At 38.2% G+C, this 288,358-nt stretch overlaps 1 protein-coding gene and 3 pseudogenes across 4 annotated transcripts; 3 read left to right on the top strand and 1 right to left on the bottom strand.

The window, feature by feature from the left end:
- The first annotated feature begins 32,496 nt into the window (after positions 1-32,496).
- EFHC2 (EF-hand domain containing 2) lies at positions 32,497-226,936 on the top strand. Its single transcript, XM_081125862.1, has 15 exons — positions 32,497-32,646; positions 63,583-63,735; positions 98,192-98,342; positions 126,385-126,608; positions 129,552-129,803; positions 131,981-132,094; positions 132,477-132,615; positions 138,658-138,829; positions 144,685-144,827; positions 147,511-147,707; positions 150,971-151,101; positions 195,967-196,164; positions 197,808-197,900; positions 211,598-211,703; positions 224,091-226,936. Exons 1-15 carry the CDS (start codon positions 32,605-32,607, stop codon positions 224,190-224,192), a joined length of 2,217 nt encoding a protein of 738 aa, XP_080981988.1. The 5' UTR covers positions 32,497-32,604; the 3' UTR covers positions 224,193-226,936.
- On the top strand, positions 81,092-82,679 carry LOC308551667 (SNW domain-containing protein 1 pseudogene; annotated as a pseudogene). The gene has a single exon. The product of its transcript is annotated as an SNW domain-containing protein 1 pseudogene (transcript).
- LOC308551668 (putative deoxyribonuclease TATDN2 pseudogene) lies at positions 87,480-90,456 on the bottom strand (annotated as a pseudogene). The gene is made up of 3 exons: positions 90,423-90,456; positions 89,555-89,737; positions 87,480-89,257 (listed from the first exon to the last, which is right to left on the bottom strand). The product of its transcript is annotated as a putative deoxyribonuclease TATDN2 pseudogene (transcript).
- Positions 92,797-93,087, top strand: LOC308551365 (pancreatic progenitor cell differentiation and proliferation factor pseudogene; annotated as a pseudogene). Its single transcript has one exon. The product of its transcript is annotated as a pancreatic progenitor cell differentiation and proliferation factor pseudogene (transcript).
- Positions 226,937-288,358: the final 61,422 nt, after the last annotated feature.

Consider the following 288,358-nt stretch of genomic DNA (forward strand, 5'->3'; position numbering starts at 1 on the left):
TTGAAACTTAAACAGCCCAGACTCCCAGACTCTTAACTGCTCCATCACTCTTTCTAAAAGGCCTCTGCAAAGTAAGACCCTTTGGTTCAGGGTCTGAAAATCAATAGTAGTAGAGTGCTGAGTCTGGAAGAACTGAGGATTGCTTGTTTTCTTGTGAATTCATGAAAGGGATCTCAAAATCAATTTAGTTATAACAAAAGCCACCCTTTAGTCTAAAGCTGTGAGACCAGGTAACTGAAAAAATCTTGGCAACACTGACCTCAAACTAGTTTCCCTATGATTATCCTATATCTGGTATTGATGCTACTATAATGGGAGAGGCTTCACTGATTACATAATTGAACTCTGAGACTGTATCAGTCCAAAGCAATGTTTTAACTTTCCATTTACCCTTTGTGTGATGGACATATTACAACCACTGTGTATTGCATAGTGCTGGGCACATTGTTATCTTTTGTGAAAAATATTACAGAATAAATGAACACATTTCTACCAGGTTGTAAGTGTCTGAAAAGCAGGGCCATGGCTCTCCTACATTGCATTCTGTAAGGGTACCCACTAAGTAATCCTTCAATTAGGTGCATCTCTTAAATGCCATTGATTAGAATAAAACTTTTCGGATGGGCACATTTGAATGCAGTGGAAAGCTTATTTCAGGATTTAAGAAATATTTGCATCACTTTTAAGGAGCTTATTAAATTCTAAGAAGGGCCAATTTAAAAGCCTTTTATTGAACCAAGAGCGAATGTAATGAAAGCCAATTTTACAAAGTTAAAAAACAGTGAAACTCTTAATAATAATTGTTTTTGAACTCCCCATTGCTTAACTCAATACATTTTGTTTCTGAGTAAAACTTTTCTTTCCTCTTGGGAATTCCTTAACCAATCCCAAAGTTACATGGTAATTGAAGTTGTTAACTACTCTGCCAAATGCAGATCATCTGCCTGGGAGTCTGAATCACTTTTAAAAGCTCACTAATATTGCTTGTGGTGCAGGAATGTTCATAGATGGTTTAGAATATTCCAGCAGACTCACTTCAGTTTTTTTCTCAAGTTAAAATATTATTAAATTTCATATGTTTTATTATACATACCATGTTTAGTCCCACTGTATTCTTATGAGATTATTTTAGTCTATATGGATTGTTATATTCTCCGTCTCCAGCATTGCATCTGTAGATGCTGGCTCTTTCCATGTGGTGGGACTCTGGGGGATTTGCAGCTTTCTTCTTTGTACTTTAATGTATTCCCTGTCATTTTTTAAAAATAAAGAGCATTTCTAATTTTTTATAAAATCAATATGTCATTACTTGATTTTTAAAAATTTACTTTTTGTGTTTCATGCTCAAATAAGTGTCTATTGAGCTTCTACTATATGCTAAGATACAACACCAAGTAAGAGGAGGTCTTTTTCCTTAAGGAGCTTTCTTCTCAGTTGGAGAGAAAAACACATTACATGGACAAAAATATGTATGCTGGTGTTCTGTGCAGGGGACTATGGGAACAGAGGAGTACTCTTGGAAAAGAGAACCTGGGTATGGCAAAGAGGACAAACAGTAACTGACCAGAAGGACAGGGGCAGGAAAGGCAAAGAGAACAGCATGAGCAAAGGCTTAGAGATTATAAAATGTGGGGTTGGAGGCTTGCTGCAAGCCTTACTGAGATCACCATTGAATAACATCCTGGGATCTAATGAACAAAATAAACTGATGAACAAAATAGACCCAGAGACATTGAAACATGCAACAGACAGATGTATCTCAGAGGGAAGCAGAGAGGGCAGGAAGAGATTAATCAAAGAACTTATATGCATAGCCCACGGACAAACAATAGTGTGGGGAAGGCTTGGGGTGGATGGCGCCAATGGTGGGGAACAAAACTGGACATCTGTAATACTTTAAACAATAAAGCTTAAACCTATTAAAAACACACACACATAGAAGCATGGAACAGACTGACAAATCTCAGAGGGAAGGTGGGGGTGAGTAGGTGGGAGGGAGAGATTAAACAAAGAATTTATATGTATATATGCATAACTCATGGACATAGACAATAGTGTGGTAGAGGTCTGGGGCCGGGAGTGGGAGCTGGGTAGAAGTGGTTAATGGGGAAAAATGAGGACATCTGTAATACTTTGAACAATAGAAAAAAAACAACATCCTGGGCTCAGTCAGTATGGCGTGATACTAGAGAGGTGTCCAAAAACCAGCTCAAGAGGGGTTTTCTTGCTATTCCAAGCCATCTATGCCATCCATGCTATGGACCTTGGCAGAAAATGAGGCACCATGGAAAGTGTTTTTTTTGTGACAATGGGAATATAAATTAGTTTAGCCACTTTCAAAACAACATAGAAGTTCCTCAAAACATTAAATATATAACTACCATATGATCCAGCAATACCATTTCTGAGTATACATCTAAAGGAAGTGAAAATAGGATATTGAAAAGGTATCTGCACTCCCATGTTCATTGCAGCATTATTCACAATAGCCAAGACATGGAAACAATCTAAGTGTCCATCAATGAATGAATGGATAAATAAGATGTGGTGTATATGTACAATGGAATATGACTCAGTCATGAGACAGGAAGAAATCCTGCCATTTGTGACAACATGGATAGACCTTGGGGGCATAATGCTTAGTGAGATAAGCCAGATGGGAAAAGACAAGTATTATATTACTTGTATGTGTAATCTAAAAAAGCCAAACTCATAAAAACAGAATTGAATGGTGGTTACCAGAGGATGAGGGAGGGAGAATCTGGGACATATTGTTTAAGGATACAAACTTGCGAAAAGAAGATGACTAAGCCCTGGAGATCTAATGCACAGCATAGTTATTATAGTCAATGATGCCGTTATAAACTTCAAAGTTGCTAAGAGACTAGGTCTTAAATGTTTTCACTCAAAAAAGAAATAATAATTATGTGACATGATAGAGGTATTTGCTAAAGCAAGAGTGGTAATCATATTGCCATATGTAAATGTATCAAATCAACACATTTTACAGCTTAAACTTACCCAGTGTTATATGTCAATTATATCTAAATAAATAAATAAAATAAATAAATAAATAAATAAATAAATAAATAAATAAATAAATAGAATTTAAAATTTAAATTAAAAAACATAGAAAGGTTAGGTTTGCAATTTAGGTAAATCACTCAGGTGGCACTGGGTAGGGATGCAAGACTGACAAGACTAGAAGCTGAGACCAGTTAGGAGGTTTTTGAAGTGATCTGTAGAAAAGATGACTTGAAAACGCAGTAAAGTCAGGGGTAGAGAAATGGGTGGTAGGTTTGAAGTTTATTTAGTAGGTGGAATTAGCAGGGCATGGTATTTGACTGGCTGTGGAGGGTGAGTTGAAAACTCTAGGGTAAGCATTAAGTTTCTGGCTGTGTGCTTTTTGGTGAGATGAAAGACAGGAGAAAATTTTCAGGGGAAATGATGAGCTCTGTTTTAGATTTTCTGGATTACAAGTGTCTGTAGAATACCAAGGGGGTTCGCACAGCAGGAACTTGGATATAGTATTCTAAAGTTAAGAGGACAGTTCTAGGCTAGGACACAGATTAGGAAGCATCTATGATTAAATTCATGAGGTTAGGTAAATCAATCAGAAAGCACTTTAGACTGAGGATGGCACCTTAGAAAGAATCAGGTATTTGTCTTATAATTCTTTCAAGGAAAAACCTTCAGTCTTATAGTGTTGTCCATGTAACAGTCTATTAGGGGTGAACACGTTGGTTCTGGTTAAACAGCTAATACTGTTGACAGCTGTGCCAGTTAAGATTAGTACCAACTAAAAATTAATGTGGTCTGTAAAATGTAGTGTGTTTCCCTATCTACCAGTTTTTCCTGAGAAGAAAATAATAAATCTTTTATTCAAATGCAAAAACAAAACAAAACAAAACGAATGAATTGGCATGGACACAGAGAAAGACCATTGGTGGTGGGGTGGTAGTGAAAAGAGGACCAGGAGAGGGCAATGCTATTGAAGCTGGGACACTAGAGACTTCTAGAAGAAACTAGTGGACCAGTGTCAAATGCTTCAGTACAATCCAGAAGGTAAAGGGGGGGAAATGTCCATTGGGTTTGGCAATTAGAGGGTCAATTTAACCTTTGTTATAGCAGTTTCAGGGCAGGGGGCAAAGTAGATTTTCTAAACCTGACCTGCGTTAATGCACACCTAAGGTTAAGGGGAGATTTTTTCCGACCCTAAGCCAGTTCAAGTCAGTCAAACTGCTTTGTATCTCCATTGCTGGTAGCAGGATTGTTTTCTAGTCTATTTCATGGAGGGGGTAGCCCTTGGAGGATTCTGGCCTTTTTTAGGCTCTAGGTCTCTCGTCTGGTCCTGCAGGCTATAAACTTTAATAGTCTCCTAGTTACCAAGGATGAGAAACAATTCAACTTGGGTTAGGGCATCCAGCACTCTGTCAGCTCACCACTGGTTCTCAGCATCCTCTACATTTTTTGACTCTGGGAGTTTTCTTACTTCCTTTGAACTCAGTTATTATATAAAAGGAATTGTGCTGGTAAACTATAACTAACTAACTAACTAACTAAATAAATAAATAAATAAAAAGAGTTTCTCATATTTTTATCTGGGCTTTATATATGAACCCTAGTGAAGGGTTTTCAAGGATATCTACTGCCTTATATTGCCAGAAATGGATAGATATTTTTCTGTACATTTAAATACACTGCAGATACATAGCATTTTTTCTTAGCCCCACAGCTAGATTATTTAACAATACATTTTATCTTAAGCCTTTATTTTATTAAGTTCTCCTTGAGCCTAAAACATTTTAGGGACATTTTCTCCTATTCTATGTCATGATGTATCATTCATTCAGTGTGTTACTAGACTCAGTTTTCTAATACTTAATTTAGGATTTTAGTATCTACACTTGACTCTTGAACAATGTGGGATGTAAGAACACCAACCCTCATTCATTGAAAATCCACATATAACTTTTTGATTCCTCCAAAACTTACTTGTCCCTTTGTATCTATGGGGGATTGGTTCCAGGACCCCTTGCATATACCAAAATCCATGGATGCTCAAGTCCACTATATAAAATGGTATGGAACAATACATATAGTCAGCCCTCTGCAGGCATGGACATAAAACCACAGATCAGAAATAGTACAGGTGTTTATTTAAAAAGATCCTTGCATAAGTCGACCTGCACAGTTCAAACCCATGTTGTTCAAGGATCAACTGTATGTCAATAAGTGAGATTGACCCATAGTTTTAGTTTTTCCTTCTTCTCCTTTCCTTGTCCTCTTCTTTCTTTTCTTTTCTTTTCTTTTCTTTTCTTTTCTTTTCTTTTCTTTTCTTTTCTTTTCTTTTCTTTTCTTTTCTTTTCTTTTCTTTTCTTTTCTTTTCTTTTCTTTCTTCTTTCTTTCTTTCTTTCTTTCTTTCTTTCTTTCTTTCTTTCTTTCTTCTTTCTCTTTTCCTTCTTTCTTTCTTTCTTTCTTTCTTTCTTTCTTTCTTTCTTTCTTTCTCTCTCTTTCTTTCTCTCTCTCTCTCTCTTTCCTTTCTTTCTTTCTTTCTTTCTTTCTTTCTTTCTTTCTTTCTTTCTTTCTTTCTTTCTTTCTTTCTTTCTTTCTTTCTTTCTTTCTTTCTTCCTTCCTTCCTTCCTTCCTTCCTTCCTTCCTTCCTTCCTTCCTTCCTTCTTCTTTCTTTCTTTCTTTCTTTCTTTCTTTCTTTCTTTCTTTCTTTCTTTCTTCTTTCTTTCTTTCTTTCTTTCTTTCTTTCTTTCTTTCTTTCTTTCTTTCTTTCTTTCTTTCTTTCTTTCTTTCTTTCTTTCTTTCTTCTCCCCTCCCTCCCTCCCTCCCTCCCTCCCTCCCTCCCTCCCTCCCTCCCTTCCTTCCTTCCTTCCTTCCTTCCTTCCTTCCTTCCTTCCTTCCTTCCTTCCTTCCTTTTCTTCTTTCTCTTTCTTTCCTTCCTCCCTCCCTCCCTTCCTTCCACCCCCCCCTTTCCTTCTTTCTTTTTCTAAATTCAAATTGAAGGAGAAAATTTATTTAGAAAGTCACAGAAGTAGAAAGAAGTAAGCCAGCTGGGCTGTGTGGGCTCAATAAACAAGTTACAGAGGCAAAAGAAGGCCCTTGGACCTTAGAAGGAAGGCAAAGGTAAAAGGCCTGGGGGAAGAAGATGAAAGGGGAAAGGCACTGGGTGTGCTCCAAAGAGAGCATGCTTGATAAGGGGGTGGGGAAAGGCATGGGTGTGATCAAAAGAGATAGAGCATACCCCCTTCTTTGTTTTTTAGGACTCTTTTTGTGTGATACCAATATTAAGGTTATGCTAATTAACATCACAGAAAGAGAGTTGGCAACTTCATACTTTAATAAGTTCTTTAGCAGTATAACAAGGAGAATAGCTGTTCTCTGAAGGGTTAGGAGACATCTCCCATTAAGCCCTCTGAGCTTGGTGATGTTTTAACAGTAGATTTTAGATTATCTTTTATATTTTTTCAATGGTTGTTGGTTTATTCATGTTTTACACTTTTTATTTTTTAAATTATCACATAGTAAAATTGACTATTTTTTTTTTTATGTGTGGTTCTATGGCTTCTAACACATGTAGACTTGTGTTGCCCTTACCATAATCAGCATACAGAACAGTTAAAACACCCCCCAAACTTTCTCATTCACCACTTTATAGTTACATACTGCCCCTACCTCTAGCTCCTGGAAACCACAAATCTGTTCTCCATCACTACAGATTTGTTTTCTCAAGAATATCAGATAAGTGAAATCATACAGTATGGAACCTTATGTTGGATTTCCTTCACTTAGCAAAATGTATTTGAGATTTATCCATGATGTTGCATGTATTGGTAGTTCATTTTTATAGCTGAGTAGTATTTAATTTTATGGATATATTACAATTTGCTGATCCATTCACTCATAGGAGGACCCTTGTGTTGTTTCCAGTTTTTTGCTGTTATGTCTAAAGATGCTATGAACATTTGCTCTCAGGTTTTTGAGCATATGAACTTTCATTACTTTAGGGTTTTTATGCCCAAGAGTGGAATTTCTGGGTCACATGATAAGTGTATGTTTACCTTTATAAGAAACTGCTCAAGCATTTTCTAGAGTAGCTAAACCATTGCATCTATATGATTTTTCATTCCCATCAGCAATGTATCAGAGTTCCAGCATCACTCATTTTTGTTCACTTGTCTGTACTTAACTATGTTTTTCTATAATGTTGCTGCATATATTTGATAAATTTTCCTGATGAGATTTTGTGGCTGAAATTTATTTTTATTAATTTGGACTGCGATCTGTTGTTTTTTTCTATAGCTAAGAATTCATGTATTTCAACCATTGTGTTCATCAGGACCTGTCATTCTCTTTCTTTGTAGTGCCTTTACCTGGTTTTGGAATTAGGCTAATGCTGGCCTCGTAAAAAGAGCTTAGCAGTGTTCCTTCCTCTTGGAGTTTTTGGAATAGTTTGAGGAGTGTAGGTGTTAATTCTTCTTTCATTGTTTGGTAAAACTCCCCTGTGAAGCCATTCAGGCCAAGGCTTTTGTGTGATGGGAGCCCTTTGATTACTGCTTCAACTTCATCAGCAGTTATCAGTCTATTCAAGTTTTCTGACTCTTCCTGAATGAGTTTCGGAAGGTTGCATTTTTCTAGGAATTTGTCCATTTCATCCAGGTTGTCCAGCTTGGTGGTGTATCATTGTTCATAGTATTTTCTTACAATCCTTTGTATTTATGTTGGGTCAGTTGTTATTTCACCTCTTTCATTTCTGATTTTGTTTATTTGGATCCTCTCTTTGTTTCTTGATGAGTCTGGCTAAAGGTTTATCAATCTTGTTTATCTTTTAGAAGAACCATCTCTTGGTTTCATTGATCTTTTGTATGTTTTTTTTTTTAGTCTCTATGTCATTTATTTCTGCTCTAATCTTTATTATTTCTTTCCTTCTACTTACTCTGGGTTTTCTTGTTCTCTTTCCAAGTTTTTAAGTTGTAGGGTTAGAGAGTCTATTAGAAGTTTTTCTTGTTTTTTGAGGCAGGCTTGTAGTGCTATGAACTTTCTTCTCATGACTGCTTCATCCTGTCCCATAGATTTTGGGTTGTTGTGTGTTCATTTTCATTTGTTTCCAGGAAGTTTTTGATTTCTTTCTTGATCTCTTTGGTAACTCATTCATTGTTTAAAAACATGCTATTTAGCTTCCATGTGTTTGAATATTTTTTAGTGTTTTTATTGTGGTTGATTTCTAATTTCATACCATTGTGGTCCAAAAAGATGCTTGATATGATTTCAATCTTCTTGAACTTGTAGAGATTTGTTTTGTGTCCAAACATGTGGTCTGTCTTTGAGAATGTCCCATGTACACTTGAGAAGAATGTATATTCTGTAGCTTTGGGGTGGAATGTTCTGTAAATGTCAATTAAATCCATCTGATCTAGTGTGTCATTTATGTTCACTATTTCCTTGTTGATTTTTTGTCCAGAAGCCCTATCCAGTAAAGTCAATGAGGTGTTAAAGTCCTCTACTATGCCTGTATTGCTGTCGATCTCTCCCTTAAAGTCCTTCAGAAGTTTTTTTAAAATAAATTTAGGTACTCCTATATTGGGTGCATATATGTTCATCAGGGTTATATCCTCTTGTTGGATTGATCCATTTAGTATTATGTAATGACCTTTCTTATCTCTTGTTATGGTCTTCATTTTGAAGTCTATTTTGTCTGATATGAGTATTGCTACCCCAGCTTTTTTTTTCATTTTCATTTGCATGGAAAAAATTTTTAAATCCCTTCACTCTCATCCTATGTGAGTCTTGATCTGAGGTGGGTCTTTTGTGGACAGCATATATTTGGGTCATGTTTTCTTATCCATTCAGCCACCCTATATCTTTTTATTGGGACATTTAATCCATTTACATTTCAGTTTATTATTATTTTTATTATTTATTATTTTAAAAAATATATCTTTATTGATTTCAGAGAGAGGAAGGGAGAGAGGGAAAGAGAGATAGAAACATCAATGATGAGGGAGTCATTGATCGGCTGCCTCCTGCACACACCCAACTGGGGACTGAGCCTCCAACCCGGGCATGTGCCCTGACCAGGAATTGAACCCCAATTGCCTGGATCCTAAGTTAATGCTCAACCGCTGAGCCACACCCAGCAGGGATTCAGTTTATTATTGAAAGATACTTATCTACTGCCATTTTATTTCTTTATGTCTACGTTTCTCATTCTCTCTATTTCTACTTTTAATTACAGCAGTTCTTTAACATTTCCTATAATGCTGGTTTTGTGGTGATAAACTCCGTTACCTTTTTTTTTGTCTTTTTTTTTTTTTTTGTCTGGGAAGATCTTTATTTCACCATCGATCTTGAATGACAGTCTTGCTAGATAGAGTAGTCTTGGTTTCAGATCCTTGTTTTGCATTACCTTGAATAATTCATGCCATTACCTTCTGGCCTGTCAAGTTTCTGATGAGAAGTCAGCTGACAGCCTTATGGGGGCCCCTTTGTAGGTAACAAATCGATGCTCTCTTGCTGCCTTTAAGATTCTCTCTTTGTCTTGAATTTTTGGCATTTTCATTATGATGTGTCTGGGCGTGGGCCTCTTTGGATTCTTCTTGCTTGGGACTCTTTGTGCCTCCTGAACTTGTGTGACTTTCTCCTTCACCAGGTTAGGGAAGTTTTCTGCCATTCTTTCTTCAAACAGATTCTCTAACCCTCACTTACTTTCAACCTCCTCTGGCACTCCTATAATGCGAATATCTTTACGTTTCATGTTGTCCCACAGCTTCCTTAAACTGTCTTCCTGTTTTTTAATTGTTTTTTCTTTTTGGATCTCTGATTGAGTAATTTTTTCTACCCTGTCTTCTAATTCACTGATCCTATCCTCAGCTTCCTCTAATCTGCTGTTTATTCCTTCCAATGTAGTCTTTATTTCTATGTCATTCTTCACTTCCTTCATAGTTTCCATATCTTTTCTCATGTTGTTGAGCATCCTTACAAGCAGTATTGTGAACTCTGTATCTGACAGATTGGTTATTTCCATTTCATTTAGCTCTTTCTCTGGAGATTTCTCTTTTTCTTTCCTTTGGGGCTTTTTTTTTTTTTTTGGTCTTTCCATTTTGACTGCCATTTTGAGTTTGTTTCTATGTATTAGGTAGATCTGCTAGGACTCTCAGTCTTTTTGGAGGTTCTCTGGTGAAGGCCAATGTCAGACACTGTTTGTAACTCGCCTTGAGTACCCTGCTTGGAGCTATCAACAACCCATGGCTTGAGGTCCCCTCTGTTGGGGTTGGGTACATTTGGACAGGACCAAGATGCACACCAAATTCTGCTTTTCCAAGGCCCAGGTTCAGAAGCAGATCAGGCAAAGACTCAAAGCACTCTGAGGTCTGCCTCTGCTTGCAGGCTGATTAGTATGATTCCCTTAATGAGCCTCAGGCTGTAGAAATTTCTCTGGGTAGGGCGAGAGGTTTTCCAGCAGGGTCGGGCAATTGCTTCCACCTCAGGCAAAAGCCAAAATTTGTCTGCCTGAGAAAAATGTCCTCTACAGTATGGGTGAATGACTTGGCACAGGAATCCAGATGGGTGTCCTCTGATCTCACTCTCCAGATCCCATAACCCCAGACTTTCCCCACACAGCTCCAGTCTACTCCACCCCCCTTCCTCCTGCAGAGCCCAGGGTGAGTTGCTGCACACAAAACTTTGTGTGTTGGCCCTTTAAGAGGGTGCCTGAAGTTCCAGCCACCTCTCCTTGGCAGACAGAAACCCAGTAGCTTTTCACAGCCAGATGTTGTGTGGGTGCCTTTCTCAGTTCTAGTGCTCTTCTCTGGGAAGCCCAGCATGGGGTTTAGGCCCCAGGGTCCTCAGTGGGAAACCCCCACAGCTGAGATATCCCTCTGGACCTTCAGCTGCTTCCTGTGGGAGCCCAGCCAGCCCTCTTGCACCACTGCACTTCCTACCAGTCTCTATGTGGTCTCCACTTTTCCTCTTTGGTTATGAGGGTGCTCTCCAGCTCGTCTTCAGTTGGTTATTCAGGATGATTTTTCTATGTTTTAGTTGTAAATCCAGATTGGTCCCAGGAGAGTGTCAATGTAGCTTCCACTTAGTCCACCACCATCTTGGAGTCTATTTCAACCATTGTGGAAAATCCTTAGTTATGACAACTTTGAAGTTTGTTTTTTCTACATTCTCTCTAATTTATTTTTCTGGGCCTCTATCAAATATATGTTGGGCTATTCCACGCTTTTCTGCATGTCTATTTCTCATTCATATTTTTATGCTATTAATCTCTTTTGTGTTGTATTTTCTGAGAAATGTCTTTAATGTCACCAATTCTTTTTCCATTGATATTTTTTCCATTGATTTTCAGGGAGAATGAAAGGGAAGAAGAGAGAGAGAAATGGATGTGAGATAGACATGTAGATTGGTTGCCTCCCCCACGTGCCCCAACCCAGGCTGCAATCGAATCCAGGACCCTTCAGTCTGCAGGCCAACACTCTAATTGCTGAGCCAAAGCAGCTAGTGAAATATCACCAATTTTTTCTTCAAATATATCTAATTTTTAAATTGTCTTTTGAGGTTTTAACTTTAGTGATAGCATTTGTTGTTCCAAGAAGTCATATTTCAATTATTCCTTATCTTTTTTGGCAGTATAGCGTACTTTTCTCAAAGTTTATTTTTAAAAGTAGAGCATTCCTATAAAACCTTTTGTAAGCTGAAATGTTGTAAAGCAAAGAAGTAGAAAACATCTTTCTAATAGTTGAGATAAAGTATAAATGTTCACAGATGCAGTTCAAAGTTATGGGGCTTGATGTTGAGATGTTGAATGTAGTTCCTGGGGAAGGAGCTTGGTGGGAAGACACTCTCACTGCTAAGGGTGAACGTTATTTTTTACTTTTCACCTTTTATTGTAAAAGAAAAAATCCTCTTTAGATATCTTTTTAGTTATTGATTTATTTATTATTTTGGATGTATTTATTGTTCCTGTTTTTTATTGAATTTATTGGAGTGACATTGGTTAATAAAATTATGTAGGTTTCAGGTGTACAATTCTATAATATATCACCTACATATTGTATTGTGTGTTCACCACCCCTATGGAGTTACCTCAAAAAATTAAAAATAAAACTGCCTATGACACAGTGATTCCACTTCTGAGAATATATCTGCAGAAACCTGAAACACTAATTCAAAAGAATATATGCACCCCTGTGCTCATTGCAGAGTTATTTACAATAGCCAAGATCTGGAAACAGCCCAATGCCCGTCAGAAGATGAATGGATAAGAAAGCTGTGGTACATTTACACAATGGAATGCTACTCAGCCATAAAAAGAAGGAAATCTTACCCTTTGAGACAGCATGGGTGGACCTGGAGAGCTAAGTGAATTAGGTCAGTCAGGGAAAGACAAGTACCATATGATTTCACTCACATGTGAAATCTAATGAATAAAATAAACTAACAAACAACATACAAACAGTCTCTTCAGATTTCTTTCAGTTAGTGAAAATAGGTGCTAATGTAAGATCTTTTGTAAAAACCAAGAGGTTTAAAGCGAATTTTCAAAAAGTAGGGGATACCTGTAGATTAAAGTAAAAAGTAAAGTAATCCATAATTTGTTAAGTGTGAGGCAAGGGAGAGATTAGCTTGCTATAGAAAATGTAAAACTTTTATAAAACCACCAGGAAAAGGAACATTTCTTAGTAGTTTTAGCAAATATATTTATGTGCCTAACTACTACTCTCTCAGCTTCTAATCTTCCTGTTTCTAATACAAAATCTAAAAATAAAGCGGCATTTATTGAGCACAAATTATGTGCCTGCTACAATATTAAGTACTCTACATATATTTTTCATGTAATCCTCATGACCATCTATTTTACAGATGAAAAAATTACAGCACAGAGAGGTTAAGTGCTTTTTCCCAAGATCACCCAGCTAGTAAATGGCAGAGCTGAGGTTTGTCTTTTTTTCTCTAAACCTTGTCATTTCTATTGAGTTATTTGACTTTAGTAAGATAATAGCAATAATAAAGGGTGCTGTTTTCCAAGATTTATTCTTCAGTTCTCTTTGCATTTTTTATAATCTCCTATAAGACAACTCTTTTTCAGTAACTTACTCCCAAATAGTCTGTCTTCAGTTCTAACATCTCCTTTAAATTACCTTAAATACTAATATTAAATATACAGAGAATAAACTGATGGTTGCCAGAGGGGAAGAGTGTGGGAGGATGGGCAGAAAAGTAGAAGGGGATTATGAAGTACAAACTTGGTGGAATTATGAAGTACAGACTGATGCAGCCACTGTGGAAAACAGTATGAAGTTTCCTCAAAAAATTAAAAATGGTAGTACTGCCTTATGACCCAGTGATTCCACTTCTGTGAATATATCCAAAGAAACCTTAAACACTAATTAGAAAGAATATATGCACCCCTATGTTCATTGCAGTGTTTTTTACAATAGCCAAGATTTAGAAGCAGCCCAGTGCCCATCAGTAGATAAGTGGGTAAAAAAGTCGTGGTACATTTACACAATGGAATACTCCTCAGTCATAAAGAAGAAAATCTTATGTTTTGTGACAGCACGGATGGACCTGGAGAGTATTATGCTAAGTGAAATAAGCCAGCGAGAAAAAGACAAAAAGCATATGATTTCACTTACATGTGGAATCTAATGTGCAAGATAAACTAACAAAATGGAAACAGACTAGTAGATACAGAGAAGAGACTGATAGCTGTCAGGGAGGAGGAGGGTTGGGGGACTGGGTGAAGGGATTAAGCAAAAAAAAATCCAAACAACTAATAGACACAGACAACAGTATGGTAATTATCAGAGGGAAAGGAAGGGGAGATGATAAAAGAGGGTAAAGGGGGGGATAAATGGTGATGGAAGAACACTTAACTTGGGGTAATGAACACAGAATACAATATACAGATAATGTATTATAGAACTGTAAACTTAAAACTGTATACTTTTATTAACCAATGTAACCCCAATAAATTCAATAAACATTAAAAAGCAGTAAAAACTTACAGTTATAAAATTAGCCACAGGGACATAAGGTACAGCATAGGGAATGCAGTCAATAATATTGTAATAACTATGTGTGGTGCCAGATGGGTACTAGACTTGTTGTGGTGATCATCTCATAAGGTACATAAATGTTGAATCACTATGTTGTACACCTGAAACTAATATTGTATGTAAACTATAATGTAAAAATTTTAAAAATGCTAGAAAAATAAAATAAAATTGAAAAAACACACACACTGGACATTGCCTAACGGATATCAAGAGGCACAGTTATATAGTAGTTAAACACAAAGGCCTTGCATGTGGCCTGCCAGGATTTGAATTCTACTTCTACCACTTGCCAGCTGAGTAACTTGTGCAATTTGCGCAATTTGCTCAAATTCTCTGTGAATATATTGTCATTTATATAAAGCGAATAAAACAAGTTTGCTATTATGTCTCTAACACATCATTTCTAAAACTGATCTCTTCAACTTTCCCCTAAAAGCACATTTTCCCTCTTGCTACCTTGGCCCCTCATTAGATTTAGGCTCTTTCTTGTTTCATCATCTCCTGGAGCCCTTCCATCCCTTTTTTTTTCATTCCTTGGTCACCACACTACTCCATGTCTGAATTACTTTAAGAACTTTTTTTTGTTCTACTTTCAGATTTTTCTCTGTTAATCCATCCATTCTTTTCTCCATATAATATACTTAGAACATACCTGCCTATCTATGATTCTTTATTAAAATTTTTTTGTTTTCTTTTTCTCTGGACAAATTGCAAAAAATTTAACTCTTTTAAAATATAGAACATCAAAGACTGCCGAACTTCCTCTAAGACATAACCACTATTCACAATTTGACACACATTTTATTTAGCATTATACATAATCATTATTAAAATTAGGTGCATATTTTATTTAATATTATACATAACCACTGTTAACATTTGGGTACAAATTTCCACTATTAACAATCTACATATTCTATATAATATTCTACACCACTATTATTAAGAATTTGGTACATATTTTATTTAATATCATCCGTAAATAAGGTTTTCAACTTTATTGAACCATATATGTTGTTGACATTTTCCATGGTAATGATATAGATGTATATCATTATTTATCTATTTATTTAAATTTATTTTTATTGTTGAAAGTATTACAGGTGTCCTATTTTTTCCCCCCAATTGACCCCCTCTAACTTGTTCCCACACCCTCCCTAAGCCTTCACCCCATTATTGTCTGTGCCCATGGGTTATGCATATATGCATATAACTTCTTTGGTTAATCTCTTTCCACCCTCCACCCCCCTTCCCTTTTCCCTCTGAAATATGATCATCTGTTGCATGAGTCAATGTCTCTAGATCTATTTAGTTTGTCAGGTTCTTTTGTTCATTAGCTTCTTCTTAAAGAAGACCCTTCAACATTTCCTGTAGTACTGGTCTGGTGGTGATGAACTCCTTTAGTTTTTCCTTGTCTGAGAAGCTCTTTATCTGACCTTCAGTTCTAAATGATAGCTTTGCTGGGTAGAGTAATCTTGGTTGTAGGTTCTTGCTTTTCATCACTTTGAATATTTCTTGCCACTCCTTTCTGGCTTGCAAGGTTTTTGTGGAGAAATCAGCTGACGGTCATATGGGTGCTCCCTTGTAGGTAACTAACTGCTTTTCTCTTGCTGGTTTTAAGATTCTCTTTGTCTTTAACCTTTGGCATTTTAATTATGATGTGTCTTGCTGTGGGCCTCTTTGGGTTCCTCTTGTTTGGGACCCTCTGTGCTTCCTGGACTTGTAAGTTGATTTCTTTCCCCAGGTAGGGGAACTTTTCTGTAATTATTTTTTAATTTATTGCTCTCTTACTTCTTCATCTGGCACCCAATAATACAAATGTTTGACCGCTTGAAGTTCTCCCAGAGGCTCCTTATACTATCTTCGTATTTCTGGATTCTTTTTCTTGTTGCTCTACTGGTTGGGTGTTTTTTGTTTCCTCATGTTCCAAATTGCTCATTTGATTCTCAGCATCCTCTACTCTACTGTTGATTCCCTGTAAACTATTCTTCATTTTAGTTTGTGTAGACTTCATTTCTGATTGGTACTTTATTATGTCATTGATGATCTCACTTGTTTTTGTAACAGTCTTACTAATATACTTGAGCATCCTTATAACCATAATTCTGAACTCTGTATCTAGTAGCTTGCTTGGTTCTATTTCATTTAGTTTCTTTTCTCAAGATTTTTTCTGTTCTTTCCTTTATGACATGTTTGCCTCCACATTTTGGCAGCTTCCAGGTGTTTGTTTCTATGTATTAGGAAGAGCTGCTATGTCTCCTGAAATTTGTAGAGTGGCTTTGTGTAGTAGGTGTCCTGTAGGATCCAGTGGTTCAGGTTCGCCAGTCACCTGAGCTGGGCCTTCTAGGTGCTCCCCTGTGTGGGCCGTGTGCTCTTACTTGTTGTAGTTGAGCCTTGGTTGCTGTTGGTGTCACTGGGAGAAATTGACCCCCACACCAATTGGCTGTGAGGACTAGCTGCAACTTAAAGCCAAAGAGCTGCTGTGCTGGAGACACCCCTATGGAGCAGGATTTAATTCAGTGGAACTTTGGTGTTTACCAAGTGCGCCCCTTGAGTGTGTCTCTCGTGAATGTGGTAGGGTTGTAATCCAGCATGGTCAGGTCTGAACACCAGGTGCACTTTCTCTGGGGCCTCCTGGGAGGTGCCAAGTCAGCCTGTGCCAGTGCCTTGCCCAGGGTCACCCAGCATAAGCTACACAGCAAACCATAGTTGGCTGCTACTTGTGCTGGGCTTGGTGGTGTCCAGGAGAGGCCAAGCTATGAAGCAATGCAGGTTGCCTGTAATGCCAGGCCTGGGGCCCCTTATCAAGCCATATGGGGTATGCTGCTGCTTGTTTGAGAGATTTTAGGAAAATCCTAAGCATAAGGCTCGAGAGGCCACTTTCTTAGAAAAACCACTGGAAATGGCTTGGATGAGCTTGCAAGTAGTGAGGAGTGGGGTCTCCAGGAATCACCAGGGTGGGGTAAAAGGTGTGAGTCAGGTGCTGGAGATTCAGAGAAGGTGCCTGCCTGTCGGCTCTTTGTGAGGAGGGCTCGCCAAAGAAGCAATGGCCTCTGGCAGCTCTTCTGTCTGGGAGAAAGCTGCCCCTCCACCTCTTGCCCCGATTTCAGGCAAGCTAGTTACTCCCCGAATGTCCCAGATTCCTTTCAAGCTGCTTCCCAGTGCTAGAGCTCAGAGGGAGTGTGTCTGAGTGAGTCCTCGCACCCGCCCTTTAAGAGGAGCTGCCTGGGACTTCTGCAACCTTCACGTCCCTCAGTGACAGTCCCCGCTGGTTTTCACAGCCCAATGTTGTGGGGACTTCTCTTCCTGGCCCTGGATCCCTGGGCTGGGGGGCCTGTTGTGGAGCTAAGACCCCTAACTCCTCCAGGAAACCTCCACCACAGAGATGTCCCTCCAGAGTTTAAACCAAGGCACTGGGTATGGGCCTGTGGCTGCGTCTCAGCAATCCATCCCTGATCCACCTGCATCTTCGCCCCTCCTACCAGTCTCGTTGCTCCTTCAGTTCCCTGGTTGTAGGGCTTTTGTTCAGCTAGATTTCAGGAGGTTCTGAGTGATGGTGGTTCTGTATTTTAGTTGTAATTTTATGTCGTTGTGGGAGGTGGCCGGTACAGCTATTACCTACGCCGCCATCTTGTTTCCCTCTCCTCTATCATTATTTTTTAAAAATTGGTTTTATTAAATATAGGTTGAACACAAAAATATTTATGAACATGTGCAAGGTGTAAAGAATTTCATACAATGAATAGTCATGTTCACACCACTGTTTAAGAAATGGAACATTACCATTTCTTTTGAATTCCTGTTCCCTTCCTCCTCAAATGTAACACTTATATATTTACATTTGTTGTATTATTGCTTTTCATTATAGCTTGCATATATGTTTGAATAACTAAATAATATATTGTTTGCTTTTGTGTGTTTCTGAAATTTATATAAATAGATCATTCTGTATGATGTCTTCTGCAACTTGATTTTTTCTCTCTCTCCACTTTATGTCTCTTTTGGGATTGTGACTGTAATGACATTAAGAATTGTTATCTTCATGATGCTGAATCTTCCAGTCTATGAATATAATATATATCTCCATTTATTTAGGTCTTTTTTAATGCCTTTCAATGTAGTTTATAATTTTCTCTCTAAATGTCTTGCTCATCTTTTGTTAGATTTATTGCTAGATACATATTATTAATGGTCTTTTAAAATGTTAGTTTTCTAGATATTCATTCTTGTTAGATAGAAATGCAATAAAAATTCCACATTTCAAATCTGGAAACAGGAAACAACACACTTATCATTTATGAATACATAGAGCTGTAGTGAAATTTTATAAATTTGGTTGGGAAAGATGGACACAAACTTTGGGATAATGTTATTTGAATAGACAGAGATAATGGGATCAAGGAGAGGCACAAAAAGTACATTAATGGAATCTATAATATTTATTTTTTGAAGTAAATATGGCAAAAATACTAAGGTTTGTTAAGACTGCATAGCTGATATATGAATGATTGTTTTATTATCCTTTGTACCTGTTTGGGATATGTCATAATTTAAAAAATAAAATACACAATGTTAACTCTCTTCTCAAGATAAATCATTTTTATGATGTATGACCTTAGAATCCATTAATTCCATTGATTACTCTAAATTGGATGTTGTAATGTGAGGGCTGTGTGCTGAATCCAAGCTCCACATGTGATTTTTTTGGTGTCTTATGATTATACAAATGGACCAGCAAACACCAAAGATTTTATATTAGAATCTGGATTTCCGAATTCTCTTAAAAAATTAGAGAATCAGACAATACTATATTTTTATGTGGTAACAGTAAATTAGATACAAATAAGTGGTGGCTTCCTGTGTGGTTTATGACTGTTTATTATAAGAAATTTCAAACATTTTCAAAGGTAGAAGAGCATAATGATCTCCCAGATTCCCATTGTTGAAATTCAGCAATTCCTGACTCACGGCCAATTTTGTTAAATCTATTTCCCCTGACCCCTGGATTATTTTGAAGCAAATCCCAGGCACTATATAATTTATCCATAAGTATTTTAGTATTTATTTCTAAAAGATAAGTACTTTTAGAAAACATAATCACAATGTTATTGTCATATCTAAAACAACTTAACAGTAATTCCTTAATATAATCAAGTTCCCAGTCACTATTCAAAATTTCTCCATTTTCTCAACTGTGTTCAAATAAAAATTCAAATAAGGCTTTTACATTTCATGCACTTGATAAATTTCTTAAATCTCTGAGATCTAGTAGTCAGATTTACACTAGCACTCTCTGGTTTTCTGTGATAACCAAAATGTTCTGTATTTTTGATATTCAATGTGGTAACTACTAGCCATATATAGCTCTTGAGCTCTTGAGATGTAACTAGTGCAACTCAGAAAATGACTTTCTAATTTTATTTAATTTTTGTTAATTAAAAATATTTGCAAATAGCTTTTGGAGGATAAAACTCACCACAGGTTCACCTTTTAAAGTGTACAATTTGATGGCTTTTAATATATTCAAAAGTTGTATGTTCATCACCATTTATTCCAGAACATTTACATCACCCCTAGAGGAAACTCATTAGCAGTCACTCCCCATTCTCCCTGCCCCAACTCCCAGCAACCACTAATCTACTGACTTTATGGGTTTTCTTGTTTTGGATATTTCATGTGAGAAAATCATACAGTAAATAGCCTTTTGTGTGTGGCATTTTTCACTTTGTATAGTGTTTTCAAGGTTCTTCAACTGATGCAACATGTATCTGTTAATTCACTCCATTTTATGGCCAGATAATGCTCCATTGTATGCATATACATAGTTTGCTTATCTATTCATCAATTGATAAACATTTGGTTATTTCCACTTTTTACTATTGTGAATAATGCTACTATGAACATCCATGTACAAGTTTTTATGTAGACATATGTTTTTAAGTCTCTTGAGTATATACCTATGGATAAAATTTCTGGGTCATATGGTAACTCTGTGTTTAACTTTCTAAGAAACTGCCAAATGGTTTTCCAAAACAGATGCAACATTTTACATTTCCATCAGCAATGTGTGCATCTTCCAAGTTCTCCACATCCTCACATCTTTGTTATTGTTCATCTTTTTTAATATAAACTATCAAGTGGGTATGAAGTAATATGACATTGTGGTTTTGATGTACATTTCTTTAATGACTAATTTTTGGATATAGCGTGATGACCATGCATTGGTGTGTAGCAGGGGTACAAATTCATTCTTTTGTGTATGGACATCCAGTTGTTTCAGCAGCATTTGTTGAAAATATGATTCTTTCCCCTATTTCTTCATTATACTGGCACCTTTGTAAAAAATCAGTTGACCATAAATTTAAGAGTTTATTTCTGCTTTGATTAGTGTATCTTTGTAGTAAGTTTTGAAATTGAGAAATGTGAGTCCTCCAATTTCCTTTTTCTTTTTTTTTCTTTTAAGTAATTTTTTTTAAAAAATATATCTTTCTTGATTTCAGGGAGAGGAAAGGAGAGGGAGAGAGAGAGATAGAAACATCAATGATGAGGGAGTCATTGATCCGCTGCAGCCCGCAACCTGGGCATGTGCCCTGGCCGGGAATTGAACCCCGATCGCCTGGATCCTAGGTCAACGCTCAACCGCTGAGCCACGCCCGGCCGGGCTCCTTCTTCTTTTTCAAGATGGTTTAGGCTATTCAGAGTCCCTAGCATTTCTATATGAGTTTTCAAATCAGCTTTATCATTTCTGCAAAAAAAATTCATTTAGAATTATGATAGTGATTGCATTGAATTTTAGATCAATTCAAAGAGTATGCAATATTAACTATTTAATCTTTCAATGTTTGAAATTAATGCATTTATATTTGTTTAGGTCTTAATGTTTTGTAGTTTTTAGTGTACAAATCTTCCACTTTGTTTGTTAAACCTATGTCTAAGTATTTTATTCTTTTTGATGTTACTATAAATAAAATTATTGTCTTAATTTTATTTTCAAATTGTTCATTATTAGTTATAGAAGTAAAATTGATTTCTGTTTATTGATCATATGTCTTGTAACCTTACTAAACTTGTTTGTTATTTCTAATAGATGTGTGTGTAATAGATATGTGTGTGTGTGTATTCTTTAGAACTTTCTATACACAAGGTCACATCTTCTGTGAATAGAGATAATTTTACATTTTATTTTCAGTCTGGATGCTATTTATTTATTCATTTATTATTTATTGTCTTATTGTCTAATTGTCTTATTGTCTTACTGTCTTATTGCCTTGGCTAAAACCTCCAGAACAATGTTGAACAGAAGTGGATTTTCCTGATCTTAGGGTGAAAGCATTCAGTATTTCACTATCAAATGTGATGATAGCTATGGTTTTTCATGTATGGCTTTCATTAGGTTAAAGCAGTTCCTTCTATTCCTAGTTTATTGGTTGTTGTTTTTTAAATCCAAACAAGGTGCTGGATTTTGTCAAATGCTTTTTCTCGGTCTATTGAGATAATCATATGATTTTTGTCTTTTATTCTATTAATATGGTATATTACATTGATCAATTTTTAGATGTGATGCCAAGTTTGTATTCTTGAAATAAATTCCACTTGATTATGGTGTTTAATCCTTTTTATATATTGCTAGGTTTGGTTTGCTAGTATTTTGTTGAGGATTTACATGTTTCTATTCATAAGGGATATTCATAACGTTTCTTTTTGTGTGCGATGCCTTTGTCTGGTTTTGGTGTCGGAGTAATACTGGCCTAATAGAATGAGTTTGGAAGTGTTTCCTTCTCTTCTATTTTTTTGAAAGTGTTTGTGAAGGATTGGTGCTAATTCTTCTTTTAAATGCTTAGAGTGAGGACTTGAAATGTGGATGCAACCCAAGTAAGCTCAAAATAATAAAGAGTGTCAGCTTTCAGGAGTTTAAAGGAATGGGGCAGTGATATTTATGAGGACATCAGGACAAGGGAGACTTGAGAGGCAAGGTTTCAATGGAGGAAAAATGGAAGTTCTCACAGAATTGCTGTCAAGGGCACTCTCTCCTGCTGCCAAGGGCTCTTGCATCTTGTAGAAAGGCTCTAGATTGCTAGATGACCTCATTGCTCGAAAGAAAATTTCCAACTGGGCAAATATTTCCTTGCTCCTAGGCCAGTTTGAGCTTGTTCAGAAGTGTTAGGTCTGCCGACCTCCCCTGCTCTTTCTTCATCCATGGGTGTGTGTAACACAAATTCTTTGAACATAAATAACAGTGCTTCTTAGTGCTGGTCCTGACATGCCCCAAAGTGTCTTCAGTTACTTCAAGAGGTGTTAGTTTACTTTCAATTTATCTTAAAAAGAGATACATACCATTTCAGATGTTCCTTTGTGGTAGATGTGTCAGGGTTGGTGAAATGGGAAGATAGGTGTCATGGAAAGTAAACAAAGCAAGAAAATAAGTTGCAAATGACAAAAGACTGAGAATCTCAGATTTGGGTTGTTTAGAAATGTTCACTCTCTCCTAATCACCGATTTATCCCTGTTTGGAAGAGATCTTGCTACATCAGAGTAGATGCTCAGTAGATATTTGTTAAATGAAAAACTATTGAATCAGCCCTGGCTGGTGTGGCTTAGTTGGTTTGAGCATCATCTAATGCACTAAAGGGTGGCGGGTTCAATTCCCAGTCAGGGCATATGCCCAGGTTGTGGTTTTGATCCCTGGGATTAAAAAAATCTATTGAATCAATAATATAGAACTCTGTGTGTGTATGGGAGAATAGAGAGTACATGGGGAGTACCTACAGGAATACAAAGGTGGAGCCATCAGTGTGCCCAAAGAAGGTGGCATGTGTAAACAAGCAGGGCAAATAGATGGATGTGTTGTGGCAACCTTGGCTCCTAGATTTTTCAGACAGCTCTAATTTAAAATATTCTGTTCTGTTATTTTTTAAGAAAGTCATTCTTATTAGAATTGTTTTTCTGTTTGGAAATTATCTTCACTGTGGAAGGCAGAGCCCTTGTGTGTATGGAGTGTTGCTGTGACTGGGCAGTAGTCAGTGTGTGAGTTATAGAATCTTAGAGAGGACACTTGACTAGAAATCTTACAGAGGACACTGGAATAGAAATAAGAGAGTGGGAGGCCCAAACTCTACTTGTCACATAGGTGGGATCACCAGAAACATTTATAAACATACGAGGGAACAACCTGCCATGAAGGGAGTCAGCCAACACAGGAAAGAGAAATGGCACCCAGTGAACATAAAAGAGTAGAACTGTTGGTTAAGGACTCTAATTTAAGTATATTTAAAATGATTAAAGAGTTAAAATAAGAAAGAGAAATTAAGAGTAAAGAGCAGGATCTTATTTAAAAGAAAGAACATACAGATTTAAAAAGAACAAATAAAACTTCTAGAAATGAAGAGTTTACTTTTTGAAATTAAAATTTCAATGTATGGCTATAATAACTTTTTAAAATATAATATTACTTGGTAAAATTGAAAATGTTCAGTTCTTTTTAAGATGTTATAATTACAAAAATAAACACTAGAACAAAAACACAAGCCTTCCTAAATATAAAATTTTTAAAAATAAATTTATAAATTATAATAGCAAAGAAAACATATCATGAAAAAAATATCTGTATTATCAATAAATGTGAATGGGCTTAACTCATCTACTAAAAGAAAAATATTTCAATATGGATCACAAAGCAAGACCCAGCTATATGTGTACAGGAGATACATCTAAATCAAAATGATTCAGATAGGCCAAAAAATAGAGGCATATGCAAATGGAAATGATAAGTAAGTGGGGACTGTGAGTCTTCATATCAGACACAGTAGAATTGAGGCCAAAACTAATTAAATGTGACAAAAAAAGTTACTTTATAACGCTAAAGGCCAATTTCACAGTGTAGGTATAACAGTTGTGAAAAGTCCAAGTATCAAATAACTGTCTTTAAAAAGCGGAAACTACAGCCTGGCTGGCGTGACTCAGTGGTTGAGCATCCACCTATGAACCAAGAAGTTATGGTTCTATTCCCAGTCAGGGCACATGCCTGGGTTTCAGGCTCAATCCCCAGCAGGGGTCGTGCAAGAGGCAGCTAGTCAATGACTCTCATCACTGATGTTTCTCTCTCTCCTTCTCGCTTCCTCTCTTTGAAATCAGTAAAAACATAAAAAATAAAATTTAAAAATGTAGAAACTACAGATGCAAGGAGATACAGATAGAAACACACTGCTAATAGATTTTAACACTCCATTTACAGTGCAGAACAGATCAAGGATATGGAAGAAGTAAACAACATAATCAGTAAAGTAGATCTCATTGATCTGTACTAAGCTTAAAACCTAATAATACAGAATACACTTTCTTTCTCAATTGCACATGGTCTCAACTGCACAACTGCACATGGAATAGAAACAAAAATTTATCAAGTAATAGGTGACAAAGAAAGCATTAAGTTCTATTGGAACGATGGGAATATTACAAATAATACTTCCTAATTACAGTGCAGTAAAACTAGAATTTAACAAATAACCCAAAAGCTCTTCCAACTAGAAATTTAAAAATCTTCTGTTAAACAACTCTTGGGTGAAAGGGAAAAATATGAGTCAAAAGTACAGAATTCTAAAAAAAAAAAACAAGTAATGAAAACACTACCTGTCAGAGACTATTGGATATATTTAAAGTAGAGATCAGAGGAAAATCCATAGCCTTAAACACTTACATCATGACTGGCTTATTTCATTTAGCCTAATATTCTCACGGTCCATCCATGTTGTCCCAAAAGGCAGTATTTCATCTTTTCTTATGGCTGACTAGTATTCCATTGTGTACATACACCACATCTTCTTTATCCAGTCCTCTATCGCTTGACACTTTGGTTGTCTCCATGTCTTGGCCACCGTGAATAATCATGCAATGAACATAGGGTTGCATATATCTTTGCGAATATATTTTCGAGGTTTTTGGGTATATATCCAGGAAAGATCGCTGGGTCATGTGGTAACTCAATTCTTAATTTTTTGAGGAATTGCCAGACTGTTTTCCATAGTGTCTATACTGGTCTTGTGGTGGTTGCCACAGGGAAGGGGGTGGGGGATAGAGGGAGTGAAGAGGGCCTAATATATGGTGACAGAAGATTTGACTGGGTGGTGGGCACACAGTACAATACGTAGATCTTGTATCACAGCAATCTACACCTGAAACCTATATGATTCTATTAACCATTGTCACCCCAATAAACATAATAAAATATCAATAAAAAGAAATGTTGAAAATGAATGACTTATATTAACTTAAAAAGTGAGAGGAAGAACAACAAATAAGCCAAAAGAAAGCACAAGAAAGTAAACAATAAAGGTAAAGCAGAAAAATAATAGAGATTAAGAATAGAAAACACTAGACCCAAGTAACAAATAAAATTTTGGTTCAAAGGTAACAAAACATATAAATCACTAGCAAAATTAATCAAACAAAAAAGGGAGATCCCTGCCCAGTGTGACTCCGTTGGTTGAACATTGTCTCATACACCAAAAGATTAAAAGTTCCATTTTGGTCTGGGCACTTGCCTGGGTTGCAGGCTCCATCCCTAGTAGTGGGCCTGCAGGAGGCAGCCTATTGATGTTTCTCTATCACATTGATGTCTCTCTCGCCCTCTCCCTTCCTCTCTCTCTAAAATCAATAAAAAATATTTTTAAAAAGGAAGAAACACAACTACAAAATAAGAAAGACAAATAGACAAGAATGGAGCAAAAAAATTAATGTGACATACAAATAGGAACAGAATGACCCCATTTGTTTTCAAATGAGTGACATAAGCAGCATAACCATTTAAACAGGGAGAGAGGAGAGGAGGAGGGGAAACAGACCTCAGTCATTTGGGAACACAGTATTTTGATTAAGTACATTAAGGCCAAAGAAAAGAACCCCTGAAAACAAATACTGAACTCTAGTCAGTAGGTTTGTCACAATGGCGTGAGTTAGATGTTCTAAAACTGCTTCTGGGGTCTTTTAGTGTGAGCAAATAAGTAAATATTTTGATGGTAATTGGAATCAAGTTTCTCACTGAGAAGAGTGATATAAAGATGTGGAAAGAGAAACTGGAGCATGTGTCTATTTTGATTGGAATTTGAGGTATAAGTATAAACTCATGGGTTTTAATATACCTATTTCTACATATACCTATATCTAGACAAGAATAAAAAACTATCTATATCTATATATGCATATCTGTATCTACCTATATCTATAGATATCTCAAATATCTTGTAGTGACAGAGCACATAGAAATGCTTGAAAAATGACAAAAGCAGAGTGGAATCAGCTTAGAGAGACTCCGACTGACAAAATGTGGGATAATTTTAGCACCAAAATAATTAATAATAGTAATAGATGATAATTCACTGAATAAAACAAGAATCTGTAGACCATTCCGAATGAATAAATGAATGAATAAATAAAGAGAAAGAAATAGTCCTTCCTTGTAGTAGAATGCCAACTAATATATGTAGATGGAATGGAGTTAAGAAATCACCATTTGGTAACCATCATGGTGATAAGTTATTTGGGCAAAATCCTCAATTGATGCTAGTAGTTTAATGAGAAATTTGGTATTTACATAGTCTCAAAATATCCCCTCACAAAACTGTTATTAATTGGAAAGAAAAAATAATAACTTTATAGTGGACAAACTTGGCATACATCACCACCTTAACTGAGTGATTAAAGTTAACCTCACCACGGATGGTTAAAATACACATGTAGCTGCTTCTTTGATGAATGAGGACACAGCATTCCTGTTTGATGAATGAGAAGGACACAGCATTCCTATTGTGGTGTTCCTGCTGAAAGGCCATAAACAAAGAGCTGTTTGGATAAAATTCAGGTTTAAATTTTATTTTTTTTTGCTAAAAAGGACATTTTTGGGATAATGAACAAAATTGGAGTATTGTAAATTAGAAAACAGTTATGTAAGAGAATATCCTAGTTGCTATTAAATATACACTAAAATATTTAGGGGGTAATGAGGCATGAAGTCTATTTATTCTAAAATAGAAAAATGTATATATACAGGGGAAATGATGAAGCAAATGTAAAATAAAAAACAATGGGGGGAATCTGGGTGAAGGGTAAACAGAAGTTCTTTGTATTATTCTTGCAACTTTTCTATTGATTTAAAATTATTTCAATTTAAAAATTAAGAATATTTAAAAATATTTGATATGTTGGAGAGTAATTTTGTTCTCCAAGATTTTTGAATTTACATACAAAGTACAAATCATAATGGGGAAGAACGATCTATTAGAGTAGAATAAAATGGCACATTCATGTACAATAAAGAACTCTATATATGGAATTAAAAGACAAACCACAAATGATGAGAAGATAATTGCTATGCCTAGAATTTTTATTCAGAGTATACTACAAAAATTACAAATGGCCAAATAGAAAAATCAGCAAAGCATATGAATAATGAGTCACAGAAGAAGGTAACAAGCATATGAAAAGATCATCAACTGCACCAGGAATTAGAAACAAATTAAAATAACAATGGTACTACAGTACATATTTATGTAGATGATTGTTCAAAATTATACAATTTGATATTACCCATTGAAAGGATGAAGGGGAAAGAGAACTTTCTTAATTGGTTCAACCATTCTGGAGATTGTTTAGTAAGATCTAGTGAAGTCGAAGGGGTGAACAATTCCACCTTTAAGTATGTAGCCTAGATAATCTTCAAAGGAACAGGAGAGGGTTGTTTATTGCGGCATTGTTGGTAACTATTGAAAAATTGGAAATAACCTAATTGTTTTCAACAGATGACATCAACAGATGACAACAGATGGACTGGTAATTTGTGGTATAGTCATGCAATGCATTTAAAATGAATGAAATAGGGGAGATCAAAGATGGTGGTGGACTGAGTGGAAGCTACACTGGCACTCTCCTGGGATGAAACTGGAATTACAAATAAAATATAGAAAAACCATCCTGAATAATCAACTGCAACTGAAGACGAGCTGGAGAGCACCCTCATAAACGAGGAAAAGTGGAGACTGCATAGAGACCAGTAGGAAGTGTGAAGGCTTGATAGGGCTGGCTGGGCTCCCACAGGAAGCAGCTGAAGGTTCAGAGGGAGATCTCAGCTTTCAGGGTTCCCACTGAGGACTCTGGGGTCTAAAACCCAAGTTGGGATGCCCAGCCAAGAGAACCAGAACTGAGAAAGGTGCTCACGTAACATCTGGCTGTGAAAAGCAGCAGGGATTCTGTCTGCCAGGGAGAGATGGCTAGAAATGCAGGCACCCTCTTAAAGAGCCAACACACAACTTTAGTGTGCAGCCACTCACCTTGGGCTCCAGCAGAAGGAGGTCAAAGTGGACTGGAGCTGTGTGAGGAGATTCTAGGGTTGTGGGCTCTAGAGATTCCTGTGCTGGGTCATTGCCCCATATGACAGAGGACTTCTTTCACGGACAGATATTTACGTTCCAAGCAGCTTTTGCCTGAGGGGGAAGCAATTGCCCGACCCTGCTGCAAAACCTCTCACCCTATTGTGTGGAGTTTCTACAGCCTGAGGCTCATTAAGAGAATCAGATTAATCTTTGAGTCTTTGAGTCTTTGCCTGATCTGCTTCTGGACCCAGGCCTTGGAAAAGCAGACTTTGGTGTGCATCTTGGTCCTGTCCAAATGCACCAAGCCCCAACAGAGGGAACCTTAAGCCATGGATTGTTGACAGCTCCAAACAGCGTACTCAAGGCCAGTCACAAACAGTGTCTGACATTGGCCTGCACCAGAGACCATCCTAAAAGACTGAGAGTCCTAGGAAGCCTACCTAATCTATAGAAACAAACCCCAAAAGGCAGCAAAAATGGGGAGACAAAAAAACAAGCCCCAAATGAAAGAACAAGAGAAGTCTCCAGAAAAAGGACTAAATGAAATGGAGATAAGCAATCTATCAGATATAGAGTTCAGAATACTGATTGTAAGGATGCTCAACCATATGAAAAAAGACATGGAAACTATGAAGGAAATGAAAAATGACATAGCAGAAATAAAGAATACTTTGGAACAGCAGGTTAGAGGAAGCTGAGGATAGGATCAGTGAATTAGAAGAAAGGATAGGAAAAAAATCACTCAATCAGAGATCCAAAAAACAACAATTAAAAAACAGGAGGACAGTTTAAGGGAGCTGTGGGACAACATGACATGGAACAATATCGGTATCATGGGAGTGCCAGAATAGGTCGAAAATAAGCAAAGGTTAGAGAATCTGTTTGAAGAAATAGTGGCAGAATACTTCCCTAACCTGGTGAAGGAAAAAGTCACACAAGTTCAGGAGGCACAGAGAGTCTCAAGCCAGAAGAATCCAAAGAGGCCCATGCCCTGGCACATCATAATTAAAATACCAAGAATTCAAGACAAAAAGAGAATCTTAAAGGCAGCAAGAGAAAAGTAATCTATTACCTACAAAGGAGCTCCCATAAGGCTTTCAGTTGACTTCTCATCAGAAACTTTATAGGCCGGAAGGGAATGACATGAAGTATTCAAGGTAATGCAAAACAAGGATCTGAAATCAAGACTACTCTATCCAGCAAGGTTATCATTCAAAATGGTGAAATAAAGAGCTTCCCAGACCAAAAAAAAAAAAAAAGGCTAAAGGAGTTTATCACCACCAAACCAGCATTGCAGAAAATATTAAAGGGACTGCTTTAATTAGATGTAGGAATAGAAGCATTGCAAGAAATGTTAAAGGGACTGCTGTAATAATAAGAAATATAGAAAGAAATATAAGCATAAAAAATTAAAATGGCAATAAGTAAGGGCCTGTCAATAAAAACCTTAAGTACTTTAAGGGAGAGATCAACAATAATACAGTCATAGTTGTGGACTTGAACACCCCACTGACTTCACTAAATAGATCTTCCAGACAAAAGTCAACACAGAAGTAGTGACTAAATGGTACACTAGATCAGATGGATTTAATTGATATTTACAGAACATTTCACCCCAAAGCTGCAGAATATACATTCCTCTCAAGTACACATGGGTCATGCTCAAAGATAGACCACATGTTAGGACATAAAATCAGCCTCTACAAGTTCAAGAAGATTGAAATCATATCAAGCATCTCAGATCACAAGGGCATGGAATTAGAAATCAACTACAGTAAAAACACTCAAAAACATTCAAACAGATGGAGGTTAAATAGTATGTTATTAAACAATGAATGGGTTCCCAATAAGATCATGATAGAAATAAAAAACTTCCTGGAAATAAATGAAAATGAACACACAACAACCCCAAATCTATGGGACACAGTGAAAGTCCTAAGAGGGAAGTTCATAGCACTACAGGCCTACCTCAAAAAGCAAGAAAAGTTTTTAGTAAACTAACCCTATAACTTAAAGAATTAGAAAGCTCACCTGTGAAGCTGTTGGGACTAGGGCTTTTGTTTGCTGGGAGTTTATTTTATTACTGCTTCCATTTCATCAGTTGTTATTAGCCTATTCAGGTTTTCTGACTCTTCCTGATTCAGTTTTACATGATCTCACTCATATGTGGAATCTAATAAACAAAATAGACTGAGAATAAAATAGATCCAGAGACATAGAAGCATGGAACAGACTGATGAATTTCAGTGGGAAGGCAGGGGTGGGGGAGTGGGTGGGGAGAGATTAATCAAAGAACATATTCATATTTGCATAACCCATGGACACAGACAATAGTGTGGTGAAGGCCTGTGGGAGGGGCGGATGCCGAGTGGAGGGGATTAATGGGGAAAAAAAGGGGGATATCTGTTATACTTTCAACAATAAAGATAAATAAAATAAAAAGTAAATTGAATGAAATATATTAACGTGTGTTAACATATAGAAATCTCAAAAACAAAATCTTAGGTGAAAAAACATGTAGCAGAAATTTATAGTGTAAAAATTTTAAACACAGAAAACAATAAAGTATGTTGGTTATGAATTAAAAAGGAGATAGAGTCCCTGTCCTGGGGAAATTTGGGGGCATATGAAGAGAGGCAAGTAAACACATGGTTACAATGTAGTACCATGGAAGCCACAATGCCTAATACAGATGGGGGAGTGGAGAAGGTGAAGGAACACTTCTCAGAAATGGCAAAGCCTTCCATGCCTTTCTCCCACAGTGAAGGAAGTCCTGAAAGACAAGAAGGGGTTACCTGGTGAAAGATAGGAAGGTAAGGTGTTTATAGCAGATAGTGACATTTGCAAAATCCTAAAGGGGAGAAACGCTAGAGCTTGGTTTGGAAACTGCAAGTGGTTTCTGAGAACTGGAGTAGAGGAGGAGGGGGTCAAAAAATGGGATGGAGGGCATTGGAAGGCACCTTCTGCCGCAGGCTGTGACTGGGCTAAGGAGTTTGCCTGCCTCCTGAGGGTGGTGAGTAGGCTAGAAGACTATTGAAGCAGAAGAGTAACAGGTGCATCATGAATTATAAAAGAGGGCTCTGGAGGCAAGATCAGCTAAAAAAAAATATTTTTTAAAGAAAAGCAGGAAAGAAACTATGGAGCCTCAACTGAGACAGAGTAGGTAGTGACAGAGAGATACTGGCCTGTCCAACCAGTAGAACTCAGGGAAGGATTAGCTGTAGGTGGGGAGAGAGGAACTGAGGAAGCGCCTGGCCTGTGCATCTTGGATGTACAATGGAAGGACGGGGGCAGCGTTTTATGCCACCCGCCCCCGCTCTTGGCCAACCTACAAATGTTTATTTGAAATATCAATTGGAGAGAGGAAGGATGGAGGGTGGTGGTTACGGCTGAATGGGTTTTCATGGGGGTGGGGGTGGCGGGGGGTGGGGGGGTGGGGCGTGGGGGGTGAGGGGGGATGGGGAGTGGGGGGTGGGGGGTGAGGGGGGTGGGGGGTGAGGGGGGTGGGGGTTGGGGAGTGGAGGTGGGGGTGGTGGGGGTGGGAGGTAAGGGGTGGGGAGGGAAAGGACGGATGAGGTGTGCGTGGTTTTGAATTCATCTGGAAAGTTTTAATTACAAAATAAAAGCTGATGGAAATGTAACATTTACTGGTGTTACATTTCTGTGACCGCACAAGTATCATGTTATTTTCTGCACTTTCCTGTGTATTTCAACTAATTTAATAACCAAATGGCAAAAAATGTCGCGGCAACATTCCGAGGAGCTGAAGTCCATGAAAAGCTTTGCGCTCTATAAAGGGGTTAAACCAGAAAGGGGCGGGTCGGGAACGATGTGATTGTACGTCTTCCCCCGAGCATAAAGCAAAAGGACGTAAAAGCCTCGGGAGACCGGCACCGGGAGAGCGGGCGGGGGGCCCGCGGAGGAGGAAGCGAGTATAGCGGGGGTGGTGCGGCTGCGGAGTTTTCCGCCTCGCCCCGCCCAGGTCCCGCCCCTCCCGCGGTCCCGCCCAGAACCCCCGGCCCGCTGCAGCCCCACCCTCTTCCGTGACGCCACCTCCCGTCTCTAGGTAACGTGGTGGTGGGGCGGGGGTTGTGAAACAAAGCGGCCGCGAGGCGGCCGCTACCTGCTGACCCCATTCCTCTCGGACCCTTGACCCTCAGACACTCAGAGCCATGGCCCTACCGCTGCTGCCAGGCTACGGCTTCCACCGCAAAGTGAGTAGTAAAGGCGCCCTAGGTCAGACGTCGCGGTTGGGGTCTGGGGTCCTAGACTTGGCCACCTCCCCAAAACCCGTAGAAGACCTCCTGCCGCCACCTAGCTTTCTGCGAATTGTGCTCAACTTGGACCAAACTTTATAGGCTGGTCCTTACTCTCTGCTTCCCGTTCCCCATTCCTCCAACTACAAATGGGTGCTTTTGTTAAATTAGATGCCTAAGTAGAGCTTAGAGGTGGGAGGACCCTTAAGGGTGGTAGATGGTAATGATAACAATCATCTATGAACGTTTAAGACAAGAGAGGCGTTGTGCTTTAATCGCCTTACACGGCATTTGATGTTCCCAACATTTCTTTGTATTAAGTACTATTTTTGTTCCCATTTTACAGTTGAGGAAAACTGAGGCACTGGCCAGAGTTACACAGTCTCAGTGATGAAGCTGGGTGTCTTCCACCCAGCCTGTTCCCACAGCTCTGTGTGAAAGAGATAAATACAGTTTCTGTTAGTAAATTGAAGAAACCTGGCACTCTCAAGGCTGGTAGGGGGCAGATAGGTTAAGGGTTCCTTTATAGAGACACACACCCAAACTTGGAGGGGTTTTTTTCTTTCTTTAGAATTGGGAGGGGTCTCTTCAAAACAAGATGAAGGTATAAAGCAAAACAACACAATATAAAAATCCCTGAATATGAAAGGACTTTCGCCAATAAATAGCATCTTATATCAGCAGAAAAATGATTCAGGCTTTTGTTCTCATTGGTTAACTACTATTTTTTTTTTTTACTCTTGGGTTTTCCAGTTGTGTTTCTAGGAAGAAGGTAAGTAACATACCAATGGGAGGGAACTAGGTGGAGCCATTCAAGGTATTTGTGTAAAGCTCTGGTAAGTTTAGAAAGCAGGTGGCGGACTAAAGCATTGGATTTTATGGGTTCTGAACAATGTCTGTATCTAAGTTGTGGGCCCTCATGTACAAGGTTTCTTTGTAGCTTCCGCCCACTGCATTCTGACTCCTACAGGAGGGCTGACCTGTCCAGCTTGCTTCTTGAACACTGGTTTGTATATTTCTTGGCTGACCGGTAAGAGGCTGGTCTTCCAGCCTAGCATTGCCCTTTGGTAAGATTAAGCTGGCAGCACAAATAAGAAAGACCCCCAAGAGGCAGCACATAGAAAAAGATTCCAGAAGTAAAGAAGCATGCTGTGTAAAAGTAATTGTAATAAAAATTGAAAGTAGAGCCCACAGCTTTGGGCCCAGCAACACTTCAGATTACCGATGCCTACCTCCTGTGCAAGTACCGTAGCTCTCACATGCAGTGATTAAGAGTGGGAAGGAAAAACAGTGGTTGGATGAGATATTTAAAAATATGCAAGGCTGTACTGAGTGTACTTTTTCTTTTTTTAAAAACTTTTTTTTTATTGTGAAGTATAACATAGAAAAATGCACAATGGATGATCACCAAATGAATATCAAGAAATAAAAATATTACCAGCACTCCAAAAGCATCCCCTTTACTGAAGTTGCCAAATTCAGCAAATAAAAACACATATCCCAAATATTGCATGGGACTTATACTAAAACACTATTTGTTGCTTATCTGAAAATCAAATCTAATTGAGCATCTTGTATTTTATGTGGCAACCCTAGCATTTCCAGACCTTCCCTGCTTTCCATAGGTAACCACTATCCTGGCTGCTATCACTATAGTTAGGTTTTGCTTGCTTTTGAATTTTGTGTCAGTGGAAATGTCCAGTGTTTATTCTTTTATGACTGATTTTTTTAGCTCAACATTATGTTTGTGAGATTTGTTCATGTGGTTGTCTGTATTTGTAGTTTGTACATTTTATTGCTCTATAGTATTCCATTGCATTAGTATGACATCATTTGTATACACATTTAATCTTGAGAGAGATTTGGTTTGTTTGGGGTTATTAACAATAGTTTTCTGTGACTATTCTTGTTTATGTCTCATGATATAATTGCTAGATCATGTGGTATTCATATGTTTGGCTTTAGTACATGCTGTCAAAATAATTACACCAATTTAAATACACACCACCATTTTATTTCCCTGTTGCTCCATATTCTTTCTAACACTTGATAATGTTAGTCTTGTAAATTTTAGGTATTTTGATCAGTGGATGTAGTGCAACTCTGTAGTTTTAATCTGGATTTACACATTTATCAGTCATTTGTATATTCTCTTTTGTGTAGTATCTGTTTGTCTTGTCTCTAACTTTCTGCTATGTTGCCTACCTTTTTCTTAGTGATTTGTAGAAGTTGTATATAGGTTTTGGATATGACTAATTTGTCAGCTATATTGTGTTGCAAGTATCTTCTAGTCTGTGCTTGGCCTTTTCATTCTCTTGATGGTGTTTTTTGTTGTTTATAAGAGTGCTTGTTTATTTTTTGAATTTGAATTTTATGTTTCAATTACAGTTTACATTCAATATTATTTTGTATTAGTTTCAGGTGTACAGCACAGTGGTTATACAATCATGTACTTTACAAAGTGTTTTGCCTGATATTTCCAGTACCTACCTGGCACCGCACGTAGTTATTATAATATTATTAACTATATTCCCTATGCTGTACTTTATGTCCCCATGACTGTTTTGTAACTACCAATCTGTACTTCTCAGTCCCTTCACCTTTTTTTACACAGTCCTCCAAACTCCCTCTCCTCTGGCAACCATCAGTCTGTTCTCTGTGTCTATGAGTCTGTTTCTCTTTTGTTTGTTCATTTACTTTTTTTTTTTTAATTCCACATATAAGTAAAATCATATGGTATTTGTCTTTCTCTGATTGACTTATTTCACTTAGCATAATACTTTCTAGGTCCATCTTGATGGTGTTTTTAATGAATAATTTTTCCTTTAGTTTAGTGCTTTTTGTTTTCTATTTAAGAAACAGTCCTTTACGCCAAGGTCATGATGATATTTTCCTGTGTTATTTCTGGAAATCTTGTTGTTTTTACCATTCATGTTTAGATCTATAATCTAGCCAGAATAAATGTGTGTGTGTGTGTGTGTGTGTGTGTGTGTGTGTGTGTGTGTATGAAAAGAGGTAGGGGTCAGGTTGTATTTTTTCTCATGGATATTCAGTTGACACAGAACCATTTGTTAAAGAACAAAATTCAACTGAGTATATTTTAAAGATCTTGTTGGTTTTATTCAGTGATTCAAGAATGGGGCAGCATCCAATATCCAGCAGATAGAAAGGAGCTCTGAAGAGCTATACAAGGCAAGATATTTATGTAGGCAGAAGGGAGCAGGAACCAGGAAGTTGTACTAGGAAAAAAACGGATTGGTTATTGCAAGGTTAATTTCCTAATAGGGGATGTCATGGGTTTATCAGGCAGATTATTTTAATGCTGATCAGGAAATTCATGATTGGCTGGTTCAAGATTCTATTTTTGTGAGAGCCAAAACTGTAATTAAATTTCAGTTTGGTGACCTGGGGCTTAGCATGAGTGACTTCATTTTGGGCCTGTTGTCCTGTCTTCAACACATTTTTGAAAGGCCACTCTCTACTTCTCTGCAGAGCTTCGTTTGTCATAAATCAGATATCTAAATATGTTTGGGTCTGTTTCTGGACTCCTGAGTGTATTTAAAAAATTATTTACTTTATGCCTTAGATCAGCAGTTGAACACACAGGAGACAGAGAGAGAGAGGGAGAGGGGGAGGGGGAGAGATGAGGGAGAGGGGAAAGGGGAGGGCGGAGGAGGATGAACTAGGGAATGACAGTGTACTTATTAGATACCTTGGGTGGTCATTCAACAAATCAGTATTTATATATTGAATATCCTAGTATGTGCCCATCACATGGCTGCATTAAAAAAATGTTGCACTTGTCTTGGGACTAAATGTGATGTTTGTTGCTACAAAATTAATATTTTAAAAACTTGTACCTGGTTAAAAGATTGAATGTTCTCTGGCATAGGCTTTTCAGAAAGTCAGTAAAGCCAAATCTGGCCTTTTTATCACTCCTCTCTCTCTCCCGCCTCAATTACAGAGCCTTGCTTACTGAATTAAATTATCAAATGAAAAACCTTGGCCTCCTGCAGATAGTATAATTACTGACTGTTGGGTTTAAAATTATAGCACAAGCTAACTTTTATTGCTTTTTCTCAGAAATTAAAAAGGAGCTTGTTTCCCCCCTTCATTAGCTGCTGGTTTCTGTCCACGGTTAGCTTATGGGCAACCTATACTTCTATCTCTGAAATACAAGAAGTATTGTCCTTTCTAAAATATAAGCATTTGTACCACTGATGACATTAAATTTGATATGAATTAATTGAAAACCTTTGGGAAAGATCCCAACTAAATTCCAGACACACAGTATCTTTTTCCAACAATTTCCATGCTGGATTTGTATTGACCTGAGAGAATCTCAGGCATATTGTCAAAAATCATAGGATATTAAAGTTAAAAGGGACATTTCTAGTCAAAGCTGACAATCTTTTCTCCGGTATTTTGGACAGATGGTTGTACAGCTGATCTTTGAAAGCCTCTGATGAATAATGAGGAGAACACTTTCTGCTTTTTATGAAGCTACCTTTCCACCATCTTTAGAGGGTTTATTGTAAACCCTAATTTATAGTGACGCAACTGTTTCCTTAAGAAGAAAAAAAATTGTTTGAATTTACAACAGTAAAATAAAACAAATTCAGAATCTCTGTCTCTCTTACAAAAAGGTACAGGCAATACCTTGAAATTTATTTTTATCTACACTGTTACAAGCCTACATATTAATATATAGGGGAAAATGCTCTCTGGAAAATTTACCAGCAATTTAAATGATAAACAACTGAAAGAGAAAAGCACTATGAGTAATATATAGTACACATATTGACTTCATTATATGATGTTAGATAAGCCAATTTAAATTTAGCTCAGTGATGAATATCATAAAAAAACACGTTATTTACAAGGTGGAAGGTTTTTCCAATCTATAATTCTGCCTACAGATTGCTGGTTATGTTCTTAGTGGTCAATTCCATTGCCTTAAAATAACTGCATTAGGTCCAAGCACCTTAACCTGACAGCCGAGGCCATTAGAGTTTGCCACTTAATTTGCCAGAGCAATTTAAAGAATCATGACAAACTTTGAGAGTAGAATAGGATAAAAAAATCAGACTGTGTTATGCTTGGAAGGCTAAGTACTGTTTCACAAACTTTGTTTCTTTCATATGTGTGTATGTGAACTGGGTTGCACTAAAATCTATTTCTTATTGTGGTTGTAGTCAGTTTGAAAACCATTCTCATTAGAGCCATCTCACCAATTCTCTCTTCTGTTTTAAATTCCGATCTTCAACTTCCTTAAAGACCAGATGTGGCTCTCACCCTTTAGGAAGCCTCAACAGATCCAATTAACCATTAACCATTTAAAAGTGTACAATTCAGTGGCATTTAGTACATTCACAGTATTTTGCAACTATCAGCTCTATTTCCAAGACATTTTTATCGCTACACATCTCAATCTTTTTACCCCAAAGGAAACTTTGAAATGATTTTCAGGTCTCGGAGAACTTGTGTGTAAAAATGATTTCTATGGCCCATGGTACATTAGTACCGTTCAGGAGTTGTAGGTGTAATGATCCAATAAGAATATCTCTTTTGAGTAAAGAGTAATAGTTTTCTGTGGATTTGTTGATTTTGGCTGACTTATTCACCTACTCTGTGTGGTTTCCCTTTGCCACAATGGATATCAACTCTAATGCAAGTGGGAGTGTAGTAGAGGAAACTTCAGGGTGTTTTTTTCTAATGGTAAAATTTCCTACTTGATTTTTCCCCCCTTTTTCCCTTACTGGAGTAGGCCTAAGAATCCTCTCATAGTTTCTGCTATAGAGGGTGCTGTTAGGTATGAGATGTGGTGTATTATATGAGTAAGAGTCGTTTTTACCCCTATTTAAAACTAAAAGTGATTTTTAGCCAGGTTTTTCTTTTTTTAAAAAAATATTTGTATTGATTTTTAGAAAGAAAGGAAAGGAGAGAGAGAGAGATAATCATTAATCTGTGGCCTTTGATACATGCCCCAACCAGGGATTGAACCTGCAACACAGGCCTGTGTATTGACAGGGAATGAAACTGACAACCTTTTGGTGCATGGTTCAGTGCTCCAACCAACAGCCACTCAGGCCAGACTAGCTGGCTTTTCTTGAGAAACAAGTAGTTAAGCTTAGCTTACCTGCTTTTCTTTTTATACATTTATAAAATTCTTAAGGCAGCACAATACATTTCTGTTAAATAACTGTTTTAACCCAAGATGGGATTTAGTTTTACAAAAATTACGCTCAGTTGATTTAATTTAAATAAAGGTTGTAAATTCATTTTAATTAATGCTGCTTACAACATGAAAATATATTGGCAATGTTAAATAAATAGGGCTATTAAAACCAAATGACAAAGTAACATGAATAAAAATAGAGCGTAAGACACAATTTTATATGAGACTTAAAAATTAAGTTTTTTTACTGACTGACATGAAATATAGGCAGTTACAAAATAATTGTAATCTTGATCTCTTTAAAGCCTCTCTATATACAAGAATATTATTTTAAAACATTTATTGTTGAAAGTATTATAGATATGCAGCATCCACCCCAATCCCCCCAACCCCCAAGGCCTTCTCCACACTATGGTCTGTGTCCATGTGTTATGAGTATATAAATATAAGTTCTTTGATTAATCTCTCCCCCCACTACTCCCCCACCCCTCACCTTCCCTCCGAAATTTGAGTCTGTTCCATGCTTCTATGTCTCTGGATCTATTTTGTTCATCAGTTTATTTTGTTCGTTAGATGCCACATATGAGTGAGATCATGTGATACTTGTCTTTCTCTGACTGGCTTATTTCGCTTAGCATAATACTCTCCAGTTCCATCTATGCTGTCCCAAAGGATAAAAGCTCCTTTTTTTTTTTTTTTTTCACAGCTGCATAGCATTCCATGGTGTAAATGTCCCACAGCTTTCTGATCCACTCATCTACTGATGGACACTTGCAGCTATTGTAAATTGACCTGCTATGAACATAGGGGTGCATATATTTTTTCTGATTGGTGTTTCAGGTTTCTTAGGATATATTCCTAGAAGTGGGATCACTGGGTCAAATGGCAGTTCCATTTTTAATTTTTTGAGGAACCTCTATACTTTTTTCCATAGTGGTTGCACCAGTCTGCATTCCCCCCAGCAGTATACTAGGGTTCCCTTTTCTCCACATCATCGCCATCACTTGTCATTTGATGATTTGTTGATGGCAGCCATTCAGACAGGTGTGAGGTGATGTCTTATAGTTTTAATTTGCATCTCTCTGATTATTAGTGACATTGAGAATTTTTTCATATGTCTGTTGGCCATCTGTATTGCTATTTTAGAGAAGTGTCTATTTAGGTCCTTTGCCCAATTTTAATTGAATTATTTTTCTTTTTGTTAAGTTGTATGAGTTCCTTATGCATTTTCAATATTAACCCTTTATCACATGTATCATTGGCAAATATGTTCTCCCATACAGTGGGCGCCCTTTTCATTTTGTTGATGTTTTCATTTGCTGTGCAGAAGCTTTTTAGTTTGATGTAGTCCCACTTGTTTATTTTCTCCTTTGTTTAACTTGCCCTAGGAGATGTATCGGCAAACATATTGCTATGAGAGATGTCTGAGATTTTGTTGCCTATGTTTTCTTCTAGGATATTTATGGTGTCACGACTTACATTTAAGTCTTTTATCTATTTTGAGTTTATTCTTGTGTATGATGTGACTTTGTGGTCTAGCTTCATTTTTTTGCATGTACCTGTCCAATTTTCTAAACACCATTTATTGAAGAGACTCTCTTTACTCCATTGTATGTTCTTGGCTCTTTTGTCAAATATTAATTGACCATAAAGGGTAGGTCGATTTCTGGGGTCTCTGTTCTGTTCCATTGATCTATATGTCTGTTCTTGTGCTAGTACCAGTCTGTTTTGATAACAGTGGCTTTGTAATATAACTTGATATCTGGTATTGTGATTCCTCCAACTTTGTTCTTTTTTTCTCAAGATTGCCATGGCTATTTGGGGTCTTTTTTTGGTTCCATATAAATTTTTGGAGTGCTTATTCTAGGTCTGTTAAATATGCCATTTTTTTCTTAGTAGGGATTGCATTGAATTTATAGATTGCTTTGGGTACTATGGACATTTTAATGATGTTAATTCTTCCAATCCATGAACATGGCATATTCTTCCACTTGTTTATATCTTCCTCTATCTCTTTTTACAACATCCTGTAGTTTTTCGGTTACAGGTTTTTTACCTCTTTGGTTAGGTTTATTCCTAAATATCTTAATTTTTTTGTTGCAGTGGTAAATGGGATTGATTTTTGAGTTTTCTTTCTGTGAGTTCACTATTGGTGTATAAAAGTTCCATCAATTTCTAGGTGTTTTGTATCCTGCTACATTGCCAAATCGATTTATTTAATCTAGTAGTTTTTTGGTGGCGTCTTTAGGATTTTCTATGTATAATATCATGTCATCTGCAAATAATGACAGTTTTACTTCCTCTTTTCCAATTTGAATGCCTTTTATCTTTTCTTCTTGTCTGATTGCTGTGTCTAGGACTTCCAGTACTATGCTGAATAAGTGGTGAAAGTGGACACTCCTGTCTTGTTCCTGTTCTTAAGGGAAATGCTTATAGTTTTGCTATTGAGTATGATGTTGGCTGTAGGTTTGTCATATATGGCGTTTATTATGTTGAGGTATGATCCCTCTGTTTCCACTTTCCTGAGCTTTTTTATAAAAAATGGGTGTTGAATTTTGTCAAATCCTTTTTCTGTGTCTATTGATATGATCATGTGGTTTTTGTCTTTCAATTGGTTTATGTGATGCATCACATTTATTGAGTTGTAAATATTGTACCAGCCTTGGATCACTGGAATAAATCTCACTTGGTCATGGTATATGATCTTTTTAATATATTGCTGGATTTGATTTGCTAATATTCTGTTGAGGATTTTAGCATCTATGTTCATCAGGGATACTGGACTATAATTTTCTTTCTTTGTAGTATCTTTATCTGGTTTTAGATTTAGGCTAATGCTGGCCTCATAAAAAGAGCTTGGAAGTATTCCTTCCTCTTGGATTTTTTGGAATTGTTTGAGGAGGATAGGTGTTCTTCTTTGAATGTTTGGCAGAACTCCGCTGTGAAGCCATTTGAACCAGGGCTTTTGTGCCCTGGCAATTTTTTGATTACTGCTTCGACTTCATCAGTACATATCAGCCTATTCAGGTTTTCTGACTCTTCCTGATTGAGTTTTGCATGGTTGTATTTTCTAGGAATTTGTCCATTTCATTGAGGTTTTTCATTTGGTGGCGTATAGTTGTTCATAGCATTTTCTTCAATCCTTTTATTTCTGTCATGTCAGATGTTACTTCACCTCTTTCCTTTCTGATTTTTTTTTTTTTAAATATATCTTTATTGATTTCAGAGAGAGGAAAGCAGAGGGAGAGAGAGAGACAGAAACATCAATGATGAGAGAGTCATTGATCGAGCCCGCAACTCGGGCGTGTGCCCCGACCGGGAATCGAACCCGGATTGCTTGGATCCCAGGTCGATGCTCAACCGCTGAACCGCGCCCGGCCGGGCTGATTTTGTTTATTTAAGTCTTCTCTCTTTGTTTCTTGATGAGTCTGGCTACAGGTTCATCAATCTTGTTTATCTTTTCAAAGAACCAACTCTTGGTTTCATTGATCTTTTGTATTTTTTTTTTTTTTTGTCTCTATGTCATTTATTTCTTCTCTGATCTTTATTATTTCCTTCCTTCTACTTATCTGGGCTTTTCTTGTTGTTCTCTTTCTAAGTCTTTAAGTTGTGGGTTAGATAGTTTATTAGAAATTTTTCTTATTTTTTGAGATAGGCCTATAGTGCTTTGAACTTCCCTCTCAGGACTGCTTTCATTGTGTCCCATAGATTTTGGGTTGTTGTGTGTTCATTTTCATTTGTTTCCAGGAATTTTTTTATTTCTTTCTTGATCTTATTGGTAACCCATTTATTGTTTAATAACATGCTAGTTAGCCTCCATGTGTTTGAATGTTTTTGAGTGTTTTAATGTTGATTTTTAATTTCATGCCATTGTGATCCAAAAAGTTGCTTGATATGATTTCAGTCTTCTTGAACTTGTAGAGACTTGTTTTGTGTCCTAACATGTGGTCTATCTTTGAGAATGTCCTATGTACACTTGAGAAGAATGTATATTCTGTAGCTTTGGGATGAAATGTTCTATAAATGTCAATTAATTCCATGTGATCTAGTGTGTCATTTAGGATTGCTGTGTTCTTGTTGATTTTTTTGTGTAGAATATCTGTCCAATGTAATCAGTGGGGTATTAAAGTCCCCTACTATGACTGTATTGCTGTGAATTTCTCCCTTTAAGTCCTCCAAAAGTTTTTATATATTTGTGTGCTCCTATATTGGGTGCATATATGTTTGCCAGGGTTATATCTTCTTGTTGGATTGATTTCTTTAGTATTATGTAGTGACCTTCATTGTCTCTAGGTATTGCTTTCATTTTGAAGTCTATTTTGTCAGATATGAGTATTGCTACTCCGACTTTTTTTTTTTTTTCATTTCCATTTGCATGGAGACTTTTTTTCCATCCCTTTACTTTCATCCTGTGTGAGTCCTTGGGTCTCTTGTAGACAGCATAAATATGGGTCATGTTTTCTTATCCATTCAGCTACCCTATGTCTTTTGATTGGAGCATTTAAGCCATTTACATTTAAGGTTATTATTGATAGGTACTTATTTATTGCCATTCTTTCTTTATGTCTGTGTTCTTCTCTTTCTCTATATTTCTTCTTCTTTTTCTTACACCAGCACTTTTAGCATTTCTTGTCATGCTGGTTTGGTTGTAATGTACTCCTTCAGCCTTCTTTTTGTCTGTGAAGCTTTTTATTTTACCTTCAATTTTGAATGATAGCCTTATTGGGTAGAGTAGTTTTGGTTTCAGTCCCTTACTTTTCATTACTTTGAATACTTCATGCCACTTCCTTCTAGCCTGAAGTGTTTCTATTGAGAAATAAGCTGACAGTTTAATGGGAGCTCCTTTGTAGGTAACTTTCTGTCTCTCTCTTGCTGCTTTTAAGATTCTTTATCTTTAATGTTTGCCATTTAAATTATGATGTGTCTAGGTGTGAGTCATTTTGGGTTCATCTTGATTAGGACTCTGTGTTTCCTGAGCTTGAGTGACTTTCCTTCACCAAGTTAGGGAATTTTTTGTCATTATTTCTTCAAACATGTTCTCTAATCCTTGCATAGATTCTTCTCCTTCTGTACCCCTATGATGTGAATGTTGTTACATTTTATATTGTCCCAAAGCTCCCTTAAACTGTCCTGCTTTTTAATTTTTTTTCTAATTGCTGCTCTGATTGAGTTTCTTTTTCTACCTTATGTTCTAATTTGCTGATTTGGTCCTCTGCTTCTTCTAATCTACTGTTGATTCCTTCCAGTGTATACTTTCTTTCAGCTATGTCATTCTTCGTTTCCAATTGATTCTTATTCATGGTTTCTACATCTTTTTTCAAGCTTATGAATGTCTCATTAAGTTGGTTGTTATTCTCACTAAGTTGTTTGAGCGTCCTTATAACCATTACTTTGAACTCTTTATCTGATAAATTGCTTGCCTTCATTTCATTTAGTTCTTTTTCTGGCGATATCTCCTTTTCTTTCATTTGGGTGTTGTTTCTTTGTCTCCCCATTTTAGTGGGCCTGGGGCACCAAGTCAGGCAGCCAGGTCATGATGGCAGCCTTTGTGTATGGGGGGCATTGGGTCACAATAGCAGGGTTGGGCGCACTAAGTCAAGGCTTTAAGCCAGGTAGGCAGGCAGGGCTATTGGGCCCCATCAAAGAGCCAGTAAGACAGGCAATCATGCCTGGCAGGTGATGTCAGGGAGGCATGGCAGGCAGGCAAGCCTTTTGTTCTGTGTCAAAGAGGCAAGCCAGGCAGGCAGGGAGTCTCATAGGCCATTTGCACCAGGTCAAGGAGGCACAGCAGACAGGCAGGTAGACAGGCCAGGCGCACTCCGTCAAGGAGACACAGCAGGCAGGCCTGGCACACCCCATAACATTAGCAGGCAGGCAGGCAGGCAGCCTATGTGCGCTGGGTCAGTGAAGCAGTGCAGTCGTTGAGGCGCTATTTCAGCTGGGCCAGGTCATGGGCATTAGGCTGGTGGGGGTAGCGCTGGGTTTTCACCAGCGGGGGCTGCATGCTAGTCCATGGCTTCAGGGCATTGGGTCAAGGCTGCTCCCTGCAGCCTCCACCTGTGGAGGACCCTGAGGGTCCTTTAAAATGGCACCCTCTTCACTCTCAATTAGAGAGAAGTGCTTGGCTGAGGAGTGCAGCAGTAGCTGGCAGCTCTTCCACCATGAGCTCCCAAACCTCTGGGGAGCTCCCAAACCTCTGGGGAGCTCCCACACTGACTGATAGATGCCCCCATACTCACACCCACTCACACTCTCATCCTCATTCAGGTCCTCTCCACCACCATCTTCCGATTCCTAAGAATATTATTATTTTTATTTTTAATTTTTTAATTGTTATTATTTTTTATTTTTGTTTAAAATATTACAAATGTCCCTTTTTTCTCCCCAATGACCCATTCCACCCCTTCCCATCCCCCTCCCTAGTCCCTCTCCCACCATTGTCCGTGTCCTTGGGTTATGCATATATGTGTATAAATTCTTTGGTTAACCTCTCCCCCTCCACCCACCCGCCTTCCTCCATCCCTCTGACATTCGTCAGCCTGATCTATGCTTCCATGCCATTGAATCTATTCTGTTCATCAGTTTATTAAGTTCTTTAGATTCTACATAAGAATATTATTTTTTAAACTAAAAATAAAGAATAAATATTTCCTGTTCAACATGAAACCTATGCTTCTATTTTGTCACATATATACACAATTCTGGGTCATATCTGAGATAAGAACACTGAAATGAGATTTCTGGCCTTCCTCTGGAAGCCTTTTAAATAAGGAAAGCTTTGCTTATACATGTAAGAAGTTGAAAACTGCAGCAAAATGGCCACTGCTTTCCTATGAATGGCAGGATACTTGACTTTCATATAAATTTGGACCTGGCCATAGGTGTATGTTAACTTTAGAAGAAATCACAAAACGGTCTTCCCAAAGTGGCTGTATCGTTTTGCATTCCCACCAGCATTGAACGAGAGTCCCTGTTACTCCAAATTCTTGTGAGCAATTGGCATTTTAGCCATTCTAATAGGTGTGTAGTAGTATCTTATCCTGATTTAAATTTTTATTTCTCTAGCAGCTAATGATGTTGAATATCTTTTCATGCGCGCATTTACCTCTTTGGTGAAATGTCTCTTTATGTCTTTCGCCTGTCTTTAGTTGTTTGTTTGTTTCTTTACTGTTGAGTTTTGAGAGTTCTTTGTATAACCTGGATACAAGTCCATTGTTGCATATGTGGTTTCCTAATATTTTCTCCCAGTCTGTAGCTTGCATTTTCATTCTCTTAAAACAAGGCTAGAAAATATGTATACATTTTAAATACAACATGAATCTAAACTGATATTTGCAATGGAAAATTTTAAGGGTTATACGGGTCTTTGATTCTATGCTTACCTTTTATGTATTTACATTGAAAATCTTGATTCATAAGGATGTTACTATAATTACTTACTTCTATATCCTATCTTTCAAGAAGGGGAAAATTTCTTCCAACCCCTCTTAGTTCTTTTTGACTGGTCCAATAACTAAATTGACACAAGACAGATTAATGGGAGGAAATCAACAAATTTAATTTTGTACGTATGGAGGTCTTATAGATATGAGACCTAAAGAAATTATCCAAGCAGGCAGCTTTTATGCTTTTTGGACAAAGAATACATTTGTGAAGAATTAAAAATTCTTCAAGATTCTTTCAAGATTAAATAAAACCTTAGATTTGGGTACTATTTAGAGAAAAAACTTAACAGAGTTTGTTTAGACAGCTTTTTTGGACTCTGAATTTACTATCTCTGGTATTAAGGATGTCTCTCCACCTCTAGTGCAGAGAGAGTTCCTTTAACATGGGAGATTTTTTTCTGCTTTCACAGGAACCAGAGAGGAGGGTCAGAGTGTCCTTCTTGTGCTGGCTGTTTCTCAAGTAACTTTAATTCAAAATAATTAATATGCCACGTTTGGGGGCATATTTGGGGGCACCAAGCTTATTTGGGGGCAGCCTGCCATAAATCCCATCATACCATAAATAAAAATATTTATCCACATAATAGTATTTGATTAATAATATTATTATAACAATTTGAGTTTTGAAAATAGTTCTCTGTAGTTCTTTTTTTCTGTGAGTATTTCTATTTTATTATTTTATTTTTTCCATCATCATCATTTGTCCCCTCTTTGTCTCCCCACCTTCCCCCACCAATTGCTATACTGTTGTCCATGACCATGAGTTCTCTATCTTTTTTCTTTTGTGCTCAGTCCCCTCCCCCCGAAAACACACACCAGAGCTGTCTGCCTGCACTCTATCTATGAGTCTGTCTCTATCTTGGTAGTTTAGTTTTTCATTGTGTAGTTTTTTTTTAATTTTTATATATCCCACTAGAAATGTATAGCCAAATTATTAGGTTTTCATTTAATTTAAATGATTACTGATAGTATGGTTAAGTTACCAACTCAATACCCAGCTAAGTTAATTTGTTTTATTTTGCTTTTGATTTATAACTTCAAAAATTTTGTTTTACTGTAATGTAAAAATAAAACATTTGTGTGGTTTTCAAAGTTAAATTTACAAAGTGAGGTGCACTTAGATAAGTCTAACTTTTATCCCTGTCCTTTTAATCATGTTCTTTCTATATGTAAGTAACTTAAAAAAGCATATTTATTTAATTTTGGGCTATTTATCTTTTTTTTTTTAAATAGCAAATTCTTAAATGTAGGCACATTGTCTCTTATTAAATAAATGGTAGCATACTCACTCTGTACATTTTCTTGCACCTTCCATTTTTCCTTTTAGCAGTATATCTTAGAGATCTCTTCATAGTAGTATATAGAGCTATCCTCATTCCACTGGAATGTGTATTCCATTTACAGCTACATACTACTCCATTGGGTCGACATATCGTAGTTTATATGACCCATCCCCTTTTGATGAATAGTTATGTTATTTCCAGTTTTTTTGCTATTAGAAATAATGCTGCAATAAATAACCAAAGTTGTGTTTAAAAAAAAAACATCAAAAAAGTGAAAAGGGACCATCAACAAATCAACAAATGACACATACTGGTGAGGGTGTGGAGAAAGGGGAACCCTAGTACACTGCTGTTGGGAATGCAGACTGGTGCAGCCACTATGGAAAACAGTATGGAGGTTCCTCAAAAAATTAAAAATGGAACTGCCTTTTGATGCAGAGATCTCACTTCTAGGAATATATCCTAAGAATCCTGAAACACTAATCAGAAAGAATATATGCACCCCTATGTTCATAGCAACACAATTTACAATAGCTAAGATCTGGAAACAGCTCAAGTGCCCATCAATAGATGAGTGAATTAAAAAAAGCTGTGGGACATTTACACCATGGAATACTATGCAGCTATAAAGAAGAAGGATCTTGTACCCTTTGGGACAGTATGGATGGACCTAGATAATATTATGCTAAGCGAAATAAGCCAGTCAGAGAAAGACAAATATCACATGATCTCACTTGTATCTGGAATCTAAAGAACATAATAAACTGATGAACAAAATAGATTCAGTGACGTAGAAGCATAGAACAGACTGACCAATCTCAGAGGGAAGGTGGGGGTGGTAGGGTGGGTGGGGAGAGATTAACCAAATAATCTATATGCATATATGCATAACCCATGGACACAGACAATAGTGTGATGAAGGCCTGGGGCGGGGAGTGCGTGCGGGATCGAAGGATTCAATGGAGAAAAAAGGAGACATCTGTAATATTTTCAACAATAAAGATAAATTTTTTTTAAAAAGTGAAGAGGCAACCTATAGTATGGGAGAAAATATTTACAAAGTATATATCTGATGAGAGACTTATAGCCAGTATATATGAAGAACTCTCAAAACTCAACAATAAAAATATAAATAATACAATTAAAAATGGACAATTGATCTGAATAGACATTCCTTCAAAGAAACTGTACAAATAGCCAATAAGCACATGAAAAAGATACTCAACATCATTAAAGAAATGCAAGTTAAAACTACAACGAGATATTGCTTCACACTCACTAAAATGGCTATAACAAAAAAGATAATAACAAGTGTTGGCCTAACCTCTCCCTTCTTCTCTCTGAAATCAATAAAAAAAGAAACCATAAAAAAAGATATGTAGAAATTGGAACACTCATATGTTGCTGATAAGAATGTAAAATGGTGCTGCTGCTGTGGCACAATCTGTAGTTCCACAATAGGTTTAACATAGAGTTACTGAATGACACAGTACTCCTAAGTATATACCCAAGAGAAAAATAAACAAATGTCCACAAAAAAGTCTACATGAATGTTCATAACAGCATTATTCATAATAGCCAAAAGATGGAAGCAACCTAAGTGCCCATCAATAAAATGTGTTATATCCATACAATGGAATATTATTTGGCCATGAAAAGTAATGAAATACTGATACATGCTACAACATGGATGAACCTCAAAAACATACTACAAACAATATGCAAAAGACTACAGATTGCATGATCTCATTTATGTAAAATGTGCAGAATAAGCAAATCTATAGACACAAAAAGTATATTAATGGTTTCTTAGACCTGTGTGGGATAAGGGAAAAAATGGGAAGTGATTGCTAATGGGTATGGGGTACCTTTTTGGAATGATGGAAGTGTTCTAAAATTAGGTTATGGTGATGAGTACATGATGTGGTAATTACAGTAAACTGTTGAACTGTTTATTTTAAAAGGGTGAACTTTATGATATATAAGTTATACCTCAATAAAACTGTTTAAATAAATAAATAAATAAATAAATAAATAGTAGTTAAAGATAGGAGTTGGTGGTGGGGAATTGGGCAGACAAAAAATAGGTATCTATGGTACCAGTTTCCAAAATGGTTTTGATTCTGTTACTTGTTCCCATTATTATTGAAATGTCCTTAAAATCACATTATTTCAGACCAGGCCATTTCTTGAAGCTGCCATTATACTTTGGAAATGACATATATTCCATTGCTATTCCTAAATGTTAATTTGGGGTTCAGAGTCTTTTTGCCTATGCAGGGAATCAAACACCTAACTTGCTCACTTTTGTATTCTGTCCTGAACTTCATAGCTGTGCCACTTAAGATACTTTTGGCTGTAAGTAACAAAATACCTGACTAGCAGTGGCTTAAGCCAAATTAATGTTCTTATATTATAAGAACTCTAGAGGTGTGGCAGTGTCAGGTTTAGGCAGTGACTGATGAATGTTGTAAAGGACTCAGACTCTTTTTATCTCTCTATTCTGCCATCTTCAGAACAGGCTTTTTTCTTTCTTAGACTTGTGTACTCATAGTTGCAAGATGGTTGCCTCAGTTCCAGATATCACAGCTTCTCATAACCATGTTCAAGATATGCAGGAAGGGAAGGGAGGGAAAAGGGCTCTCATATCAGAAAACAAAGTGTTTCCCAGCATCCCAGTAAGTTTCCCCCTTCCGCCTTAAAGTCTAAAATTGAGTCACATGGCTATCCTTTGCTACAAGGGGCGTTGGGAACTTGATTTTTTGCTGTCTATTTTTGGATCTGGGAAAGAGAAAATGTAGTAAATAATGGCTGTTGGGAGCCAGCAAAGTTTGCCACACAAGCCACAAACTCAATATGTGAGTCTAGATGCTTTTCTTAGCCTTAGCATCCCTTTCTTTAAAAACTTTTTGTTTGTGTTTTGTAATTATATAAGTGACACATGAGTATATCATAATGGAAAACAAGCCTAATACTCCAGTTAAACCAGCATGCTCACTGTCTGTTCTTTGAATATATTTTGGACTTTTCCACTCAATTATTGGTTTACTTACCCCCTTCCCTGACAGCATTCTCTTCCTCTTTCCATACAGATCTTAGCCTTCCCTGGAAACTTGGCTCTAATCCCCTCTCCTCATTAAAGCTTTCCCTGATCATATCAGCCTTCTCTTTGTCTACATAACCCTGAACACTCATATTGTGCAGACCAGTCATTTACTGCCTTATTGCCTGTGTTGTTTTACATTCTTTTTTTGTGTGTGATTGTGACATTCTTCAGCTGAGTGAGAAACTGATTGATTGCTCTTCGGGTTGCCCTTCCTTACTCAGGGCAGGTCCTTAATAGGTGCCTGTCCACCTGTAGCAGCCATGCCTGAAAACTAGAAGGGATAACCACAGCTTGGGAGAATCATTTCTAGAATTAGTTTCCCTTTTGCGTTTTCCACTGCTGCTGTGGAACAAAATTCATATTTCTTATTTTAGCAAGAGTGAGTATAAAAGAGGAAGAAAGTCATTTGCTTTTGTGGCTTAAATAGGTTATAAACCTCTCAGGATACGTGGCTTATATGAAGTGGCCAGGACAGCACAAAGATGTACCATGCAAGTTGCGGCTCAAACCCTCTCTAGGGCCTGTTGTGCCATGCACAGAGACATCACTCTTTTCCTTGGCATACAGTTTTCCTGTTTTCTGGAGGCATCATATTCTTCTCTGAGCTTTCATCAAACAGGACCCCTTAGGACACCAGTCTCCCAACAACAGGATTCATGTTCCTACAGTTGTAGAAAGGGCAGAACCAACTCTGTGTGTGTGTGTGTGTGTGTGTGTGTGTGTGTGTGTGTGTGTGTGTGTGTGTGTGTGTTCTCTCTCTCTCTCTCTCTCTCTCTCTCCCCAAAGCAAAGGGAGGGGAGAGGTAGGCATGTTTACTTCCTCACCTGGTAACTCCACTGTGACAAAGTAACCAGTTTGATCAGTTAAAGGCTAAACAAATCGTTTGCTTTCCTAAGTATGTGTTTGGCATCCCAAAGGAGGGAATGGTCACAACTGCTAGAGTTTTGGGGACGATAAGGTCAATTCATATGGCTTAGCAGTTGATTTAGACTGCATTTTCTTCTTCACATGAGCTTGGTAATTGAAACAGATGTTTGTTTTTATCGTTTATAGGACTATTTCCATCTCATTTTTGTTGCGACTAGTCATTTATTGCTCATCTGTTCATGCTCATACTTTAGTACTTTATGAAAGGCACCTGAGTGGAACCTCTTCCCTAGTTACCAAGGAAAGTGGATCCTCTCTTTCCTTTTATTGGTAATTGAATTTTTTATTGAGATCATTGTAAATTCACATTCAGTAAGAGATAATACAGAGAGATCCTGTGTACCCTTTACCCAGTTTCCCATTGGTAACATTTTGCAAAACTATAGTATAATAGCACAACCAGGATATTAACATTAATATAGTCCACGAATCTTATTCAGATTTCCCCAGTTTCACTTCTACTCGTGTGTGTGTACTTAGTCTATACCTTCCACCACATGTGTAGGTTACTGCAACCATCACGACAGTGAAAATACAGAATGGTTCCATTATCACAAGGATCCTTCCTGTTGCCCTTTTATAACCACATCCACCTTCTTCGCATCAATGCCTCTTACCCTGCCACAACAGCCCTCACTTCTGGCAACCACTAATCTATTTTCCATGTCTAAAATTTTATTACTTTGAAATGTTACATAAATAGAGTCATAAAGTATGTACCTCTTGGGATTATTATTTTTCCATTTGGCATAATTCCCTGGAGATTTATTCAGGTAGTTGCATGTATCAATTTTTCATTCATTTTTATTGCTGAGTAGTAGTCCATGTATGTACACAGCTTCTTCATTGCAAGTAATGGCATAGCTGACTAATATAAGCTTAAACAAGCAAGGATTTTTTATTTATTTATTTATTTATTTACCAAGCAGGAAGTCTGGAGGTAGGTGGCTGCTGGCATACATTTAAAGTCTCAACATTGTCTGAGCCAGCATCATGCCCATGATCCCAAGGTAGCTACTGTAGCTCCAGGCATCATGTGTGCATCTCAAGGCAAGAAGAGGAGAGCTAGGGGCAGCATCACCTGCATTTGTCCCTTGGCTCAAGAGGACAAAAGCCTTTTCCAGAATCTCAGAACAGGCTTCTGAAAAGGAGGCTGAGGAAACAAGTGAAGTATTTAGCGTTTTCTGACTTATAAATGGCGAGTGGCAATGGAGAAGGAATTTGGGAATGGATTTACTAATCAGCTACAATGAGCCAGTGATTTTAATTGACTCGAGGAAGTCTTTAGCATTATTTTGATTGATTGGTGCTTTGTGTTGAATTATTTAGAGGAAAAAAAAATCAGAGTCCTCTGAGGAAGGGGCTACATATCTCTCTAGATCTTGTTGATTTAAATTTTATTTTCCACTCTACTGATTTAAATACATTATTAAATATATAGAATGAATCTTATTCTTATATTGAGATGATGGGTAAGAATCATGAGCACAACACTTTTCCAAATAGGTTTGGAAAGAAGAAAATTAACTTAAAAATGTTTAAAGTTTTCTTTGACGTAGCTTTTTATTTTTACATTTGGGGTTTATTTTTGACTGATTTAGCTTTATTAATAAGTAATGATAGCTTTCATGCTCTTATGGTCCTAAACTCTAAGATTTCACTATACCCGAAGCAATTTTGTTGTTATTTTCTCTGGGAGGTTCATAGTATTTGCTGAGTGACTTCTTTTTCTCTGTAAAAGTACAGAAAAGAAGAAAAGGAAAAATGAATTTCTAAAATAAATACAATATAAAAGGAGAAAAAATAAACTATTCATGGAACAGAAGCAAACTAGTCCCAAACCTCATCAGGTAGAAGTATCTAAGAATGATAGTTTTAGGTAATTCTACATCATATTTTCCATTACCCTCAAAAAGTAGTTAGAAATATATTGTTAACAAACATTGAAATATAAATTATTAATTAGCTCTATTCAGTCCCCAAATTTCAAATAACTGCTGGTGGCTGTAAAAGACTTTCTTCAGCACTCTCTAATATATGTCCTGCTTTTAAGGGACTGAGTCTAGGTACAATGATCTGATCTAATCCCTCCCAGGTCATGGTGGTGGTCATTTTTATTATTATATTTGTCAAAATCAAAAGTATTAATTAAACTCTGATGATTTGAACTGAGACTGAGCACCATTTCACAGTCACTAGGGCAAAGGGTAGGTTGACATGTGATCCTAGGAAATTATAATGGCAGATCTCAAGCTTGTGTGTGTCAGGAGGGGCAAACATTTAAAACAGATGCCTTATGGAATTTTACATTATACTAAACAAATCTTCAAGCAGTACGTTTTTAAAGTATAGAATTTTGAATTGAAATTTCAAGTTAATGCTCAGATAGAGCAGAAATGGAATTTTGCTTGGTATATTGATTAGAATGACAATAGAAATTGGTATTACTAAACTTTATTTATTTTTATTTTTATTTTTTTAAAATATATCTTTATTGATTTCAGAGAGAGGAAAGGAGAGGGGGAGAGAGAGACAGAAACATCAATGATGAGAGAGTGATTGATCGAGCCCATAACCTGGGCATGTGCCCTGACTGGGAATCGAACCCCGATTGCCTGGATCCTAGGTTGACGCTCAACCGCTGAGCCATGCCCGGCCGGGCGGTATTACTAAACTTTAAAGAAGTGTGTGTGTTTTGTTGTTTTTGGTTTGAATGTATGAATTCATAATTCACAAGTCAAGAGTTTTGGAAAGGTTTTAATAATAGTTCTTTTCATAATAAAAATATTCTTTTAAATAATAGGTCTGGCTAATTTTTTATTTACCAAAACAATTGGAAATATTTAGCAAGTATCTAGCTTAATACTCTTTGGGTAGATACATTGCTCATCAGTTTAAGCAGGAACTCAATTGAACTACCTTCTGAATTTTATATGCTATCATTTTTCCTCAGTTTCACAACAGTGGTGAATCTTATACTTAAAATAAAAAGGCCCTGTTGTATGGTATTTTTAGTCATTGTCAATTGCTAAACAAAAATGACAAGAGTTCATAGCAGTTGTGTATGTGTATATTTATGGGTGGGTCAGGTACACCTCATTTGCCCTTTGCTCCTTCCAGTCCCTTTTCTTTCCCTTGCTGCTGCGGTGGTGACCAGGAAAAGAAGGGCTAGCTTTGCTGAGGGTGCTTCAGGGTCAGTCCACTGTTTTAGTCTCCTTCAGAAGCTTTAGAAATGAGAAACTCTGTGCTGCTAAGCAATATGTATGCTAAGGAGTCATGTGATGGAAGTAATTCATCCTCCTTATTGTCTCTCCCCACCCACTTTCAAAGTGGAAGTGAGGTTGAAATGAAACTTTCAAGTCACCTTCCATCACTCTTTCTTAACACACCCAACACAGATGTTGGTTTCTTTGCCTGATGTCCACTATAGCAGTGCTACTCAAAGTATGGTGTGTGTTTGTGACATTGGGAGTCTTTAGAAACTTATAAAGCAATTTGACATTGCCATGATATCCAAGAGTATGATTAGTGGGCTTGTAAGTTTTTATGACTGTTTTTATTTCAGTTTCTTGTAATTAATTTTATTGCATATTACAAAAGTGTCAGTCTGAAATGACTTGGGGAAACAATCAAACTTGCCCGTCCTCAAAGATATTTGAGGGTCCCGTTTGATAGGATGTTCCTTCCTTTCCATTCCCATTGCCTTTACCCTGGTGCAAGCATTTCCCACCTTGTGCTTGCTCAGCTGCACTAGCAGCTTACCTAGTCTGCCTACCTTTCACCCCTCATTCTAATCTGTCATTTTTATTTATTTTATTGAATTTATTGGGTGATACTGGTTTACAAAACCATACAGGTTTCAAGTGTACAACTCAATAAAACATCATCTGCACACTGCATTGTGCACCCAAGCAAAGTCTCTTTCCATCCCCATTTTTCCCTCCCCACTTTGCCCACCCCCTTTCCCTCTGGCTATCACCACACTGTTGTCTTTGTCTATATGTTTTATATAGACATATAAATATATATGTTTTTTGCTTAACCCCTTCACCTTGTTTCATCCAGCCTCCCAACCTCCCTCCCCTCTGGCAGCTGTTAGTCTTAAACAAATGTCAGGTGCAAAGAAGTGAATTAATTCTATTCCTCCATTTCTGGAACAATATCATCATTAATCTGTGCAAGGTCTCTCTCTTGTTTTATGTGGTTTTATTCCTCATCAACCCTGATCCTTAATCTCATTCCCTCTCCACTCTATGTAGGCTTCCATAGAATTGTCTTTGATGTATATTATTGAATCTGTATGTGTCCTTGTAAAATATGTAGTACTTAAAAAATATAAATGATACTGTGTGCGATAGATACATTTTTTTTTCACCCAACACAATGTTATAAGGATCTGTATGTATTGCTATATGCACATCTGATGCTATAGAATGAATTTTGCCTCCCCCCAATTTATGTTGAAGCTCCAACCCCCAATGTAATGATATTTGAACATGGGGCCTTGGGAGGTAATTAGGCTTTAGATGAGATCAGGAGGGTGGGGCCCCCGTGATGAGATTAGTGCTCTTATTAAGAAGAGACAGCAGAGAGCTGTCTCTTTCTCTCTCTCTCTCTCTCCCCCTCCCTCCCTCCCTCCCTCCCTCCCTCCCTCTCTCTCTCTCTCTCTCTCTCTCTCTCTCATTCCCATGCTGGGACACAGTGAGAAGTTGCAGTTTGCAAGCCAAGAAGAGAGCCCTCACTGAGCAACCAAATTGGTCAGCGCCTTGATCTTGGACATTCAAGTCTCCAGAACTGTGAGAAATAAAATCCTGTTGTTAAAGCCACCCAGTCTATAGAATTTTTTTAGGGCAGCCCGAGTTAATACATCTGGTTTATTGCTTCTAAGCAGTGAGGTGAAGTTAACACCCACCATAGTGTACTTATCCACTAAACCATATTTTCTTATCCATTCTATCAACACCTATGTCTAGGTTGCCTCCAACTTCCCCCAAATACTGTGACACATTCTCATACAGATCCATTTATTGGCTACCATGAGAATTTCTCTGAGGTCTATATCCAGGAGTGAGATTCTTGAATCGTAGGGAATACCATCTCTAATTTTGCCAAGTAGCACCACACTGCTACCCAGAATGACAGTTAACTCACCCAACAAAGTACTAGGGTCCCTGTTCCCCATATTCTCTCCAACCTTTGATATTATCCAGCTTTTTAATTCTTGACAGCCTGATGACTATAAAATGGGTTTCAGCCATCTACAACATTGCCACTTCAGACACTCTTTCATTATATTTCATTCTTGCTCAAGGAGAGTTTTAGATGTATATGCGATTTAAATGTGAGGCTTTCCATGATATAGACCTCCTTACATATTCTGCTCTATCTCATCCTCTTTCAAAACTTGAACTTGTCCTTTTTATTAGCCTTGCCCCTCTCTTGCCCCTCATACTAGGTGCTCTCAGCTCAGCTGCAGTACATCACTCATAACCCTTTCCATAAAACCCTTGCCTCTCCTGTCTAATTCACCCCATTCCTCCAGGCCCAAGACAGTATCTAATTACCCACAGCACCTCAACACTACTACTCCAGCCTGGCAGTATATAGCTCTGGGTGAATAAACTTACCAGAGTTTAGGGTCACATGAACTTAGGCTCAGATGCAGGCTCTACCAGTTAACGTGAAATTGGGGGTATTCTAGTTTACCTCTCTCTGCCTTGTATTCTTCATTGGTAACATGTCAGTAATAATACCTATCAACTAGTTTTGTGATGGTGAAGTTAGATAATGTGTATAAAGCCCTTAGTAAAGAGTATAGCTCATAGAAAGTGGTAAAAAATGGTAGTTATACTTTTTTTTTTTTTTAAAGTTTTCTAATTGTTTTATATATCTAAGTATTGCCTCATAAGCAAGATTGTAGGTTTCTTCTTTAGGACAGGGGTTGAGTCTTATGCTTATTTTAACTGGTATATCTGGAACAAATCTAGGAATATAGTAAATGCTTAAGAAACATTTACTGGTTTAACCCGAGGTGAGTTTGTGATTACCCCAAACTACTTGCTTTAACAGAGGGAATGCATATTGTTATAAAATTCTGTTATTCCAACATTCATTTTAACCAAACCAACTTTTGCTCTGCTGTGGTGATTTGGTACTGACTTGTGGTAACCTGAATGTGTGTGTGTGTGTGTGTGTGTGTGTGGTTGTGAGTGTGACAGGGTGTGGAAGACTGCTTGAGGTGGTGGCAATGGATTCTCTAAGGGACAGAGCTAGGTTGCAGCTCATCATCCTAACCACTGCCTCTAGCTTTCCTCTGGAAGCCTTTGACCTGGGCTGTTTATCTGCTCAGAGCAGCCGTTGTGGTCGGGCTCCCCTGGGCAGGGCTGCTCAGGCCCTTCCCCATTCTTCTAGGCTGCCTTTACTACAAGGGGAAATGAGGTCTTTTCTTTTTAATATTGAATAGTTTTTTATTGAGGTGTAATTGATATATAACATTATGTTAGTTGCAGGTGTACAATGTAATGATTCAATATTTGTATATATTGCAAAATGATCACCACAGTAAGTCTAGTTAACATCTGTCACCATCCCTAGTTACAATTTTTTTTCTTTTGATGAGAACATTTAAGATTTATTCTCTTAGCAACTTTCAGATATACAATACAGTATTGTCACTATGCTGTACATTACACCCCACGACTTATTTATTTTATAATATGAAGTTTGTACCTTTGACCCCCCCTTTACTCATTTCACCCACCACCTCCAACCCTTCACTTGTAACCACCAATCTTTTCTGTGTATCTGTGAACTTTTTTTTTCAGACTCTACATATAAATGAGATCATACGATATTTGTCTTTGTCTGTCTGACATATTTCACTTAGCATAATGCCCTCAAGCTCCCCCCATGTTCTGTTATATATGTTCTATTATATACCATGTTTTCTTTATCTGTTCATCTTTTGGTGAACACTTAGGTTGTTTCCATGCCTTGGGTAATATAAATAATGCTGTGATTTGAACATGGGGGGTGTGTGCATGTATTTTTCAAATTAGTACTTTCATTTTCAGATAATACCCAGAAGTGGAATTGCTGGATCATGTGGTAGTTCTATTATTAGTTTTTTGAGGACCCTCCATACTGTTTTCCATAGCGGCTGCACCAATTTACATTCCCACCAGCGGTGCATGAGGGTTCCTTTTCCCCACATCCTTGCAAACGCTTGTTATTTTTTATAATAGCCATTATAACTGGTGTGAGGTGATATCTCATTGTGGTTTTAATTTTCATTTCCCTGATAATTTGTTATGTTGAGTATCTTTTCATATGTCTGTTGGCCATTTGTATGTTTTCTTTGATTTCTTCTTGCTATTAAGTTGTATGAGTTCTTTATATATTTTAGATTAGCCCCTTATCAGATATATGATTTGCAAATATTTTCGCTCATTCAGTAGGTTGCCTTGAAACAAGAAGACACAAAGAAACAAAGTCGTTTTGAATTTCCTCTCAGACTTCCCTGCCAGTGCATCATGCTTTGCAAGAGGCAATTGCCCTGGCTGTATACAATCCTAGCAAAGTGTTCAAGTTCAAGTAGCAAATTCAGGGTAGTGGTTACCTCTGGAGACGGAGACAAGGGCATGAACTCTGAGAGAGGGCTTTAATTGTACCTAAAATATTACAATTTTATACTGGGCTGTGGGGTACATGGGTGTTCATTTTGATATGATATGTGATATTTATTGTAACGCACGTTTTTATGTGTATATTATCCATAAATAATACTGTATTTTTTACTATTTTCATGCTTTATATATGTAGATTTATCCGATTTTGTGTTCCCTTCTACTACCTATTTTTTTTGCTTGAAGTTTTTTGAGGTTTGTCCATATTGATATATGTAATTTAGACCTCTGTATTAGTATTCCATTTTTAAAATTTATCATTATTGCTGAAAGTATTACAAATATCCCTCTTTTTCCCCCCATTGATCTCCTCTACCCCGAATCTGCCCCCCTGGCCTTCACCACACTATTGTCTATGTCCATGGGTTATGCATATATGAATATAAGTTTTTTGATTAATCTCTCCCCACCTACTCCCCCACCCCCGCATTCCCACTGAGATTCATCAGTCTGTTCCATGCTTCTGTGTCTCTGGATCTATTTAGTTCCGCAGTCTATTTTGTTTATTAGATTCCATGTATGAGTGAGATCATGTAAAACTGAATCAAGAAGAATCAGAAAACCTGAATAGGCTAGTAACAGCTGAAGAAATTGAAGCAGTAATAAAAAAAAAAACTCCAGCAAACAAAAGCCCTGGTCCTGCTGGCTTCACAGGGGAGTTTTCTAATTCTTTAAGTTGTAGGGTTAGATAGTTTACTAAAAATTTTTCTTGATTTTTGAAGTAGGCCTGCAGTGCTATGAACTTCCCTCTTAGGACTGCTTTTGTTGTGTTTCATAGATTTTGGGTTGTTGTGCGTTCATTTTCCTTTGTTTCCAGGAAGTTTTTGATTTCTTTCTTGATCATTTTGGTAACTCTTTCATTGTTCAATAACATGCTATTTAGTCTCCATGTGTTTGAATATTTTTGAGTGTTTTTATTGCAGTTGATTTCTAATTTCATGCCCTTTTGATCTGAGAAGATGCTTGATATAATTTCAGTCTTCTTGAACTTCTAGAGACTTGTTTTGTGTCCTAACATGTGATCTATCTTTGAGCATGACCCATGTGCGCTTGAGAGGAATGTATATTCTGCCGCTTTGGGGTGAAATGTTCTGTAAATATCAATGAAATCCATCTGATCTAGTGTGCCATTTAGTCACTGTTTCTGTGTTGACTTTTTGACTGGAAGATCTATCCAATGAAGTCAGTGGGGTGTTAAAGTGCACAACTATGATTGTATTGCTGTTGATCTCTCCCTTAAAGTTCTTAAGGTTATTACTGATAGGTCCTAATTTATTGCCATTTTAATTCTTTATGCCTATGTTTCTCTATTTCTACTTCTAATTACAGCAGCCCCTTTAACATTTCCTGCAATGCTGGTTTGGTGGTGATAAAATCCTTTAGCCTTTTTGTCTGAGAAGCTCTTTATTTCACCACCTATCTTGAATGATAGCTTTGCTGGATAGAGTAGTCTTGATTTCAGATCCTTGTTTTGCATTACCCAAAATACTTCATGCCATTCCCTTCTCTCCTGTAGAGTTTCTGATAAGTCAGCTGACAGCTTTATGGGAGCTCCTTTGTAGGTAACAGATTACTTTTCTTTTGCTGTCTTTAATATTCTCTCTTTGTCTTGAATTTTTGGCATTTTCATTATGATGTGTCTGGGCATGAACCTCATTGGATTCTTCTTGCTTGGGGCTCTCTGTGCCTCCTGAACTTGTGTGACTTTTTCCTTCACCAGGTTAGGGAAGTTTTCTGGCACTATTTCTTCAAACAGATTCTCTAACCCTTGCTTGCTTTCAACCTCCTCTGGCATTCCCATGATGCGAATATTGTTACTTTTCATGTTGTCCCACAACTCTCTTAGACTGTCCTCCTGTTTTTTAATTGTTTTTTTCTTTTTGGATCTCTGATTGAGTGATTTTTTTATACCCTTTCTTCTAATTCGCTGATCTGATCCTCAGCTTCCTCTAATCTGTTGTTTCTTCCTTCCAATGTATTCTTTACTTCTATGTCAGAAGTAAAGATTTCTGCTAAATCAGAAATGAAGATTTCTGACTGGTTATTTTTCAGTTTCCTTATCTTTTTTTCATGCTGTTGAACATCCTTACAATCAGTATTCTGAACTCTATATCTGATAGATGGCTAATTTCCATTTCATTTAGCTCTTATTTCTGGAGACTTCTCTTGTTTTTTCATTTGGGACTTTTTTTTTGTCTCCCCATTTAGGCGGCCTATTTGGTTTGTTTGTATGTATTAGGTAGATCTGCTAGGACTCAGTCTTTTTGAAAGGTCTCTGCTGCAGGCCAGTGTCAGACACCGTTTGTGACTGGCCTTGAGTACCCTGTTTGGAGCTATCAACAACCCATGGCTCGAGGTCCCCTCTGTTGGGGCTGGGTGCATTTGGACAGGACCAAGATGCACACCAAAGTCTGCTTTTCCAAGGCCTGGGTCCAAAAGCAGGTCAGGCAAAGACTCAAAGCACTCTGAAGTCTGCCTCTGCCTGCAGGCTGATTAATCTGATTCTCTCAGTGAGCCTCAGGCTGTAGAAACTCCATGGGGTAAGGCAGGTTTTGCAGCAGGGTGAGGCAATTGCTTCTCCCTCAGGCACAAACTGCTTGGAAGATAAATGTCTGTCTGTCAATGATGTCTTCTGCAGTATAGGGGAATGTCTCGGCACAGGAATTCAGAGGGGTGTCTTCTAAGCTCTGCCTCCAGAGCCCTAGATTCTCCTCACACTGCTCTAGTCCACTCTGCCCTCCCTCTTCTGGGGCCCAAGGTGAGTGGCTGCACACAAAATTTGTGTGTTGGCCCTTTAAGAGGGTGCCTGTAGCCCGGCCGGGCGTGGCTCAGCGGTTGAGCATCAACCTAGGATCCAGGTGATCGGGGTTCGATTCCCGGTCAGGCACATGCCCGGGTTGCGGGCTCAATCAATGACTATCTCATCATTGATGTTTCTGTCTCTCTCCCTCTTCTTTCCTCTCTCTGAAATCAATAAAGATATATTTAAAAAAAAAAAATTAAAAAGAAAAAAAAAGAGGGTGCCTGTATTTCCATCCATCTCTCCCTTGCAAAGGGAAACCCTGCTGCTTTTCACAGCCAGGTGTTATGTGGACACCTTTCTCAGTTCTGGTGCTCTGGGCTGCGGAGCTCAGGTTGGGGTTTAGACCCCAGAGTCCTCATTGGGAACCCCCACAGCTGAGATATCCCTCTGGACCTTCATCTGCTGCCTGTGGGAGCCCAGCCAGCCCTCTTGTGCCTTTGCATTTCCTACCAGTCTCTATGTGGTCTCCACTTTTCCTCCTTGGTTATGAGGGTGGTCTCCAGCTCATCTTCAGTTGCAGTTGATTATTCAGGATGGCTTTTCTATATTTTAGTTGTAATTCCAGTTTCATTCCAGGAGAGTGTCAGTGTAGCTTCCACTCAGTCTGTGGCCATCTTTAATCTCTACAGTATTCCATTTTATAAAGAGAACACAATTTATGTATCTTTTTAGCTCTTGGTGGATATTTAGATTGTTTCCTATTTTCTACTCATAAAAACACTGCTGTAACAAATAATCTGAGATATAGCTCCTTGTGCACAGTGCAAAAGATATTTAGAGGTGGAATTGCTAGCCTTTAGGGCATATATACCTTTCACTTTGCTAGATATTGTCATAACTCAGAGGGATTCTTCTGCTTTACTTTCTTACTAGCAGTGCATGTGAGTTGATGTTGCTCTACATCTTTGCCAGTCCTTGGAAGCATATTCTGGGATTTTACCTCTCTGCCCAGATCCCCAGAAAAGATGAGAGAGAAATGAGGAAGAGGGGGGGCAAGGTTCTACAATTAGGTGGAGAATGTCAGCTTTGAGGAACTTCCTGTTACATTTATTTTAATGAGCTAAAGTTTTTATTCTCTTTTTTGTTAGATTTCTGTGGCAAAACTTACATTTTTACTCTGAAGTTGAGATTTTTCCCTCCTGTTTGTGTTCTTTGTAAATAAGTAAGATATGCCAATTAGCAAGCTAATGTTCTAAATGTTCACTTGTGGTAACAGTTATTTTTAAATGTTAAATAGCATGGAGCATTGGGCTTATTCTTTTCAAAGTTTTGAATTTGTTAAAATGAATTGAATTTAAAATGTGATACAACTTTATGGAGAAAGATTGATCATAATTATTTGCCACTCGAATATGCATTTTGTAATGGGGAAAATAAATGATAGGAAATGTGTTTACTTTCGAGAACAAATAAGAAAAGTTTTAATGGGTAAGTTTGGTCATTTTATGTTGTTTCTTGTGTTCACAGGTGGGAAAGGATAAGTGCCATAGAATGCTGGTGACTGAAGGTAAACCTGGAATAGATGGACAGCTTCCAGGGCAAAAGATGAAGCCTAAATACAGTGCATTTCCTAAAGCAATGGGAAATGCAGTACCATCCTGGGTAGCTTTTGATAAACAGGTAAGTCACATAACATTGGGAGAAATGCAGTCTTAAAATGTTACATGTATTAAATATTAAGTAGATTTGAGAAAATAAGAATCCTTAATGTAAATGTTAAGGCTAGTTTTTCTCAAAAGACGCATTCAAGAACAAAACTACCTAAACAAAGAAAAGTTATCCCTGCTCTTGTTTCTGACCGGACACATTGGTTGCAGGATATCAAATGTTTACCTTTCTTGGCTAATGCTTATCAATCTTTCTTTCTTTTTTTAATTAATTAATTTATTGTTTTCAAATTACAGTCTACATTCAATATTATTTTGTATTAGTTTCAAGTGTACAGCATAGTGGTTAAACAATCATATACATTACAAAGTGTTCCCTCGATATTTTCAGCACCCACCTGGCACCATACATAGTTGTTATAATATTATTCACTATATTGCCTATGCTGTACTTTACATCCCTGTGACTATTTTGTAACTACCAATCTCAGTCCCTTAACTTTTTTCACCCAGTCCCCCAACCCCCTACCCTCTGGCAACCATCAGTCTGTTCTGTGTATCTATGAGTCTGTTTCTATTTTGTTTGCTCATTTATATTGTTCTTTAGATTCCACATGTAAGTGAAATCATATGGTATTTTATCAACCTTTCTCTCATCTCCTCCTTAAGCTGTTCTTTTGCTTAGTGAGTTACCATTAACTAAATAATTTTGTTTGACTCTGAGTGTGCCTTTAGATAGCAACAGAAAGATGACTTCTCTTCTTTTCTCCATATTAATTATGGTTCCCCATCCCTGAGAACCAAAGGGTGCCATGGCAAGAATTGTAGAAGTGAAGGAAAGAGGTGCCATTATTAGAGAACAGTCTGAACTTCTTAATGTATATGTTTATACACATAACACACACATATATACTGGCATATTGACAGTTGACAAAAGCAATCTATCTGAATATCTTAAAAAGAGACTAAGATCAAAAGGAAAAAAACCTAAGGTGACCGGTTATATCTCATTGCTGTGTTTATTGACAACTGTATACCACTGCCCCATGTTCTGTTCTCCAGAACAGAGCCTGTTATTAGATTATTTAGGTCCTGTAATTAAAACGTAATTCAGGACTAGATAAAGAATTCAAACCTTAGTATGCTGTTTACCAGGTGGTTCTCAGCAGATTTAACATGGATTGGTCCTCAATACTTTGATTCCATTTAAAATGTCTTCAAATTTGGTAGAAGTGACATATCCCATGTCATCAGCATTAGGGTACAGCACTTAGAGCACATATCATTTTGAAGCCCAGTTCTGATACTTATGGAGATCTAACAGACTGCAGGGAAGCTTCTTTCCTGGGAAACCATCTCTACTTTGAACGTGGATCAATATTTCTCTCTCTCTTTTTAAAAAATTATTTTCAGTACCTGCCTCAGGTACCCAGCATTCAGAAACAATTTCCGGACTGACATACTTAGGTGGATCATTCGTGGTTTCCTGTAGTATCAACCTTATAGATGTTTACACATAATCATTCTAGAATATTTAATATGTAAGGGCCAAAGAAAAGATTCTACTTTTACTTCTTGTGTCAAAAAGAGGATTATTTACAATAGTTGAAAGTAATTCACTACTGAATAAGTAATGTTGTAGGCCACAGAATATTTAACTATTCTCTTGAATTTAAAGTTGAAAATTCCTTTTATTTTATGTTTTTCTCAATATGTAATATGTTTTTCAAGTCTATTTTGCAGCCCTTTAATTACTTATAAAATTATGTAGAGTATTTCATGAAGTTGGAATAATTTTAGCTTCCAAGTACTTGAGAAAATGAAAAGCTTGCTAATTTCAGGCCTAATTAAATGCAACATAATTCTTTCAGTTATTTTGTTGGTCAACTTCAATTGAATATTCATTGAGCTTTAAATGAGACCTAAGACTATGAAATATTTACGTGCTCTGATGAGACTGTGAGCTACAGACTGGTTTCTGGTTAATACCCAAAGCAAATTATAAAGCATTTTCTAGATTCGTGGTTCAACAAAACAAGTCAACACCTGTTAATCATTTTTCTTAAAAAATTAGGCATTTTCAACTTGTTGCCAGTTTTTCCAGTAGTTTTTAATCATAGCAATACATTTAAGGTTACATTCTCAAATAATACAAAATAGAAATAAAGGGAGTTCCTTGGAAAGTGTATCAAAATTAGTATTTATAGTGGATGCTCTTGGTGCCCCTCCAGATCCACATTAAAAGTAGGCATCCACTCTCCCCAGCTGAAGCAAGTGCTTTGGCAAACAGTTTACATTTGTAACCCACTATGGAGTGTTGCTCTTGGCCAATGGGCATTGCATCACCCAGAGAAGCCTAGGAGGTTACACTGGTCCCTTTACCATAAGAGGGGGCAGCAAATGGTTGACTGATTTGTCAAGAAGCTCTTTAGCTGAGCTTCTTCAAAGTGGGCACCTTTTAATTTAGATATAGGCTCATAGTCCCTGTGCATCTGGCCAAAGCAAAACTTCACATGAGAATGCATCTTTGCTTGGCTCATTCCCTTCCCTTGGCTGCTCTTCTCACTCCCTTCCAGGTTGTTCCTATAAGTATGTCTGTAACAAATCACATGCACCTAAATCCCTGTTTCTCACTCTGCTACTGTGGAGCCCAGCCTCAGACAACATTCCAGTTTTTATCCATAATTCTAAAAGTGACCATCAAAATACTCTGCTCAGGCTGACCATCAAATTACAAGCAGAGAAGATGCTATTTGCAGTCATCAAAAAGAGCCAACCTTTATTATCCTATATGGCCCCCATGGCAGGCATTTCTAGCTGTTTATCTTTTATTCTCCCCACCTCCTTCATTCTGAAGGAGAGAACACCAGTTTTATTCAGGCTGGAGATGTGACCACTTAAAAGTGTTCACCGCCCCAGGCTACTTGCAGCTAGGGCTGGCCACATGACTCACTTCTGGCCATGGTATACGAGTTAAGGTTTATTGGGCGTGACTCCTGGGAAAATTATTTTTTTAATTAAGAGTGAGGCTTGCCCTGGCTGGTTTGGCTCAGTGGTTAGAGTGTTGGCCCTCGGACTGAGGGGTCCCAGGTTCGATTACGGCCAAAGGCATGTACCTCTGTTGCAGGCTCAATCTAACAGCCGATGGATGGGTCCCTCTCACATCGATGCTATCCTCTTTCTCTCTCCCTCCTTTCCACTCTCTCTGAAAAGCAATGGAAAAAATATCCTTGGGTGAGGATTAAAAATAAATAAATAAATAAATAAATGAGTCAGGCTCAGCTGATAATTTTTCCTGCCCTTTGCCCTACCTTTGTTTTCCTGTCTGGAACTAGGACATAATTCCTTAGGCTACAGCAGACACCTTGTGAGTGGTGCAGATATAAAGGGGACCTAGGGCCGTGCTACCATCATGGAGCCACCGTTTTCAGGCCAAGCTGTCTCTATCTGGACTTCTTGTTATATGAGAAAAATTAGTCCCTATTTCAGAGATTCTCAACCCAAGGAAGCCTTTGGAAGTGTGGGGAGATGACTGGGAGCAGCACTGGACTAGGTAAAGTGAGTGAGGCACTTGCCTTGGGTACAGAATTTAAGGGGAACCCCAAAACTCAGTAATCAAGCCAGATATATTTTAATAAAATATTTTAAAAAAATCAAAATTAATGCAGAAAAATTCATGATGAACAAAAAATTCATAATGAACAAAAAATTCATGATGCCGACATTTTAAATAAAGGCTGGATCAGTAACTGCCATGCTTGGCTATATTAGAGCCTGAGGTAAAAGGAAGACTCAGTAATACTGATTCCATCTTTGTTTAACTTTTGGCATCATAGATTTTTTTTGCATTAATTTTGATGTTTTAAATCACCTTGCTCTAGGGACAGCCCTGATTGGGAGGTGCTGTTGCTATTGAGTAGCTGGGGCCCAACCATGATTTTACATCCTGAAATGTGGGAAGGGCAACTGCACACTGGGGAGAATGTTCTACCTAAGATACCAATACTGCACCCATTGAAAAACACAGTTCTACTTGCTTAAAACTCCTGGCATTGGAAGGATTTATACAAATAGCTAAACATATTTTTGCCTGATAATACACCCACCTTCCAAAGACTAGTTATTTTATTGAATTCATTTAAACACAAACAAGCACTTGTTCACTGATACCAATTAGTTGCAGTCATCATCCCAGTACCTCCATAAGGAAGAAACAACATGGATTTGTTCTCGTTCTATAAGTGAGGAATCATTTACAGGAAGTGGGTCAGGGGCCAGGCTTCTGATGCTGCATGTTGAAGGCACTGGAACTGTCATATAATGTTAACCTTAAATATACAATAGCCATTTATTTTTCCAGTAAAAATGAGAAATGGCAGAGCACTTGCAATTTGGGACATGAAAACTATGGCAAACCATAGGCAAGTCCAGAGAACAAAGGAGGGGAGTGTTCCTTTATAGAGAAAAAGAAGGAAGTTGGGAGGGGAGGTTATGAGCAAAAGTACACTGGAGGAGAGTAAGAGTTCAGGGTGGAGATTGCTTTTTATTAGCTGAGTTGTGGCATTTCTCATTGGCTGGGTTGTTGCTGGGCAAGGAGAAAATCTTCCTTTTCCCTGCAGGAGTAGTAAAGTAAGCCTCTCCCTGTTGGGGAGTACAAAGTATGCTTTTTCGGGCTGGAGTCTGCAGAGGGCAGTGGGTGGCAGTGTGTGAGAGCTCACCCTTCAGGGCTTCCCACTCAGATCATTTTAAATGAGGTTTTCTTTTTTTTTTAAAATATATCTTTATTGATGTCAGAGAGAGGAAAGGAGAGGGAGAGAGAGAGATAGAAACATCAATGATGAGAGAGTAATTGATCGAGCCCACAACCCGGGCATGTGCCTTGACCGGGAATCGAACCCTGATCGCCTGGATCCTAGGTCAACGCTCAACCGCTGAGCCACGCCAGGCTGGGCTAAATGAGGTTTTCTCTACCTTCACATAACTAACTGTGATTGTGGCTTAGTCACTTTACCTCTCTGAGCCTCATTTTTCTTGACTGTAATGTGAAGTTTGGCTAGCTGATCACTAATGACATTTTTACTACTAGCAGTCTATGCCTAAGACTTCAGTCTTATTCTTGGCATTTAGTCTATGACTAAAAGCAAATTAAGCTTGTTCATCCTAGAACTGAGTGTAGACCCTGGATCTCCTCGTCTGCGGCTCTTTCTAATCACACCAGGCATCTATTGCTTCATTATTAATTTAAATTTGGTATTTAGTAGTTTATGATATGCTGTTGGTATCGTATATGATCTATCATTAGCTGCTATTATAAAAAGTCAGACTAGAAATTTTCAAATGACAATGTTTTTATGTGACTTTTATCTGGATGTTAAGTACTGTTTACATCAACTCTACAATTATGCTGTCATTTCTTTTCATTTGTCGATGGCTCCTATTTAGCTTAATTTGTTTGCTGTTTTGCAAATGAGTCTATTATGGTAAGTGGCAGGATAAAGGTTGATCCTATAAGGTATGAATGCATTTAAAAATGTTATTTTGTTTTTTCGATCTATTGTGAACATAATAATTATAATCAAACCTACTGACCACAGAATTAGAATTTTAATAACTTTGCATTCATTAGCATTGGATTTGTGGTAAGCTGATTAATTATGTAGTACTGTGTGAATCTCTATGCTTCGAACAATATAAAAATAAAATTTTTAAATATAATTTGATCTCTTAGGTCACCCTGATTTTTTTAATTAAACAAGTTGGTTTAATACTCATTGCAGTGAGGGAAAATACACACCCTTAGTAACCAGGAGATGTCTAAATGAGCAGGTGTTAGAAAAGACTTACTATAGGATTTGGGCTTATGTTAGATAATTTTGGGGAGGGCTTAAGGAAGCAGGGCCTTGCTCTGGATTGGTTGCTATTAAAAAGCAGGGGTGCTTCTCTGATTGTGTATCAATAAATCTCACTTATAATGAGAGTAGACTAGAGTGAGGCTACAGCTATAATTGGGAGAGAAGCAGCTGTCACTTCTGTGAGCTAGGAGAGGGGGATGTTTGACATTTTGTGGCTTAGACAATGTTCATGTTCAGTCTGTGTTCAGACGTGGTTATGGAGTGGTCTTGTTTTTGTCTTGATTCATTGTGATCACAGACTGGCCTTGTCTGACATTGGTGTTCTCTGAAAGTGTTCATATTCAACAGGAGAACACCAAGGCTTTGCTGTGGCTGCCAGCTCAGCTTTTGCAACACCAAAGCCAGCTGATAGTGCCAAGCTTGCTCCTTAATGTCAGGGGCTACTTTTCTCTTTCTCACCCAATAAGTCAAAATTTTTAATTTTCCTACATGGAGATCAAAGAGCAATCAGATACATTAGAATTACATATTATTAGCAAAGAAAAATACATGAATACAGATTCCTGAAATTTTGCCTAAAGCCAATTAGGAATGTTATAAAATATAATCAGAGTATATAAAAATAAAATTAAAAATTTAACAACTTGAAGACGTGTCAGATATTATACCTTTAAACCATACCCACAATTTCAAATGAAAAATTTTCCATCAGTTTATATAATTTTCAGATTATCTGAATCCTATTAGAATCACTTCATAAAAGACACCAAGATGTATAATTATTACACAATGTAATTGCAATATGTTACAGTTTAAATCCCATGGTTTACATCACAACTACATAAATCTTCAGCTTTTTAGTTCTGAAGAAATCAAAAGACTTGCCTGAAATCAAACATGTCATGCCCCAAATTTCAAACTGCATTCTGCATTTATCACTAGGAGTAAAAAACAAAATTATATTATTTAATTTTATGTTAAGGGGTTAAAGTTTCCAATTTCATCATACAATATGGTTTTTAAAAATCTTTTGAAATTTAAAAGGCATTTAATAAAAAAATCCCCAAATTTGGAATACATGTTTTTTGGAATAAAAAGAATGAGATTCACAAATGAGTCTCTTATTAAAGAAGATAGAGTTCTTCCTCCCCCCTTTTCTAAAACCTAGACTTTAGCTATTAGACAAAATTTTAAGACCCTGCCCTCAGGTCTAACATTAGCCCAAAGTTAAAATTGAGCTTAAACTTGAGCAGATACCACTACATACCCATTAGGATGGATATAATTTTAAAAGACTGACAAATACTAAGTGTTGGCTAGGATGTGGAGAAACCGGAACTTTCATACATTCCTGGTAGGAATGTAAAATGACACTATTTTGTAAGACAGTTTGGCAGTTTCTTAAATAGTTAACCATAATATTTACCACATGACTCAGTAATTCCACTCCTACATATCTTTCTAAGAGAAATTAAAATATATGTTCACAGAAAACCTCATAGCATCATTATTCATAATAGCCCAAATCATGGAATAAACCACATGTCCATCAACTGATGAATGGGTAAATAAAATGTGGTATAGCCATGTAATGGAAACTATTCAGGAATGAAAAGAAACTATGATATATATTACTACATGGACAAACTTCAGAAACATGCTAAGTGAAAGAAAGCAGAATAAGAAGACTTCATATTGTATCATTCCATTTTTCTGAAATCCTAGAAAAGGCAAATACATCAGAGAAAGCTGATCAGTAGTTGTCTGGGGCTCGCAGTGGGAGAGGGAACTTTTAGGGGGTGATGGAAATGTCCTAAACTGGATTGTGGTAGTGGCTGCACAACTCTATAAATTTATGAAAAGTTGTTGAACTGTATACTTACAAGAGGTAAATCTTATGCTATATAAACTATAGTTTAATATATTAGTTTGCTAGGACTGCTACCATAGACTGGATGCCTTAAACCACAGAAATTTATTTGGTTACAGTTCTGGAGGTTGGAAGTCCAAGAGCAAAGTGCTGGCAGGGTTGGTTTCTCTTAAGGCCTCTCTCCTTGGCTTGCAAATGCCTGCCCTCTTGCCTCCTCTTCACATGGTTGTCCTCTGTGCACCCTGATTAGTTTTTGGACATAAAATATTTCTTATGTGTAACATTTTAGTTCACAAATTAAGAAGTAATAGTTGATATTTGATTTGTTGATTTATAGTTTATACTGATTTATATTTTGTTCTGAACTTTTAATCTATAGAGTAATGTTTGTTGATGCACTTTCCCCTTCTAAATTCAGACCAGCTGCACGTTTATTGGAAACATTTATTAAAAAATTGCCTTCCTCAATTTTGTATTTGCAGGATTCTGCCCTGTAGTAAGCTCACTCCTTTGATGGTGGGCGATAGTACAAATACTGACTATATGTGTTCTTTAAAAAATCTGTATTTGAAATAATTTGGACTTATAAGAAATCACAAAAATGGTCTAAGACAGTTCCTATGTACTCTTTTCCTAGCTTTCCCCAATGATAATGTAATATATAACCATAATACATTATCAAAGCCAGAAAATCTACATTGGTATAATACTAAACTTGCAGATATTATTTGAATTTCACCAGTTTTTAGTTCTATGACTTTTTTCCCCCATTTTTCCTTAGTTTATAGTTCTATGAAATTTTTTTTATCCTCACCTGAGGATATGTTCATTGATTTTAGAAAGAGAGGAAGGGAGAGAGGGAGGGGGGAGAGAGAGAAAGAGAGAAAGAGGGAGGGAGAGAGAGAAACATCGATGTAAGAGAGATACATTGATTGGTTGCCTCTCACATGCACCCTGACTGGGAATTGAACCCACAACCTAGGTATGTGCTCTGACCAGGAATTGAACCCACAGCCTTTTAGTGTACAAGATGATGCTCCAATCAACTGAACCACCTGGCCAGGGCTATAGCTCTATGAAATTTTATTACATGTATAGATTTGTGTGACAACCACCGCAATCAGGGTACAGAATAACTATTCTTGTAGGATTTTATTGAGTCTTTATTTTAATCAACTTTATTGAAGTAAACCTAATTTTAATTTTTCAAATCAACTTTATTGAGGTGTAATTTATACACAACGGAATGTGCCCATTTTAAACATACAGTTCCATGAGTTCTGACAAATGTGTGCACCACCACCCCAGACACCATGTAGAATACTTTTACCACCCCAGAAAGTTCCCTCATGCCCCCTTCCATTCAGCCCTCTGCATTGCTCTTACTTTGATCACCATAGATTAATTTGTCTGTTTTGAACTTCATATAAATGAAATCTTACAGTCTATCTTCTCTTGCGTCTAACTCACTGTTTGGGATTTAAGATTTGAGGCACAGCTTTCATAGCATGTATGTATATAAGCAAAGTGTAGCCAATTCAGGTAATAATACACCATGGTGGATTTCTGGGTTATTTGTATAACCTTTTTTCATCCTCTGGATTCATATCCCTTTATTTTAAACATGCTGGTTTTATTTTTCAAATAAATTACTCTCCTAAACTCCTTCAGAGGTTTTAAACTTTTAAAGATATTGGAATTGTCCATATTCTTCTACTTATTTTAATTATGCTCTTTCATTTAAATACCTGTTTTGACTATGAAATTGATTGTGCTGTTTAGTGTGTTAATAGTTCTTTTAATAAAGGGGATTCTCCAGGGACACATGTCATTATCATAAACCTTTATGGTATAAGTAATTGAGGGAGCATGGTTGTTTATTCTAAGACATCAGAAATAGGAGGTGGCAGGGAGGGCATTAATGCCACATTATTCAAAGGGAGGCAGAAATGCTTATCTCCATTCTTTTTTCAAAGTTGTCCACCCCCTTCTCCCTGGTCTCTCACCCTCCTTATTCCCCTCCCCTCCCATTCTCTTGTCCTTTTCTCTATTTCTTTTTCTCTTTTATTGGACTTTGTCTCTTCATCCTCATTCTCTTTACTTTTCCTACTTTGTCTTCCTCTGCTTCAGGCCTGGCAATTGCTGACTTCAACTCTTAGAATAAGAGTATAACCATCATCACCATCATCATCATCATTGTTATTATTATCAGGGTCTTTTCCCTTCATCTTTGGCCATAGTGTTGGACCAAGGGTGCATGTCTCCCCAAATGGAGTGTTGAAATGAACTATGTGTACAGGGGTAGGGGTATACCTTGGAAACATTGTCCTCCTACAACCCCCCCCCCCCCCCCCAATGTAAGGCTCTTTGGTATAGTAGAGAGAGCAAGGCTTTTCAGTCAGATGGGCCCAGAACCTGGATTTACTGTTGATTACCTATTTCATCTTGGCTATGTTTTCAACCTCTTTTGTCTCAATTCCCTCATCTATCGAGTAAGAATAACAAACACAACTTAGAGTTATTATGAGCATCAGATGTACAATGCATGTCAAGCACCCAGCTCATAGTCAGTAGCCATGAAGAATTAACTCTTCCTTTTCCTAAGTCTTGGCTTATTTTTTTACACAGGTTAGGGAGAGTGGTCTTCCTAGGGGAATTGAGGCATAAACTGGGACTATTCCAGTCATCACCTGTGCTGCATGATTCTTGCATTTTTCTTTGGCACCAATTCTGGCTTATTCCAGAAAAATAAGCTTGGAGATGGAGCCACTGAAACCAGTGAGTTCTAAAAAGTAGCCATTAAGCTATTGATACATTGCTTTTCCCAATTGTTCCTGTTTTGTTTATGCTGTGGGTATTAGGGTAGTTTAAAAAATCTTCTATTTAAATAAGATTTTGTCATGTTTCTTTGGTTTTAGCAAATTCACTTAATGATCTTTTAGGAGGAAAGGTGATAACTATCTTTATTCTTATTTTATTTTTTCATTATTGGGAACTAATAGCCATCAGCAATAGACTACTACAGTTGTGTTTACATTCCGATTATTCTCAACTTTTTCTCAAAGATTCTACATCATTATCGTCTAGGTTCTAGAAACTCCATGTAGGTACTTTGTTTGTTTTGTTTTGGATTTTTTTTTTTTTTATTAAATGTATTGGGGTGACATTGGTTAATAAGATTATATAGGTTTCAATTGTACATTTCTGTGATACATGATCTGTATATTGCTTTGTGTGCCCACCACCCAAAGTCAAATCACCGTCCATTAACATTGGATTTTTTGCCTTAATTTCTTTTCTTTTTCCTTCAATTTTATTTTGTATTGGTTTCAGGTGTACAGCTTAGTGGCCCTTTTTTGTTTAATCAAAATTTTATTTCCTTTGCAGTCTACTTTATTTCCCTCCTTTTTAGCTTAAAATATGAAGTCTGTTTTGAGTATTTCTTTATTCTATCTCTCCCTGGTTCTACTTGTTGACTTTTTTTTTTTTTTTTAAATCTAGCACTTAAGGCCATTTATTTTTGCATTTGTGTTTGGGTATCAAAAATAAAACTATTTTAAATTCTGGTCCAGTTGGCTTTTACAGTCAGCTTTATTAATTGAAGCTTTGGTTCTCTCTGATATATAATGGGAATAATATTATTAATGTGTGTTCCCAGCTTTCTCCTTTTCCCCACATCCTACTTGCTGAACAAAAAATTTTCTTAGCTCACTCTTCTTTTCCCCCTCCTCCATCCTCTAAGGATTCTTTTGATTTTTTCAGTCAGATTCTTAGGCTTTTGAGGGTGTAGGAAAGGGAGAAGGGCTGGAGAGAGATGGAGGGAGGAGGGAGAGAAGGAGAAAGAGGGAGAGAGATACCGTAGACTGAGCTGATGGTGAAGAAATGTGGGACTTGAGAGAATAAAATAAGAGGAGAATGTCATTTTGGGGGAAAGTGTAGATATAGAGCATAAATTGGATCACCTTTAGAGTTTATTCAGCCGTCTAAAACAAGATGGATGTTTCCATTAGTATTGAATTGCCCAGCCTTTTCTTTGAATATACTGCCATGCTGAGACTGCTCCACATTGGCTTATTATTTGAGTTACATCTAAATATCAGCTCACTAAATTATGTATTTTTTTTATGTTTAAACAAATAAGAGAACCACCATTACTCTCTCTGTCAATGATCATTAGACCTAAGTCCTCTCTCATCTCCCACTGAAATCTCCCTTTCATCAGTATCTTTTCCAAGGCTTCTGCTGCTATCCTAGTTCATATATTCTCACCTACAGAGTAGCCTCTTCAATGGCATCCTTGCCTTCAATCCGATTCTCTTTTTCGACTACCCACTCTAGTACAGAGTTAACATTTTATTTATTTATTTATATTTATTTATATATTTTTTACTTTTGTTCAAAATATTACAGATGTCCCTTTTTCTCTCCAAGGACCCATTCCACCTCGACCCACCCTCCTCCCCATCCCTCTCCATACCATTGTCCATGTCCTCCAGTTCTGCATATATGCATATAAGTTCTTTGGTTAATCTCTTCCCCTGCCACCCACCCACCCACCTGCCCTCCTCCATCCCTCTGAGATTCGTCAGTCTGATCCATGCTTCCATGTCATTGAATCTGTTCTGTTCATCAGTTTATTAAGTTCTTTAGATTCCACGTATAAGTGACATCATGTGATTTTGTCTTTCTCTGCCTGGCTTATTTCACTTAGCATAAAATTCTCCAGGTCCTTCCATACTGTCCCAAATGGTATGGGATCCTTCTTCTTTACAGCTGCATAGTATTCCACTGTGTAAATGTCCCACAGCTTTTATATCCACTCATCTACTGATGGGCACTTGGGCTGTTTCCATATTTTAGCTATTGTAAACTGCGCTGCTATGAACATATGGGTGCATATATTTTTTTCTTATTAGAGTTTCAGAATTCTTAGAATATATTCCTAGAAGTGGGATCACTGGTCAAAAGGAAGCTCATTTTTAATTTTTTGAGGAACCTCTATACTATTTTCCATAGTGGCTGCACCAGTCTGCATTCCCACCAGCAGTGTACTAGGGTTCGCCTTTCTCCACACCCTCGTCAGCACATGTCCTTTGTTGATTTGTAGATGGTAGCCATTCTGACAGGTGTGAAGTGATAGCTCATTGTGGTTTTAATTTGCATCTCTCTGATGATTAGTGACGTTGAGCATTTTCTCATGTCTCTTGGCCATCTGTATGTCCTCTTTGGAGAAGTGTCTATTCAGGTCCTTTGCCCATTTTTTTAATTAAATTGTTTGTCTTCCTCTTGCTGAGTAGTATGAGTTCTTTGTAGACTTTGGTAATTAGCCCCTTATCATATATATCCTTGGCAAATATGTTTTTCCAGACCATGGAGTTCTTTTGTATTTTGAAGCTGTTTCCTTTTGCTGTGCAGAAGCTTTTTAGTTTGATGTAGTCCCATGTGTTTATTTTTTCTTTTGTTTCTCTTGCCCTAGGAGATGTATCAGTGAAAATTCCACTACGTGAGATGTCTTTGACTTTACTGCCTATGTTTTCTTCTAGGATGTTTATGATTTTGCAACTTACACTTAAGTCTTTTATCCATTTTGAGTTTATTTTTGTGTATGGTTAAACTTGGTAGTCTAGTTTCATCTTTTTTGCATGTACCTAATTTTCCCAGCACCATTTATTGAAGAGGCTGTCTTTTCTCCATTGTATGCTCTTGCCTCCTTTGTCAAATATTAACTGACCATAATGGCATGGGTCTATTTCTGGGGTCTCTGTTCTGTTCCATTGGTCTCTATGTCTGGTGTTGTACCAGTACCAGGCTGTTTTGATTAGAATGGCTTTGTAGTACAGTTTGATATCCAGTAGTGATCCCTCCCACTCTGTTCTTTTTTCTCAAGATGGCTGCAGCTATTCGGGGTCTTTTTTGGTTCCATATAAATTTTCAAAGTGTTTGTTCTAGATCTGTGAAATATGCTGTTGGTATTTTAATAGGAATTGCATTGAATCTATAAATTGCTTTGGGTAGTATGGACATTTTAATGATACGAATTCTTCCAATCCACGAGCATGGTATACTCTTGTACTTGTTTATATCTTCCTCTATATCTTTTTTCAATGTCTTATAGTTTTCTGAGTATAGGTGATTTACATCCTCGGTTAAGTTTATTCCTAGGTATCTTATTTTTTTAGTCACAATGGTAAATGGTATTTTTTATTAGTTTTTCTTTCTGAAACTTCATTGTTGGTGTATAAGAATGCCACTGATTTCCAGATGTCGATTTTGTATCCAGATACTTTGCTGAGTTCATTTATCAAATCTAGTAGTACTTTGATGGAGTCTTTAGGGTTTTCTATGTACAATATCATGTCATCTGCAAATAATGACAGTTTTCCTTCCTCCTTTCCAATTTGGATACTTTTGATGTTTTCTTCCTGTCTGATGGTAGAGTTAACTTTCTAAAGTGTTTAGAATCCTTTGACCTAATTTTTCATGGTTCAGGGACCACCTATCCTTTTGCTCTTGAACCTTCCTAATCTTGTCTCTTCTGCTCTCCCTTTCCCACTCAGCCCTCAGCCACACAGAATGACTTGCAGGTCCTCATGTACTATACACTCCCATGCTGCTGTAACTTTGCACATGCTATTCCCTCTCCAGAGAATGCCTTTCCCCACTGCATGCAGTTCTCCCTCCATTTCTCAGTTGTGAAGACCCATTTCAGAACTCACCTCCCCTGTGATGCTCCAGGTAATTCAACACTTCCCCCTCCTACTGAGCATTTTCAACCCCGTTAGAATAGTCTTATTACTCTTCTGTGTGTCCTCTACTGAGTTGGAATGTGGTGGGGATTTTGTGGCAGCTCATGAAATAATGGTTAACTTGTGGCCTCTGAAGCTAGGCAGCTTGAGTTCTAATCCTAGCCGTCCCATTCTCTTACCTTGAGACCTTGGGTAAGTTACCTAACCTCCTAAATCTTGACTTCTGTAAAGCAAGGATCATAATATTACTATTTTATAGATGTGTTGTGAGGAGTTAATGATATAGAGTGTGAAAGCACTTAATACATTGCCTGACCCACTATAGCTACTTATTAGTGTTAGCCATTTTTATTTATCTTTGAATTCTCAGAGCCTAGCATAGAGCCTGACATATAGCAGGTACTCAGCAATGTATCCTGAGTGGATTTTTAAAAATATTATTGAGTCTTTCCAAATGGCTTTTAGCTTTATCTCCAATGCATTTTAATTATTTGGAGGTACCATACCCTATTTTGCAGTTATTTGCATGTAGACTAATCTCCCTTACTTGATTGTACAATCCTGGTAGTTGGAGAGATTGACTTATTGTTTTACCCTCCACATAGAGCTTTGAACTTAGCGGGTGCTCTGTAACTGGGTTGGTCTGTATTGCTTTGGTTTTGATAAAGGAACCTTTCCATATCAAGTATCCATTTTGTGATCTCAGCTGTTGATGCACTTTTGGGAAGCAAATAACATACTGTGAAACCAGTAGGATAATCTGACATACTGGGGAGACTAGTTTATTAGTAATTACTAGAATTATAGAATAGATTCTTTCTATTGGAAAACATAAAAGACATCTAAGAATCTTTTTTTCTGACACTTTTGGATGGAATCCAACCTTCTAACATACATATCTCAAAATCATGGCACAAAGGAGTGTTTTTGCCTTAGTTCTTGTATTATTCCCTCTGAATATATATGTAACATTTTGTAAATTTCATATAAGTATCAGATATTTTTCCTTTATATTTTATATTGTAGGTGTTTTTCTTTGGTATCTTTAATGTTGAATGTTTGAATATTCAGTTTTCTCTATTCAGTTTATGAAGCTCTAAGATTAGCAGTGTGATTTCTGTTGGATAGGGTAACCTCCTTCTTCTAGTCCTAATTAATTTTCCAGGAAGTCTGATTTTAAGCAGTGGGTCTGAACCTCTTCTCTCAGTAATATCAAGTGTTTTTTAATCGCATTTCTCAATAGATTCCATAAGGATGTAAAAAGACTATTTTAGATGTGGTTTTAACAATATTTTAAAGCTTCCAGCTTTGCATCCTACACTGATTTATATATTATTCAGTATTTTTATACATTCATTTTCTCTCCAAAGCTCTGTTATATATACATCATTTCCTTAATCCTTTAAATGGTACTGCACTGTCCTGTGGTTTGCAAGTGCTGATTTTCTAATTTTGGCTGAAAGGTTAACTATCGGACAAAGAGTTTAAGTGGTTTGCACCAGTTATATGGTTAATTAGTGATAAAACTAAAAGACGACTATTCTAGCATTCTAGCTACATCTTTACCCCTTTTATGCATTATAAAATCAGGTCTTAAGAAGCAGACAAGTTTTAATGAAAAGCTTTATTTTTTTTAAATTAAACAAATACATAGATAAGTGGAAAAAAAAGCAGCAAAGTAAAAATAAATTCACTGAATGCTTATGCTGTCCATAGAGGTACATTTCATCTTAAACCTTAGATTTAGTCATGAAAATTTGAGCATAAATTATAAATAGATTTATGATGATATTTTTGTAAGACAAAAATTATTTGGAAGTTATCTTTCTATAATTTGTATTTTTGTCATTCATTTATTCAACTTACCTTATTGACCATCTCTTATGTTCAACAAGCTAAATGAGATTCAGATTTGTATAAATTTATTTTCTTAAAATAAGATATGCCTATTTAAAGACAGTATCCATAGGAACATAAATTTATCAAAAAAGAAGTGAGAGAAAAAATGAGAATTTGGAATGAGATTATAACTTGAGCACTGATATTTAGATGAACCTCTCCACCTTCACAATCCCAATTAAAATGACTGCAGAATTTGAAAATATGGATAAACCATATTAGTTAGTGTTGGAGGCTAGGAGTTCTATTTTCATGCTGCAAACTTTGAAGAATTTCCACCAGATACAGTGCAGATGGAATTGTACTGAAGAAATATACCAAAACCAATTTTCAATTTCGTTTTCTAAGAAAGTGACAAGAATTGAGTTGGGGGTTAGGATAACCTGTAGGGGTTTCCACTTGGGTTACTTTCATAGCTATTGATGGATTAAAAGTGTCACTATGGAGCCCATGAAAGGCATACTGAGGGAAAAGCAGGCCCTGTGCTAAGGCATTTCTCTGATGTGACAGGCATGCACACGGATTGGCTACATGCATTCTGTTCCTAGAGTGGTGGTCAGGTCAATTTTGAAAAAGTTTATATGGAAAAATTTGAAGTTTTTCCTACAGAGGTCTATCCATAGCCCCAGCTTCCTCCCTAATTCTCTTAACATGCCATATGTGAATTTCTATCAACCAGAATAGATGGTGAAGGAAGGGAAGAGAACTTACCCACCCTATTTTGGGGAAAACACCAGCTTGGATAGACTGCTCTTTGTTCAAGAACCCAACATAGTACTTAAGAGGCAGAGGAAGAAAAATATTTATTTCAAAAGTATGTTTTCTACAGGAAAATGAATATTTTTGATGTTTGCTTTGTGCTTTCTATTGAGTGTAATGAAGTAACAAAACAAAGTAAGCAGTTGAAGCAGACTCTGTGAAGTGAAGGCTGGAAGGAGAAAATAGAACAAGAGAATACATTCAAAATATTGCTGAGGTCCCTTGTGTTGGAAGCAAGTGAAGATGGTGCTCACTAGCTTTTTCCTACACCTACTCAATTATTTCAGGACAAGCTTGAGACTGAAGCAAACACAAGATCCCAGAGATCATTACAGACCTCACGGGTCTCCTCCTGAAGAGAACCTCTCCCATACAGGTATAGGAAAGGCTGGATACCTCAGTTATTAGAGGATTTTGGAGATGGAGGTGCTTTTCCAGAGATCCTGTGGTCCAGTACCCACTGGATATGGGCTGAAAGAAAAAAAAAAGTCAAATGCACTGACTATTCAGATGGATGCTGAAGGAAAAATTAAATGATGCAATTGCATGACGAAGACAGTCAAAAGACAAGATCAGTTATAGCAAGTACACTGACCTGGTTCCCAAGGAAATCATGAATGCAGATGATCCAGACCTGCAAAGACCTGATGAAGAAGCTACTAAAGAGATAACAGAAAAGACAAGGGTGGGCTTAGAAAACTCTGTATCACAGAAGGTTGCTGCAGCCATGCTTGGTTAGAGCAGTTGATAAACTGACTCCTGCTCAGTTTATCTGATACATACCATCTCAACAAGGAGTGGCTTTCAACTCTGGAGCAAAAGAGACGGTAATTTGGATGATGGAAATGCAAAACAATCCAATGGGGCCTCCAAGGTTCAAGATTAGTAAGACAATTCCCCTGGGACCACCTCCTCCTGCACCTGTCATGCATTCTCCTGCCTGAAGGATGGCTGTGAAGGAACAAGAGTGGAAGATTCCTCGTTATATTTCAAATTGGAAAAATGCAAAGGGTTATACAGTTCCACTAGACAAACATCTGGCTGCTGATGGAAGAGACTGCAGACAGTACATATAAATGAAAATTTTCCAAAAGTAGCTGAAGTCCTGTTTGGAAGACTTGTGGAAATGCATGCTCAAGTAGAGAGATAGATGGCTCAAAAAGAAAAGACACATGAAGAAAAACTTAAGACAAATGGCCCAGAAAGACAGGGAGAGAACTGAGATCAAAACCCATGTGGAAAAAGAGGATGGGGAGGCATGTGAGAAGGATGATAGGCAAAAAGAGAGACAGCATGACTAGGATATTTCCAGGGCAGCTCCTGATAAGAGGTAAAAACTGCAGAGAAATGAAAATAGAGATATCAGTGAGGTCATTGCTCTTGGTGTGCCCAATCCTCAGATTTCCAATGAAATTCAGTATGACCAAAGGCTGTTCAACCAATCCAAGGGTTCGGACAGTGGTTTTGCAGATGGTGAAGGTGAAATTTATAATGTTTATGATCAAGTCTGGAGAGGTGGTAAAGATATGGCCCAGAGTATTTGCAGGTCCAGTAAAAATCTGAACAAGGATATGTATGGTGATGACCTAGAAACCAGAATAAAGACCAACCAACTTGTTCCCAATAAGGAGTTTTCTGGTTCATATCATAGGCAAAGAGGTCGGAAAGGAACAGTTCAGTTTGAGGAAGATCTTTTTGGTTTGGACAAATTTTGGAAGAAGCCAAATAGCACAGTGGCTCTAAAAGACCCTCAGATAGCAGCCACTCCAAGAAATATGAGCATGAAAGCAAGAGAAGGAGGAAGGAGAAGATACACCTCTCTTCAAAGTGAATGGACTATTATCCATAACCCTAATGATGCAAGTCATATGGGGGAACACTTTAAAAATGGGCCATGTAAAAATCAAATCTGGATGTCAGACCCCAGCACTACTCCCCCCCCCCCCCCGCGAACTACTTTTTATTACAGGAGAAAGCGGGGATAGAAAATTCTACTTTGAACTATTTAGTTTTTTTATAAAAGTGGGTTGTTTGTGCTTCTCCTACCTTTTGGCATTTGTAGAACATACTGCCCCATGCATGAAATTAAGACCACTTCCTTTCGTTTGATGTTAGTACTTTGAGATTAATATTTTGTATAAGAATGATTGCTTATGCATAAATTTACCCCAACCACAGTGAGTAGAAGGATGTTCACATACTGGAACTGTCCTGCTAAATGATGTTTGCCCCTATTGTGCTCTGTTTTATTTTGGAGTGGAGAAAATAAGCACTTGCTTGGTGCACCTATTTGTTTCAAATAAAAACATTTAGGCAAATAAAACAAAAATAAAATAATATAAAATATTGCTGAATGAGACTTTAGTCAAAAGGCAAAGGGAGCTTGCTGAAGAAGGAAGAAATGCTAGGAAACAAAAAAAATGCATTATATGTAGTAAAGAAAAAAATTGAAACTGAAGAAAATGGGATGAGTGATGGAAAAGGCAAACTTGAGATAGCCTCCCAAAATGCAGTGGAAAAGGTCAGATATAAGAGCAATGAGATACTGAAAGGTTGGACAGAGGATGGAGTTCTAATATATAGACAATTGTTCCTAAAGAATTAGAAACTATATTAAAAGCAATGGAGCCAACTAACCATATCATAAGAAAATAATAAAAAAAACTTTCTTGATTATAAAAAGACATAGATATGCAGATGGAATGCTTACTATGTACCAGAGAAAATAACAAAAGAAAAGACCAATAGTTAGACACATCCTGGCAATTTTATATTAATTTCAAGGATAAAGCAAAGAAACTATCAAGCATCCTGGCACAAAAAGTAGTTTAACCCCAAATAATGAAAAGTTGACATCAGATTCTTTGCAGTATTAAATGCCAGAAGACAATGAAGCAGTCTATTACTTTTAGGGGAAAATGTTTGTGATCCAGAAATTCTAGACTCAGCCAAGGTGTTATTCATTAGTGAAAGCAACAGAAAGATGTTCTCAGATATATAATTTCTTACAAATATGCCAGCCACATATTTTTCCTGAGAAAGTTGCTTGAAGATATACTCCAGTCAATTATAAAGCAAATTAAACAGTTCAACCATGGGGAAGTCATGAAATAAAAGGATTAGTGGTGAACAATAACAGAAGCAAACTTTTAAGTAATTATAAAATAAACTTTATTTAAAGTTCAAAACAATGTAAACACTATAAATGTTTATCAGAAGATAAAAGAGTAATAATAATACAATGAATCCCAAATGCAAGATACGAATATAAAAAAAATATATTTTCTCTATTTAGGTAAGTTTCGATATATATTACCTTTTAGAATTAATACTTGAACTGACAACTCTTTAAAAATTAAATAACAAGAGAAAAAATTTTATCTTTATATCATCTTTTTCTAGGACCTGTAAATGTTCTTTCTTTAACTTTGCTTAGTAAACATCTATACTTTGTATTTTTAACTATATTTGAAAAAAATGATTGTAAGTAAAACTACACCAGAACATGAACATTGTATATAGATTGGTAGTGGGATTTCGTGGTATGTTAATCTTCAGTATGTATGGACGTGAAAGCATATGCATTTTTAAAAAGTATATATAATTTGCGCCTTAGCGGGTTTGGTTCAGTGGTTAGAGTGTCGGCCCACAAACAGAAGGGTCTCGGGCTCTATTCCAGCCAAGGGCCTGTACCTCAGTTGCAGGCTCAATCCCCAGCCCTGGGCAGGGCCTGTACGGGAGGCAACCAATTGATGTGTTTCTCTCACATCGATGTTTCTCTCTCTCACTCTATCTCTGAAAAGCAATGGAAAAAACATCCTCAGGTGAGGATAAAGTACATATAATTTGGTGTAGCTATATAATCACAATTGCATTAGGAAAGATATTAACAAAACAGTGGGTTCTAAGTTGTAGAAACACCCTGCACTTCTTTCTGTTCCTATTTTCATGTCTTTGTAATGCATATGCATTATTTTTACAGTGGGAAAGTAAACTTCATTAAAATAAAAATTCCTATAGATACAGCAGTTACAATTACATGCAAATTTATGGCATTAAATGCTTTGTTCTCTCCCCCACCCAATGAAAAGTAAACTAACCATTTGATTTATGCCATTAGAAAAAGCACCAAAAAACCAGACATCTGAGAACTGAAGGGAAAAAAATCACAAACTTAAAGGCAAAATTTTACAAACCAGTAAACAGAATAGATTTGAACAAGAAATCTAAGAGTTGATGCTTTAGAACAAACAATTAGACTTCTAACTTGTTTGCTCAGGAAAGCAAACAAAAATACACAAAATGATATATTTAAATCACAAATTTAGAGACAGTAAAATGTACAGCTTATGCTAATTATGAAGTGAAGTGACTATTATAGTAAATATTAATTAGCAAAATTGGCTTAAAAACAATGCTGGAATTAGCAATAATATTAGAGAAACTGCCAAAAAGCTCACTCCTATTATAAAAGTGATTGTTTCTAAGTAGTAGGATTATGGACTATTTTTTCTCCCACTCTATGTTCTTTAGTAGTCTCAAAAAATCTACAATAAGCAGGTACTAATTTTGAAGTCAGATATGAATAAGGACCAACTGCAAAAAACAGAATCCCCTATCTCCCAAGACAAAGTGGGCAGTTTGTTCCTTTTTAGCTTCAAAGGTAGAAATAACTGTCTTTCTAAAATTTCAGTGAAAAATATTGACCTGTAATGAAAGGACTGACAAGGTTCATAGAGCCTGTTAATGGGCCTGAGAGGCCCTGTGACTCCAGGCTGACTGATGGCTCAGAAACCACTAATGGCAAATTGAATTTCTAGATCACCATCTGCCTTCATTGCTCTTTGATACCTCCAGAACGGGAGAGTAGACATACCAAGTACCATACAAAGTACTTTCTCCATATAAAAAAATCTTATTTTTGGAAATGAAAATTACTTTAATTATATGTATATCCTCTTTATCTTGTTGAATGCATTCTTATAAATGCATCTGTTTATTCATACCCATTTTAAAAATGCCCACTTGGTAATGTCACTTTGCTAGGACCAGATAAATGACATTTTGTTCTCCATGGATCTTATGTAGTGAGAATATAGGTGACCTTTAATCATTGCCTTGCCTTTTGAATTAAAGAAGAGTGCTAGAAATATGATGGTTTATTTCTGTATTCTCTTCCTAGTATCTTCCCCCTCATCCAAATATTGTCATTAACTCCCAGGTGTTAATAAAGTCTGTTATTCATTCATATGTTAATTCAAGAAATCTTTGCTGACTGCCTGCTCTGTTCCAGGCACTATTCTTATATCAGGTATATATACAGTGTGAACGAGACTGACAAGCTTATAAACTTACAATCTAGTGAGGGAAATAACAAATGAACACATAAATAAACTAACAACACAATCTCAAACTGTTAAGTGCTATAATTAAAACAATAAGTCAAGGATTTTTTTTCCTCCCACGTGAGGAATACTATAGATTGGTGGCCAGGGAGGGCTTCTCTGTGGAGGAGACTTTTGAACTGAGAACCAGATAGTGAGGAGCCAGCTGATTTTTCTGGATCCAGGTAAATGGGCACCAAGGAAACTAGAGAACTCTGGAGTATTCTGGGCCTATTTTCATTGATTTAGCTTTTGAGAGTAAAATATTATTTTAAAAATGGCATTTCTCATCCATTATGGGACTTCTGTAATTGTGTGCTTTGGCTGGCAAAGTTAAACTTCATAGCTCAAATATTTTCCTTACAATGTAGGTTCATTTTAATTTCTCAGAAAGGACAGCTGTTTGACAAATGGACAGCTAAAGCCCTTCTCTGTTTTCGTCCTGTCAATGCTTCTGAAGCCCTTCTGGAGAACAGTATTTCTAAATGATATATGTTTGGGCCTTGCTAAGAATCAGAGCAATTTGAATGAACAGCTGCTATTATATACTGGCTACCAGCAGAGATTTGGAATTATACAGCTTTTGGGAGTTTGGTTCAGATTCAAAACTGGTTTGGCCCCCATCATTCTAAGCTCCTCCACAGCTCCCCTTGGCACATTAGGACTATTAACTGACCAATTTTTATCTAAATCAATTTCCTTTTAGATGAAATGCTAGTGCTGGTTTATCTTTAGAAATAATAAATTGAAAGTTGAACACTGAATTTATGAATTTAACAACAAACCATATGGATTATAGAATTCTTATAAAAATAAATTTACGGAATAAACAGAACTTTGAAAATTCAACATTACTTGCTTTCTTTCTTTTAAAAGACAAGTAGGAGGGTGATTTTATTCACCAACTGCTCAAAAACCCTGGCTGTAGAGAACAGGATTTTGGATTAGCAAACTTGTACCCAATGGAACTCTTTCTTCTTTACTGATTATGCTGGCACAATCTGGCTGGGAGGAAACCCCCCAATAAAATCAAGGGAAGATCCTCTTACCCCTCCTCCCATCCCCTGTACCACACCCTACCAGCCAGAAGCAGAAGTCTTCTGAAGAGTTTTTGAGGAAAACATCCTGTCCTGGATTTTTCTGTGCCAGTGGGCTTACTGGGACACAGGCAGAGTTCGAACCAAGTCTATGTTGTCAATTTGTTGGTCTCCTTTTTTTGGGCAGACTCCTGACTGTGCCCTCTCTGCTTAAAGACTATAGAGGCGAACAGTATTCTCACGCAAGGTGGCTAAGGTATAGGACAGTGGCTGATCTTTGATTTTGGCAATCTCTTGAATTGTATGCAGGGCCAGGCCTGGGTGGGCATACTGGCAAAGGCTTTTGGGAACCCCACGAGGAAGGAAGTAGGGTGCATCAGTTTCCACAACAATTCTCTCCAGTGGGATCTTTTTCAGAGCATCCCGGGCCTGCCAGGCAGAAGTGTAAGTCAGGACTGCTGTGAAGCCCACAGACATGTTGGGAAAGTACTCCAAAAGAGGCTCGATGACTGGGTAACTACTAGTGAAGCAATGCCTATGGATCTTGTAGTCAGAGGGCACATATTTTTTCATGATGGCCAGCAGATCTTTGTCAGCATCTCGGCAGTGGATCACCAAGGGCTTCTTTAGAGAGACAGCCAGCTGCAGCTGTCTCTCGAATATCTTGTGCTGCTGTGGGATAGGTGTAGAGCACTTATAAGAGTAATCCAAACCTATTTCTCCAAAAGCGACTGCCTTGGGGTGCCGTAAGCCTTGCAAAATATTTCTTTCTTGATATTCATTGTAGTAACATGCAAAATGGGGGTGACAGCCAAAGGCTCCCCAAACCAGATCCTCATTCAACAGCTTCTCCCATAGTCCATCCCTCATTGTGCGAGGATCACAGAAATTAGAGATGCAGCCCTGAAATTCTTCAGGGAAGGAATGGCTATATATTTTTCTGAACTTGGTAAAGGTCCCTTTGAAAGACAACTTGGAATAGAGTATGTCCAAGTGACAATGGGTATCAATGAAACCCTCCTTTAGGCTTTGCTTCCAGTGGCTCCTTGGCAGGGAACTAGATGCATATCCTCCACAAGGACGTGATGGTGTCTCCTCTTGGAATGTTCTTTTCTCCATCACTGTGGCTTCTGAACTTCTGGGGAAATTAAATGAACAAGAATTCTGGGAATAACTTTCCCCTGCTGCCTTCAGGTCTCTGGACCAGTTTTGGGAGTGCACTGTAGAGTTGGAGGAATCATTACTTAAGAAGCTCCAGCTGCTCTTCCCAGCCTGGGATGTATTATTGCTACTGCTGCCCACGGAGGGGTAGTGAGAAGGCTTGCGACTGCTGGTCCAGTAGCTGGCATAGTCATGTGAAGGACCACTGTACAAAGGAGGCTGGTACATGGCATGGTCAGTGGAAAAGGATGAAGGCTTTGAAATTTCTGAGAGATTTAGTAAGTCTGGCTCCTCCTGAGAGAGTTTGACTATAGAAATCTCATTCACATTAGAGCCATCCCTTCCTGAAGAGAGGTCCTTAATCACCACACCCCTTTCTTTATGATTTTGGATTTCTGAATGAGAGTCACATTTGTCTAGAAATTCTAGGGCTGTAGAGCCTTTTTCAGAAATGACTGCCCTTGAATTACCAAGTGGCTTCTCACTGGGTTTCTCCTGAGGATACATAAACCTTTTTTTGTCACAAAAGTTGCTGCCATTTATCACCATCTTTTCCTTCTCCACCCCAACCTCTGGGGCTGACACTTTCTTTTTCTGAGGAACAGAGGTGACATCACTAGCTGGTCGTTCTCTAGGATTGGGATGCTCTCTAGGGCTCGGTTTTGTACTAGTGGCCGCCTCTCCCTTCCCTTTTGGTATTGATTTTACCAGGGTATTCTGGACAGTTAACCCATAGGTTATTAAAGAGACTCGATTTTGCTGTCTCCTCTTCTTTCTCTGGGCCTTGTTTTGTTTCTCACTGTTACCATTTTGAAGCTCAACTTTGGCTGCAAATTCAGAGTTGGTAGAATTACAGGAACTGTATTTGGAATTAAATTGAAAGCTGCCGGCATCCTCTGAAGAGGCCATTTTTCCTAGAAAGGGGCTGGCAGATCGCGCAGGAGATAGTGCGTAAGGGAAGGTACAGAGGGAATTCCAGACAAAAGGAACCCAGAGTGCTCCGAATCAGGAGTCTTTGGGGGCCGCTCCACCCAAACCTGGGAGGAGGAGGAATTTCCCTTATGGACGCTCCGCTGGAAAACCTCAGCTTTAAGGCCACAAGGTTCTCCCCTGGGCTTTCAGACACTCAGGACTGCTGGCCTCTCCCGACTGTGAGGCACAGCTATGAGGTGGCTGGCTGGAGCGGGCCACCTCACTGGGCTCCCAGAGTAATTTGTGTTTGCTTGGGGACCCTACCTCTGTGCCCCGTCTGTGGTACTTGACTTTGCGCTGCTCCGATGGCTTACGGACGGGTCCCCTTTCTTTCACTGCCCATCATAGTTCTCAGAGTCCCAGAGATGTCAAAGGCCTTGCACCGAGTTTGTGATTCAGTGCTTAGGAAATGTCTCAAGGATGCAAGATTTACTGAAGGCACCCAAGCTTACGATGTGCCTTCCAGATGACTAAGCGCTTTCGCACAAAGCTACTTCCGGTAGGTCAAAGCACTTCCGGGACATTAAAGCACTTCCGGGTGGGGATGGGGTGGGGATGGGGCTCTAAAGCTCTTCCGTGTGTTTCATAATGGAAAGCCTTTCTGAGATGTCAGAGCCCTTGAAAAGACTGCAGGGTGCCTGATAGGCCACACACAGGATGCCCTCGAAATGGTTTCGGCACAGAGGTTCAGGCCGCCAATGTTGTATAGGAAGGCAGGTCCAATCCAGTTCCAGAGCAGAGGGGTGAGGGCACAGGGCACAGCTCACCCCGCCCACCAGTCCTCTCCACCGGAAGCACTCCCCTCAACCAAGGGGGGGGCGGCAAGATAGGCGAAGGGCGGGGCAAGTATGGTGGGAACCCGACACAAGGAACCCGACACAAGGAACCCTTCTGACTTCCCCTCAGGTCAGTATAACCCTGGAGCTGCCACCATTGCTTGCATTTTGCTCCGTTTTCCCCACCACGTTCTTTTCCAAAAACATAGTTACAGTTTTTAAAACATAGTTTAAATATACATACTTTCAAAACCAATTTTTTTGTAGTATGTTACCATTTTCAATTCTGTGCTTTTTTTTCACTCAACATTTCTATATAACCTAAATATTTTTCTTATTGTTGTATAGTTTTCAAAAAACATCATTCTAATGTTTTCATCATAATTCAGTAGTATATAGATGTGCCATAATTCACAAAACACTTCCCTTTTGGTTAACTCTTTAAGTTCCATCATTCCAGTTTTTTTCTCTAACAAAAGCAAATGCTGCAAAGAGCATCTTTGCACATGTTTCTCCATATTTTGGGTTTTTTTCTTTGGGCTATATGCCCAGAAATGGTGTTCCTGAGAAGAAGTATAGGAATTTTAAAATGTCTCCGCATAGCACCACATTGCCCCAGAAGAATTGTAATAATTTATCATCCCATCCGTGATGAATAATCTTACGAGGTCCATTTAATAGGAGAAACAAACAAAACCAGTGACTCACTGTTATGTAAATTTGCACTTACCTGATATTTCTTAGATTGAATACTTTCCTTTTATTTATTGACACACTCCTATATTTTATATTCCTTTTCATTTCTTTTTTTAGGTGTTTTAAAAGTTAACTTAAGAAATTATAAAATAAACATTTTCTAAAATTTTATTAGTATTTTTAATGGACAAGAATTCAACTGAGTAAACTTAAAGATCTAATTGGCTTTATTGAATGAGTCATGAATTGGACAGCTTCCCACATACTAAATAGAGAGGTGCTCCAAGAAGTACAAACTAGAAGGTTTTTTTATAAGCAGAAACTGAGCAGGCAAGAAAGTTATTATCAAAAGAAAAGAAAGGATTGTTTCAGGCAAGGTGACCTTCTTTTGAGGAAGGGTAGCAGGAGTATAATTAAGCATGTTACCTCAGTAGTGTTAGTCAGAAAATCCCAGACTGATTGGTTTAAGGTCACATTCCTGAGAGGAGCTGAAACTGCTATTAAATCTTGGTTTGTTGTCTCCGAGGCAAGTGACTCCAGGTTGGGCCTGTTATTGTTCTCCCCCTCCTCGCCCCTCCTCCTTTTCCTCCTCCTCTTCTTCCTCCTCTTCCTCCTCCATAGTATGTTGTTTGTTTTTAATTTATATTTTGGTCTATTGAAGTTACAACTTGTTTTTGTAGTCAAATCTTAATTTTTTCTTTCATAATTTTTTTTCTCCCAAGCCTAGAATAGTCATCTTTCCTTTCAAGGCTTTGACACATTTATACTTGTTTTTTGGAGGGTAAAAGGGGTTGATTTGTTATATTTAATAATCCATCTGGTGTTTATCTTGGGTTATAATTTATTTTAGGTGAGGATATACATTGATTCTTTTCCAAGTTAGTACTTTTTTCAGTTATTGATATGTGACTTTTCTTTCATCAGGTATTAAATTCCTATATGTACTAGAGTCTATTTCCACACCTTCTATTCTTTTCCACATACTAGTATGTCTCTTGCTACTCTGGTATAGCACTATTCAATTATTCAATATATTCTTCACTTATCCTATCAGTCAAATTCTTCTCTGTCTTCTAGTAAATATTTTTAGAGTTTTATCAGGGTCACAGTGTTTTCATTAAAACTAATTTTAAGTGTTTTGTAATTTTTTATACTATTGTGAACTTGCCTTTTCCTCCCACTGTATTTTCAATGGTTATTGCTAGTACATACAAATATTTTTTGTTCAATTGTGGTTATGCTGAAATTTTTATTTTTCCTTAGTTTTTGACCTTTGCTTATGCCATTTTATCTGCTTATAATGATACTTTTGTCTCTATTTCTAATATTTTTCCTTCATACCCTCTTAATTGTCCATAACTCTTAAAAACAATATTAAATAATGATATTGGTTGGGACATTTTTGTTCTGTTCCTGATTATAATAGATACATAGTTTAATTAAGTATAATGCTGGATATTTAGGCTATTGTTTTAAAGCAGATACTTTTTAATTTTGTAAAGGAATTACTCTTATTTTAAAATGTATGTGGTAAGAAATGGTATGAGATTATTAGGCCCTTATTTTATTAATTTGTAAATATTTTTACATCTGTGAGGAAAATGCTGCTTTGTGTGTGTGGCTTATAACAGTTATGGACTACTATTCTGTTTTATTTTAGTTAGAATCTTTGCTCTATAAATCAAAGTAGTGAAATTGCTCTCGAGCAGTTCTTAACCTTGGCTTGCACATTGTAATACCTGAGGAACTTGAAAAATCACTGATGCCTCACCCCGGCGCATCTTGGTCATGGAGCGGCCTTCCACGGTCTCCTCAGCAAATGGGCTTTGTGGCCTAGTGACCCGGTTCCTGACACCGGTGATCAGGTGTTTAGACCTGTGATGGGTTGCTGCCGAGGTTTCCACCAGTCCACAAGCAAGAGCATGGCAGCCATCCCCTCCAGCGGCTCACTCGTGGCTACCCACAACTACTGCCAGCGCCGCCTGGGTTCCATTCCAGTAACAGCTCCTGTGGAAGTGCTGAGTACCCTGGGGAAGTCATACCCTGGTCTCCCCAAGTCCCACCCGGCCACTGGTGGGCAAGCTTCTTTTTTGGGAAGTCCACTCTCCCATTCATGGCCACAGTGTTGGAGTCCCCAGAGCACTCGGAATCTCCCCAGGCCTCCAGCAGCATGATCACCTGTGACCTGACTCGGGAATCCACAAGGAAGCAGCCTGGCGGCCAGCCTGGCAAACCCAACGCCAGGCCCCATCCTGAGTGGCCATCACCAGCCACCAGACTTCCAGAGGCTCTAGGCTCTTTTGAACCCCTCCCCCTCTGCTCCCTTCTCCCCTCCTTACCCCACCCCATAGACTAGGCTGGCTGCAGCATGCAGAAGCAGTTGGGTTCTTTTGTATCAAAACAGCAAAACACTAAAAAGGGAGTTGAGAGAACCCTGCTTTTTACTACCTAAGCCACACGCAAGCCTTCCTGATACCCTGTAACCCTGTGCCTTGCACCAAGTGGAAAATAAATAAACGACAAGCAGCCGGCAAAACCAAACCAAACCAAACCAAACCAAACCAAACCAAACCAAACCAACAAAACCAAAAAAATCATTGATGCCTGGGCCCACTCTTGAGAGATTCTGATTTCATTGTGTGTGTGTGTGTGTGTATTTGTATGTCTGTTCCAAGCATCAGTTTAAAAAGCTCTACAGGTGTTCTAATGTGCAGCCAAGATGAGAGCTATTGCTCCACAGTTTACTTTTTTTTTTTTTTTTACTGATAAGTCTATCAAGCATTGCAGTTCACCTTCATAACTTTTTATTATTTTTGATATCTTGGGGAAGTTATATATTGTTGAAATTCTCTTTTTCTTGAAAGTTTTAGAGAATCTATTAGTGAATCATCTTGGTTAGAGCCCTTTTTGGGGCAATATTTTGGTAATTTTTTTACTTTTTATTTGGTTATTAGTTTATTCATGTGTTTTGATAGCTCACAATTCTTACAGAAATATCACCTCTTTAACTGTGACTTTAAATTTATTTTTCATAAAAGCTTATATAATTTATCATCATAAAATAATTTAGATCTTATAATTTATTACATCTCTGTGTCATGTATGGTTTCGTTATTTATATTCTTTCTTGATTATCTTTGCTAGAATCTTATCTATTTTATTTATTTTAAAAACTTGGATTTATTTGTTGCAGTTGTTTTTCTCCTTTCAAATTCATCTATTTGTGCTTTTATCCTTTTTACTTTCTACTTGTTTTTCTTATGACAGATTTTTGCACTTTCAAAAATTTGTGTTCAGTTGTTCAGAACTGACTGCATTTCAGAATTACTTGGGGAGCTTTTAAAAATACTAATGCCACTCTTACCCACCCCAAGATTCTGATATAATTTATTTAGGCTTGGCTATGTTTTTGTTTTGTTTTTTTAAGTTCTTAATGCTAAGTTAAGGCTGAGAATTGCTGAGTTAGCACATTTAACTAAATTAGTTCTCTTTAACTCTTAAGTTCTCTTAGGTAATAATCTAAATCCAGTAATTTATCCAAGATTTACAGATTTGCCTGTATCTTATAGGTTTGTACATTTTAAAATTTAATTAGATTCAATACTTTTGTATTTTTCAATTTATTCACAGCACAATAGTTATGTAAACCAAAATTGATTTTAGACTGTAATAAATAAAAGAAATCGTTTATTTGAACCAAAAGAGCTGTAGCCTGGGAGAGACAGACTCAGGTAGCAACCTAATTTATGTTCTATCAAGACAAAGGGGAGGCCACCTTTTATAGAGAAAGTTGTTGCCTTTTATAGAGAAAGTTTCCATCCAAGTTCCCAATTTGGTCTGTTTTATGCAGGTTGGGGCAGGTCTCAGTTCATTGGTCAAAAGACGAAACCAGGAAGTTCCTTGCAGTGGTTGACTAAGAGGGTGTAAGCATGCAGGGGCATAGTACAGGAGGTTGAAATCTCAGTCTGTGTCTTTACCTTAAATGCAGAGTGCATCAGAAGCCTCTGTCAGCAATGGCTGCCACCTCTATACATGGGACAGACACCAGGAAAACTGAGTAACTCCCAGAAATGGTACAAGCCAACACTTTAAATATCATTTCTAGCGAAAGATGTACGATATGGTGGGCAGGGGAAGGCCAGTTTGGGAGGTTATCAGGAAAGGTACGGTAAATAAGGGTATGGTTGTTATGCAGGTTTAAGTCCTTGCCTCTCCATTGGTGAGAGTTTCTAAAGATTTAGAGTCATCTTTCTCTTCTTGGTACAGAGAGGAAGACACCCTTACAAATGGAGATTTCCCTTATACATGTAAGTATCTCTTACAAAAGGGTAGCTTTTACTCAGTTTTCAGAGCTTCCCCGGTGTCTGTAGTTTCTTAAAAAATACATATTTGGGGTTGGACTTCAGTATTTCTAAAATTAGTTTTTAAAATATGTTTTTATTGATTTCAGAGACAGAAAGGGAGAGGGAGAGAGAGATAGAAATATCAATGATGAGAGAGTCATTGATTGGCTGACTCCTGCATGCTCCCTACTGGAGATCAAGCCTGAAACCCAACTAGAAGGGGATATACTGATAGTTCATGTTCTGGTCCTTTGAGAATACCGGGCTTTTTATTAACCTGGGTAAGTAGACCTTAGAGCAGTTAATTTGAATATGAGACTTGACGGGGAGTAGAATCTGTCACCTCAAAATATGCCTATTTGGCATAAGGATCATTTTAGGCTAGTTATTTTTTCTCTCTATTTCCATTTAGCATCCTTTACTCTCTTTTAACTCATCATTGGATTGATAAATATTTAATGATTACCTATATGACAGTGATATGACACTGTTGTCAACTGATCTATGCTAGTTTGGTCATTCACAAATATATGTCAGTAGCATTCAGTACATAGAAGTAGCTAAGAGCTATGGATATTTTCTCTATACTTTCCTACCCAATTACAAAGAAAAGTTTCAGACTGAATACTACTGTAGGGGTGGAAATCTTTTCCCTTCTTCCATTCTAGGCTCTTTGGCTAGTCTAGTAAATTGACTTAAGACAGATTAACAGGAGGAAAACAAATTTTGTATATATGGGAGCCCCATAAAAATATGAGACTTCCTAGCAGTCAGGTAATTAAGGCTTGCATTCATCTTGAGCTAAGGAGAAGGAGCTAGGGCTCTGGGGCCTCAAAGGAGAGTAGGACAATTCACAGGAATTTGGAAAGAGCAAATGTTTGGTAAACAAATGTTTGCCATGCCATGCAGATAAGTCTTTCTGATATTAAAAGCTTTCTCTGATAATAGCACTCTTCCTGGTACAGAGCCCCTATCTAAATTCTTTTAGGAAGTTAAGCGGGAGGTAAAAAGTTCTTTGAGTCTGTTTGGCCCCTGTTGTCTGCAGGTTGAAATAACCCACATGCCAAAGTGGCACATTCTGAGGGCGGCATATTCTGTTTTCCCTCAGTACCTTTATTGAAAGCTCAATAAAACTCCAGCTCTGTTGTCCTTTTAGGTGTTCCAGCAACATCTTTTTACCCCCTACTTTTTCTTACTGAGATATAATTCATTTAACATAAAATTCACCATTTTAATGTGTCCAACACAGTTTGGTATTCAATATCTTCTTTTTTATTGATGTAAAATTTATATAACATAAATGAATCATTAGTCATTTTAAATTGTACAATTCATTGGCATCTAGTATATCTACAGTGTTATACACCATTATCTCTTTCTAGTTCCAAGACATTTTAATTACTCAAGAATGAAATCCTGTATCTATCCAATAACATCTTACAAGAAATGTTCACTCAACATAAATATAACATTCTAGTCATGAGTTTAGCTAACTTCTAAATGGAATCAGGCCAGATGAATTCCCCAGGAAAGCAGCTGTACATGGGATCATTTTGGAATGAAGCCAAAGGTGCCATTTTGAAGGGTATAGATCTCTGGGCTTACTAGATTTTTAGAACCTGATCCGGTAAAGACAGTGCCTTTACAAATACTGCCTTTGATCAATATTTGTAACTGATTCTTTCATTTCGAATGCAATTATTTCACTAACTAAAACTTACTTATATAATCCTTTATGGTAATTAACAAAGCTTCCTGTGTTGATCAGAGATAAACTACTGACATAGTTTGTCAGCCCCTTCTGAAGTCTGGGCTTCTGATAGAAATTTGCTAAACACTCCCAGAGTATATATTCCTAATTAGGATAACTGACCACCCAAATAGACTCACTCATATCTATCATATTGTCTATGTTGAATTACCCTAGTGTTACATCATATGCACAATTAAATTTTGTAGCTCTAATTATAAAAATTTATAAAAAATGGGAGCAAAGGGAATATTAAAATGGAGCTTTCAAGGAGCCTGTGCCCCAGGTAAAGCTTGAAATGGTAGCCTAAATCTACTGTTCCCTCAGTTGTCCTCAATTACCATGTCTTTCTCAGTATGTGAGCATCTCACCATGTTGATAGTTATTCCAATGGTTAAAGATATTTTTTTTTCATACAACATGGCACCTAAGCCTAAGGAAGCTGTTTTAACTCATCTTCAACAAAGAGACAGTCAGTCCTTTGCTTCATAATGAAAGAAAACTGAGCTGTGTTGTATTACTGAATTAGATACAGTTTTCCAGTGGTTAAGGAATTTTCAAGGGTATTTTTGACTATCCCTGATTTTAACTAACTACTTTAAAATCTACCTCTCCTACCTGAGTGCCCCATCCATCCACCCAAACAGACACGCAGTGTGAGATGAGACTGGATCTGGCATAGAGCTGTGCTCTTTGAGGTTCCTGAAGAAGTGTAAGGTGGGGTCTCTGGTACACTGGAAGAATTTCAGATCTGCCTGTTTGAATTTCTCTCAAGGCAAGCAATCAACAGGACCAGAAGTCAAGATAATTTTATCTTAGAACTAAGGTAAATTTGTGTTATTTTTAATGGGAAAATGACAAAACTTTTATTTATCTTGTGAGAAAGAATATTATTTTGTCTATAACACATACATGTAGAATCCCACTGTGAAATTCCAAACACAGATGCTAGTTGAATTTATGGTAGAGCTGAATGATGATTTATTGCTTGAATATCATTTTTTCATTCTAACCAGATGGTGATGAAAATATAAAATAATCTTTATATACTGAAACCTGGATTGTATATTCATTCTCATAGCTGATGTGTAGAATGTCTTTTTGCAAAATCACCTCAACTTTTTTTCTTTACAGTATCAAAAAGTATACAGACAGTAAGTAGCTTTAGTGATTTTAAGTTTGCTAAATTTTTCATTTCTTAGTTTCTAATTGTGATTCCAACAGGTATTATCTTTTGATGCCTATGAAGAAGATGAAATACATGATAAAAGGCAAGAAAACTATAGAATAAGACGCTATAAAATCTTCTTCTACCTTGAAGATGACACAATTCAAGTAAATGAACCAGAGGTGAAAAATAGCGGACTGCCTCAAGGTATAGTACTTTCATTTCTAACTTCTGCCTTAATATACTGTCTTTCTCTAGCTTTTTAAAAAGACCCCATGCTTAGGTGTCTAACTTGTTGGCAATGGTGAATATACACATACTGTTAGCTTGTAGTTATTGATAGTGACTTACCAGATTTGTACCCCTCTACCTCAACATTGGCCATTTCTCTCACTCTTCTGTGACATACTTGTATTCTTTCAGGTGCTGCTCTAGTGTGAACAAACTCTCCCATGTCTTTGACTTTTTTCTTAAAATGTTTTGGTCTTTTTGCTTTGATCACATTACTTCCTTCACAACACTCTCAAGGGAAGAGAGAAGACTGTTCTCTACTGCCACTTCCAGACTGGTATTCAATCTTTTCTTGAATTTACTGCCATTTGCTTCACCCACCCTGTCCTCATCCTCATACCTACTAACTACAGACTTTGATAGTACTTCAACAGAGGGTTATTATTCCTTCACTCCATGTGTGCCAGTCATCTTTATCCATACTTCACCTCAGCCAAACAAGAGTTAACTCTGTGATGTGGCCATCAGAGAAGCTAATCCTGGGTGGCATTATTAGAAACATGGCAGAGATTAAGGGAGGTAACTGATTTCTTCTGTTTGTGCTATTAGTCCATCATGTGGGATGATGCAGAGTTCTTTATGCCTTCAGGGGATAGCAACCGTGATGGTGAAAGGACTGAAAATTGTCATGTGTAAGGCAAAATATTGAAATGGGAAATCTGTAAAGGAAAGACTCAGGTGTGCCTGATAAATGTCTTCAGAAATCTAAAGGGATATCATGTGGAAGAGGGGTGACCTAATTTTCTGTATCCTCAAGGACAGGACCTAATAGATCAGAATTCAGGTCAATAAGAGGAATAATTTTCTGGAAGAGAGCCACCAGAAGTTGTGGTGGTTGGCTCTGGATGAGTATGGTCAAGGTTGGGTGGAGGAGAAGGGAGTCACATATTTGTTTGGTCATTGGTATAGAAATATAGGTGGATGGCCCTGAAAGCAAGTCAGGGGTTATTTTTCACTGACAGTTTAGTAGAGGTGTAGGAAGGGAGTCACATGTTTGTTTGGTGTTTGCTATAGATGACCTTCCAAGGCCCCTTTGATCTCTGACAAGCCATGATTCTTGGTACATTATTATCTCTTTGTCTTTCGGAGTGTTGCCATTTCCAATATCTTAGGCTCTGAAATTGCCTTCTCTGACTGTAGTCTCTACTTCATTTACTTTCCCTATTGTTTACTCCCACTATCTTTGTTCTTCATTCTCCTAGCAAAACATATCTTGAACCTGTTTATGTTTCTCTATCCCCTTTGCTACCATTCTGACCCTGGCTACCCTTATTTCTTGACTAGAGTAAAGGAATAGCTGCCTAATAAGTCTCTCTGATTCCATTTCTGCTTCTCCTAAATTCTGTTCTCTATGCAGCAGCCAAAGTGTAGTGTGGGATATTACCTTGGTTCAGTGGTGGCCTTTAAGACCCATGCATGCAGGCTTTTCCAGAGACCACAGAACAGAAGCCTCATGGGCCAAATTAAAATGCATAAATCACATGATGCATGAAAATGATTTCAAATACATAGTGAGAAACAAGGGGAAAGAGATGATGTAGGTTCACACACTTAGAACAGGGTAAAAGTGAGTGGAATGACCACTCTGCTTGAATTTTGGGGTAAGCAATGGTCCTGTCTGTCTCTCTCTGCTGCATCTGCCCTTCCTGCTAATAGTGTGGTTTGGACATCAGAGTGGAAGTTCAAGAAGAACCACAGACAGAAGGGACCTTGGAGTAATGATGCACACTCTATCAGAGAGATGCAGGGACAGTGGGCCTGGTCACAGGTGCAGCTCACCAATAAGCCTGATGAATAGTAGAGGCTTTGTTTGTGTTTCTTGGGCAAGGGACACATGGGACCAGAATGGGTTCACCAATGGATGAGTGGCTGAATTAAGGCCTCATGGATATTGAGTACTCATGTGCCTCGTGTATATTTAATATACACTGAAAATTAGTTATCTCTTGGTTCTTCCACTCCTTTCTTTCTATATTTAACATATACATGCTCTACTTACTGTCTACTTATTATTTAATACATTTTATGATTTTCTGCCTATGTCTAATAAACATTTTGCTTACTACTAATCTGAGCCTAGTGCCTCCATATTGATATACTACATTGGGCCCTAGGGGAGAAAACAGGAATTTGGGAACCATGGGGCTCTGAGAATAAGATTGTGGTTCCTCAGTGTGCGAAGAATTTCCTTTAATGCTCAAGGGATTGAGGTTTTTCTTAGAGCATGGCTTCATTGTGTCTGGATGATGAATTGGGAGCCAGTCGGCATTGCTAACCTATTCTCTGTCAGGCACTGTGCTGGTTGTTTTGGAAAATGGACAAAAGGAATAAGATCCATTATACTCCTGTCTTGCCTACAGGCAAGCAGGTTAAAGAGAAAAGGGAACAAGGTGACTAGTCCAAGAGTTTTGCAATTGTTTAGGTTAGAAATGCTGTGTCCAAACGAGGACATTGATGGTAAGAATAGAAAATAGGGGAAAGATTTTAGAGACATTTGGTTGGCAGAGTTGATAGGCCTTGAGCAGTGATTAAATGCTCAGAGTGAGGAAGGGGACTATCTCATGATAAAGTTTATCATTTATCTTATTTAATCCCCCAACAACCATTTAAGTAGGTCATTGTCAGCTTTTAAAGAAAGAAACAGGCTTAGAGAGGTAATTTGCTCCATTGGAGTCTAAAATGATTGCCTCAGAGCTCACTATGTGGTTGATGCATTAATAAAGCCCAGGAGCATGGAGCCAGGGGCAGCATTGGATTTGGAGGTGAGGTGTATTTGTTTGGGTCCTAAGGACTTTGAAGGTGTGTATGGTGATGGCCACCAGGCAGGTGGAAACTTGGCATGTGTTTTCAGGAAAAAAGTCAAGATTAGATATGTGGACTGGGATTTAGGGGTGTCCAAATCATAAACAGGATCAGAGTTATTCCACCATGTTGGAATAGAACTGCTGTTGAGGTGGTGGAAAGAGGAAGAAAATTTGATTTAGTGTCTGTGCTTGATTTTACTAGTGAAGGGAGAAGGTAAGAATTGGTTTGAGGAGGCAATATGAGCTGTCCTCATTATTCTTTTTTAAAAATTTATTTTTATTGATGAAAGTATTAGAGATACCCCTTTCCCCCCCATTGATCCCCTCAATCCCGCATCCGCCCCACCCCAGGCCTTCCCAACACTATTGTCTGTGTCCATGGGTTATGCATATATGCATATAAGTTCTTTGATTAATCTCTTGCCACCCACTCCCCCACCCCTGCCTTCCCACTGAGACTCATCAGTCTGTTCCATGCTTCTATGTCTCTGTATCTATTTTGTTCCTCACTCTATTTTGTTTATTAGATTCCACATATGAGTGAGACCATGTAAAACTGAATCAAGAAGAATCAGAAAACCTGAATAGGCTAATAACAACTGATGAAATAAAAGAGCAATAAAAAATCTCCCAGCAAATAAAAACCCTGGTCCAGACAGCTTCACAGGGGAGCTTTCAAATTCTTTAAGTTTTAGGGTTAAATAGTTTATGAAATTTTTTTTTTTGCTTTTTGAGGTAGGCCTGCAGTGCTATGAACTTCCCTCTCAGGACTGCTTTCACTGTGTCCCATAGATTTGGGGTTGTTGTATGTTCATTTTCATTTGTTTCCAGGAAATTTTTGATTTCTTTCTTGATCTTATTGGTAACCCATTCATTGTTTAATAACATGTTATTTAGCCTCCATGTGTTTGAATGTTTTTGAGTGTTTTTACTGTAGTTGATTTCTAATTTCATGCCCATGTGATCTGATAAGATGCTTGATATGATTTCAGTCTTCTTAAACTTTCAGAGACTGGTTTTGTGTCCTAGCATTTGTGGTCTATCTTTGAGCATGACCCATGTGCCCTTGAGAGGAATGTAAATTCTGCAGCTTTGGGGTGAAATGTTTTGTAAATATCAATGAAATCCATCTGATCTAGTGTGTCATTTAGATTCACTGTTTCTTTGTTGATTTTTTGTCTGAAGGATCTATCCAGTAAAGTCAGTGGGGTGTTATAGTCCCTTACTATGACTGTATTGCTGCCGATCTCTCCCTTAAGTTCCTCCAGAAGTCCCCCCACCCCCCAGCATGTGTGAGTCTTTTATTCTGAGGTGGGTCTTTCATAGACAGCATATATTTGGGTCTTGTTTTCTTATCCATTCAGCTACCCTATGTCTTTTGATTGGAGCATTTAATCCATTTATATTTAAGGTAATTATCCAAAGGTACTTATCTATTGCCATTTTATTTCTTTATGCCTATGTTTCTCTCTCTATTTCTACTTCTTATTACAGCAGTCTTTTTAACATTTCTTGCAATGCTGGTTTGGTGGTGATAATCTCCTTTAGCCTTTTTTGTCTGGGAAGCTCTTTATTTCACCACCTATTTTGGATGATAGACTTGCTGCTTAGAGTAGTCTTGGTTTCAGATCCTTGTTTTGCATTACCTTGAATACTTCATGCCATTCCCTTCTCTCCTGTAGAGTTTCTGATAAGTCAGCTGACAGCCTTATGGGAGCTCCTTTGTAGGTAACAGATTACTTTTCTTTTGCTGTCTTTAATATTCTCTCTTTGTCTTGAATTTTTGGCATTTTAATTATGATGTGCCTGGGCATGGGCCTCTTTGGGTTCTTCTTGCTTGAGACTCTCTGTGCCTCCTGAACTTGTGTGGCTTTTTTCCTTGACCAGATTAGGGAAGTATTCTGCCATTATTTCTTTAAACAAATTCTCTATCCCTTGCTTATTCTCTTCCCCGTCTGGCATTCCTATGATGTGAATATTGTTATGTTCATGTTGTCCTGCAGCTCCCTTAGACTGTCCTCCTGTTTTTAAATTGTTTTTTCTTATCAGATCTCTGATTGAGTGATTTTTTTTCTATCCTGTCTTTTAATTCACTTATCCTCAGCTTCATCTAATCTGCTAATTATTCCTTCCAATGTATTCTTTATTTCTGCTATATCATTCTTCATTCCTGACTGGTCATTTTTCATAGTTTCTATATCTTTTTTCATCCTGTTGAGCATCCTTACAATCAGTATTCTGAACTCTATATCTAATAGATTTCTTCTTTTTTTTTTTTTTAAATATCTTTATTGATTTCAGAGAGAGAGAGAGAGAGAGAAACATCAATGGGAGAGTCATTGATCGGCTGCAGCCCGCAACCCGGGCATGTGCCCTGACCGGGAATTGAACCCTGATTGCCTGGATCCTAGGTCGACGCTCTACCGCTGAGCCATGCCTGGCCGGGCTCTAATAGATTTCTTATCTCCATTTCATTTAGCTTTTTCTGGAGACTTCTCTTATTCTTTCACTTGGGACTTGTTTTTTTGTCTCCCCATTTTGGCTGTCTGTTTGGGTTATTTCAATGTATTAGGTGAATCTGCTAGGACTCTCAGTCTTTTAGGATGGTCTCTGGTGTAGGCCAGTGTCAGATGCTGTTTGTGACTGGCCTTGAGTACCCTGTTTGGAGCTATCAACAACCCATGGCTTGTGGTTCCCTCTGCTGGGCTGGCTTGTTGTTCCCTGTTCTGGGGCTGGTTGCATTTGGACAGGACCAGAATGCACACCAAAGTCTGTTTTTCCAAGACCAGGGTCCCACAGCAGATCAGGCAAAGACTCAAAGGTCCCAGAGGTCCACCTCTGCCTGCAGGCTGACTGATCTTAGTCTCTTAACAAGCCTTAGGCTGTAGACCACAGCAAGGCCTAAACTGTACACGGTGGGGCAAGATGTTTTCCAGTGGGTAGGGTAATTGCTTCCCGCCCAGGCAAAAGCTGCCTGGCTGGCAAAAGTCTTCCTGAGAAAGATGTCCTCTGTGGTATGTGGGAATGACTCAGCATAGGGATCCAGATGGTCACCCTCTGAGCTCCATCTCCAGAGCCTGAAACCCCTGATTCTTCTCACGTCACTATAGTCCAGTATGCACTTCCTCTGCTGTAGCCCAAGGTGAGTGGCTGCCCATGAAACTTTGTGTGTTGGCTCTTTAAGAGGGTGACTGCTTTCCAGCCATCTCTCCCTGGCAGATGGAAATCCTGCTGCTTTTCACAGCCAGATGTTATGTGGGCACCTTTCTCAGTTATGGTGCTCTTGCCTGGGAAGCCCAGACTGGGGTTAGGCCCCAAAGTTCTCAGTGGGAAACCCCCACAGCTGAGATATCCCTCCAGAACTTCAGCTGCTGCCTGTGGGATCCTAGCCAGCCTTCTTGTGCCTCTGCACTTTCTACCAGTCTTTATGCTGTCTCTGTTTTGCCTCCTTGGTTATGAGGGTGCTCTCCATCTAGTCTTCAGTTGGTTATTTAGGATGGTTTTTCTCTATTTTAGTTGTAATTCCAGTTTAGTCCTGGGAGACTGTCAGTGTAGCTTCTCCTCAATCTGCCACCATCTTGGAATCTCTGCGCCCTATTGTTTTAATTGAGTCTCGAGTGCTGTTGCCCATTCATGGGTAGAGTTAACCCTCAGGCTGGTTGACTATAAGGATAGATGTAGTTCACTTTGCACGAGTAGCTGTTCAAAGATACCGCCTGAAGCAGAGTTGTTCCCAGCATGTTCAGGTGCCCACTAGAGTCCCCCTTTGCTTGCGCCATTTGTGTGGCTAGTTGGCTCAAGCTCTGATGAGGTTTGAAGCCTACCAGTATTTGTGTTGGTGCTGGGCCCACTTGGAATGAGGTTCCAGTGTAGGTCAGTGTTAGACGTTGTGTGTAACTGGTCTTGGGCTTCCTCTCTGGAGCTCCCACACTATTTGCTGATTGTGGCTTTGTCTGCTGACCTTGGTGTGCATGGGAGGTGCAAAGATTTGTACAAGGTTGGGCTTCTTGCAGCTCTGAGCTTGGAGCAAATCAGTAAAAGGTATAAGGCTCTCACAAGTTGGAGTTCATCTGTTGGCTTCTCTGCCACCCTCTGAGGTTGCCTATACTTCCTTCAGGGCCTTTTGAAGAAAGATTGTAGAGTGGGCCTAAGCTGGACATGCCCCACTGTCCCTTCTACCTGGTGCAAGCTTGGTAGTGCAGGGCTACCAGGTCAGGAGGACAGGACTAGTGGGTCCCTTACTTGGAGGCACTGTGGTCAGGCACTCAATGGGGAGAATGTAGATCATTCCAGAGACATACCATTAAGCCTCTGCTAAAGTCTCTAACTGTAGCTTCCCCAGGAGGAGTGTACCATTGGTTCAGGTCAGGTGCAGCCAACTGTCCTCACTGTAGGAGTAAGCTCAGCAGGGTGGGGGTCACCAGGACTTGGGAAAACAGATTAAGACAGTCCTCCATTGGTGGTGGTGCTGGTGGAGACTGTGGGAGGGGAGCAAGCTCTGTACCTCTTCTGAGTTGCGTAGCTGTGCCTGCTCCAGTCCCAGATCAGTCTCTAAGGGAGATGTGCTCCCAAGGTCCCAGTTCTGAGCAGTGTTCGAAGGGTCTTTTTAGGATCCAAACTTAGGAAACATAATGAAAAGTGGCAATTCCCAATGTACATTCATTCACTAAGAAATACCTGCCTCTAGACTTGGATGTACCCTAGGTCTACAATGTTACTAAAATGAACTCAAAATACTTAATTCTGGGAAGTGAATTCCTAAAAACTAAATTAGTGGTATGAGCAAAGATCTAAAGCAAATCCCAACTGAGTGAAATTAAAACACGTTAAGCGTAAAGGGATCTATCATCATTTTGATCTAAATCACAGGGAAATGTTAGAAAGTTAAGGCTTACAGAGTGTAATCAGATAGCAGGGCCTTTAAAAATTGGAAGAAGGATGTAAAATATCAAGATAAGGAAGAACTTAAAAGCAGGCATCTGATAACTGGACATCTGCCCAATTTGAGGAAGTTTAGAAGGTAAAAATCTAAAGATTTAAAGGGCAAATATAGTGTTTTTGTTATTTTTCCATTTTGTGGCATTATTTTTATTTTATACCCTGATGATCTTAAGTGTTCTTCAATATGTGCCAAAGACATGGCATCCTGTCCATTTCTTTGATATTCCAGGGCAAATTCCTGCTGGTGGAGTTTCTGTCATTTATCATGGAAGACTATAAACACAGAAATTATCAATGAATAGAAATTTCAACTCCCAAAAGACACTGTTGTGAGATCCCACAAATATATTATTGAAAGCTCTCATGTGCATCTATACATTTCAAATGGCCCATATTAGTTTTCTGATTAACATGGAATTGTGACTTTGGATTTCTTGTTATTAAAATTTTTTAATTTAGTGTTAGTCCTGCCTCGTCTTTCCAACCCATGGATGGCCAGGACTGTTTTTGTTACCACAAAAAAATTTCTGAAAACCATCTAGTGAGTGAAGTGTGGAAGCTAAGATAAGACAGAGTGTGGGGGTCTAGGATATGCAGGCTCCTAAGGAAAGAGCCACTTCATCATCTCCCGTTCCTTTTCATAGTTGCTGACAGTTCTCCCTATTTCTATCCTGTTTTGCCTATGAAACTCCCTACTTCCTTCACTTACTAAATTTGTGGCTTTAGTACAGTGAGATGCAGTTCATTTCAACTCTGGAAAGTAATGGTATTTTCTTGGAGCTTTAAAACCCAGGTTCAAGATCTTTTTCTGCCATCTGTTGAAGCGTGACCTTAGGCAGGTCACTTAACTACTCTCTGCTTTGGTTTTCTTATCCATAAACTGAATATTTATATTTTATGCATTGTCTGCCTCATGGGATTATTGAAGATTAAATGAGAAAATGTATATGAAAACATATCTTAGGGCCATGATGATTATGATGATGATTATTATTTGAAAGCTCTGTAGGTGGGCTAGTTCTTCCCACCTAGAAAAATATAGCATTCCTATTCAAAATCTTACTGAACAGAGATCAGCACTAACTTGCTTATTTGAATTTTTATAATGAAGTGCAAATGCAAGATAGATGGAATTTCTGAAGAAGTGCCTGGCTACTGAATAAATCTTACATACTTTTAAAAACTGTCACAATATAAGTATTTCTAAATTTTTTTAATTCTCACCTGAGGATTTTTTTCCCATTGCTTTTCAGAGAGAGTGGAAGGGAGAGAAACATCAATGTGAGAGAGACACATTGACTGGTTGCCTCCTGCATGTGCTCTGAGCCTGCGACCAAGGTATGTGCCCTTGGCCAGAATCACACACTCGACCCTTAAGTCTGCGAACCGACACTCTAACTACTGAGCCAAGCTGGACAGGGCACAGTATAAGTATTTTTAAAGAGGTGTATAATGGTTCCTGAAAATACTTGAAATACCCATGCTTTTATAGATGTGTAAGTATGTAATTTGTTTTAAATGTCTAATCTTGAATGATTAATTTGCATACTGTTTTCAGTGGCATGAATTAAAGGCTAGTTGAAATGTAATTTTTTTTGCAGGAAAATTATATCATCTTTTATGTAGTACATTTAAAAATATTTTAGGCCAGTTCTAATTTTATAGTTTTATTATGTTAATTTAATGTACCAAGTAATTAAAAATGCTACAAAGAAAAGAAGATGAAAATGATTTTAGTAAATTATCTTTCAACAGAGTGAAAAGATGATTAGTAGAATAATGGAACAGAGCTCAACACAGTTCCTGGCACATAAATATATTCATTAAATGCTCCCTAATAAATTGTAATGAATAATTAATGAGTATTTCTAGACTTGGGAAAAGGCGCCATTCTCAGTGCTATATAAAATATGAAGAAGATCACTTGACATCTTTATACTGAAGCATGCTCATACAGAGATCATTCAAGCCAATTTTTCTTGATCCATTAGAGCCTCAGTTTGCTCTTGTCTTTTCTCTTTACTTTTGAAGTAGATTCTCAGGCCTAAGTTAGTTAAAGATGTTGAGATACATTTCTCCATGGGTATCTTGCATTTCTGTAGGTCTTGCAAGCAGAGGCACAGACTGCGCTCTGTTCTGGGATATCTCTCCAAGGATGTTTACATAGCAAACAGCTTTGGAAGAAGAAGATAGTTTCTCCATCTGGAACAAGTTACAGATTTGCTCATATCCTTGGAAAACAGAGGTGGTGTCTCCTTCCATAACAAAGCGCAGGCATGCTTACTGTCCAGTCTAATAAAAGTAATGTCTCCCTCTGAGACAAAAGGCAGGAATGATTGTTTCCCATTATAAAATATTTGAGTTTCCTAAGCTCAGGGTTCCGCTCCTGTAATGTAACCCACCATGTGTATAGGACCTTGTTGTATCACCTGTGGGAATTGAGGCTCAGGAAACTGGTGCAAAAAGTGCTGATGTTGTCGCTGCTGGCATTGCTGTTTGGTTTATTTATAACCAAAGCATCTCAAGATTGCTGCAGTTATTGGGGGTCTTTTGTGGTTCCATATAAATTTTAGAATTATTTGTTTTAGTTCTGTGAAAAACTCCATTGGTATTTTGAGAGGAATTGTATTGAATTTGTAGATTTCTTTGGGTAGTTTGGACATTTTAATGATGTTAATTCTTCTTATCCATTAACACGGTATATGCTTTCATTTATTTGTACCTTTAATTTCTTTCTTCAGTGTCTTATAATTTTCTGAGTATAGGTCATTTACATCCCTGGTTAAATTTATTTTTAGGTATTTTTTATGCAACTGTAAATGGGATCATTTTCTTAGTTTATCTTACTGACAGTTCATTATTGCTGTATAAAAATGCAACTGATTTTGGAATCTTTATTTTGTATCCTTCTACTTTACTGAATCATTTATTATGTCTTCTAACTTTTTAGTGGGTTCTTTTGGGCGCTCTATATATAGTAGATGTCATCTGCAGACCATGACAGTTTTACTTCTTTATTTCCAATTTGGATGCATTTTATTTCTTCTTTTTGTCTGATTACTGTGGCTAAGACATGCAGTACTATGTTGAATAAGGGTGGTAAGTTTATTCCCATTGAGTATGATGTTAGCTGTGGGTTTGTCATATATGGCATTTATTATATGATAGGTTTCCTCTATTCTCATTTTGCTGACAGTTTTTATCAGAAATCAGTGCTAGATTTTGTCAAATGCTTTTTCTGCATCTAATGATATGATCTCGTGCTTATTATCCTTGATTTTGTTTATGTGGTGAATCATGTCAGTTGATTTGCTGATATTGAACCATCTTTGCATCCCATGAGTGAATCCCACTTGATCACAGTGTATGATCTTTTATTCTATTTTTATTTTTTTAATTTAATTTTTTAAAAATTTTATTTTTGTTTAAATATTACAGATGTCCCTTTTTCTCCCCCAAGGACCCGTTCCAAGCCGACCCATCGCCCTCCCCAGTCCCTCTCCACACCATTGACCATGTCCTTGGGTTGTGCATATATGCATATAAATTCTTCGGTTACTCTCTCTCCCTCCACCCACCCGCCCTCCTCCATCCCTCTGACATTTGTCAGATTGATCTATGCTTCCATGTCATTGAATCTATTTTGTTCATCTGTTTATTAAGTTCTTTAGATTCCACATATAAGCGAGACCATGTGATGTTTTTTTTTCTCTGCCTGGCTTATTTCACTTAGCATAATTTTCTCCAGGTCCATCAATACTGTCCCAAAGGGTACGAGATTCTTCTCCTTTATAGCTGCGTAATATTCCATGGTGTATATGTCCCACAGGTTTTTTTATCCACTCATCTACTGATGGGCACTTGGGCTGTTTCCAGAACTTAGTTATTGTGAACTGTGCTGCTATGAACATAGGGTTACATATATTCTTTCTGATTAATGTTTCAGGATTCTTAGGATACATTCCAAGGAGTGGAATCACTGGGTAAAAAGGAAGCTCCATTTAAAATTTTTTCGGGAAGCTCCACACTGTTTTACATAGTGTTTGCACCAGTCTGCATTCCCACCAGCAGTGTACTAGAGTTCCCTTTCTCCACATCCTTGCCAGCAGGAGTCGTTTGTTGATTTGTTGATGGGAGCCATTCTGACAGGTGTGAAGTGATACCTCATTGTGGTTTTAATTTGCATCTCTCTGATGATTAGTAACATTGAGCATTTTCTCATGTGTCTCTTGGCCATCTGTATGTCCTCTTTGGAGAAGTATCTGTTCAGGTACTTTGCCCATTTCTTAATTGGGTTGTCTTCCTCTTGCTGAGTGCTATGAGTTCTTTATACACTTTGGAAATTACCCCCTTATCAGATACATCCTTGGCAAATATGTTTTCCCAGACCACGGGGTTTCTTTGTATTTTAAAGCTGTTTCATTTTGCTGTGCAGAAGCTTTTGAGTTTGATGTAGTCCCATATGTTTATTGTTTCTTGTTTCTCTTGCCCTAGGAGATGTATCAGTGAAAATTCCACTAAGTGGGATGTCTGTGACTTTACTGTCTATGTTTTCTTCCAGGATTTTTATAGCTCCGTGACTTACATTTAAGTCTTTTACCCATTTTGAGTTTATTGTTGTGTATGGTGAAAGTTGGTGGTCTAGTTTCATTTTTTTGCATGTATCTGTCCAATTTTCCCAGCACCACTTACTGAAGAGACTGTCTTTACTCCATTGTATGCTCTTGCCTCCTTTGTCAAATATTAACTGACCATAATGGCGTAGGTCTATTTCTGGGGTCTCTGTTCTGTTCCATTGATCTATATGCCTGTTGTTGTACCAATAGCAGGCCGTTTTGATTACAATGGCTTTGTAATACAGTTTGAAATCAGGTAATATGATCCCTCCCACTCTGTTCTTTATCGATGGCTACAGCTATTTGGGGTCCTTTTTGGTTCCATATAAATTTTCAAAATGTTTGTTCTAGGTCTGTGAAGTATGCTGTTGGTATTTTAATAGGAATTGCATTGAATTTATAAATTGCTTTGGGTAGTATGGACATTTTAATGATATTAATTCTTCCAATCCATGAGCATGATATATTCTTCCACTTGTTTAAATCTTCCTCTATTTCTTTTTTCAGTGTCACGTAGTTTTCCAAGTACAGGTATTTTACATCCTCGGTTAAGTTTATTCCTAGGTATCTTATTTTATTAGTTGCAATGGTAAATGGTATTGCTTTTTTAGTTTCTCTCTCTGAAAGTTCATTGTTGATGTATAAGAATGCCACTGATTTCGGTATGTTGATTTTGTATCCAGCTACCTTGCCAAATTCATTTATCAAATCTAGTAGTACTTTGATGGAGTCTTTAGGGTTTTCTATGTACAATATCATGTCATCTGCAAATAATGACAGTTTTCCTTCCTCCTTTCCAATTGGGATACGTTTTATGTTTTCTTCCTGTCTGATGGCTGTGGCTAGGACTTCCAGTACTATGTTGAATAAGAGTGGTGAAAGTGGACATCCTTGTCTTTTTCTTGTTTTTAATGGAAATGGTTTTAGTTTTTGCCCATTGAGTATGATGTTGGCTGTAGGTCTTTCATACATGGCCTTTATTATGTTGAGGTATGATCCCTCTATTCCCACTTTGCTGAGAGTTTTTATCAGAAATGGGTGCTGAATTTTGTTGAATGCTTTTTCTGAGCCTATTGATATGATCATATGATTTTTGTCCTTCATTCTGTTTATGTGATGTATCACATTGATTGATTTGTGGATGTTGTACCAGCCTGGCATCCCCGGAATAAATCTCACTTGGTCATGTTGTATGATCTTTTTAATGTATTGCTGGATCTGGTTTGCTAGTATTTTAGTGAGAATTTTAGCATCTATGTTCATCAGAGATATTGGCCTGTAATTTTGTTTCTTTGTAGTGTCTATCTGGTTTGGGGATTAGGATGATGCTGGCCTCATAAATAGAGCTTGGGAGTTTTCCCTCCTCTTGAATTTTCTGGAATAGTTTGAATCGAATAGGTTAATTCTTCTTTGAATGTTTCTTAAAACTCGCCTGTAAATCCATTTGGTCCAGGACTTTTGTTTGCTGGGAGTTTTTTGATTACTGCTTCAATTTCATTAGTTGTTATTGGCGTATTCAGGTTTTCTGCCTCTTCTTGATTCAGCTTTGGAAGCTTGTATGCTTCTAGGAATTTGTCCATTTCCCCCATGTTGTCCAATTTGTTGGCATATACTTGCTCATAGTATTTTCTTACAATCCTTTGTATTTCCGTTGGGTCAGTTGTTATATCCCCTCTTTCATTTCTGATTTTATTTATTTGGGTCCTCTCTCTTTGTTTCTTAGTGAGTCTGGCTAAAGGTTCATCAATCTTATTTATCTTTTCAAAGAACCAGCTCTTGGTTTCACTGATTTTTTGTATTGTTTTTTTAGACTCTATGTCATTAATCTCTGCTCTGATTTTTATTATTTCCTTCCTTCTACCTCCTTGGGGCTTTTCTTGCTGTTCTCATTGTAGTTCTTTTAGTTGTTGTGTTAGATGGTTCATTAGATCTTTTTCTTATTTCTTGAGATACGCCTGTAATGCTATGAATTTTCCTCTCAGGACTGCTTTCGCCGTGTCCCATAGATTTTCGGTTCTTGACTTTTAATTTTCGTTACTTTCCATGAAGTGTTTGATTTCTTCCTTGATCTCATTGGTAACCCATTCATTGTCTAATAACATGCTGTTTAGCCTCCATGTGTTTGAATATTTTTGAGTTTTTTTTATAGTGGTTGATTTCTAGTTTTATGGCACTGTGCTCTGAGAATATGCTTGATATGATTTCAGTCTTCTTATATTTGTAGATACTTGCTTTGTGCCTTAAACTGTGGTCTGTTTTTAAGAATGTTCTATGTGCACTTGAGAAGAATGTGTATTCTGTTGCTTTGGGATGAAATGTTCTGTAAATGTCAATTAAATCCATTAGGTCTAGTGAGTCATTTAAGGTATGTGTTTCCCTTTTGATTTTTTGTCTTGATCATCTGTCCATTGCTGACAGTGGGGTGTTAAAGTCCCCCACTATGATTGTGTTGCTGTCAATCTCCCCCTTAAAGTCCCACAAGAAATTTTTTATATATTTAGGTGCTCCTATATTGTGTGTATAAATGTTTATAAGGGTTATTTCCTCCTGTTTGATCCCTTCAGTATTATGTAGTGACCATCTTTGTCTCTTGTTATGGTCTTTATTTTGAAGTCTATTTTGTCAGAAATAAGTATTGCTATTCCAGCTTTCTTTTCCTTTCCATTTGCATGGAATATTTTACTCCATCCCTTCATTTTTAGCCTTTGTGAGTCTTTTGCTCTCAGTGGGTCTCTTGTATACAGCATATATTTGGGTCCTGTTTTCTTATCCATTCAGCTACCCTATGTCTTTTGATTTGACCATTTATTCCATTTACATTTAAGGTTACTATTGATATAAAGTTATTTATTGCCATTTTTCCACTTTATGATGATGTACATTTCTTTCACTCTTTCTTCTTCTTCTTTAAGCAGTCCTTTTAACATTTCTTGCAGTGCTGGTTTGGTGTATTGAACTCCTTTAGCTTTTCGTGTCTGGGAAGCTCTTTATTTCACCTTCAATTTTAAATGATAGCCTTGCTGAATAAAGCAGTCTTGGTTGCATGTTCTTGCTTTTCATTACTTTGAGAACTTCATGCCACTCTCTTCTGGCCTGAAGAGCTTCTCTTGAGAAATCAGCTGTCAGCCTTTTGGGGTTTCCCTTGTAGGTCACTGCTTGTCTCTCTCTTGCAGCCCTTAATATTTTCTCTTTGTCCTTGACATTTGCCATTTTGATTATGATGTGTCTTGGAGTGGGTCTCTTTGGGTCCCTCTTGTTTGGAACCCTCTGTGCTTCCTGAACTTGTGTGGCTTTCTCTCTCGCCAGCCTAGGGAAGTTTTCTATCATTATTTCCTCCACCTAGTTCTCTATCCCTCGCTCTCTTTCCTCCCCCTCTGGTACTCCTATAATGCAAATGTTGTTTCACTTCATGTTGTCCCAAAGCTCCCTTAGACTATCCTCATGCTTTTTGAGTGTTTTTTTTCCCTGCTCTGATTGATTTTTTTCTACCTTGTCTTCTAAGTCACTTATTCTATCTTCTGCTTCATTGAGCCTGCTTTTAATTCCTTCCAGTGCATTATTGATATCATATACAGCATTCTTTATTTCTGTCTGATTTTTGTTTATGTTATGTATCTCTTTTTTCATGTTTTCCTTAATGTCCTCGATCTTATCTTCTGTAGCCTTGTTTTTCTCTTTAAGTTCCTGAAACATCTTCATCATCAATACTCTGAACTCTGTTTCTGATAACTTGCTTAACTCCATCTCATCAAAGACTTCTTCTGGCAGTGTTTCCTTTTCTTTAATTTGGTGGTTGTTTCTCTGTCTCTCCATTTTGGTAGGTCTTAGTGTTTGTATCTATATATTAGATATATTTGCTGTCTCCCAGTCTTGTGGGATGGGATTTGTCTTCTGGGTCCAGGGTAGCCCAGAGCTTTGTTTACCTTATACTTCTGAGCTCTTTGTTCTATGCGTGTCCCTCTTGTGGATGTCCCTTTTGTGGTTTCTTTATGTTCTTCTGTTGTCACTGGGTCTAGATTGTCATTGTTCAGTCTTTGGGAGGACCCTCCTCTCACGTTGGCTAACTGTGTCTCAACCCCAACCTCATCGTGTAAGCTGTTGTATGGTTTCTGGCAAGGCAGGACAATATACAACTAAACTTCCAGGAAACAAGAGGTATCTTACAAAATATCTTCACAGTCACAATGAAAACAACCCACGTGAAAGTAGAGCTGGGAGAGGGGAGAGTGAAGAGAGAACACACACACACACACAAAATGCTTAAAAAAAAGAACGAGAGAAAGAAAAGTAACGCTTAGAGAGAGAGATGTATGTTGTTAATAAACTAAAATGTAAAAAATAGAGAAGCTACTGGGAGATAATAGAAGCAGAGAAAAGATCTGAAAGAAGGGCCAGCAAAAAATTAAGGGAGAGAATCGGAATAGGATAATAGTTGAAAAGGAGAAAATAAAAGTACAATAAAGAGAATAAGAGAAACTATCAGTTGAACAAAAAGGCAGGAAAATAGAAGGGAGGATTACAAAAGAACGAAAGAAAAGAAGAAAAAGACAAAAGAAAAAGAAAAAAAAGTTATGCCAATGGATCGAGAGGAGGGAGAGATATAGCCCAGGCAGGAAGGGATTCTGGTAAGAGATTTGGTGGAAACTATAGAGGAAAGCAGTAAACTTCGTTATAATGATGAAGTCCCAGTCATTAAGCAGGGATATCAATAAAGTCTTGATAGTAGAAGCAAGAATAAAACAAAACAAAGCAAATAAACAAAACTAAAAACAAGCTAAGGAAGACAAAATTGTTTTATAAAAAAAAAATTTAGTTAAACATGTTTTTTTTTAAAAATTAAAAAAAAATTATGATAAAATTTAAAAAAGAAGAAAAAACAAATTTTCCCCCTTTCTCTTCTTCCTAAGGAAAAAAGAGAAAAAACAAATAAACAAACAAACAAGCAAACAAAAAAACCCCCCAAAAACAAAACAAAAAAGAACAAGAGAAAAAGACAGTCAATCATGTGAGTTTCTTTTGGGCATCTTGTGTTGTCTGAGGCTCAATGTTTTGTGTGCTGATTTCAGTTCTCCTGTGAGGTACTTGTTTATCACTCAATGTAGGGAGCTGTCTAGGTTTGGCTCTGGTGTCCTTAGGTAGATGGTTGATCTGAGGCTCTCTGTGGACCACCTCCTCTTGTCAGGTATTTTGTAACCTTGTAGTAGCCTGGTCTAGCTCCAGAGTCTTCTGTAGAGTCTTTAGGGTGCAGGATGGCTAGTGTAGCTCAGGGTATCATCAAAACCCTTATAGGTTTTGCTGTTAGGCACTCACTGTGAGGGAGTTAGCCTCTGCTCCACAGCCAGCTCCTCAGTCCCTACCCTGTCCTCTGATTCTAGTTTCCCATGCACTGGCCTGCTGCAGTTTCAGATTGATTTCAGCCTGTTGCGTTTTCTCTATGGGCCATTTCAGCAGCCTGGGCTCAGTGGGTTCGATTAAAAAAACATTCTGGTGAGCCCTTTGCCTGTCCAGGCCCCAGCAGGGGTTTTCAGCGTTTCCTCCAGTTCCCAAACAACAGTCCCTGAGAGTCTTATTCTTTCGATGACCTCCTGTGAGCTGCCCTCCCTTCCCCCTCAGGCCTGTGCCCTGTGGGGGTGTCTGGTGCCTCAGTGAGCTGGACCAGCCCCTGTCCTGTTGGGGGGCAGTGCTCCTGGCTGCAGGAGAGGCAGGCAGGCTCCGCCCCTCCCTGCTCAGCTCTGGTTGACTGGTCGCACTGCCTACCCCTCAGACAGTCAACTGAGCAGACCCCAATCCCAGCCTCTGCTGGTCTGTCAGTGCAGTGCATGCTGGGAAGGTGGGAGCCAGTTCCGGAGTCAGAGGCACAAAGGCAGAAAGCAACACACAGGTAGAGAGTCTGCCGGGCAAGGTCCCCCCGCCCGTGCTCCAAGGCCCTCAGCGGGAGGGGACCCAAAGTCAGCTCCACGTAGCTCCCTGCACTGCTGATCTCAGCAAACCTGGGTCAGCTCCACACTCCACCACGGCGCCCCTCAGGGCTGGTCACCCATCGCAGCCTCTCCGCACCAGGAGCTCATGGCGGGAGGGCTTCTCCCCTCCCCCGTGCCACGCAGATTCAGTGCTTTCTGGGGCTCAACACAATGCCCCACAGGGAGGCAGAGGGTCCCTGTGTGCGGCTGCTCAGTGCAATCTTCTGGTCCCTTACCAGTCTGGTGCCACACACTTTGGGACAGCCCTTCCTATGATTGGCACACTGAGCATTAGAAGCTGGTTGTGGCCGCCACTAGAAGCTTTGTCTCGCTAGGAAGGCACCGTCCTCTCCTCATGGACTCACTGCTCCCCTGGGTCCCTCTGCCCTGTACGCGGGGCGCTCCTTCCCCTCTTGTCGCTCCGGGTATGGGGTCCCCGCTTTTGGATGCCATTCGCACTCCCGCGTGGCAGGAGTTTTGCAGCCTCCAAGCCTCAGGCTCGGAGCCCAGCACAGGCTTCAGGAGGGATCCCCCTTCCTGCACCCCCCTCTCTTACTGGACTCCGTGATGTGTCTTCAGTGCTCCCCACTCGCACTCCGTCCACTCAGGTATGTTTCTCTGTTTTTTCCAAGCTGCCTACATAGGATTTTAGGAGGAAATCGAGTCTGTGGCTGGGAGCAGGGGCGCTGTGCTGCTGCTCATAGGGCCGCCATCTTCCCCCTGTATGATCTTTTGAATGTATTCCTAAATTGAGTTCACTAATATTTCGTTGAAGACTTTTATATGTGTTCATCAGGAATATTGGCCTATAATTTCTTTTCTTTGTGGTGTCTTTTTCTGGTTTTGGAATTAGGATAATGCTGGCTTTGTAAAAAGAATTTGGGAGTCTTCCCTCTTCTTGAATTATTTTGTAATAGTTTGAGAAGGATAGGTGTTAGTTCTTCCTTGAATGTTTAGTAAAATTCACCTGTGAAGCCATCGGGCCCAGGACTTTTGTTTGTCGGGAGTTTTCAAATTACTGCTTCAATTTCTTTGGTTGTACTCTGTTCAGATTTTTTGTTTTTCTTGATTCAGTCTTAGAAAGTTATAAGTTTCTAGGAATTTATTTTGTCCAAATTGTCCCATTTGTTGGCATATGATGGTTCATAGTATATTCTTATGATCCTTTATATTTCTGTGATGCCAGTTATTTCTCTTTCATTTTTGATTTCATTTATTTGGATTCTCTCATTCTTTTTATGGATAAGTCTGGCTAAAGGTTTATCAATCTTGTTTATTTTTTGAAAGAACATGCTCTTGGTTTCATTAATCTTTATATTTTTTTAGATTGTATTTCATTTATTTCTGCTCTGATTTTTCTAATTTCATTTCTTCTACTCACTTTGAGCTTTATCTGTTGTTCTTTTTCTAGTTCCTGTAGGTGTAAGGTTAGATTGTTTATTTGAGATTTGTCTTCTTTCTTTTGTAGGCCTGTATTGCTATGAATTTCCCTGTTAAGACTGCTTTCCATCTGTGCCATAGATTTTGGGTTGCTGTGTTTTCATTTTCATTTGTCTCAAGGTGTCTTTATTTTTTTAATATTTTATTTTCTTTTTTTCCTGAAAACCCTATGTTACTATAAGTGTGGTTTTTTTTTCATTTCTTCTACTTTTAGATTGAATTAAAAAAATTCTGTTTCTTTAAATTCTTTTTTTAAAGCGCTATATGTATTTTAATTTAAAAAAAATTTCTTTATTGCTGAAAGTATTACAGATATCCCCCATTTTTTCTCCTTTTATCCCCTCCACACTGCATCACCCCCAACCTCTCAGGCCTTCACCACACTATTGCCTGTGTCCATAAGTTATGTATATATGCATATAAATTTTTGGATTAATCTCTCCCCACCCACTCCCCCTCCCCTGCCTTCCCACTGAGATTCATCAGTCCGTTCCATGCTTCTTTGTCTCTGGATCTTTCTTGTTCCTCAGTCTGTCTTGTTTATTATATTCCACATATGAGTCAGATCATGTGAAACTGAATCAGGAAGAATCAGAAAACGTGAATAATCTAATAACTGATGAAATCAAAGAGTGATAAAAAAAATCTCCCAGCAAATAAAAACCCTGGTCTAGACTGCTTCACAGGGGAGCTATCTAATTCTTTAAGTTATAGGACTAAATAGTTAACTAAAAATTTTTCTTGCTTTTTGAGGTAGGCCTGCAGTGCTATGAACTTCCCTCTTAGGACTGCTTTTGTTGTGTCCCATAGATTTTGGGTTGTTGTGTGTGCATTTTCATTTGTTTCCAGGAAGGTTTTGATTTCTTCCTTGATCTTATTGGTAACCCTTTCATTGTTTAATAATATGTTATTTAGCCTCCTTGTGTTTGAATGTTTTTGAGTGTTTTTACTGTAGTTGATCTCTAATTTCATGCCCTTGTGATCTGAGATTCTTGATATGATTTCAGTCTTCTTGACCTTGCAGTGACTGGTTTTGTGTCCTAACATGTGGTCTATCTTTGAGAATGACCAGTGTACCCTTGAGAGGAATGTATATTCTGCAACTTTGGGGTGAAATGTTTTGTAATTACCAATTAAATCCATCTGATCTAGTGTGCCATTTAGTCACTGTTTCTGTGTGAACTTTTTGTCTGGAAGATCTATCCAGTGAAGACAGTGGATATTAAAGTCCATGACTATGACTGTATTGCTGTTGATCTCTCCCTTGAAGTCCTTAAGGTTATTATTGATAGGTCCTTATTTATTGCCATTTTAATTTTTTTATGCCTATGTTCCTCTCTATATTTTGTCTTATTATTCCAGCAGTCCCTTTAACATTTCTTGCAGTGCTTCTCTTTCTACTTTTAATTACAGCAGTCCCTTTAACATTTCCTGCAATGCTAGTTTGGTGTTGATAAACTCCTTTAGTCTTTTTTTGTCTGGGAAGCTCTTTATTTCACCATTTATTTTGAATGATAGCCTTGCTGGACAGAGTAGCCTTGGTTTCAGATCCTTGTTTTGTATTACCTTGAATACTTCATGCCATTCCCTTATGGCCTGTAAAGTTTCTGATGAGAAGTCAGCTGATAGCCTCTTGGGAGCTCCTTTGTAGGTAAGAGATTGCTTTTCTCTAGCTACCTTTAAGACTCTCTTTTTGTCTTGAATTTTTGGCATTTTAATTATGATGAGTCTAGGCGCGTCCCTCTTTGGATTCTTCTTGCTTGGGACTCTCTGTGCCTCCTGAACTTGTGTGACTTTTCCCTTCACCAGGTTAGGGAAATTTTCTGCCACTGTTTCTCCAAACAGGTTCTCTAATCCTTGCTTATTTTTGACCTCCTCTGGCACTCCCATGATATGAATATTGTTACGTTTCATGTTGTCCCACAGCTCCCTTAGACTGTCCTCCTGTTTTTCAATTGTTTTTTCTTTTTGGATCTCTGATTGAGTGATTTTTTTCTACCCTTACTTCTAATTCATTGATCCTATCCTCAGCTTCCTCTAATCTGCTGTTTATTCCTTCCATTGTAGTCTTTCTTTCTGCTATGTCATTCTTCATTTCCTTCATAGTTTCCATATCTTTTTTCATCCTGTTGAGCATCCTTACAATGAGCATTCTGAACTTTTTATCTGATGGATTTCTTATCTCCATTTGAATTAACTTTTTTTCTAGAGACTTTTCTTGTTCTTTCATTTGGGGCTTATTTTTTTGTTTCCCCATTTTGGCTGCCTATTTGAGTTTGTTTCTATGTATTAGTTAGTCCTGCTAGGACTCTCAGTCATTTAGGATGGTCTCTTGTTCAGTCCAATGTCAGGTACTGTTTGAGCATTGGCTCTTTAAGAGGGTGCCTGCATTTCCATCCATCTCTCTCTGGCAGACAGAAATCCAGCTGACTTTTACAGCCAGATGTTATTTGGGCACCTTTCTCAGTACTGGTGCTCTGGGCTGGGAAGCCCAGCCTAAGGTTTATTCCCCAGAGTCCTCAGTGTGAACCCCCTGCAGCTGAGATTTTCCTCTGGATCTTCAGCTGCTGCCTGTGAGAATCCGGCCAGCCCTCTTACACCTCTGCACTTCCTACCAGTCTATGTGGTCTCCACTTTTCCTCCTTGGTTATGAGGTTACTCTCCAGGTCATCTTCAGTTGCAGTTGATTATTGAGGATGGTCTTTCTATATTTTAGTTGTAATTCCAGTTTGGTCCTGGATGAATGTCAGTGTAGCTTTCACTTAGTTGGCCACCATCTTTAATCCTCCTCAAGGTATCTTTTGATTTCTTCCTTGATCTCATTGTTACCTTATTCATTGTTTAGTAACATGTTATTTAGCCTCCATTTATTTGTGTGTTTTTCAGTTTTTCCCCCCTGTAATTGGTTTCTAGTTTTGTACCACTGTGGTCAGAGAAGATGCTTGATATGATTCAATATTTTTAAATTTGTTGAGTTTTCTTTTGTGGCCTATCATGTGGTCTATCCTAGAAAATCTTCCATGTCCACTTAAAAAGTGCTGCTTTGCATGTTTGTAAACAATGAATAGGTTACCAAAGAGATCAAGAAAGAAATCAAAACTTCCTGGAAACATGAAAATGAACATTCAACAACCCCAAATCTATGGGACACAATGAAAGCAGTCCTGAGAGGGAAGTTCATAGCTCTATAGTCCTACCTCTAAAAACAAGAAAAACTTCTAATAGACTTTCTAACCCTAGAACTCAACGACTTAGAAAGAGAACAACAAGAAAAGCCCAGAGTAAGTACAAGGAAGGAAGTAAAGATCAGACCAGAAATAAATAACATAGAGACTAAGAAAACAATATAAAAGATCAATGAAACCAAGAGCTGGTTCTTTGAAAAGATAAACAAGATTGATAAACCTTTAGTCAGACTCATCAGGAAACAAAGAGAGGACCCAAATAAACAAAATCAGGAATGAAAGAGGTGAAATAACAATGGACCCAACAGAAATACAAAGGATTGTAATAAAATACTATGAAAAACTATATGCCACCAAGCTGGACAACTTGGGATGAATTAGACAAATTCCTAGAAAACTATAACCTTCGAAAACTCAATCAGGAAGCGTCAGAAAACCTGAAGAGACCGATAACTACTGATGAATTTGAAGCAGTAATCAAAGGGCTCCCAGCACACAAAATCCCTGGCCTGGATGGCTTCACAAGGGAGTTTTACCAAACATTGAAAGAAGAATTAACACCTATCCTCCTCAAACTATTTCAGAAAATCCAAGAGGAAAGAACACTTCCAAACTCTTTTTATGAGGCCAGCATTAGCCTAATTCCAAAACCAGGTAAAGACACTACAAAGAAAGAGAATTACAGGCTAATATCCCTGATGAATGTAGATGCTAAAATCCTCAACAAAATATTAACAAATCAGATCCAGCAATATATTAAAAAGATCATACACCATGACCAAGTGGGATTTATGTCAGGGATGGAAGGCTCGTATAATATTCACAGATCAATAAAAGTCATACATCACATAAACAGATTGAAAGACAAAAATCACATGATCATATCAATAGATGCAGAAAAAGCATTAGAGAAAATCGAATACTCATTTTTGATAAAAAATCTCAGCAAGGTGGGAATAGAGGGATCACACCTCAACATAATAAAGCCATATATGACAAACCTACAGCCAACATCATAATCGATGGGCAAAAACTAAAACCATTTCCTCGAAGAACAGGAACAAAACAGGTGTGTCCACTTTCAGCACTCTTATTCAACATAGTACTGGAAGTCCTAGCCATAGCAAATCATCATAAAAAGCATCCAAATTGGAAAGGAAGATGCAAAACTGTCATTATTTGCAGATGACATGATATTGTACATAGAAAATCCTGAATAGTCTCCACCAAAAAGCTACTAGATTTAATAAATAAATTTAACAGTGTAATAGGATACAAAATTGACACCCAGAAATCAATAGTATTTTTATACACCAATAATGAACTCTCAGAAAGAGAAACTAAAAAAAGAATCCCATTTACCATTGCAACTAAAACAGTAAGATACCTAGAAATAAACTTAACCAAAGATATAAAAGACCTGCACTTGGAAAACTACAAGACACTGAAAAAAGAAATAGAGGAAGATATAAACAAATGGAAAAATACACCATGTTCATGGATTAGAAGAATTAACATCTTTAAAATTTCCATACTACTTAAAGCAATCTCTAGAATCAGTGCAGTTCCTATTAAAATACCAACAGCATATTTCACAGATCTAGAACCAATACTCCAAAAACTTATATGGAACCATAAAAGACCTCAAATAACCATGGCAATCTTGAGAAAGAAGAACAAAGTTAGAGGGATGACATTACCAGATATCAAGTTATACTACAAAGCCACTATAATCAAAACAGCCTGGTACTGGCACAAGAACAGACATATAGATCAGTGGAACAGAACAGAGAACCCAGAAGTTAACCCAAGCCATTATGGTCAATTAATATTTGACAAAGGAGGCAAGAACATACAATGGAGTAAAGACAGTCTTTTCAATAAATGATGTTGGGAAAATTGGACAGGTACATGCAAATAATGAAACTATTCCACCAACCTACACCATATACAAAAGTAAATTCAAAATGCGTTAATGACTTAAATGTAAGACATGAAACCATAAAAATCCTAGAGGAAAACATTGGAAGCAAAATCTTAGACATCTCTTGTAGCAATACGTTTCCTGATACATCTCCTAGGGCAAAGGAAACAGAGAAAATAAAGAAATGGGAGTACATCAAAATAAAAAGCTTCTGCACAGCAAAGAAACCATCAATGAAATGAAAAGGGAACCCACTGTATTGGAGAACATATTTTCCAATGACATAAAGGGTTAATATCCAAAATATAGAAGGAACTCATACAACTTAACAAAAGGAAGACAAACAATCCAATTTAAAAATGGGCAAAGGACCCAAATAGACACTTCTCCAAAGAAGACATACAGATGGCTAAGAGACCTATGAAAAAATGCTCAACGTCGCTAATCATCAGAGAGATGCAAATTAAAACCACAATGAGGTATCACTTCACGCCGGTCAAAATGGGTACCATCAGCAAGTCAACAAACTACAAGTGCTGGCGAGGGTGTGGAGAAGAGGGCACCCTAGTACATTGCTGGTGGGAATGCAGACCGGTGCAGCCACTATGCAAAGCAGTTTGGAGTTTCGTCAAAAGATTAAAAATTGACCCAGTGATCCCTCTTCTAGGAATATGTTCTAAGAAACCCGAAACTCTGATCACAAAGAACTTATGCACCCCTTTGTTCATAGCAGCGCAATTTACAATACCTAAGATCTGGAAACAGCCCAAGTGCCCATTCATAGATGAGTGGATAAAAAAGTTGTGGCACATTTACGCTGTGGAATGCTATGCCGCTGTAAAAAAAAAAAAAAAAAAGGATCTTTTATCCTTTGGGACAGCATGGAGGGAACTAGAAAGTATTATGCTAAATGAAATAAGCCAGTCAGAGAAAGACTAGTACCATGTGATCTCACTTATATGTGGAATATAATACACAAAATAAACTGATTAACAAAATGGTTCCAGAGACATAGAAGCATGGAACAGACTGAAGGATCTCAGAAGGAAGGTGGGGAGGAGAAAGTGGGCTGGGAGATATTAATCAAAGAGCTTATAAGCATAACCCATGGACACAGTTGCTGGTGTGGTAAAGGCCTGGTAGTAGAGTGGATGTAGGGTGTAGGGGATCAATGGACGTAAAAAGGGGACATCTGTAATATTTTCAACAATAAAGATAAACTTAAAAAACAAAAAAACAAAAATAAAACAAAAAAAATAATTGCTTATGTGTTTTACACAATTGTTTTGATAGTAAGCTATAAAAATGCAACAAAAATTTATCAATTATATTCTATACCTCCTTTTTCAAGTCATAAAATTATGAATAAACCCTATTTGTGTTACTATGAAGTAAAAAAGTGCTGCTTTGGGGTAAAATGCTCTGAAAATATCAATTAAATCCTTCTGGTCTTGTATATCATTTAAGTCAACTGTTTCCTTGTTAATTTTCTGTCTGGAAGATCTATCTATTGATGTCCTTGGGATGTTAAAGTACCCTATTGTGACTGCTAGTGTTGATCTCTCAGTTATGTCCATCAAGACTTGCTTTATGTATTTAGATGCTCCTATGCTGGGTGCATAAATGTTTACAAGGGTTATAATACTCTTGTTGGATTGATTTTTTTATCATTATGTGAAGTCCTTCTTTGTTTTTTATTATAACCTATGTTTTAAAGTCTATTTTGTCTGATACAAATATTGCTATAAGAATTGGGACATTTTGAATTTATGCAGGATTCCCCTAAAGTACTTTCTCTTATACCCTACTGTGTCAGGGAATATAGAATCTGTTCTCAGTATGCTTGTAGTAAGTACCAGACCAAGAACTAAACACGCAATTAAAATAGTGTGGCTGGAGCTACTATAGAGGGAATCACAGGAAGCTATAGGGACACATAGGTGTGTCTAATTCTCTTGAAGGCAGTGGGTTGGGTTGGGAGCATCTTAAAAAAATACTGAAAATGTTTCTAAGATTCAATATAAAGCACTAATATTGAGTATTTTAAAAAGTATATGGAAGTGACAGTTTTACAAAATGTCACCATTTCTTAAGGTATTTTAGAGGGATGAAAGAGAAGTATCATTAAATGAGACCTTTGCAATTTGAAACCGAAAACCTGAATTGGTTGTACATCAAAACCAAACACATATTAACATTACAGTATATGCACACATACTCCGCTTGATTTGATCTTAAAGGCACAACTTCCTATCTCAAATCCTGCCTATTTATAATACCAAATGCTTAATCAAAGAAGCAAAGGAATCTTTTCTATAAAAGTTTTTAGATGTCGCCAGATCTGTCTGGTCATTAATCACACTGCTGGTGTCACATTGACCTTAGCGGCTTCAGTCTTGAATGGCAGGGCACACACAGGTGCAGCCCTTCAAATGGTGAGGATGTGAAAACTACATCTGGCATGGGAAGCTCACACATAGCCCTCCTACTCAGTTCAAGTGGATTTCTTACAGAAAATGCCATTTAAGGTGGTTGGTGCTCACACCATTAAAGTTGTCCTCTCTGCCTTCCTCCACAGTGTCCTTTCAGAGACCTCCCACACCCTCCTCCTCTCACAGCTTAGAACATAAGACCTGAAGGGGCACCCAGAAGCTGGGAAGGAAAAGGCATCATCATAAGCTGTTGCCATGGCGAACTTAATGCCTTTTTTAGTGCATTCACATTGAGTGCTAGTGGGTGAATGTGACCATTCTTCTGGGAAAAGGCGTGATGGCAGGGTCTGGTGCATTAGGTCACTCTGTTTATATCCCCCTTCCACTCTAGTCTTTATGGTTTATTAAAGTTCTTCCCTAGTACCACTTAGGCAATTCTAATAACACATAAGACTGGTCTAATAACTCTGGACCTCAGAAGTCTCAGCTTCCTCTGGCTTCCTCAGAGATTGAACATATTAATGCTGCCTCCAAGAACCAGCCCTTTGCCCAGATCACTGTTATGGGGAAGCATTTGGGGCTATGACTGAGATGTGCTGTGACCTCTCCCTTGTTAGCTGCGTGATGAAACAATTGTATTTTATTTCACGCCATAGGGACTTTTATCCGGCGTCATCGGATTCCTCTCCCACCTCCTGATGATGGTCAGTTTTATACTGTGTATTGTTTCAATATCGACATAGACATTGTCTTTTATGGCCGGACTTTCAAGATTTATGACTGTGATGCATTCACAAAAAACTTTTTGAAGAAAATAGGAATCAAATTAAATCCCCCAGGACAGTGTCCAGAAGATCCTTACACGAAGATGCGGAGAGAGGTAAGAAGTTGATACAACCGTGAGTCCTTTTCTTCAGAATGAGAATCCCTTCAGGGAGTCAATAGAGGGTATTGGTACTTCTGAGGCAGATGTGAAAGAACTTTTGGGCTGTAGTTGCTGGAGTTGTCCTCTTTCACCTTTGGGCTGGAGGGAATGCTCAATGCTAGGAAGTCTCACTCACTGCCCCTGGCCACACTTTTCTCCATGGAGAGTCTCCTTTCTTGGCAGTAGGAGTCTTCAGTGAGTTGCCAACATGGGATAATTTCTAAGAGCCCACAGTTGGTTTTGTGGTCACTGAAAGCAGACCCACACTTACCTGGCTTGTCTTTTCCCATTTTACTTCCCTAACTCTGGGAAAAATCTTTGCTTCTTTTTTATGGATTTACGGAACCAAGCTTTGGGTACACCTTTTCCCTTTTCTCTTCTTCCTTGGGACTCCCAGCTTCCCTTATGGCGTCATCAGACACAGATGTCTGGGGGAGTGAGAAGGGCCACGATTTTTATGTATCCCCATTATGAAAGGAAAGTCTGACCCCAATTAGTGTAGAGAGGAAAGAATAAGTGTTAGTTGTATCATTGTTTTCTTTCTGAAGTTTTTAAAAAAATGATCCCATAGCCCAAATTATATGTCTTATAAAAGAATCTGAACACCCAAAAGGGCAAGTGTCATGTGGAAGGTCAGATACCTAGCCAGTCTTCTTTCTGGGATTTGAACTGAAATTATTTGCTTCTTACCATGATTTTCATTATTCTCATTTGTTTTCCTTTTTTCTTTTTATACAAAGTAAAATTCACAGAAATTAAGTATACAGTTGGATGAGTCTTAAAAAATACATACACACATATAATCTACACCCAAATAAATATATAGAACATTTCCATCACCCTGCCCTTCCAAGAAAGTACCCCCATGCCTTTTTCTAATCAATTCTCCCCTACCCCCTGCAAGGCTTGACTACTGTTCTCATTTCTATCCCTATAGATTTGTTTAATCTCATTTTTATTGTTTCTAAAACTTGTAATTCATTTCCTTGCAGAAAGATAATATAAAATTTAGAATGAAATTCTCCTTTGATTCTGCTTTGATCTCTTGTTAAAAGCTGCATGTAAGGTTATTCATTTGTTCCTTCCTGATAACCGAAGCAGAAATTATTCTTTAATGTTATAGATATGCAACCCTCATGAAACATATATATCGTTGATCCTGGGGTATCCAAGGTGAAATCCTTGTGGCATTATACCTGTGTGTATTGGCATGCAAGGGGCTTTATGGTTTGGGTTCATTTTTATTTTTTCTAAATGCTCTAGATGAGAGTCTAGATAAGTACAAAATCTTTAGAATCAGCAGAAAGAACCTAAAGGAAATGAATCCATATAATTTATCACCCTTTACATATGGCTGCATTCATTCACTAACAGTTGGTATTATATGATAGTGAATGTGAATGATGATGCATTATATGAGATGCATAGAGCACTGTGCAGTTTCATGGGTTTATAAAGAAAAAATCTTTTGTGCCAGGAATCGAGAATAAATACCAAGAACATCCAAGAAATGTTTTAAGTCATTTCCTTTCAGATAGGGAGAACCATTTTAGCATTTATTCCCTAAGGGAGAAAGCTCTTCAATAAATACAGAAATCTGTAGAAAATTAGGAGTTTAATAAGAGGCTTTTATGTTGATTTTAATGCTTTTACTTCTCCAGTGCTTGCTGCATTGAAATGTAAAGTTAAAATTAAACAGTTTAACTTAAACTGAAAAGAGCCCCAATAGTATATAATCAATAATACATGTCTTTGAGGCCTTATAATGCTGAAGAAACATTTTTCAATCAATGAAAGTAGAGATCCCATAATTTCATTTAAATATCAAGGATAAGACTGGAGAGCCTCTGAAAGGCCATCGTGTCTCCCTGCTTTCTTAGGGTAAGTCTGCACATAGACTGCCCTGGTCAGGTACAAAATTTTGAAAATTTACACACCAGGATACATAAGTTGATGTGGAACTACATCTCCCTTGCCAATGAGCACTTTCTTATATAACAATTCTGTATGGTTACGTCAGATAGAACGGGGCATTTTTGCTCCAAGACTGGGCTGGGAACATGCAAATGGCGAAGAGTTGCACCAAGAAGACTGCAGAGCTAGTGGTTCCTGGGTTGGGGGACAGAGCCCAGGCAGTGGTTCTGTGCCGACTGGGAAACTTTCCATTTGTTCTGCTTTTGTTTCCATGGCCTTTCAGATCCTCATATCTAAAGCTTTGGAGCAAAATAAAACCATGAATATATTTCTTCCCTTTTATCTTCACAAAAACCTTTGGATGATTAAGGAGGATATACAGATATGAATTTTCATTGAAAAGACAAACAATTTTTAATTGAGATAAAACTAACATAGATGTATAGATCTTAAGCATGCAGATCAACAAGTTTTGGAAAATGTATACCATTTAGCAACATGAAAATCAAGATATAGTATATTTTCATCACCCCAGAAAGTTCCCTTGTTCCCCTTTCCAGTCAACCCCCTACCAAGGGGCAATTGCTGTTCTAATTTCTGTCACTATACACTAGTTTTGTCTTTTCTTAAACAAGAATTGGAAGTCTTTGAGAAAAATCAGTTTTTAAAAACATTACAGAAATACATTTTAGTGTATTAAAGTAATGTTTAATATGGAAGAAAGCTTCCTAATACTTGATTGTATTTTTAAGGTTAAAACTGGTTATATGTACTGGTTAATATTATATAGACACATATAATATATACATATATAATATATATTATATATATAAAACTGGTTATATATTGATGTTGTTAGTTAAAATTTAAAAAATATCATTGAATAGTCTATGGAAAAGATATCCTTATGTTCTTTGATTACTTGTATCCCAGAAGTGCTTACACCCAAACCACAATGATTATGAACCTTTTCTTCATTTTCAGACACTAGACTGCGTGCAACCTTTACATCCCTATGAGTCCTTTGACACCCTGAAACAGTTCCTCGAGTATGACAGAAAGGTTTTGCGTTTCTTCTGCCTATGGGATGACTCAGTCTCATTGTTTGGGGACCGTAGACAACTCATCTTGCATTACTTCTTGTCCGATGATACTATTGAAATCAAAGAATTGCTGCCCCACAACTCAGGCCGGGATCCTATGTCATTTTTCCTCCAGAGGGCAAAGCTACCCAAGGTGAGCAATGGACATTAAACCACTTTCCAAATTTGCTTGTGGGCTGAAAGACTAGTCATTCACTGGAATGTCATGTGTTATGACTATGTGATGACAGTTACCATATATTAGTGCAAGTGTTTAGAAAACTTTCATTTTGTGCCCTATATTAACATAAATCTTGGAAGGTAATGCAGAAGATATGACAAATTGGAGTTGGAATATTCTGAGCATAAGGCAAATAAAGGGAAAATGTCAAATGTACAAGAAATTACCTATTCAATATTGAGTTCACAATCAGTCTTATGAAGGTAAATGACTCTAGTAAAAAAATTGCTTATGGACTTGGATGGGACACTGGTCTCTGGCCTCTGTAGCCTACTGAGGAGATCCCATGGTGTTGGTCTGTGTTGCAAATGTACACACACACACACACACACACACACACACTGGAGTGATTCTTCTGAGAGTAACCACCAGTCATCAAATAGCTAATGGCTAGCAGCAGTGACAGCTTTTGCATTTTATTTGCTATTAAAAAGAATTGTCAGACTGATTTCTACACATATTTATGGCTATTTGAGAGCTAACATAACTTGGGTACAGCCAGAAATGACATAAAGATAGGAGACCTGGGTTAGAATTGTGGTTCTGCACTCAATAGCTATGTGACTTTGGGCAAATCACTTAACCTCTCTGAGTGTATTTCCTTATCTCTAAAATTCAGATAACGAAGTCTCCATCCTGAGGTAACTGTAAAGATAGAATGACGTAACATAGTAAAAAACACTATCGAAGGACCTATAAAAAACACCTATAAGGACAGGAAAACATAAAGGCTTTTTCACAGCTCTAAGTTACATTTTATTTCTTATTTGGACAAAGTAAAGTATTTTTAAATTTAATTCTTAGTGATACTGAAGAGTTTACTGTAACATTCATTTCTGATGCAAACAACTTCTGGTTATGTGGTCTACACAGGAGGCCCTCCCAGATTCTTTGAGCCCATAGCCAGAAGCCCTGCAGTATTGCTGGGAGGGGTGGTGGTGGTGGTAGGCAGGATTTGTTTCAGAGGGAGCTCTGGAGTATGGATAGCAGGTGGCTGGGAGATACCTGGGAAGCCCATTTTTAGAATGGTTTTGAAAAATAGCCTGAATATAAAATAATAAAGACACATCTGACATTTGCAGTGTGCCTGGACATCAATTGCTTCATTTATTCATTCATTTAACACATATTAATTGTTAACTATATGTCAGCTCTAGGATTATAGTGAGAGAGAAAATGGATTAAGCCCTACTTCATGGAGCTCACATTCTCATGGGAGAAAGATATAGTAGTGGTAGGTGTTCCCCGGGCACTCTCAACATCTTTTGAGAAAGCAAGGAATAAGTACTGTTTTTGTAGTCACATGAAACTGAAGATAAATACCTGGTCCCAAGTCCTGTAACTAGTAAGTGGCAAAGAGAGAGTTTGTGTCCAAATATACTGTTTTCCTATGTTATGTGGCTTACTTATACCCTATACATAATAAATTCACACATTTGAACTTACATATTATGTCACATGTATCAGAGATGATTCAGATTTCTCATCTGAAATGTATATCAGCATATGATAAACTGATCACTGTGAATTTGTGTTAATTAAGGTATTTCCTGCAGCTCACACGACTGCTTGGACCACTTTCAGTGCATGTGTGCCCTGGCTCACTCTAGGCCACAGTTTCTGTTAGAGGCTGACCACACTGTATTGTTCTTGCCATCTCATCACGCTGCCTCTCTCAGCCAGCAAATGCCTCCTGAGTTCAGGATCAGGCAGGATGCTAAGCAGAGTAAAGAAAAGAAGGCAAGGCATGGTTTGTAGTTGAGTGAAGGGAAAAGATGACTGCTGATGAAGCAACCAGAGAACCACAAAAAGTGGTTTAATTCTGCGGTAGGTGCTATGGAACTTTGAATTAGGGACAGGTCAGTAGGATGAAAGAGGTCATGGGGAAGGATGGGGCTTTATGGATAGGTGGAATATAGTCCAGCCTGCAGGGGGTGAGGGAGCACAGGGACAAGTAGATAAAGAAAATGTCTTCTTACAGATGGCAGAGAAGAACCATATAATGCATATTTCCCACTTGAGCCCCTCAACAGGACCATCTTTGTGTTTAGACACCATGTACCACATCTTGCTTTGGTTTTGTCTTCCAGTATGGCCCACCTGGAGTCTATCAACCAGGAGAGGTAACAGATCGACTAGTTCTCAATGTGTATAGTGGCTATAGAGTGAGCCGAGTGCATGGCTACCTGTTGGATAAATACAAGGTAAGGAACTTACATTTTATTACTGTTTCTAATGTGACGTCCCTGGAACCTAAAGTGTGGAGTGAGTTACATATTCTTCTCTTGTGAGATTGATTGTGAGTGAAATGAATGAATATGTATTACATTGCTGTTTATTAATAATAAACATGCTTAAGTGCATTCGTAAATCTATGCCTTGCATTGCTGTTGGGTAGCACTACATTGTTAAAAGAATTTTTTAAAATGTTAATATCAACTAGTTGTCTTTTGGTTTGTTTGAATTTTAAAGTTTGGTTATAAGTGATATAATTGAGGTTTTTTTAAAATTTCTTTTTTCCTTTGGGAAGGGTTAGATCTTTGGAGGATCACTGGTGCCAACATTGTGTTCCTTTGTTTTTATTAGACGGGAAAATTAGAACAAGAGTTTTACAAAGATACTGACCTGTCCATAGGCACCACCATCAATGTGTGGGGAAGGAAAGTGCTCCTTTGTGACTGTGATGAATTTACGAAGACTTATTATAAGACTAAATATGGAATTGGTAAGTGATACACCTATCAATTAGAAAATAATATTGAAAACTTAGAATCTTTGTCCCCTAGTTAAGATTTTACTTTTGTTTTAAATGCTAAGCTCATAATAGCTACCATTTGTTGAGTATTTGCTACCTCCCAGGCATTTGATATTTTATTTTTTCCTATTCTAGAAGGGTAGGCTCGTTATCCCCATTTTAGAGATGAAGAAACTGAGGCTTAAAAAGGGCTAGCTTGTCTAAGGTCATGCGGCAGGTAAAGGATGAGCCAAGATTTGAACTTGACTGCCTGATGCCAGAGGCCTCCATTTTCCCTTATAGCCCTCTGCCTCAGTACAATATGGTAAATGTTTTGGCCAAACAATCAAAATGGAAATCTAAATGCTTTTCTTTTCACTGAATTCTTGCTTACCATAATGGATATAATTATTTGAGTTCTCTGGAGAGTTTTCTTATGCCAATTTGCTCTACCTTTCCTGGGGAGACACAGCCAGGTTTTCAGCTTCTTTCTTCCTAGATTTCAATTTCATTCAGGTTAGTTCAGTTCAAAATGAAAACCAGTGATTTATTAAACACCTACTAGGTGCCGGTCATTTTAGTTGACTATGGAACTATAGAGTTGAGTAAGGAATTTCTAGGCTGGTAGGGAGCAGAGACCTACAGCATGTTACACGGTGTTATGAGAGTCATAGAAACAGGTAGAGGATCTAATGTGAAGCCAGAAAAACAAACTCTTCATTTGTTAAACCTGCCAGCTAGCTCTGCACCCTTCCTGGGCTCTCTACCTTAGGCTCCAGGTACCTGCCGGGTGGTAGGCTAAGTGTAGATGGTGGGAGTTGCCAATCTTCCAGCCTGAGGTCTGGAGCTGAGGTGGGGTATACTTACTCCTCTACTCTTTGAACCTTGGAGTAGTCATGTGAGCACACTTTCCCAAAGAATGAGGTGGAAGCCAGAGTGATCACAACTTCCTGAAAGACAAGGTGCTTCATCACTAGAATAAGATGAGGCCCTCCTATGTGCCTTGCTGTCCCCATTGCGTAGTATCCCTGGCCTCCTGGGAATCTTTACATTGTGAAAGAAGGCACACTGAATGCATCAAGGGGTTGGAATAAAAAAGACTTTCAATTTCACTCTTCAGTTTGTTAAGGGAATTTGTTCCACTGCATCTTCCTGCCAGATTAGTCAAAATGTGTGGGACTTATGGGGCCATATTGGTCGCCTTTTCTTATTTTATTTTCTAACATCAGTCCTCTTTGGAGGACACAGTTGGGCATATTTGTTTCGGGGACAGTGGGCAAGAGGCAGCCAGGAATGTGCAGGCGGTGGCTGCTGTCAAGAAGCTGCTAGTGACCTTTAGATCATTGGAAGGAGAACTTGGTCTTTAATAAATGTAGATGCCTATTTATAATCAAGAGGTCTTCAGTGTAGACTTGAAAATTTGAAAAAGATATATAAAAGATGAGTCACTGAAAACATTTTCTTGTGTCCTACTGACACATTACCTTAATATAAAGGATGTGGTAAAGGTTCTAAAACATCATATGATCCCTTAAACATAAAGCCCAACATTTGATTAATGTTTGTCTGTCAGCTTGATTTCGAGACTATAAAGATCAAATTTGGGAAAATGAATGTAGTGCTGGAGAGACGTGGTTCATTGTTTCTCTCTTAATGGGTTTGCAGGGAAATTTGAGAGGCAGAGTGAATTCACTGGTGCACTCCAAATCTAGCTATCCTTGGTTTCAAATGCCCTATGGTCCATTTCATTGAGCCCTAGTGCTTAATTTCTTTTTGCTCACTTCTTTTGTTCACTATATAAACTTACTATATTATGTGAAAAAAGTAGTTTGTGCCTTTAAAGCTAATATAACATGAGCATTATGCATTTAAACAGAAAATTATGCAAATGCAAAATTATGATGTATTTTATAGTCATGCTGACTTTTTATATTTCTCATAACGTATGTTAAAATATCCCATTTAGCAGACACTATTATTACACAACATTTCTTGAGTAACAACAGTGTACTTAATGTAACTAATAACTAGAAATTATATTCATGATGTGGGATAAGTGAGCATTGAAAAAATACTCTCTTACAATCTTTACATTTGCTTTTTCTGACTTTTTGGTAAGGTTAAATTAATATACTTAATGTTATATAGATAGTTACTTTTGACATTTTAATTTTGTTTATAATTAATCTGGTTCTAAAACTCATAAGAATGACCAGATTCTATATAGTATATTTTGGTATCCTTGATGCGCAAACCAGGACAAAGTCCTATCAATAAGTATAGTTACATTTCCTTCCTTGTCAGTAATTGTGGTCATCAGAATACCTGGTGTCTCCACTCTATAGTGCCACAGAAAGGAGCTGACAAGTGCCACCAACACAGCTAAACACAGAGGAAGCCAGGGGGAGATTTCTAATGCAGTGCACAACTTTGGTGCTTTAGTACTTTCTCTTAACTAATGAGACCACAACATATTTCAGGGAAGAAAAAATGGCAGACAGAGTAAGAGAAGGAGTTGGCCACAGTCCCAAGAAAGGTGCTTGAGTGAGCTTTCTATTTATGTAGAAGCAGAGGGCTTGATAGAAATCTAAGAGATATCTGTACCCCTGAGTAAAACACAATCTGACTCCTAAAAAGATGAGATTTTTGTGTGCATTTAAGTGTTCTAAGGAGAAGGTGATTCCATAGAATTCTTCCACAAAATAGTCTAGTGTAACCCCTCTGCCTCCACTAGGCAGCTTGGCTATCCCACTGGCCCAGGCTTATCTGTGGGCTGTAACATGTCATTCCCTCATTATTTCATGTGGATGAACACAGACTGGTAGATGGAGGCCTGTCTGACTTTCTTGTAGCATGAAGGTTGGAAAAGGCTTCAGGGGCTCCACCAGGTGTTTCTCTCACTGAAGGGACAGGGATTTGAATGTAAGCTATTTGTATTTAGAATTCCTTCCTTGGGTTATTATTTTTTTTGTCTATAAGAAGACTTTCTTATTATCAATTCTTAGTGACTGGGACAACCAAACTGGTAACAAGACCACTCATTCCCATTACCCTTCAACACTTAGTAGGCTGTACTGGCATTAAAGATGAGCAAAAAACTTAAAGGACCTTTGATTTTGTGGAGTCATTTTTAACCATCTCTGAACTCTTGGTGCTAGAAGCAGGAGGACATCCAAGATGAGAGTTTAATGGTCATTTGAGCAAATTAGCCATACCAAGGTACGGTGACAGGGGTGGAATTCTAGTCTCATCACATGACCTCAATAGAGTGAACAATTTTACCTTTTTTTCCTCCCCTATGAAGTGAAGAGAATTGAGGATTAGATGATTTCTAAGGATTTTCTAGCTAAAGCTAGAAAATTATATGATTGACTAATCATTTGATTCTAAAATGAACATCCCAACAAAATCATTTGACCTGGGTGTTGGGTACAAGCAGAAGTAGTTTTACCTTGAAGTTAATAAAGTTAATGAATATGAAGCTTTATGGTTCTTCCTTTGCAGGGGCCCCAGTCCAAAGCTCAGGGCCTAATTTTGTCCTAATAACTTGGCATTCTTTGTCTTGAAAAGCTTCTCCAAATTATATAAGCTTCAGGCCTCCCTAAACCTGGGTCCATATCTGGGTTACTAGAGCATACAAAATGAACTTTGAGGTAATTGAAGGCTTTCCCCAGCATTGTTTTCCAACTGAGATGGTGAATAGCAAATCACTGTGAATGAACATTAAGGTTCTTTTTAAAAATATGTCACATCTTTGTAAATGTATTGGAATCTAGTTAGTTGTGGATAGACATTCAATATATATGTTTTTACAAGTCACTTGGAGTTAGAGGACTCAGACTATTTGAAAAACAGATGTGTCTCAAGATCCAGCAGAGTGTCAGTTTAAGAAGATATTTAGGAAGATGCTTTGTACAAAAATGTGTACTTTTTCATTTAGTCACCAAATATTTTTTAACATCTAAAAAATGCAGGATGCTGGGATGATGGAAAACCAAAGACAGGAAACTTATTGAGGTGCAAGTACAAAGTGTTGTGAATGTAAGCAATTACCGAGAGAAATGATATCTCGAGTCAGAATATCCAAAAAGATTTATGTGGTGTTAGAACAGCCAGGCATGATGGAGTGGAACAGTTCTCAACTTTTATACACTAGATGGCACTGTGGGTGCAGAGGACCACTCTGAATTGGCTCTTTTGTTACTAAAATCTGTTGCAAAAATTATGTAGTTGAGAAAACAACACCGTGTTATGAAATCTGTAATTTTAAGGGGAAGTTAAGAATGCATTCTTAATTACTTTGCAATTCAATATATGTCCTCTTTTGATTAGACTGCTCAGATTAATATGTAGAGTTGTATATGTCTCCTGTTAGAAGAAAGTGATCATGCCCCAATTTTCTAAATATCACATAGAGCATTCCCTGCCATTCCTATGGTCCTCTCTGTGAAATGAAGGTACTAGTCGGTAGTGTGTTCCATGTAACAGTTAGCAATAATAGGGTCTACTGCAATTCTGCCTGATTCCAAGATCTGAACTTTCCTCTTTATTACCAAAGCTTCTCTTTGCCACAAAGACAGCAATAGGAGAGGCTCATGAGTCACTTCTTTATGGGCAGTCTGGCTGTCCCCTTTTCACTCAGTCGGTGAGAAATATTTGATGTTGTCTTCTGTGAACAGTTTCTGTTAGGATGGAACAGTAACTCTTTGGGGGATTCTGCTTGAGGGGAGTTCACACAAAGGCAGTGAGGAAGTCTAAGGAAATGTGAAATTTGAAAACATTTTCAAATTAGAGTTAGAAATAGCCTCAAACCCTTAACCTTTTAATCAGTCAGTATAAAAAGAAAGTCCTTCAATTTTAAGAGTTAGGTTGCCGTGGATGACAAATTGATGCACATTTTCAATTACAGAGGTGTGCACTAAATCTGAATTCTTCCATCTATTAGAACTTTGACAATGGAAAAAAAAAATCATTGCTTATGTGAATTTCTTTCAGTCCCGAATGGCAGCACCTCTCATGTTTGGGGAAGAAGTAGAAATTAGATTCCATGGGTTATATTGTTTTGTTTTAGGAAAGATCCTGGCATCTTTTTTGCCATTTTTGATGGGACAGACAAGTGATTTGGATCAGGTCAACGTGTTATTTGCTGTAGAGAGCACACTTGCTTCTCAGAGTTGGTTCAGTCTCACAAATGACTACCTACAAGCTTCTAGGCTATTATAGATAACTCTGTCTCCAACTCTCCTTTTTCACAGATGATAAGTAAATAAAGAAAACCAACATTATTTATTACTTAACACTCTTGTTGAGAGAGTGGGCACTGCCTATTTTAAAAGTTTTATTTGGTTGGTTGGTTTTGGTTGAATTTTTAATTTTATTTTTTTGCTTTATCACTTTTTAATACAATTGCAGTCTATTTGTGGGCAGTAACAAGAGCAACCTGGGGAAGTGGTTGGTGACAAAAAATTTTGTTTTTGTTTTTTAATTAGATAGTGAAGGGCCATGGCCTGGAGTTGAGTTGGGGGAAAGGGAGAGGGCTTAAAAAGTGCACACAGGAGGAGGGGACAGTGGATGGGAAAGGTAAAGGGCAGAATAGTCAGGAGCCAGTCCTGTTTGGAAAGGAATTTGATTAGTGAGTGTTGACTAAAGATATGAGAGAGCTAAACTACAGCTTAAAATAAGGAATGGGTGGTATAAATTTCTAAGTTTGAATTTTTATGTCATTGGAAAAATCAGGATGAAATAAATATTCAGAAATGGGATGTGATAACAAAAGATAAATGTTTACTTATTTGACATAGCTTCTTTTTTTCTTTCTTTTGAACCAATGACTATTATTGAGTGAGTTCTGTGGTTTTTGTAAACATGATTGAAACCTACCCTCACAGGATTTTGCTGTGTTTTGTTTGAATGAGTTTAAAATAGTCTACAAAGATCTCCATGTTCATCTTGAAAACATAACAAACCTTTCAAAACAGCCATAATCAGAACAAAAAAAATATTGATGTTTCATTTGCCTTTGTTTTGTTCTAGAGAACTTTCCCTCAATTTCATGCAAGGCTCCATCTCCTCCAAAAATAGAAAGGAAATTTCCACCTTATACCGGCTTTGGTTCTGAAGAGGATTCTCTCCGCTCTTGCATAGGCCTTGTGCCCATACCTCGTCCTAATCTGGAGGACTTCAGGAAGTTCATGGAAAAAGACAGGTGCTTGAGGGAACTATGATTTTGGTTTGATCTTTCCCAGATGTGTTTCAGATTTATAATATAGTCCCCATGATGACACAGATGACACTGAGCTCATCTAATTTCAAGTCCAGGGACATGTTATAGCTTTTTAATGAAGTGGATTAACATATAAGTATTAACAGGTTCTTACTTGAGTGGTTATTATATTTTCTCCCCAGTTTTACTGAGATATAATTGACATATAACAGTGTGAAACATAATGATTTGATATATGTATGTACTGAAAAATGATTACCACAGTAAAATTAGTTAACATTCAACACTTCATATAGTTATAATTTTTTCCCTTGTGATGAAAACTTTTAAGATTTACTCTCAAAACTTTTAAATATACAATATAGTATTGTTAACTATAGTCACCATGTTGTACATTAATTACATCCCCAGAACTTATTTATCTTGTAACTGGAAGTTTGTACCTTTTGATCACCTTCATCTAGTTCTTTCATTCCCCACTCCCTGCCTCTGGCAACCACCAATCTGATATCTATTTCTATAAGTTTGTTTTATTAGATTCCACATATAAGTGAGATCATACAGTATTTGTTTCTCTGTCTGACTTATTCCACTTAGCATAATGTCATCAAGTTCCATCCTTGTATCAAATGGCAGGATTTCCTTCCTTTTTAATGCCTGAATAACATTCCATTGTATATATGTGACATGTATTGAATTTTCTTTATGCATTCATTTGTCAGTGGACACTTAGGTTGTTTCCATGTCTTGGCTATTGTAAACAATGCTGCAGTGGGGTGCAGATGGGGGTGCAGATATTTCTTTGGGATAATGATTTCATTTCCTTCAATTACATACGCAGAAGTGGAATTGCTGGATCATATGGTAGTTTTATTTTTAATTTTCTGAGGAACCTCCATAGTGCTTTCCATAGTGGCTTCACCAATGTACATTCCTACCAACAGTGCACAAGGGTTCCCTTTTCCCAAATCCTTGTGATTGAGTGGTTATTTTAATAAATGTCATCTGGAAGCACCTAAAATCATATAGTCAGTGGGATGGCCAAGCAGCCTTTAATATATATATATGCCTTTCGGTATATATATATATTTCCTAATGATGGTCCCTGGGAAATGGTGTAGAGTAGGAGTCAGCAAACGTTTTCTTAAAGGGTCAGACAGTAAATATTTTCAGCTTTGCAGGCCATATGGCCTCTGTCACAACCACTTGACTCTGCAGTTGTAGTATGAAAGTAGCCACAGACAGTCTGTAAACAAATGTGTGACTATGTTCCAATAAAACTTTGTTTATGGACACTGACATTTAAATTCCATATAATTTTTACCCTATTACATAATATTATTATTTTGATTTTTTTTCAACCAGATGAAAATATAAAAACCATTCTTCGCTCACAAGCTATATAAAAACAGGTGGCTGGCTGTATTTGGCTCATAAGCTGTAGTTTGCCTACCCTTGGCACAGAGGCTTCCATGATTTATGTGTTTCTCAGAATGTTATTTGGCAACTAATGTGGTTGTTCTTTTTCAATTACTAGTTTCACATATACAACATACTAATTACACATTTATATAATTTACCAAGTGACCACCCCAATAAGTCTAGTACTCATCCGACACCATACATAATTATTACAATATTATTGACTTATATTCCCTATCTTGTACTTTACATCCCCCGGACTGTTTTTATAACTGGCAATTTGTACTTCTTAATCCCTTCCTCTTTTCACCCATCCCCGCTCAACCAACCTCCCTCCCATCTGGCAACCATCAAAATGTTCTCTGTATCAATGCGTTTGTTTCTGTTGCAATTAATGTGGTTTTAATTTGAAAGATTTAGCTGAGTTCAGTAACCATAGATTGCTGGCATGACTGAATATAATTTCTAAAGATGGACTTTCAAAAGTATTCCTAATATATATGAGGAAAAGTCTGCCCCTGAGTCATACATATAGAATATAGATGCTGCCCTTAGCTACTTTTTGCTTTTTCAGGGAGAGCAGGCCCTGGAGAAATAAATTGGAGAGAAAGTGGTAGGAAAATGTTGCAGATATTTGAATAGGATGTGGGCTAAACATTGAAGTCCTGCGTCAGGGAAATAAAGGGTCAGGAGAACCTGTGGAGAAAAATGATGAAGGGAAAATGTGAGTTAGACCAGGAGGAGGAGAAGAAAGAGACAGCACCCTAAATTTGATAAAATTTATAAAGTCAGATATTGTTGTAGAACATTTTGTAGTAGAGAGAACAATAGTTTTGCTATAACTGTAAAAATGATGAAAATATATTATTAAGAGCTATATAGAATGTCTAAAAGGCTGCCTTTGTCATTACATGATGTCCTTTGTCTTTCAAGAAATAATCTTTCATTTTTGAGGATTTCAAAATTTTGTTTTCCAGTATTAGAATCTATGTTACTCAAAATATGGCACCCATACTTGTTAGAAATGCTAATTCTTGTGCCACACCCCAAACTTACTAGGCAGAAACCCTGGGGGTGGGGCTGATATTGTGTTTAACCAGCTCTCCAGGAGTTCTGATGGGTACCAGGGTTTGAGAATTATTGATTTTGATCATATGAGAGGGACACCATCATTCTCCCTTATAGATAGCAGTGTTTACAGTGAGGTTGCAGGGCAGGGTTTTTGATGGATACTTTTCACTAACTTCTGTTTTTAAGGGCAGCTACCCGAAGGAGACAGGCAGAAAGAATGTCCTTTTTATAAAAGGAGAGGGAATTTTTCTTATAAGTAAACAAGGTGAAACATGATCCAGGGTGTTTCTTCTGGAATCAGGGAAAAACAGTTTCTGTGCGTAGTTGCCTTAGTCTCTCCTTCTGTCTATACTGTGTCAACTTGCCCACAGAGCACTGACTATAGACAGTATTCCATGTTCTTCTCATGTTTTCTTGGCTAGAGTGTGGTGTGGTACAAGTGAAAATGTCTCTACTTTTGTTTCTTTCCATTACCCATTCTGTGCCAGGAATACACTGCCCTCAAGCTCCTTCTACACAGCAACCTTGTTTCCATAGTAACCGACACATTCAGCTGGAGACGTATACATGAGTTTGAATAACCTAAGGTTTAAAACTGTGAGAACCTAAGGAAGATGATCTCACAAAGCACACAAAGACTGGTTTCTTAATGCAAATAAATAAACTGTGAATTGAGGTATACAATTGTATAAAACACATATTGATTATATATGTTGCTAGTAAATATTTACTGGGTATTAATTATTTTATGAGGGTAATGGTGATCTAGTATGAGTCATTGGAGGAAATAGCTTTGAATTAAAGCATATGACGTTTTTGAGGGAATGAAGACCTTTGTTGTCTGGGTAAAAATTCACTGTGGTGGCCTCTGGGCAGATTATCTAGTCTGATTTAGGATAACCAGAATAATGTGTTTCTTGCCACACCAGACTGAATTAGTTACTTTCTTTCCTGTATGTCCACAATGCCCTGCTGATCATATCTCTATTAATAATAGTGTTGCTACTAATAAAAAACAATTTGTAGTTATGATGTACTAACTACCTTAACAATACTTGGTCTTATTTAATTCTCAAAACAGCCTCATAAAGTAGATAATATTATTGTATCCATTCTTCACATGAGGAAACTGAGGCCCAGAGAGGCAATACAGTTTGCCCAAGCTCACACAACTAATTTTTAGTTGAAATAGGTTTTGAATCTAGAAGTGTGACTTCTGGAGTTCACCTGTTTTGTTTGTTTGTTTGTTTTTAGTTGTTGTTGGGTTTTTGTTTTGTGTTTTGCCACAGAATCTGCACTTATTGCAGTGTGGCAATTACTTGATTATGTAATTGTGATCTCCCCTTAGATCAGGAGCTCCTTGAGGATAGGGACTGGCTTTACTGCTTCCCTCAGAGTTAGAACAGTGCTGACTACATACTAAGGGCTTAATTAGTATTTGTCCAGTAAGAGAAGGAATGGACGTATAGGTGATTAAATAGGATAAACATTCGCCCTTCCAGTTCTTAATGATGGATAGGAGAGACAGATGGACTTCCCATCAGGAAGATTATTATCCCAAACTTGTGCTTTTCATAATCATATAGCATAAGTGAGGGTTACCAAATCTGTTTGTTACTTATATATCCAGTTATATACTAGAGAAGATGGTTAACAAGATATAGATGTCCCCCCAACCCCCACCCATACTGTATGAGGTCTATCTGGAGCCTGGGAAACTAGGAACTAAGAAAACAGCTATGGAAATCTGACTGTTTTGCCCAGGCTGCCCTGGGGCTAACCTTCCAAATAGCTACTTTCCATCTCGCATGAGGCCTTAAGCTGGGGATCTTGGTGCCATGCTTTTGCAGTCCTGCTTCTTTGGGCAATCTGAGAAAGTGGCAGAGAAAAGCACTTTCTGCTTCTGCAAAATAGAAATTTATTTATTTATTTATTTTTGCTTTTCTATTTTTGTTTTGTTTTAATCACTGTGACCACAAGGAAAGAATGAATTTCAGCATAGGAAAATTTGAAACTTTTCTGCTTAGAGTTGTGACAGGGAAGTGATGAAGTACATGGTTTATTTTACTCTATGCCTCCTTGGGGTAATGATTTTGGTTATCAAAGACTTCCCCAAGGGTTTAGGATTTGTTACCTATTCCAAATTTCACAAGTTGTTACGTATTCCACATTTCACTAGCTGATATCCATAGACATGCTTCTGCTGACAGACCATAAATTAATTTCTTCAATAATGAGGCAATTAGTTTTGGGAACTTTGATTCTAGACTTTGACCCCATCTTCAATCTACTAGATTATTCTATTCAGGCATAGAATTCTTAGTGCAAATTCCAATCTATAAGGATCTTACAGCAACTTTCTACAAATATTTACTGAGTACTTACAGTGTTATATTAGACAACGGTTAATAAGATGCAGTAAGAAAACATTTGTAATGACTACTTACAATATGGGTGATAAGTGAAATAATATTTAATATAGCATTTGAAAGGGAAAAGTTAATTTTTCCCTTAAAGGCATTTGGGGGGATGCTGGGGAACTGAGGGAATAACTCAGGGAGGAGAGGATGTGGGGCTAGAAGAAAGAAAAGAAATGGGCATGAGAAAGTGGGAGGTGAAATGGGGAAGTGGCTCCAGGACCCCGTGGAGCACACCTGCTGGCATGCTCATGCTCGGGCAGTGAGAGCTAGGTACTGTTCTTCTTACTGACATGATTGTTGTAATTGCTGACTAAACTCGTGAGTAAGGAACAGCTGTTTAATGCAGCTGATTTGAGTAGTGTGTTTATGGCATTTGTTTTGGGTAAATTTTCCCAATGTGTTACCCTGGATATCTAAAGAATAAGTGATATTTTAATAAATTGAGAAATTCCTCTGCATATAGATTTAGAACCTTAGTAAGGAGATGGTTGAACTTTGTCAACTTCAGGGAGTTTACCCTACTCTCTTAAAATCATAGGGTGAAGGGGTTAAAAGGTACGAAGTCCCAGTTACAAAATAAATAAGTTCTGAGGATCTAATATACAGCATGCTGACTATAGTTAATAATACTGTATTATATATTAGAAAGTTGCTAAGCAAGTAGATCTTAGAAGTTCTCATAACAAGAAAAAAAATTGTAACCATGCATGGTCATAGATGTTAGTTAGACTTAATGTGGTGATCATTGTGCAATATATACTAATATCAAATCATTATGTTGTACACCTGAAATGAAAATGTTATATGTCAATTATAATTCAATGAAAAAATCCATAACACACCTTTTGTAGGTTTTATTTTATATGCACAATGTGTGGAAGATTACTTGTATAATGCTATAACCCTCATTTCTCTTCCATTTAGCTATGGCAACATAAGCAATACACTCCGCTTCTTTGCAAAACTGATTACAGACAAATGTGCCGACCAGGACAGGCTGTTTATTATTTCATATTTTCTCAGCAATAACACAATTTCAGTGTTTGAACCCATAGAGAGGAACTCAGGTAAGAGACATACCTCTCATAGCAATTTCCTCAGAACAATTAACTGTCTCTTCACTTTGAAAATTAGGCACTATGATCTGATTTTATACACTAGATGTTCTAAGATAGTAACTTGCATTTTTTTGAACCACTAACATTTATTTTACAAATATCTCTAAAAGGGAACTCAGACATATAACATGATAAAAGAGAAACAGCTTTGGTTGGCTTGGGACTGGAGGACTTGGGATGCCTCCTTTTGGACACTATCCTTGCTTCCTCTGCGGCTTCTGAGACACCTCTGTGGAGTCCAGGGGCTTCAAAATCATGGATTGGCTACCACCTATTCCATTGACAGCCAGCAAGACAAGAGGAGATCTGTATTCTTGATAGTACCCCTCACAAGATTTTTGCTTAACTATAAGACAAAAATCCCAGATTAACAAATATAGTATAATCTTCAGAGTCCATCTTCTTCTGCCTTTTCTGTCTGTTGAGGCTGTTGCCAAGGTTCTAGCACCCAGGCCCATGGAATGCCTCTACACACTGTGCTGATACTGTGGCCATTATTGAGGAGAGCCATTGATTTTGACTGACCACATTATGGAGCTGCATGGCTTTGTTCTTTGTCCCAACATGTTTAAAACTTTTATCTATTCTGAAGACACATGTTTGAGTAGAATAATCAGTGGTATACTGGTTAACAGGCACTCTGAAAAAATGGTAAAGGATATAATTTGTACCATTTGCCAATTTCCATGGTGTAAATACCCCAACTGTGACCAATTTCAGTTTCAAGCAATCACCAGTTTAACAACTGGCTTGCAGAAATCTCCGGAAGTTGAACAGACAGCCCTTATGAGCTTGTATAAGCTACTCAGCACAGCAATGAATAATGAATAATTTGTATAATTAAGTCAGGCTCCATAGTGATTTGAATAATGGATCAAATCTTAAAATATGAAATCAAATAAGGATGAATATAAATCATGCCCTTAAAGGTCAAAAAATAAGTTCTATACATCTAGAATGGGGAAGATATGGCCAAGCCAATTGCAGCATACGTAAAACAGAAAGGGCACTGATAGTCGACTACAAACTCACTAGTAATAATAGCAGCCATGATTGAGTACCCACTGTTATCCTTACAAGAACTTTATGAGGTTAAGTTTTGTCCACTAAGGGGCAAACCCCAAGATGGGATTAAATGTGCAAGAGATTTATTAGGGGAAATGGTGAGAGAAAATGTGGAAGGAGCCAGAAGAGGCTGGGTGAGCTATCAGACTACAGTGCATGTCTGACTCTTGAAAAGGACAGAGAGAAGGAGGAAATGGAGTGGTCTTAGACTGCAGTGAAATTCTAAGAAAGTTTCATTCAGTAAGGCTGACTGGGAGCCCTATAGCCAGAGTCACTAGTTGGGGGCTCCCCTGTCTTGCAGAAATGGGCCTTTATTGTATCTCTGCCTTGCTTAGTCATTTGTTGACAGCAGCCTGTTGGAAGCAAGAACTCAGCACAAACCTTGGGATAGAGTTCAGAACATAGCAACTGAGGCCTTCCAACAATATGTTCCCCACAGTAAGCGATTTGAGAAGTACATTTTCATGCCCCTAGGAATTTTATTCCCATTTTATGAATGAGAATTCAGAGAGGTTCAGAGAGATTAAATAATTCCTAAAGTTCATCAAGCAAGTGACAAAGCCAGGATGGACTCCAGCTCTATTTGGCTCCAAAGCTTAGTCTTTCCACCACGTATGGTTTCTGAATATGGTAGGAGGAATGTGATAAAGCTTACCCCAAAAGCTCATCTGGTCTCAGGTTTCATTCATAGGTCAAACATTTCAGTTCACTATCAGAAGATACTAGAGTTTCATGTTCAACTCTGCTCATTGCTATTCAAGAAGTAAAAAATCAAGTAATGCCTAGAAGAGAGCAGATGAAATGAGGAGAATTCTGGAAAGTAAGAAATATGAGACATTGCTAAAAGAAGCACAGATATTTTGCCTACAGGAAAAAAAAAGAGTTAATCTGTATGTCAGAATATGTATAAGACATCATCTGGGACAAATAGACGGAAATAAGCTCAAGTGAGGAATTTTCTACCTGATATTATTCAAACATGCACTAAAGAGGAGCATCTTTCTGATATCCCAATTCTCAGTATGCTGCTGGCATTTAGCAGGAACTTGCTAAATGTTTATCGCAATGTTTATATTGGGAAGGGAGTAGAGAGAAGAAAGAAAAGGCTGAAATGCTATACCACTTTTTTCTTTACACACTTACCTAGGGATCCTCATTTCTTCACCTACTTTCTCATTCTTCCTTTCATTCTGAGAAAAATAGTCACTATGAGTTCACAGCTAAGTTGTATGGCCTGTGTTTGAGCATGAAGTAACTCTAAAGGCAATGTGTATGGTTCTTTTAAGTACAATGGTACCTCAGTTTTTGAATGTGATCCGTTCCGGAAGACCGTTCAAGTTCTGAAACGTTCAAAACCCAGGGGATCAACAGCCGACAGCTAGGCCTCAGGATCTTACACTCAGAGGAAGCTGTGTGGCATGTTCGACTTCCCAGGTGTGTTCAAAAACCAGAGCATTTACTTCCATGTTTACAGCATTCATAACCCGAAATATTCATCAATGAAGACGTTCGAAAACCAAGGTACCACTGTATAAAGCCTACTCACTAACTTTTCTTTTTTCTGCAGGGAATGCTGGTGGATTGTTCTTGAAAAGAATGCGTGTTAAGAGGCCTGGACAAGAAGTCTTTAAAAGTGAACTATCAGAATATATCCAGCCTGAGGAGCTGTATATTGGAGCAAAAGTGAACGTGAATGGCTACCTATTTATTTTGCTCAATGCTGATGAGTACACCTTAAAATTCATGGAGGAGAATTCAGATAGGGTGAATTTACTTTGTATAATTCTTGACTTGTCTGTCAGCACTCTGCAATCTGTGTTTTTCTTTCTTTAGGCCTTTTCTTCTCCATCTTGCCACCCGTTTTACATTGTGCATTCACACATGTGGCCATGAATAATGGATCAGCATGACTTGGCCACAGGTCCTGTCATAGAGGCCAGGTCCCGGTCTACTGTGTTTACATGCTGGGTCCTTGGCTGCCCAGCATCACAGATGCCAGGCACAGGCAGGAGGCAGGCCGAGGGTTGAATCAAGTTTCCTGAGTTTTCTGCTGACGCCAACAATGTTTTCAGAAAGAAATCCAGCAACTATAAGAGAGGAAGAAAATCTGGTGCCACACACTGTGCTGTCCCAGTTAATTGGCACAGGCCTACAGGGAAGGCCAAGACCTGAACAAACAGAATCCCCTAGGGAATCTAATAGTTGCTGGGGTTGCAACTTCCCATAACAGGAGCCACCTGAGGCTTAAATAAGAATTCAAGGACAAATTGGCAACAGTGAGCTCAAAGAGTTTTTTCATTTGAGATAAGATGGCAGATGGATACTGTTATTAAAAGTACTATTAGGCAGTGCTCTTCAGTAAAAATAACATGTTGCTAAAATCTTGATTTTAAGTTTGGACTAGTTTGGTATGCAAAATAAACATGTATATTTAAGAATCATTTACTAATATTAAAAAATCTATCCAGAAACAATTTATTTGAAAAGTCTGCCTGTAAGAAATAATATTTATGTGCCAATTTTGTTTCATTTATATATAAAATGCTCAGGGGCAAGTTACTAAGGTCAGTTTCTCTGTGTATAGCACAACATCCGTGACAGTTTGGGTCCTCTGAGAAGCAGACGCCAAAACACAATCAGATGTGTAAGAGATGTACTAAAAGAAATATGCATGAAGGATAAAGGTGAAGGAAACAAGAGTAGGTAGGGAGAACCTTCAGAGATCTGAATCCTGAGAAAGGAGAGTGAAGGAAGGAGTACGGGTTAGGAAGAGCCTCAGCACAGCAGAGCTCTGAGAAAGTCTTGGCTAGGCCAATGGGGATCCCAGAGCAAAGACTGCCCATCAGAGAAGTCCCGTGTCATGCAAGATGGCTCAGCTCTGGTGCCCCCAGCCTGCTCACTCATTGGTGGGAACAGCCTGGGAAGAGTTTGGCCTCAGTAGGAACACTGCACCAATCTTGAAGGTACAGCAGTTGAGGGCTATGACCTAACAAAGCTCTTCTCTGTACAGTCTCTCTGACGGTAGGCCTAGGCAGCATGCTCCAGGGCTCTCACACCATCTTTCCATTTGCAGTGTTAGGAATTCGTGTTATTGTTAAACTGTGAACCAGTATCTCTTCAAAAGCACTGAATTTATGTTAGAGGCTCAATAATAGGGCAGTTAGATTTTTGGAGACCAACAGGCTTGTCTGAGAAACCTGCCTCCACACTTAATAGTTGAGGGGCCTTAGACATGTAATTTTCCTGAGATTCACTTTCCTCATCTTTGAAATGGGAGTAGCAACAGTGTCTCTTTTATAGATGTCCTGTGAAGATCAGATGCGATAATGTGTGTAAAGTGCTTAACTCTACGTGGCCCATAGCAAGCTCAGTCAATGTGTGATTTACAATAGCTATTGTAAATTAGGGATCAATATTCAAAACAGTGCAAGCCTATACCTTTATATAAAATACAGTTGATCCTTGAACAACATGGGGGTTAGGGGTGCTGAACCCCCACCCACAGTCAAAAATATGCATATTACTTTTTTTTTATTTCAGAGAGAAAAAGGGAGAGGGGGAGAGAGAGAGAAACATCAGTGATAAGAGAGAATCATCGATCAGCTGCCTCCTGCATGCCTCCTACTGGGGATGGAGCCTGCAACCCCGGCATGTGCCCTGACTGGGAATCAAACTGTGACCTCCAGTTTCATGGGTCGATGCTCAACCACTGAGCCACACTGACCAGTCTGCATATATCTTTCGACTCCCCCCAAACTTAACGACTAATAGCCTAATAGTGACCAGAAGCTTTACCAATCGATAACATAAACAGTCGATAAACATATTTTGTATGTAATATGTTCTTATATTAAAGAAAGCTAGAGAAAAGAAATGGTATTAAGAAAATCATAAGGAAGAGAAAGTACATTTACAGTATTTATTTTTTTAAAAACCCATGTAGAAGTGGACCTGTGCACTTCAAACCCATGTTGCTCAAGGGTCAACTGTATATATAGCATGAATATATATACATATATGTATATTTAAAATTTTTTAAAATTACAGTTGACAAACAATAATGAGTATATAAAAAATAGTGAATATATATATTTAAAGATATAAATGGCTTTTCTCCTTTCAAAAAGATAAAAGCAGGGTAAGACATTACCTGGTAGCGACATCCTAAGTGAAAACTTCATTTTAAAACTGCTGTTAACAAGGACATTCTAAACAGAGAAAGATTAATATACTCTTTAATACCAGTCTGAGGAGTCTTTTCAAAAGAGCTAATAGATCCTATCATGGAAATAGATTAAAGAAAATGTAAAGCAAGGAGGGAATGAGGGACGGCAATAGGTGCCAAACCCTCTTGTGGAAGAGAGGGAGCTTTATACTAAATTATCATCCATGTTATTTTCATATTTAGTCTTCTAATTTTTTAGTTCTTAGTTGTAATTATTTACAACCTAATGCTTTACTGGATTGAATAAGGAGTATTCTTAGAGTCAAAAACGGCATCACAGAGTAGGAGACAGAAACTGGGGGATACCTAGAGAATGAATGAAAGGGGATTTCAGTGTGTGTGGACCTTTAACACCCAGCCTTGCTCTGCTAAGTGCATCATGTGGTGGCCAGCAGTTCCGGGGTCCCACTCTAAAGATCTGGAGAAAATGGGGGTCCACGTATCCAATTTTGAATCCCTGTTCTCTCCATTAGGGTTTCCCAACATACTAGGCCAATGTCTAAGGGCTAAAGGGAGGAGGCTGAGGTAGAAGTGGTTATTGTTTTCTGATTCCTGTGGCCTGCCATACCTTAGCTCATTTCTCTCAGATCTGGGTTTATGTTAATGTCACTCCTAGTCCTAAAGCCTTAACTGAAGGGATACAAATCTAGTCATGTCTTCTCTGTGTTGATCTCTATGGAAAGACATGCCCAGCTAACTTCAGGTTCACAGTGTGAAGTCTTTTTTCTGGTCATCAGAAAGATTGGGCTGCCTATGTCTCGAGCATATTTAAATTATCTATCCTTTCTTTTCTCCTTTCCAGTTTCCTTTTAGCAACCTTGAACTTGCCCTACAAAAGTTGAGAGATGAAAAATCAAAATCCAGAGAGATCAAGCAGGTATTTAGGGCTGCTGACTGTAAGCTCACGAAGATGGTAGATTATAATACATTCAGGTAAGCCATATTCTGCTAGCAATAATCTGTTTTTCCTTCAAGATTGTTTAAAGAGCAGAAAGAACAAGTTCTCTACATACTTTTCATTAGAAATTGACAATTCTTTGCATTTACATTACTTTGTAGTCAAGTTTTGCTAATTTCTAGTAAATTCTTATGTATTTGCCTATTAAAGTTTATAGGTGAGAACAGAGAGACAAAAGCATTGAAAGTTAGTTGGTCGCATTGTCTTGTGAATCATGGTGTTGAAGGATCAGAGGAATGCCAGGAAGGGTACATCTGAGTGAGAAAGGCAAAAAAAAAAAAAAAAAGTTAAATGCACATCTCTAAAATCTGGGCAATGAAGAAGGAGGGACATCTCCCTAGGAATGTGATTCAGTTGGAAAGGATAGTGGAAACTACTGATTATCAGAGAAAAAGTTATATGTATGTCTATTACTGTGTGTATGTATGCTCACACACATCTGTGTAATTGGACAGACAAAGAATATAGAAATGGAGGGAAAATATATGACAGTAGTTATAGAAATATTATAAGAAATCATGAACAGTAAAGATTTCTCTAAGGTAAAGCTGAATTCTGAAGGGACTGTTCAGTGGCTGACCTGGGCAAATTTCCAAACAGTGGAAACACAGGGAAATTCAAATTCAGGGTCTAGTACAATTGTGAGACTTCTCTTAGCCTGAAAACAAAGTGAATGGAGTGTTCAGGAGAATGTAAATTAAATCATGGATCGAGGACAAAGGGGACTTTCTCTTTAGGCTGAGAATTCTGGCTCCTGAAAACAATTGTGGCTGAAAGCTATATAGGAAACTGGGCTTGATGCAGTCAAGATGTGGACTGAGAACTGAGGAAGTGAGCCCAGGAGCGGGTGGCAGGGAGGTCTTTCCAACTTTGTCCCTGAAGTCAGTCATCTTTTGCATGAATACCTGGTGACCTGAGCCCACCATGAGGTCCAAAGTGTCCCAAAAGCTCATTTGTTGTTTTAACAAAGCTCTTTTGTTTTTCTAAAATGTTCTTTTGAGAGAAGCAGTCAGAGGACATATTTTTATTGTTTAGAATTCCCAACCTTCTGGGATCAATAAGAATTTATAGTTCTTTGTTATTGTTCATAGTAGTACACATGTTCATGGCCTTTTGCAAAATAAACGGAGACAATAAAGAACAAAGACAATTGCTCAGGCCATTGACTAATGGCAAGCAGTGAAGGAGAAAAATTTCCATCAGAAATGAGGGAGTGCTTTAGTTTTATTATTTTGTGTCCTTTTACGAAAGCATCCATTCTCCCAACACTCTAACAAAGTCTAGTGGAAATACTTTAGTGAGTTTATGGGGCTTTGGGGGAAGCACTTAGGCCAGGCAGGAGATCCAAGGAGAAGTTGCTTCACAGATGGAGGCCTGACCCTAATTGAGGGTGGAATAAAGGACCATCACACTGTGGTTGGAGGATGGCCTCAAGGCATGCGTGCTCAAAAAGAACCAGCTCATGATCTTTAGGCCCTCTCTTGGCCAGAAATCCCTTAAGAGGAAAATCAGATCAGGTTGTGCCTGGCTTGAAAAACCCTTCAGTGGCTTGCCATTGTCCCTACAAGATCCAAACGTTTTATTGCAGCTGTCAGGGCCTTGAGTGATGTGACTCTCTGTTTACATTTCTAGTGTCATCACTTCTTTTTCTCCAGCCCTATCCTCTGGCCTTGCTGGCTGTCACTCAGTTTCTCAAACACATCAAGCTCTTTCCTGGTTCTAAGCCTGTGCACACATAGTTCCCTCTGCTTGGAATGTCCACATCACCATCCTTTTCGTGACAAACTCTAGGACTCAGCTTAAATGTCACTTCCTCAGATAGACTTACTTTCTGACTATCCTACCTAAAGCAGATCACTCACTTATTATTAGCTTCTTGTTTATATTTTTCTTATGACAACTTGCAGTTACTTTACTTAGATAACTATACTTGGCATGTGTGTGCTTTTGTGCATCTTACCCTATTAGAATATGAACTTTCTGAGGGGCAGGGACCCTTATGGCCCTGTTCACTGCCCTGTTCCCAGCATCTAGCACTGGGTTCAGTACATATCATAGGTCCTGAATGCAATAACAAATTGCTAGAATTATCCTTAGGGGTTTAGTTTGGAGGTGGTGGAATTGTTTCCACATGAGAGTAGACCAGGATGTCTCCGTCTGACATGCTCGGTGTTGGGCACTGTGCCTTATTGGTTGGCCCACAACTATGGGTCCCTAGTTCATGGTTTTCAGCCTTCCCTTTGGTTCCTCATGCTCTTTTCTGGGCAAAGGCAAAGGATCTACATAGCCAGTCACTATCACACCACACCCTATAATTGTGTGCTAGGCACTTTTACTAGCTTATTTATTTATTTATTTATTTATTTATGACTATTCTGGGTCTTCTCACCATATAATGTAATATCTTTGAGGACAGGGACCATCTCTTGTTTTCTGCTTTAGCTTTGTCACTTTTCACAGTGCCTGGCTGATAGTATGGTGTTAATAAATATTTATTAAGTGGCTACATTTTATCCAGCCCTCATTGATCTCACTGTCAGCTGGAGGCCGAGTTCTCCATTTTAGTTCCTCAAGCTTGGATCTTTCTCCTGAACTATAGACCTGGAAATACAAATGCCTCCAGGATATCTCTCCCTTGGATGTCTCTTAGGCATCCAAACATAACTTTTCCTGAATTGACTTCATTTTTTACTCCCATAAAGTTGCAGCTGGGGACCCTATCTTGGTAGAGGCTACCATACTTATCCCAAGGACCTGGGTGAGGGTTTGCCTTGTCTCTGCCCTGTTTCCTATCTTGACCTCTCCCAACCTCTTGAAATTGTACTTTTTAAACTACTTCTCTACATCCCCTGCTTCGCTGTGTCAGTTCAGCTTTTCATCACTGTTCATTTGGAATTTTGAGAGCTTTGTAACTGATTTTCTTTTCTTAACTCTCATATTCCAAAGTTTTGCCAGAGTGACCTTCCTAAAAACCTGATCATGTCGTTCCTCTGCTCTAAACCCTGCATCAGCTCCTCATTGTCTTCAAGGCAAATCTCACCCTTTCAGTGTTTCATGTGAGTTTGGTCATAATCTGACCCTTGCCTATACCTCTCTCCTTATTTCCATTTCACTAGAAGAATGCTTCTGTAGAATTCACATTCATTGAATGCTTATGTTAGGCCAAACATCATGCTAAGTGCTTTTTATCTACTGTCCGTTGGTAGCCCCTGCTGAGTTATTTGTTTACGTCTTTGCCTCCACAATTGGCTCCTGCCAAGTACAATAGATGTTTGTTGAATAATTCAATGAATGATCCTATTTCTCAAGGAGCATTCAGTCTACAGTTTGCAGCAAACAAGTAAATAATTGATTACCTTGCACTGAGGAAGGACAATCTGTCTCTGACTGTAAGGAAGTCAGGGAGAGCTAAGCCTCAGCCTCACAGCCAAGTGACTTGGGCAACTCACTTTACCTACCTGCACCTCACTCTTTTGTCTTTATAATAATGATTTCTGAGACCCCTTCCGGGCATTGACATTCTGAAACTCTTAAAATGTAGCTTTATAAATACACTTGTAAAATGTTCCCTTTACAAATCCATGCATTAAAATAGTAGAGCAGGCAGGCAGAGGCAGGACTGTGGGGTAGGCCTGTGGGCTCCGCCTCTGTGGCCCTGACTCTCCCCTGCTTACATACCTGGCACCCTCAGTATACACCTGGGGACTCAGAGCCTGGACCTGCTGCTCTGGGCAGAGGTTCAAGCCCAGGGCATTTTTCTTCTTCTCAGAGATTTGCACCTCTTCTTGGGGAGCTAATAAACTACCTCTGCCTAAGGTGCCAGGGTTAATAATGGATTATTGGATTGATGAGTGGACCTTCCTGAGATATTTGCCTCAAAATGGACTTGAGGGAATACAGGGACTAGGGAAAAAGAGGCAGTTTAGGGAGCAAGTGTTTCTCTTCTGCCTTGTGGGGGTCACTAGTTCTGCCTCTAGGCTGTATCTATTTTTCTGGGACCATTTTTTTTCATGGTCTGTCAGATTGGCCTATATGAGAGCTCATGATTATTATCCAAGAGTGTAGAGAGTCTCAGAGCTTTGGATAGCTGATGGGCAGATTTCAGCAGGGAGCCAGGCAGGGACAAGGCTTTGGCAGGGCTAAGCAATTGGGAACATGGGCAGGGCAAGGTTTCCCATTGTGGGCCCTAGATTTTGAACCACAGGCAGTAGCAGCAGCAGGGAAGGCCCCATGCCTGTCCCTCCTTCTGGCCACTCCCTAAGCCTTGATCTACTCATCAGAGATGACACCCACCCCATGTAGCCTGTATGTATTTTGGTTTTCTGTACACTCACCTCTTCTCCCCGCCTGAGTGGAGCTCACAGAGAGCAGGGTCCATGCCCAGTTCACCCTCGCCTTGTGTCTTTCCCAGATACCTTCAGTATCGTGTCTCAGGCCTCAGTGATTGTAGTGAATTATTACACAGTTCTTCCTCAGAACCCTATTATCAATGGCAGGGTCAGGAGTTTTCCTATGAACATTCATGTAATAAATTCCTAAGATTTAGAGCCTCGAGAAAAATTTCTCTCTTGTAAAACTAAAATTTATCCTGTGGGAGGTAGCATAACATAAATAGATCTGATTTTGGACTTGAAGACCTGAATCCAAATCTCAGCTCTGTCATTTGTCAACTTGGTGGCCTTGATTAAGTTGCTCAACAATGTTTTTACCTGCAAAATGCAGATAATAATACCTACCATATACAGCTGTTGTGATGAATAAATTTGATAATGTATGCAAAGTTCTTATTTTAGTGCACTACAGTGCATAGTGGACACTAGACAAGTAAGCCCCTTTATCAATAGTTGCAACTTGGTGCGAAGGAAAATAGTAATAGGAATCTATGTTCTGTTTTTGGTATTTCAATTAGTTATGTATTTACCCATGATGAGGTCATTGAAAACATTCTTTAATAAGTGAGGTTGGAAGAAACTCTTTAAAAACTTGGAGGCCAGGAAGGTGGAAAATAAACATCATCGTTGGTGGACCAAGGTTGGGAAACATTAATGTAATCCACCCTATTTACTGTCCTTTGGTTCAAGGAAGAAGATTGTAAGTTTACTGCTTAGAACATTGTAATGATCTCATCCCAATTTATCTAGGACAATTATCTCTTCTTTTATGTGGTTTTGCTCTATCTTTGTTTGAACAACTCTGTGTGTATTATTATTGGTGTTTTTATTGTAAGCTAACATCTTTTAAGGAAGCCACTAGTCTATGAATCTATATGAACAAAAGCAAAAACAAAGATAAAAAAATTCTAAGAGTTCCCAAACATCTACTCTCATCAAGAACCAAATAGACATTTTGACAGTGTTCATAGCATATCTTTAAGATGGGAGCTTCAGCATACATTTTTTTTTAAAACCACAGCATTTTGAACCTTCCTAAAAGCATTAAATATAAATAGTATGATGTCATAAAAAGAATGCTGGCCTGGGAATAAAAACGACCGAGATCTTAAATTTGATTCTGTCACTGCCTGATGGTGTTTGTATTGGTGAGAGCTTAGTTTTAAAAATCAGAATATCTCTGGCTAGTTAAGCAAAAAGAAATTTATTAAAAGGATCCTGGGTAGTTCACAGTATCTTTGGAAGGGCTGGAGAAATAAGCTTGAGGCTAAATTCTAGGAACAGTGCCCAGACTGGGCTGTAGAACTTGTCTGATGAGAAAATGGCCTCTGTTACCACTGCACCACCCACGACTCATTGCTGCATTTGTACTGCTGCCAAGAGCTCAATTTAACTGCAGCTATGACTACCACCACTTTTGGCAACCTTGCATCCTTTGTCACTCCAGAAAGCTGGACCCCTCTGACACCAAACGTGGCCCACACATAGCTGGGTTTTGTTTGTTAATCCCTTCCAAGTCAAAGTCTCACGTAAGCTTCTCTAATTCGTGAAGCCTGGGTCATCTGCATGTTTAAAACTGCAACGAAGGCTGGGAAATTGAGCTCTGACTTCCATGTTGGTGTAATGGGGAACGTAATGTGGGAATTTCCCCAAATATAGAAGGATGATTTAAAAGGTACCCTTTTCATTTGCCACCACAGCAAATCTAAGCCAAGATGAACCAAGCAGGGAATACAAAATGTCAGTATTAGGGACTAAACTCCTTGTTTATAACCAAACCAAACAAAACACTTGCCTAGTTTAGTACTTTGCAGATACTGGTCTGATCCACCAAGCAGTTAAAATACAAAACCCTCTCCTACACTCCACTCCTTCAGCAATCTCTGATATACCTTTCTGAGTTTAAATTGCCTTAAATGAAATATTGGATTAGATTCAAGTTCCTAGATTGAAAGCTGGCAATTGTATTTTGTTTGACTTTTGTTTAATGTTTTTAAAATGAGGAGTTTAAATGTAAAAATCTATATATCTGGCACCTCTTGAAAAGTAGAATCTGGGCCTACATTTCCCTGTGGCAACAACCAGTTGGGGGTGGCAGCTGCCCAACTCAGACAAAGCCTGTTCTCTGCATTTCTTCCCAGTCTCTACAATTCCTCATTGTCTTATACCTTCTCCCAGTTATTTTACCTGCATACCCTAGTAGGTCCTTGACTAGGTAACCCTTGGATTAGATCATTATAAGGTTCCTTCCAGCTGTAAAAATCCCATTATTTTCTTACCCCTAGGTATAGTGGAAATAGTCATTTAGGAATCACTGATTAAAGAGCCCAAAATAGAACTGAAGACTACTTTTTAAATTAGAACCCGAATATGATTGTGTATCTAGAAATCCAAAAGACTTCATTTAAAAAATGGTTAGAACTATTAAAAGTACTTAGGAAAGCAGCTAAATACAAAACTACCTAAAAAGCAATAGTAAACACTAGGAAATGTTATGTAATGGGGGATACTATTCCCCATATCAACAAAAATCAAGAAACACCTGGGAATAAATTGGGTAAGAAATGTGTAAGACTAAAATGAATACAATTTCAAAACTTTATTATACATATCTCTGAATGGGAAGACACTATTGTAAACATTTTAGTCTGTCCAAATTATTCTAGATTTGAAGCAATTCCAATCAAAATTACAATATGAGTTTTTGTTATTGTTGTTATTAGATTTGGTTTGGTTTGGTGGGTTTAGGGGAAGGGAAATTGGCTCATTGATTTTGAAGTTCCTCAAGAAAAATAAAGGATTGAGAAATGTTGAAAAAGAAGAATATTGAAGTTCAGGTACTAGAATTTATATAGTTTGTAGATATTTGAAAATATCAAAATGTACTAGTAGGATAATAACCAAAATATCAGTGGACAAGAGTATAAAGGCCATAAAGGACCCATTTTATGGACTTTATTGTAAGATATATATAGAACTTGTCAAGTCAGTGGAGAAAGAATGGATTATGAATAAAGGTTTTAGTGTCAATTGATTGGAAAACATTGAATACATTTTTATTTTGTGGTAGGGCATAGTTTCCAAAAACCATAAGGGAAAAAGTTGACTGTATTGACTACAGGAAAATTTTATATTTCTCTATAACAAAAGGCACCATAAAAAAACTTAAAGATAAGGGATAGACTGAGAGAAAATATTTATAACCGGTATAAGAACCAGGGAATTAACATTCAGGATTCATGAAAAACTCCTATAAAATCAACAGACAAAAATGTGTTAAGGACAGGAATAGACAATTCTCAGGAGAAATACAAATAGCCTTTAAATCTATGAAAAGAAGCCTAATAATTGTGCAAGCTGAAATAACAATGAAGTATAATCTTCATGGAATATTATATAGGCAACATTTAAAAAGAATAATATAACTGATTGCAGGTGAACATGTGGAATAACAGGTACTCTCACTTTCTATAGGTAGGAATTTAAATTGGTTCAGCATTTTGGAGGACAAATGGCAGCATCATATCTGTTTTAACCCCCTTTACCTGTTAAGTTCACTTTTAGGAACTTTTTAATCAGAAAAAAATTTGAAAAATGGATTGTAATAGATGTGTGTTTGTGCACATACTATTTATTGCAACAAACATTGTAATAGCAAAAATTTTGGAAGAAAATCAAATACCCAACAATAGGGGAATAGTTGGATACATTTTGTTGCATTAGTTTAAGACAGTACTATTTAGCCATGAGAAAGAATGAGATAGCCCAAATATGCATACCTGAAGGAAATGTTCAATGTGTTAGTAGGGATTGGCTAAGTAATGCTGCAGTTACAACTAATCCCCAAATCTCAGGGAATTAAATCACAAAGGATTATTTCTTGCTTACTCTCTGTATCCATTGTTCTTGTCAGGGGGATTTTTTTTCATAGTATCCAGTCAGGGACTGAAGCTGACAGAACAGCCACTACCTTGAATGTACCAATCACTCTGCCAGAGAAAGAAGAGAACTTTGCAGGGTTGAGCCCAACAAGTTCTTAGCTGGGAAGAAATATGTATAATTTTCTCTCTTAATTCATTGACCAGTACTAGTCACATGGCCCCATCCATATGTTCAGAAGGAGGGAAACCAGATGTTGGTGAATAGCACTAATGGCTACCATACATGTGTCATGCTGTTTTGTAGATAAAGCAAAATTCAGGAGTCTATATAAAATGGTCCTATTTATACCAAAAATCTGAAGGTTATATGTGCATATATATTTATATAAATATTTCAAGGATTGTGTATCCTTTGAAGAAATTGTAGCAGGCAACATGCCAAGCTGTTAATAGAGTATGCCTCATTCCTTGTTTTTTTTTTTTAACAATGAAGCAATTGTTAAAAAAAAATAAAAAGATAAAAACAAATAAAGCACAAGCAAATAAAACCAAAGAGCCTGGGCAAAGAGCACTGAACATTTTTTATTTCTTGCTTCAGTTTCCAGAAAGAGCTAATGGCAAATGCTGGCAGAATGTTCTGAGAAAATGTCAAGAGTCTCAGAATCATAGAGCAGTTGTTTCACTTGAAGCTCTATTGTTTAGAATCAAATTTCAGTATGCTTATTAAAATTCTTATCTTATGGACCAGAATATTTTATCTTAATGTTACAAAATTCTAGGGCTTGAAAAATAAATTTTAGAATGGAATAGTTCTTACAATTTTCAAATTTTTATCAAATTGGCAACAAAGTCTTATCCATTCAATTTTCCCCAACATTTCATGAAAAATGTAAAACATTCAGAAAATTTGAAAGGATTGAACAGTGAATACCCATAAATCCCTGACTTAAATTGTATCATTAACATTTTACTATATAGACATACCTCAGAGATATTGTGGGTTTGGTTCTAGATCACTGTAACTAAGCCAATGTCACAATAAAGCGAGTCACATGAATATTTTGGTTTCCCAGGGCATATAAAAGTTATGTTTACATTATACTGTAGTGTAATAGTAGTATGTTTAAAAAGCAATGTACCATATACACCTTAGTTAAAATCACTTTATTGCTAAAAGATGCTAACCATCATCTGAGCCTTCAGAGAGTCATAATATTTTTTGCTATTGGAGGGTCTTACCTTGATGTTGATGGCAGCTGATTGATCAGGCTGAAGTTCAGGGTGGCTGTGGCAATTTATTAAAATAAGACAACAGTGATGTTTGCTGTATTAGTCAACTTCCTTTCACGATCAATTTTTCTCAAACCCTGCCACTGCTTTATCAACTAAGTATATATAGTATAAATTTTCTGCTGTTTCACCTTGCGCTTTTATATTATGGAGGTGACTTCTTTCCTTAAACCTCATGAACAAACCTCTGCTAGCTTTAGACTTTTGTGCAGCTTCCTCCCCTCTCTCAGCCTTCATAGAATTGAAGAGAGTTAGAGCCTTGCTCTGGATTAGGCTTTGGCTTAGGGAAATATTATGGCTGGTTTGATTTTCTATCCAAACCATTAAAACTTTATTCACATCAGCAATAAGTCTGTTAAGCTTTCTTATTCATGTGTTCACTGGAGTAGCACTTTTAATTTCCTTCAAGAACTTTTCCTTTGCATTCTCAACTTGTTTAGCTGTTTGGTGCAAGAGGCCTGGTGTTCCACCTGTCTTGGCTTTCAGCATGCCTTGCTCACTAAGTTTAATTGTTTTCTAGCTTTCGATTTAAAGTGAGAGATGTGCAACTCTTCCTTGTACTTGAACACTTAGTGGCCATTATAGGGTTATTAATTGGCCTAATTTCAATATTGTTGTGTCTCAGGGAATAGGGAGGCCCTAGGAGAGAGATAAGAGAATGGCTGGTTGGTGGAGCAATTGGAAAACACAATATTTAATAAGTTCCCCATCTTATATGGGTGTGATTTGTGGTGCCCCACAACAATTACAATAGTAACATTAAAGTTCACTGATCACAGATCATCATAACAAATATAATAATAACGAAAAATGTTGAAATATTTCAAGAATTACCAAAATGTGACACAGAGACACAAAGTGTGCACATGCTTTTGGAAACATGGCACCAATAGACTTGCTTGATGCAGGGTTGCCATAAGCCTTCAATTTGGAAAAAATGCAATTATTTACAAAGCGCAATAAAGTGAAGCACAGTAAAACGAGGTTTGCATGTATTTGTCATACCTCCATTCATACATCCCTCCATCCATCCATCCATTAATTCATCTTAATTTTGGTCCATTTCAAAGAAAGCAGCCATCAGTTATTTTCCTCTAAATATTTCAGCATGCTTACCATTTATTTACAGATTTTTTTCTTTTGATGTAAAATTAATGTTCAATAAAATGCACAAACCTTAAGTATACATTTGCTGAGCTTTGGCAAATACATATACCTGTGCAATCCAAATCCCTATTAAGATATAGAACATTGCCATCTCCCCAGAAAGTTCCCTCTCACCCCATTCCAGTCAATTTCAGCCCACATTCCCCATTCAAGAAGCAATCACTATTCTAACTTTTTTCACTGTGGGTGTTTCTTTCCTGTTCTAGAATTTCATATAAATGGGACTATACAACACATATCCTTTTGTGGATTCTCTTATTCTGTATGAGTTAAAGATTTATCCATATTGTTGAGTGTATCAGTATTTTATTCCTTTGTATTGCTGAGTAGTATTCCATTGTATGACTATACCACCATTTGTTTATTATTCGCCCTGCTGATAGATACCAGGGTTAGTTCCAATTTTTGACCTGTATAAATAAACTTGCTCTGAACATTCTTGTACAGATCTTTTTGTGAACATAAATTTTTATTTCTCTTGGTTATATACCCATGAATGGAATTGCTAAGACATAGGTATATGTTTAGCTTTATAAGTAACTTCCAGACCTTTTACCAAAGTGGTTGTACCAGTTTCATCCCCCCTAAGAGTGTATAAGGGTCTTAGTTGCTTCACAACCTTGCCAACATTTGGTATTGTTAGGCTTTTTAACTTATGCCATCTGGTAGATAGGTAGCAGAGTCTGTTTCATTGTAGTTTAATTTGTATTTTCCTGATAACCCATGATGTTGAGCACTTTTTAAAATGTGGTTATTGGCCATTTGTATATCTTTTTTTGTGAAGTGTCTTTTCAAATCTTTTGTCAATTTTTATTGGTTGGTTGTTGTTGTAGTATTATTGAGTTGTAGGTGTTCTTTATATTTTCTGGATACAGGTCATTTGTCAGATACATGTTTTTCAAATATTTTTCTCCCAGTCTATGGCTTTCCTATTCACTTTCTCATTGCTGTCCTTTGATGAGTACTATACACATTTTAAATTTTGATGAAGTTCAAGTTGTCAATCTTTTGTTCTATGGTTATTGCTTTCTGTATTCTGTTTAACATGTTTTTAGTGTTTAAGATGTTTAAGATGATTTTGCCTACCTCAAAGTCCTTGATATTCTCATATGTTTTTCTCTAATAGTTTTATGATTTTAGTTTTCACTAAGTCTGTGATTCCTCTCAAATTAAATTTGTATATGCTGTGAGATAAGCATGAAGATTTATTTTACTTACATTCTTAAAATGCTTATGGGCCAGAATATTTTATATTAAAGTAAAAACAAAAAAAACAGAAAACAGTTCCAGAAATTTAAAATATAATTTTGAAATGGAAGAATTTTTAAAATTTTCAAATTCTTATTAAATTAGTGACAATGTGTTCACATTTATTTTTTTCTTATTCTGTGGCTTAGTTTTGCATATTAAAATTGCAAATTTTCCTTTGCAAAAGAAGCTGAAATGCTGATTTTAAAATATTTTCTCACATCTTATAGTTTTTAACCATTTCCTTCTGTAATAAGTTCTCACTTCTTGAGAATTGAAATATCCTCACTAAATTGATATCTTATTTAACTGAGGAATGCTACATACCAATGATCTTGTTAACTGAAGGAAACTGTATACTACACAAATATGGCAGACTGTAATTTTTAAAGATGGCTGCAACAGTATCTCCTATCTAACATGTTAGTCTAAAATGTGAACTTGACAGTCTTTCCAATGAAAGGTGGGGTCTGTGTTATCTCCCCTTGAATCTTGAGTGCCTTGTGAGTCTCTTGTAACCAATAAAATGTGACATAAGTGAGACCATGTGACTTCTGAGGACAGGTCGGAAAAGATGATGCAGCTTCTGCATTGTCTGCTGTGACACTTGCTTTTGGAGTCCTGAGGCTGCCAGGCTATGAAAAAGCCCAGGCTGCATGGAGAAACCATGTGTAGGTGGTAATTCAGTTGACAGCAGGAACTGAGATCTTGGCTAATGGTCCTTGTCATGCACTGGACTTGTGAGCAAAGACACTTTCACATAATTCAAGACCCCAGTTACAGAAACTTCTCAATTGAAACTCCAGACATTCTGTGCTCTGTCTGAATTCCTGACCCACAGAGTCCATGGACATAACAAAATGGTTGTTTTAAGCTTTTAATTTTAAGGGTAATTTGTTAAACAGCAACATTAACTGTAGCAGCATGTACCAACATATTTCAGGGAATTAGAAGACTGGAAATATACAGTTCCCAAAAGTATTTAATTTTTAAGTATTTGAGAGACAGTTTGATATTGTTCAGTGTCTGAGTCATGGATTCCCAGTTCCTTAATTGCAGAGGTAGAGAAATCCTGTGCTATATCTTAGAAGTTGCTCTTATGAAAAGATCTCCACATTTAATTTAGAATGAAGAATATGCGCCCCCCCCCCCCCCCCAGATTCTTTGTACTCATGCCTTTCACCTGGAAGAACAGTAATAAACTCTCCTCCTTCTACTTGAACTGAGCCGGGTAAGGTGGGGCTTTTGTGAATTTAAATATGTTTTCCATTCAAAGAAGATATGGCCTCATTTTCCAAGACCACATTTGATTTTTTAAATTCTATTTTATTTTAAAATTTATACCTGAAAATGTTCACTTTTTTTGGTATAGAGTTCTATGATTATGACAGATTCCTAGAGTTGTGCGACCACTACCACAATAAAGATACAGAAGAATTTTAGCACCCCTGCCTCCCCACCAAAAAATAGAAATATGCTTTCTCTTGAGTAAATGCCTAGGAGTGGAATGTATGAATCATATGGTAGGCATATGTGTAACTTTGAGAAACTACCAAACTTTTTTGTTTTCTTTTTTAGAGGTTTTCTACGTCTTTCATTAGACTTTTTCCTAGATATTTGATACTTTTGTGCTGTTATAAATGGCATCTTTTCTAGTGGTTGCACCAGAATTTGCAGCACATGTTTACAATTATTCCAAATCCACTTTTTTTTTCCTCCTTTATGTTTTTCGGTTTTTACTTTATTTACTTATTATTTATTTATTTATTTATTTATTTAATCTTTATTGTTGAAAGTATTACAGGTGTCCCATTTTTTCAACCCAATTGACCCCCTCCACCTCGCTCCCACCCCTTCCCCAGGCCTTCACCCCATTATTGACTGTGTCCATGGGTTATGCATATATGCATATAACTTCTTTGGTTAATCTTTTCCCACCCTCCACCCCCTTCCCTCTTTCCTCTGAAATATGATCGTCTGTTACATGAGTCAGTATCTCTGGATCTATTTAGTTTGTCAGATTCTTTTGTTCATTAACTTCTTCTTAAAGAAGACCCTTCAACATTTCCTATAGTGCTGGTTTGGTGGTGGTGAATTCTTTTAGCTTTTTGTTATCTGTGAAGCTCTTTATCTGACCTTCAGTTCTAAATGATAGCTTTACTGGGTAGAGCAATCTTGGTTGTAGTTCCTTCTTTTTCATCACTTTGAATATTTCTTGCCACTCTCATCTGGGCTGCAAAGTTTCTGTTGAGAAATCAGCTGACAGTCGTATGGGTGCTCCCTTGTAGGTAATTAACTGCTTTTCTCTTGCTGCTTTTAAAATTCTCTCTTTGTCTTTAACCTTTGGCATTTTAATTATGATATGTCTTGCTGTGGGCCTCTTTGGGTTCCTCTTGTTTGGGACTCTCTGTGCTTCCTGGACTTGTAAGTCAATTTCTTTCCCCAGGTAGGGGAAGTTTTCTGTAATTATTTTTTCCAAATAGGTTTTCAATTCCTTGCTCTCTTTCTTCTCTTTCTGGCACTCCAATAATACAAATGTTGGGCCTCTTGACTCTGTCCCAGAGGCTCCTTATAATATCTTCATATTTCTGGATACTTTTTTCTTTTTGCTCTTCTGGTTGTGCGTTTTTTGTTTCCTCGTGTTCCAAATTGCTGATTTGATTCTCAGCGTCCTCTACTCTACTGTTGATTCCCTGTAAATTATTCTTCATTTCAGTTGGTGTAGCATTCATTTCAGTTTGGTACTTTATTATGTCATTGATTTTCTTAGTTGTTTTTGTAATACTCTTACTAATATAGTTGAGCATCCTTATAAATAAAATTATGAACTCTATATCTGTTAGCTTGCTTGGATCTATTTCATTTAGTTCCTCTTCTAAAGATTTCTTCTTTTCTTTCCTTTGTGACATGTTTCTTTGCCTCCACATTTTGGCTGCTTCCAAGTGTTTGTTTCTATGTATTAGGTAGAGCTGCTATGTCTCCTGGAATTTGTAGAGTGGCTTTGTGTAGTAGGTGTCCTGTAGGGTCCATTCGCTCAGCCTCCCCAGTCACCTGAGCTGGGCCTTCTAGATGCTCCCCTGTGGGCTATGTTGTAGTTGAGCCTTGGTTGCTGTTGGCGTCCCTGGGAGGAACTGACCCCCAGGCCAATCAGCTGTGAGGACCAGCTGCAACTACAGCCAGAGAGCTGCTGTGCTGGAGACACCCCTCTGGAGCAGGATTTACTTCAGTGGAGCTTTGGTGTTCACCAAGTGCACCCCTTGAGTGTGTCACTTGTAGATATGGTAGGGTTGTAATCCAGCGTGGTCGAGTTTGACCACGAGGTGCACTGTCTCTGAGGCCTCCCTGGAGGTGCAAAGTCAGCCTGTGCCAGTGCCTTGCCCCAGGGCCACCCAGCATGAGCTACACAGCAAACCGTAGTTGGCTGCTACTTGTGCTGGGCTTGGAGGTGTCCAGGAGAGGCCAAGCTGTGAACCAGTGCAGGCTGCCACTAGCGCCAGGCCTGGGGCCCTGTATCAAGCCATATGGGGCACGCTGCTGCTTGTTTGAGAGATTTTAGGAAAGTCCTAAGCATGAGGCTCGAGATGCCACTTTCACAAAAAAGCCACTGGAAATGGCTTGGATGAGCTTGCAGGTAGGGAGGGGCGGGGCCTCTGGGAATCACTGGGGTGGGGCCAAAGGTGTGTCAGGTGCTGGCAATTCAAATATGGCACCTGCCTGCTGGCTGTGTGCTGGGAGGACTTGCCAAAGGAGCAATGGCCTCCGCCAGCTCTTCTTTCTGGGAGAAAGCTGCCGCCCCACCTCTTGCTGCAATTTCAGGCAGGTTAGTTCCTCCCCAAGTGTCCCAGGTTCCTTTCAAGCTGCTGTACAGCGCTGGAGCTCAGAGGAAGTGCGTCTGAGTCCATGCACGGGCCCTTAAAGAGGAGCTGCCTGCTACTCTTGCAGTGTCCACAACCCTCAGACAGTCCCTGCTGATTTTCACAGCCCGAAGTTGTGGGGATTTCTCTTCCTGGCCCTGGAGCCCTGGGCTGGGGATTTGCTGTTGGGCTGGGCCCCCTCACTCCTCCAGGAAATCCCCACCGCGGAGATATCCCTCCCGGGTTTAAACCGGGGCACTGAGTGTGGGACCACAGCCGCGTCTCTGTGATTCAACCCCAATCAGCCCACATCTCTGCTCCTCCTACCGGTCTCGGTGCTTCTTCAATTCCCTGGTTGTAGGACTTCTGTTCAGTTAGATTTTAGGAGGTTCTGAGTGATGGTTGTTTTGCATTTTAGTTGTAATTTTGATGTGGTTGTGGGAGGTGGCGGGTACAGGTGTTACCTACAATGCTATCTTGTTTCCTCTGTCTGTGATAGTGTTTTTTCTCCAAGTCCACTTTTAAATAACACTACACTGCTTCATGGGTAGTGGGGGAACCTTATAGTACCAAAATATTCCTAATCTCTTTCTCTAATCTTTTTATCATCACTGTCATTCATTTCACTTATACAGAGACATATATGCACATGTGCATATACATATATATGCATAACCAAATATATTGTTACTGTTATTATTTTGAAGAAATTGTTGTTAGATCACTTAAGAATAAGAAAAATCAAAGTTTTTATTTTTCACTTATTCCTTCTCTAATGCTCTTTTAAAAATATGTAGATCTAACTTTATGATTTGTGTCAATTTCCTTCTTTTTGAAGAACTTCTTTTAACATTTCTTGCAAGGCATGTCTATTGGCAACACACTCCTTCAGTGTTTGCCTGTCTGAGAAAGTCTCCTTGACTTTCAAAGGATAGTTTTGGAGGATATAGAATTCTAGGTTAGTGGTTTTTCTCTCTCAGTGCTTTAAATATTTTACATCACTCTCTTTTGCTTGCACAGTTTTTGAGAAGTAGAATGTAATTCTTATCTTCGATCCTGTGTAGGTAAGGTATTCTTCTCCACACTGGCATTTGTCAAAATTTTTTTCATGTTTGATTTTTTACAGTTTGAATATGATATGCGTAGATGTAGTTTTGGAGGGCATTTATCCTGCCTGGTGTTCTCTGATTTTTCTGGATTTGTGGTTTGGTGTTTAATATTAATTTGAGGGAATTTCTCAGTCATTGCTTCATATTGTTTCTGCTCTTCTTTTTTTTCATTACTCTTATTTTGGTATTCCCATTATACTTTCTGTAGTTGTCCCAAAGTTCTTGGATATTCTCTTCTTTTTGTCCCCCCAGTCTTTTTCTCTTTACTTTTCAGTTTTGGATGTTTCTATGGACATATCCTCAAGAGCATAGATTCTTTCTGCACCTATATACTAATGAGCCTGTCAAAGGCATTCTTCATTTCCGTTTTGGTGTTTTTTATTTTGAACATTTCTTCTTGATGCTTTCTTAGAATTACCATCTCTTTCCTTACCTTATCCATCAGTTTTTGCATGCTGTCTACTTTTTCATTAGAGCACTTTGCATATGAACTATTTATTTTAAATTCACAGTCTGATAATTACAACATCCTTGTCTAGTTCTGGTACTTACTCTGTCTCTTCAAACTGTGTTTTTTGCCTTTAAGTATGCCTTGTAATTTTTTGTTAAAAGCTAGACATGATGTACCATGTAAAAGGAACTCTGGTAACTAGGCCTTTAGTGATGTGGTGGCGAGGTGTGGGGGAAGAGGATTCTCTATTGCTATGATTAGGTCTCTGTCTTTTAGTGTGCTTGTGTCCCTTGGCCGTGAACTTTACAAGTAACTTTCAGTTTTCTCTCCCACTCCATAGGTGGGACAGGATGGCTGGAGGGGCTAGATTTGAGTATTTACCTTCTCCACATGGAAAGCTCAGGGGAGCTATAGTTGAGTAATTCCCTTGCCCCAGGTCAGTTAGCCTCTGATAAAGGCTAGTCCAATAGGTTAGGCTCTGGTAATATAGTTTCTTGTTTTTTGTGTTGTTGTTTAGTTTTTATTTCATTATCATAAACTTAACTCTGCAACCCAGCTAGATGGGAATGGGGAATAAGAAAAACATGGAACTCAATGAACTGCAGCAAGAACACAAAGATTATAGGATATTTTGCACAGAAGGGGTGAAGGGATGTTCTTCTGAGCTATAGAAGAAATGGTCTAGTGGTTAAGATAAAACAAGTCAAATTTATTAGAGTTATACAAAGTCAGCAATGGTGATCATATTGCTGGTCTTACCAAAGCGCTTCATGGTTTCCACAATATTCATGCCTTCCTTCACCTTGTCAAAGACCTCATCCTCATCATTCAACCACTTAGTCTTGGCAATGCAGATGAAAAACTGGGAACCGTTTGTGTTGGGTCCAGGATTAGCTATGGACAAGATGCCAAGACCCATATGCTTCAGGATGAAATTCTCATCATCACATTTCTCCCCATAGATCGACTTGCCACCCATGCCATTATGGCATATGAAGTCACCACCCTGGAACGTACATCCCAGAATAATTCTGTGGAAGCAGGAACCTTAATAGCCAAGTCCTTTCTCCCCAGTGACCAGAGCACAAAATTTTCCTGCTGTCTTTGGAACATTTTTAAAAATTTATTTTTATTGTTGAAAGTATTACACATGTCCTCTTTTCCCCCCATTGACCCCTTCTACCCCCCATTGACCCCCTGCTCCAGGCCTTCACCACACAATTGTCTGTGTCCAAGAGTTATGCATATATGCATATAAATACTTCAGTTAATCTCTCCTCAACCACCAACCCACCCACTCCCGACTTCCCTCTGAGATACATCAGTCTGACCCTTGTTTTTATGTCACTGAATCTATTTTGTTCATCAGTTTATTTTGTTCTTAGATTTCACATATGAATGAGATCATATGATATTTGTCTTTGTCTGCCTCTCCTATTTTGCTTAGCATAATATTCTCCAGGTCCATCCATGCTGTCCCAAAGGGTAAGAGATCCTTCTTCTTTACAGCTACATAGTATTTCATGGTGTAAATGTACCACAGCTTTTATATCCACTCATCTACTGATGGGAACTTGGGATGTTTCCAGATTTTAGCTATTGTAAATTGTGCTGCTATGAACACAGGGATGCATATATTCTATCTAATTGGTGTTTCAGGATTCTTAGGATATATTTCTAGGAGTGGGATCACTGGGTCAAAAGGCATATCCATTTTTAATTTTTTGAGGAACCTCCATACTGTTTTCCATACTGGTTGCACCAGTCTGCGTTCCCACCAGCTGTGTCCCAGGGTTCCCCTTTCTCCACATCATTGCCAGCAATTATCATTTGTTGATGGGAGCCATTCTGGCAGGTGTGAAGTGATACCTCCTTGTGGTTTTAATTTGCATCTCTCTGATGATTAATGACATTAAGCATTTTTTCATATGTCTCTTGGCCATCTGTATGTCCTCTTTGGAGAAGTGTTTATTCAGGTCCTTTGCCCATTTTTAAAAAAAAATATATCTTTATTGATTTCAGAGAGAGGAAAGGAGAAGGAGAGAGAGATAGAAACATCAGTGATGAGAGAGTCATTGATCAGCTACCTCCTGCATGCCCCCAACTGGGGATTGAACCCGCAACCCAAGCATGTGCCCTGACCAGGAATTGAACCCCGATTGCCTGAATCCTAGGTCGACGCTCAACCGCTGAGCCACGTCCGGCTGGGCTGCCCATTTTTTAAATTGGATTGTTTGTCTTCCTCTGGTTGAGTTGTATGAGTTGTTTGTGTATTTTGGAAATTGTTCCCTTATCAGATGTGTCCTTGGCAAATATGTTCTCCCAGACGTGGGGTTCCTTTGTATTTTGAGGATTTATTTAGCCATGCAGAAGATTTTTAGTTTGATGTAGTCCCATTTGGTTATTTTTTCCTTTGTTTCTCTTCCACTAGGAGATGTATCGGTGAAAATTCCACTATGTGAGGTGCCTGTGACTCTACTGCCTGTTTTCTTCCAGGATTTTTATGGTTTCACAACTTACATTTAAGTCTTTTATCCATTTTGGATTTATTCTTGTGTATGGAGTAAGTTGGTGGTCTAGTTTCATTTTTTTCCATGTACCTGTCCAGTTTTCACAGCACCATTTGTTGAAGAGACTGTCTTTATTCCATTGAATGTTCTTGCCTCCTTTGTCAAATATTAATTGACCATAGAGGCATGGGTTGATTTTTAGGCTCTCTATTCTATTCCATCAATCTATATGTTTTTTGTTGTACCAATACCAGGCAATTTTGATTACAGTGGTTTTGTAATATGGTTTGATAGCCAGTAAAATGATCCCTCCAACTCTGCTCTTCTTCCTCAAGATTGCTGCAGCTATTCGGGGTCTTTTTTGGTTCCATATACATTTTTGGAATATTCTCGTTCTGTGGAATATGTTGCTGATATTCTAATGGGAATTATATTAAATCTATAGGTTCCTTTTGGTAGTATGGACATTGAAATGATGTTAATTTTTCCAATCCATGAACATGGTATAGTTTTCCATTTTTTTTATATCTTCCTCTATTTCTTTTTTCAGTGTCTTGTAGTTTTCCAAGTATAGGTCTTTTACATCTTTGGTTAAGTTTATTCCTAGATGTCTTATTTTATTAGTTGTGATGGTAAATTATATATATAATATATATATTTAATTTCTCTTTCTGAGAGTTCATTATTGACATATAAAAATTCCATAGATTTTCAGATGTTAATATTGTATCCTGCTACCTTGCTGAATTCATTTATTAAATTTAGTAGGACTTTGGTGGAGTTTTTAGGGTTTTCTATGTACAATATCATGTCATCTGCAAATAATTACAGTTTTACTTCCTTCTGTCCAATTTGGATGCCTTTAATTTTTTCTTCTTGTCTAATCACTGTGGTAAGAACTTCCAGTACTATGTGTAATAAGAGTGGTAAAAGCATACAACCCTATCTTATTCCTTTTTTTAAGGGAAATGGTTTTAGTTTTTGACCATTGAGTATGCTGTTGGCTGTAGGTTTGTCATATATGGCCTTTATTATGTTGAGGTGTGATCCTCTGTTCCCACTTTGCTAAGAGTTTTTACCAAAATTGGGTGCTGGATTTTGTCAAATGCTTTTTCTGCATCCATTGATATGATCATATGATTTTTGTCCTTCATTCTGTTTATGTGATGTATCACATTTATTGATTTGCAGACATTATACCAGCCTTGCATCCCTGGAATAAATCCCACTTGGTCATAGTATAAGATCATTGTAATATATTGCTCGACACAATTTGCTAATATTTGTTGAGGATTTTAGCATCTATGTTCATCAGGTTTATTAGTCTGTAATTTTCTTTCTTTGTAGTGTCTTTTTCTGGGTTTGTATGCTAATGCTGGCCTCACAAAAAGAGCTTGGGAGTCTTTCTCCCTCTTGAATTTTCTGGAATAGTTTGAGGAGAGCAGGTGTTAATTTTTCTTTGAATGTTTAGTAAAACTCACCTGTAAATGTTTCTGGTCCTAGACTCTTGTTTGCTGGGAGTTTTTGATTACTTTTTCAATTTCCTCATTTGTTATTGGCCTATTCAGGTTTTCTGATTCTTCCTGATTGAGTTTTGGGAGATCGCATGTTTCTAGGAATTTGTCCATTTCATCCAGGTTGTCTAGTTTGTTGGCATATAGTTGCTTGTTGTATTTTCTTACAATTCTTTGTATTTCTGTGGTGTCAGTTGTTATATTGCCTCTTTCATTTCTGATTTTATTTATTTGAGTCCTCTTTCTTTATTTCTTGGTGAATCTGACTAAAGGTTCGTCAATCTTATTTATCTTTCTGAAGAACCAGGTCTTGGTTTCATTGATCTTTTGTACTGATTTTCAGTTTCTATGTCATTAATTTCTGCTCTGATCTTTATTATTTCCTTCCTTCTATTTCCTCTGGACTTTCCTTGCTGTTCTCACTCTAACTCTTTATTTTTTTAATTTTACCTTTATTATTGAAAGTATTACAGATATCCCCCCCTTTTGTTCCCATTGATCCCTTCCCCCCAAATACCCCCTCCCCAGGCCTTCACCACACTATTTTCTGTATCCATGGGTTATGTATATATGCATCAAAATTCTTTGATTAATCTCTCCCTGCCCACTCCCCCACCCTTGCCTTACCACTGAGATTCATCAGTCTGTTCCATGCTTCTATGTCTCTGGATCTATTTTGTTCCTCAGTCTATTTTGTTTATTAGATTCCACATATGAGTGAGATCATGTAAAACTGAATCAGGAAGAATCAGAAAACCTGAATAGGCTAATAACAACTGATGAAATGGAAGCTGTAGTCAAATAACTCCCAGCAAACAAAAGCCCTGGTCTGGATGGCTTCACAGGGGAGTTTTCTAATTCTTTAAGTTGTATGGTTAGAGAGTTTACTAAAAATTTTTCTTCCTTTTTGAGGCAGATCGGCAGTGCTGTGAACTTCCCTCTCAGGACTGCTTTCCTGAATTGTCTTTTTCATTTATTTCCAGGAAGTTTTCGATTTCTTTCTTGATCTTTTTGGTAACCCATTTATTGTTTAATAACATGTTATTTAGACTCCATGTGGTTGAATGTTTTTAAGGTTTTTTGTGTTTTTTTTTTTACTGTAGTTGATTTCTAATTTCATGCCCTTGTAATCTGAGATGCTTGATAAGATTTCAGTCTTTGTGAACTTGCAGAGACTGGTTTTGTTTTCTAACATGTGGTCTATCTTTGAGAATGACCCATGTGCACTTGAGAGGAATATATATTCTGCAGCTTTGGGGTGAACTGTTCTGTAAATATCGATTAAATCCATCTGATCTAGTGTGCCATTTAGTCACTGTTTCTGTGTTGACTTTTTGTCTGGAAGATCTATCCAGTGAAGTCATTGGGGTGTTAAAGTCCACAACTATGACTGTATTGCTGTTGATCTCTCCCTTAAAGTCCTTAAGATTATTATTGATAGGTCTTTATTTATTGCCATTTTAATTCTTTATGCCTATGTTTCTTTATTTCTACTTCTAATTATAGCAGTCCATTTAACATTTCCTGCAATGCTGGTTTGGTGGTGATAAACTCCTTTTGCTTTTTTTTTTTTGTCTGGGAAGCTCTTAATTTCACTATCTATTTTGAATGATAGCCTTGCTAGATAGAGTAGTCTTGGTTTCAGATCCTTATTTTGCATTACCTTGAATACTTCATGCCATTCTTTTCTGGCCTGTAAAGTTTCTGATGAGAAATCAGCTGATAGCCTCTTGGGAGCTCCTTTGTAGGTAACAGATTTCTTTTCTCTTGCTGCCTTTAAGATTCTCTCTTTGTTTTGAATTTTTGTCATTTTCATTGTGATGTGTCTGAGCATGGGTTTCTTTGGATTCTTCTTACTTGGGAGTCTCTGTGCCTCCTGAACTTGTGTGACTTTTTCTTCACCAAGTTAGGGAAGTTTTCTGCCATTATTTCATCAAACAGGTTCTCTAACCCTTGCTCTCTTTTGACCTCCTCTGGCATTCCCATGATGCGAATATTATTACACATCATTTTGTCCCACAGCTCCCTTAGACTGTCCTTCTGTTTTTTAATTGTTTATTTTCTTTTTGGATCTCTGATTGATTTTTTCTACCCTGTCTTCTAATTCACTGATCCGATTCTCAGCTTCCTCTAATCTGCTGTTTATTCCTTCCAATGTATTCTTTATTTCTGCTATGTCTTTCTTCATTTTCTTCATAGTTTCCAAATCTTTTTTCATGCTGTTGAGCATCCGTACAACCAGTATTCTGAACTCTATATCTGATAGACTGCTTATCTCCATTTCATTTAGCTCTTTTTCTGGAGACTTCTCTTATTTTTTCATTTGGGGCTTTTTTTGTGTATGTGTCCCCATTTTGGCTGCTCATTTGGCTTTCTTTCTATGTATTAGGTAGTCCTGCTAGGACTCTCAGTCTTTTTGGATGGTCTCTGGTGCAGGCCAATGTCAGACACTGTTTGTGACTGGCCTTGAGTACCCTGTTGGAACCTTACCTTTCCATACTCCACAGCTTGTGCTTTCTTTTGCTGGGGCTGGGTGTTTTTGGTCAGGACCAAGATGTGCACCAAGATCTGCTTTCCCAACTCCTGGGTCCAGAAGCAAATTAGCCAAAGGCTCAAAGCACCCAGAGGATGATTGTTATTCTAAATATTTTTATTCTGAATTAATTGTAGACTTACAGAAAAATTTCCATGTACCCCTCACCTGGCTTCTACTATTACCATCTTAATATAGTGAAGTTATCAAAACCAAGAAATTAACATTGGGACATAAACTTAAGACCTTATATGAATTTCACTATTTTTCCACTAATGTCCTTTTTCTGTCCCAGGATCCTATCCAGGATCCCAGATGGCACATTTAGTTCTTTTCTTCTGTAACAGTTCCTCAATCTTTCCTTGCCTTTTATAGCCTTGACATTTTTTGAAGAGTATTGACCAGTTATTTTGTAGAATGTTTCTGGATTTGGATTTGTCTGATGTTTTCTCCCGGTTGGACTTGGATTAGGCATGTTTAGCAAGAATACTACAGAAATGATGTGTTTTTCTTAGTGCATCATATCAAAGGATTTATGATGTCAATATGTGTTACTATTGGGATACTGATCACTTGATTAAGATGGTGTCTGCCAGATTTCTCCATTGTAAAGTTACTATTTTTCCTTTTGTAGTGAGCATATACCTTGAGAGAGATACTTTGACACTATGCAAATATTGCTTTTCTTCAAACTTTTGCCCACTAATTTTGGTATCCAGCAATAGAACTTTAAGAGTAATTTTGATTTTGGCTCCCTGAGCGAGCTTATAAACTAGACCTAATTTCATCTTAATTTTGATGTTAATTTATTGCCTTGGAGCTTTCCACAGTAAGTGAATAAAGTAAATTTGTACTCCAAATATTTTTAGGTAGAATATTGGCTTTGAGTTCTATCAGATAAATTATTATTATTATTATTGTTATTATTTGTAGTCAGAGACTCAGCAGAGAAAAGGTTCATTGTCATATCTCTTGGCCAATTGGTAGAGTATATTAATCCTTTCATTTCATTTGCAGCTTTTTACAACTCTAGCTTTATGCACAGGTTTCATATATAGGAATTCCAAACTGCTACCCAACTTGGCCAGAGGCCTTGTCTCTTATGCCTGAGTGAGCATTACACTCCAAGCTCTTACCTGTTAATAGTATTTGATTCCCAGCTCCCCCAAGTCCCACCCTATTAGCTTGTACACCTTCTTCTCTGGCTATCAGATACCTCTTTGCCTTGGTATTTGGGACATTTTCTCTCTCTTTTTTTTTTTTGCAAGCTCAGCCAGTGGTTTGGGTTTTAATTGCTGCCTCATCTACCATTTTGCTGCATACAATCTCTCTCCCATGCCATATGGATTCTCTAAAATTACACTGGAGAAAGTACTGACTAGACACATTATTATGAGGGAATGTCACATTATTATTAATACCCATGCTGAAGTAGATTTGGCTTTGCTCATATAGGCTTAGTTAAAATCAGCTCCACTATTTAAAAATCTTAACAACTCTCAGGCTTTTCTCTTTCTATTTTTGAAGCATGTCCATTCTTATGGCTTTGAGTTTTATGGGATGCTAGAAAAAATTCTTGGCATTTTAGAATAAATAAATCATACAATGTCGTGCCAAAGCAGATAGACTATTTCTTATGTTTCTAAAGAGTGGAAAAAAGACCAACTCTTTTTCTGAGGTTTTATATATACATATATATTTATACTGTTTCTTTTATTTCTTTTTCCATGATTATATTCTTATGGGAATGGTTAAATCATTAACAGTGAAACTTCTATTTCATCCAAATACAGTGTTCTAATGGTCTCTTTTCTAAATGAAGTTTCAGTGAATAAAAGCAAGGCAGCTATGTGGCTATCTAGTTGGGAACAAATGACCAGGTTAGTGCCACCCATGCTTCCTGCTTTCATTAGGGTCCAAACTTTGTCTCAAAAAAAAGAAGTAAGTTAATGCTAATTTTCAGTTCCTCAAAGGGAGAGCTATGATGTGAAAATTATTATATAAAGTGAGAAAATACTACAGAGCAGAGGGGAATGACACTTAGGCCACCGTAGGGCAGGCTCTACCTGGCTGTTTTTCATTCAAGTAAATTTTGCAATCCAAAGTATTGGGTGTGGAAGGCGTGCCTCATAGTGTAGTGTTTAACCATGTGTGCTTATCATTCATTCATTCATTCATTCATTCATTCATTCATTCATTCAATAGACATATAGTAGGTACTTACTCTGTGCTAGGTTGCATGATGGGTGATAGAGGTGAATCCAGGGGAGAATGAGCTACCTTGGAGAATACCAGCCTCAAATCTCAACCTCCATTACCCACTGTGGGACGTGGCACTCCTGTTTCTGGGCTTCTTAATCTAAGTCATTCTCTTCCCACACCATTTTGGAAGGGGTTTCTTTGCTGTCCAGTTTCTCCTACCCCTGAAGACATAGTCTAAATTACATTTCTTCTCTTAAGAAGTTCCTGACTTCAAAACTTACAGTGTTCCATGTGTCTTTGATCTCATTGTATTTATGGCTGGTGCCACTCAACACATCTTTTTATTCCCTCATGCATGTTAGTTGAAGAATAAATGAACACATGAACAAAGACAGTGCCTTTTGTTTGGATTCAGTTTTCACTCAGTAGTTAGGAGTGTATTGAAAAGGGATTCTTAGACTGATTTTGGCATTTTTTGAAGGACAATTTATTCTACCACATACTAATTACTACAATATAGCTAACACTCTATGCTGCTTACTAAATGCAGAAAGCTAAGGCACAAAGAGGTTAAGGAACCTACCCAGGATCACATACTCAGTTGCAGAGCTGAGATTTCCACCAGGCAGTCAAGCAGTTTCACCATGAGTTAAGATTTAAACTACTTAAGTTTGATTCCTCATTCTGTTTCTCTAATGCCTTAAGTTCTACATCTGTGAAATGAGAATAATTCAGGAGATTACTAGAGTGATTGAGTTAATATATGCTAAACATCCAGTCAGTAAACGCCCAGTGACATTAATTCCACTCACTTCCCCTCACCACTGCCCATGTGGAATTTTCTGGGTCTACAAAGCATGTGTGTGCTCCTGGATGACCCAGCAGCTATCTCCACCAACCTTGAGATCTTTCCTCATTTAAATGTTCTTTCTTGACTTTACCCTTTCTGGAAGGCTTTCTTCTGGAATAGGGGCAGTTGGAGTAGGATTAAAAATCTTCCTGCGTAGGTATACCTTTTCAATTTTTCTTCTCATTATCATATGTGGTTTTATGCTTATTTATATTTTGTGTTATTTCAGAAATGGACTTAAGGTGAGTTACTAAGATGTAAACAATTCTATAACATAACATAGATATACAAATAATAAAAGTGAGAGAAAAAGTAAAAATAGGAAAGAACCATGGATCAGGGTAAAGGAGAGAGATAGAGATAGAGATAGAGATAGAGATAGAGATAGAGATAGAGATAGAGATAGAGATAGAGATAGAGATAGAGATGATAGAGATAGAAATAGAGGGGGAATGAGAATATGTACATGAAGTCATGGGCATTTACTAGAGGTCACCCACAGGCTGGCTTTGAACTTCCTAGAAGTCAGACAGCAAGCATGAAGCAACAATAAGCCAGAATTAAACAATAGCATTCCACCAGACTACTGTTCAAAGTAATTTTGTAAGGTCATCGTGTGCCGTGGTTCAGGTGCCCAGCTTTCTGAGGTCCAGCTTAACCTGGGACGAGAGAATGCCTCTTTCCAGCCTCTTGGTGAAAGAGGAGAGAAGAAGAAAGTACAAAAAGTGGGACCTGGGAGAGAAATCAATCATCTATTGCCACAATTTCACTGTATAATAAATGACCTCAAAATCTCAGTGTCATGCAAAATAAGCATTTATTTAGTTCACACATCTCTAGGTTGTCAGAAGGTTAGTTCATCTGGGCTAGGCCCTCCTAGGGCAGCTCTGTTCCACGTGTCTCTTACTTTCCCCCAGGGAGCAGAGGGCTAACCTGGGCATGCCATTCTCATGGAGATGCCAGAAGTGTAGTCAGAGAATGAAAAACATGGAAGACCTCTTGGTTGTACCTGCTCCCACCATGCTGGTTAATTCGGCCTGCAGGAAGCTTGGGCATGAAGTGGCTGTGGCTGTGGCTGTGGCTAGCCACTGTTGCTGCAAATCAACTTTGGGAAAATGACTCTGGGAGTGACCATTGTGTGGCCTGGGAGGGACTGTGCTCCAGCATCTGCCAGAGTGGCTCCTTCCCACACAGAATGGGGAACATGGCCCCTGAAGTATCAGGGAAGTTAGGTTTATGCCTGACAATCAGCTTTCCCATTTTGTTTTATCTTAATTTATTCTTGCTCATTTTTCCTTTATTTTTGTAAACAGAAATGTCAAACTCTTAATAGCTGAGCATATTTATTTTTTTATTTAGAGCCGCTTATGCTTTATAGATGAAGATATTAACATACGGATTTCATGTATTACTTTTGAAACTGCTATATTTAGGCTTGATGTTCTGTGGCTACAAAGTAGGATTCATTATATAATTTAAGTACAGGGTGTTTAAAACAAGGAGCCAGGAACAAGTTCTCAGACTAAAAATGATTTCTCACTGACACTGTAAAGTTTAAAGGTTCTAGCCACTGTCAAAATATAGTCATGTCAATAGCCTAGGTTATGTCTATGACTTCTGATTCAGATAAGTGATTTAATTCTCATCCCAGTGCTGCCCTCTCCCAAGCTCAGAATACTTCATAGATGACCAAAACAAATCCTAAAGTAGACCACGATAATAAAATGTAAGAAATTTTCCTACTGCATATTCTTATAAGGAAATAAATCATTATATTCATTGACAGACTTATATTTCTTCCTTTTCTGATTTATTTCCTGGCATAAGAGAACAGTTACCTCAATGACAGTCTGTCAAATTGAGCATAAGCCAAAGAGCCTACCCTAGGGCCCCTGTGTGATTAAGTGGTCCTAAGGAAGTGTCACTTGTATGGTTTGTGCAGACTGTGAAATGCATAAATCTGTGGACGCCATGTATGAAGAGCCTCTTTTGAAGTCTCTATCAGTGGTTGGGGTATTGGGACAAAGCTCCCAACTTTTACTCTGCCATTTATACTCTTCTTTCCCTATCAAACCCCACCCCAAATTGTCATCTTGGTCTCTAGATAAAAAACTTGTCTACCTCTTTCCTTTCATATTGATTTGGCCACATTTATTGAGGATGTACATGGTTGGATCCCTTTTTTCCTAAGCTGCACCCCCCTGCCCACATACACACATGCCAACCTTTCACAGAGCCTGTGGAATTTGGTGAAGCACAGCCACGTGACAGTGCCCAGACTGCTCTAGAGACCTCTTTGTAAGGTTGCACAGAGAAAAACTAAATGGTGCAGTGCAGGAGAATCCATGCAAATTCCAGGAGTGATTTTATTGTATGAAAAATTGGTATTTGTTTATTTGTTTTTAGCAACTAGTTATGTTATGGACACCACTAGATGTATGATGGTCTCAGCAAGGGCAGGCCATTTTGAGATACAAACGGACCAAAATAGAGAAAGAGTTGTATTAAAATGTATGAAACATATTTTCTGAATTAAAAATTAAACAGGAGGCACTCGTTGGAGACTGGACACTACAGACAACTTGGTAGTAAACCATAAAACTATCTTTAGAAACATCCCCAAATAGAGAAAAAAAAGAAAGATATTTAAACAATGAGAAAGAAGAGAGCAGAATGGAGGTAGATAGGGAACTGGACAAATGGAACTGAAGTAATAATCAAAGATAATTGTTTTAGAACAATTCTTTTCAAAGATTAAAAAAAAAAAAGTATCTGAATTCACCCTGTTCCAAGCAAAATATATAAAAAAGAGGTCACTAGATATACCTTGGTAAAAATATAAAGGTTATAGTTAAGGTAACAATCTTATAAACATCAAAGCAAAACATACACAAAACAAAGCTTAAAAACAATATCACCACCAGCAAAACCAATGACCTAAATACCAGAAAGATATGGCCTCAGGTAATGCAAGGAGACAGTGGATTAAATATTCAGTGCTTTGAAAGTAAACAAATTGGGGACAAGTTGTTTTTTGTACATGGAAACAGTAGAAATGTTTTTAAGTCTTCAAGAAAACAGGATGTAATATAATTTCTTTAATATGTTTTTATTGAGTTTTAGACAGAGGGGAACAGAGAGGGAGAACAGAGAGAGATAGAAACAGCGATGAGAAGCATCATCAATTGGTTGCCTCTGCATGCCCCTACTGGAGATTGAGCCCACAACCCGGGCATGTGCCCTCACGGGGAATTGAACCAGTGAACTCTTGGTGCATGGGTGGATTCTCTGAGCCACACCAGCCTGGCTATAGTTTCTTTAATAAATTACTCAAAGTAATACATTATTTTATTAAATTATTCCAGACAATGAAGATAAAATAAAAATTAATTGAAGGGAGCTGTTCTCTATTTTAAAAAATTGGAACAGCATTTAACACTAAAGCAGTTTATACACAGACATTTATACATCTAAATTCAAAGATAAAACACTATTTCAAAAGGTGAATGACATTGTTAGAAAAATTAAAAAGGAAGATGACATGTGTATACCATAGATAAAATAGCCAAGATTCAGAAAGGGAGAGGGGGGAATATAAGGGCTGAATTCCTCATTCCAACTTGAGAGTAAAATTATGTTTCATCCTTAACCAGGATAGAATTCCAAATAGAATTGTGAAACCTAATAATTTTTTCACAATATGTATGTGTAGCCAATCATCATGTTATACTCTTTAATATATACAATTTGTCAATTATAACTCTACAAAGCTGGGGGGGAAATTCTGGAGAGTGGGACTAGAGATTGGGGTGGTGAAGAGATTCATTATATAACTTACATTTTTTGAATTCATACCATGATGCATTTGTTTTATAATTTTAAAACCTATTAGTAAGAGAAAAAATAAAGACAAGTATAGTGCATAGTGTTCCTTTTTAGAAAAAAATTGCAGAACATAAAAGGAAACCTAGTATAGTCTTTATTGCAAAAGACAAGTAACAATAGAAGGTAATAGCAACATGAAAACACAAAACAAGATGACGGGAAAAAAGTCCCAGGAGCAGTTTTGACCACAAATGTAAACTCTCTGATGGTCCTTAGAATCATTACGGCACATTCCACCTGCTCAAGGCCAGCATATGATCCCCTCTCTTTTACTTTTCCATTTAATTCTTGAATTCCTATGGGTCACATTATCAGGAATTCCTCTCGAGGAATTATCAATATGTTCCTCTTGAGACCTCTTCCCTTCTTCTCTGCCCTTAGTTGTCCAAGAATCCCAGGGACACTTACTTTGTCCGCAAAGTGTCAGAACATTGTCAAATACCACTGTCAGTGGTGGTGTCACAAGGCTGCTGCGGGAGACTGGTTCTGCCAGGTTGATGGATGCCACTGGGGTGACTTAATTAGGCAGAAGGTCAAGGGCTGGGTTTTGCTGCTCTTTCCAGTTGGGAGACACATAAATATGTCTATAAGCTGAAGGAAAAGCATCTATGGGGACAAAGAAATAGAAAGAACTGATGACAGGCTAGACAATTGATGGATCAGTGAGCAGTTAAGGATGAAGAAACAGTTAAGGATGGATCAAGTTATAGTTATAGTTTTTCCCATTCCTCACAATGGATGTTTTAAACTTTCTCACTCTTAAGCTTCTAACCTCATAGCAGAAAACCTCATGTCCAGATAATAAAGAATATAGAGATCCCAAGATACAAACCTTGCCCAAGGGCCCTGCATCCACAACTTTGCATTCCTTCTTTCTCATCTCAGTAGAAAAGGTATCCCCCCTGCTGTCCAAAGCTAGCCTCCATGATGGCCACGGAGGCACTCAATAAGAGATGTGGGGACCATCCTTGGCCAAACACATCCAATCCTAGTTGATTTTTCTCAGCTCTATCCTCTTCCCTGGCAGCCCTCACTGGCATGCCTACCCTTGTGTTGCTTCCTGGGTGCAATGATGTCCAACTCTGTTCATATTTCTCCCTTGCTTGACATCCTCCGAGATCTTCATCTGTGGAAGAAAATCTGGATGCTCTGACATGGCCCACATGGGTGCCTTTCATGATTGGGCTCACCTAGCAGCTCTCTAACTTATCTCTTGCTTAACTTCCCTATGTTCTAGTTATTATAAGAACCCTGACCATCTGGGATCAAATCTTGGCTCTACCACTTATTAGCTGTGTGCCCTTGGACAATTGAGTGAAGCTTTCTGGGCCCTAGTTCCTCATTTTTAAATAGGGATAATCAAAGTTCCTACTTAAAATATTGTTGTGAGGATTAAATGAGTTCATGCATATGAACCAGTTATATCAATGTCTCCCATACACTAAGCACTTGAGAAATAACTTGATAGCTCTGTTAAGAATACTTTGGATAGCTCCTCAGGTGTACCATCCTCTTACTCTCCTTGTATCTTTGAGGATATGATTCTTTCTTCCATTTCTCCCAACCTCTTTCCCCTACCTGCCCTACTTCTCTGAGTGGCAAATTGCTTTTTATCTTCAAGGTCTGCTCCACTACCACTTCTGCTGTGAGGCCTTCCTGGATTTCCCCCTATGTGTAATACACATGCCAGATTGGATGAGGAGTACTTTCTCTGAACTTCTGGATATATTCTTATTGTGGCCCTTTTTCTACTTTGTTGACTTTGCTTTCCTTCTGGTCTGGGATTAACTCTAGGGTTAATCCCAGAGGGTTGGGGATTGAATCTAGTCTATTTCTCTCTTATTTTTCATCAGTTGACATGGCCTGACATGGAGTTGGTATTCAATTAGTGTTGAATGAATGAATGGATACATAGGTGACACATGTAGACAAAACTCAAAGGAAGAAATATAAGTTCTTATCAAGTAAGAGTTGTTCAGGTTTATTAGTAATCAGATCATTGGTTTGTTAAAATGAGACATTATTTTTACCTGTCAAATTAGGAAACACTTTTAAAAATTATAATATCCATTTCTGTGGACTCTCGCTCATTGCTGGTGGGAGGGTAAAAGCAACTTTATACCATGTATCAAAGTCCTTTCAAATGTCCTTTTCTTTTGCCTACCTAATTGTACTTCTGGGACACTACTAGAAGGATATAATTTTATTTTATTTTACTTTATTTTTTTGTTTTTATATTTTATTTATTTATTTTTTATTTTTATTGAGTTTATTGGAGTGATATTGGTTAATAAAATTATATAGGTTTCAGATGTCCAATTCTATAATACATCATCTGTATATTGTATTATATGTTCACTACACCAAGTCAAGTTTCCTTCTATCACCATTTATCCCCCCTTTACCCTCTTCTGCCTCCCTGACCCCCTTTCCCTCTGGTAATCACCATACTGTTATCTGTGTCTATGAGTTCTTTAATTTTTCCCCTTAATCCCTTCACCTTTTTCACCCAGCCTTCTAAACCCCCTGATAGCTGTCAGTCTGTTCTCGGTATCTATGTGTCTGTTTCTATTTTGTTTGTTAGTTTGTTTTGTTCATTAGATTCCACATGTAAGTGAAATCATATGGTATCTGTCCTTCTCTGACTGGCTTATTTCACGTAGCACAATATTCTCTAGGTCTGTCCATGCTGTCACAAAAGGTAACATTTCCTTCCTTTTTTATAGCCAAGTAGTATTTCAATGTGTAAATGTACCACAGTTTTTTAAAAAAAATCCTCACCCAAGGATATGTTTTTTTGTTTTTTGTGTTTTGTTTTTAATTTTTAGAGAGAAAGGAGGGGAGAGAGAGAGAGAAAGAGAGACACATCAATGTGAGAGAGAAACATTGATTAGCTGCCTCCTGTACCTACCCTGTCTGGGAATCAAACCCATAACCTAGGTATGTGCCTGACCGGGAATCGAACCAGCAACCTTTTGGTGTACAAGACAACACTCCAACCTGAGTCACCTGGCCTGGGCTTAACACAGCCTTTTTTTTTTTAATCCTCACCCAAGGATATTTTTCTCATTGCTTTTCAGAGAGTGTGGAAAGGAGAGAGAGAGAGAGAGGAACATCAATGTGAGACAGATTCATCGATTAGTTGCCTTCCACACATGCCCTGACCAGGGCTGGGGATCGAGCCTGCGACCGAGATATGTGCCCTTGACCAGAATCAAACCCATGACCTTTCAGTCTGTGGGCTGACACTAACCACTGAACAAACCAGCTTTTTTATCCACTCATCTACTGATGGGTACTTGGGCTGCTTCCAAATTTTGGCTATTGTAAATAATGCTGCTATGATCATAAGGGTGCACATATTCTTTTGGATTAGTATTTCAGGTTTCTTCACATATATTTCCAGAAGTGGAATTGCTGGCTCATAAGGCAGTCCCATCTTTAATTTTTTGAGGAAACTCCATACTGCTTTCCGCAGTCACTGAACCAGTCTGCATTCCAACCAACAGTGCATGAGAGTTCCCTTTTCTCCACATCCTGGTCAACACTTGTTTGCTGATTTATTGATGGTAGTCATTCTGACAGGTATGAGGTGGTACCTCATTGTCATTTTAATTTGCATCTCTGTGATGATTAGTGACATTGAGCATCTTTTCGTATGTTTATTGGCCATCTGTATGTCCTCTTTGGAGATGTAAGGATGTAATTTTAAATACAGACTAATGGTTATACATAAAGATATTCATTGTGATATTATTTATATAAAAATTTGAGAGAAGCTTATGAAGCATCCAAGAAGAAAAGTATGGCTTAGCATTTTGGTTTTAGAATAATATGTGATAAAATGAAATATGTTAGTTATATGAAAAAACAGACTGTAAAGTATATTTACAACTATTAAGAAAAAAAGGGCAATTGAATACCCATTCATAGAAAAGAAACTGCAAAGAAGTATACCAGAATGTTTACTTGGTGGGAGTGTGTGTGGTTTTTCTTTCTTTTTTTCTTTTATACATTAATTCTGCATAATTAGAAATGTTTTCTTTTTATAATGGAGTAAAGCTAATAAATGTTATATTTTAGTGTGTTCAGAAAGAATTAAGAATCGTATTATATATTTTTGTATATGTTTTTATATGAGCAAGTTTTGAGGTTAGTAAGTTGATTGCAAGCACCCAGAAGGCACAGGCCTGATCTTGTGTTGAGCCTACTTAATGATTAGTAAACACCTATGGGCTTATATGGGGTCACCCTCCATGTAAGGCACACCCCCACATTCCCTTGTAGGAGGGTTCAGCATGGCCTCTAAAACATCTGGCAACCAGTGAGAAAGAGTTAAAAACAGAAGGCCAAACAAGTGAACTTTTCTTGGAAACAAATAATCTTTGAACACAAGACGGGTGTTAATGGAAAAGAAGTTGGTAGAAAATGAATAACTTTGCTTGTAACTGTAAAGAATATTCTTTCCTTTCTGCCCACATTGCAAGTTAAGCACCATCATTTGTTGTTATCAAAAATCTTGACATGACTAAAAAAGAAAAAACCCCACTGTTGTCTTAGCTTGTTTAAATGCATATTGTACCAAATTGTAGAAAAATTATAGATGAGTGTTTTAAAGGGTTTCTCTACAAAGAATATTGTTAATAACATATAGCAATTATTCTTAACTGCATGAGAAAAATCTCATTTTGTTTGGCTACACTTAAATAGCCCCAAAGTTGAGTACAGCAAGACATACCAGATTTCAAACTAAATAAATCAAAATTACCATGTACATTCCACTACATGTCAAAACAGGAAAAGCCATAGTATTTGATGTGAAATGAAGATTAGAGCAGTAACAGAGGAATCTAGAAGCTGCTTACATTTATTTGGAATAAGAAAACAGGGTCAGTTCTTTTCAATGCAGATATACTTCTCTTTGAGAAAATATATCAGAAAGTCAATTTATAAAGCAGATGATTTGGCAGTAATTATTTATACTGTCAAAAGATTCTTTTGTTTACAAAGGACTTATTTCAGGGTCAGTGTGCTTGCTCGTCATTAAGAATTTGACAGAAATTAGAGGAATTTAAAACTAAAGTTTAAGGTGCCATTGCCTGCTATGTAATAGAGGGTAAAGGTGGATATCTCATTTGATTTCTAAGAATTAAACATTTGTGCAGCTTCTCAAATATTATCCATTATATAAAGGAAGGCACACCTGGAGTTTATTACTTTATCATTTCAGACTTAATCCTGAATATGCACAAGTGCATCATTTTCCTTTTATATTCTGCAGATAAATTTTATATGATTTCAGTCATCAGAAATATTCCATATTTTTTGTGTGATTTATTTATTTTATTATTATTTTTAATATATATATATTTTTAAATTTATCTTTATTGTCGAAAGTATTACAGGTGTCCCATTTCCGCCCCCCCAATTGACCCCCTCCACCTCGCTCCCACCCCCTCCCCAGGCCTTCACCCCATCATTGTCTGTGTCCATGGGGTATACATATATGCATATAACTTCTTTGGTTAATCTCTTCCCACCCTCCACCCCCCTTCCCTCTTCCCTCTGAAATATGATCTTTTGTTACATGCGTCAATGTCTCTGGATCTATTTAGTTCATCAGATTCTTTTGTTCATTAGCTTCTTCTTAAAGAAGACCCTTCAGCATTTCCTGTAGTGCTGGTTTGGTGGTGATGAACTCCTTTAGCTTTTCCTTGTCTGAGAAGCTCTTTATCTGACTTTCAATTCTAAATGATAGGTTTGCTAGGTAGAGTAATCTTTTGGCTGTAGTTCCATGTTTTTCATCACTTTGAACATTTCTTGCCACTCCCTTCTGGCCTGTTTCTGTTGAGAAATCAGCTGACAGTCGTATGGGTGCTCCCTTGTAGGTAATTAATTGCTTTTCTCTTGCTGCTTTGAAAATTCTCTCTTTGTCTTTAACCTTTGGCATTTTAATTATGATGTGCCTTGCTGTGGGCCTCTTTGAGTTCCTCTTGTTTGGGACCCTCTGTGCTTCCTGGACTTGAAAGTCCATTTCTTTCCCCAGGTAGGAGAAGTTTTCTGTAATTATTTTTTCAAATAGGTTTTCAATTTCTTGCTCTCTTTCCTCTCCTTCTGGCACCCCAATGATACGAATGTTGGGCCTCTTGAAGTTCTCCCAGAGGATCCTTATGTTTTCTTCATATTTTTAGATTATTTTTTCTTTTTGCTCTTCTGGTTGTATGTTTTTTGTTTCCTCATGTTCCAAATTGCTAATTTGATTCTCAGCATCCTCTTTTCTACTGTTGATTCCCTGTAAATTATTCTTCATTTCAGTTGGTGTAGCCTTCATTTCAAATTGGTACTTTATTTATTTTTATTTTTATTTATTTATTTTTTTAAACATATCTTTATTGATTTCAGAGAGAGGAAAGGAGAGGGAGAGAGAGAGATAGAAACGTCAATGATGAGAGAGTCATTGATTGAGCCCACAACCCGGGCATGTGCCCTGACCGGGAATCGAACCCTGATCGCCTGGATCCCAGGTCGACGCTCAACCGCTGAGCCACACTCGGCCGGGCAAATTGGTACTTTATTATGTCATTGATTTTCTCAGTTATTTTCGTCATACTCTTACTAATATCCATGAGCATCCTTATAACCATTATTCTGAACTCTGTATCTGTTAGCTTGCTTGGATCTATTTCATTTAGTTTCTCTTCTAGAGATTTCTTCTGTTCTTTCCTTTGTGACATGTTTCTTTGCCTCCACATTTTGGCTGCTTCCTGGTGTTTGTTTCTATGTATTAGGTAGAGCTGCTATGTCTCCTGGATTTTGTAGAGTGGCTTTGTGTAGTAGGTGTCCTGTAGGGTCCAATGGCTCAGCCTCTCCAGTCACCTGAGCTGGGCCTTCTAGGTCCTCCCCTGTGTGGACTGTGTGCATTGTCCTGTTGTAGTTGAGCCCTTGGTTGCTCTTGGCGTCACTGGGAGGAACTGACCCCCAGACCAATCAGCTGTGAGGACCAGCTGCTACTACAACCAGAGAGCTACTGTGCTGGAGACACCCCTCTGGAGCAGGATTTACTTCAGTGGAGCTTTGGTGTTCACCAAGTGCGCCCCTTGAGTGTGTCACTTGTGGATGTGGTAGGGTTGTAATCCAGCATGGTCCAGTCTGACCACCAGGTGCACTGTCTCTGAGGTCTCCCTGGAGGTGCAAAGTCAGCCTGTGCCACTCAGTGCCTTGCCCAGGGCCACCCAGCATGAGCTACACAGCAAACCATAGTTGGCTGCTACTTGTGCTGGGCGTGGCATTGTCCAGGAGAAGCCAAGCTATGAGCCAGTGCAGCTGCCGCTAGTGCCAGGCCTGAGGCCCCTTATCAAGCCATATGGGGCACACTGCTGCTTGTTTGAGAGATTTTAGAAAGTCCTAAGCGTGAGGCTCGAGAGGCCACTTGAATAGAAAAGCCCCTGGAAATGGCCTGGATGAGCTGCAGGTGGGGAGGGGCGGGGCCTCCGGGAATCACGGGGCGGGGCCAAAGGTGTGAGTCAGGTGCTGGTGATTCAAATATGGCACCTGCCTGCTGGCTGTGTGCGGGGAGGACTCGCCAAAGGAGCAATGGCCTCTGCCAGCTCTTCTTTCTGGGAGAAAGCTGCTTCTCCACCTCTCGCTCGGATTTCAGGCAGGTTAGTTCCTCCCCAAGTGTCCCAGGTTCCTTTCAATCTGCTGCCCGGCGCTGGGCTCAGAGGGAGCGCGTCCGAGTGAGTCCGTGCACAGGCCCTTTAAGAGGAGCTGCCTGGGACTCTTGCAGCCTCCGAGACCCTCAGTGACAGTCCTCACTGGTTTTCACAGCCTGGAGTTGTGGGGACGTCTCTTCTCCACCCTGGACTGGGGGCCTGCTGTGGGGCTGGCACCCCTCCCTCCTCCGGGAAACCCCCACCACAGAGATTCCCTCCTGGGTTTCAACAGGGGCACCGGGTGTGGGCCTGCGGCCTTGTCTCTATGATTCAGCCCCTATCCGCCCACGTCTCCGCCCCTCCTACCAGTCTGGATGCTCCTTCAGCTCCCTGGTTGTAGGGCTTCTGTTCAGCCAGATCTCAGGAGGCTCTGAGTGATGGTGGTTCTGTATTTTAGCTGTAATTTTGATGTGGTTGCGGGAGGCAGCGGGTGCAGCTGTTACCTACGCCGCCATGTTGTTTTCCTCCAACAATATTCCATATTTTTTCAAAATAAACATGCTTAAGAGAAGTAACTTCCAGTGTAGTACAACTTGAAACTATCTCCACTGTGTAATAATGAGAATAATAAAAACTGCTATTATTTATTGAGTGTTTCTAGTTCAGGTGCTATCCTAAATGTTTTTCATACCTTGTTAACTTAACCCTAATTTTTTATATATTCAGCAAACTATTTATTACAGAGGACTTACTTTGAGCCAGAGTCTACTTAAGGTGTTGAGGATTCAGCAGTTAATACAGATCAATAGCCTTGCCCTTTGTGGAACTTAGTTTCTAGTTGGGAGTGGTGGTGAATAAATGGGATATACAAAATAACAAAGGAAATGGTATACTAGGTTGGAGAATGATGTATGCCACTGAGGAAAAGAAAGCAGAGAAGGGGGTTTGGGAAAGACAGACTTGTAGGGAGAGGAGGTCACAGTTTTTAAAATGAGAAACCCAGAGAAGGCCTCAAGGAGAATATGACATGTGAGCAAATGAGAAGATGCCCTATAGGAGGTGAAGGACCAGACTATGTAACCGTTTTGGGAAAGGGCATTCTAGGTAGGGGGAACAGCAAGTGCAAAGACCCTGAAGTTGGAGCATGCCTGGCTTATATCAAGAAGAACAAGGAGTGCAGTATGGTGGGTGCAGAGGGAAAGAGAGGTGGCAAGCCTCAAGAGATAGCAGAAAAGAGGACATTTGATGTCGGGTTTGGTATGTCATTCATGAGACTTGGAGAAAGATGGTAAGCCCTCAGAGGGTTTTGAACAGAAATATAACATGATCTGACTGACATTTTAACAGGATCACCCTGACTCCTGTGGTAAAATAAAATTCTGTGAAGCAGGTGGTCTTGGCTAACATCACAGATGAGGAACAGAGGCTCAAAGAAGTTAATTTACAAGAGTTCCCATTTATCAGCAAATTAGTGGGGCTGGAATTTTAATCTAGGACTGTGTAACTCAAAAGCTCACACTTTCCCCACTAAATCACACCACTTCCCAATTGCAAACAGGTTTGTGACACAGGTTGGAGTAGATGACTTTCTTATAGTCTACAGTGATCTCTTTTTTCCTTTTTCTCTGGAGTTCCTTGGCTTCTCTGGTGAGGCCATCATGTCACACAGCTCCAGAGGACACCATTTATACCATAAGTCTATAAATGTACTCTCTAGAGGTGGGGAGTATCCAGCCTAAGTAGCCATATGGGCTTTTCTACAGTGAGATTGAAGACCTTTATAGATGGTTTTAAATTATGATTAAGCCGGTAGCAAAATCTGTTTGGTTAGACATTTGTATTGGCCCCACTTTGATGTATCTTTCCATTTCTCTTTCCTCAGACACATATCCTACCATCTACCTCTACCACTGCCTGCCATCTGGCAACATACTAGTCCAACAGTATGCCAGGTTGGGATATAAGTGATGGTAAGGCAGGATTTTCTGCTCTGTATGGGCAGCTTAGGCTGACAGGCGTAAGAGAAATCGCCTGAGGGGAATGTAGGATTTGAGCAGGTGTGCCAGGCTTCTGATTAGAGGATGAGAAACACATTTTGTTTGATGAATATCAAATTGAAGGAAATGATAAAGGGTGCTACCAAATTGTCATCTAAATTGTGGCTTGGTTTAATTTAGAGTCAACCAGATTTTCTTCTAAGCCTTAGAGCCCAAGGCTTACACTCTTGAGATATTGTTTACATCAAAACTAATTTTTTTTTAGCTTATTCAAAAGACATTGCTTTGACTTTAACAATTCAACATGTAAGAAAATACCCTGAAATTCAGAGTGTTAAATTTAAGTTTTTGTTCACCATTACTTGACTGGGTTACTTTAATGGAATTAGGTCTCATAAAACTGTTTGGCCCATTTCATGTTTCAAAATTCTGCTCAGTTACCTCAGTGTACTAGAGCAGTTTGGCATTGTTTTTTGGAGTCTTATGACTTTAATTACAAAAACAGAGAAAATCATGGCAGTATCCCTTATAAAATTAAAAAATATTTTAATGGTCTATATAAAATATTAGCATCAGGAATGTAGTGCAATGTTGAGTAAAGGCAAAGGTGACTTGCCATTCAAATCTTTTTTTTTTAATTAAATATATTTTTATTGATTTCAGAGAGAGGAAAGTAGAGGGAGAGAGAGAGAGATAGAAACATAAATGACGAGAGAGTCATTGATCAGCTGCAGCCCACAGCCTGGGCATGTGCCCTGACCGGGAATCGAACCCCGATCTCCTGGATCCTAGGTCGATGCTCAACCGCTGAGCCACGCCCGGCTAGGCACCATTCAAATCTTTAAGATTAGCAATAGTAATCACAAAACACCAAATCAATACAATTACAGCTGCTTTTTAAAATGCATTTTTATTTCCCTTAAATGGTTGGGCAGGAAGTACCAAGATCAGACTTTACTCTCAGACCTTATTTCAGGTTCATTCTGAAGGTTTAGATGAGGAAGGGCTATGTTTGATGGAAGTTGGCTTTGTTTTTTAGCTGCTGCTAAGCAAAAATGGAGTATGCAGAAAACAAGTTGGTGTGTGTTCAATAGGTTAAACATAATTACTATGTGACACAGCAATCCCACTCCTGGGTATATATTAGAAACAGGTGTTCAAACAAAGACTTGTACGTGAATGTTCAGAGCAGCACTATTCATAACAGCCAAAATGTGGAAACAACCCATATGTCCATTGATGCATGAATGGATAAGCAAAATGTGGTATATTCATACAATGGAATATTATTCAGCCATAAAAAGGAATGAAATACTGACCCATGCTACAACATGGATGAACATCAAAACATTATGCTAAGCTAGAAAAGCCAAACAGAAAAGGCCATACTGTATGATTCCATTTATATGAAATACCCAGAATTTGCAAATTGCTAGAAATAGAAAGCAAATTAGTGGTTGCCAGGTGGTCAGAGGGCTATTGGGGAGGAGGAAAATGGAGTGACTGCTTCTTTGGGGTGATGAAATGTTTTGGAACTAGATAGAGGTGGTAATCATGCAACATTGTGAATGTACTGTCACTAATGGTAAATTTTATGTGTATTTTACCATAATAAAAAAATGGAGTGTACACCTTCTGATAAAATTCCTATTTTGTGGTGAAACCCATTAAAGATTGACAGGGTTGGGTGAATTCTAAGGAAGGTGCATGTGGCAAACTCAGGGGAAGTGGTGGCAGCCTCTTGAGTTCTGCAAAACAAGGCTTGTACTTTCTGATTGGGATCGCTGGTGCAGGGACCTGCCTCACTTGAGCGCAGCTGCCACACAAGGCTGTTACTCTGGGCCCCCTGTTGTCCTACATGACTAAGGGCACTTTTAAATCTGGGGGAACTTGTTTGAAATTCTCACATAAAGCCGTGGAAAGCTGTGGAATACTGAGCCATTTAAAGCCCAAGCATACAGAAACCTAGCAGATATAAATTTTAACTGTAGTAAGGCCAGGATAATTTCAGTTTATCAAATGAAAAGAAAAATGAACTTTTATGACCTGGTGGTGCTAGAATAAGTTTACTTAAAGGTGTGTGGAAAGTTTCTAGTTATTGCTGTACATTCTTTTCCCTGGTCCTTGGGTATATGCCACTTCTTCACACCATTTTCTACCCTTAAAAGGAAAAAGCTTTCAAGTGTTGTTGTTTTTTTCCCTCTTGGATAGTGAAAGTAATATTTGATTATTACAAAAATTTAGAAAAAGCAGACTATCTATCTATCATCTATCTATCATCTATCTATCTATATCATCTATCTATATCTATCAGCAATCAGCAATAATGCTGTAGATGTTTTAGCATGTACCCTTCTAGTTTTTTTTTCTATGAATATATATGTACTACTATCTTCAGTTTCACTGTGATCATATTACATTTATCAACATAGCATGAACATCTTTCATACCAGTAAACACACTTTTCATGGTTGCATATTGTTCCATTTTATGTATATGTCATGACTGACTGTTCCATGACCAATGTTCTAAATGAGTCGGGGCTTTCCTGGGAGTGGTTACTTCATGGTCATTTAACCCTCAGTCAGAGATGATTGGTGGCTCAGGGTTTCTGAAATTATTTTATTTATGCTGCTCAGTGATAGCCCTCAAAGCAGAGGTCTTGCATGGTAAAGGGAACACAGGTCTGTAAAAAATTAGTTCAAAACCCACTACCCTTAGGAAGCTTTCCCTGACTGAGACCTACTCTACCTGGCCACTTTGTCTTCTATGTCCCAACAGAAGGGGACAGAATAGTATACAGGAGCACAGGCTGTGGAGCCAGATTGCAAGGGTTTGCATTCTGACTTTTGTGACATTGGGCATATTACTTAACATATCTGTGCCTCAGTGTTCTCATCTGTAAAATGAAGTTAATAGTAGTACCTAGCTTCTAATCCAGATGAGATGATCCATGCCAAAGGTACCTGGCAGCCCAGAACCTGGTACATAGCTAGTACTCGATGAATGGCAAGCTTTCTTACTCAGTTCTTTAAGTGGTCCTCTCAGTTGATGGTTTTGAGAGCTCATCTGTATGCTTGAGAAGTCCTATTTGATTATAGACTCTGAAAATTTCAGATGCCAAAGTGACTTTACTACATTCCACACAGTGAGCCCCCAGCCAGAATTACTAATTGGTTGACCTAAACTGACTTGCTGAAGTTGCGGAGTCTTCTTAGTTGAATTTGGCCTTCATTTCCCATTAAAAAACAAAAGGAAAACCCAGAAACCCTGAGAAGTGGATGTAAGTGAAATGTAGTTCCTTCAAATAGGTGAACATCATAACTGGGCTTTCCTACACTCTAAGGAAATTCTTGACTAGGAGAACCTAGAATTCTTAAATGATAGTGATAATGACAAGAAATATATAAAAGGACTGAAAGCCATTATTCTGAAAGTTCAGTCTACGGCAGAAGAGCACATAAAATCTTGTATTTCTTCACTTATTTGGTATTCTTGGGAACTGAATTATTTAAGTAAATAAGTTTTCTAGATGATGGAAGTTTATTCATTGAATCACCATTTGAGTTTGAATTTTAAGTATTTTGATGTAATTCTCTCTAATACATGCTGCATGATTTATAGCTTTCATATAGAGAAAAAATAATTCAGCCTATTTGTTGGGCTTTGAATCTGCATCATTAATATGTTGTTATTTTTTCTTTTAGCTCTGCCAAATAATCTCAATGCCATTTGCCTTCTAACGACTCAGACAACTCTACCCTTACACAGCTCTTTTCACTGTTAACGTTTTTTTTTTTCATTACTTTTCTCACTGGCAGGGTATGTTAGTTTTTACTTTTTACTACAGAAATGTGCTTAATTGCTTTCCCCATCTCCGAAACACTTTTTTTCATTTACTGATTGATAGGTTTTATACCCTGGGAAACCAGTATCCCAAGCGTGTTACTATTTTGTGTAAAGGAAGATTAATAGGCATTTAATGAAATCATATATTTAGTGTTGTTTTTTCACCATTCAAGGACTTTAAAATTTTACTTCCTGGTTGCAGGCTATTATCTGGTAGGATTTTGACTCTGGGCAAAATGCCGTTTTATTAAAGCTATAGTGCTTATGGTTTTCTATTTTAGCACTGGTACTTTCATGCCACTCAAAAGTTAAGTAGATAAATTAAAGAAACATAATCACCGGTCCTCTATGCAGTTGGTACAAGTTTTGTAAAATGGGATTTGAGTATTTTTCATAGAAAGAGAAGGAAAATATTCTTAAATATAATTTCATGAGTGTTTTTCCATTTTCTTTACAGAGACATACTGATGAGTATAACTGTTGGGAAACTCACAGAGCAAGAATTTATAACCATTGTACGTCACTATGGGGCGCCTGAGGAACCGTGTCTAGATGGGAATCTCCTACTTGCAATGGCCCATGAACAGCTCAAGAAAAATTTTTTTGAGAATTTTGAAAGACTCATTTCTTGCTGTATGTATGAAGATCGTGAAAAGTAAGTTTTTATTGATTCTAATAAATTAAGTTTCTGTGAACCTGAGTAATGAAGAAATTTATATTTTATCAAAAAGGGAAAAAAAATCAACATGTCTCATCATACTCTACTGTTTAGCAAAGCCTCATTAAATCATTTTTGGAGAATATTTGGGTGAAAATATTTCATAGTGATGGTGAGCTTTGTTTGTTGATGTATCTTCAAAAGAATAAGATGCTCTTTTGCATTTTCTTTTAATTGGTTTCTAGAAGATTTCAGCTGAAACAGCAAATTAAGATGTTAGAAGGTTTAATTCTGAGATTTTTTTCTTCTTACATTATTTTAGTGATAACTAGGTTTCATAAAAGGGACTTTTGTAATATACAGAACAGGGAATTTGCAAGTAAGCTTTCTTTAGAATTTCTTTGAAATTATTTTTTCTTGAAAATAATGAATCTCAGCATGATCTATTTCTAGTACATTTATCATGTTTATATTAAGCTTTATTAAGTCGTTGTTATAAACAACTGGAGCCCCACCTTAATATGTTTTGTTGTTCATCTTACCCACAGACCTTATATAGTATGGGGGGAGTACTCATCTGGAGTTAGAAAATCTTAGTTGTAACTATATTCTGACTTTGTTATTGCACTCCACTGACATCTCTCTTCCTGATGACCCCTTCCCTCAATCCCCAAACCTGAAGTCTGCACCCATGTAGCCAGCTGCATACCCTATGTTTTTGAAGATCCTATAGTTTATATTAATAATGAACATAATTTTTTCCTAATCAATAATATATTCTCGTTGAGTTTTTATAAAAATATTTTTCCTTGAATCTTTTCTCCCTGAGCCTCCCAGAGGATATGTGGCCTGAGTAACCCTTCCTCAGGGTGAAAAATGTAGCCCTCCTTCACTAAAGGAACATCTTTTGGGAATAATGGGGCTGCTTAGTTAGACATCTCTGAGATTTTTCCAGATCCGACAAGCTTCAATTCTAGACATAAATTTTCTCTTGTAATTTTATAACCTCATTGTAAAGAAAAAACCCCACTTTTTTTTTCCTTTTGGCCCTAATGTTGCCTGGAAGAACATTGGCTGAGTGAGAACACTGGGCAAGCATTTCTGTCCCCCCAGCAGGTTGGGGAAAATTACTGTTAGGTTGCTCTGAAGAAAACATCTGACAAAATTGAGGTGAATGTTAAAGCCCCAGCTGGGGCTTCCAGGTTCTAAGGTTTGGGTCAAAGGAAAAGACTAGAAAAACACCCTCAAGTGATATAATACTTGTGTTAGAAGATCTAGATGCCTGTCAAATTAAGAGATGTTTTCAAATATCAGAACCATTTTTGACTAGTGGTCAAGAATGCATATTGATTACTTAGAGCAACACTCGTGGCTGCAGCCTTAATAGGCTACTATCACCAAGAATCCGAATCTTGATGGAAAGACCTTTGTAAGGACAGAATCTGGTGACTCCTGAAATGGAAAAAGTTGATGAAATGCAATATGACTGTTTTTCCTCATTGTGAATTCCAATACCAATTTTCATACTTATTCTCATGTGCACATTTTTAGAATACAATGTATTCTCTTTCCTGTAGCATGCAACTGTTACTCAAGAGACTCAAAGTATATATAAGCTCATTTATTTTGTTTTAATCCAGAAAAAATGTATTACCCAGCAAAGACATCAGAAGACTGTGCAAGTCCTCCAGGTTACCTTTGACTGATGATCTTCTAGAAGCCTTAGTGTCCAGGTAAGTGAGATCTGCATTTTTCATGGGAATTATTCTTTATGTTTTTGTTTAGGAGACTATTTCTGGTTTTACATTTACCTTTAATTATCTTTGACTTACCCTTGACTGTTTTCATTATATTATTGATGACACACCTCCATTTAACTATTACAAAAGGAAAAGTTAGTTATGATTTTAAATGTTAGAGAGCTTATTATGAATTATTATTTTATCTTTTTACCATTAAGACACACTTGCATATACACAGGTTTGTGGAGCAAAATGAAAATGTACAACTTTATTGGTCATAAGGGTATTAGATGTAAAATTCAAAGAATCTTTTTCTTTTTCTTTTTAAAATATATCTTTATTGATTTCAGGGAGAGGAAAAGAGAGGGAGAGAGGGAGATAGAAACATCAATGATGAGAGAGTCATCGATTGGCTGCCTCCTGCACACCCCCTATTAGGGATGGAGCCTGCAATCCAGGCATGTGCCCCTACCGGGGATCAAACTGCAAACTCCTGTATCATAGGTCAATGCTCAACTGCTGAGCCATGCTGTCTGGGCTCAAAGAATATTTTTCAAAGCAGTAATTCCTAATGGCTAAAGATATGCCATAAGAGGATATAGTGTTATTAACACAGGGCTCTATTCTGCTAGAGCACCATATGTAAAGCATAGAGTTTCTAATGTTGCAAAAGGAAAGCATGGTGAACTGCTTTCTAAATCAAATCATTTCCCCTGTTGAACCTAACTTAACTTCTGGCACCACCCTCTAATCACCCAGACTCTGGTCATCTTTTATGCTTCCTACGGCATTACTCCAGCCCCTCCTCTGATGTACTTATCCTGATAACTCTGACATTTTGGTCTGCATGCTAGGCATTGTTATCATTGCTTTGAATACATCATCTCATTTCCTTTGTGAGGACAATTTAGTTAGAACTATTATCCTTCTTTCCTGTATTACATGAGGATGCTGAGGTTTAGAAAGATGAGGTGTTTTGCCCAAAGTCACATAGTCTAGAAGAAGATCTGAGACTTAAATCCTGGACCTTTCAAAGGCACACCCCCTCCTTCTAACCATTTTGAATTATTGTCTAAATAGGCAGTAAATTATATTGACAGTTCTACTCCTTCCTGCTTGCTTCTCCTCTCCATTCCCACTATCTTCACTTGTTCTGATCCACATTTCTTCTTAACTTTTTCAGGGTCTCCACATTGTTCTTTCTTCCATTAGTCTCTTAATTTTAAAAGCTATCTTTACATACAACAGCTAAATACCTTAGAGAAAAAAATATAATGTAACTCTTCTACTCACAGACCTTCTGTACCATTTCTCTGCTCTCAAAGAAAGACCAGACTCCTTAGTTTTGAACTCTTTTTCTCCATCATGGAGCTTAGGGTTGTCAGGTGGAGCATTGTTCTCAAGCAGGGTCTGGAGTAGGGAGTCCTCATCTGAGACAAATGAAGAAACAGAAGGAACAGATAAAACAAAATCCCATGTGGGAGAACTAGGACACAAGGTGTCAGGAGGGGAATAAAGACGAGAGCCATCCCTGACTGGCGTGGTAGGTTCGATTCACAGTCGGGACGTGTATGGAAGGCAACAGATTGATGTTTCTGTATCACATCAATGTCCCCCCCCCCCTTTCTCTCTCTCAAATCAGTTTAAAAAACATATTTTTGAGAGGGGGTTAAAAAAAAGAAGAGGCCAATCCACTTGTATGTGGGTGTCCATTAGGTTGATACGGGGTTATTTTCTATGCTGTCAGCTCTATTTGCTTTAACTGGCTAGTAGGAGGGTGAAGGATAAGTAGGTCATCTTGGTGTAAAGGACCTGAGATGAAGTAGGCAGACCTAGGGATTAGGGTTCTTTACAGTTAACACATTCCCAAAGTTCTTCCCATTCCCAATAGTCAAGCCAAATGGGCCAGTCAGCATTCACAAAGATACCTCCTGCCTTCCCAATTTTTTTGCCTATTCTCTTACTATTTTTTCAGTAGAAAGTAACTTCCAATTTTTTTCACTTTCTGAAAACTTGCTTTCCCTTTAAAGCTCATTCTAAGTAACACCACATCCATGAAGTCCTCTTGGATTTGCTTGGCTGGCAATGATTATCTCCTCCTAAGGATTCTCACAACACTATGTTTCTCTTTTTGCCTCTCACCTTGTAATGAAGATTTGTAACTTGATGTGTGATCTGTTCAGATGCAGAGACCTACTTCTAAACTGTTTGATTTACCACCTATAAACAAACAGTGCATTGTTGCATCTTGAATTACTTAATTAGCTGTTTGATTTAATACAAGATTTTTGACCTGCATGAACCTCATATTCCTTACCTATAGAATGAGATAACAATACCTACTTCCCAGTGGTTCTGAAGATGAATTGAAATAACATACTTAACGTACCCAGCACTGCCCCTGGTTCTAAGTATTGATTGGTAACTAGGAGAGTAGTTTAAGTCAGAATCCATAGATCACATACTCTGACTCAGAAATGAACTGGAAGAAACCTGTGTTCTTCTACACAGAGGAAGGAAGCCTTGTTTTTAACAGTTGTATCTGAATGCCTTTCACATTTTAAGCTGTTTTATAGTCAGGAAGCTGTGGGTGCTTATTAGATTATCTTTTGATGGCCCCAAGGATGAGTTGTCCTGGAAAGTCCAGAATGTGGGAGCTTGGCCTCTGGAGGACCTAGATGTTTCTTATCGAATACTGGGGCCACCAAGTCATCATCCTCTCATTCTCTCAGCAGACTGTTTTATCTTTGCCTTTTGACATTAAAGGCAGAAAGACTATTCCACAACTCACTTCGAAGTCCTCCCAGTCTCAGAACACATGTGCCTCTGACCCCAGCTTAGCTTCAAGGAGGTCATCCCTCTGAGCCACTAAGCCAACCACGTTCAGTCTAACTTTGCCTCTAATTGTGCAGTGACCCTTCTCGACATTCAGGAGAAACTTCAGACTAATCAGATTAGAAAATGTCTCATTCCCATTCCCCTCTCTCTCCAATATGCCCTGCCACGATTTGGGTCACATGCTTGGTGTTTTGCATCATCTCTGCAGATTCCTTTCAAAGACTGCCCTAATTCCTAATGGGCCCATCAGCCTGCAGCTTTCATTTATATTCTGCATTCTTATTGTTCCCCATAGACTCCACAGGGCTTTCCAGAGCCTTCACTAGACTCTCTTTTTGCTTAGCCCTCCTGTGCCATGCTAAGCAGAGCCCCTCTGACGTCTAGGGTCTCCCGTGGGAGGCAGCCGTGGAGTTTGTTGATTTGGTTCAATGCACACTCTGCCCAGGGGAAGCTTTACCTGCCTTGGGATAGAGCTGGGCAACTGTTGAACAGCCATATAGCCCTGAATTCATATCAGGAGACAAAAAACAATATGCCTAATAGTTTGGATGCGTTCTTTCACTCAGTGATTGTTACCCATGTGTTTCTCCTGACCCTATGTTTTGGTACTTAATTTCTACTCTATTTCTACTTTTCTTGTTATTTAGTAGTTATTTTTCTTATTAGCACAACTCAAGCTGGAATCAGGACTTCAAAATATTTCCACACCTGGGTACCCCAGCCTCCATCAGTTTGTGCTGTGGTAGCTGGTTTGAGGTCACCTTACCAAATGAAGTCATTTTACTAATGCACAGAGCATCAGACAAATGTCTATGTAGTGGTACCTATTACCCACTAATAATAGGAATAACACTGTGTATCGACATAGTGCCAAGGGCTCTAGAATATTTTGTAAATCCTTGAGCATATTAAAAGGAACATTTTAGTTGATAGCAGGTATGATTTCTTATTTCATAAATAGAAACATTGACGTATAAGGAGGTTCTCTCAGTGAAAGAGTGTGCTTCTGGCCAAGATGAATCTCTAATGGAATTAGAATGACAACTTCCTAAGATACCCAAATCTTTGTTCTTATCTGAGCTCCTAGGGGTAGGGACTATGTCTCATTCATCTTAGCAGCCTCAGGAACTTGTCCTATACTAGTATGTTGGGCTGGGGAGAAAAAATAGGCTTCATTTCTACCAGACCTGTATCTGAAATACAACTCTACTACCTCCTTCCTATGTGAACCTTATAAATAGAGTCAACCTCTCTGAGCCTTCATTTGCATATTAATATTTCCTCAGTACTAACAAGAAATTCTGGTTCTCAAACCGGAACAAGAAGAGAGTATTCTGAGGTCATTCAATTCTGTGTTCCTTGTGGGACTGGGGATTAAAGAGGTAGCCTCCTTCCCTAATTGCGGCCTTCTGAATTGAGACTTGGAATAGTTGGAAATTTAAGTGCAACTCTTTCCTCAGCAGCTCTGCCCCAAGCTAGTCTTTTAAAGCTGGCTTTGGGCTCCATGGAATGCCTTAGAATTGGCCTCCCAAGAGAGCTGCTGCCTCATCCAGAAATATCAGTTAAAATGGAAAAAGTTAACAGGGCTTTAAAATCATCTCATTATACTCTACCCAGCCTCACCCCATGCCCCCCTTCCAGAGGCATCGTTTAGGCTCAAGTGATTTCACCAACAATACCTGGCAGTAAAGCTGAGGGACAAGGGTTGAGCTATGCAGCAGCTATTGTTGCAGTGTTTGGTACACTGGGAAGTTTTCACAGAGGAGGCCCCATCTGTCTCTCTATCTCTGCCCCTCCCCTCCCCTCCCCTCTTTTCTCTCTTCTTTCTCTTCTCCCTCTCCCTCTCTCCGTTCCACGCTTTCTACCTTTTCAAATATAAGGTGATTTGTAGTTTAAGAAATTTTTTTAAATCCAAAATCATGTGGACCAACAGAACATTGATTGTGTGTACAGTCTGTACTTGGCAGCTGTGACTTGCCTCACAGAGGTGAACTGTGCTGGTATCACATTTGAAATTTACAGGCCTGGCTATTTGAGACAACCAGAGTTACTCGTTGGCAACTTGGGCAATATCAGTTTGCCAACTCTACATGCTTGTGTCGCTATGGCACAATTGCACAGTGCTCCACTTTTTTCTCAAGATTCTGGTTTTTAAGAATCTCACCAGGTGTTTCAGTGTACACCTCTGGGCTTTCTGGGTAATTAAATGAAACCAAACACAATTAAGTGAATCCAAAATGTGTCTTCATTGCCCTCCCTCTGTTCCTGGTCATGCATCCAGCCCATTCCTCTAAGTTATAAGATGGCCTTTGCAGCAGAGGGGAACCCATATTAGTCTTCAGCAAAATACAGATGCTGCTGTACCTTTTCCCTGCACAGATGGTGGAAATAAAGCAGATCAGTGTTATTTCCCATGACAAGGAGATGGATGGCTTCTGCAGGTTTCAAGCCAGTCATCATTTTTGAGAAGGAGAGCAAGAGCAGCTGTCAAATGACACATTAGACTCACTTCTAAGAACTCCCACCTAGCGAGGCATTGGGAAACATGCTTGGGGGTCAGTATTCTCTAGAGAGGATCCAGAGAAATTGCCTTCCCTCCCTCTTCTTCCACAGACATGTCCCTTAGTTTGTGTAGGGAAGGAAGTGGTGGCTTGCTCAAGTATCAAAGGGAAAGAAGAATTTATGGATATTTTAGGAAAACACTTTAGTACTGTGAGCTGGGAATATAAAGTATGGAGGCTGACTTTTTAACAAGTATAAAAACACTTAAAAACAAGAATTAGTGTTGCTCTTTAGGGCAATTACCCTGGAACTCTGTGCACTGATTTCAACAATGTTGTCATAGAAGGTCTTTTTGAAATTGCCTTTTCAAGAGAATTTTCTCTAGAGTGGCAAAGCATTATCCTTTGACCATGGATGAGTCTTAGCAAGGGCCAAATATTTGAAAAGGAGCAAAGTAGGGGACTCAGGTGGAGAATCAGGATGTTAACATTTGTGATCAGAAGCATAGCATGTATATGATTCACAATTTGAAAGAATGGGTAGAATTTGGCAATTGATGGCCTGTAATCACAAGGCAGGGAGGACTCCATGATGGGTGACCAGGGAAATAATACTCAGGGGTGAATGTAGGCACTGACCTACTTGTTCTCACTATCCTAATAGTCAAGCCTTTCTCCATCTCTGAACTGTTCCCCCTTGTCTCCTTCTCCTCCAACATGGACTGTTTTTAGAACTGGGGCTTCCCTTTGTATCCTAGTCGTCTTTCTCACGAAACCTCATCTAACAATAGTGTATATTAGATATAGTATATATTATAATATCAAATAAGGGCATGAAAAATCTCACTATATCAGTGGTCCACAGGAGGAAGCTATCTGTAGAATTTTGGAGCAGGGAGGAAGACTGTGAGAATAATTACTCATCATACTCCCAACTTGTGGTGCTCCTTCCTTTCCAAATCTGACTTATATGACTTTACTACCTTGAAAAGCATGTTTGAAGGTCTCTCATCTGCTTTTTAAACTTTAAAAATTTTTATTTATATCAAACCGATACATATTCTTAGTATAAAAATAATCAAATCATTCTAAAAAACTTATTCCAACAATAGCAGTTTCCAATTGCATCCCTCCCCACCTCCCAGATCCCATTCACAATAACCAGCCACTTTCAGTCCTTCTAGCTTTTTCTGCAGACATTTAAATAGCATGCACATACTTCTATTTCTGTATTTTTCATTTTTAGATACTACTACTAACTTCCTGTTATGATACTTGAGAATTTGACATAATATTTGTTATTATTGTTGTTCTTTCTGGGTGTTCTTAGGATCTTCTCTTTATTCCTGGTGTTCTGGATGGGGCTTTATGGGGTGTGTGTGTGTGTGTGTGTGTGTGTGTGTAGATTCACTGTGTCTCGAGACTCTGTCCTTTGGTTCTGAGAAATTACCCTTTAATTCTTTTTGAGATTATTACTAGTAGCTTTATTTTTTTTAGCTTTATTTATTTAAAGTAGATGTTTCTTTTTGTATTGTTGATGGCATTACTTATTTCTAAAGTCTGTTACACTATCATTCCCATGAAAAAGTACTGTACATCTTTTTTATTATTTTTAATTTTATTTTTTGTCTAGGGCCTCTGGCCATTTAACGGGGGAAAGGGGAGGAGGCAGGGGGCACAAAGAGCAACAGAGCCCTGAGGCCAGTCCCAGGCCCTGCCCTCCACACTGGTCACAGTCAAGGAAGCAGCACCAGCACCCCCAGCACCAGGCCAGTGGTGGCCCCCACTGTCAAGCTGCCTGTGGGGGTGGGGGCCCTGTTACACAATTCACCATAGCAGCAGGTGGAGGTGAGGCTATAGGTGACGCCCTGGTAGGCAACAGCCTCCTCACTGCCACACCAAATGGTTTCCATGCAGCCTTTGTTGATCACGGGGCCTAGACCCGAGCGGTCCCTTGGCCCATGAAATACTCCTCGTTGTTGCCACAAGTCATGGGGATGCCAGGGCAATTGGAGGAGTCGCTCAGTTCACAGAAGATGCATTGCTTGGTACCTGTTATGCCCAGGGGCAGAGCCATCAGCAGAATAAGTACCCAGCCCAGGAGGACCATGGTTGCCTGGTGGCGGTGGGACTCCTGGAACTGCTGAGTGATGCTCTACACGCCCATAAGACTTTTGCCGCTGGTTCTGGCCTCCCAGGGTCAGCACTTGGAGTTTCCTTGGTTCCCAATGCTCTATATCCCTCTCAGGAACTTTGTTGTGACCACGACTTTCAAGTCCCGGGGTCTCAGAAGCTTCCCCAGGGACAGAAACAAGCCAGGGGCAGTTGCCTGCCGAGAGTCTTTGTGGAGCAGAATGGGGTGACATCATGGACCCCTCATAGTTCCACTGGCCACTCTGGGGGTGAGGTCATAGGTGGGGGAGGGGTGTCACCTTCTGAGGGGCAGGTTGGCCAGGGAGTGAGGACATTACCACACCACCGAGGTTACAACGCTTGGCCCAACACTTTCCATCCTGGTCATTAAGTCTGCTTTGCTGGGTGCTGGGTGCTGCTCCTGCTCAGTGCCCATGGTGAGCCCATTTTTCAGATGGGCAAACCAAGGCCCAGGTGGAGAAAGTGATGTGTCCAAGGCCCTAGAGCAAGGATTAGAGCCCACATTTATTTAATTCCAAAGAGAGCATTTAGTGAGCATCTGCTGTGTGCAGGACCAGTGCTAGATGCTTTAAATAGCAACCACTGTGATGACAGGACTCAGAAGGACAGGACTCACCACAGCTCGAAGGCATCTAGTGTCGGGCACATGCTTGAACCCTGCAGGGAGCTCCACCCATGTTCTCTCCTTAGAATCTTCTTTCTATGTATTAGCTCCATCTCTCAGATGAGCAAACAGGCACAAGGAGCAGGCATAGCCAGAGCTTTGCACACAGCAAGTGCTTAACAAATGGGGGTCATTATAGGAAGCAACTGAGTCTCAGAACAGCCCCTGTGGGTGTCAGAAAATAAACTCTGTCTCTTTCTAGAGGGGGAAACTGAGGCATCCCTCAGTGGGAACAGGCAGAGCCCGGTTTTAAACTCAAGTCTGAGTCCAGATAATTTAAATATCTTGAAGTGGTGTCCACATGGGGTAGGTACCTTGGCGGTCCCCATTCTACAGAGGGGGATGTTGAGGCCAGAGGGTGGCAGGATTTTCTTCTTAATTATTATTAACAGTATTACAGATGTCCCCCAGTTCCCCCCCTTTACCCACCTCCTCACAGCCCCTGTCCCACCCCAGCCCTTCACCACACTATTGTCTGTGTCCATTGGTCATGCATATATGTATATGAGCTCTTTGGTTAATCTCTTCCCATCTCCTCACCCTTCCCTCTGAGATATGTCAGTCTGTTCCATGCCTCCATGTCTCTGGACCTGTCTTGTTTGTCAGTTTATTATGTTCATTAGATTTCACTTATAGGTGAGTTCATGTGATATTTGTCTTTGACTGGCTTATTTCACTCAGCATAATATTCTCCAGGTCCATCCATGCTGTAGCAAAGGGTAAGATATCCTTCTTTTTTACAGCTGCATAGTATGCCATTGTGTAAATGTACCACATATTATAAAAAAGCTGTCCATTAATTTTAAAAAAATATGTTATTGATTTCAAAGAGAGGAAGGGAGAGGGAGAAAGATAGAAACATCAATGACAGGAGAGTTGTTATTGATCGGCTGCCTCCTGCACGCTCCCAACCGAGCCCGCAACCCAGGCATGTGCCCTGCCCAGAATTGAACTGCGATCTCCTGGATCCTAGGTCGATGCTCAACCACTAAGCCACACCAGCCTGGCTGTCCATTAATTTTTAATAATTTTCTCCCCTCCATTTTCATTTTTCTCTTGTGAGAACTCCAGTCATTAAGATTTTGGATACCTTGAATTTCTTTTTTTTTTTCTCTCCCCAATTTCCTTTTTGTCACTATGATGTACTTACTAAGGGATCTCCTCAACTTTATATTCCACCCCTTCTATAGCATGTTGACTGCTATCATATTTTTTATTCCAAGAGCACATTTTTTAGTCTGAATTTTCTTTTTTTTTCTTTTTTTGTAGTCTTCTGTTATTTTTTCATGGATGCAGTATATCCTCTTATCTCACATGTTTTTCTCTGGTACCCAAATTGTCTTTGTATCTCTAATTCCTCCTTTTTTTTCTGTTGTTGTTTTGGCTTCTGTCCTTAATGCTGGAAGCTTTTGGGAGTGGACCTTGTTGATTGGTAGGTTTCACTGCATGAGTCATCTCCTAGTCCTCATTTTCATTGGGTAATCACCAGAAACTGGAATTTGGAGACCTTTCTGGAACCATTTAGAGTATTGAAATAAGAATCCTATCTTTTCCTGCTGAATAGGATAGAGTGGGGAGTGAAAAAGGCGGAGAATTTAAGAATGGCCACTGGTGTTTTGGAAATAAGAAAGGGGAAGGAAGGGGGCTGAGAGGACCAAGTTTAATGTTCAGTGCTTCCCTCTGCCCTCCATTATGCTTCATCTCCCCAAGACTGAAGCTTCTTTAGTTGAATTTCTCTGGAGAACAAACTTCACTTTCCTGTAGAGTACCATGTAGAAGAAAAGATACTTGGTCTCCAGCTGCTCTTGCTTTATTTAGGTTTTCAAACAGTCCTTGTTTCCAGTCCCATACCTTATCCCTGCCTTCATTGCTAAACCCTGCAATTGCTAAGCCTCTCAAGAGTTCTGTGGGCCACATTGACTAATCTCTAAGTGCCCCCTTCCTCTACCATGGAGTTCAGCTTCACTTCCTCAGCTCTGCCAAGTCAGATACCAATCCTTGGTCTGCTTTCCATTTTGTAAAGATTTTGCAATCTCTTGTCCATTGTTGTCCGTTTCTCATCTATCTTTGTCATTGTATGATATTACCTATTTTCATTTCTTTAATATCATTTTGGTGAGATTTTTGTGGGAAAGAGAGATAAATGTGATCGATCCATCCTGATTTACTGCAACTTTATTATCTTTCCAAGAGCAAAGAATTCTTCCAAGAAGCATTGGCTAGTTTTATCCCCTTAATTGAAATATTTGTTTTTTTCTTTCTTGCTCCTTTTGGGGGATTTCCATATTCCCCAAATATCCTTTGAAGTGGGTAAATGATTAGATGTGTTGAGTTTGACATATCATAATTTGGGCTGGGAAGGTGGCTAGTGGTAACAGGTAAGCATGAATAAATAGACTTATTAGTAATAAGGTCTGACACTAGGACCTTCCAATGGTGACTTTCAGAAATTTTTCTGTAAGTTCCAATGCCATCATCCAGGCCAAATGCATATTCAGGCACAGGGACTGAGTTAGATAAGGACCCCAGGACGGCCTTTCTGAGGAAGCAAAATTTTATTTGAGACTTTCCAGATAAAGGGACCAGAAGGTGTCAGTGCCTTACATTTCTGGGAACAATTTTAGTATGCTTCGAGAACAAGAAGGCTAGAATATGTGGAACATTGTGAACAGGGAGATAGTTTTCAGATAAGATCAGAAGGGTCAGCAGTGGCCAGATTACGTAGGATCTTATAAACCCTGTTAAAGAGTTCAGTTTGGGTTCTAAGTGGATTGGGAAGCCATTGGGGAGGCACAAGCAAGTAAGTCATTGATGTGTGACCTATGTTTTAGAGAGATCATTCTGATGGAAGATGGCCTGCAGCAAGGTAAGAATAGAAGCATAAATACCAAGATAAGAAGCTATTGCTTTAGTCCAGGTGAGAGATGATGGTGGCTTGGAATTAGTGAATAGTAGAGCAAACGGAGAAAAAGAGATTTGTGGTAGGCTATGGTAATAGAACCCACATCGCTGGTTAGTGGACTGTATATGAAGGGTGAAGTTTGGTGTGATCCTACATCTGTATGATAGTCTTTTGACTGGTTCCCAAATTACAAGGATATTACATTTCTGAAACCTCTAGGATTAAATAAGTGCCTCCTGTAACTGATGTAATAGGAATTTGCTGGCAATTAAATTCTGTATAGTAGGAACAGATAGAGAAGCTTATTGTATTGGTGATATCCCGTCTCCCAGTGACTCCCACATTTTTATCTTCAACTTGAATCTCTTCCCTCAACTTCAGACTCATATACCCAACTGCTCAGTTCCCATCAAAATGTAACGTATCTGAAAACAAACTCGTAAGCTTTTCTCCCGATCTGTAGCCCTTGCATTCTTTTCCAACCTGTTAGGGCATCTCTGTTTTTTCAGTTCTTCAGGTAAAATCCTTGGCGTTGTCCTGAATCTATTCCTTCCTTCTCTCTTACAAACTATGTGAAATCTTTCAGGAAGTCCTATACTCAAAATATATTCAGAATTAACCATTCCTCACTGCCGTCCACTGCCACCAGCATCATTTAAGCTGCCATTATCTCTCATTTGGATTACTGCAAAAGAATGTTAACTGCCATTGCCACTTTGGCCTTGCTCCTACATTCTGTTTTCAATATATCATCCAGAGTGATCTTTAGAAAATATAACTTAGATCCCATTACAGAAAATATAACTTAGATTCCATTACAGTGCTGTACAATGTGCTCCCATGGCTTAGTTTTCCTCAGTATGAAAGTCAAAGGCCCTTCAGTGATCTCATTTTCTGACCTCAGCCCCTACTCAGGGTATTAGGGAATACGTTTCTTCAAAGGCTCCATGCTAAAGGAAAGTTTCTTACAAAACATCTTTAATTGATTCAATTTCAGTTCTTCTCCCAACACACACACTCAAAATAAAAGACATACTGATCCTTCATTTTGGCTACAAATATTTCCATAAACAGAGCATGTTCTTTCAAGGAGTTCAAATGATGAATGAGCCAAAATTCACAGGATAGGCAGTGGTAGGGGGCAGCGTATTGGAGTTGTATCCCAGAATCTTTGGCCAAAGAAAATGTACACAAAAGTATTACCCAATTTCTTTTCCCCTCTTCTGATCATTCTGTTTATTCTGCTTTGTTTAGATTGATGAGCCTTTATGACATCTTATAACTTTTAATTTATTGCTGCTAACTTTTATTACTTTATAAATATGAGCTATTATTTTCTTAATATTTTGAGAAAAAAGACAAGTCTTTTGACTGAGTATGAGTACATTGTTTTCCTACTGTTATCATCACTGAGTTTTCTTATAATTACCCTTTGTTCACCTTTTCAGTAATAACTCGTATACCTCACTTGCTGATTGTAGGGATGTGGTGAGTTGGAGGTTCTGAGAAGGGCTGAAGCCTGGGGCAGGATGCATGGATCAATGCCTTAAGTACTATGTTTGTCTTTTCCTTCAAAAAATGCTTTTACATGAGCAGTATATAGTTAGCGATAAAAATTGGTAGAATGTGGTCAAATTTGGAATAAGTGGTATTGCACAAAGAAGTATTTTGTTTGATTTTAGGTCATCATAGCAATTGTGTTGACATTACTGGGTCTTAATGGCCCAAACTCTGTTATGGTTAAAGATGAATTTATGTCAATGTCCATAATTAGGAAATAGTAATCAAATAGTTTCACTATTTTTGACCTATAGTTTTATGGTGCAGGATAATCATTTTTAAGTGAAAATTGGCTTAATTTTTTCTGATTATAAATTTAAAACCATTCAGATGATACCAGATATTCTAAAGAAAAAACAAAAATTATAATGTCTCCTCTCAGAGATAGCTATTCTTAATACTTCAGTGTAGTGTTACTAGACTTTTCTCTATGCCTTTTTATATAAATATAAACCTAAAGTGAGATCATAATTCTACATGCTATTTTGTAACCTCATTTCTACTCAACAATATATCATGAACATATTTTCATGATAGAATATATAGATCTAAATAACCCTTTTTAATGGCTACATAATAAATGATAAAGACACCTTTTAATTTTCCTAAAAATATACTAGACAAAATGAATCTAGGCTTGCCTTAAAGATTTAAAAAGCATATAATTTAAGAAATGTAAGGACATTTTATTATACTGATATATAGTATCAACCATTTAAAACTAAAAAGACCTTCAAATATTCTTTAAAAAATATAGCAATGGTCTTAGTTCCTGAATAAACTAACTTGTTTCTGTGGCAACTGCAACAAATATTTATTGAACACCTACTAAGTGCCAGCATTGATCTAGGTACTGGGGATACTTTCGCAAATTAGATGTGTGAGATCTCTGCTTGCAAAGAGTTTATATTCTGAAGGGTTGAAAACAGATAATAAACTAATAATAAATAAGGAAAATATCAGATATTGAAGCATTCCTGATACTGTTTTCATGGTAGCATTTAAACTGACATTTTGGTTCCGAATTCTGCCGATTGAATCAAATTATATACTATAATTATATTTTCAGGTTTGAAGACAGTGAAGAACAAATCAATTATGAGTCATTTTTCTCTGCCCTGAACTGGAGAATAAATCGGATGCCTGAATTAATAGCAATATCGCCCTTGAAAGAGGTAAAATTAATATCTATTTTAAAAACCAGCTTAGTACCTCACTTGCATTTTTAATACCCTTTATCTTAAATTTATTTTTCCATGTAAAATATTAACATCAATGCTTTTGCAAAGAGCGCATATATATTTCTGGGTATTTGTGTTAAAGGCTAATTCACTTTCCATGCTGAGTGAACATCTGTTCTATAAGAGCATGACTTTTCTTATGCAGCTGAATTTTTTTAACCTTAGTCACATCCAATTACATGGAAGATAGGATAATAGGTTATAGTTATAAATAGATATAAACACTGTTATCAAGGGATTCTGGTAACATAATCATGAGCCACAAGAGCAAATCTCAAATGGTGAATATGTCAGGATACCCCAGTTTATCTATGACTGTGCACACAGGCTTGCCTTGGGTCAAAACCATACAGTTACAGGGATGCACATTTCACAGCGGAGCCAAATTTAAAATAAAAATTTAGTAGAAAAATGCTTGGCTGGGGATAACAAAGTTCATGTGATCAGATGGTGCTCTCAACATTGTGGAATTGTCTGAATTCTCTAAGATCTCTTTGGACCAATTGTCTTTAAGGAGTGGGTGGGTGGGTGGTGGTTTGTTTATATTTTACCATGCTCCAGAAATTGATTTTCTTGGGAAAGTCCCTTGATAAAGCTAATGTCATATGTTTGATACTCTCAGAAAAGAGGCATTTAGTCCTCCCGGTCTCTGCTGACCAGCTCATTCTGGCCTGAACTGGTCTAGTGCCCCTGGGGAGATCCCTCAGACATGCAGCTATTCTGGAGTGTCAGGCAGCCTTAGAACTTCCAGATGATTGGGAGACAGTGGTGGCCTTTGGAGTCAAACAGAACTGGGGTTGAATTCTGGCTCAGTCACTTTCTTAACTTGTTCATTTATAAATTTTATTTGCAGAAAAATCATGATTAAGTATCCACTTTCAGGAGGTTCTGTGCTCTGTGCTGGGGTCCAGAGAAAAAGGTCAGGGGCCCACTGTTGATGGGGGAGTCTCAGCGCTCATGACTTGGAGTATGGCCTGATACAGCCGGCATGGGATGTAATGGGATGAGGAGGAAGCTGCTTATAAGTAAATCAGACTGGGGTGGGGAAAGGGACAGGAAGTCTTCTCAGCAGAGGTAATGCTTGAAATTTCAATGATGAGTACTAAGAGTTAGCAAGGTAGGAAAGTGGCATGATATGGGAAAGCATTCCCAACAGAGGCTCTGGGACATGGGACAACATGGTACTTGTGCAGAACCAGAAGGAATCGGTGTGGCTGGAATGAAAGCACAAAGGAAAGAGTGGAGAAGGATGAGGCTGGAGATACCTGCAAGGGTGAGTTTTGAATATTGTCCTGCAAGATCTGGAGATCATGGCCAATTCCAAGGAAAAAAGTGACATGATTAAGTGTACCCTTTAAAGGGAGCTTGCTGTGGCTGGATGGTGGATAGATTGGAGAGGGAGCATGGAGATCCATTAGGAGGCTCATGATGCCCCGTCATCACCATAATAACAGCAAACACTTAGAGCATTTACTGTGTGCTAAGCACTGTTCTAAGACCTCCAAATCTATTAGCTCATTTAATCCTCATAGCAACCCTATGAGGTAGGTACTTTTATCATTTCCATTGTAGAGAAGAGGAAGTTAGAAATAGCAAGGGTCTGGTAGAGTCAGAAGTTTAACTCAGATATGTTAACTGGAAAGAGTAAAAAAGAAAAAATCTTTTAAATATAATTATTATCAAAGATACTGGATTTAATTAACTAAAATCCAAGATATTATCACAAAAAAATTGATACTGTCATTTGGTAACCTTTTCTTATCTATGTAAATATTTAGTTTTTACATAAAAAATGATAGATGGAGTTTATATTCTACCTTTTCATTTAATGTTACGGTGTTCTGTGTTGGATATCATCCATTTGTCCCCTTAGTACTTTTCTCCAGCCCCCTCTACCCTTGTTCTGAATCTCAGGCAGCTGACCTTTGTGACCTGCATCATTGAGGCTTGAGCCCCCTGGCCTCCAGTTGGGTTAGCCAATGGAATGCAACAACAGGAAAGTAGAAGGTGGGTGGAGAGAGAAATCATCTCCCTCCTTGTCAGTCACAATAGATTGATTGCTTCCCCCAGCCAAGGCCCACAGAGCCTGTCTGGAGGCTCTGTCTGGAGGCCCTGCCCACTCCAGATTCTGATAACCATCCTCACATGCCCCTTCAGTCCCAGGTGGTGGTAATGGCACCCTGCTGCTACAATCCTGGAGGGACTGGAAAATCCCCTGTTGGTTTCCCTAAACACTTCCAACAACTTTGTAGATATTCATTTTATTAAACTTTTCTCAACTTACACAGTTTGTATATGTCCTCTGTTTCCCAAGGGATCCTGAATGATACACGTACTTATTTCTGCTAGTTAGCAACTGCCTTTGTTATTCTTTTCCTTACTTTGTACTTCTCTCCTTTTCCTTTCCACCCAATCCACCACCCAAATGTTTGTCTACATGTTGGGTGTTTCATCATCTATTGTACAAAAATATAATCGTACCACATGCATTTATCTGCAGTGTGTTTTTCTTATTGAATCGTAAATCATGGGAAATTGCTCTAGTTTAACATGTATACACCTCAGCCATTTTTCAATAAATGTAGTACGGATATAGAATAATTTATTCACCCATTTCTATTTGATAGGCATTCAAGTTTTTTTACATTTTTAAAATATTTTATTTTACTGATTTCAGAGAGAAGGGAAAGAGGGAGAGAGAGATAAAAACATCAGTGATGAGAGAGAACCATCTATCAGCTGCTCCCTGCATGCCCCCTACTGGGGGTCCTGCCTGCAACCCAGGCACGTGCCCTGACCGGGAATTGAGCTATGAGCCACACCGGCTGGGCTGTTTTTGCATTTTTGTCCCTGAAAAGATGTAGTGTCTTGTTACTTGAATTTTGATTTTCCTGATGATTATTGATTTCGAATGAAATTTAATTATCTTTTGGTACTACAACCCACAGTAAGAAAGACATTTTTTTGTATCAACCCAGCAGGCACATATACAATGGAGCAAAAGTTACATGAACCAATACTGTTCTAACTATATGTGGTGCAGTATGATATTTCCTTTCTCTCATCCTTCCATTCTCTCTTCCTTTCTTTTCTTTTCTCTCCTCTCTTCCCTTTCTTTCTCTTTTTTGAATATAGTGTGTGACCCATTAAATTGTTTTAAGGACCCACAAAATGATCTCTTCTACTCATACTGGAAGAGGAATCACTGTGTAGGAAGCTCAGAGGTCCTCTCTCCCTTTAACCACCCCTCCCCCATTTCATCTCTTACTCTGTCAACTAGGACAGTTAATGAACCTTGGAGCTCAGGTGCTTTAGGGAAGCAGGTAGAGCAGAAAGTCTGGAATGTGAACTGGAGTTCAAATCCTTAGCTCAGTGATTGACTAACTGGGTGCACTGGGTGCAAATTATTCAACCTTTCAGGTTTTCCCATCTCAAAAATGGAGATAAGAATAGTTCCTTCCTCAAGGTGGTTGTGGGGATCGAGTCTACACATGTGAGATACTTATCACAATATCTGTCCCATACTAAGGGCTTAAATGTTAGCTATTATTATTATTTTTTGTAAAATGGAGATTACTTACTTCCTCAAGTCAAGCGGCTTGGCCTTGAGCATTCAACCTCCAAGGCTAAGATCAGTGATTGTATCCTTAAAGGTTAAGAGTTAGAACAGTAACAGAACAGGAACGTTGTATCCAAAAGGGCCTGTGTTTCAGCAGTAGGTTTTTCCAGTTGTTACTCATTTGTGGCGATAAGAACTTTGCTCTTAGGGTCTTTTACCAATTTTGCTCACCAACCCAAAATAGTTGAGTCTGAGGAAGACATCTGGAAGGGACATTTCTTTTCAGCCAGTTAAAGAAAGAAAGAACATAGGTATAAAATAGTACCTGATCAATTTAACAAATAATGAGGACTTAACTATATTCCAGAGTCTGGAGCACTCTGGTACTCCTAATTTTTCTACTATTTCATAAAGAGAATATAAGATAGCTTGGGAATGTTACCAGTGAGTCTATAAACCCATGTGAAAATATTTAGTCTGAATAGGTTGAGCATAATATTGCATAATTCATACAGTAGAATAAGTAGTGAAGAGTATAGTATCTCCTGAACCATATAAGTGCTTCAATGTTATTATCTAAGTCCTTGAAATACTCTGGGTCAGAACCTGTCACAGGTTGGGTTCTCCAGGAAGCAAATGGAGTCTAATGTGCAGGAATTTTATTTGGGATGTCCCTGGGATCCATACCTGTGGAAGGGAAAGGAAGGACACAGGATTGGGCAGAAGGAGAAGTTGAGATGTTATGCAGGCCCAAAGACAGCTTTGGCCAGCCCACCGGGAACTCTGGAACTAGAATGACTTCAGAGTTGTCCTGAGTTGAGCCATAATGGCCTGGTCTTTATCCCTGTGAGTTGGTTTAGGAAGAGGTATGACCTTCGACAATATAGCTCTTTGTAGCGAGACTGCTCTGTAGCTGAGACAGTCCCTGAAGGGGACTTCTAGCAGCTAAGCCATAAGTCTTTCCTCAAGGGGATTCTGGATGGTACATCACAGCTTGGCAACCAAGCACTCTTGAAGCCCTTTTTGATTATTCTTGGTATCAACTTGGCTCCCTCCCAGCAGTGTGGCACAATCTCATTCCCACCCCTGCTCCTAGGTTATCATCTAATCTTACACTGTGGCAGGAAACTAACAGGGGAGTGGTTATGCCAGAAGAGGCCATGGAAGAGTTAGACCAGATACGTAGATCTGTGGAACCCAGTTGGGTGGAGAAAACCTGTCACTTAGAACTTTGGGGATTGCCAACATTTGGAGAGACTGCCATAGCAAAAAAGTAACACGTGGGACTTTAGGACAAGATCTACAAGGTCGAGAAAATCACCCAGCCCTGAGCATGATGTGACAAGATTCAAGTTCTGTTGAGAACAAGGAATGGCAGGCTGAGCTACTCTGTGGAGGCCAGGGTTTGGGCAACTGTATGCTTCCTTCAGTGTATCAGTTAGTCAAGCTGGCTCTTCCTGAAGTTCTAGAGATGCCATGAACAAGTTATCTAGAAGTTACTGGTACTGTCCTCCACTTAGAACCTGGATGTTTTTACTCCTGGGCTGAATGTTATCCTCAAGAGGATCTCATTCTTGAACTTGGAATCTTACTGAGAAGTGAAACAGAACTTCTCAGCTGATGAAAGCTAAGCAGTCCTACGTACTAGATTCAACACCAATTCTGTTTGCATCAGCCTTAATGGATGGGATGGGAGGTAGGGATAGTGACTTCAGACGCTTTCCCAGTGTAGCCTGTTTAACTGAAGCACATGATGTGAATAGAGAGGAGCCCAAAAAGCGGACCATAGGTATCAGCCACCCAGAGGCTGAGTAGGAGGGTGATCTGATACACCAGACATGGGATTGGAAGGGCAGGGCATCAGGGAGTTTCAACAGGTGTTTCTCCAAAACAGAAGCATAGTGGTGGGATCAGAGGCTACTCAGCAGGCTTGAACCAAGCCTTCAGCCCTGCTCAGGGGACAGAATAGGCTAAGTCACTATACCAGTAAGGTTCCATCAGGAAATACACACACAGTATATAGGAATCCGGGGTATGGATTTAATAAAGGGACTATTGATAGAGGAGTGGGTAGGGTTAAGGGAACCAGTGAGGGCAGTAGAACACTCAGGGACTAGCAAGAATGGCAAGGCTTTACCACCCTTAGTTCTGGAGAAGCAGAGGTAGGTGGGTAGTATTATTGGAACCTAGTGGAGAAGCTAGAACATGGCAGAAGGTAGAGGAGTGTAGCCACTGCCAAACCATGGCCCGGCAGGGAGGGAGTAGAGGAAGGGGAAGTGGAATCAATACCCTCATCTCTTGCTACTTCCCAGTGGCTGGACCCATCCAAAAGCCAGAGAACAAGGAAACTCAGGAAATGATACAATCCACAGAGGTTGGCCTTTCAGTGCAGACAGCTTGGTGAAAAAGGCGGCACAGAAAATGGATCTTGAGGGGCAAATGGAGAATGGCCCAGCACAGTCTGTTACCAGAAAAAAGACTTGGGCTCAGGTGAACAAGCCCCACAGCCAAGTTATAAGGCCAGGTCCAGACTAACAGCTCCTGGCTTGGTCTGCTAGATGTCGGGACTGGTCCCCTGGACTCATATGGGGCTCCCCTACCAGTGATGGTTAGGTGGTCTCAGCTAATAGGACTGAGACCCAATAGCTAATTAGCAAAATTTACAAATAGTACTGTGATTGTAGCTAGCCCAGCTTTGATTAGTCCTGCTGCCCTTTGGTGAGAGATTTTTCTACATGGATACATGTAAGCTGTCACCCACCATGACTGCTGACTGTGGCTTGTAGCCTGGAGTCTCAGGAGCTCCCTTGGCCAGGCCTCTGCCTGGCCCCCACAGCAGCCCACGGTGAGCAATTGGGGTGGTAATTTAACTCTCATTCCATTATGTGACTATCTATGGTCTCAGCATGTGCCCTGGTGCTGTCAGAGCCTGGAGACCCCATTTCTGTTCTATTGTGCTTGCTCACAGATGGTAGCTGTAAAACTGGAAAAATAGGTCCCACTGTTTAGAGTCGGTCTCGTTATTCTTAGAAGTCACATTTTAAAAAAACCAAAACACTAAATTGGTCCTCATATAAACTTTATAAGTTACACTAGGTGATTGGCATCTTATCTTTGGCCATTTCTGAGAAAAACTGGATATGGCTTCATTTTAGGAGCACTGGAACTGCAGAAGCATTAGCGAATGGCTCTAAAGCTCTCATGTCACAACAAGATGATATATAGCCTTGGTAGTGAGAGGAGTAGGGGACAGTTGGGTACATCTTTGGGATACATCTTTGGGCACCCCACTTGTTGAAGATCTCCTTTTGATATTTAGAGGCTAGAATAACCTATGACATTTTATTGTCCCAACAACCTTGTGAAAATGTATCATTCCCAATTTATAGATAAAAATTTGAGACTCAAAAGGTAAGGATTATATAGTTAGGGGCTAGTGCCAACACTTTAATAAACAGTTATTTCTAATATTTGAGGTTAAATTTAACAGGTCAAATAGATTATTAATCATTCTCACTAACTTTTAAATATAACTGATAAATACATACTGATTACCTAATACAAAGCAATAACCTAATAGGAAACGATACTGCTGGAATCCACTTTGATTGAAAGCATTGGATGATGTCTATTTGAATTGTATGTATGTCTGTCACTGAAGATCAAAAAAAATCCATGTGTCCTTGAAAACTTTACTTGTCCTGTAATGTAGTTTTTCAAAAAATATGTTTATTGATTTTAGAGAGAGAGGAAGAGAGAAGGAGAGAGAAATATCAATCGGCTGCCTCCTGCTTACCCCCTACTGGGAATTGAGCCCACAACCTGTGCATGTGACCTGACTGAGAATCGAACCAGTGACCTCCTGGTTCATGGCTTGACACTCAACCAGTGAGCCACACCGGCCAGGGCTGTAATGCAGTTTTAAGGAAAGGTTTCTTGCTTAGAAGTTACACCTGTGTTTTAGCTACACTCACACAGATGACAACTTTACTGAAGCTTTGTCTGGAGCAGAGGGAAGCAATTGTGAAATACTGTTATTACAATAAAGACAGAAATGTATAGAAATATAAGCAAATCTCCTGGCTTGATATATGAGCTTTTCCTTATGTCATCAGAATACTCTTGATTATCTTGACAAGTATTTGTGAACTATCTTTCCAAAATTAATTTTAATTTGATTTACTGAAACTTAACTGCTTTTATGATTTTGTCAGCTTAATTTGATTATTTCAAAGGTCATGTCAACAAGGAAGAAAATCCAATCAAACCACAATTTCAATTCCATACACACTACTGGACTTTTAACAAATTTATAGATATTTCCTGTAGAAATGCCCTTTTTCAAGTGAGTGGAGGGGAGTAGCAGGGTAAAATCACTAACATGATTCTATCAGCCTTACATTTGGAAGGAATAAAAATAACCTTGTTTCAGTGAAGTGTGGAATTTAATTGGCTCCCTATCTTTTTTCCCTTATGCATCTGGTGGCCAGTACTACAGTAGAAAATTTTAAACTAGGAGACATAATCCAATTAAATTTTCCTTTTAAAAATGTCAAAGCAAATAAATCCAGGGCCCATGAGCTCACTCATTGCTTTGCTATTCTCACCGGGCAGCTGCTATTTACTGAGTTTCCATCCAGTGCCATCTTTGCTTCCCATTTCAAGGGTGTATGATTTTACAATTGGCAGCTACATATTTTCACCATTGATGAACAGTAATCTATTGCCAACTTGTTTGACATCTTAAGTAGCTCGAGTGACAGCCAGCTTGGAAGATGCCATGGGGCCCTCTTGCAGACAATGATTCTCAGCCATTTTAGAGTCATGATTTTGCATTGTGGTTGAATTTTACTCGGTACTTCATAGTTCTTCCTTCTTTCATAAAATGCTATGTGACACATATTCTTTATGCTTCACATTACATGGAATTTATATTTGAAATTTGGGCACTATCTCTTGAGTTATCTGAACGTCACATTGAAACTCTGGATCCATTCACAGTTTGTCAGGAAGTTGCCTTGTTCCAAGCTGTTCTGTGACTTTCATAGACATTTTATTAGTTTTGATAAATGCATAATTGCATAATGCCTTTGTTTATCTTACTCTAGAAACTAACTTGGAGACAAAGATTGGAGTATAAATAGTTTTTTGAAGTGAAAAGACCACTAGTAAGGGAGTGGAGAAATGAGAAATGGAAGAAAAGGAGCTTATAGGGCATACTATTAAATCAGTAACAAATGTGGATGACTGGAGCTTAATGCCTCTGAGAAACACAGGGATGTAATAACCTCAGAGTTATCCCACCCAAAGTGTAGGTGGTATTCACCCATCAAGTCCCATCAGTCACTGTTTGAGGGCTGCTCCTGAAAAGGGGGAGTAATTAATTCCCAGGCACTTATGACATGTAACAGCAGCAGCCAAAGTGGGTCTCAGAGGACAAAGAAAAGCACTCAGGCAAAGGAATGCAGGTGCTGGTGGTTTGAAGTTAGGCTGTTGTGAGAGAGGGTGGAGAGGGTGAGGGAATCGGGAAGGGCACCGGGAGAACCTGCTACATGAAGATATTTAAGATTCCAACGTGCACCATTAAGGGGGCTGGTTTACAGAAACACAAGCAGGCTTGTCCTCATCTTGAAGGGTGGGGACTCTCCTGTTGTAAAATTACCATGCAGTTATTTCTACTTAAAATTTATGTGCACTGCTGGGAATACAATATAACCTGGAGTTTTCTTCACATTTTGTAGTGTAGGATGAATAAAAGGTCAGTGGAGACAAAGAATATTTTAACTCACTGCCCCAATTGTCATAAATATTCTGTAATGTTTGGAATGTTTGCATATTTATTAGAACAATTAGACAGGATTTCTCATTTCACCAAAGATTTATTTATTTTACAAAGAGATTGGCCATGTGATTTCTTTAGATGGATCCAGTTACAGGTAAAAATTATTAAGAGATATCTTTTCCCTCTACTTTATTGCTATCCCCCCTTCCAAGTTTCTTAAGTCTTATCTCCTGCTTTCTACTCTTCTTTGGATCCCAGTTTGATTTGTGTTAGTTTATTTAAACTAGTAGTTGGGAAATTTCTCTAAGTTGGAGGTTGGTTATAATTCTGGTACCAATTCCAATGCATTTTTTTTTCCCCATACCAAGTATTTCTTGACATCAGCTGGGTGTCCTACAATTCAACTCATTTCTGATAGTATCTACCCAGAGATAGCCTCAGATCCCACAGGTTAATGGCTCAGCCCTACAAGACTGCCTCCCCACTTCAGCCACCATTTGCATGTCCAGGTTGTCACCTGTGCATCTGACCAACTGGCTATAGGTTAGAGGGTTCCCATAACCCCCTTCTTGGTTTTGATTAATTTGCTAGAGTGGCTCATAGAACTCAGAGAAACATTTTACTTACTAGATTACTGGTTTGGAAGAGCCAGATGGAAGAGATGAATAGGGCAAAGTATGGGGAAAGGGCGAGGAGCTTCCATGCCCTCTCCAGGAAGGCTACTTTCCACAAATCTCCATGTGTTCACCAACACACAAGTTTGGAGGTTACTGCAAAAATAGGACATCAACCTGGCTGGCGTGGCTCAGTGGTTGAGCATCGACCTATGAACCAGGAGGTTGTGGTCAGGGCACATGTCCGGGTTCCAGGCTCAATCCCCAGTGAGGGGTGTGCAGGAGGCAGCCGATCAATGACTCTCTCATCATTGATATTTCTATCTCTCTCTCTTCCTCTCCCTTCTCTTTGAAATCAATAAAAATGTATTTAACAGAACAATAGGACATCAACACATCATTTTTTTTTTTTTTTGAGAGGACACAATTCAACCTATATAACACTACACCTTTCTTTTATGACCACTTCAAACCAGTCATCTCCCAGGTATTGTATGTTCTACTGTAGCAAAACCTTTCAGATGTGGCTCTTATCCATCCCAGCTTCAGCTGCCCTGGTTATAACATAATCACCTCTCCCCAGGATTATTGCAGTAGCCTCCAATGTGATTTTCTCCCTTCATTTCATTCTTCATACATCTGAGTTATGTAATTAATCTCTAATCAGATTGCTCTGGCTGAGACTCACCAATAACTTTGCTTAACCACAGCATAAAGTATAAACTAGCACAGAAGCCCCCAAGTTTAGCCTCATCTTTTCCTTCCAACTGCCTTTCTTGCCTCTTTGTGTTATGTGCCCCAAACCACACTGGGCTACTTACCCTTTCCCCAAAATCGATTGTTAAGTCTCCAGGCTTTTGCTTATGCTGTTCCCTATGCCTGACACAGCCATCATCACTTTAATCACCTGCTAAACTCCTCATTCCATAAGGCCCAAGTGAAATATCACTTAGGTTGCTTCCACAACTCCATCACATAGAATTATTGAGCCCTTACTTGTGTTTCTGTGATACCTTGTGATTTTGGATACTAATTTAGTTTTAGGCAACATATAACACCTCTTATATAAAAAAATTAACCTTGAAAATAGAAATATAAGGAGCCACAGTTACAAGCTTTTCCTCCTTTGTTGATATTGATATGAATTGACGATTGCAGCATAAATAAAAAGTACACACATGCATGTGTATAGATTTATATATATAGATTTTTTGAAATCTCTTTGACACGTTTATTACATACTTTTATAAAATTATTATATAATTTTGTTGTGACCTACCTCATCAAATTACTTTTTAAAACTCTCTAGAGTGAAGGTATTTATTTTTCTGAAATTAGCAAATGTATATACATATGTATCATATTGTTATTTTAAAAGTATATGGCCCGGCCAGGTGTGGCTCAGCGGTTGAGCGTCAACCTAGGATCCAGGCGATCGGGGTTCGATTCCCAGTCAGGGCACATGCCCGGGGTTGCGGGCTGCAGCCGATCGATGACTCTCTCATCATTGATGTTTCTATCTCTCTCTCTCCCTCTCCTTTCCTCTCTCTGAAATCAATAAAAAGATATATTTTAAAAAAAAAGAATTTTTAAAAAAAGTATATGTGTGTATATATTTATACTATATATATATGAAGTGTATGTAAAATAGCTTATCCCCAAGAGCATACTGTGAATGATCCAGTGTTCTTTCCATTGTTAGATTGAAGAAACAGGAACCAAGCAGCCTGTGTAGCTAGCAGTTTGGATTTTTTAAAGAATGACTTCTTAATAAAGTATAAGAGGAGCTATCACTGCAATAATGCTGCATAACAGAGACTCCCCCCCCCCCCCCCCCAATTTCAGTGGTTTGCAGCAGCAGGTATTTATTTTTCTTCTCCGTAGACCTGTAGGTCAGCTGGGTTTGGCTCCAGCTCAGCTTTCCATTCTGACCAGCAGCAGCCTCATGGGCCATATTCTTCTCATGGCTATGACAGATGCACAGAGGGCCAAGCCAAATCATGCCAACACATTATGGCCTCTGTTTGCTACATCTGCTAACATTACATAGGCCAAAGCCAGTCAGGTGGCCAAGCCCATATCAAAGGTACAGGAAAATCAACTCCATGGAAGGTGTTACAAAGTCACATCTCAGAGAATGGGTGTATAATTCTAATACAGGGAAGGAGGAAGAATTGAGCGCAAGAATCCAATGTACCACAGAGTCCTTGTGATCCAAAAGTGGACTGTAGAAATGTCTGCTTTGAAAATAAGCTATTTGCCAAGAGATTATATAACAAGAAGCAATTTACTGTTGCATTTACAAAACTGCCCTTTGAAATGTGGTTTTAATTCTATCCTTTTTGTTGTTTTTTTTTTTTTTTTAGAGATGTGAAGATGTGTGGATCGGGATGCCATCACCTATTCCTTCGAAATACGTTAACTATTTTAAATTTTTAAAGGATGTGTATGGCTTAGAGGTGGAGTAACCATGCCAATTTAGCTCAACTCCTTTGATTTCCTGTTCTAATTTTGCCAAGTTTATTTCAGTGGATATAATTTCATTAAAAACAGAAAAGAAACAATTTCAATTGAATTGAAATCCAGACACTATAATTAATCTCTTTGTCATTTTAGTTTTTCAGAACATCATATTATATTGCTGATGTACCAGTGCTATTAAAAATGTCATTTAAAGAAACATCGAACATTTTTATTTTATGTATGATTTATTAATACCAAAGAATCTTATGGTAATTTTGTAACCAACATAATTTGATTTATTACAACTCAAAAAGAAAATGACTTTTGACAGCTATACATAGCAATATAAAATCAAATTATATCAAAGTAATAAATTGTGATTCTATTAAACATTTTTTGAAATCTTTTTGACATTTGTTACCTGTATAATTAAACTTTGTAGCAACCCATCTTATCAAAATAATTCTTAAACCTCTAGAGTGAAGATATTTATTTTCTGAAATTAGCAAAGCTGTGAGAAGAAAAGGAGTCCATACTCCCTGCAACACACACTTGCAGGCATGTAAAAATTTGGGAGAGAAATTGAAACATATGCGGTGTTTATATTTTAATGCCCTTTTTATATCCAAAGTTAGCTTGTTAATTTAGGAATATATGCATGTGTGTATAGTTTTAGTATGACCAAAAATGTATTATGTCTAAAATATTTAAGGATGTGAGGGCTGATGAGTTTGAGAGATCATTTTGGTTCATTCTCCATACACATATACCATCCACCCCAGGGGTTTAACTATTCTAAGACTACAGCATTTTCCTCCTACATTTCTCTGGTTCCATTTTTCTTATAACTTTTTATTGATTTCAGAGAGGGAGAGAGAAACATCAATGATGACAGAGTCATTAATCAGCTGCCTCCTGCACGCCCCCCACCGGGGATCAAGCCCCTCAACTTGGGCATGTTCCCTAACGGGGAATCGAACTTCAATCTTCTGGATCATAGGTCGATGCTCAGCCACTGAGCCACACCTGGCCGGGTTCCAGTTCTATTTTTATTTTTCTTCTAGGCCTGTACATTATGAATCTCAGCAGAACTTTTGTCATGTAATGTATATTTGATTAATACTCATAATCAAGGACCTCTGGGAATTTATTGTAAGAAGTTTGTCCCAATCTACCCCAGTCTTCAGTGTTGGGTGCCACATATCATAAGTCCAGTCACCTGGTGTTCTCAGAGACAATGGAAGCCTATGGCAAAGTGACTTCAACCTTTACCTTTCAGGGTCTGCTCTGAGGAGAGGAAGAGGGTGATATCTCAGGGGCCTTCTCCACATTTGCAGTATCTTCTTGCCTAAACATGAGCTGGCTTCTTGGCACTCACATATTCCAATTTGCTTGACAACAATGGCTCTTTCAATTTTTAAAATTCAAGTTAATAAACTATTTCTATATATAAACTTAGGATAATTCTACATGTCGTTGTTGGAATAGACCCCATAGGACTTTCCAATAAACTAGAATATTCAATTTATAACCTAGAACCATTTACTCACAAAAATTTTGACTATATGATTTTTATCCCAGGTTGTTTTTTGTTTGTTTTTGTTTTGTTTTTAAGACAACTAACAGTGCCAAGCCATTTTGTTACTTTAAGATTTTTCATTCCCCAGAGAACAAACTTTTAGAAGAATGACATTTTCCTGGAACTTTTCAGGCTTATGTATTTGTCACTTACCTATTCAACTCTTCAGTCAGTTGTCTTTCCCTCAAGATTTTAAATATGTAGATAATTTAGGCCTTGTACAAGCTTGTAATATAACTCATTTGAGAAGTAGGAGGAGACAAGGAAGCAAACCAGTGATATGCTCCTGAATTTGTAGGATGACAACTGCTTATTCTTTTGTAAAGATGTGTGTTACTGCCCTTGTTATTTGAAGTTCAAGCCCACAATTAGCAATTAGATGGCTATTATAGGAATCATGCCGATAAACATGATACACTGCAGCATTACGGACACTTTAAATAATTATTCTTTTTATAACTAAGCCATATACTGAAGGAGATTTATAATTTAGAGATAATATCCCCATTAGCAGAGTTTACAACCCAATAAACAGCTTCTATTAGTTAATAAATGCCAAAGCCATAAAAATAATGACCATTAATGTAATAGAATTTCTGTACAGTCCTCTTTTGCTAGTGGTCTCAAGGTATTGAAGGGAAATGCTATCTTAGGAAAAACATTTATTCTCATTATGTAAATATCAATGAATTGTCTTATAATCCATCTGGAAATCTCCCAGCACCTCCTTTGGTCCAAGGTGGTCCTGAAATGCTTATGAATTCTGCTTAGGTTTCAAGCAGTAGATAACTGGTTTTCAGCACAAATAAACCCTGTGACTCAAATAATTGGGGGAGGTGGGGGAAAATGCTGGAATTTGTCTCTTCTCTCTAAAAAAGAGAAATTCTAACTATTGCCATTATTCCAGAGTAATAATTTTTTAAAGTTTTACAACCTCAGCATATACTTATATTTTCAGCTCCTAACATTTTCTCATTTTGATGGAAAATCAAGTGCTGCCTGTAGATGTCTGGGTGAGTTGAAGGTTAATATAGGCAGATCTTTTGTACTAAGAGTGAATTGTATTTTAGTATCTCTGGAACCGTGGGAATGATTGATAAAGTTATTTGAAAGCCCAAATCAAATTGTCTTTTCATAAAAAACTGATTAAAAGCTGTTGAAATTCACATTAAATGGTTTGCTGAGTCATATTTGTAAAGTATGGATGTTGTTGGCAAATGACTAATTTCCAGTGTTTAATTGCCTTTTTTCTCCCCCTTTGAAAAGTAATGTGGATGAGTCTATGGATTGACTTTAGTGCTTACTAAAATAGTTAAAATTTAAAAAAATAGAAAGGAGATAAAGAGCACTGTAACTTTTAAGTATTACAATAGTTTAAACATTTTGCCCACTTTATTCTATATATTACCTTTGATCCAATTAATGTTAAACATATCATTCTTGGTCTTTGTTTTTTGTATGCTATGCTATTTGAAGTTTGGTTATTTAGAGTTGTAGATGTAACTGAACAGAAAGAGAGTTTGTCCGTCTGGGTGCACAGCAGAGCCAAACACTGAACACCAAAAACTGCAGTGGAAGAAATTGGAGTCACTTTATTGTTAGGCCATGCAAGGAGAACAGGAAAGCTGTTGCTCAAAAGCCTGAGCTATCCAATGGCTTACAATTGGAGGGTTTTAAGGGGTTAGGGGGAACAGGTATGTAGAGGTACTGGCTGGGTGAATTTTAATTGGAGGACCTTGGAACTCGGCCACTTATGGTAAGGGACTGAATCACTGGAACTTCTTGGACAACAGACACTTTGATTCTGAAGGGGTTCCAGTATTCAAGTTCCAGTCAGGTCCCAATGCTTTGGTTCCATGGAGAGGTGAGAAAATGAAGGACAAGGGTGGCACATACATAGTGCTATCTCTGTAAATAACTCAAGTCTTGTATTAATCACCGATCTGCTTTAAAGGAACAGAACCAGTTTTAAGCTGGTCAGTGTGATTTGTGTGCTGTTTCATAGAGGTTACAGGCTTTATGGATGACTCAATCATGAGTTTAAGATATTTAAATTGCCATTCCTTCTTTCATATAGCAGGAGTGGCTCAATGTTGTCCTGTGATCCAGGGGATCGCAGTTTGATTCCCAGTTAGGGTACATGCCAGGGTTTCAGGCTCGATTCCCAGTGGGGGGCGTGCAGGAGGCAGCCGATCAATGATTCTCTCATCATTGATATTTCTCTCCCTCCCTCTCCCTCTCCCTCTCCCTCTCCCTCTCCCTCTCCCTCTCCCTCTCCCTCTCCCTCTCCCTCTCCCTCTCCCTCTCCCTCTCCCTCTCCCTCTCCCTCTCCCTCTCCCTCTCCCTCTCCCTCTCCCTCTCCCTCTCCCTCTCCCTCTCCCTCTCCCTCTCCCTCTCCCTCTCCCTCTCCCTCTCCCTCTCCCTCTCCCTCTCCCTCTCCCTCTCCCTCTCCCTCTCCCTCTCCCTCTCCCTCTCCCTCTCCCTCTCCCTCTCCCTCTCCCTCTCCCTCTCCCTCTCCCTCTCCCTCTCCCTCTCTGAAACCAATAAAATAAAAAAAAAAAGATAAAACATCTTAAAAAAAACAAAAACCCAAAAACAAATAGCAGAGAATTCTTGATGAAAAAATAAAATCTCTCCAAATTAAAAACAACCACCAAAACTTTCGTCTTCCCAACTTGGATTTATTTATCATAATTTGAGGGCTTTACAAACTCAGAGACCTAAAGTAACCACATAGGATGGTCTGAACATAAAAATTCCTAACTAAAAGTGGGTCACGGCAGGTACTCATGTCCTAGGCCTGTAGCTTCCTTGACAAAGGTCAATCTTTACCTTAAGTGAGCCTGTCTATTGTCTCTTTTTTTTTTTTTTTATATAAGATAACATATCTTTAAAATGTCAGAGTAATCTTTTCCACCTATCCCCACCAGAGCACAAACCACAAAACCCAGTTACTGTTATCTTGTTCCCCACATACCATCTCTATGTTATAAATATTAATTATTAACTATCTTATATCCACAAATGTAAAAGAACTATGCATGTATCATAGAAATGTACACTTGAAACCTATATGATCCTATTAAGCAGTTACCCCAATAAATTTAGCTTTTTTAAAAAGTATGTCTCTGTTTTACTTTTTTATTTTTAATTTATCTTTATTGTTGAGAATATTATAGGTGTCCCATTCCCCCCCCCCATTGACCCCCCTCCACCTCCCTCCCACCCCCTCCCCAGGCCTTCACCTCATTATTGTCTGTGTCCATGGGTTATGCATATATGCATAGAACTCCTTTGGTTAATCTCTTCCCACCCTTCACCCCCCTTTCCTCTTTCCTCTGAAATATGACCATCTGTTGCATGCTTCAGTGTCTCTGGATCTATTTAGTTTGTCAGATTCTTTTGTTTATTAGCTTCTTCTTAAAGAAGACCCTTTAACATTTCATGTTGTACTGGTTTGGTGGTGATGAACTCTACTTTAGCTTTTCCTTGTCTGAGAAGTTCTTTATCTGACCTTCAGTTCTGAATGATAGCTTTGCTGGGTACGGTAATCCTGGTTGTAGGTTCTTGCTTTTTATCACTTTGAATATTTCTTGCCACTCCCTTCTGGCCTGCAAGGTTTCTGTTGAGAAATCAGCTGACAGTCATATGGGTGCTCCTTTTAGGTAACTAACTGCTTTTCTGTTGCTGCTTTAAGATTCTCTCTTTGTCTTTAACCTTTGGCATTTTAATTATGATGTGTCTTGCTGTGGGCCTCTTTGGGTTCCTCTTGTTTGGGACTCTCTGTGCTTCCTGGACTTATAAGTCTATTTCTTTCCCCAGTAGGGGAAGTTTTTTGTCATTATTTTTTCAAATAGGTTTTCAGTTTCTTGCTGTCTTTCTTCTCCTTCTGGTACCCCAGTTATGCAAATGTTGGGCCTCTTGAGGTTGTCCCAGAGACTCCTTACATATTCTTCATATTTGTGGATTCTTTTTTCTTGTTGCTCTTCTGGTTGGGTGTTTTTTGTTTCCTCATGTTCCAAATTGCTGATTTGATTCTCAGCATCCTCTACTGTTGATTCCCTGTAAATTATTCTTCACTTCAGTTCATGTAGCCTTCATTTCTGATTGGTACTTTATTATGTCATCGATGATCTTACTAGTTTCCTTAATAGTCTTACTAATATCCTTGAGCATCCTTATAACCATTATTCTGAACTCTGTATCTAGTAGCTTGCTTGGCTCTGTTTCATTTAGTTTCTTTTCTGGATATTTCTTCTGTTCTTTTGTGTGTGACATGTTTCTTTGCCTCCACATTTTGGCTGCTTCCAGGTGTTTGTTTCTATGTATTAGGAAGAGCTGCTATGTCTCCTGGAATTTGTAGAGTGGCTTTGTGTAATAGGTGTCCTGTAGGGTCCATTGGCTCAGCTTCCCCAGTCACCTGAGCTGGGCCTTTAAGGTGCTCCCCTGTGTGGGCTGTGTGCACTGTCCTCTTGTAGTTGAGCCTTAGTTGCTGTTGGTGTTACTGAGAGGTATTAACTCCCAGGCCAATCAGCTGTGAGGACCAGTTGCAACTACAGCCAAAGAGCTGCTGTGCTGGAGACATACCTATGAAGCAGGATTTACCTCAGTGGAGCTTTGGTGTTCACCAAGTGTGCCCCTTGAGTGTTTCACTCATGGATGTGGTAGGGTTGTAATCCAGCATGGTCGAGTCTGACCACCAGGTGCACTGTCTCTGGGGCCTTCCGGGAAGTGAAAAGTCAGCCTCTGCCTATACCTTGCCCAGGGCCACCCAGCATGAGCTACACAGCAAACCATAGTTGGCTGCTACTTATGCTGGGCTTGGAGATGTCCAGGAGAGGCCACACTATGAACCAATGCAGGCTGCCACTAGTGCCAGGCCTGGGGCCACTTATCACGCCATATGGAGCACACTGCTGCTTGTTTGAGAGATTTTAGAAAGTCTTAAGCATGGGGCCAGAGAGGCCACTTGCATAGAAAAGCCACTGGAAATGGCTTGGATGAGCTTGCAAGTAGGGAGGGACAGGGTGTCCAAGAATTACCAGGGTGGAGCCAAAGGTATGAGCCAGGTGCTGGAGATTCAAATATGGCGCCTGCCTGGTTCCTTTCAAGCTGCTGCTCAGCGCTGGAGCTCAGAGGGAGCACATCTGAGTGAGTCCTTGCACTGGCCCTTTAAAAGGAACTGCCTAGGACTCCTGCAGCCTCAGAGCCACTCAGCCACAATCCCCTCTGGTTTTCACAGCCGGAAGTTGTGCGACTTCTCTTTTCAGCCCTGGAACCCTCGTCTGGGGGCCTGTTGTGGGGCTGGGATCCTTCAAGCCTCTGGGAAACCTCCACCACCAAGATACCCCTCCCAGGTTTAAACCGTGGCACTGGGTGTGGGACCACGTCTGTGTCTCTGTGATTCAGCCCCGACCTTCCCACGTCTCCACTGCTCCTACTGGTCTCATTGCTTATTCAGTTTTCTGGTTGTAGTACTTCTGTTCAACTAGATTTCAGGAGGTTCTGAGTGATAGTTCTGTATTTTAGTTGTAATTTTGATGTGGTTGTGGGAGGAGGCGGGTACCATGGTTACCTACACTGCCATCTTGTCTCTACTCTGTTTTACTTTTTATCCAATCTCAGAGATTTCCTCACTTTGCTTTCTCCTGCCCTCTTAATCTACCACCAATGAATTTCATGTAACCCTTTTTTGTCTCCTCTGATTCTAATAAAATATGCTGCAAAACTGCCATTCTTTGGAGCATTGCCTCAATCCATTCAGATTTTGTTTCCTGGCATTTTTCATCATTTTGGCCCAAATAAACTCTTACAAAACTTTTTTTTAAAAAGAATATAGATTTCTGCATTTTGAATATTCTTCAGAATTTGTCTTGTAGGGGAATAACATTTTTTCTTCTATGTTATTCTGGGTGGTCTAATCAAATTGACATAGGACAGGTTAACAAGAGAAAAACAAAAGTTTAATAACATGTATACCTCCTGTATATATGGGAGAGACCCAGGGAAACGAATTCCCCCAAGTGGCCCACACCACCACCTTACATACCATCTTCAGCTAAGGGCTGAAGAAAGATGTTGGGGTGGGGAGTCAGTTATGGGAGGCTACCAGGAAAAGCACAGTGAACAAGGGTAATGTTGTTATGCAGATTGTTTGCCTTCTCTGTTTTATATTTAATTTAATATTTAAGATTGAGGTTTAAGATTAAGATTTAAGATTGCTTTCTCCATTGAGAAGAGTTTTTAGAGATTCAGAGTTATCCTCTTTCTGAGACAGAAAGGGAAACACACAATTGTAGATTTCCTTTACAAGTGTAAATATCTCTTACAAAATGATAACTCCTTCTCAGAGCTTTTTCTGTGTCTGCAGTTTTTTAAAAAAAAATCAGCTTAAAATAATTATTATGGCAAAGAAACATAATTTGGGGTCATAAATTCTGCTTCCCTACAGCCTATAAATGACCTTTCAGCCTCCAAATAATATTAAACATATACTCAAATGATGAGTTTCTGCCTCAATATTTGTTTGAGCAAAGTTTGAATTCCATCAAGTTGAAAGCAGGTTAAGACCTTTTTGAAAGTGAGTTTTTTCAAGTTGACTGAGCATTTTCAGACACACAATCTTTTCAATTCTCAAGAGGCTGTAATGTGTAGAAATGGAAAACCCACCGAAGCAAGATCAATGAAGCTATTTAGTAAATAAACCTGGAGCAATAATGGAGCAAACATCATTATTACAAAAGGCAATACTGACTGTGCAATTAATTTAAGAGAAATTTTAATTCACTTCCACTTATGTTTTTCTACAAGGTTATATATTGGCTTAAGTAATGTTTAATTTTTTTCATTCAAGGTCAATTAAGTTCCCCAAAACTAAGAGTTCTGAAACTAGAATGTGCATTTTTGAATGTTTCTGGTCCCCAGTAAAATTCCTTCCAAGAGGACTTTTCTGCCCATTATGTGTCTGGTGCATGGAACAGGAACCCAAGGGTCATCACTGCTGCTGAGAAGCAACTGGAAATGGCTGAAAAATGTGGTGGGTGAAAAACCCTATGGTCGCTCTGCAAGTAGAAAATTAATGACTGGCTGGAATCAGTAGGAGCCTTTACTTCTAAATACTCATTAGTTTAAGCAGTGAGGCCTTATGATATGCAAGGTATAGAGGGGAAAGTGGACTGCCCCTCCCCATGGTCTATTTTGAAAAGAATAAGCACATTTAACTCAAAGTGGTGAATGGTTCAAATCCATCAAACCAACTATTCATCAATATCCTAGCTTCCTGAGCACTGCTTTGCATCTGTGTAAAGCCAACAACAGAGGAAATGCTTGCTATGAATCCACTATAATATTAAAATCCAGAGGGGCTGATGGCTTGGTGAAAAACACAAAATGCCTTCTCCTTTAGAAATAGTTCCACCAGCCCTGGCTGGTGTGGCTCAGTTGGTTGTATTCCTGGTCAGGGCCCATACCTAGGTTGTGGGTTCCGTCCCTGGTTGGGATGCACAGATCGATGTATCCCTCTCTCTCTCTCCTCCTCCTCCTCCTCCTCTAAAATCAATAAAAATAAAATAAAAATAATAAAATAAATAATTCCACCAAAATAATGTTCGTGTTTCAATTTTCCTACTTAGCCTGTATCAGAACATCTGACCAAAATAGGAACTTGATAAAATTGACATGGAAGCATAGATGAGACTGATGAATGTCAGAGGGATGGAGGAGGGCAGGTGGGTGGAGGGGGAGAGAGTACCCAAAGAATTTATATGCATGTATACACAACCCAAGGACATGGACAATGGTGGGGAGGAGGACTGGGGAGGGAGAAGGAAGGGGGTGGAACGGGTAATTGGGGAGAAAAAGGGACATCTGTAATACTTTAAACAATAAAAAAATTTTTAAAAAATTACTTTTGTCTGCTTTTTTCTCCCTTGGTACCACTGCTCTTCATTATTGCTGAGGTCACTCATTGAATACAGAACAGGAGCTGAAAAGCCATTTCAAATTGCTGCAGATATCCCCAGTTTAACTATGACTGGAGTGTGGAGAGTGACAAAGTTAAGTGGCAAGAGATGAAAATTTACAGAGGGAGTCAGGATGAGAATAAGGACCTCCTTGTATGTGTAACTCATGTTAAAGAGTTTAAACTTCATCCTAAGGACATAAGAAGTTATTGAGAGATTTTTATGTAAAGAATAAAAAGCTCATGTCTGTATTTACAAAATCTCTGGCTGCTTTGTGTGTTTGAACTACAAGAGGGAGTTTGGTGGTGAAAAGGCTGATTGGGAGGCTGTTGCCAAAAAATATGACGGGTGGTTTGAATTAATGAAATATCATTGAGATTGTGAGGTTGGTAAGAAGTGGATAGATTCATGACATATTCAAAATGTTGGAGTTAAGGAAGAAGAAGAAATAAAAATTAGAATTGGGTCATTTTGACAACTGGGTAGATGGTGCTGTCATTCATTGTGCTGGAATACACCAGAGGAAAATTAAGTTTGAGGAGGATCAAGAATTCTGCTTTGGGCATGCTAGATTAAGGTGCCTATGGAACAGATAAGTGGAGATGTTGATAAGGCAACTGGATTACCAGGTCTGAATCACAAGAAAATGACCAGGGATAGAGATACATATTTGAGAGTCATTAGAGCATGGATGGTAATTGTGAACTTATATATAAGATTACCCAGAGAGAACTTGTAGTCAGAGAATGAGAATGCATGGCATATTACTAATTTGTAAGGGCTTTTTATTAACATACAATGAACTGCACATATTGAAGTGTACAATTTGATAAGTTGATACGTATACACCTGTGAAACTGTATGGGAGCAGAATTTTCAACCCCAAAATATGTGGTTTTGGCATATTGATTATTTTAAGCTGGTTATTTTTTTTTTAAGAAGCAAACATGAGAGAAGCTCTGAAGACCAAGTAGAAGTTACTTTTTTGTAAGAGACATTTATATTTCTAAATGAAATCTTCATTTGTAAGGGTATCGCCCTCTGTACCAGGAAGAGAAGACTGACTCTAGAAACTTATCAATAGAGTAGGCAACTGACTTAAAATTGTATAACAGTCTTAGCCTTGTTCACTGTGCTTTTCCTGGTTTCCTACCATAACTGACTCCTCAACCCAACATCTTCTTTAGTCTTTAGCTGAAGATGGTATTTAAGGTGATGGCTTGGGCCATTTGGGGGAGTTACTCAGTTTTCCTGGCTCTCTCTCATGTATACAGGAGAGGTACATATTATTAAACTTCTGTTTCTTTCTCGTGTTTGTCTTATATCAATTTAATTCTTAGACCACGAAGAAGAACCAAGAAAGATATAGAAAAATGTTTTCCCTCCCATCAGTTGGCATAGCCATTAGGATTTAACTTTGCTGGCTGGACACTACTCACCCTGAGACAGCTGTAGCTGAAAGATCTTGGACCTTCTGACAAAAACCAGCTGAAGGTAAGAGTCTTGCCACTTCAGTCCCTCTGATCTCTGCCTGTAGAGTCCAGTGGAAGCAAGAGTGGTGAGATTTTTTTTCCTTTCTAAATTTAGATTAACAAGACAAAATATTTGTGGAACTAATTCCTCAGGCATAGCATACGTAAATGAGTACTCTGTTCTTATTGATCCTTTTTCTCCCAGAGATGGTCACTTTTTTTCTTTGTTTCTGTTTGTTGTATAGTTTTCCTTGTTCTATGTCTTGAGAGCTTGGCTTTGTGACCAGTGAGAATATTCTGTCAGTCTCCACCATCTGTAAAGTGCACTTACTGGATGCACTTTGGTGGCCAGTTGAACAGACTAGGGTTAGAGACATGAAGTCACAAGCAGCACTCTCTTTGTACAACCATTGCTGTTCTCAGGGGAATTTGTCATAAACTGTTCCAATCAATACGGGGCTGTTGATGTCTCAACCTTCATTGCTTTGTTAGTGCTGGAAAAGTCCCATTCTAGTAGTGCCTTCCCAATGTCACAGATTAGCAGATTTGTGACTGGAGGCATCTCACATTTTTGTGAGAGACTGAAGACACTGTTTGCAGTATACCATTCTTGCTGCCTATAGCAACAAAGAGCTTTTACTTTCTTCCACTATCTTTGGGAGTGAACTTTCTGGATCTTATGAGGGGTGCATTTTTTGCACCCTCTTTGGGGATACCTCTTGCATGTATTGGTGCTGGCAAGAATGGAACCAGGTGTTAGACCAGTGGGGTGAGACCAGACCTTGGTTCAGTAACCTAAGTACTTGAGTTCTGGATAGGAAAGAATTCGGAGTCAAGACTCAAACTATAAGAGGACATTTATTTGGAAAATCACAGAAGTAGAATAAGTAATCTGTGGAAGAAATGGGTTTAGGAAACAAGTTATAGAGGTAAAGGAAGGACCCTTGGAGCTTAGAAGTGAGGAAGGTAAAAGTGATGCACCTGGGGGGGGGGGGTTGGCGGGGAGAGAGAAGGGAAAGTCACAGTCATGCTCCCAGGAGGGGTCCTCTGTCCTAAGGGTTTTAAGGTTGGGGATTTTAGGGGAGGTTACAGGGGAAGATCTTAATAGAATATTCAGCAGTTTTCCAGGTGTGTCCTTTCAGGGTTGTGGTTTCCACTGATTGCTTGGTCAGCGCCAGGGCAAGGGGTCATTATCCAATGCGGCTGGTCATGAGGTCAGCTGTGGCATTGCTTGTCTGGTTCTGCTGCTTTTCTGGGCCTGAGGCTGAAATACAACTGAGCCTAGATGTTATGTCTAGGGAGAAAAAATCAGGAGGTCCAAACTGCTTGACCAGCGGTATGTTAGAGGAGGAAAGGTCACCCTGGAGATGAAGTCCCACCCTACAATTGTCCTTTGCTAGACACCCAGGACTTTTTGCCCTGGTGAAGTTGTGTACCTGGCCCATCATCTTTCCTCTGCTCAGGTTTGTCTAACTGCCTACCTCACATCCTCATATCAATGGACATTTGAGTTGTATCTAGTTATTACCTATTACAAATAAAGCTGATATGTGCAAGTTGTATGGACAGATGCTTTTATTTTTCTTAGGTAAATACCTAGGAACAGAAGGGCTGGATCCTTTGGTTAATGTGTGTTTAACTTTTTAAGTAGCTGCATAGCTGTTTTCCAAAGTGATTGTACCCTTTTACTTCTTTCCCAGCATTCTATGAAGCCTCAGTTACTCCACATTTAGAATCTGACCTAAACAGATTAGCCCTTAAAAAGGACTAGGTTCTTCTTGATAAAAGGAATTTGATACATGAGAGGGATTGAAAATGAGGGAGATTCTCTCTTGCTTATTTTGAAGATGGAGAGGGCCACATGGTAAGGACCAAGATCAGCCCCTAGGATGAGAGTAGCTCCTCTTGACAGCCAGTGAAAAAATGATGCCTTAGTCCTAACAACTTCAAGGATCTGTATTCTGACAACAAGGAGCTTAGAAGTGGATTCTGCCCCAGAGCCTCTGGAAAGAAACACAGACAATTTAATACCATGGCATAATCCTGTGAGACCCTGAGCAAAGGACCCAGGTAACCCACATTCAAACTTCTAACTTAAAGAACTGTGAACTGATAAATGGGTATTATTTTAAGCAACTAAGTATGTGGTAATTTGTTACACAGCATTTGAAAATTAATGTAAGAATTATTCTTGGCATTGTGTGACCTTTGAACGTTTTTCCCCCCATAATACCGTTGGTTAATTCTTTCCCTGGCCTCAAGTGTTTCCCTCACATGCATACATTGATCAATACTCTGTGGAAGATTCAAATAGGACCTTCTACAGATCTTTGGAGATCTATCTGTGTATTTCTCCTTTCCAACACTCTACCTTGAGAACTTCAAACTTCTTGATCTCTCTATACTCCAAGCTCTGTCTAATCAATTCAGGGAGGTGGCTAGACTGTGCCTGAGATACTTCTCCCTGTACTTCTGAAACTTTCTCCATGATGTAAACTGGGAAACAATAAAGTTCACATCATTTGTTTTCTATCTCTCAGATATCACCACCCTTTGTTGTTGATGTCCAATGTCTTGAAAACTAGTTTCACATATTTTGTTTATTTGATTTTGTTGTTCTTTCAAGACAAAAGTAAAAGATGTAACTTTTAAAGTAGTATATAGGTGCAAAATTTTTAGTTGGTATTTTTCTAATTTTGTATCTTAAAAATAAGCATCCCGCTAAACATTTTTTTTTTTTGGTTTCATGTGCATCATAATTCTTGCTATTTTCACAGTATTTAGCACAATGCCTTACATGCAGTAAGCATTCAATAAGTGCTTGCCCTGATTTTTAATTTGTTTTTTTAAAATTCACTATTTATTTGCAGCAGCCCTTCAGAAATACTGTGGATACTATTACCCAATTTCACATTAGTTTTTACTAGTATAATTGCATAACTACACCAAAATTGGTTAATATAATATATTGATATATACATGTAAATGTACGTATATGTTCTACTGTCCTAGCCTGGTTTTTCCTAAGAGCAAATCCTAAGTTAAAGCTTGTAGGCAAGTGGTTTAATGAGAACTGTGGTCCAAGAAAGCATATATACACACACAAAAAAAGTAGAACAGAGAAGGCGAAAAAGAAGCAATCCAAGCACAAGGGTTGATAAATTCTGTAGAAGCTTGGTGCTCAGTCCAACTGGGATCTTCAGTAAAGTGTTAAGAAATGAGTCTCATTTATTTAGGGGAAATAATTTATTATCTCCTGAGTGTCCCCATGTGTATTAAACTTTCTCATACTTTCTGGTTGTCCATGTATGAATGCAGAGAGCTTTCTTACTGATAGAGTCAGAGAAGACTCAGGGAAGGAAGTAAAACATGTATGTTACTAGCGAAGGAGAGACACTGTCCAATTAAACCTGTGTGAAGCCAGCCAAAGTCTGAATGCAGCTGGTCACTCCAGCAGTGGCTGGAGAGGAGGGACCAAGAGGATTATGGAATAGTATGGAGAGCTTTCCAAAACACATAAATTAAGTAAGCTATTTAGTAATATATTCTGTTACTAGTACCTAACAGTCTTTTAAATTAATATCCCTGCAATTTTGAGTAGCCTCAAGCTACTGAACACTAAGAACTCCAAGGAAGTGATGAGAAGGAGCCACCAAGAATGAAGACACCTAAATTAATAATAATATTCTAGACATAATTTTTCACCTTTATTGAGATTTAATGGACATATAAAATTGTGTAAGTTTAAAGTGTGCAATGTGTTAATTTGTAACATTTATATATTGCAAAATTATTACCACTAGAAATAAAGAATCCTGTATCTGATATCAAGAATACACTGGAAGGAATTAAAAGCAGACTCAAGGAAGCAGAGGGTAGAATGAGTGACTTAGAAGACAAGGTAGAAAAAATCAGTCAGAGCAGCAAAAAGAAAAAACACTTAAAAAGCATGACGACAGTCTAAGGGAGCTTTGGGACAACATGAAGCAAAACTATTCACATGATAGGAGTGCCAGAAGGGGAGGAAAGAGAGCAAGAAATAGAGAACTTGGTGGAGGAAATAATGATAGAAAACTTCCCTAGGCTGGTGAGGGAGAAAGTCACACAAGTTTAGGAAGCACAGAGGGTTCCAAACAAGAGGGACCCAAAGAGACCCACTCCAAGACACATCATAATTGAAATGGCAAATGTCAAGGAAAAAGAGAAAATATTAAGGGCTGTAAGAGAGAGTCAAGCAGTGACCTACAAGGGAATCCCCATAAAGCTGACAGCTGATTTCTCAACAGAAACTCTTCAGGCCAGAAGGGAGTGGCACGAAGTTCCCAAAGTAATAAAAAGCAAGAACATGCAAACAAGATTGGTGTATCTAGCAAGCTATCATTTAAAATTGAAGGTGAAATAAAGAGCCTCCCAGACAAAAAAAAAAGCTAAAGGAGTTCAGTACACCAAACCAGCATTGCAAGAAATGCTAAAAAGACTGCTCTAAGTAAAAGAAAGAATAGTGAGAGAAAGGTACATCAGCATAAAGGGGAAAACTGGCATTAAATAAGTATTTATCAATAGTAACCTTAAATGTAAATGGAATAAATGGTCCAATCAAGAGACATAGAGTAGCTGAATGGATAAGAAAACGAGACCCAAATATATGCTGTCTACAAGAGAACCACTTGAGAGCAAAAGACTCCCACAGGCCAAAAGTGAAAGAACAGAATAAAATATTCCTTTGCAAATGGAAAGGAAAAGAAAGCTGGAGTAGCAATACTTATTTCTGACAAAATAGACTTCAAAATAAAGACCATAACAAGAGACAAAGATGGTCACTACATATTACTAAAGGGATCAATCCAACAGGAGGAAATAACCCTTATAAACGTTTATGCACCCAATATAGGAGCACCTAAATATATAAAAAATTTCTTAGTGGACTTTAAGGGGGAATTAGACAACAACACAATCATAGTGGGGAACTTTAACACCCCACTGTCAGCATTGGACAGATCATCAAGACAAAAAATCAACAGGGAAACACAGACCTTAAGTGACCCACTAGACGTAATGGATTTAATTGACATTTACAGAACATTTCATCCCAAAGCAGCAGAATACACATTCTTCTCAAGTGCACATATAACATTCTCAAAAATAGACCACATGTTAGGGCACAAGGCAAGTCTCTACAAGTACAAGAAGATTGAAATCTTATCAAGCATCTTCTCAGATCACAATGCCATGAAACTAGAAATCAACCACTATAAAAATCTCAAAAATATTCGAACACATGGAAGCTAAATAGCATGCTATTGGACAATGAATGGGTTACCAAAGAGATCAAGGAAGAAATCAAACACTTCATGGAAAGAAATGAAAATGAACAGACAAAAACTCAAAATCTATGGGACACAGCGAAAGCAGTCCTGAGAGGAAAATTCATAGCATTACAGGCCTATCTCAAGAAACAAGAAAAAGATCTAATGAACCATCTAACACAACAACTAAAAGAACTAGAATGAGAACAGCAAGAAAAGCCCCAAGAAAGTAGAAGGAAGGAAATAATTACCACTGAAGCATTAGCTAACACCTCCATCATGCCACATCATTACCATTTCTTTTTTGTGGTCAGAACATTTAAGATCTACTCTCTTAGCAATTGCCAAGTATATAATGTGATATTATTAACTATAATCACCATACTGTACATTAGATCCCAAGGGCTTAAGTTCATCTTATAACTAGGAGTTTGTACCCTTTGACCAAGATTTCTCCATTTTTCTCACCCCCTCCAGCCCCTGGTAATTACTACTCTACTCTCTGTTTCTATGAATTTGGTTTTTCAACATTCCACATTTAAAGGATATCATACAGTATTTGTTTTTCTCTGACTTATTTCACTTAGCATAATGCTCTCAAGTTTTATCTATATTGTCACAAATGGTAGGATTTCTTTCTCATGGCTTAATAATATTCCATTGTATATATGTATATCTTTATCTATTGATGGGCACTTAGGTTATTTCCACATCTTTACTACTGTGAATAGTGCTGCAGTGAATATAGAGTGTAGATATCTCTTCAAGGTCCTACTTTCATTTAGAAGTGATGATTATTACTGTTAAAAGCTTGTTTTCTCACCAAAATGTAGTAACAGGGGCAAGGTTTACTTTCTTGCCTGAAACAACTAAAAAACAGGCAAAATATATGAAGCAATGCTTTTCAGGACACCGGATTTCAGGCAATGAAGAATAGTGGCCCATGAGAGACTGGAAATAAATGTGGTAAACCCAACTATTGCCTCAGATTAATACCTTAAGAGAGTTTCTGGCTTGTGGCACAGGAAGAGGGATTCCCTGACTAGAGGAGATGGGGCTGAGAACCTGGAATACCAAAGGATCTAGACTCCACAGGACAGCTTACTTGATAGGAAGGATCTGTATAGAGATAAAATTTCAAAAATCCTCAGAAGATCCCTTGAATATTCAGCTGAGTCCTGAGCAATGCATGTGTTTGAGGAAACTATGCAAGATTAGAGAGAGAATCACCTGAAAGGATTAGAAGGAAGAGTACCCAGTGTTCACACAAAACTGGTAATAGTGCCTATTCTCAATAACCTAACTGCAAAGTCTCATAATTAGTGAAGCATTGTACTCAGAAAGTTCTTGCTTCAGTAATGAGGAAGAATTAACTCTACATTAAATATGGTTCTTATCTTAACAAATTTTAAAAGCAAGACCTAAATGGGTCAGACTGTTTCTAACTAATTTAGCAATATCCTCCACCCAAAATTAAATTTTTTTATAAAAATACATAAATACTTAGCACCCAAAAAGGTAAAATCCACAAGGTCTTGCATCCAGTAAAAAACTACCAGCCATTGCTTTGGCTTGGTAGCTCAGTTGGTTAGAGCATCATCCTGATATACCAAGTGTGTGGGTTTGATCCCCCATCAGGGCACATATAAGAATCAGGGCACATACAAGAATAAACAAATAAATGCATAAATAAATGGAACAATAAATTGATGCTTATCTATCTATCTATCATCTATCATCTATCTATCTATCTATCTATCTATCTATCTATCTATCTATCTATCTATCTATCTATCATCTATCTATCTATCATCTATCTATCTATCTATATCTATCATCTATCTATCTATCTATCTATCATCATCTATCTATCTATATCTATCTATCTATCTATCTATCTATCTATCTATCTATCTATCTATCTATCATCTATCTATCTATCTATCTATCTATCTATCATCTATCATCTATCTATCTATCTATCTATCTATCTATCTATCTATCTATCATCTATCTGTCATCTATCTATCTATCTATCTATCTATCTATCTATCTATCTATCTATCATCATCTATCTATCTATCTATCTATCTATCTATCTATCTATCTATCTATCATCTATCATCTATCTGTCATCTATCTATCTATCTATCTATCTATCTATCTATCTATCTATCTATCTATCTATCTATCATCTATCTATCATCTATCTATATCATCTATCTCCCTTCCTACCACTTTCTGTCTAAAATAAATTTAAAAATTCCAGTCATGAGAAAAGGAAACTTCAATTCACAATGAGGAAATCAATAGAAATTGACCCAGACTGAGACAGATGTTATAATTAAGCAGATAATGACAATCAAACAGCTATTATAACTGTTTTCCAGATGATCAAAAAGTTGAGAGCCATGAAAGATTAAAAACAGAACACCAAACTCAAACTTCTATTAATAAAATGTACAATGTATGAGCTGAGATGAAAAATAAAATAAATGAGAATGGCAGACTTATCAGAAGAAAAGGTTAGTGAATTTGAAGACAGAGCAATAGAAATGATCCAAAATAAAACCCAGAGAGTAAAAAGAATGGGATAAAAATGAATGGGACATCAGTGAGCTGTGAAACAAGTTAAAGTACTCTAATATGTAATTGTAGAAGCAGATGGAGAAGAAAAACAGGGAAATGATAGCTTTAAAATTTCCAAATTTTATGAAAACTAGTAACATATGGATGTAAGAATCTCAAAAAAAACCCCCTGAGCATAAGAAATATGAAGAAAACTACACCAAGGAACATCATAAACACTTCAAAACTAGATATAGAATAAAAATCTTAAAAGGAAACACTTAAAAATGACATGTTACACACAGAGAAACAAAAATAGGGATTTTAGCAGATTTTTTATCAGAAAAATGCAAGTAAGAAGATAGTGAACCAGCATCATTAAGGTACTAAAAGAGTAAAACAATGTAGAATTCTATACCCAATGAAACTATAAAAAAAGAAGGTAGAACAGGTATTCAAACAAATACTTAAACACAAATGTTCATAGCAACATTATTTACAATAGCTAAAAAAGGGAAACAACCCAAATGTTCAACATATGGATAAACAAATTGTGATAGAAACATACAGTGTGACATCATTCACCCAAAAACAGAAATGAAGTGCTGATACATGCTACAACATGGTTGAACCTCAAAAGCATTATGCTAAGTGAAAGAAGGTAGATATCAAAGGCTACATATATTAATTTATTTATATGAAATATCCAGAATAGGCAAATCTATAGAAATTGAAAGCAGAGTGGACTTGGGGATGGGTGGAATGGGGAGTGATTGTTTAATGGATGCAGGATTTTCTTTTGAGGTGAGGAAAATGTTTTGGAAGTAGGTAAAGGTGATGGTTATACAACATGGTGAATGTACTAAATGTGACTGAATTTTATACTTTAAAATGGCTAATGTTGAGAAATCATTTGAACTGTGTGGTGCAGGGAAGGAGAATAAACCCCTCCCGCCATCAGAGAGAGGAACCAGAGCTGCCAGCAGGGCGGATTGAGACTCCAGCCACCAGAGCTTTCAGTGGGGTGAATTGGAGATTTTGACCTGCTCTGAGGTTAGATGGGATAGCACACAAGGAGCTTCCCCAGCTTTACTGAGATCAGCTGTGCAGGACATCTGCCTGGGGCTGACTTTGTGACCTTTCCTGCTTGGTTCCAAGGTGTGAGGCTGCCAGAACTTCGCAGGGCAGGTTCTCTGCTTGTTTGTTGCTTTGTGCATTTTTGATTGCTGAACGGGTGTCCACCTTCCTGGCTTGCATTGGGAAGACAGACCAGTGAAAGTTGGAATTTCTGTCAGCATTGTGGAGAGTTTGAACTGAACTCCCTATGAGATTAGTCAACCAGAACTGGGAAAGGAGGAGAGGGGCAGCCTGCCTCTCCCGCAGGCTAGGAGCATCACCCCCAACAGGAAAGGGGCTGGTTCAGCTCACTGAAGCCCCAGATATCCCCTGTAGGGCACAGTTCTGAGGGGGAAGGGAGAACAGCTCACAGGATGACAAGACAAAAGTAAGACTCTCAGGGACTATTGTTTGGGAACTGGAGGAAGAGCTTAAAACCCCTTCTGGGAGCTGGGCAGGCAACATGCTCACCAGAGTCCTTTTTAATCAAATTCACTGAGCCTAGGCTGCTGAAACTGCCCATATGGAAAAGGCAACAAACTGAATTCAATCTGCAGCAGGCCATTGTCTAGGGAACTAGAATTGGAGGATATGGTAAAGACAGGAATTGACTTTGAAGCTGAGACTAACATCCCCACAGTGAGTGCCTGACAGTGAAACTTCTAAGTAAAGGGAGCAAAATCCCAAGCTACATTAGCTGGCCTGCACCCTAAAGACTCTTCAGAAGACTCTGGAGGAAGCTCAGGCAGCCACAAGAGGGAGGCAAAAGAGCTGACAGGTTGAGGTGTTCCAAAGAGACCCCCAGACCAGCCAACAACCTAAGGACACCAGAGCCAATCCTAGACAGCTCCTGACATTGGCTGACACACATATACCTTCTGGGAGACCTGAAATCAGCATACCTCAGACAACATAAGCTGCCCAGACTAAACTGACCTGAATTACCTTTTTTTTTAGAAAAAAGGAAAAGAAAAAAAAATTTTTTTTGTTTTTAAATTTTATAATGAATTATTTTAAAATTTGTTTTGTCTTGCTTTGCTTGTTTTTTTGCTTTTTTTTTTTTTTTTTTGTTCTAGTATAAAGATTTTCTTGATATTCTCCGCTTTATTGCTGGGATATTATCATTATAACCAAAAAGTTTATTGCTTTCTTCTATTGTTTCCACCATATCTCTTATTGGCCTCATTCTCTACCCTTGCTTTACCTCTCTCTCTCTTCTTGTTCCATTGGCATAACTTTCTTTTTCTTTATTCTTTTTCTCCCCTTTTATTCTCTGTCTTCCTATCCTTTTGTTTGTGTTTGTCTATTTTATTTTTATTTTTTATTTTTCAACCATTTTCCTATTCCTACTCTACCCTGACATTTTTGTTTACCCTTCTTTCTTCTCAGAATCTTTTCTTTGCGCCTTTTGTCTCCCAGTAGCTTCTATGTTTTTTACTTTTTATTTTGTTTTATTATTATTATGTCTCTTTTTTTACTATCAGCAATAATATCCTTTTTTCTCTCTCTTTTCTTTGCTTTAGCATTTGTGTTCCCAGTTCACTCTTCCAATTATACTTTCTCTTTGGTTGTTCTCATTGTGGTTGTCAAGATATTTCATAAGTTACTGTTTGTTTCCTGGCACTTTGGTTATGTTTTATTTTGCCCTGTTGGCACCTGTACAACAGCTCACATGATGTGGTTGTGGATGAGCCTCACAGTTAGCCAAATTGAGAGGAGAGTCCTCCCAAGAGTGGGTGAACAACAATTTAGACCCAATCACAACAGGAAAGTCCAAAGAAAACACAAAAGGGACACCCACAAAAGGAACATGCCTAGAGCAAATAGCTCAGAAGTATAAGGAAAACACACCTCTGAGTCCCACTGAAATACATTACAAAACCCCATCCCACAAGAAGGGTAGATGGCAAATATGTCAAATATACATATACAAACACTAAAAGTCACTGAAATGAAAAGACAAAGACACAGCCCACAAACTGAAGAAGAGGAAAAATTGCCAGAAAAAGACCTTAATGAGAGGGAGTTAGGCAAGTTATCGGAAATAGAGTTCAGAGTAATGGTTATAAAGATGCTCAAGGAAATTAATGAGAACCACAAGACACTTGATGGAAAGGTCCAGGAACTTAAGGAAAACTTGAAAAATGAGCTGGATATGATAAATAAGAACCAGGCAGAAATGAAGAATATTATATCTGATATCAAGAATATGTTGGAAGGAATTAAAAGCAGGCTCAATGAAACAGAGGATAGAATAAGTGAATTAGAAGATAAGGTAGAAAAAAAACACTCATTCAGAGAAGCAAAAAGAAAAAACACTTAAAAAACATGAGGACAGTATAAGGGAACTTTGGGACAATATGTAGTGAAACAATGTTCACATCTTAGGGGTTCCAGAAGAGAAGGAAAATTAGCAGGGGATAGAGAAACTAGTGGAGAAAATAATGACAGAAAATTTCTCTAAGCTGGTTAAGGAGAAAACCAAACAAGTTCAGGAAACACCAAGGGTTCCAAACAGAAGGAACCCAAAGAGACCTACTCTAAGGAACATCATAATTAAAATGGCAAATGTTAAGGGCAAAGAGAGAATTTTAAGGGCTGTAAGAGAGAGGCAAGCAGTGACTTAAAAGGGAACCCCCATAAGGCTGACAGCAGATTTCTCAACAGAAACTCTTCATGTCAGAAGGGACTGGCATGAAGTTTTCAAAGTAATGAAAAGCAAGAACCTGCAATGAAGACTGCTTTATCCGGCAAGGATATCATTTAAAATGGAAGGTGAAATAAAGAGCTTCCCAGACAAAAGAAGGCTAAAGGAGATCAGTACCACCAAACTGGCATTGCAAGAAATGCAAAAAGGACTGCTTTAAGAAGAAGAAGAAATATTGAGAGACAGGTACATAAGCATAAAGGGAAAACTGGCATTAAATAAGTATTTATCAATAGTAACCTTAAATGTAAATGGAATAAATGGTCCAATCAAAAGACACAGGTAGCTGAATGCATAAGAAAACAGGACATATATATATGCTGTCTACAAGAGATTCACCTGAGAGCAAAAGATTCACACAGGCTGAAAGTGCAGGGATGGAGAAAAATATTCCATGCAAATGGAAAAAAAAAAGCTGGAGTAGCAATTCTTATTTCTGACAAAATATACTTCAAAATAAAGAGCATAATAAGACACAAAGAAAGTCACTACATAATACTAAAAGGATCAATCCAACAGGAGGATATAACACTGATAAATATATATACACCCAATATAGGAACACCTAAATATATAAAAAAAATTTTGGTGGACTTTAAGGGGGAGATTGACAGCAACACAATCATAGTGGGGAATTTTAACACCTCACTATCATCATTGGACAGATCATCAAGACAAAAACTCAACAGGGAAACACGGACCTTAAATGACTCACTAGAACTAATGGATTTAATTGGCATTTACAGAACATTTTATCCTAAAGCAGAAGAATACACATTCTTCTCAAGTGCACATGGAACATTCTCAAAAATAGACCACATGTTAGGGCACAAGGCAAGTCTCTACAAATCAAGAAGATGGAAATCATATCAAGCATCTTCTCAAATCACAATGACAAAAAACTAGGAATCGTTCAGTATAAAAAAACTCAAAAATATTCAAACACATGGAGGCCAAATAACATGTTATTAAACAATGACTGGGTTACCAATGGGATCAAGGAAGAAATCAAAAAGTTCTTTTAACAAATGAAAATGAACACAAAACAACCGAAAGTCCATGGAAAACAGCAAAAGCAGTCCTGAGAGGAAAGGTCATAGCAGTACAGGCCTATCTCAAAAAGCAAGAAAAAGCTCTACTAAACCATCTAACACAACAACAAAAATAACTAGTATGAGAACAGCGAAAAAAAACTGAAGGAGAAGAAAGAAGGAAATAATAAATACCAGAGGAGAAGTAAATGACATGAAGACTAAGAAAACAACAACACAAACAATCAAGGAAATGAAGAGCTGGTTCTTGGAAAATAAAAATAATATTGACTTACCTTTTGCCAGACTCACCAAGAAAGAAAGAAAGAGGACCCAAATAAATAAAATCAGAAATGAAAGAGTTGATGTAACAACTGACCCAACAGAAATACAAATGATAGTAAGAAAATACTATAAGCAACTATATGACAGCAGAGTGGACAACCTGAATAAAATGGAAAATTCCTAGAAACATACAATCTTCCAAAGCTGAATTAGAAAGAATCAGAAAACCTGAATACGCTGATAACTAATGAAATTGAAGCAGTAATCAAAAAACTGCCAGCAAACAAAAGCCCTAAACCAGAAGGATTTATAAGCAAGTTTTACTAAACATTCAAAGATGAATTAAAACCTGTTCTCCTCAAACTATTCCAGAAAATTCAAGAGGAGGGAAACTCCAAAACTCTTTTTATGAGACTAGCATCATCCTAATGCCAAAACCAGGTAAAAACACTATGAAGAAAGAAAATTACAGGCCAGTATCCCTGATGAATATAAATGCTAAAATCCTCAACAAAATACCAGCAAACTGGATCCAGGAATCTATTAAAAAGATCACACAACACGACCAAGTGGGATTTATTCTAGAGATGCAAGACTAGTATAATATTTGCAAATCAATAAATGTGATGCATCACCTAAACAAAATGAAGGACAAAAAACACATGATCATATCAATAGATGCAGAAAAAGCATTCGACAAAATCCAGCACCCATTTTTTAGAAAAACTCTCAGTAAAGTGGGAATAGAGTGATCATACCTCAACATAATAAAGACTATATATGACAAACCTACAGCCAACATCATACTCAGTGGTCAAAAACTAAAACCATTTCCATTAAAAACAGGAACATGACAGGGATTTCCACTTTCACCACTCACTCAACATAGTACGGGAAGTCCTTGAAACAGCCATCAGACAGGAAGAGAACAGAAAAGGTATCCAAAATGGAAAGGAGGAAGTAAAACTATCCTTATTTGCAGATGACATGATATTATTATACATAGGAAACCCTAAAGACTCCACCAAAGTACTCCTAGGTTTGATAAACGAATTCGGCAAGGTAGCTGGATAAAAAATTGACATCTGAAAATTGACGACATTTTTATACACCAACAGTAAACTCTCAGAAAGAGAAACTAAAAAAACAATGCCATTTACCATTGCAACTAAAAAAATAAGATATCTTGAAATAAACTTAACCTAGGATATAAAAGACCTATACTCAGAAAACTATAGGACACTGAAAAAAGGAATAGAGGAAGATATAAGTAATTGGTAGAATATACCATGTTCATGGATTGGAAGAATTAATATCATTATAATATCCATACTACTCAAAGATATCTATAGATTTAATTCAATTCCTATTAAAATACCAACAGCATATTTCACAGACCTAGAACAAACATTCCAAAAATTAATATGTAACAAAAACATCACCCAATAGCCACAGCAATCTTCAGAAAGTAGAACAGAGTTGGAAGGATCACTTTACCAGACATCAAACTGTACTACTAAGCCATAGTAATTAAAACAGCCTGGTATTGGTACAACAACAGACCTATAGATTGATGGAACAGAACAGAGGCCCAAGAAATAAATTATGGTCAGTTAATATTTGAGAAAGGAAGCAAGAGCATACAATGGAGTAAAGACGATCTCTTCAATTAATGGCAGTGGGAAAATGGGACAGGTACAGGCAAAAAAATGAAACTAGATCACCAATTTACTTCATACACAAGAATAAGTTCAAAACGGATAAGACTTATATGTAAGTCACGAAACCATAAAAATCCTGGAAGAAAACATAAGCAGTAAAGTCTCAGACATCCCACATAGTGGACTTTTCACTGATACATCTCCTAGGGCAAGAGAAACAAAAGAGAAAACAAACAAATGGGGCTACATCAAACTAAAAAGCTTCTGCACAGCAAAAGAAATCAGCCTCAAAATACAAAGGAAACCCATGGTATGGGAAAACATATTTGCCAAGGATGTATCTGATAAGGGGCTAATTTCCAAGGCATATAAAGAACTCATACTACTCAGCAAGAAGAAGACAAACAACCCAATTAAGAAATGCGCAAAGGACCTGAATAGACACTTCTCTAAAGAGGCCATACATATAGCCAAGAGACATATGAGAAAATCCTGAACCTCACTAATCATCAGAGAGATGCAAATTAAAACCACAATGAGGTATCACTTCACACCTGTCAAAATGGCTACCATCAACAAATCAACAAATAACTCATGCTGATGAGGATGTGGAACAAGGGGAACCCTGGTATATAGCTGGTGGGAATGCACATTGGTGTAGCCACTATGGAAAATAGTATGGAGGTTCCTCAAAAAATTAAAAATGGAACTGCCTTTTAACCCAATGATCCCATTTCTAAGAATGTATCCTTAGAATCCTGAAACACTAATCAGAATGAAAATATGCACCCCTATGTTCATAGCAGCATAATTTACAATAGCTAAGATCTGGAAATAGCCCAAGTTCCCATCACTAGGTAAGTGGATGAAAAAGTTGTGGGACATTTACACCATGGAATACTATGCAGCCCTAAAGGAGAAGGATCTTGTACTTTTTCGGACAGCATGGATGGACCTGGATAATATTTTGCTAAACAAAATAAGCCCGGCAGACAACGACAAATATCACATGATCTCTCATATATGTGGAACCTAAAGAACATAATATACTGATGAACAAAATATCTTCAGTGACCAAGAAGCATGGATCAAACTGATGAATGTCAGAGGGAAGTTTGTGGTGGGTGGGCGGAGAGATATTAACCAAAGAATTTACATGCATCTTGGCATAACTCATGAACACAGACAATAGTGTGGTGAATACCTGGGGAGGAGAATGGGTGTGAGGTGGAAGAGGTCAATGGGGAAAAATGGGGACATTTGTAATATTTCTAACAATAAAAAATAAAATAATAAAATAAGATAAAATAGCTAATGTTACATTATGTGAATTTCACCTCAGTAAATATATATCAGTTGACCATGGGCTGGAAAACTCAATATACTAAAGGTATGAGTTTTCCCCAATTTATATACAGATAAAATTCTATCAGAATTTTAGCAAGAATTTTTGGATATATAGACAAGATCATTCTAAAACTTATATGGAAAAGGACAGGAACTAGTGTAGCTATACCAATTTTGAAATACATGAACAAAATGAGGCAAGTCAATCTATCTGATTAAAAAATTATTATATAGCTACAATTATCAAGACTATTTGTCATTCGTGGAAGGATAGACACAAAGATCAATGGAAGAGAATAAAGAATGTTGAAATAGACCCACACAAATATGACCAACTTATCTTTGGGAAATGTGCTGAAGCAAATCAATGGAAGAAAGATTGCCTTTCAACAACTGTAATGAAGTAATTGAACATCCAAAAACAAAAATAGTAACTTGGACTTAAACCTCACACTTGATACAAATATGAATCATAGATGTAAATGTAAAACCATAAAATTTTTTGAAGCAAAACAAGAGAAAATATTCAGGATAACAGGTAAGTGAAGAGTTCTAAGACTTGACACCAAAAGCATGATCCATAAAAGAAAAAAAAGGTAAATTGGACTTTATGAAATTTGAACATTTTCTCTGCAAAAAACCTTGTTCATACAAGCTACAGACCAAGAGAAAACCTTTGCAAACGATATATCCAACAAAAGACTAGTATCTAGAATATACAAAAAAAAAATCTCAAAACTCAACAGTAAACAAACAAGCAATCTATTCAAAATGGACAAAAGACATGAACAGAGATTTCACCAAATAGAATATACACATGAAAAATAAGCACACAAAATTATATTCAACATAATTTAACCATTCGGGAAATGCAAAGAAAGTTATTTTAAAAAATCACTACACATCTATCAGCGTGTTTAAAAAAGTAGTGACAACAACAAATACTGGCTCGATGTGGAGAAGCTGGATCATTCATACATTGGCTTTCAGAGTATAAAAAGGTGTAGCCACTCTGTAAAACAGCTTGGGAGTTTCTTAAAAACATGTAACTACCATAAGACAGCAATTTCACTGCTGGGCATTTATTCTAGAAAAATGAAAACATATGGTCATACAAAAACTTATATATGGATATTTATAGAAGTTTCATTCATAATAGTCACAAACTGGAAACAACCCAGTTGTCCTTCAACAGTTTGATGGTTACACTGCAATAACTCAGTACTGTAAAATACTACTCAACAATAAAAAGAAATGAACTATCGACACAATGCAACAACTTGGGTAAGTCTACAGAGAATTATGCTGTGTGAAAAAGCTGATCCCCAAAAGGTTACATATTATTCCATTTATATAACATTCTTGAAATGAAAAAAAATTATACAAGTGAAGGTCAATGGTTGCTAGGGGTTAAAGGGGTAGTGTGAATGAGGGTGGAAGAAGGACAAATGGATGTAGCTATACAAAGGCAACATGAGGAATCTTTATGATGATGAAAATGTTCAGAATCTTGAGTTTATCAATGTCAATATCCTGGTTGTGATATAGTAATACAGTTTTTAAAGATGTTACCATTGATGGAACTGGGTAAAGGATACATGGGATTTCTTTGTATTGCTTTTTAAAAATTTATCTTTATTGTTGAAAATATTATAGATGTCCTCTTTTTCTTCCCCATTGACCCTGTCTACCCTGCACCCCCTCCCCCCGGCCTTCACCACACTATTGTCTGTGAGTTCTTTGGATAATCTCTCCCCACCCACCCACTCCAGCCTTCCCTCTGTATTGTTTTTTACAACTGCTTTGAATCTACTATTATATAAAAATGAAAGTTTTAAATACAGATGACAAATAAGCACAGGAATGGATATTCAACATGAATAATTTAGGGAAATGAAAATTAAAACCATAACAAGATATTTATACATACCTACAAGAACATCTGAAATTATGTTATAGCTATAGCATCAGACCTGTTAGAATAGCTATCACCAAGAAAACAAGACCCACACAGACAAAGGACTGGGGCAGGATGGGAACTGGGTGGAAGGGGGCAATGGGGTAAAAAGGGGACATCTGTAGTAATCTCAACAATAAAGATTTAAAAAAAGAAGACAAGAGATTAAAAGGTGCTGACAAAGAGGTGGTGAAATGGGAACTTTTATACATTGTTGATGGGAATATAAATGGGTTCAACCAATATAGAAAACAGTATGAAACTTCTCCCTCAAATTTAAAATAGATCTACCATATAATTAAGCAATTCTACTTCTGGATATGTAACTAAAGGAAATGAAAACAGGATTTTGATGTGATATTGTATATGTATGCTCTCCTATGTTTATCTCAGTATTATTTACAATAGCCAAGATATGGAAACAATCTAAATGCCCATCAATGGATGAATGGGTAAAAGAGAGGTGATTTTATATATATGCACATATATATATATGAATTATATTGAAATATTGCCACTTATGACAACCTGGATGACTCTTGAGGGTATTATACTAAGTGAAATAAGTCAGACAGAAAAGGACATAAACTATATGACTTCACTCATATGTGAAATATAAAACAGAAAAGAACTGAACAAACAAAAACAAACTCATAGACACAGACAACAGTTTGGTGGTTACAAGAGGGGAATGGGATGGAGAGAGGGTGAAATGAATAAAGGTGGTAATATATGTGACAGATGGAAACTAGACTTTTGGTGGTGAGTGCACTATACGATGTATACAGATATCAAATTATAATGTACACCTGAAACTTATATAATGTCATTAACCAATGTTACCTAAATTAAAAAAAGATGTGTTGCATATACACAACAGAATATTATTCAGCTAAGAGGAAGGAGGATATCCTTCCATTTTTGACAACATGGAAGGACCTTGAAAGTACTATACTAAACAAAGTAAGTCAGATGGTGAAAGATCAATATTGTATGATAACAGTTACCCATGGAATCTAAATAAGTTAAACCCGAATAAAACAGAAAGTAAAATGATGGTTACTAGAGTATGGGGATAGGAGGATGGGGATAAGAATGATGGTGTTTAAGGGTACGAACTTGTTATGAGTAGTAAATAAACCATAGAGATCTAATGCACAGTATAATGAATATAAACAATAATATTGTACTATAATTTTGTAACGTGATAAATATCACATTGGCAACCATATTACAATATATAAGTGTATCAAAGTAAAAAATTAAAATTACATCATAGCAGGTGTTGGTGAGGATGTGGAGCAACTGGAACACTGCTGGGGAACATGTAAACCGTTACAACTACTTTGGAAAATAGTTTGGTAGTTTTTTAAAAGTTAAACATACATGCTCATAGCCATTCTACTCTTAGGTATTTATCCAAGAGAAATGAAAACACATGTCTATACAGGGATTGCACACAAATATCAGAGCAGCTTTATTAATTATATCCATAAACTGGAAACAAGAGGGAGAGAGGGAGGAGGAAGGAGAACAGATAAAGCATTAAAGAAAGTATGCCAAAATATTATCAATTGGTGAATGTAAGTGGAGGGTATATAGGTATTTATTGTATTACTCTTATTTTTTCTGTAATTTTGAAAATTTTCAAAATAAAAAGTTGAGAAAATAAAATAAACTTGATTTAAGACTTTAAGATAAATTGTTGCAAGTAATAACAAATGCTAGAGAGGTTGTAGAGAAAAAGGAACCCTCACTCACTGCTGGTGGGAATGTAAACTGGTACAACCACTATGGAAAACAGTATAGAGGCTCCTCAAAAAATTAAGAATAGAGCTACCATACAACCCAGCAAGCCCTCTCCTGGGTATATACCTGAAAAACTAAAAAATATGTATTCGCGATGATATAGGCACTCTTGTGTTCATTGCAACATTATTTACAGTGGCCAAAATATGGAAACAACCAAGTGTCCTGAGATAGAAGACTGGATAAAGAAGATGTGGTACATGTACACAATGGAATACTACTCAGCCATAAGAAAGGAGGAAATACTGCCATTCATAACAGCATGGATGGATCTTGAGAATATTATGCTAAGTGAAATAGGTCAGTCAGAAAAAGCTAAGAACCAAATAGCTTCACTCATATGTATGATATAAAACTGAAACATGTGAACACAAACAGTAGTGTAGTGGTTTCCCAAAGGAAGGGGGTTGGGGGTGGTTATGAGGAGAACTTCTAAGTACAAAAGAAATTAAGTGAAGGAGACCTAATATATGGTGACAGAGGATGATTTGACTTTGGGTGATGGGAACACAGTGCAATATACAGATCTTGTAACAGAAACCCACACCTGAAACCTATATGATCCTATTAACCAATGTCACATCAATAAATTTTAATAAAGAGATAACTCCTTACAAGTTTTAAATCAAGATTTTTAAAAGATGCATATGCTGTCAAATGCTGTCACTAGAAATATTGATAAACTTTTAGAGAGCAAAGTGTTTTTGTATCTTTAATAGACAAGTTTAAATATAAAAATTTAGTGAGAGAAGACATGCATTATTCAGTACATTGATTATAAAAATAGCTCTTCAAAAACATAGGCAGTAAAATCTCAGATATCTCTCAGAGCAATATTTTTGCTGATATGTCTCCTGGGGCAAGGGAAAAAAAGGAAAAAATAAACAAATGAGACTAAATCAACCAAAATAGCTTCTGGACAGCAAAAAAAAAAAAAACAAAAAACAAAAAAACACAACAAAATGAAAAGGGAATCCACTGAACATATTTGCCAGTGACACATCTGAAAAGGAGTTAACTTCCATAATATATAAAGAACTCATACAACTCTACACTAGGAAGACCAATTAACTGGTGTAACCACTATGGAAAACAGTATGGAGGTTCCTCAAAAAATTAAAAATGGAGCTGCCTTTTGACCCAGTGATCCCACTTTTAGGAATATATCCTAAGAACTCTGAAACACTAATCAGAAAAAATATATGCATCTCTATGTTCATAACAGCACAATTTACAATAGCTAAGATCTGGAAACAACCCAAGTTCCCATCAGTAGATGAGTGGATAAAAAAGCTGTGGGGCATATATATCATGGAATAATATGTAGCTGTAAAGAAGAAGGATCTCGTACCCTTTGGGACAGTATGGATGGACCTGGAGAATATTATGCTAAGCGAAATAAGCCAGACAGAGAAAGACAAACATCAGATGATCTCACTTATATGTGGAATCTAAAGAACTTAATAAAGTGATGAAAAGAATAGATTCAATGACATGGAAGCATGAATCAGACTGACAAATGTCAGAGGGATAGAGGAGGGCAAGTGAGTGGAGGGAGAGAGATTAACCAAAGAATTTATATGCATATATGAACAACCCAAGGACACGGATAATGGTGTGGTGAGGGACTGGGGAGGAAGATTGGGGAGAAAAAGGAACATCTGTAATATTTTAAACAAACAAACAAAAGTTACAGTAATCAATGGAGAGCTAGCAAAGGACAATAAATAAATAAATAAATAAATAAATAAATAAATAAATAAATAAATAAATTTAAAAAAGAAAAAGAAAAAATGCCCACCATCACTAATCATCAGAGAAATGCAAATTAAAACCACATTGAGGTATCACCTCACACCTTTCACAATGACTACCATCAATAAACAAACAAGAAGTGCTGGTGAGGATGTGGAGAAAAGGGAACCAGTGCCCTGTTTTTGGGAATGCAGACTGGTGCAGCCACTGTGGAGAATAGTATGGAATTTCCACAAAAAATTAAAAATGGAACTGCCTTTCGACCCCGCGATCCCACTTCTGAAAACATATCTTAAGAATCCTGAAACACAATCAGAAAGAATATAGGCACCCCTATGTTCACAGCAGCATTGTTTACAATAGCCAAGATTTGGAAACAGCTCAAGCACTCATCAATAGAGGACTGATTAAAAAAAGCTGTGGTAAATTTACACAAAGGAGAACTGTGTGGCAGTAAAAAAGAAGGAAATTGTACCTTTTGTGACACTTCATGGATGGACCTGGAGATTATTATGCTAAGTGAAATAAGCCAATCAGAGAAAGACAAATACCATATGATCTCACTTATAGGTGGAATCTAAAGAACTTAATAAACTGATGAACAGAATAGAACCAGAAGCATGGATACATGGAACAGTCTGACAGTTGTCAGAGGGGAGTGGGGTGTGTGTGTGTGTGTGGGGGGGGGAACTGGATGAAAGAAGATGAAAGAATTAACCAAAGAACAAAGAACGTGTATGCATAACCCATGGACACAGACAACAGTATGGTGATAGGCAGAGGGAAAGGAAGGTAGGGGATGGGTGGAGGAGGGCAAATGGGGGTGGAAATGGGGACATCTGTAATAGCATTAATAAAAATAAAAGAGACACACAAATAAAGAAAAAAAATTGCTCTTCAGAAAAGAAACCTATATAACCCACCAGAATATTAATTATAAGGGGATTAATGTTTACTGTCAAGATTCAAACTATGAAAATTGAACATTTACTGACAAGTGTACTCTGAATGGAAGAGAACTTCCAAGTACAAAAGAAAGTAAAGCTCACAGAAAAGATTAATAGATTTGATAATGAAATTAAAACTTTGGACCATCAAAGACTAAATTAGATAGTAAATACTTTAAACAAATATAATAAAATCTGGCTTATCAGATTTATCTTCAATATGTATAAAGTATGTCAGACATATTTGATAAATATTCTAGAACTAATGGAAAATTAGTAAAGAACAGTTAGAAAACAGAAATAAAAATGGCTGACCAACCTAAAATTGTATTTAACTTTGAATGTAATTAAAGAAATGTAAGTGAAATTTTATAATAAGGTCTATATTAAATCAATGTCATAAAGTTTTAAAAGTGGTAATTTTCCTATTGCCAAAAAAAATGGGGAATCAGTACTTTCCACATTGGTACAACCTTTCTGAAAAGCAATTGGGTTACAACTTTTTAAAGCCTTAAAATATCTATACCCTGGTAAGGCATCTTAAGGTAATAATCAGAGATGCATACCAAATTTAATAAATGAGGATAATCTTTGTAACTGTGAAAAATAGTGAAATCATGGAAATAACACAACTGACCCACAATTAGGTGTTGGGTAATCCATTTCAGTACATACAAGGAAACAAAATGATACAGCCATTAAGAAGCATTATGGAGCATTTTTAATGGAATGAAGAATTACTTAAGATATAAATACTAAGGGAAAAACCAGAGCTCGAAATTCTATATCAAAAAGGTGAAAGAAGAAGTACAGTTGGTAGTTACAAAACAGTCACAGGCTTATAAAGTACAGCAAAGGGAATATAGTCAATAATACTGTAATAAATATGTATGGTACCAGGTGGGTACTAGAATTTTTGGGAGGATCACTTTGTAAATTATATGTGTTTAACCACTATGCTGTACACCTGAAACTAATACAAAATAATATTGAATGTCAAATGTAATTGAAAAAAATTTTTAAAGAATTTTTTATGTCTTTTTATTTCATTATTATTATTATTATTTTGAGGTAGAAAGCTGTAAAAACTTGTGGGAGTCCATCCATAAGTTTGTATTGTTGTCAGGACAGTTGTCACAGATGTTGTTTTTTTTAAATTTATCTTTATTGTTGAAAGTATTACAGATGTCCCCTATTCCCCCGCACCCATTGACCCTTTCTACACTGCACCCACCCCACCCCCAGGCCTTCCCCATACTATTGTCTGTGTCCATGGGTTATGCATTTATGCATATAAGTTCTTTGATTAATCTCTTCCCACCCGCTCCTTTACCCCCTCCTTCCCTCTGAGATTCCTCAGTCTGTTCCATGCTTCTATGTCTCTGGATCTATTTTATTCATCAGTTTATTTTCTTCATTATATTCCACATATGAGTGAGATCATGGAATACTTGTCTTGTCTTTCTCTGACTGGCTTATTTCACTTAGCATAATACTCTCCAGTTCCATCCATGCTGTCCCAAAGGATAAGAGACACTTCTTTTTTTTTTCCTTTTTTTTTACAGTTGCATAGTACTCCATGGTGTAAATGTACCACAGCTTTTTTATCCACTCCTCTATTGATGGGCACTTGGGCTGTTTCCAGATCTTAGCTATTGTAAATTGCACTGCTATGAACATAGTAGTACATATGTTCTTTCTGATTTTTGTGTCTTTTAAAAAATTCTTTATTTTATTATTTTTTTCCATTACCATTTATCCCCCATATACCCTCTTCCACCTCCACTCATTTTTAACTCTCTAAAAAGATATGCTTAGAAAAGGGCTTGAAGGAAGTAACCTGCAATGTTCACAATAGTTATCTCTGGGTGACAGAATTGAACTGATTTTCACTTTTCGTTTGCATTTTTATAAATTCGTATTTTCTTCAGAATATATGTTTTACCTATATTCAGAACATTGATAACATTATTAATAAAAATGAGATGTGGTCTCTGCTCTCAGTTGGGAAAGGAAATACTTGTACTTAAATTTTGATTGATTAGCTTTGGGACTATTTTGTCCAACTTGTGCCACTCATCGTTCCCTCCTGTGATACTTCTGTGCAATGGTCCCTCATCTTCAGGAACACTTCCAGGGCTAGGGAAAAGAGGAGTGCACAGATACTTTGTGGCAATCTATTTACTTGTATAGATGATTCTGATAGTTTGAAAGTTCTCTACTGAGACAAAATTGGAATTTTGTTAATGTAATATAGCTTCCCCTCACTGCTCTCAGGTCAGCTAAGGGTGAGTGTACTACTCCTCACCTCCAAATAGCCAAAGCCAGCCACGTAAGTCTCCACCTCAACTATTCTTCTTGCATCGCTATTGTCAGACCCTGAAGATCATGGATACCCTAACCATGCTACTCAAAGTGTGGTCTGTGGACCAGCAGCATGAATATCACCTGTGAGCTTGTAGAAATTCAGAATCCTGAATGAAATCTTTTTTTTAACAAAATCCTCAGATGGTTTGTGTGCACATTAGAATTTAAGAAGCACTGGCCTTGGGGAGGGCACAGTCTCATTTGTCAGCATTTTATTTAAATAGGTGCTCTACAGACTAAGGAATATTCCAATATTCTTGTGGTATGCAAAGCAATTGTTAGTGCTTCTGATATATCCATTCATCACAGAAACGAATATTTATGGAGCTGTTGCTTTATGCAAGCCGCTGTTGTAAGGCACTGTTAAGTGGAAAACAAATATGAAAAATGAAATCACTGTAAAGGTCTAAGAGTTTCAGGCCCCAGTGAAAGAGTTGTCTTAAGACATAAGTGATAAATTGGCAAAATATTATATAGACAATGGTGGCTAAGAAGAGGAAGGGATCAACTAAGAACATGGTGGTTACAGAGGAGTGAGCTTGTAATGATTAAATGCCCCTGCTGGGGGCCAAGCTGTGGCCCCTCATTCCTGGATATGATAATGGTGGATTTGTGGTCTAAGACAGGGTTTCTGAAACTTTAAGGAATATCAGTATCAGCTGGAGGGCTTGTTAAGACACAAAGTGCTGAGCTTCTGAAATTGTCTGCTTCTCATTCAGTAGATCTGGAGCAGGACCCGATAATGTGCATTTGTACCAAGTTCTTGGTGATGCTAATACTGCTGGTTTGGAGAATCACACCTTGAGAACCACTAATTTAGAGGAAATAGCACGTGTCTTGGAGCCAGTTTTAGTTCTACCACTTATTAATTTAGGTTGGCAAGTAATTTTGGGGGGTTTCTTTTTGAGAAGTGAGGAATTGCAATACCCATCTTACAAGTGTTTGCAACAACTAAAGGAAATAAAGAGCTATGAAAGCACCTTAGTATACTACCTGGTATATTCCAGGTAAACTAAGTTCTTGTTCCCAAAGTAATCCTACTTGAAAATAGGATTACTTGAAAATGTTAGCTGCAACATCTTCGGGAGTGAAGAAATGGTTGTTTGGTGTGAAGGTCACTTGGGAGTGGATATAGGCCCTTTTTGGAGAATTTGAGGTGAGCCTTCCATACCATTGGGACAAACTGGTTAGTGTTTTTTTGTGTGGCTGTGCTGTCCAATTTTCACTCTGATGAGAATTCATATTGCCTGGCAGTGAGCCAAAACAAAGATACCTGAAGGCTTAAAGAGACAAGTGCCATTCCAGGTACACTGCCTAAAGGAATGACTTGAGAAATGGAAATTAAAACTCACATTCTACAAGGAAAATATAAAAATCAATTTTTAATTTATTAGAACTGAAAATTCTAAGGCAATTCCCCTAGACTTTTTATTTTTGAGAAATTCAAGTAAGCCTATACATTTGGAAGACTGTGACTGTAGCCTTTTCTCCCATCTCTGTCTAAGAGGGATCCTCTAATTTCATGAACAAAATGATTTTGCAACTGAACCTATTCATTCCTATCACAAATTATTTGAGAAGTACTAGAATCTTTAAAACATCAAGGTATTTTTATTCAAGTGTACTTATTCACTTCAATTTTAGTGTTCACACTAACAGGATCCTTTAAAAAAAAAATAGGATCTTGTAATGTAATACCAAGACTGAAACAGGACATTGATGGATTCTTCTTGTACCACCATTAGTTATTGACTCTTTATGGGAATTTGTTTATTAGATTATAAATGACAATTAATCGCATAGCAAACTTTTGAAGATTAAGACACAGCACAGGTATGTTTTGGTTGATATGGAGGAAAGATTGTTTTGGATCAGGAGTCATTGCCCAGTTGAGTTTGGGACACTTAGGGGTAATCCTCAGGACAGTGGGCATCTAAGGGAAGGACAGCAAGCAAAAAAATGAGATAGGAAACGGGACAATGTTTTCCCACTCTGCAGTCCCACTTGAGGATTCTAAACTAGATTTCAGGCCTGTTCTTGTTTTCTTACCCTGTCAATAGCTGAACTTTAACAGAGAAAACATGTCACCTCCCAGATTATATGTCTTTACTGGCTCCACTGGTTGCCTTCTGGATCAAATTTAAATTGCCTATTTCAAGAGCAGCCAGCATCCCTTCATTTCAGTTGTGCATTATATAAATAGCCATCATGGACAATTAGTGTCTGATTTTCTTCTTTCTAAATAATGTGGTTGAGTGATGTTTAATATATTTCAGTTTTTTTTCTCCCCAAATCATGTCAAGTAAACTATTTTTTCTTATGCCTTGCAAAGTTCATGCATATATCACTTCAACTGTGATTAAAAAGGAAAAGGGGATAAAAAAAATGATATGAACCAGCCACTAACTAGCATTTTATGAGCATAAGATAGTTTTGGTCAGAAGATGTTCTTAAGAAAATTTTTCTATTTTTTTTAGAGAAGACATTTTAATTTTTACATGTGAATATTAAGTTACTATATAACATTAAATGGAAATTGTTTATTGTTTATTTTTCTTGTCTTTCTTGCCCACCCACACACACCAATGCTGCACACATTTGTTGCTCTGAATCACTTTAAGCTATCCATAAATCTGCACTCTCATAACCCCAATAGCAGAACAAGAAGTCTCCCAATCAAGGGAGAGAATACTCTCAACTTGTTGGGTTCCCAAGAAAATAATTTCTGAGGCTCAGTGCCTGGGGAAAGACTGACTGAGAAGGAGGGGGTTTCTAACAGCACTTGAGAGGGGCAACACTTCACCTGAGTGCCAGGGTACAGTTGCAGTGACCACACCCCTTCTTTTCCAGCCTGCCATCTTTAACACTTCCCATTTGGACAATAAGATGATCTAATTCCAATATTTTCTCTTACATTCTATTATATTTCACAATCACCACTGGCCTAAAGAAAACAAAAGAGCTCAAAATTTGTCCCAAAAGATGACTTCAAAAAACTGCCTGCAGGTACTCCCTCAGCTGCTTTGTCAGCACCCCAAGCTACCCTGCAGCATCTTTCTCTAGTGCTCAAGACCCTCTTGGTGCTGCGGTTTCAGCTCACTATCTGCTCCTGGGCTCCTTAACTTCATTTGGTCACACAAACTCCTGTGCATTGACCCAAGGATCACCCAGGCTGCTGAATCACCTCAGCCCAATCCAAAGCTTTGTCTTCTAGACATCCAGAGCAGATGTGTGAAAAAGCTGGCATTAAGAGGATGTGTTGGGTTTGTGGAGTAGAAGCTGATGGTTCTCCATCCAAGAACCCTCAGCACTCACCATTCCCATGTACTCTGACTTGATGGCTTCCTACTTCAAGTACCTAGGGCTCTGCCTGGGGGCTTTCTCTGGCTTTGGGAGTGAGCTAGACTTGTACATGGGCACACTGAAGTGATGGGCAGTTAAGAGGCCTAGAAGTAGCCCTCGACCAGTGACTGACAGAAATTGGTGGATAATACCCCAGGTCTCTCAACCGTCAGGCAGGATAACTCGGAGATGTGCTCTCTGCAGTCCTCCAGAAGTCCTCAGTGAGACTGAGCCCCAGTTGCTCTCAGCAGTAATCTTCTCATTAACTCAGTTTTATTGGTTTTATTTCTGTCCCTGTCTCACTGCCTCCTTTACTATTGCTTCCTGGAATTACCCTTCAAATCCTTGTCTCAGGGATTGCTTCTGAGGGAACCCAGAATGAGAGCTAGAACAATGGATATGTGAGGTTGTGGCAGTACGTACCATCTGGAACCACGTTGTGGAGGCCCTAAATGTCATGTTGCAGTGAGATGGTAGTCTATGTCGACTGTGTGGTGAGCGCTTGATCAGACTCCTATGCTAGAGAATCACTCTAGAAACAGAGAAGAATGGATTGGAGCAGTGATTCTCAAAGCGTGGTTCCTGAACTTTGAACGTAAGCATCACTAGAAACTTTTTAATAATGCAAATTCTTGCATTATTGAAATATAATATTGTAATCTTCACTATATCAGACAATTTGGGGGTGTGGCCCAGAAATGTGTTTTAATAAGACCTCCAGGTAAATGTGATGCCCTAAAGTTTGAGAACCACTGGGTTAGAGATTGAAGGGGAAGTTGGCAGCGTGGTGACCAGTTATCAGGCTATAGTGAGAGCCCAGTTACGAGACTATAAAGGCCTGACCTATCAGTTTTGATTCCTTTCTCCTTCTTTTTGCCTTGAACTGTATTCTGCATGCAGAGTGTGTTTAATAAATATTTTGGCTTCATGTCTTTCATCCCATTATCAAACAAATGGAGTGGTAATTAAAGGAACAAGAAGGGAGAGAGGTGTGATCAGGTGACTCAGTTCATGTGAGGTTCAGCCACCACTGACCACATGACATTTTGAGCATTATCCATTTCTCAATTTGAGGGACAAAGTCTTTCCCTAAAAAAATGGGGGAATTAGTCAAATCTGATGTCTTCTTCAGAAAACATCAGCAGCAACTCCCTCTCTAGAAATCAAGATCCCATGGCTTATGTGTATGGAGCTTGAGAAGTACTGTAAATCTGAGAATGAAATCCCCATAAATGAGGCAATAAAAGCTTTTTAACAGAAATTACTTCCTGAGAAGGGGAACACTGTGTATGGACAAGGTGTAGAGATAGAGTCTGGAAAGATGCATAGGAGGTTTCCTCCTAACTGGCCTAAAATCTCAAATTAGTTACTGTTAGTTTGAGACCTAATGCATGTCATTATTATGTTCTTGAAAAGTTTTTCTTTTTTTAATTTTCAAAGTCAGCTTTACCAGTGTCGTTATAAGTCAAGAGTTTCAGACCCCATAATTATGCCCTGCAACCTTGTCCAATGGCATACCAGACCCTCAGTGCCTGCTTATGGGGCTGTGGGAACTCAAAGTCTCCCAACAATACCCAGGGCTGGAGTGGGTGAGGGAGATATGGTTGGCAATGACCCATCCCACTGGAGTGTCAGCTCCCAGAACAACAAGGCCTTTGACTGAGACCTTCACTGAAAACTGGATGACATTCTCAGGGCCAAAAGGAGCAATTGGAAAGGTAGTTTTGTGGGTTGGCTTCTGAGCCAGAGTTGAAACTAGGCTGTAGCAAGTCTGAAAGAAACCTGGCAGAGGAGGAAAAGGCCCTCCCTGTGCCAGGAACTGCATAAACCCAAGACCAATCAAAGAGAACCAGTGTGGTGAGGAAATATTTCTGACTGGCAAGGATGGTTCCACCATCTAGTAATTTACTGTAAGCGGTGACGACCAGCGTCCTGCTTGGTAGACTGTGGTCTGTTGAAGGAGAGCTTGGCTGGAATGATTGTTGTGTTATTGGTCTTTGACCTGGAAAAAAGTATGCCATTTTAAGAGGAACTAAAGAGGGGAAATCTCTTGTGATTGCAAAACCTTAAAGGGGCATTCTAAGCCTTTTTTTGACCAGGCAGGTTGAGTTATTGCTTAAGCTATGTTGCATAAAATTAATGAAAATAAGGATGTACATAGAAAAGAATTTACTAGGCATATGGATATTTTTATAAACAAAGAGAAATAATTAGCTACACCAAGGGGCTTTTCAAGTCAACCAGGGTTGCTTTGTAGATTAAATACAAAGCTGTTGTAAAATGAGTAAATATAAAACCTTGTATCAGACAGAAAGACTAATGGGGCCAGTGTTGGCCAAGGGTTGAACAGAACAAATCCACAGGGCCAACTTAGCGTCTTTAAAACTCCCATAACAGAGGCTTCTGGTTGTGTCTATTTCTCTCCACTAAGTCCTTATCTTATGCAGCAATGTTTCTGGTTGTCAAAACAACCAGCTGTGGAATGATCAATCAGGATACTGAGTGACCTACTCAGTTCAGTTGTTAAAAACTAGCATACATTTTAACCAGCTGAGTCAATTTCATGGTTGACATGAACAAATCTGGCAGCAATTGGCTTGATTGCTTAGTTATCAACCTGAGGGTGGTTGAAAACCAGCGAAAGGGCCTTCGAGACTGGCTAGTCCAATTTCTTCTATTTCAGAAAGTGCGCCCAAGTCACCTGGCTAGTATGTGGTAGAACTGGAATGGGACTGCCAGACCAGAGTTTCTCACCACTAGTCAAACCACAGCACCTATTCTTATTCACAGAAATAAAATAAAGCTATTTTTAAAAATTATGCTTTTATTCCAACAGAAATTAACCCCCCAAAGACATATCTTAAGGTAGCATAAGAAAAATAGCAGCAATTATTATAAAAAGGATGCAAGATAAATACTTTCATTCTTTGCAGCATAATTTATTATGAGTTTAAAAGGGTTGCAAGAGCTCGCCTTGCTTCTGTGAAACATAGTGTATTTTTGCAATTCTCCTCAGTTATAAATTAATATAGGTCATTAGGGATGAGGCTAATAGTGGATGAAGCCTATCTCATGGGGAATATGTAGCACCTGAGAAAATGAACAGCTGTGGTGTATGGACCCCCAGCCAGTCCTACAAATGACACAACTTGTCACAAACTAGTCCCCACAGAGGAATATTAAGATCTATTAAATAAACCCAGTCACTTAAAAAAAATTTGCCTTTCTCTGTAAGCACATTCTCATGTCTCTCTACTCAGAAGAGTTCTCTTATAGGTATCAAGGAGTTGTGTAAGCTCATCTTAAGCCAACCTGTGTGAATGCTCTATGCCAACACTTGGATCTTCCCCCTTGGGAAATCTAAATTCACAGCTGAGATTATGTGCAAATGAGAAGAAAAGCTAACATATTCACAGGCTGGTTAGCCATTATCAGCATATTCAAAAGTTTCCCTTTCAGAAATATAAGAAAGCCTCAGAATATTTTTAATTCCCACTGCAACAAAGTAAAATCTGAGGAGCTTTAGGAAAAATAGTAATTAAATAAAACAATATATTTAAAGTTTTCTCCCCTCATACAGTCATACAAGATTGCTAAGTGAGGCTTCAAGGAGCTTAGCAACCCATGGGGGGAGGCTTGAGATAAAAGACAAGCTTTATGCCCCTATAGATTTCTAGTTAGAAATGTAGTCACTTTGAAATTGAAAAGGCAAGGCCAATTCTCTTACAATGGCCTTATGGACTCATAAAATCAAGGTGGTATATCTAGGACTGAAGACGTGCTGTTTTCCTATGGACTGAATCAATCTCTAGGCAGATCATAGAAATGCTGACTTCAAAGCCCCCATCCTCTACCCATCATCCCCACTCCCCAGGGTGGCTTCATTCTTCTTTAGTACTTTTGTTCAGGAGACTTAAATGTCTAGTCCTGCCTTTCCTTACCCAGGAAAATAAATGTAGCATCTCTTTGCGTGAATAATAATAATTTTTTAAAAAACGACAATAAATTAATGCAGAAGGATGAACATGCAACTGGTGTTATGGATTTTAATTTATTTCAGTGGCCCTGGGCTCCCAAACAACTATGGCTGCCTGTGCACATGAGGGCATGTACACACACACACACACACACACACACACACACACACTCTCACACACACACAGCTAAAGAGAAGTGCTTGGAGGTGAATGTGCCCTTGGAAAACAATGCTGTGCAGCCTAGGAAACTGTAGGTATCAGATCACACCAGGTGATGATCTGTGCTGCCCAGAGTCCCTGAGCATGAAGGAAACTGCCATTTGGTATATCATCCATTGAATGGAAGGTTAGTTTGATTTTTCTCACTTTATTTCACGAAGGGAACAGTTGATCAGGTAATTAGCTCATGATAAATCACAGTAATGGCCAATGTACCCAAGCTCGGTCCAATCCAGAGGTGAGGCAGATGTAGGACAGAAACAAAGCATACCATTAGTTTTTTCTCTAAAAATGGTCAATATTTCCCTGAAGGAATCTCCCTCTTATTAAATAACTGTGAGCAGCTTTCAGAAAATGGGATCAGGATATAAGTAAACTAGCAAGTCACCATTTGTAACCCCAAGAAACACAGGATGGTGTCTTTCAGGGGTAATTCAACATGGAGTGTGGTTTTCTCTAAGTGAGAGGAAGAATAGGTAAGAAGGAATCAAATTCATTGCAGTTTTGTATTAGTCATGCAGGAAGTTGGCTATTATAGGAACAATTGTTTAAATAGGAAACAATCTTGACTGATTGTTGGTTTCCTTATATTAATTGAGAGGATTTTTAGAGGAGGAAAAATAATTTTCTCTCCACTATTCTAGGTTCTTGGCTAAGCCCCCCCCTCCCCTCGCCCCTTTAATAAAAGACAGATTAACAGAAGAAACACAATGCAAGTTTAATAATATGTATATCTCCTGTATACATGGGAAAGAGCCAGGAAAACAGTAACACTCTGAAATGTTCTAAGCCACTGCCTTAAATATCTCTAGCTGAAGATAAAAAAGATATATTTTATTCTACATATAAGTTAAATGATATGGTGTTTTGTGCTTTTCCATCTGATTTATTTCACTTAGAATAATACTCTCAAGATCCACTGATGTTGTCACAAAGGTAGTATTTCATCTTTTCTTATGGCTGAGTAGTATTCCATTGTATATATGTACCACATCTTCTTTATCCAATCATCCCTCAATGGGCACTTAAGTTGTTTCCATGTCTTGGTTATTTGTAAATAATGCTGCAAAAGTAACAAAAAAACTAACAAAACAAACAGTAACAAACTTATAGATACAGGCAACTGAATGATGGTTACCAGAAAGGAAAGAGGGTGAGGGGAGGGTGAAATGGGTAAAGGGCGTCAAATATATGGTAACGAAAGAAAACTAGACTTTGGGTGGGAGCATGCAATAGAGTACACAGATGTCTAATGTTAATCTTGTATACCTGAAAATCATATAATGTTATTAACCACTGTTACCCTAATAAATTTAATAAAAAAGATGGAGAGAAGGCAGAGCCAGGTATGGGAGATTATCAGGCAAAGCACAGTAAACAAGGATAAGGTTGTTATTCAGATTTAAGGCTGTGCCTTCTCCATTGATAAGAGTTTCTAGAGATTTAGTCATCTTCCTCTTCCTGATACAGAGAGGGAGACACACTTACAAATGAAAGTTTCCCTCATAAATGTAACTGTCCATTACAAAAGGGTAACTTCTACTTGGTTTTCAGAGCTTCTCCCATGTCTATTGTTTTCTTTTCTTTTCTTTTTAAATAACCAGCTCAAAATAATTCTTATGACAAAGAAGCATATTTGAGGGTAGCAAATTTTGGTCTCCTTCAGAATTCATGGTCTATCCCCAGAACAATAACTACTGCAATCTCGTAGTTTTCTTTTCTGTATTCCCAGTGTCTTTTCCAGTACTAAGCACATAGGAGACTTTGACGAATGTGTGTTGAATGAATGGGCCCTTAAGTTGAAAGAGAGCTCAGAGATAACCCACCTAGTTCCATATTTCCTAATTTTAGCAGAGAGGAGATCAAGGTGTGTATGTTATGGTGGTGGGGGGAGCGGTTATTGACTTAGTCAAAACCATCCAAGTGGTGGGAGGCAAAACTGAGACCAGAACCAGTTTATCTGATTGTCTATCCAGTGTTCTTTCCACCACCTTATAATGTAACCACAGAACCAGCTCAAAATGATCCTATGCTTTTTCTAACAAGATACTGAGTTGTTTTTCAGAGGCAACAGACCAAAACCACAAGTGGAAGCATGCACAGAGGAGAGAACTTTGACCTCCACCTGCACTTGGAACAGAAGTCTTGGCCCCCTCATGGAAACAAAATATCAGGACATGACCAGAACTTGAACACTGGTACTCTTTCAGAAGTGGAGGATCCATTGTCCAGGAAGATTTGGTGCTGAAGCCACTTACCATATAAATGGCCAAGCTCCAAGGTACTCCAATTAAAACTTGCCCATCAGCACTTTTGCATACCTGTTCCACCTAACCCCTTAAAAATCCACCTGCACCCTGGATTGGGAAGGCAGATTTGAGCTTTCTCCCCACCTCCTCATTTGGCAACAAACTCCTTGTTGCATACTTGGGTTTGATTACAATAATGCCTTAACCACCAAGTTCTGCCATCCCTTTCAAACCTGCTTGCTTTGCTGAAAATAGTTAATTCTCTATTACTTCCTTACTTTATGTCTTCTTTTTCTTTGCTATCTCAAATTTTATAGTTCATAATTGTCATCATTAAAACAAGATTCAAGCTTTCCTTGGATGAAAGATGCATACCTATACAGGGATATCTTCCATTTCAGACATGGCCTGGACAGGGTAAGCATGCCTCATTACTTGCTACCTGCAAATAAAACACCGCACCTGTGTGTTCCTTTATGACAGGTTATAATTCATACTCTGGGTTGGAACATACTTCTGATGCCAATCAAGAGTTTGTGGAACCTATTAATATGTTTGATAACTTAGGGAACAGAAAGGGACACTAAGACACACCCCTTACCCTTAAGAAGCTTTTAAGTTTATTGGTAAGACAAGACTAGCACACATGAAACAATGCTAGGATGCTCAGGAGGAAAGAGGAGAAAGAACCACTGTCTATTTAACCCCAAAGTTGTATATATATGATCTCACTTATTCCTCACAAAATTGCAGATGTGGTAGTTGCATTTATCTTGATTTTAAAGATGAGGAAATGGAAATTCAGAAAGTTAAAGTAGCTTCCCTAAATTCACCCGCTAGTAAGTGCTAGAGCTGGAATTCAAGTGCAGGTGGTCTCACTCAGGAGTCTAGATAAAGTTCACCACACCACATTGCCTTCTGTAGCTTTGTAGTACAAGCCACATCAGTCAGGGGACATCAGAGGTGTGCGAGGTCCCTATGATTTAGAGTACTATATCCAGGGAAGATTTCATGGAACAGGCGGGATCCAAGTTGGTTTCTAATATGTATAAACAGAGGAGACAATACTAAGTGAAGAAATAAAATGGGCAAGGACAGGGATGAGGGCACTCAGGAACTTTATAATGCTTTCTACATCATGGGCACTTGCTGACCTGTTCTACTTAGCATCTTACTTAATTCCTTCCACAGCCATAAAATTATTTAAAGGCAAATTCTCAGTCTTCATATTAACTCATTGGCAGTGTTAGACGCAGTAGATCACTCCCTCCTTCTTAAAACACTCTTCTTGGCATCTGGGACACTTGGCTTTTTGAGTTTTCATGCTATCTCTGCTCTTTTCATTCTTCATCATTTCTCTAACCTCTAATTTTGGAGTGTCTCAGGCCTCAGTTCATGGAACTCTTCTTTTTTTTTTTTTAAATCTAAACCCACTTCTTCGGTGATTTCATTTAACCTGAATAATTATTTCAGTATCATAACTATTCAATCTAAATGGTTGAAATATAAATATCACACTTGTAGTACACACCATAAAATTCCCAGAACTGCCAGGGCTAGTCAAGGTAGAATGAAAGCTCGGTTTGTCTATCTTTTCCACTGATTATAACTGGAAATCCAAAAAAATACACAAAGCAACTACCTGAGGACTCTTGAAAGTAAACAATAGAAGATGGGTGGGGGGAGAGGCAGTCAAAATTTGAAGAACCAACAGTATCAGTGAGATTCCTGTTTCTTTTTTTCCTCTTGTGTCTCCTGACTAAATGTGAGGGTGGCCTGGAGGCTGAGTCACAGAACTTTGAAATGGGGGTGAGCACCCAAAGTTCCAATAGAAATCCTACTGTTTCTAGCCAGGAGACTGGGGAAAGGGATACCTGAGAGCCAGAGAGTATAAGGGAATCCTCCTTTTTCTTATTTTTCTCCTGGCTTTGTCCTGAGATCAGCCCCAGTTGTAGATCTGCACTGATGTGGTGACAATGTCAGTGGTGATAATGTCAATGGTAGTGCAGACATTTGAACCTTGTATCTCTGACTAGTGGAACCAGGAAAAGGGATCCCTGTGTGTAAGCATGTAAGAGGAATCCACATTAATTTTTTTTCTTGCTGCTTCATCCTGAAGGTGGTTCCAGTGATGCAGAACTGTACGACAGTGTGGTGGTAGTGTGTATGTTTGTGTAGGGAGGTAAAAGCCTGAGAAAAATATATTTTTCTGGCCAAAGAAATTGGGAAAAGGGGACCTTAGGAGCCAGAGGATGTGGAAAAAATCCCAGAGAGAAGGGAGTTGGAAAAAGGAATCCCTCTAATTCTGTGAATGAACTGACAAATGTCCTGGGCCCACTCCCAACCTGTGCTTAAACAGCGCAGATGCAAAAGAAGCAGAGCAAAATCTCTGGGAACTAAGCTATGATATAAACCACTCCCAAGTCCCAAACACATTCCTGAGTGTTATATATACTGGGACAATACAAACAATGATATTTGAACCACTGCCGACAAAAAGTAGGACAAAACTTGTGATCTTATCCTATGTTGATTTTCTAATAAAACAACAACAAAAATCTATTGACATTCCATTCTTAAGAAGATTTTAATAGATCCCAGTCTCATAACATAATAGAATATATTCAGCATGTAATCTAAATTGATTCAACATACAAAGAACCAGGAAAAATCTGACCAATTCTCAAGAGAAAGGACAATAAACAGATGCCAACACCTCAGTGATCCGGATGTTAGCATTAGCAAAGACTTTAAAGCAGCTATCATAACCATGTTCCATGAAGTAAGGGTGAACATTCTTTAAATGAATGGAAAGTTTAAAACTCTCAAGAGAAAAATAGAAACTATAAAAATATTGAATTTAAGGACTGAAAAATTTGATATTTTAAAATTTAAAAAAATCACTGGATGAGTTCAACTATAGAGTAGAGATGACAAAGAAAAAAGTTAGAGTGCATGGCTAGAGTGGCTTGGTTGGTTGAGCGTTGTCCTGTGCATCAAAAGGTTGCTGGTTTGATTCCTGGTCAGGGCACGTACCTCGGTTGTGGGTTCAATCTCCGGTTGGGGCACATACAGAGGGCAGCCAATCGATATTTCTCTCTCTCTTTCCTCCCCTTCATGTCTCTAAACATGTCTTCGGGTGAGGATTAAAAAAATAAAAATAAAAATGTGAGTGAACTTGAAAATAGACAATTAGAAATGATCCATTCTAAAAACTAAGAGATAAAAGAATTAAAATAGAAAGCAGAGATTGAACAGTATGGATGGACCTGGAAAATGTTATGCTAAGCAAAATAAGCCAGTGAGAGAAAGGCAAATATCACATGATCTCACTTATATGTGGAATCGAAAGAACATAATAAACTGATGAACACAATAGATTCAATGATATAGAAGCATGGATCAGACTGACAAATCTCAGAGGGAAGGTGGGGGTGGGGGTGGATGGGAAGAGATTAACTAAAAAATTTATATGCATATATGCATAACCCATGGACACAGACAGTAGTGTGGTGGAAGCCTGGGCGGAGGGGTGCGTGGTAGAAGGGGTCAATGGGGGGAAAAAGGGGATATCTGTAATACTTTCAACAATAAAGATAAATTTAAAAAAGAAAAGAAAAAGTAACAGAGCTTCAACGTATGGTGCTAAGACAGTTGTCCACCCAATATGCAAAAAAGAAAGAATGTGTACTTTGACTATATCTCAAGCCTTACATAAAAATTAACTCAAAATTGTTCATAGACCTAAATGTAAAACATAAGTCCATAAGATTTTTTTTAAAGATAAAGGAGAATATATTTGTGACCTTGAATTAAGCCCTGAGTTCTCAGATACAAAACAAAAATCATGATCTATAAAAGAAAAAAATAATAAACTAAGCTTCCTCAAAATTTAAAACTTTTGCTCTGCCATAAACACTTTTAAGAGAATAAAAAGATAAGCTACAGATTTGGAAAATATATTTTCAAATCACATATCTGACAAAGGACTTTTAAGCAAATTATATAAAGAATTTTCCATACTCAACAATATGAAAATAAATAATCTGATTAAAAATAGGCAAACTTTTAATGGATACCACACCAAAGAAGATATTTGGCTGGAAAATAAGCATATGAAAAAACATTCAACATCATTAGTCATTAAGGAAAGGCAAATGAAAAACACAATGAGATGCTATTACACACCTATTAGCATGTTTAAAAAATAAATTAAAATATAATTTAAAATCTGATATTGCTGGTGGAAACAAAATGGTACAGCCATTTTTAAAAACAGTTTGGCAGTTTTTTATAAAGTTAGACATACACTTACTGTATGACCCAGTAATCTTATTTCTTGTTATATACTCAAGGAAACTGAAAACTTTTGTCCACATGCACTAAATGAATGTTTATACCAGCTTTATCATAACTGATAATAAGAGGGCACAACCCAGATGCCCTTCAATGAATCAATGGCTGAACAAACTATGGTACTTCCATAGTTTAGTTTCAGCAATAAAAGGTAATAAAAGGTAAAAAACTATTGAGAAACACAACATGGGATCAATCTCAAATGCATTAAGCTGACCCAAAGAAACCAGATTCACAATGCTACATACTATATGATTTTATATGACATTCTGGAAAAGGCAAAACTCTAAGGTGATAGAACAGATCAGTGGTCACCAAGGGCTGGGGATGAAAGGTGGGTTTGATTACAAAGGGGTGGCATGAGGGATTTAAAATTTATCTATTTATTTATTTATTTACTTATTGAGAGAGAGAGGGAGAGAGAGACATCAGTCTGTTGTTCCACCCATTTATGTATTCATTGGTTGATTATTATATGTGCCCTGACCAGAGATCAAATTGGCAACCTTGACATACCAGGATGACCTTCTAACCAACTGAGCTACCTGGCCAGGGAGGGATTTTTTAAAAAAAAGATGATGGAACAGTTCTGTATTTTGATTGTGGTGGTGATTACATGAATATGCATTTTTCAAAACTTGTAAAACTGTACAACAAAAGGAAGAATTTTGCTGTAAATTTAAAAATAAATTTAAAAATTCTTTCAAATATACATCTCCAGATCAGGTGTCTCCCCTTCAATCATATATCTAACTATCTGATACTTGCACTTGGATGTTTAATAAGCAGCTTAAGCTTAACCTGTCTTAAACCAAACTCCTAATCTTTTTTCGCAAACCTGTTCTATCTATAGCCTTTCCCATCTCAGCTGATGGCAACTCCATTCTTGTAGTTTCTCAGGCCAAAATGCTCTTTATTTTATAATCCACATCCAATCTACCATAAATCCATGCTCAGAGCCATTCTTGACCTCCCTTTTTATCTTAAAACCCACATGCAATCTACCCTAAATCCAGTTATCTCTATCCCTCAAGAATTTACTCAGAAACCCATTATTTTCACCCCTATCAACCTGCTCAAAGCCATCATTGTTTTGCGATGACATTCTCAGTAGACTCAGATGTGTTGAACAAGATGTGTCCTACAACTGCCTCTTTCAGAAAGGACTTGCTGCCCAGCTACTGGAAGTGTTGTCAGCAGAGAGCCTTCAGCTGTTAACTTCTTCAGAGTCTGCTTCAGCTGCAGAGAGCTGCATCACTCCCTCCATTCAAAGCATACAGGCTTCCTTGCTTTTTCCAAAGCAGACAGGCAAAAGACCTGCCTCAGAGCCTTTGTACTTGCATTTCTCTCTGCTTAACCACTCCTCCCATCGATACTCTCTGTATTAGTCTCCTTGGGCTGCCATGAAAACGCCACAAGCTTGGTGGCTTAAAACAAAAGAAATGGATTCTCTAATACTTCTGGAGGCCAGAAGTCTGAAATCCAGCGTCGTGCTCACTTTGAAGGCTCTAGGAGAGAATCCTTCCCTGCCTCTTCTAGCTTCTGGTCACTCCAGGAATTTTTTGATTTGTGATAGCATAACTTGTGGTAGCATAATCTTTGCCTGTATATTTACATGGCCTTCTCCTCTCTGTCAATCTTCTCATTGTCTCTAAAGATAACTACCATTGGATTTAGGACCCACCAGGATAATCCAAGATGATCTCAACTTAAGATCTTTAACTTAATCACATCAGCAAAGACCCCCTTTCCAAATCACATTTACAGGTTCAGGGATTAGGAAATGAGCATAATCTTTTGGGGGCCACTATTCAACCCAATATATCTTCTCAGCTCACTCCTTCCCTTCCTTTGAATCTTTCCTCAGAAGATGTCATCTCAGTGTACAACCTACCCTCACCACCCTACTTAAAATGGAAACTTCCCTGCCCTCATTCCCTTCCCTGCTTAATTTATCTGCATGACAGCACCATCTGATATATTATATATTTTACTTATTTATTCTTTATTATTATTTATTTATTCTTTGTTATTGCATTAAGTCTGCTTCCCCCATGAGATTCGGTAGGATTTTTTGTCTATTATGTTCACCACTATATCCCCATCCCCTAGAACAATATCTGGTGCAATTGTGGTGTTAAATGAGTAAGTATTCCCATTTTATGAATGCTTAAGCAGGCATAGAGAGGTCAAGTAATTTTCCCAAGTGTGTCATGCAAAGCAAGGTTTCTTACACCAAAACCCATGTTGCTAAAGTGATGACAGACCATTTGGACCAGGACAGTTCCTTGAGGTGGCAATGAACTCTACAGACATCTATTGTTTTAAAGTTGAGGAAACATTTAATTGACTTCTTACCTTAGACTATCTGGAATAAATGGAACACTTCCCTCATTTAAAGTCTTTCCATGCTCTCAATTTCTTTTAATAACACTCCCTGTTAAAGAAAATTTTTCTTCTAACTAGCCTAAATCTTTCATGCTACAGTGGAAGTTTGTTTCTTCTTCTGTCCTGAGTGGCAAGAAAAAGCAGCTGCTATCCAGTCCCCTTGCATTTGGAGATTATTATCAAGTCACCCTGTGGGCATTACTAGTCCAGACAAAACACTCCAGACAAGTTCCGTTAGCTTTTCCAGAAATCTCATTTTATTGTTTTCCTCTCTCTCCCTTCTCCCCTTCCCTGCAACGGGTTTCTGATAAAATGCAGGATGAGATTTTTGGCTTGTAGCATGCACTGCCCTTAGGTGATGTTCTATAAATAATGAATGGAACAGAACAACATTTTTTAAAATGCATGTTTTGGCACAAATTCAATTAGTGGTGTTGGCACTTTGCTAACCTAGCAAATAAATGCATTTTCCCTGGCAACCAAAGCTGGGTTTCAGCTCTTAAAGCTTATTTTCTGGGAGTCCTATTTGCAAACTGTATTTTCATAAACAGCAAATAATGCTCAGAGGGAGAAAGAAGAGGTAGGTAATAGTCTCACCTAACTCACAGGCAGGGACATTGAGGTGGGAAGGAATTGTGCCTCTCTAGGATGGACAGGCAGCCTGGGGCTTCCCATACTGGGTCACATTGATTCATAGAGCTCCAGAGGCCAAAGGCATTTGCTCATTCCGTCATGCAAGGCACTATGTAAAGTAAGGCCAGATAAAATCCCAGCCGATGTTTGGATGGACATTGTTCTGTGTTCTGTCAGCCAGATTCTCAGCCTGTGAAGCTTTGTGGCAATGTGTGTGGAGCCTCATTTCAGGCTAGTTGATGGGAATTTCTATAATAAGAAGAACCGAAGCCAAATTCTCAACCAATATAATTCTGTGAATTCCCATAGATTTACGTAAGTTGAGAATCTGGACTATGTATACATGCATGTATATAACTCACATTATTTTATGAGGTCAATCATAAAGATGATCATAAAAGTAGAGATGACTATAAAATTCTCTCCATTACATTGCTATTTTTTTTTGCAAGGGTTCATAATCTTAGACCAAGATTCTATAGTGGAATAAATGGGAGATTACATGTGTGTGCATGTGTCTGAATATATGTGTGTGAGTAATATATATGTGTGTGTGTAGTATAGTATATACACATATATGGATATACTGGATTCCATACAAGAGTAAGGAAACTGCATGTTATTCAAATCCACTGGGTGCAGTTGTGACTTTGTTTTATTTCATTTTGTTTCTCTTTCCAGAAAGTTTTGTTTTCCTCCATTTTTGTTTGATTGAAGTAATATCTCCATTTTGGGGACAGCTCTAATCAAACCTGGACAGATGAGGTCTTTAAATTGTTCAGAAAGCACTTGAGAATTCCATTCAGGAAGTTTCAAACACTAGAGCAATTTAGAGTTGGCTGTCTGTGCCTCCCCCAGTGCAGGTGGCTTTTATCTTCATTATGGATTGTTCAATGAGACATTTTGGTCATTTGAGTTTATTTTCAGTGTAACATTTAAGCCTGTAAAGAATAAATCCCATATGTGCAAGAGGGAATAATAGCAGAAAAGGAGACATGGAAACTTTTACCTTCTCCCTCTAGCCATTGGTTCAGGGCCAGCCTGGGTCTGCATTGGCAGAACATGTCAGCCTTTCAGTGAATGCCATTTCTTGTGCTGTGTAAAAAGGTTGGTGGTCTTGGTCTGGTGGGTCTATGTAGGTAACTGCCTACATCACTGGCCTGAGCCCAACAAGTCAGCACTGACTCCATGGCATAAAACTAAAAAGTGTTTGGACTTGGTAGAGAGTTATCTCCCATGTTCCTGGGTCAAGGCTGATGTGAAGCAATCTTGGACAGTCTTTGCTAACTCTTCACTGCCTCTTATCTGACTGTATAGACTTTTTCCCCCCAGGGTTGTGGGTGGTGTCTCTCCTGAACGATTTCAAGCTTTTTTTTCACATTTTAAAGGCATTTAATTCAGTCAATTACTAGCAGATTCTACATTCTTTAGGCCTCATGTTGGGCTCTAATCTGAAAAAGGGAGTCCAAGCCTTAAGTAGCTCACAGCTTGTCAGGGAAGGGGGAGGCCAAGGCCATGCCCAGATCATGACATCCTAGGGCCCAGAAGCAATGAGGTATAATGAGCTATGGATTAGCAGACAAGGAAGGATCCAGCAGAGAGGGGATAGCCAGGAATTAAGATCTTGGAAGATGAGTAGGACTTTATCAAGAAGAGGAGATGAGGGAAAATCTTCCAGGCTGAGGAAACCCCATGTGCAAAAACACAGAATAGTCAAATATGTGTATGGTTTTAGGAATCTCATCAGTGGCTCCCCTTAGCAATTATGCTACAAGGCAAACAAAAGAGCATGCCTACAAAGCTCTTCACTTGGCTGTCCTCTCTGCCTGGAAGATTCTTCTTTTGTGTTTCCCTTCTTCTTACCTTTACCCCAACATTCTTAACTCCAAGCCCTCTTACATTCCTGCTTGTTTGCATTTGCTACGTTAATCACCTTTTTCCTACTCCTTTTTCTGGCTAACTCTCTTTCATCCTTCTAAATTTTTCCAGAATTGTCTTCTTGACTCCTTCTTTCTTCCCCATAGGTGACATTCCTTTTCATGGCCCTTTGTATACAGCCCCACAGTATTGTGAATGCTGAGCCCCTTGTGGCAGAGACTGGGTCTCTCAGCTTTGTATCCAAAGCACTGCTTAGTGCTGGGAAGGAAAACCTTTCTCTCTACCCTCTTAGGTTCAGTAATTGGGGTTCTGCAAATTAAAGATAGATTAGCAAGAGAAAAAAACATATTTAATTGAGTATTTATGCTTATAGTTCACAAAGATCTGTGACTCAAGGAAGTAGTTATAATTTTTATATACCATTTTAATAGGAAGTGGGGAAGGGCAGGGGGTGCTTCTTGGAGGACAGATGACTTTTAGAAAAAAATGAGCACTTAGGAGAATAGATAAGAGATAGGATAGTTTTATGATAATATCCCTTTAAGTGATTTCTTATCCAGATGCTGCCTTGTGTTGATTTCTCCTCTTCAGTGATAAGAGTCAATCTTTCCTGGTTTTGAAACTCCTGGGGATGGTGTTTATGACAGTTGAATTATTTGGGGAGGCTTTGCTTTTAGGAAGTTAAGGGGGAGTTTAGAAAAAATATCTTCCTGCAGCTGTTGATTCGTAAATGTCTTCAGCTCAAAATAATCCCTATTGCCACTGTACATGTTCTGGACCCACTCATTAGCACATAGTAAATGCTCCAAAAACATTTGGTGAAAAATAAAGTATTCCAAACCTGCTCCCTTTCCAGTGTTCCTTATCTCAGTAAAAGGCACCATCATTGGCTAGTTGCCCAGGCTGAAAACCTGGGAGTCAGCGTTGATTTCACTCTTGTGCCATATCCAGTGCATTAGCTGTTCTTGTCAGTTCTCCCACCAAGACATATCAAGAGTCTACTCCCTCCTCCATCTCCACTAACATCCCCTCATCTCAAGAACCATCATCTTTTGCTTGGACAACTGCAAGTGCTTCTTAATGTGTCTCTTTGGACTTCCACACTTGACCCTGCACAATCACTCACTCATACAGAAGCCAGAGTGATCTTTATTTAAAGGGCAAATCTGCACATGTCTGTCTTACTCCATATCCCCTCAGAAAATAGTCTGTGGTAAAGCTCACATGGTACTATATTAGAATGTGCAATTCCAAGAAGTTGGAGAAAGGGACAAAGGTAGTGAGGCAGGGAAGAATGGCAAGCCAGTGGAGGGTATATTACTGAGCTGGCCACTCTTTAGTATCAAGTGAAACTGATTGCTCAAGCTAATGGGCTGACTTTCAAGAAGCCATATAGGGTCTACTTCTCAAGACAGTCTGTTCAAGGTGAGGAAGGGGATGAAATCTACCAACTCCTGTCTTTTGTGGGTCAAAAGACAATGAATCCTCATGAGACATCAACTCCCTGCACTTATGTGTTGCACATGTTTAGGCTTGTATGTGCCCCCTTGTCAATGGGGAAAATCCTGAGGGGAGGTGAGAGGTACTTGGAGGAGGCATGAGATGAAGTGATGTTGGATTGTGTAGACACAAAGTTGATCACAGAGCTCATACAGAGCTGGTTACCATTGTAGCCAGGGAAGAAAAATTAACAAAAGGCCCAGTCAGCAGATGAGGCTGAGATTTTAAGTGTTGTCTGAGAGGCCTCACATGTAATGTCACGCCCCTTCCTCAAACTCTCCAGTGGCTTCCTATTGATTTCATCCACTATGCCTGGCCTACAAAGCTCCTGCTTATTTCCCAACTTGTCCCTTCTACTTCAGCTACACTGACTTTCTTGCTGTTATTTGAATATACCAACCTTATTTTCATCCTGGAAGCTTCACATTTACTGGTCTCCCTCCTTGCAAAACTCTCCCTCTCTGCAAAACTCTCACATAGCTGCTGTCTGCTTGTCATGGAGGTCACACTCTAAAAGTCTCTTTCTCAGAGAGCCCTTACCTGATGACCTAACACACTCATATCACTTGGTTTAATTTTCCCCATAGCACTTATCTCCATCTGTAAGTACCCCAATCATTCATTTGCTTGCATATTATCTTTCTCCCATGACTAGAATGTAAATGCCATGCAGGCTTAGAGCTGGCTGGTGGAAGGTTCTGAATACTGGGTTGAGGAGAGAAATGGACCTGTTATTATCTTGCCTCACGAACAGGCCTCCTGAGGTTTCCAGGTGATGATTGATGGATAAGATATAGACATTGGAGACAAAAAGAGAGAGCTGGAAGATATCTGTTGCCCAGCATATGATGGCACATTTATTTCCATTAATAAAAGTAATTTCTGAATTTGGTTCCCTTTCCTCCCCCATTTAAAAGTCTTTGGAATTTACCCATTGCCTCCAGGATAAATTCCTCAGACCTCAAGATTTTGTAGGACTCTCCGTGATCTGAGCTCCAATAACCTAGTCACTGAGCACTTCTCCCTGCTTTCTTCCCTATCTGACCCCTCTCCTTCAGAACTGCTGAAGATGGATGAGCTGGTCATGCACAACACCATTTTAAAAGGTGCCATTGTTATCTTTGTGAGTGGAATCCCCTTAGGCTCATAGTGTACAATCTGAACCAGGCAACCCTACCTTACCTTCCTCAGCACTTCTTCAAAACACTCTGCTTGCTGTTACCCCCAGGGCCCTCATGTTTCCTACTCACTCTGCCTGGAAGGCAAAGATCACAGTGTCTGCCTACCCAAATCTGACCACCTTCTCCAGGAAACCTTTCTCTCTCCTCTGTGCCTTCACATCATTCTGTGATATTCTGATCACAGTATTCACCCCATTGTGCTGTAACTGGATTGATTGGTCTTTGTCCTCCTCTAGCATGGTAGATTGTGTCAGAAATGTCTGCAACAATCCATACAATGGAATATTATTCAGTCTTATAAAGGAAGGAACTTATGACACATGCTACAACATGGATGAACATTGAGGACATTATGCTAAGTGAAATAAGCCAGACAGAAAAAGACAGATACTCTATGATTCCACTTATATATGAGGTACATAGAGCAGTCAAACTAATAGAAACACAAAGTAGAATGGTGATTGCCAGAGTCTGAGGGGAGGAGGACCAGGGAGTTAATGTTTACCTGGTACAGAATTTCACTTTTGCAAGATGAAGAGACTTCTGGAGATTGGTTGCACAACAATGTGAATGTAATCAATGCCACTGAACTATACAGTTAAAAATCATTAAGATAATAAATTTTATATTATGTGTATTTTAGCACAATTAAAATTAATAGCTACAGCAATATATTGTATGTCTATATGTTCTTCCTACTCCACCATCAAGTGTTGAAGTCTATTTCTACTCCCCTTGAACCTGAGAAGGCCATAGTGACTGCCTTGATAAAGAGAATGCAGGAGAAATGCTGATGCATGGTTTTCTGAGGCTGTGTGATAAAAAGGAGCACAGTTTCTGCCTAGCTTTCTTGAGAAATGAGCCCTGGGATCTTTGAGCTACCATATAAGAAGTCCAGCTACCTGGAGGTCACCATGCTAGAGAAGCCACATGGAGAGACAGCATAGAGATAGAGAAATGACCGAGGAGCAACAACTATCCCACCCTCCAGAGGTGTGTGTGAATAAGCCTTGGGTGGTTCCAGTCTCCAGCCTTCCAGGGGACCCAGCTAATGGGGAGAGCAGATATGCATTCTTTCCTCTGAGCCCTACTCATGTTACATGTTTTTGAGCAAATTAATGTTTAAGATGACTAATTTGTCCTGGTCTTCCTGGGTCTTTTCTGGTTTTAGAAGTGAAAGTTCTGCATCCCAGGAATCCACTCAGTCCTGGGCAAACCAGGATGGGATCTTTGGGAAGTAATTAGGTTTAAATGAGGTCATGAGGTTGGGATCCTTATGATGGGATTAGTCCCCTAATAAGAAGAGGAAGAAGGAGAAATCTCTCTTTCTAGGTACATACAAAGGAAAAGCCATGTGAAGACACAGTGCAAGCCAGGAAGAGGGCCTTCACCAAGAACCAAATCTGCCAGCACTTTGATCTTGGATTCAAGCCTCCAGAAATGTGAGAAATAAATTTCTGTTGTTTAAGCCCCAGTCTATGGTATTTGTTAAGGTGGCCAGAACAGACTAAGATAGTCACCCTGGTTGTTCTTATATTGAAACCCTAAGTTTGGGGGTATTTTCTTATGTAGCAGCCAATAGCCAGGCCAACTTGATGACGAACTTCTTGAGGGCAGGGGTGATACCTTCCATTATTATATTCCCAGTACTTCACTTCATACATATTCTTTTTTTTTTTTTTCAAATATTAGAATGACTGGCTTGATAACTGAATACATTGGGGTGGGAGGCAGTAACTGTTCCAAACAGGCAGCACCTTAGGTGAATTATAGGATGAATTTTTGGATGTCTGAGTACATAAAACTATGTGACAAAATGATTGCCTTTAGCAGGTTAACCCCATCCTTTTCCTCCTGGCAAGCACAAGAAATATGATTGCTTCTACCTCTGCAATTACTCAGTGGCCCAAATGTAGTTTCCAATCAGACCTATTGCTTATTTCCTATCCCACCCGGCAGGGGCTATCGGAACATATAAAAATCATCCCAGCTTACATCTGCTTCCCCAATCATCACTGGCTGGGATTTCAGACCATTATCTGCCTATAATGATGCCTCTCTTCTCTCAATAGTGTTCAGATTTATTGAATTTGAAAGTCTTGGATCCTATTTGCTGAGGACAAACCTCCCGGGTTTACAATTCTTTACCCAGGTCTCAATTCAGAGTCACCAGCAGCTGCTCAGCATGCACTATTTAGGCTGCAGGTGTACTCCACTAGTAAAATAAACACCCGATTCATGTGTATGTGATCCAGAATATTAGGCAGGTGTTGGGATAAATACAGTGTTATCATCTGTGAGAAAAACATTAGCTGCTGGGATGGGCAGAGGCCCTTAACAGAGATGATGTGCAACCCAGAGAATGATGTGCTGGGGTGATGAATGCAAAAAGCCACACCAATGGATCCCGCCTTTGATCCACAGCCTGACTCTGTCATTGCTGCAAGATTGTTGATTTAGGCATAAACAATCTAGATTAAAAGAAAAAAAATCCCACAGCTCTCTGCCCAATTTGGAGCTAGACTCTATGGCCTCAAGAGGTCAATAGTAGAATTGTCTTGGTCCCAATAGATAGGTCATGGGACAATGAGTCTCCTCACTTCTGTGCTGTCTGCTTCTAACCTCAGCAAGACTACTTGAGTAGAGGGTGACAGTGGTCGGAGGAGGACAATGACAAAGACAAGAGGGGCTTTCTGGGGCTTGCCCACCTTCTATCTCAGCAGCATCATGTCAAGGCCCCCAATCTCTGAACTTGGGAGTGAAGGGCAGCAGCTGAGAAAGAGAAGGTAATTTTTAAGTTTTAAATATTTTATTGAAGTATAATAGACAAACAGAAAACAGTACATAAATTATAAATTTACCACTCTATACATTTTTCTCAAACTGAACACACTCAAATAAGCAATACTCATATCATGAATCAAAGCATGACCTGCAGCATCCCAGGAATTCCCTGATGCTCCCTACTCACTATCCCCATCACTGAGGGTGACTTCTACCCTAACACATAATAGTATCAATAAGTTTTGCCTGTTTGGGGGAACTTACATAAATTCAATCACTAATATATACCTTTGTTTCACTCAAAATTATATCTGTGAAATTTATCAATGTGTTGTGTGAAGTTATAAATCATTTATTCTCATGCTGTATAGTATTCCTTTGTGTGAAGACACTGCAATTTATTTATCTACCCCACTGTTGATGAGCATTTGGGTATTTCTTACTTTTAACTACTCTGGAGAGTGCTTGTATGAACATTCTACTACTTATCTTTTGGTAATTAAACATTTCTGTTGTATGTAGAGCTAGGAGCAGACTGGCTGGATTAGAGGGTATGGGACAGTAGGTTGTGGTTGGTCTAATTCATTTGGGAGACATTTGGTTGAAAAATTGAAAGCATGGATGCTCATTATTTTTGCCTATTGCTATACTAGGGCTATAAAATTCCAAGAGGAAAAGTGGAGAAGGTGTGGTCTTTACCCCTTTGCTTTACTCCTCAGTGCTTCCTCTTGCACACAAACCAAGGTATGCACAAATGGCCTTCAATCACACAAGATGGGCAGCAAAAAATGCCTTCTTCTTGAGGTATTTTGAGGGATTGTCACAAAGACCCCTTGCGTCCAAAAATGTCCCCCATTGGCCTGAAGTCAATGTCTGAACTTCCTTGATAATATATGATAAATGAATGACAAACAGTTGTGAAAAAGATGATGTTCTAACTTACAAGACCAAAGGAGTTCTGTCTGAAGTCAGGTGCTGGGAGCACAGGCTGGCCACCAACAGAGTCAATTAAATCAGGTGGGTGCAGGCTGAGGATAATTACCAGGTCAGCACAGCATTGAACACCTAATCAACCTCAATACACATTGAAATTCCTTGGGAAGTGTTTAAAAATCCTGAACTGCAGGCCACACCCAGACCAATCAAATCAGGCACCGAGGCAAGGCCCAGGCATCAGTACCTTCTAAAGCTTCCCTGGTGGTTCTAGTGTACAGCCAGGAGGTAATTTTGTTTCCCAGGGTGAATTTTGACTCCCAGAAGACATTTGGCAATGTCTGGAGACATTTTTTTTATTGTCACAATTGAGGGTGAGTGCTACTGGTATTTAGATGGTAGAGGCAAGGAGTGCTGCTAAACATCCTACAATACTCACAGTCCCCACAATAAAAAATTATCCAGCCCAGATGGCAATCATGCCTAAGTTGAGAAACCCTGTTCTAGGAAAATTAGGGTCAGGAAGAGTGGGGCCCTGCATGATCTCTTTAAAAGTCCAAGGCTTTGTCCCAGCATACTCCCTTGATCAGGATAACTGGATGATAAATTATAATTTTGACCAAGGAAATTTCTCCTCTCTCCTGCTTTCTGGAGATTGAAAATGATATCTCCTTTACCTCTTCACCTCCCCAAAGAAGTGATCTGCATGAAAAGAATTAGGAGAAATGAGATGGAAAAGTTCACTTACCTGCCTATTTCAATAGCCAATCTGTGTCAGAGTCTTGGAATAAAAATTGGGTGCCATGCCATGGTTCTCTTCCTTGAGTTGGGGCCAGGTCCCACAGTGTGGAGAATCAAGCATAACCCTCTTGAGTCAAAGTCACCTTTCATACTAAATTTGAAAAGTTAAAAAAAACTCTCATTTTGTCATAAGATTCATTTGCAACCTGTTGTGCTTTTGTGTGATTATATCCTAGATGAAGAGAGAGTGAAGAAAATCTTCACATAGCATAATGAAATGCCTTGAAATGATCTGGATCCTCCTGGACAGCTTAATACCTCTACCCCTAAATTTTATAACACATACTCTCTGAATCACTCACCTAATTGTAATGCTGACTTATTACTAATATTTAAATGTGTCACACATTTATATTTTACACCCCAAGGAGAATGCTCCTCAAGAGCAGGGATTATGCCTTTTATTTTTTGGATAACACCTCCCCTCTATATATCTATTACACCCATGTATAGAAGAGTACTGTGTGTATTTTAGGAGATCAGGAAATCATTGTGGAAGGAGAAAGAAATGGTGGAAGGGGAGAAGAAAGGAAAGAAAAGAGGTAGAGAGCAAGAGATGGAAGGAAGGAAGAAGGGAAGGAGGGAGGGGAAAAGGAAGGAAGAGAGAGAGGGGGACTTTATGTGGGCCCTGATATATCTGAATCATGTAACTATAATGATGTAATGACAGTTTACAAGGTGTCTGAACAATCAAGAAACACAGGATAAATTTATTATCAGGCAGTATATTAGCTACATTTTCAAATGTTTCTAGACTTTCTGGACACTCTGGAGTATATTTACATATTTATTTATAAATAAACTCTTTTCTCCATGTTTCCAGGCATTTTAGGAATTCTGGAATATAGTTACTGTCATATATTTAATATATTATATAAAATTTCTTTTCAGATTAACTATTGGACCCATTGCTTTAAGTTTAGCAGTATTTCACCTTAGATGATGTCTGGAGTTTGAAGAAAAATGTAACAAATATATTATTTGAAATAAAAGCAAACATTGTTTAAATATATGTTTATCCTGTAGGTTTTTTACTTTTTAGATATTCTGTGTTAAAGAATTTGGATTAAAAAACTCAATCCATTTATTTGAGTAATCAGTGTTGCCTTCAAGGTTCGGGTGGTGTTTATTTTAAGACCATATGGTGAAACAGAGCTTCCATGGATGTCTGCATTGGAGCTACCTGGGGAGGCTTATTAAAAAGCAGGTTTCTGGGCCCTACTCCAGATTGGCTAAAGCCAAGCCTTAGACTTCATTTTAAGCAAGCTTCCCTGGTGATTCTTGTGCACCCAAGAGTCATTGTGGTAAAAGCAACAGATTTTATAAGTCCCCAATGCCACTGCATGACATATGCAGATGCTTGGTGAATAGCAAACTCAATAAGTCCCTTGTAACTAAGGCCAACAAATAAAAACAGCCAAGTGAAGAGAATTGCCATGGGCACTGGCAACAGCTGGCTCAGAGACAGGAGCATCCTTTTGGGGTTGTTTTATGAGAAGGGAGAATTTGCAGTTTGGTTCCTAGAAGAATTGTTTTATAATAATAATAATAATAATAATAATAATAATAATAAATAGTAACAACAACAGCAATAGTAAAATAGCTAGCTGCCATGAATGCTTACTAAATGATAAATGGTGTACTAAGCATATTACAAGTACACATATCTAATGCTTCCAATGAGTCTAAAATGTAGGTACAATTATTATCTCCATTTTACAGATGAGGTGACTGAGGCACAGAAAGGCAAGTAGCTCACCCAAAATCACACAGCCACAAAGAAGCAGAGCTTGGACTTCACATTCAGGTAGGCCAACCTCAGAACTCACAAGTGTGACCACTGAGCCTTGCATCAGACAATATTTGTTCTTTTGAGCTTAAGGAAGAGAAAAATTTGGAATTATAAAGACAATAATGGAGAGGTTTTACTTAGAGTGGTCCATTTATAAATGTGTGAAATAATTGAGCTCCTACTATATGCCGGGTACTGCCAGGCTATATGCCAAGCACTATTTTAGGCCTTGGGTATATAGAAAAGAACAAAGCCATTTGTCTGTGACCT

This window comes from Miniopterus schreibersii (assembly GCF_964146895.1).
Source record: "Miniopterus schreibersii genome assembly, chromosome: X".
Classification (NCBI taxonomy): domain Eukaryota; kingdom Metazoa; phylum Chordata; class Mammalia; order Chiroptera; family Miniopteridae; genus Miniopterus; species Miniopterus schreibersii.

Bases quoted from the DNA above. Each gene is read 5' to 3' on its own strand.
- EFHC2 (XM_081125862.1), top strand. From the start codon at position 32,605: ATGGCCCTACCGCTGCTGCCAGGCTACGGCTTCCACCGCAAA. The intron at 63,736-98,191 runs GTAAGTCACATA...TGATTCCAACAG, and splicing joins GGGTAGCTTTTGATAAACAG to GTATTATCTTTTGATGCCTA. The intron at 129,804-131,980 runs GTGAGCAATGGA...TTTGTCTTCCAG, and splicing joins AGAGGGCAAAGCTACCCAAG to TATGGCCCACCTGGAGTCTA.